This window comes from Lotus japonicus, chromosome 1, assembly GCF_012489685.1.
Source record: "Lotus japonicus ecotype B-129 chromosome 1, LjGifu_v1.2".
NCBI classification, from domain to species: domain Eukaryota; kingdom Viridiplantae; phylum Streptophyta; class Magnoliopsida; order Fabales; family Fabaceae; genus Lotus; species Lotus japonicus.
The window spans coordinates 109,935,046-110,184,774 of record NC_080041.1 but is presented as its reverse complement, the minus strand read 5'-3'; the positions used below and the strand labels follow the sequence as shown (position 1 = coordinate 110,184,774).

General features: G+C 36.8%; 35 protein-coding genes across 41 annotated transcripts; 9 read left to right on the top strand and 26 right to left on the bottom strand.

The window, feature by feature from the left end:
• Positions 1 to 1,207: 1,207 nt before the first annotated feature.
• Positions 1,208 to 5,968, bottom strand: LOC130729172 (protein MULTIPLE CHLOROPLAST DIVISION SITE 1). Its single transcript, XM_057580820.1, has 6 exons — positions 5,296 to 5,968; positions 3,566 to 3,696; positions 3,300 to 3,482; positions 3,027 to 3,190; positions 1,821 to 2,208; positions 1,208 to 1,648 (listed from the first exon to the last, which is right to left on the bottom strand). Exons 2-6 carry the CDS (start codon positions 3,608 to 3,610, stop codon positions 1,445 to 1,447), a joined length of 984 nt encoding a protein of 327 aa, XP_057436803.1. The 5' UTR covers positions 3,611 to 3,696; positions 5,296 to 5,968; the 3' UTR covers positions 1,208 to 1,444.
• A 4,959-nt stretch (positions 5,969 to 10,927) lies between these two features.
• On the bottom strand, positions 10,928 to 12,383 carry LOC130729171 (RING-H2 finger protein ATL80). The gene is made up of 2 exons (XM_057580819.1): positions 11,539 to 12,383; positions 10,928 to 11,207 (listed from the first exon to the last, which is right to left on the bottom strand). Exons 1-2 carry the CDS (start codon positions 12,108 to 12,110, stop codon positions 11,192 to 11,194), a joined length of 588 nt encoding a protein of 195 aa, XP_057436802.1. The 5' UTR covers positions 12,111 to 12,383; the 3' UTR covers positions 10,928 to 11,191.
• A 1,122-nt stretch (positions 12,384 to 13,505) lies between these two features.
• Positions 13,506 to 16,334, bottom strand: LOC130729170 (outer envelope pore protein 21, chloroplastic-like). Its single transcript, XM_057580818.1, has 5 exons — positions 16,174 to 16,334; positions 16,025 to 16,099; positions 15,771 to 15,923; positions 15,560 to 15,658; positions 13,506 to 13,828 (listed from the first exon to the last, which is right to left on the bottom strand). The coding sequence occupies exons 1-5, from the start codon at positions 16,264 to 16,266 to the stop codon at positions 13,745 to 13,747; spliced, it is 504 nt and encodes a 167-aa protein (XP_057436801.1). The 5' UTR covers positions 16,267 to 16,334; the 3' UTR covers positions 13,506 to 13,744.
• Positions 16,335 to 17,806: 1,472 nt separating this feature from the next.
• Positions 17,807 to 21,438, bottom strand: LOC130729169 (dolichyl-diphosphooligosaccharide--protein glycosyltransferase subunit 1A). The gene is made up of 10 exons (XM_057580817.1): positions 21,227 to 21,438; positions 21,023 to 21,067; positions 20,296 to 20,930; positions 20,063 to 20,210; positions 19,803 to 19,979; positions 19,292 to 19,360; positions 19,106 to 19,195; positions 18,587 to 18,745; positions 18,269 to 18,493; positions 17,807 to 18,159 (listed from the first exon to the last, which is right to left on the bottom strand). Exons 1-10 carry the CDS (start codon positions 21,344 to 21,346, stop codon positions 17,968 to 17,970), a joined length of 1,860 nt encoding a protein of 619 aa, XP_057436800.1. The 5' UTR covers positions 21,347 to 21,438; the 3' UTR covers positions 17,807 to 17,967.
• A 1,333-nt stretch (positions 21,439 to 22,771) lies between these two features.
• On the bottom strand, positions 22,772 to 25,243 carry LOC130729168 (peptidyl-prolyl cis-trans isomerase FKBP18, chloroplastic). 2 transcript variants are annotated; one of them, XM_057580814.1, is made up of 6 exons: positions 24,868 to 25,243; positions 24,694 to 24,764; positions 24,528 to 24,614; positions 23,709 to 23,858; positions 23,534 to 23,593; positions 22,772 to 23,147 (listed from the first exon to the last, which is right to left on the bottom strand). In XM_057580814.1, exons 1-6 carry the CDS (start codon positions 25,175 to 25,177, stop codon positions 23,073 to 23,075), a joined length of 753 nt encoding a protein of 250 aa, XP_057436797.1. In that variant the 5' UTR covers positions 25,178 to 25,243; the 3' UTR covers positions 22,772 to 23,072. The 2 variants fall into 2 exon arrangements, with proteins under 2 accessions (XP_057436797.1, XP_057436798.1); XM_057580815.1 differs by having other exon boundaries at positions 22,772 to 23,126.
• A 356-nt stretch (positions 25,244 to 25,599) lies between these two features.
• Positions 25,600 to 30,401, bottom strand: LOC130729167 (MLO-like protein 9). Its single transcript, XM_057580813.1, has 15 exons — positions 29,986 to 30,401; positions 29,839 to 29,896; positions 29,476 to 29,756; positions 29,013 to 29,129; positions 28,616 to 28,673; positions 28,236 to 28,324; positions 28,023 to 28,097; positions 27,846 to 27,934; positions 27,470 to 27,519; positions 27,347 to 27,387; positions 26,984 to 27,157; positions 26,788 to 26,823; positions 26,635 to 26,702; positions 26,335 to 26,395; positions 25,600 to 26,238 (listed from the first exon to the last, which is right to left on the bottom strand). Exons 1-15 carry the CDS (start codon positions 30,112 to 30,114, stop codon positions 25,981 to 25,983), a joined length of 1,584 nt encoding a protein of 527 aa, XP_057436796.1. The 5' UTR covers positions 30,115 to 30,401; the 3' UTR covers positions 25,600 to 25,980.
• A 4,531-nt stretch (positions 30,402 to 34,932) lies between these two features.
• Positions 34,933 to 36,002, bottom strand: LOC130732429 (uncharacterized). Its single transcript, XM_057584480.1, has 3 exons — positions 35,889 to 36,002; positions 35,444 to 35,797; positions 34,933 to 35,365 (listed from the first exon to the last, which is right to left on the bottom strand). Exons 1-3 carry the CDS (start codon positions 35,958 to 35,960, stop codon positions 35,117 to 35,119), a joined length of 675 nt encoding a protein of 224 aa, XP_057440463.1. The 5' UTR covers positions 35,961 to 36,002; the 3' UTR covers positions 34,933 to 35,116.
• A 750-nt stretch (positions 36,003 to 36,752) lies between these two features.
• LOC130732428 (uncharacterized) lies at positions 36,753 to 37,712 on the bottom strand. The gene is made up of 2 exons (XM_057584479.1): positions 37,157 to 37,712; positions 36,753 to 37,070 (listed from the first exon to the last, which is right to left on the bottom strand). Exons 1-2 carry the CDS (start codon positions 37,454 to 37,456, stop codon positions 36,825 to 36,827), a joined length of 546 nt encoding a protein of 181 aa, XP_057440462.1. The 5' UTR covers positions 37,457 to 37,712; the 3' UTR covers positions 36,753 to 36,824.
• Positions 37,713 to 39,336: 1,624 nt separating this feature from the next.
• On the bottom strand, positions 39,337 to 51,500 carry LOC130729166 (replication protein A 70 kDa DNA-binding subunit C-like). Its single transcript, XM_057580812.1, has 11 exons — positions 51,084 to 51,500; positions 42,012 to 42,132; positions 41,496 to 41,763; positions 41,304 to 41,400; positions 41,093 to 41,214; positions 40,920 to 41,004; positions 40,691 to 40,826; positions 40,469 to 40,623; positions 40,268 to 40,385; positions 40,007 to 40,195; positions 39,337 to 39,926 (listed from the first exon to the last, which is right to left on the bottom strand). The coding sequence occupies exons 2-11, from the start codon at positions 42,081 to 42,083 to the stop codon at positions 39,681 to 39,683; spliced, it is 1,488 nt and encodes a 495-aa protein (XP_057436795.1). The 5' UTR covers positions 42,084 to 42,132; positions 51,084 to 51,500; the 3' UTR covers positions 39,337 to 39,680.
• LOC130718973 (putative F-box protein At3g52320) lies at positions 43,169 to 45,765 on the bottom strand. The gene is made up of 3 exons (XM_057569630.1): positions 45,670 to 45,765; positions 44,877 to 45,014; positions 43,169 to 44,395 (listed from the first exon to the last, which is right to left on the bottom strand). The coding sequence occupies exons 1-3, from the start codon at positions 45,763 to 45,765 to the stop codon at positions 43,868 to 43,870; spliced, it is 762 nt and encodes a 253-aa protein (XP_057425613.1). The 3' UTR covers positions 43,169 to 43,867.
• Positions 51,501 to 54,943: 3,443 nt separating the features above from the next.
• Positions 54,944 to 60,336, bottom strand: LOC130729165 (protein S-acyltransferase 21). Its single transcript, XM_057580811.1, has 10 exons — positions 60,071 to 60,336; positions 59,610 to 59,723; positions 59,389 to 59,509; positions 58,696 to 58,883; positions 58,226 to 58,294; positions 57,801 to 57,872; positions 57,535 to 57,663; positions 56,924 to 57,004; positions 56,653 to 56,859; positions 54,944 to 56,183 (listed from the first exon to the last, which is right to left on the bottom strand). Exons 1-10 carry the CDS (start codon positions 60,116 to 60,118, stop codon positions 55,281 to 55,283), a joined length of 1,932 nt encoding a protein of 643 aa, XP_057436794.1. The 5' UTR covers positions 60,119 to 60,336; the 3' UTR covers positions 54,944 to 55,280.
• Positions 60,337 to 62,201: 1,865 nt separating this feature from the next.
• Positions 62,202 to 66,552, bottom strand: LOC130729164 (MLO protein homolog 1-like). The gene is made up of 14 exons (XM_057580810.1): positions 66,378 to 66,552; positions 66,226 to 66,283; positions 65,859 to 66,088; positions 65,609 to 65,725; positions 65,382 to 65,442; positions 65,153 to 65,238; positions 64,953 to 65,027; positions 64,740 to 64,828; positions 64,468 to 64,517; positions 64,092 to 64,132; positions 63,799 to 63,972; positions 63,531 to 63,566; positions 63,309 to 63,437; positions 62,202 to 62,840 (listed from the first exon to the last, which is right to left on the bottom strand). The coding sequence occupies exons 1-14, from the start codon at positions 66,501 to 66,503 to the stop codon at positions 62,463 to 62,465; spliced, it is 1,650 nt and encodes a 549-aa protein (XP_057436793.1). The 5' UTR covers positions 66,504 to 66,552; the 3' UTR covers positions 62,202 to 62,462.
• A 2,630-nt stretch (positions 66,553 to 69,182) lies between these two features.
• Positions 69,183 to 72,093, top strand: LOC130729163 (uncharacterized). The gene is made up of 5 exons (XM_057580809.1): positions 69,183 to 69,380; positions 69,943 to 70,075; positions 70,655 to 70,751; positions 71,064 to 71,150; positions 71,560 to 72,093. Exons 1-5 carry the CDS (start codon positions 69,338 to 69,340, stop codon positions 71,695 to 71,697), a joined length of 498 nt encoding a protein of 165 aa, XP_057436792.1. The 5' UTR covers positions 69,183 to 69,337; the 3' UTR covers positions 71,698 to 72,093.
• A 1,951-nt stretch (positions 72,094 to 74,044) lies between these two features.
• Positions 74,045 to 77,822, top strand: LOC130729162 (glyceraldehyde-3-phosphate dehydrogenase B, chloroplastic). Its single transcript, XM_057580807.1, has 9 exons — positions 74,045 to 74,338; positions 74,542 to 74,655; positions 74,935 to 75,096; positions 75,356 to 75,523; positions 75,884 to 76,044; positions 76,250 to 76,311; positions 76,405 to 76,454; positions 76,775 to 77,181; positions 77,474 to 77,822. Exons 1-9 carry the CDS (start codon positions 74,237 to 74,239, stop codon positions 77,607 to 77,609), a joined length of 1,362 nt encoding a protein of 453 aa, XP_057436790.1. The 5' UTR covers positions 74,045 to 74,236; the 3' UTR covers positions 77,610 to 77,822.
• Positions 77,823 to 78,408: 586 nt separating this feature from the next.
• Positions 78,409 to 82,637, bottom strand: LOC130729161 (glutamate receptor 3.3). The gene is made up of 6 exons (XM_057580806.1): positions 82,172 to 82,637; positions 80,618 to 81,957; positions 80,241 to 80,518; positions 79,890 to 79,921; positions 79,401 to 79,807; positions 78,409 to 79,031 (listed from the first exon to the last, which is right to left on the bottom strand). The coding sequence occupies exons 1-6, from the start codon at positions 82,452 to 82,454 to the stop codon at positions 78,585 to 78,587; spliced, it is 2,787 nt and encodes a 928-aa protein (XP_057436789.1). The 5' UTR covers positions 82,455 to 82,637; the 3' UTR covers positions 78,409 to 78,584.
• An 8,639-nt stretch (positions 82,638 to 91,276) lies between these two features.
• On the bottom strand, positions 91,277 to 99,656 carry LOC130729160 (uncharacterized). Its single transcript, XM_057580805.1, has 8 exons — positions 99,498 to 99,656; positions 99,380 to 99,406; positions 99,132 to 99,281; positions 98,999 to 99,056; positions 98,187 to 98,238; positions 98,012 to 98,036; positions 97,821 to 97,912; positions 91,277 to 91,672 (listed from the first exon to the last, which is right to left on the bottom strand). Exons 1-8 carry the CDS (start codon positions 99,603 to 99,605, stop codon positions 91,621 to 91,623), a joined length of 564 nt encoding a protein of 187 aa, XP_057436788.1. The 5' UTR covers positions 99,606 to 99,656; the 3' UTR covers positions 91,277 to 91,620.
• A 1,724-nt stretch (positions 99,657 to 101,380) lies between these two features.
• LOC130729159 (U-box domain-containing protein 44) lies at positions 101,381 to 106,354 on the top strand. Of its 2 annotated transcripts, XM_057580803.1 has the most exons (4): positions 101,381 to 101,731; positions 102,304 to 102,865; positions 102,971 to 103,280; positions 104,611 to 106,354. In XM_057580803.1, the coding sequence occupies exons 2-4, from the start codon at positions 102,308 to 102,310 to the stop codon at positions 106,182 to 106,184; spliced, it is 2,442 nt and encodes an 813-aa protein (XP_057436786.1). In that variant the 5' UTR covers positions 101,381 to 101,731; positions 102,304 to 102,307; the 3' UTR covers positions 106,185 to 106,354. The 2 variants fall into 2 exon arrangements, with proteins under 2 accessions (XP_057436786.1, XP_057436787.1); XM_057580804.1 differs by lacking the exon at positions 101,381 to 101,731 and having other exon boundaries at positions 102,704 to 102,875.
• A 397-nt stretch (positions 106,355 to 106,751) lies between these two features.
• Positions 106,752 to 107,982, top strand: LOC130729158 (transcription factor bHLH131-like). The gene is made up of 3 exons (XM_057580802.1): positions 106,752 to 106,859; positions 106,939 to 107,172; positions 107,489 to 107,982. The coding sequence occupies exons 1-3, from the start codon at positions 106,842 to 106,844 to the stop codon at positions 107,876 to 107,878; spliced, it is 642 nt and encodes a 213-aa protein (XP_057436785.1). The 5' UTR covers positions 106,752 to 106,841; the 3' UTR covers positions 107,879 to 107,982.
• A 658-nt stretch (positions 107,983 to 108,640) lies between these two features.
• LOC130729157 (F-box/kelch-repeat protein At5g42350-like) lies at positions 108,641 to 111,599 on the bottom strand. Of its 2 annotated transcripts, none has more exons than XM_057580799.1 (2): positions 111,346 to 111,599; positions 108,641 to 110,867 (listed from the first exon to the last, which is right to left on the bottom strand). In XM_057580799.1, exon 2 carries the CDS (start codon positions 110,789 to 110,791, stop codon positions 109,052 to 109,054), a length of 1,740 nt encoding a protein of 579 aa, XP_057436782.1. In that variant the 5' UTR covers positions 110,792 to 110,867; positions 111,346 to 111,599; the 3' UTR covers positions 108,641 to 109,051. The 2 variants fall into 2 exon arrangements, with proteins under 2 accessions (XP_057436782.1, XP_057436784.1); XM_057580801.1 differs by lacking the exon at positions 111,346 to 111,599 and adding an exon at positions 111,166 to 111,297.
• Positions 111,600 to 112,463: 864 nt separating this feature from the next.
• Positions 112,464 to 115,451, top strand: LOC130729156 (uncharacterized). Of its 2 annotated transcripts, none has more exons than XM_057580798.1 (8): positions 112,464 to 112,603; positions 112,704 to 112,892; positions 113,145 to 113,262; positions 113,442 to 113,537; positions 114,141 to 114,190; positions 114,424 to 114,511; positions 114,642 to 114,756; positions 115,102 to 115,451. In XM_057580798.1, the coding sequence occupies exons 2-7, from the start codon at positions 112,716 to 112,718 to the stop codon at positions 114,734 to 114,736; spliced, it is 624 nt and encodes a 207-aa protein (XP_057436781.1). In that variant the 5' UTR covers positions 112,464 to 112,603; positions 112,704 to 112,715; the 3' UTR covers positions 114,737 to 114,756; positions 115,102 to 115,451. The 2 variants fall into 2 exon arrangements, with proteins under 2 accessions (XP_057436781.1, XP_057436780.1); XM_057580797.1 differs by having other exon boundaries at positions 112,467 to 112,603; positions 112,707 to 112,892.
• Positions 115,452 to 115,764: 313 nt separating this feature from the next.
• On the bottom strand, positions 115,765 to 129,249 carry LOC130729155 (uncharacterized). Its single transcript, XM_057580796.1, has 13 exons — positions 128,893 to 129,249; positions 127,517 to 128,651; positions 125,734 to 125,952; positions 125,439 to 125,641; positions 124,599 to 124,673; positions 123,714 to 123,785; positions 123,541 to 123,639; positions 121,918 to 121,989; positions 121,719 to 121,833; positions 121,091 to 121,159; positions 120,695 to 121,007; positions 120,383 to 120,452; positions 115,765 to 116,711 (listed from the first exon to the last, which is right to left on the bottom strand). The coding sequence occupies exons 1-13, from the start codon at positions 129,031 to 129,033 to the stop codon at positions 116,130 to 116,132; spliced, it is 3,165 nt and encodes a 1,054-aa protein (XP_057436779.1). The 5' UTR covers positions 129,034 to 129,249; the 3' UTR covers positions 115,765 to 116,129.
• An 18,940-nt stretch (positions 129,250 to 148,189) lies between these two features.
• Positions 148,190 to 149,864, bottom strand: LOC130729154 (WUSCHEL-related homeobox 8-like). The gene is made up of 3 exons (XM_057580795.1): positions 149,546 to 149,864; positions 148,882 to 149,310; positions 148,190 to 148,551 (listed from the first exon to the last, which is right to left on the bottom strand). The coding sequence occupies exons 1-3, from the start codon at positions 149,709 to 149,711 to the stop codon at positions 148,490 to 148,492; spliced, it is 657 nt and encodes a 218-aa protein (XP_057436778.1). The 5' UTR covers positions 149,712 to 149,864; the 3' UTR covers positions 148,190 to 148,489.
• A 1,264-nt stretch (positions 149,865 to 151,128) lies between these two features.
• Positions 151,129 to 152,277, bottom strand: LOC130718965 (glutathione S-transferase T3-like). The gene has a single exon (XM_057569621.1). The coding sequence runs from the start codon at positions 152,275 to 152,277 to the stop codon at positions 151,129 to 151,131; it is 1,149 nt and encodes a 382-aa protein (XP_057425604.1).
• Positions 152,278 to 155,197: 2,920 nt separating this feature from the next.
• On the top strand, positions 155,198 to 157,252 carry LOC130729153 (uncharacterized). Its single transcript, XM_057580794.1, has 5 exons — positions 155,198 to 155,546; positions 156,282 to 156,322; positions 156,720 to 156,779; positions 156,861 to 156,917; positions 157,010 to 157,252. Exons 1-5 carry the CDS (start codon positions 155,429 to 155,431, stop codon positions 157,082 to 157,084), a joined length of 351 nt encoding a protein of 116 aa, XP_057436777.1. The 5' UTR covers positions 155,198 to 155,428; the 3' UTR covers positions 157,085 to 157,252.
• A 30,785-nt stretch (positions 157,253 to 188,037) lies between these two features.
• LOC130729151 (putative 12-oxophytodienoate reductase 11) lies at positions 188,038 to 190,358 on the top strand. Its single transcript, XM_057580791.1, has 4 exons — positions 188,038 to 188,191; positions 188,569 to 188,840; positions 189,155 to 189,316; positions 189,712 to 190,358. The coding sequence occupies exons 1-4, from the start codon at positions 188,076 to 188,078 to the stop codon at positions 190,305 to 190,307; spliced, it is 1,146 nt and encodes a 381-aa protein (XP_057436774.1). The 5' UTR covers positions 188,038 to 188,075; the 3' UTR covers positions 190,308 to 190,358.
• A 662-nt stretch (positions 190,359 to 191,020) lies between these two features.
• LOC130729152 (HMG1/2-like protein) lies at positions 191,021 to 192,806 on the bottom strand. Its single transcript, XM_057580793.1, has 7 exons — positions 192,645 to 192,806; positions 192,504 to 192,558; positions 192,081 to 192,197; positions 191,844 to 191,901; positions 191,693 to 191,737; positions 191,521 to 191,601; positions 191,021 to 191,430 (listed from the first exon to the last, which is right to left on the bottom strand). The coding sequence occupies exons 2-7, from the start codon at positions 192,548 to 192,550 to the stop codon at positions 191,320 to 191,322; spliced, it is 459 nt and encodes a 152-aa protein (XP_057436776.1). The 5' UTR covers positions 192,551 to 192,558; positions 192,645 to 192,806; the 3' UTR covers positions 191,021 to 191,319.
• Positions 192,807 to 197,355: 4,549 nt separating this feature from the next.
• LOC130729150 (uncharacterized) lies at positions 197,356 to 201,474 on the top strand. The gene is made up of 9 exons (XM_057580790.1): positions 197,356 to 197,719; positions 198,300 to 198,336; positions 198,440 to 198,518; positions 198,638 to 198,683; positions 198,775 to 198,873; positions 199,540 to 199,608; positions 199,692 to 200,052; positions 200,173 to 200,321; positions 200,479 to 201,474. The coding sequence occupies exons 1-9, from the start codon at positions 197,402 to 197,404 to the stop codon at positions 201,325 to 201,327; spliced, it is 2,007 nt and encodes a 668-aa protein (XP_057436773.1). The 5' UTR covers positions 197,356 to 197,401; the 3' UTR covers positions 201,328 to 201,474.
• A 1,308-nt stretch (positions 201,475 to 202,782) lies between these two features.
• LOC130729149 (glycosyltransferase family 92 protein RCOM_0530710) lies at positions 202,783 to 205,268 on the bottom strand. Its single transcript, XM_057580789.1, has one exon. The coding sequence runs from the start codon at positions 205,049 to 205,051 to the stop codon at positions 203,270 to 203,272; it is 1,782 nt and encodes a 593-aa protein (XP_057436772.1). The 5' UTR covers positions 205,052 to 205,268; the 3' UTR covers positions 202,783 to 203,269.
• Positions 205,269 to 212,485: 7,217 nt separating this feature from the next.
• Positions 212,486 to 214,874, bottom strand: LOC130729148 (uncharacterized). Its single transcript, XM_057580788.1, has 5 exons — positions 214,525 to 214,874; positions 214,206 to 214,285; positions 213,113 to 213,231; positions 212,933 to 213,009; positions 212,486 to 212,850 (listed from the first exon to the last, which is right to left on the bottom strand). The coding sequence occupies exons 1-5, from the start codon at positions 214,757 to 214,759 to the stop codon at positions 212,825 to 212,827; spliced, it is 537 nt and encodes a 178-aa protein (XP_057436771.1). The 5' UTR covers positions 214,760 to 214,874; the 3' UTR covers positions 212,486 to 212,824.
• Positions 214,875 to 216,723: 1,849 nt separating this feature from the next.
• On the top strand, positions 216,724 to 217,899 carry LOC130729146 (heavy metal-associated isoprenylated plant protein 26-like). Its single transcript, XM_057580785.1, has 2 exons — positions 216,724 to 216,973; positions 217,059 to 217,899. Exons 1-2 carry the CDS (start codon positions 216,788 to 216,790, stop codon positions 217,446 to 217,448), a joined length of 576 nt encoding a protein of 191 aa, XP_057436768.1. The 5' UTR covers positions 216,724 to 216,787; the 3' UTR covers positions 217,449 to 217,899.
• A 351-nt stretch (positions 217,900 to 218,250) lies between these two features.
• LOC130729147 (protein RER1A-like) lies at positions 218,251 to 220,728 on the bottom strand. Of its 2 annotated transcripts, none has more exons than XM_057580787.1 (4): positions 220,610 to 220,728; positions 220,117 to 220,474; positions 218,767 to 218,947; positions 218,251 to 218,632 (listed from the first exon to the last, which is right to left on the bottom strand). In XM_057580787.1, exons 2-4 carry the CDS (start codon positions 220,449 to 220,451, stop codon positions 218,579 to 218,581), a joined length of 570 nt encoding a protein of 189 aa, XP_057436770.1. In that variant the 5' UTR covers positions 220,452 to 220,474; positions 220,610 to 220,728; the 3' UTR covers positions 218,251 to 218,578. The 2 variants fall into 2 exon arrangements, with proteins under 2 accessions (XP_057436770.1, XP_057436769.1); XM_057580786.1 differs by having other exon boundaries at positions 220,569 to 220,716.
• Positions 220,729 to 222,225: 1,497 nt separating this feature from the next.
• Positions 222,226 to 225,121, bottom strand: LOC130729145 (SNF1-related protein kinase regulatory subunit gamma-1-like). The gene is made up of 7 exons (XM_057580783.1): positions 224,380 to 225,121; positions 224,105 to 224,280; positions 223,903 to 224,010; positions 223,402 to 223,560; positions 223,206 to 223,288; positions 222,908 to 223,099; positions 222,226 to 222,613 (listed from the first exon to the last, which is right to left on the bottom strand). The coding sequence occupies exons 1-7, from the start codon at positions 224,552 to 224,554 to the stop codon at positions 222,226 to 222,228; spliced, it is 1,281 nt and encodes a 426-aa protein (XP_057436766.1). The 5' UTR covers positions 224,555 to 225,121.
• Positions 225,122 to 225,255: 134 nt separating this feature from the next.
• LOC130729144 (glucose-1-phosphate adenylyltransferase large subunit 1) lies at positions 225,256 to 229,779 on the bottom strand. Of its 2 annotated transcripts, none has more exons than XM_057580782.1 (15): positions 229,623 to 229,779; positions 229,149 to 229,433; positions 228,800 to 228,922; positions 228,412 to 228,582; positions 228,045 to 228,137; positions 227,884 to 227,967; positions 227,741 to 227,796; positions 227,490 to 227,583; positions 226,858 to 227,043; positions 226,633 to 226,713; positions 226,417 to 226,503; positions 226,235 to 226,339; positions 226,040 to 226,146; positions 225,747 to 225,807; positions 225,256 to 225,618 (listed from the first exon to the last, which is right to left on the bottom strand). In XM_057580782.1, exons 2-15 carry the CDS (start codon positions 229,362 to 229,364, stop codon positions 225,517 to 225,519), a joined length of 1,566 nt encoding a protein of 521 aa, XP_057436765.1. In that variant the 5' UTR covers positions 229,365 to 229,433; positions 229,623 to 229,779; the 3' UTR covers positions 225,256 to 225,516. The 2 variants fall into 2 exon arrangements, with proteins under 2 accessions (XP_057436765.1, XP_057436764.1); XM_057580781.1 differs by having other exon boundaries at positions 229,554 to 229,778.
• Positions 229,780 to 234,618: 4,839 nt separating this feature from the next.
• On the bottom strand, positions 234,619 to 236,123 carry LOC130732427 (uncharacterized). The gene has a single exon (XM_057584478.1). It carries the CDS (start codon positions 235,606 to 235,608, stop codon positions 234,748 to 234,750), a length of 861 nt encoding a protein of 286 aa, XP_057440461.1. The 5' UTR covers positions 235,609 to 236,123; the 3' UTR covers positions 234,619 to 234,747.
• Positions 236,124 to 236,847: 724 nt separating this feature from the next.
• LOC130732426 (uncharacterized) lies at positions 236,848 to 238,095 on the bottom strand. The gene has a single exon (XM_057584477.1). It carries the CDS (start codon positions 237,798 to 237,800, stop codon positions 236,967 to 236,969), a length of 834 nt encoding a protein of 277 aa, XP_057440460.1. The 5' UTR covers positions 237,801 to 238,095; the 3' UTR covers positions 236,848 to 236,966.
• Between the last annotated feature and the right edge of the window lie 11,634 nt (positions 238,096 to 249,729).

Below are 249,729 nucleotides of genomic sequence, written 5' to 3'. Positions count from 1 at the left end.
TTCATAATTTCTCATGATATCATTATTTTTATTATTTTAAGTAATTTAAATAGATCTTTATTCAAATTTAACTATTTTACAGAGTTTCTTAATCGTACTTCACAATCTATCTCATAACAAGGTAAATTGGGGCCACAAAAAGTGAATAGCAACTACTGCTATATGTTATTACGTTTAATATATAAGGGGCACTGTCATGTTAATTGTTTCCATCATATTATTTATCATGTTTTTCTCTTTCTGTCTCTTTACTTAATCTTATCGTTTTCCCTTTATCGAACACAAAATCGTCATTTTCCTAAGGAGATTTTGTATCAAATCAAGTGACCTTTAATATATAAGGGGCACTGTTGTCCTAGTGGCCACTAGGCACTGGCCAATGAACACATGCAACATACTTCATTATCAATTTAGATGGAGCTACTTGCCTCTAACGACAAACTCAATTCCTTGTATTTGCTTTTCTCTTTATTTTTTTGGTGAATTTTTGCTTTTCTTTTGGTCCGAACTCCTGGCTTTTCTTCTTCTTTTTGGCCAAACCTAGATTTTCTTCTTCTTTTTCTGACTACCGGTTTTACAACATTTCTTGTTTGTTTCCACTTATGATCCGTATCAGCAAAAGAGCAAGTGCAACTTCAATTCCACTTTTACTAATTTATCACAGCTTCCAAAAGTTTAGGGTATTTTCATGCTTAATTTATTATTCTTATTTTTAGTGTATTACTAACTGCAAAAAGGCCACATTCACAAATTAGGTGTCGACAATAAATTTTCTTTACTTTAAACGGAATATGCTGTGATTTCTATCTAGTGAATGTCAATATCAATGCTAAGCTGATTTTGTTTTATATAATGATGACTCCTTTTTAGATTTAACACAATTTCTTATTCTATCCGATAATTGCGCATCAACACACACCAATAAAAACAGTGTTTTCATTCCTCTTCATTGTCTTCTCAGCAAAGTACATCTTTGAAAATTCGTCCAAAAACCACGGTAAAGTCAAATTATGATCAACAAAAGCAACTTCTTTTAGATTTTGCTTTTGTCCACCATGATTTTAACTTCACCATGGTTTTCGATAGCTTTCAAACATGCACTTAAGTGTTAGCTAATAATCAGGTCGCAGAACCAAAAAGTCCAAATGTTTTTCATGGAAAACCATATTGCATTATGAATGAGTTGGGTTTGGGGCCGGAATAAGTGTAAACTCTAAAAATAAGAAAAACTCTTATCATAGATTGTGAAATTTGAGTAACAGCACAACTTAACAATAAGCAACAATGAAATTCTATTTACAGTCCTCGCCTATACAAATAGACAGTTTCTCCATAGTACAAAAATTTGTGGCAACTTCAAATCCATATTTTTCAGAGTTCTCAGAAATTTATAGCGTGCCTATGAACCCTTTTAACTTGGAACTATACATGCAAAAGCTGTGTACTAAGAACTCTGATATTCTTCGGATGGTGATGCACTTTCCAAGTGATTTGAGCCGCTATCTGATTTAGGAGAGTGAGAATCACTCACCTGATTGTTTACAGAGCTCTTCTCAGCATGATCATTTAATCTGGCATTGGAGTTTAATGGTCTTTCAAATTCTTTAGAATTGGTAGGATCTATCACCAGTTTATTGAGTTTCGGGTCCTGCAGAATAGATAAAATATTAAAAGGTTTCAGTGATGCACCAAAGTAGGCAAAAGCACTTCAGCTCAAAGCTTTAGGAATTAGGCAAATACTGTGCTCAGCATTTACACAACAAATTATAAAACTATATCAAGCACAGGAATGTGAATTTCCTTATTTAGCTAAGGCTTACATTTTGAAGGGCTTCCAGCTTTCTCTGCAGGGCTTCATGCTCGGCTTGAATGCGGAAAGGAACTCCATCCTTTTGACGCACATTGTTCTGTGCCAAGTCCTCATCAAGATCAGTAGCGGTGGTTGCGAAGGGATGATTTGCAGGAATCCACCTGATTGTATCGGGATCAACATCTGGAGGAACCACATCTCCTTCTTTAAGGAACATTGTGGGTCGCTTCCACTGGTAGGCGCGTGATCTCCTTTTCTGGTGAATGGTCTGTTGCTCTTGAGTAAGCGTAACCGGGGCTAAGCGGTAAACCTTTCCGCACATCTCAACAGTCGAGTTGCTTTTGCCAACCTTGACCATGGGATTATTGAATGGGTCTTCATACTTGAGAGGCCTTGATCTGAAAATATGCACACAAAAAATATAGATAGACAAAAATGTATGACAGGAAACTCACTCAATCTCAATAAACAAACCTTAACACCACGAGCCACTTTGGATAAACTTCTCACATGAGAAAAAGCTAACATAGTTCCCGTTTGGAAGAGCTTATTTGAGTTTATCTTATAGCATAAGCACTAATGCATGTGTTTGGGAGAGCTTATGTAAATAGTTTATGACCTACCTATAAGCTGTTTTGAGCTTCCTTTCATAAGCTAGGCTATTCAGATTAACTTATGAATAAGAGTTTATGCTTACCTACAACATATTTTTAGCTTAAATAAGTTGTTTACCCAAACACACCCATAAGCTTACAATAATTAAACCTTATAAATAATAGCTTTCTTCATAAGTTAAAATTAACTTCTGTAGAGATCAACTTTTTTAGAAGCTCCCTGGTTTGATTTTTCATAAACACATAAAAAAATCGCATTAACTTTTTTTATAAACAAGTAACTATAAGCTTATAGGGACTTTTTTCAAATCCTTATCTCAATTGAAAACCCCCTTCTAAGATAGAAACAAACTAATTCAAACTTTTTCATAAACAAGTAAATAACTATAAGCTTATAGGGTCTTTTCCATAAATAGGAATCAAATCCTTATCTCAATTGAAAACCCTCTTCTAAGATAGAAACAAACTAATCCAAACTGAGCTCTACCCTACCTAGTAATGTATATTACTATCATCATTCTACATTGGTTAGCTAGATGGTATTAGATAATACTGAGTAAAAGGGGAAAAAAACTGTTAGTGGGTGTGGATTGAAATCATACATGCCTCTTCTATCGGATCTCAATTGACCGCGTCTAACCAGATCAGCTACTGAACCAGGGCGTTCCTTTTTTCTAGACATCACCCTCACCCTCACCGCCACAACCAAAACCACAACCGCAACGCACACCCAAATCGCAAAATTGTTTCCAGCATTTCGATTTAGCTGCAAAAGGATAACATAAAATTGAAATGAAACTCATCAACACAATAGTGATGAAATGTACAAATTAACTGATTAGAGAATGAATTGAAATTTGAAAACAAAACCCTACCAGAAATGGTGGAATGGGCACGGAACCAACAAGTTGATGATGAAATTTGGTGATGGAATTGATGGAGTCTTGTTTGAGTTGCTGGGTGCGGGTAACTACAACGGAGGACCATTTGGAGATTCCATTTCTGATGCGAATGCGGTGAGGGGAGGTTCTGCTACTGCTACTAATCAATGGACAAGGCTACAATATTCATTCAAGTTTGAATGAATCAATCATTCAGAAATTCAAATGTATGAAGTGAGGAAGAAGATAGAGAGACTTACGCGAAGAGAAAGGGAGCGAAAGTGCAGTGTCCAAATTGACGCCATTCGATTCGATGAAGTTCACAGCAACTCAATTCAAGGTTTCACCTTCCATTGTTCTCTTCTCCAATCCAAGTTCAAGTACAGTGTTACTGTGTTAGGGTTCCAAGTGTTTTTTTAAAATAAAAAATAAAGATCAAATACAAGATAAATTGTGTATGATAAAACAAAATGGTATTAAAAAATTGTATAAACTTCTAAAATTCATATTAAAATTCATGTGAATAAGACATAGGATTTACTTTTGGATAAAAGTTTGTTTATACTTCAATTTTAGAAGATAGATAAATAGAAAGTGATGTAAATAAAATGTATGAGTGATTGAATCATAACTCTTTACTTTTTTTTATAGTGGCAATTTCATTTATAAGACTTTTTAGTTTTTACTAACTTTTCTTCATTTATTTGTGTGTAATCAATTTCCGTATGTTAGCTCACAAGTGTGTTGTTTATTTAATTTCAATGATCATGATATAGCATTTGATCCAATATAAACAATATTAGGGGAGGACATGTATGATCATTAGTATCTTCACCTCAATCACAGTCATGGAACACCAAGGAAGTGGCTTTGGTAGCTCAAATCTTTGATTGAGAATTTCTTGGCATGATATTGTTTAAAAGGTTCAGAGAAATCCAATATTATTTTTTGGGACCATATACTCATATAGAGCCTTATTTAACATACAAACATGATTTGGGAAATGTAGGATGAACAAACCCTTGTAGTTGAGCCCATCTAAACACCAAGTACCATTGCGAAAAAAAAAACACAAAGTATCATGAAGGAATACATGATTAACACCCACTTGACTAATGAACCACTCATAAGAGAGTATCATCTTCACCTTCTTCCTCTTTTATGGGCTACATTGCATTTTATTTTTATACTCGGATGATATCATTTCTTCTTTTGCTTGTTCAATACACTTTCATTAATATATTTGGTTTCCTCTCATTTCTTCTATTGACCATAAGATGATTTCTAGGTTAGCAAGCAATTGGGAAATTGATGTAGTTTAAGAGGGCAAGACTTCCAAGTATTAGTCACCTTAAATTATGAACCGAATTTAGGTATGTCTCATTGACCTTGAATGATAAGTTATTTTTTTGTGTCATTTTTTTAAAAAGAAAAGACATGATCAGTTATCAATGTAAACGGTGTCGTGCTTAGTCGTGTGGAACATTGTCGTGCAATATAGCATGACTCAATTTTAAAAGTGGTTTATTTTTCATGAAAAAACAGGAACACACTGTCTTTTGAGTTTTAATTAAGATATTGATTCCTTGCTTTGTGGAGGAAGCACCAAGAAGTGCTTGTTATATTTCTTTCCTAAAACAGATCGGTGCCGAAATCTAATTTTCCTTAAAATAAGTAGATTACTATTCCTGCGTACATAAACGTGACATTTGTAACTTTTTTAGAGGAAAAGGGAACAAAGCATTTACCTGATTTGTTTTGTTATGACTTTAACGCATTGTTTGGTTGGAGGGGAGGGGAGGGATTTTTAAAATCTAATTTTGTTTGGTTCAAACTTTGGGAGGGGAGGGGAGGGAAATGGAGGGGAGCAAAATCCCTCCAACCTCAATTTTTTGTTCCCCCAAAAGTGGGGGAATTTGGAGGGGAAATAAATTTCAGACAAAAATAACCCTATACAAATCTAAAAATTCCAATTCTTAGTGTTTCATACCAATTACTCTGTCCATCTCTGGTCTCTCTCCACCGCTGGTGCCCCTCTCCCCGGTTTCTCCCTCCGCCGCCGCCTCCTCCTTGTCAGCGGCGCCGGCGCCCTGCATCCGCAACCGAGGTATGTTTTAGCAGAACCTTCTACAATTTTCGTTTCATTTGGTTGTTCCCTTGGCTGGTTTTTTTTCTGCTGTGAAAGTAGTAATTGAGTGAGAGAACACGGACCTCTTGCTAACAATGAAAAATGGAGTGATAAGGAACATGGAAAACAGAAAGTAGAGGGAAAGGGGAGAAATAAGGAAAAAACAGTACAGGGACATTAGCAAAGTGAGGAAAAAAACTGAACTAGACATATAGCTAGCTCCCCATCAAAGCTTCACAAGGAAAACCGCAATCTGCAACTTGAAAACAATTCAAGAAATCCTGTAGCTGAAACTGTACTCTTCCTCCAGACATAAAATTGGAAAAATAACAGCAAGTCCCTCACTTACTTATCTCTTCTAGTGTATTGCTTGAAGACACAAAATTGCTGTATACACGTTACCTAACTTGGGGAAGCATGCATCACTAACGTTGAAACCATTTACTCAACTTTTAATTGACAATTTTTGCTCTGACTTGAATATTTTTGTTGGAAGTGTAGATCCTGAAAAATTATGCAGACTATTTTGCTGTGGTTAATGTTTAAAATTATGTAAAATAATTGTTGATGAAGAAGGATGTTATATGGTGTTGTTTAATTCAAGTAAATATATACAAGGGTATAAAAGTAATTTTAATTATAAAATCTCTCCCCTCCCCTCATGAACTAAATAAAAATAAGTTATTTTCCCTTCCCTCCCTTCCTATGAACCAAACGTAATAAGTATTAAAATCTCTCCCCTCCCTTTCCCTCCCCTCCCCTCCCCTCCATTAAAATCCCTCCCCTCCCCTCCCCTCCTTTGAACCAAACAATATGTAATACTCAACCGCACCAAGGAAATTAAAAGGAACATTGTGGTGATTTGATCAAAATAATGATAAAAAAACAAAGTAATTAATAAAATCAGTGGTTATCATTAATGGAATTGGAACATCATGATCTCCAGTTAGGTTAAGACAAGTAAGGAACCTTCCCATCCCATGGAATCACTTTTAGCTAGCCAAGTTCAACTAAGCAACTTATTTAATGATATCTCACTTCTTGGAATGTTTCCCTTTTCTCCCTAATTCTCTAATTATTGATTTTAAGTGGATCACCAACTTATGGTTACCATCATTAAATTTTGATGAGGACGACTTTGATTCCTTAAAGAATTAAATTAATTACACCCACCTGCTACCTGCATTCACCAAAACCGCTTGTATCCATCTCAAATGGATTGCCTCCATGTAGTCCCTAGCCTCGACCGAGGGCAGAACTTGACGTGTCTTCATCCAACACATCTCATCCCAAGTGAGCGACCCTCTAATCAAGGAGCGCGCGCAATGCTCATAGTCCCTGCTAGTCTGCTACAATGCAACCACACCCCCACACATTCGATCAAATGGTGTGTTAGAATATCCAACGACTCTCCTCCTTAGTTTTACCTCGTACCCATCATGCAGACCCCCTACCTCAGTGTCTTCAATATCTAATCCTATAAACGGCGGATCTCGCATTAGATAAGGTGCACATACATTCTCATCACTTGCTTCCTGCTTCTTCCCCAATTTTAACTTGAGCGTCATAGTAGTGTCATTGTTGGTCCCCGTCGTGACTTAACAGTATAGAGCGTGGAGAAGTTTCGTGCTGATCAGAAGCTCCATTGTTCCCCCTAATCAAACTCTTCTGAGTTATTTGGCCGGACTCATCCCATAAGAGATTACATTGCAAAATCAAAATTGGTCATGTTGATAAAAATTCTCATTGAATTTTGAACCTACCATCGCCTATTACAAGATACCACCAGAAAAATAGTGAAGTGGTGTGAAGATGGAAGGTTAAATTTATACGTGGGATAAACATATATATTGACTGGGTTATAATTAATGGTATGTTGGCACTCACCATATATGGCACTTACATAATTTGTGGCTCAATTTGATTGCAATTGGAAGTCAATTGACCATGACAGCTCTATCATTAGTGTTTTGAACATTTGGGAGATGAGCAATGCCATTTTTTCTATTAGCAATTGAAAGGTCAACTGACCATGACACCTACCTATCATTGTCATGAAGTGTTTGGTTTGGAAGAGCTCAAGGTACCAAGCACACTAGCACTCAAAAACTTCTTCTCATGTGCAATTGAATTTTGTCTCCATTATCAGCCGCCCAAGGTGGATGCCTAATTCATTTGTGAAAGAGGTCCTCTAGATTCAGGAAACAAACTTTGACCTCTGCTCATCCATGTAAGATCACTATAATTTGACTCCTATGTCAATATTGTGCCAATGTGCCATGCATAAAATTAATCCCACATGATAAAAAGGTGTGTAGTGGAGCAAATATTAAAAACAACTTATCTACTATACTATTCCCATTAGGTGTCTGAGGATGTTGATTTTACAATTAATTAAAGGTCAACCTTTGTCATTATATATTATATATCCTTATATATAATTTATTTATGACAATTGTTGAAATTTGATTTAGTTAAACAAATATAAAGGACAAACCTTTGCGCTATGCGGGAGGTTTAGGGAGGAGCAAATTAAATATATTCACTTTGTGGATCTAATATAAACAATGTTACCTTATGTTTTTACAAGAAATTAATTTCATGTACAACTGAAATCAATGAACGCAAAATTACATAATCGCAACTATATTGTTACCACTGCTCTTAAGAATAACATTTTTCCAAATTCAAGAGGAATTTGAGTTATTTTTTATTTAGTAAAACTTATTTAACCATAAAATAACATGTTGAATAATTGTATGAAAAGGTCTATTAAGTACTACTAACATTTTCTATATCTAGATAAACAAACAAGAATGGCTTGTTTGCATGTGAGTAGTTGACATATATATACATCAAGTGTGTATGGTATGGGCATATATAAATAGCGCAAGAGTACGTAGGAAAATGAAATAACCATTATATCAAGTTTCCGGACCTTCAAACTTACATACATTTCTTAATGATTTATCTTTAGACCATTAACACATGATAAAAGATTAAGATGTCATTCATTAACAGTTTTCCTCATACTCATATATTAATTGTACGTCTCTTCTAATAGCTGGTGTGCCTACCTTTCTTTAAGTTTATTCAATGAAGTTCCTTAAGACCTTAACTGTAAAAAATTTACTTAGTGTTGAATAATCTCAGTATGAAATGATCATAATTCATTCCTGTTGATTTGTCAACCATTTCTGTTACAAGTTAGTGGGCATTCCTCTGCGGGCACACGGCACATTGACATAGTCATACTCACACTCATAGACTACTAGTCATGCGGCTGCTAACCAATTAAATTTTGATGGGTCCCACGTATCCCACATTTCTTTCCAGCTTGCTTTAATGCTCCACCCTCGTCCACCCCTTTACGACGTCGTATATGACCTTTATTCTCTCATAGGACAGGGCCACCTCACCCATTTGGAAGAAGATTCCTGATTCCCTCACCACTAATTCTTCCAACAATATAATTACTGACTGTCATAGTAATTAGTATCACAGAATCATTTACTGACTACCTAACCTCTTGTATATAGCGGGCTTAACTGCACTTTTCGTCCCCCACATTTACCTATTGTGCGATAATGGTCCCCAACAAAAATCATTAGCATAACGCGTCCCCAACGTTTAGCGCGTTTTGCACTTTTGGTCTTCCGTCCATTTCCATCCAAATTTTAACGGATTTCTGGAAAAAAAAAAATTAAAATAAAAACAAGAAAAGACATAATTGAATAATAATCATCATCTTCATCTTCAACCTTCATCCTCACCTCTCTCCCTCTTCTTTAGCATCAAATTCACCAAACACGGCAAAACTATTATCAAAATCAAAACAAATCAAAACTTAGAGAACACCAAATCAACTCAAGCCACAAACCCCTCTGGTGAACAACCACCACTACCCCCACCCCCATTGTTGCAAAACCCACAGCCAAAATCCCCCATTTTTGTTCGATCTGGACGGATCTGAACCATTGTGAACCCTCAATCTCTCTCTGTAACACGAAACCCAAGCCTTCACCATCGCCTAAAAGTTGCGTCGCTGCAATCACCTCCATGAGGACCCGCCGCCCTTGCCCGATCGAAAACCCACATCGACACACCTCGCTCCTCCTCTCTCCAGGGCGCGCTCCCTTTGTTCCAGGCTCCAAAACTGTCGCCCTTCGTCTTCTGGTCTTGTTATCTTTCTTCTTCTTATGCATGGTGGCTCTGAGGCCGATCTAGGTTCTGGGTTCTTATGCATGGTGGCACTAAGGCCGACCTGGGTTCTTTTTCTCTGAGGCCGATCTGGCTTCTTCTGATTTGGTGGCTCTGAGGCTGATGTGGGTTCTTATGGGCTGTAGAAGCATGGTGGAAATCGGTGGCTGGGTTCTATGGTGGAGGGGAGGGAAGGGCTTCGATTGTAGAGGTTTGGGTTGTTTTAGTTCATTTTTTCTGATATGTTCTTGAGTTAATTGATCTGTTCTTTTGATTTTCTTCATTTTGGGGGTTTTATTTTTTTTGAGAAACTTAAATCCTTTCAGGTCATGCATTCAACATTCAACTAGTTGAATTGACAACAAATTTATTCATCTAGAAACCAGAACCAGGAACCACAACTACTCCTGTGGCATTAAGCAAGCATTTACAGTAAAAGGCACCAGGGGCTGTTTTCTCAGCCTCTGTAGCTTTGATAGCCTTTTGAGGCAGGCAAATTTGGGGAAATAGATACATTGCCCCTCTGCTTTGTTGCAAGTTACGCCCTCTAATTTGTTAAAACCATCTTCCATATTGCATAAGTTTTTATTTTGTGGGTTAGTTATTGTTTTGAAAAGGATTAATTATATTTGTGGGTAGATTTCCCAAGTTTGGGGAGAGGGGTTGATCCTGATTTTCATATGATTTAATTGTTTGTTGAAGAACATAAAGAATGTAAGGAAGATGGTTTATTTTTCTTGGTTAAAAAAAATATGATGAACACGGTGATGAAGAAGATAAAGATTCATATATGTTTCTGGATTTTTCATATGAAGGTGATGAATGTATATGGATAAATTTTATTTTATTTTATGATTAAATTTTTTACGGAATATTCCGTTAAAATTTGGATGGAAATGGACGGAAGACCAAACGTGCAAAACGCGCTAAACGTTGGGGACGCGTTATGCTAATGATTTTTGTTGGGGACCATTATCGCACAATAGGTAAACGTGGGGGACGAAAAGTGCAGTTAAGCCTATATAGCGCAAAACCTTTTTACTTTGTCAAACAAATCAAGATTCATTTCGTTTTCTCATTTTGGTTTCTCATGGTATTTCACATCCCGATAATAATTAGACTAATTATTCGATGCTCAGAAATTATGTTAAGTAGGTAGAGATTTCCCAACAACTGCTTCCCCATAAGCACCGCCCAATGGTGGTCGAGTCGAATTTAGACTAGATGTTATTTCTCTAACATTACTTTCACAAAACTTGCAACAATGTGAAAGAAAGATTGAGATGCAAAAACATTCAAAGTGCAGAAAAATAACTGCTACTAAATTGCAAACTAATTATGAACAACTAACAAGCAATATGATTTTCCCTTTTCTCACAGTCACAACATAAAGCTTTATCCCTAAAAGTTGAGCACACACCCTGAAGTCCATGTACAAAAGAAAAACTGCATCACTGTGTCTCATTGCTCCTCCATCTTCAACCTTACAGAATCTGATGGTGATGATGATGGTGCCATAACCAGTAACCACATAACAACTAGGTCATGTCATCGGCAATCAAACGAACTCCGATCTAGCCAGAGCAAAATCAATTCATAAAAACAGAGCTTAATCATACGTATTAACAACCAAATTCAAGCCGCTTCAGCTTAATTAATCGATTCGAGAGTGCGATTAAGCAATAATACAGTTGCTAATTACGATTCTAGCTATATGCTGCTAACATTAATCAACTACTATTTCATTGAATTTCAATTTATACAAAATAGAAACTGATATTAATTATATCATGCAGACATAATCTGATAATCTTCATTATATAAACATGATTACACAAGGAAAATGATTCACTAATTTTGAGTTAATATGAACTGAATTCCAGAAGCTGAAGCTAGGGCAAGAACCTGTTGGCATCGTCTTCTCTTACTTTTAATCTGGCTTCGGATTCCGGTGGCGGAGGCGCGGTGGTGGAGCTGGTGCTGGCGGCAGGGGCAGGAATCCCGCCGCACTTGTCGCATCTGGAAGCCGCTACCAGAATCTGTCGGCAGGAAGGGCACGAAGAATGCGATTTGAGCCACGCGTCGATGCAGGACACGTGGAAGCCATGGCCGCACTGAGGCAGCACTCTGATTTCGTCTCCGGCGGCGAACTCCGTCAGACAGATCGCGCAATCGGAGAATTTCACCGCGGATTCGGCGGTCGCGGTGAGCTTCGGGATGGAGCGGAGGACCTTCTTCTTGACGCCTTTGTTGGCAGCGGCGGGAAGAGGAGGTGGAAGAGGCGGAGCGGTGGTGGAGGAGAGGCGTAGGCGCCGGAGACAGGCGCAGCGGGCGACGGCGACCAGGCCGAGGACGCAGATGAGAGCGCAGAGGAGAGCGGCGAGGATGACGACGAAGTCGGAGTCGACGGTGGCGGCGGAATCAGGTGAGGTGGAGGACGAGGTGTGCTCACCTAAGTACCTGAAGGGACGAGTCATGTGATAGGCTTTGTTTCTTTCTTTCTTTCTTTCTGTTTTGGGAAGAATGAAAAGAGTGTGTGTGAGTTTAGCTTTGGACTAGCACTATATGCAACTACTACACCACTGCACTTATTGCCCTCTTTAAATCACTTTTTTTTCAATGAGGAAACAATTCGGGGTGTGTCGGCTACGGTCACCATCACAAATTATGACATGTCTTCGGGATCTTTAATCGCTTACATAAATATTTACAGATTATCTGCCGACATAATCCTCATATTAATAGCATAAATCAAACACATACTAGTTTTAGGAGCATTGGTTTCTCTTTACCAAGTGAGGTAACATTTATATTGGTATGCAAGTGGTATACTTGCATTATTTTACTTGGCAGTTGACAATTTTAATAACTACTACTAGTACTTCATTGTGTATTAAATACTCTAACTTTACCATGCAAAAATAGTCTTACGGAAACTAGCAGAATTAACTCCTGTTGTTAAGGATGCATGTGACCTTGATTAGAATAAAGTTCATTAAAAAGGCCATGTTACTTTATTAGATGATAACCATGATAAGGATTTGTCTTATCCATATTAGATGAAAACGTGCGCAAATATTAGTACAAAAACAATGAATAACAGTAATCTTTATTACATGGTGATTTTAATAATGAATTATGATAGATATGGAAATATGACAATAATCTCCGTGAACATTGGTTACTGAGTTACTCTAAAGAAGTAGGGGAATGTAATTTAAGTACCTCATATTTATATAAGGTGGAGGTGGAAATTGTTTGTAAAGTACCTCATATTTATCAATCATAATAATAGAGATTACAGTTTCTATATTCACATATTTAGCAAGATACAACTTGTTATTAATTTTTGATTAATTGCATGATAACATATCTCATGTTTTTATTTTATTTTGGAGAGGAGCTAAATCCAAAAGAAATACCTAAAAAAATTTGATAAGAAAAAGGCAGAAGTAATCAAATCAGACACGGCATAAAAACTATTGTGCCAATTATTAATCATTTGACCGCACTTGACTCAGATGATAAGAGCAAACAAATAATAGGGCCTAGTTCAAAATATGGATATTATATTTTAAATTACATTAAATTATTATTGATCATATCCTTCAAAGTTTTAGAAATAACTAATTTTAGATAAAAAAAGATTATACAGATAAAATATACTGCAGTTACCAAATTTTCCTTCAGCTCACACCAAAAGTGCCTGCATGAATTTGACTTAAGCTCAAGCAAGACTCTCATGACACCCAAGATTACCACTATAATTAGAAACATATTATAATTATTATTATTATATCGCGTTTAAGTTTTTATTTGCATTTCACATAGTTTTATTCACCATGCATGTGAATTAATCCATTACCAGCCAATGACATCCCAAATCTCCCTTGAAGAACTTTAATACAAATAGTAAATAAATAATAAATCATATGCAAATTCAATGTTTAATCTGTATTGCACATCGCTTTAGTTCCTAATGCAAAACCAAATATATAAATTATGAATGGGCCTTTTTTTTGATTGGGGCTAAATGCTGAGATGGGAAACAGAGTCAGAACACGTCTACAGAAAAATGACGAACAGAACTTGTCGAAGCTTTATGCTCATCTCACAAGTCATATCTCACATTCCATCTACCTTTGTAATCTGCATTAAAAGTCCAATTGTTCTCTCTAATCTGCAGATAAGGAACCTGAAACAAGAGTTATAAGATAAGATGCAGGCATGCAGCATTAAGAAAAGACAACATGAATAAAACTATAGCATGAAAAAATTGAGGTAAGGAACATTGAACTAGATCATTAAGATACTTGACAACAATATCAACTGCAGATTCACAGATTCTGCTAACTTTTTTTCCCAAAAAAGCATTGGTTTGCTGCCCAGATGAAACATGAGGAACAGAATATAGCAATTTTCCAACACTTACTTGGACCAATAATAAATTAATGGAACTTGAATAGAAGACTCGCCATTAATTTATTTAATTTTAACTTAACTGCAACAGCCCAGCAATCACAATTCACAATTCAATCCAGGCCAAAACAAACAATTTCCACTCCAAAAATACTGGCCTCTATTAATTGCAGTATTAATTACCCCTATGACTTCAAGTTTTTTTTTTTAAGTGACTTCAAGTTTAGTACTACACAAGTTGGGTCGAACATATTTTTTGTTGGTAGAATGCATTGTTGTGGACACTTTTTTTAGTGGGGACTGGGGAGGGATCGACTCACACCCAGGTGATTTTTAGTTGTCTTACACTATTCAATAACTTGTAATCAGATGATTCCTACAAACTACCATTAAATCGAAATTACATTAATCCAAAATAATTTAACACATCATCGAAATACATCAAGATTAACGTCATTTAGACATTTTGAAATATACGAATCTGACAACATATGATTATAAACTTATAGATGTTTTAATTATATAAACTTTGACACAAATAATCCAGGTGATGGATAAACATCACATGATTTTACCAAAAGTTATAAACTAGTATTACACATGTATAGATATCCTTACCCTTTTTTACCAGGCCAAAATCTATAACCCCATAGTAAGGGCATAACAATTAATACTCAGGGCAGTTCAATTAAGATTTAAATCACTTGATTTTATGCATGATGCGGAGGCAAGATACAGACCAGACTAACAATAGCTACAGCCTACATGGATATAGACAATGAGACAAGAAAATCAGGGCAAGAAATGATTTCCCTTTGTTTGAACACCAAGGGAAAATGGTTCACATAACTATCTTTGGCAACGTTTAACTACAGAATTTCCCCCCAACAAACATGTAGGAGTTCCAACTTCCGTCCAACTTATGAACAGTGCACACCACAGCATTTAGTGATCTGCAGGGACAGAACCAAGTGCTCCGAATCGAGAAAAAAAATTCTATAGCAACTTTCTTACACTACATATTCCAGTTAGTCATTGTTAGTTTTATTTGACACGTTAAATTTTCACCCCCCTTACCTAATTATTCTGGTTCTGTCCCTAGTGATCTGCCAGGCTTTGCTGCACAAGAGACTATAAGATAATATTCTTCTCATTTTCCTATAATTTCTCATTACCCATATTTTAATTTTTCCAATTTCTGTTGTCATCTAAACAAGGTACTAAAGCAAATGTGTACACTCAATATCTATCAATAAGAACAGCAGCTAAAAACGTAAGCAGTCCTGACACCATCATGTTAGGACAAGGAACACAATTGAGAGAAAAACAAACTGAGATCATCTAGAACAATTGGTTAGATCGAAGCCATGTCATACCACCACAGGTGTTAGTTACCTAAGGAGTTCCTCAGGTCAAAAGGGTTCTGAATTCAAAGGCATGTGACTGGAAAAGTAAGCATGATGAGAATATTCAAAAATTGCAAAATGAGAGAGGAAACAACCAAAACCTGATCAAATATTTCGTAGCCGACTCTAAGTCTAACATCTTGGTCCTTCTGAAAATTGAACACACTCCATGAAAACTCAGCTGCTCCTCTAGACTTCCTCTGCACAAAAATAAATAAAAAAACAAATTCAACATTAGATTATACAAACCAGTATACAACAATGTGCAACAACCACAAAAACGAAAGACAAATGACAGCACCATCTAGCTACCTCTTTAAACTCTTTGTCAACATCACAGCCTCCCTTAATCTTAAAGTTGACAAGTCCATTGATTGTGACAGGAAATGTCTTCTTAGCAACTACAGTGTAGCGTAACTTTTCATGTTTATCATATCTCATTCCAACGCCAAGGGTTGCAGATAACTACAACATTGTAAGAAAGAATGATAAATATTATCAACAAGAGACATCATCATCATCATCATCGATTAAACGAACGAAATGAGCACGAAATTAACACTCACATTTGGGTAGAAATGTCTGATTAGGGCACGAAGAGAATTCGGTTGTCCATATCTCGTATCGAGCTCTCCTTGCACCTGGAACGAGAAACACGAGAGTGTGAGAAGTGAACAAGATAACGCGATTTCAACGAAATGGGAAAATGGATTACCTGGAAGAAGGTGTTGGTGTCGATTCGGAGTTTCTCCTTGGCATGGATTCTTAGAGCTTTGGAATCTCCGGCATATCGAAGAGATGTTTCCATTTTTCTTACTCGTAAGAAGCTTGGATACTCCTCAATTATCCTTACTTCCCACTTTAATTATTACATAAAAGTATAAAACCCTACCTAGAGTAAGACACGTTCCTTTTACTTCAGATTTTTCTTTTTCTGGTGAAGACTTTCCGTTTTCATTGGGTATGGGCCGGCTGCAGCCCAATTTCAAAGGAGAGACAAGCCCAATAATGACAGGTGTTATGGACCAGATTCTTGGCCCAATCTACATGAATCCAGCCCACTTTGGCCCAATCTGCACTGACCGGTCTGCTCGACCCGACCGAACAGCTCCAGGGTCAAACATGATATGGGCCGGGTTGGCCCAAATGCAATTGACGTCACCTAAATTCAACTGATAAGGAAAGATCATCTTATCTTAAAATCGCTCCTCATATATATTGAACTATCCAAATAGAGGGAAAACAATCAAGGTAACAACAATCTTGCTTATAAATATGGGGTCACCGGTCAGTCAGTCAAACCTAAGGTATGTCACATTCTATGTATTGTTACTCAACTCAACCCACAATTGACACGAACTTTAAAGTCCCTTATGCAGGTGACCTCGTTTCCAATGAGTACAAGCTTAAAGTCAGTCAGTTAACTCATCCAAAAGTCAAATCATGGAGCTAGACATAATAATAAGTTTGGTTAATTTTTTTGACCTGGTACAATTATGTTTTACTAGAGTCAATCTTGTTCGAGCTAGGTAGATAACCATCATGATAAGGCTAGCTCTTCGAGTGATGATTTTTTTTTTATTCATAAAACTCGAGATTTTTGTTATAAAGAATCGAACATGTAATACTTTTTTTTGAATGAACATGTAGTACTTGAACTTGCCACAATTTGGTTACAGGGGTTTCATGGGGTTTAATGTAGCTGTTGGTAAAAAAAATGCAAGCTAAAATTTGATAATAATTTTCAGCTTGAAAAGTCCCAAATAATATTACTCCATACTTGGACTGAGTCATATACTAGTTGAAACCATTAAATCAATATATATATATATATATATATATATATATATATATATATATATATATATATATTAATATGACCAGCAAGGGCATAAGGGCATAGATCAATTTTAACACATGCTTGTTCTAGCTTAAGCACAAGTGTGTAGTTTAAACCAAAATGCTGGAGTATAAGTATAGCTGGAGTTGGTGGTAGAAACATGAGGGGAAATGACATGGTGGAAAGACAAAGGAGGAAATATGGTTAGGTGGCTTCCATTTAGAACGAAGACAGAGAAGGACAGAGGTGATGGTGAGAGATGGCGGTGAATCAATGACTCGCCATTGTCAAACGTATCAAGAGTTACAACTCGAAGCAAAGTGCTGCAGTACACGGCTATCACTGATGATTTCGGATTGTTCGCAATCTATTTTTTCATAAACATGGATATAAAATTGGTGATCATAAGCTCTAGTTATTACTTAAGTGATCGTGATTCTTATTCTAGCATACTTATTCTAGGCGATCGTTATTCTTATTCTAGCATACTTATTACTTAAGCTCTAGATATCATAATATTATTACTTGTAGATAATAATAGACCGCAACAAAATTCTGATCCACAGAAGTATCACTAATCCCTTTGCAATCATCTAACAAAATTCTGATCTAAATAAAGTAAAACAAGGTCAAAACCAGAGTACATTATCATGTCGAGCATATCACCTATCATATCTCATCAATCACGTCCATAAGATCATCAATTTCCTGCCTCAAAGCTGTGATTTTCTGCTGATGTGAAGCAATCCGATTCTCAATTTCCCTTCCTCCCAACTTCTTCTCATAACAGTCCACAACTGTAGAGTGTTTTGCCATAAGTTTTTCCTGCAAATCTCTCTCCTTCGTAATAATTTCCTCCACCTGAAAATGAAAACATAATTATGGTACTAGAATATAGAAAGGGAATTTGACGTAGAATAAACATTTATTTCTTTTTATCTTCATGAAAGGAAGGCATGTCTAAAATGACCTTGGATAATACTGGAGTGGCTTGTGGAGAAGACTGCAAGAATGCCACCAGTGACTTCAACTCTTTGGAGAGCTCTTTCAATGAGCTATCAACAGATTTCCGAGTTGCTTTGCAGGCTTGAACATCACCTGTCCTAGAAAGATCACGCAAAGAAGCTTCCAGCTTGTCATGTGTGATTAAGCAACGGCTAATGATATTATGAATCTGCCGAACAGTTGCTTGTACCTGAAAGGTGAAGTGCAAGTGAACAATTACGACACAGTTGCTTTATTCAGTTGCAAATACTAGATTTTGTAAATGATACAACAAGTTGATTACCTCTTCCCACTGGAGCTTTGCCAAATAAGATGCAGAAGACTTGGAGATTGAGAAATCTGCATGTACGTAGGCAATGCAGGCAACAAACAGAAAGAAAAAACCAGAAATCAACATCAAAGGCTCCCTGAGCATAGAAAGACTGTTAAACTTGTAATAGACCTGCAATACAAGCTTTGTGTAATCAGTAAGCAATACTATGTATCTAAAGGAAAAAAAAACACACATTGTACACTAAGTAATCAAATCATAATTTCTCTTTTCCCAGGTTCTCATAATTAGCAATCTACAAATCCATGTTTTGTTTTCTGATGGGTACACTTGAAACTATGGAAACCATATAAAAGTGACTGAAAAAGCACCCATTCAATAAGACTCAGTCCATGAAATTCAGGATACTCATTTTTTTCTGTAAAAAAATATCAAGAAAAGCACCCATTTAATAATGCATTCTACTATATTGGTGGCAGGCTTGCTCCAATTTAGCACTTTTGGCTTCCTGAAAAGATGCAATAGTAATACCTGAAAATGCACATTATGCTCAGGCACAACATTGTTCTTCTCGAGCACAACGACAGGTCTACCAGCAATATCCAAGTGGGAAAACTTTGTCTGCAACAATTACAGACAGAAGGGCTATAAAACCTATAATAGGGAACAGAAAGTTTGTCAGACACGGTTGGGAAGAAGATATCAATGTAACAATACCTCCTGGCTTTGCTTCACAGGATATGGAACAGATACTGAGATATCTTTAGAACCCTCTGGCAAAACAACCTGAAATTTGCAAACACCAGCCAGATGCAATTGGAATTCATATTTGAACTAATATATAACGCAAATAACAGCTAAAAAGGAGAGAAAGGAAAACTTCAAATTGGTTCCTGTAAAATATATTTCCTTCTATTAACAGATACCATTCACATGCAAAAAAGTGTTTACCTGTTACAATCCAATGCCAATTAATTAATTGAACATTCATATTTATATTCTCATAATTTAATCAAGGACGAATGAAAAGTTCATCTATATATAAAGAAATGCACTGCCCTAATATATTTCTTCCGCTGAAAAGTTTAAGTTAAATATGACGTTGTACAAGGCACATTGATAAATTCTCTACTCTAAGATTACATCCAAGTTTGCAACAAACAATAATGGAAAAACAAAAAGTAAAAAGAAGCGAAGTGCGAATTATCAAGATAAAATAATCTCTCACCTTTACAAAGAGAGTGTCAATCACCAAATCATTGATAGGGGTACTGAAAGTAATATTAAGGAAGCGCTTTCCATCCAATCCAAATAAGAAGTCCTTAAGTGGTAAGCCATATCCAATGGTAAAGGCACTATTCCAGCCACCAAACAATGGGTACCTAGGTTCGATCTCCAGTTCCGTCTGTAATTTTCAAAGATAACATTTTAGCAAATGTTACCAAAAGTATTCCAAAGTAAAAGGTTATCAAATGAGACAATATTCACCTTTTTTGAGTCACCCCATAAGCTAGAAGTGGAAATGTTGCCAATTTCATCCCTGTAGTACACTGAATGAGCTCTAGGTGGAAGCTTGGCGAGAAGACGCCTAAAGGAAGATGCACCTCTCACATGTGGCCTGGACTGATAATCAAGTCTGCAGCAGGAAATGAACTGTTATTTTCATGTCAAGTTAACATAACAAAATTCAAATCATTCAGAATCACAGAAACACAGTTAACCTGGAAAATTCTCCTTTGATCTGAGCACCACCGTGAACGAGATTGTAATGCTCAGTGACCTGCACATTGCCCCAGTGTGAAATCTCAATCTCCCGCACTAACTCTTTTGCGACAGCAAATGGTCGATTATTCTCAAAGTGAACGACTATCGGCAAGTACGAGAACGGAGGAAGATTCTCATAAGGACCATATTTCAATTCAGATCCCTGAAGCTTCGCGCTATCCAGTTTCGTATACGACTCAATTCTCGCATCAGGCAACTTAACAGTGAGTGATTGGAACTTGACTGCATAAGGAGAAAGATAGTGTGCACTCTCTTGAAACAATAGAAGCTGGATATCAGCTTGAGTAATTTTTTCCGGAAACGGTTCCAACGTGTGCGTAAAAACCGCCAATACATCCAACGTCAAACTATCGCCTTTCCCAATGCCCTTAGGCAAAGTTACAGAATAAATTGTCAATGAAGAAGGCACACCCTCAGGATGCACAACTTCAACAGGTAAACCAACACCAGATGTTTTCCCTTTTCCCTTCCCTTCACTAAGTTTAGCAGTCAAATGCGCCAAGTGATTTGCTTGATTTTCAGGAAAGGACAACAAGATTTCTGATACCAGATCAGATCCTGCATTCTCCACCTGCAAAAGAAAAATTGGATACAAAGCATGACATCAAGAAAATTCAAGCTAAATATCTGAATCATAGGAGAATTGAATGAAATTTTGAGTACCTTCAATGAAGTAGAGATGCGCGCGATTTGTGATGTTAGATCAATCTGCAAGCGATGGGGAAAAGATTGTCAGAAGAATCATACATATAGATATGAACATTGTGTGGATCGGAGGAAATGGAATTGGTATTGTAGGTTCTGGAATCGAAACGGAAAGAGTGAGAGATGTGAGATCGAAACCCTAGAAAGGTGGAGAAGACTTACACGACGGTCAACCTTGGTGAGGATGAGATCGGAGAGGGAGAGTGCAGGGGAGGATAGAATGGTAAATGTGAGAAGAAACGGAAACAGATTCAACATCGACATGCCTCTTCCTCCTTTCATCAGCTTCAGCTCATTCACTGCAATTGAAAGCAATTCGCCCTTTCACTCGGACCAAGCTAGTCAGTGCCACTGCGGGTTCCTGCTCAAATGTTTACCAGCGGGTCATTTACCATTTTCACCCTTGTAGTAAAATAATAGTGGCTTCGTAAAAATATGTATTTTGGAAAAAAAAAATTAAATTTGAAAACTATTCACGATAGGTTTACAACTTTACATTTTTAAGTATAATTAACTAAAACTATCAAGGTATTTTTCGTAGAAAATAGAATTAATAGTATGGCAACATTTTATTCTGACTTTGAGCCTTTGTGGTTTGGTCATCGTTAGTTGGCCACCATAGTCCATAGGGTATGATGATCACTTGATCTAGATGGATGGAGACTACCTAGGACGACTTGATTTGAGTCCGCAACCTGAATCATATTCCACAATGAAGGAATGGATATTTCTATGGAAGATTCTAGAACCAAACTTCTAGCTCATTGGAGATTTCTAGGAGAAGGGCCAAGAATCTCATACATGGGAGGAGAAACGGATAAACACAAACTACGGAATCCATCGAGTAGTCCAACGAGATATGAGGGAGGACGTCCCCTGTTACGATCCAACGATCACCCACGTCATAAGTTGAACCCATCACGGAATGTTACAACTAGATGACAGTAACATAAAACCAACATCATTCTATAAATAGTGTGTGGCAATATCCATAATGTGCTCAAAATTTACCCTAACGTCACCCTCTCAAATTTATCTCTAACTTGGGTGTCAGGATGCATTTGCAAGTACCCCACGCACCCAAACTTTACTGCAAAGGGCCCCTAACTCGACAAGGGAGGATGGTGGAGGAGCCCCAACTCAACAACAGAGAGGAGGACAGAGGATCATCGACGGTGGAGGACGACGAACAAACTACCCAAATCTACGGTAGAGCTGAGATGACCAACACCACCATTTAATGTCTGGGCCTTATGTCTGATATTCATCAGTTTAATGAATTAATTGTCTCTCATTTTGGTCGATACTTAATTATGTCTCTAATTGGTTGGCTGCACTAAGTTTAGTTTTACATGTTGATAATTTTGCTAGGGCTGGTCCCATCTCTATCTAAATCTAATGTGAATATTGAAATGGAACCCCAAACAACATGTTAATTTTTTTTATCTAACACTCCATATTAATCAATAAATATTCTTTAAAATAGAACTCTTTCAAAATATTTATTTTAAGATTAGTAATTATTTTCATTTTATATAAAATGTATATTAATCTCAACCAATTAGATTTAAAGATGTGTGTTTGATCGGGTATATCCAGAGTCCAGACATAACTGTGAAACTAACCATACAATAGATGGGGTGGTTTGGTCAAATCTTTATCCATGTAATGTAAGGAGTTGAACCCTTAAAATTTAATATAGATTCATTGATTAAGGACGTATATTTACTTTCTCATTTTAGAGAAAATCTAACGTTACAGTTTTATTTTCTTCAAAAAATAATATACATCTGCTTGGTCATGAGGTCAATTTTATAAAATACAACACAAGTGATCCAAAAGTATTATAAGATCACTTTAAAATTGTAACCACGACAAAAGGAAGATGACTGCATTATAATGAAAGGTCAATGGGAAAAGAGTAGCCGTGTCCATGGCCTCACACTCTCACAGGGCACAAATCCTGAAGCTATCGAATTCTTCATAAGGATGGAGTCAAGCTCATTCTTCAGGTAGTTTTAACTTGCAAAAGCTCAATATTCATTTCAAATGTAGCTCCAGGCTGCAACATTGTAAACAATATCTGATAAGAACATGTAACTTTATCATTTTCTTTAAATGTACATTGAGTCATAGACCAATTACTTAAACATGAACAACAGGAGACGCAATTTTCAACTCAGGGATAGGAAGGGAATGAGTGTTTCCTAAACTTATTCTTCATGAAATTTTTATGCAATCATCAATGACCAAACAGTGATGTGTTCCAATTACAACAGTAGCGCATGAAAAATATGGCAGCGCAAATTTCATGATCAAATTCCTCCTATAAAGCACTTGTCCCTAGATATATTGTAAGACTAGATTGACCCAACAAAAAACAACAGAAGTTAATTCACCAAAGTTTAAGTCGAAAGTTAAATTAGCATCAATGGTGAAAGAAACGAGATAGCAATAAGAAGTCTTTACCGGAATCTCATTCATTCCCCTTTTTCCATACCCATTTTCAGGAGGAACGAGCACAGTTCGCTGCAACCATTATTCATGAAAACAATAAGAACATGAAAAGGAACAAAAAAAGACCCATAACTAAGCTAAGACACATTTCAACAAAAGCAAGCAAGATGTTCGGAATTTGGTTCACCTTTCCACCAACTCGCATTCCTTCCACAATTGTATACATAGCTGCTGGAGGTTTTGGTGATGCTTGTGCAGAGAACAGACCATTCGGGTTGTCTACAAAGTCACGCTTCCTTTCCCTTCCTGGTGGAGCTCCCACCTTGAATTCATACGGCTTTCAAGAGCATAAAGCATCCATGCATCAGCAACGCTCAAGTAAAGCCTAAAGCAAGCCTTTATATGTTCTAGACATGAGATGAGATCACTATATAGTATCTAGAAAATTTTGATGATATTTGACTCAAAATTCAGACACAAAGTAGTTTTTCCTATTAGTAGCCAATATTTTTTAGTGATCAGGAATATCCTCCCACCTGGTTGATAAGTACCAAACTCCAAGGTGTTCTCAACCGCCCAATTGGGAAATCCCAATTCATTGGGCCAAAGGTGCCAATTGTGCTTTTTCTATACAGAATTGAACCTAAGATCACATAACCCTCTCCCACTTGGACCAGCACATTTTTAGCAGTAATACTAAGAGACTAAACTCTAAGTAATCATCCTAATACATGAATCCAAAAATCGAAAACATGAGGACTTTTCAATCCTAATTCCTAAACTAAGGTTATGTTTGGATATCCGCTGACACTAGACTAAGCGACCGTTAGTACTCACTTCAAGATAAAAAGTGAACATAACATAACTATTCTTATGGGTTACGATGAAGCATGTTCACGTCACACTCAATTGATATCCGAACATACATGACACATCTTTAGTAGCCGGTAATTGCAGCTTACATTGTTTCTCTCACACACAAACAAATCAGGTAAAAGATTCGAACCTGAGCAATTGTACGATTTCCAGCAAGGATTTTAGATTCTCTGCTCGACACAGCCGTAACTCCGCGATATAAGCAATCAAAGTGTACCTGTCCATAAGTTCTAGAATTGAAGAGTAAATAACAAACCAAGCAGAAATTAAGTAAAATCTTCCCAAATCCAACAAACCTGAACAGTTGATCCTTTTTCAGCTACTGAACCTTTACCCTCAACCAAATCATAGTACTTCAATCCATCAGCTGAATCAATCAAACATCACAAAACACAAAGACATAACTAACTAACTAACATTTTTCCAAATTAGTCTAGTAATAACTAACGGATAAGATAAGAATAACTAACGGCTAGTAAGATACTCATCAATGGGGATGTTCTTCTTGTTGCGTCTCTCCCTGGCGGCGGCCGGCGGCGGCGTAGTGAGCCAATCGACGGTTAAAGGCAACAATGAAATCAGAACCGCCGTCGACCTTCTGGATTGTGAAGGTGAAAGTGCTGCTACTGTAACTACTCCTCTGGACTTGGCTTTTGGATTCAAATTCAAATTTGAAAGCACGCCGCCACCACCACCGCCACCGCCATAACCGAAGCTCAATTTCTCTCCCAACAAAGTTATTGAATTGCAGGTGCAAGTGCAATTGCCGGGAGAAGTCATTGCCAGTGTTCGTCGCGGACCTTCTGCCACCTCTGCTTTTGTTTTATCCTATCCACCCTCAATCTTCCTTCATTGTCTCTTGGTAAAATTACCATTATGACCTTTCCATAGTTGTAAAAATCACTTCAAGAAGCTAGGATTTGTAGCTTCATTTCAAAATTGATTTTGAAGCTACAATCAATTGTAAAATGAGACACCAAATATCTACAAATTAATTGACGGTTGTCTTCTTGTTTCTACTTGCATCTTTTAAAACAGTTTTATAAGATTACTTTACTTTCGATAGAGTTAAAGTGTATTTAGGTAGGTGTCGTAATATGAGTGGAAAGAGTACAAAGTACTTAGTCCACAAGGAGGGCTATAAATTTTCTGGATTGGTTTAACGTGACAAGTTTCATAATCAATTTTAGGAAAAAGTCGCAAAATGTAGCATTTAGACTTGTGTTTTCAACCGTGTACATAAAGAGTTTATGAGTGTAAGGTTGCAATACATGCAAATGTATGCATTGCATGGACCTTTGATTCATAGATGAATGCTTACAAGTATAGCTGAGTCTAAGTACATTGTAGTACAATTATGAAAGCATTGTGTAGTTTGCTAATTCTAGTTGACCTCTGTTGGAATGGATGCATCGAATGGTTATTATCTACAGCAGCCTCATTTCAATTTCATCCATGCAAGAAAACAATTATGCCCTCCCCTGCGAATTCATTCTATAATCTAGACTAGACTTGATAAGTAGAGTTGAACATTGTTCTTCTCAATATTAATTTGTCAAGTAGTGTTTATGTATGTTCAAGTGTCACAGTCCACTTAGAAGGTCACGGTTATTGTAATGTTGTTCTTGATCCACGGTGGTCACTATGGTGGGGGTCTGCTCAGACACCAAGTTCTCGCTTAGGCGTGGTGAATGCTGCGGTGAATCCCCGGGGCTGCCACCTAATGTTCGAGTTTCAGGTCGTCCCTTTGATGGTTTCTTCTGAAGAGCTTTCTTGTGCCACTGCTTCAGTGCCTTTGATGTTTGATCATCGAAAATTGACTTCTTCATTGTTGATCCCATCTGATATCACCACAACAAGTATTCTCTCCCCATAAGTTTTTCATAGATATCATCATAATGTATAATTTTTCTTCATCTAATGTAAAATCAATGTACCTGAGTAACGAGCGCATATAGAGGAAGTGTGACATAGCTGCAAACAAATTGAGCTCCTAACCTGCAAATTTGAACTTCAAATTAAATATTTGATGGATCCAATGTTGTTAGAACTATAATGATCTGCTAACCAATGGTTGGTTCAAGTGGTACGGACTTGATTCTCTTAAGCAAGGTTCAAGTGGTACAGACTTAATAATGATTTGGTTTAAGTAATTACCTAAACTAATTTACTTAATGAACTTGTTACATTCAATGTTACAATTTAATGGATGCATCACAGCCACAGGAAAAACTTACCCAAGAGCAACTCTGACAATCATAAGACTATCATCCTCGTAAAAGCAAGATGCCCAGCCAAATTCATACTGCATCAGAATTAAAGAATGTGTTTTAAGGTTCCACACGCAAATACACAATCTTGAGAAAACGACAATCAAAATTGTTCATTACCCATGTCCACCAGAAATATGTCAACTCAAATGCATTCTGGATAAAGAAAAAAAGTGTCATACTCAAGAAATTCTTCATGTATTCAGGATATCAAATATCCAAATTTGTTAAGCTACTAAACTGTAATGAGATGAAGAACTAACTGCCCCTCTTGTTTATGACAGTTATATGTTACAATTAGTAGAGGAGTGTATACCTGAAAGAGGACATAATGGATGAGATAAAGGCATAACTGAGGCCATTCAAACCAAAAATACTTGTCAGAGACTTGAACTAGTGGGATACCCTGCACTACAGCATGTCTTTCTTGGATGTCCAGTGCCATTCGGGTTATAATTGCTTGAAGCTTTGTTCCAACAGCTAGAATCACCTTCAAGTAAATCAATTATTAGTCGTTTGTTTCTCAAATTAGTGCATGTTTGGAAATCAATTTTGGTTAGAAGCTTATGTGAGTAGTTTATGCGTGCAAGAATTAATCATTGAGAACACAAATTCTGGTCCAAACATGCTATAAACCAAAATGTAAGCACACATATTTGGAATGAAGATAAATACTTACTGCTAGTGGAATAAAGGACACCAAAAATGAAGCATGCCAACCTGAAAAGAAGATAGGAATCTATGAATTTGAGTGCCAAATGAAATGAGGTAAAAACAAAGGATAGTTAGGTAAAAGACAAACCATGGACATTTACAAGCAAGAATAACACCACTGATGCCCAAAGTATTGGACTGCCAAAATCACAGAAACACCCCTTAGAAGAAGAAAAGTGATTTGTATACATCCACATAATGCTAACACCCAACAGATACCCACAATGAGTAAACAGAGAAGAGAAAGAAGTAATGAGTGTGATATAAGATGGATGTGCAAGAAAATATAGATAGAGAGAAAAATGAGATGTCTCTTGGCGTGTCTGTTTAAATATCTAAGTATCATTACTGTTAGAAGAAACACCAGAATAAAAGATTTAGGAATAAAATATCCTTTAACTTTGGTAGAGGTAAAGTACTAATCACACATGAGACCAAAGTCTTGGCAAATTTGTCAAAATTACCTGATTCCTACAACTACCTTAAAGTCATCTTCTAATGACCTCTTGATATATTTTTGAAAATCAAATTTACTTCCAGGTGCTAAATGGACCTACAAACATGAAAAAAGACATTAGTTTATGGTACAGACAAAACAGTACAAGTAACATGTTGAAATTGCATTGTGGAAAATCACTAACAGCCACAAATCCATGTCTCATTGTCAAGTAGTCAGCCCTTCGGACAGATCTGACAAATTGCCGAAAGAAGCATACCTGAAAGTCGATCAGGAACACATTATTAACCATGAATTGAAGCAAAAACATTAAACATTATCCCACTAGGTGAGGTCGGCTATATGGATCACATTACATTATTAACCATAACATAAGTTTTCAGTGACGATTGCTTACAAAATAGAAGGAAACCGGTGTTTTAGTCCAGAAACTGTTGTGATCCCTCACAAATGATGTCTCATGAGTAAGCCTGAATCTTCTAGGATCTGAACAAATATTACGCACCCAATTCAGAATGGAAGATCTAGTATGAATGAATTAGGATCCTCTCAATGACATGTGATAGTGTCATGTGAAACTCAGTATCTATCTCTCCCCATGAATATACAGATTGTCCCACCTATTTAGGTACGAAGAGAGATATAGACATAAATTTTAATATGCCAGTGTTATGTGAAGTAACCACATGAGAGGATCCTGGTCCTATTATGAAGAATCCATGCCAGGCTAGTACAATTTATAAGTTGAAACACATTATTTATGAGACATTGCTTTACCGTTCAAGGCATCTTGATCAACAACATGGTCCCGTTCCCATTCCTTCCACATTTTAATCTGTCAGAAGGAAGAAAGGCTTAGTTTATAGAATGAAAAAATTAATTACCTGTTGGTTTTTTCCTACAAACATATTAAAGCAGAAGCAACTGCTAGCATTCATTAGAGTGCGTTTGGATTTCCGTTACTTGAAAGGAGTTTTAACGGAAATCTATGTCTCACAATTGGTTTGAATGGAAGTGCTTTTAGGTGAATGTAGAAGCAGATCCTAAGAAGTAAAACATTCAGTTTTAACTAGAAGAGCAAAAAGTATCACAATTTCTTCTTGGATAATCACTTGCATATTGTCTAACTCTTTGAATGAATCAAGATGTTCATCTTGGAAGTTCAAGTACCAACCTTTGCTCTTCCAAGCGTCATGGTAATGGCACTGTATATCACATGGAAGACAGCCAAGAAGAATATGAAAATGTGCAACTGATGCAACCCGCTCACAGATATAAGAGGTGTGTACCCCTACACAACAACCAACATTCAATTCCATGAGCTTTCTACTAAATAATAAGGCCTGCCTTAATTTTATAAATTGCTACTACTTCAATATGGTGCAATCTGAAACTTTCAAGTGTAAAATTGAAACACAATGCTAAATACTAGAAATGGAACTAGACTAATAGGACTGGTCATGGAATCTACAATTGACCATATTGAAGCTACATTTTGTAGTTTCTTCCTACATTGATAATGGGGTTTCTCACAGCCGAACCAAACATGCGATAACTTATGAAAGGAAATTATAGGAATTGATTAAATGAAAATCAAGAAAATTAAGTTTGAAAATTGACTGGGGAGATTTGATTACCTCTTTGCAGCCAGGGCCTGGACTATCTGCAGAAAGGAACCTACGTTCATATGATAAAAGGCGGCGATGGTGTTCGCCTTCATGAGCCTCTCCCTCCTCATGTGAAGCGGCCGGAGGTCCATGCACGGCTTCATCGGTTGCATGTCCGCCACCACCTTCACGCTGATCATGGGGAAGACATGGGAGCATTGTCTTTGAATATTTCTCAGGAATACACATTTTAGAAATGTAGTTTTGGCCAAATGTTAAGAGTAAGGAAATAAATCCCAAAACCATAAGCTCTGCAACACAAAATCATTGTTCATTATTATTAAGAACAAAAAAGATGTACTAAAAAAAGTGTTCTGTTTTTCAATTAATTACCGGCTTTAATCTTTTCAAGAGCTTCTAGCAAAGCATGTTTTTTCTTTTCTTCAAACATCTGAAACCAATCAAAGGAAGATTTATTATCATCACATAAATCATGGAAAAAATGGGGGAAAAAATTTAGATTACTATTATTTAAATGACCTTTGCGAATTTATGTATAACTTTCTCTAGTATTATAGAAATGACAACGATGACGGCACAAACTGCAGCCACGGCCCATGTAGGCGTCAGATCTAGCTGCCGGGCATCCCCGCCTCCTCCTCCGCCCATATTCTATTCTGAGCAAATCAACAAATTGAAAAAATGTGAAGAATGTGACCGCTTTGAATGAAATAGTCCCACAAAGAAGGTGATGATGATGACAATGATGATGATGATGAGAGTTTGTTTAGAGTGTGAATTTCGTATCGAAATTGAACATGAAGAAACATGGAGGACTCAAATTGTTGGATATTGGCATTGTTTCTCATGCATTGATGTTCATGGTGCAAGCGTGAAGGAGAGAAACTACTATTTTCCTATGCTTTTGTTGCATTGCAAATGAACGGAGAGGAACAAGTGACGCTTAGACTCTGAAATGGATTACATTAACACTAATTTCGGATTATTCTTTTTAACTTGTTTAATGAATGGTGTGTCTACTATTACCCGCAACAAATCAAAGCCTCTACTTTTCCGATAATGTAATCAGTAATCACAAATGTATTACGGTTGATAAACTACTATACAATTAGATACAATACCGTTCACGGATTTATTTATAACATTTTATGATTACATATGCATATTATTTTCATTTATGGCTTAAATATGTTTTTAGTCCCTTTGAATTCAAGGTTCTTTGGTTTATGCCCCTCTAAAAAAATTTCTTTAAAAATCACCCCTAAATAGAAAATAATAATAAGGTTTCAGTCTCTGCCATCACCTTTCATCCATTATTCTAGGGGGTTGGATATCCTACAGCTTCTACCACTTGAGCTATCCTATAGAGACACACAATATGTTACTAATCTAACTAAGTCTAAAAAAAGGTAACTATTTGGAGAGAAAAACAATTATTAAAAGAAACTTAAACCTTTGGTATGCTTAGAGAAGGGTAAGTTCGGAAAAGAGATATAAAAACCAAAAGTTAGCATTAATTAGTAGTGGCCACATGTGAAGTAAAGGGAATTCGCATGAAAATTCTAAGGTAGCGTTTGGTGTACACATTTGAACGGAACGGAACGGGACATATGGGTTCTGTTCTACGTTTGTTGTGTTTTTTAGATGGAACATAACAGAACATAATGCTCCTGGAACAGGACACTTTGGTTCCGTGAAAAAGGGTGGAACGGAAGGGAACGGAACGGAACACTTATTAAAATATTTTACAAAGACAAAATTACCCTAAATCTATTATCATATTTCCTTAACTCTACCCTTCCCTCTTCTCGGACAATTTTTTTTCCTCTCAAATCCGTCCAGCAATTCCTCTTCCATTTTTTTCTTAATACTCAAATCTTGTGAATCTGCTCAAACATGGTTACAATCAAAGTTCATGGAACCCTCCCCACAATCACTCGACGTCGCAGAAGACAAATGAGGGATGAGAAATAAAGAAGAAGAGACAAGGGAGAAGGACGTCTGGTTCACGATGTGGATCCGTTCACAGCGATCTGAGCATCCATGGCAGCGGATCTGGACATTTAGCGTGATGGTCTCTGGTCGCGGCGTGGCGGAGATCCAGTGGCGGACCGGCTCCACACGATGGGGGCTCGACTTGATGGAGGCAAGGCTTGCTGGTGGCAGTGGCAGATCGAAGTTGCTTGGCTGTGAGAGGAAACCACCATGAAAGGGGGAGATGCCATTGAAGGCGTTGTTGCAGCGCTGTTTGGGAAAGAAACGTGTTTATCTTCTTCTTCTTTTTTTTTTAAATAATCAAAATATCTTCTTATTTTTTAAAACTACCTTATCTTCTTTATTTTTATTTTTTTTGAAATCTGCGTTATCTTTTTTCCCTTCTCAAATTCAATCTAACTTTTAATTTTTTTTTAGAAATGGAAGATAATATAATAATTTTTTTATGCTTATTTGTATATAACAATATATAACATATATCAAACAATAATAAAAAAGAAAATTATGTTCAACTAAACATTAAATATGATAGGGATATATAGGTAATTAATCTTGTTGTTCTGTTCTGTTTGTAACATATTTTCCAAACACAGTATACAGAACACAATTGTCCTGTTCCGTCCTGTTCCGTTCCGTTCTGTTCTGTTCCGTACTGTTCTGTTCGGTTTCCAAACGCTACCTAAAGATGCACATTGGAGGTATAAGCATTTTCTTTAACTTCCGTAACAAACATCAATTCCCAATTTAAAATTCTGGAATTGTGTAATTAAATCCATGTGGGTAGTTACTAACCCACAATTCAATAAATCAATCAAATTTTTATAAATAAAATATATAAATTTTAACTTATTTATTTTTAATATGATTGAACAATGCGTTATTAACTTAAACTTTCATATTGGTCATTTTGACACCATAAAATCCTATTGATGCACTGTCGTTTGACCCCATTATAGAGAATTTGAAATGTCTGCTGTGCGGATGCAAAGAATCGGAAGACGTATCAAGAGCACCCTTTCATGATAGCAACTGATTCTCCATTTATAATCACGGTTAAGTTTTAACTAATTATCCATGTGCAAAATCATGGTTTTAGATTTAAAGTGTTAATCAACAATTATTGAGATAAAGTATAAATTCAACGTTTAGAAACGATCTATATATATATGTAAAGCTCACTTGAGCTAAAAGTATTAAATGCATTAAAGAAAGAAAGTTAAAAAAATTTCTATTCAACTTCCAATATACATCCACTTATTAGTAATTATTAATTAGTGATTGTTAAACTTTTCAAATTCTAATATTTTAAATTAAATATTAATATTATTTTAATTTTAATTATTAATTTCTACATGAGGGAAATTTAACTGAAATTGACTAACTTTACATTAACAAAAATATTAGATTTATTTCTGCTTCCTAAATTTGATTATTCCTGCTTCCTAAAAAAAATATTAGATAGTTAATAGTATTTTTATACTTCTTTTTAATTTTAAGACTTTATAATTTTTTATATATTAAAATTAAAATTAATTTTATAATAATTATACATCATAGGTTGAGGAATTTTTAAAAAATAACAAATAAAACTTATTAATATTTTTTACACTACTTACTAAAATGTAAAAGTTACTTTTAATTAACCTTTGTATTAACATTTTCCTTTGTAGTAAATAAATTAAATTAAAATATTAAAAATGAATCAATTTTTCTAATTCATTAGCTATTCAACTACCTACAAAAATGTATAACACAATTGAAATTTTGTTATAAATACACCAAAAAACTAAAAAAAAAATTATTTGTATTATATACATTAAACTAAACTAAAAATTGATCAATAAATTTTTTAGATCAATTATTTATTCAACTACCAACTAAATTTACATTTTTGTTGTATAAGGTAGAATAGAACATGACAAAAGACTCCTGAAATATAACACTTTAGTTCTTTAAAAAAGAGCGGAAAAAAAAGATTAACAAGACACTCTAATAAGCAATAGCTAAGCATTAATATAATCATTTAATAAAATATTTAATTAGATACAAAAATATTTTTAAAAAATATATTAGCCATAGTAATTTATTTTTTATTTAATTATCATTAAAATTTTAATGAAATATATTAAGCAGTAAAATCTTCCTACCTTTGCATTAAAATAAAGGAAGCAATAAAAAATTTCTTTGTAATTAATATATTAAATAATAAAATAAAAAAACTGAAAATTTGTATTGTCAAAAGTAATTCAACAACCTAAATTGAATAATAATATTCATAAACTTAAAAATTGACTTGAATTTTGCATTAGGGAAAAATAACGAAAATTAAACTTGATTAATGAAAAAAATAATGTTATCAATAAATAATTTAAATAAAATTGTTTAAATTGAAAAACGACACTATAATGTATTTACTATTAACTATAATGTATGTGTGTTTTATTTGACGAACAAATCTCAATATAATTTTATGATCTTATAATATATTAGTAAAAACAATTTTGAGCAAGGTTAATAGATATATTACGCCAAAGTTAAATAAATATAAATTTACAATGTACATAATACTTAATCTATTTAATTTATATCTTATTATAGTTGAAAAAGATGATATTACTTTATTTTTCTCAATTTTAATATGTGTAAATTTGTTTGGAAAATTGTGATTGTCCTTCCCAAAAAATGACTTTCTGAGTAAAAAGTACAAAAAATGGTTAAACAACGTCTTTGATGGCATTTAAAACTTATTGCTTATTTTTTTCAAATGGACTGTATTATATTTCACATTATTAAATAAATAAATAAATATCTTATATTTTTAAAATAATCCAATGCTGATTATTAAATATTAATTATTAAATTTGAGTAATATAAATTTATTTACAAAGAGAACTCTAATAATATTTATTGAAAAGTCTTTTTTTCTGAAATGATTGAAATGTTGAACTCTACTAATATTTATTGAAAAATATTTTAATATTTATGTAATAATTTAAACTATAATCATTATTATTTAATGTTAAAAATGTTGTAAAGAAACCCGTGCAACGCACGGGTATAATATCTAGTTATGAAGATATGATAAAATTTGTTTTATAATAAAAAATATGATTTTAAAATAAATACTTATATATTATGAAAATAATATAGCACCTTATGCCCTCATCAGACATGATTTGATTACCTTTCCTGTTGTGAAAAAAAAAAACATGATGGGATTGGATTGGACTGTAAGAAAAACATGAAGCCATTGGGAAATTAGAGAGAAGAAAAAAAAAAGATAAAATAAGAATAAAAGAGCAAATAGGCATGGATATATGAAAATTGAACTCAAAATTGCGGTTGAATTGATTGCAAAATGCAAATCATACAAAAAAGAACCAAAAGTAACGAATTCAATATTACTAGTGATTATACCCGTGCGATGCACGGGCGCTAAATCATTATTTTCGTTGAAACAAATGCGATTAATTTAAACCAACAATAATTCATTATTTTATTACAATTTATGAGATCCCAACTACTCATTTATTCACATAATTATTTTTTCACAATATCAAAACTAAGAACACAAACAGGAAACATCAACAGGTATAATACGCTAAGAAACATAAAATCAATGTTATTCAATTGAAACCATTGAGCCACAAAGCACTCAATTGTTTCGAACAATTACAACTTTAAAAGTATCAGGCGCTTGCAACTTGAAAAATTTCAATTGATCGGTGAAACTGAACCTGCTTGCCCTGCAATACTCATACCATCCAATGCCTATCATGCATTTGGGGTAGCTCGTTTCGTCCCAATTCAAAAACCACTCAGTAACATAACCATTTGGCAACACCATGTTAATGAATGTAGGATGGTGAGACAAATGATCTTCTAGTATTCGAGTTGGGATAGGCTGTTAAGGGAAAATTAAAATTAACAATACTAAAAGATAAATAATTATGGGATTGAGATATAATAATGAATAACATACCAATCTTTTATCACCTCTACAAAGTTCAGGGGTTAGATCTATTGTCCATATGGGGTCACGCCCAAAAGGCTCTGCATTATTAGGGCCAACATAATTTATTTCCATCTCACCATCACCAAATATTCGTATGTCATAATGATTATCATGAATATGACAGAGATGAATTATAGATGTTCCTTCCAAGTTATGTTTGTGGCAAATTCTCTGAAATACTTCCTCAAACTGAACTCCTGTTCCACATCTTGTAACCAAGCAATGGAAAACGTTCCCAACAGGGTCAAACAAAACAGCCATCTCATTTTCAAGCACGTGTGAATGTGAATCTATAAACTGCCTGGGTAAATCCATGGAATTCTAACAAAAGAAAACCATTAACCAATTAAATTTATAATCGGGTTACTAAATAATGAAAAGAATACAACTTATTCATATAAAAAAAACATACACGATTTGCATGAAGTAGCGTGTGGAAAGATCTTGCATGAGTGGGAAGGGAGGCAAAGTGTGTTGGTTGCATGGTGGAAATGGGAGAGGTGATTCAAAGTTTGATTGTGTGGGTGCATGAATCAAATTAAACCAGTCATATATATAGGGAACAATGAGACTAAAATAAAGTACCATTGCTAAGTGATGGTACAATGCAATTATATGTGGATAGAGTATTTGAATGTTTTAAATGTTAACTTTAAGTTGTTGGAATCTAAGTTAGGTGAGGGACAATGGTAGAATAAGAACATAGTGTCTTGTCACCTTTTGGTCACATGGCTATACTTGCAAAAAATATCTACCTTTTATGACAAAATATATAAATTTACTTGCTTGGTAAGGTTTAGTTGAAGCTATAATATTCTCGTGTAGCATTAATAATCAATGGATATCTCTTTTCATAACAAAATATCATATAGTACAATTAGCTATCATGTGTTTTACTACAGACAAAATATTCAGTAAATCCCTAGTCATTCTACCTCAGCTTTTACAACCCATTCAATAATTCAAGTGTGTGTGTGTGTGGGGAACTTTGACATGAATTACAATAAGTTGGGTACATCTATAATTCACCACAGAAACAAAATAGACTAATATTCTCAATGACTACTACCATGAACCAAGTTTAAAGGAAATCATTGAAGATGAAACAGACATCCAACACCATCCATACATGACAACTTATCAACTCAAGTTCAGCAAAATTAACAACACAAACATATAATTAAACACTCCAAACATAGAAAATTTAACTACTAATGCAGCCAATATAATTACTAATACTAATAGACACATAAAGTCTAGAGTTAACACCACCAATTCAAAGATAAACCCATTACAAAATCCAAAGTTCCTTCCCAAATCCAAAGACCAAACTTCAGCAGCTCCCAAATTAGTGGCGGATAATGACAACCTTGTAGGTGTCGGCTTGAGGCATCTTATAGAATACTAACTGGTCACGAGCACGGAGACGTTGGTTCGTAGCAAAATCATACCAACCAACCCCGAACACACATTGCCATGGCCTCTCTGTGGCCCATTTCAGAACCCATCGCTCCACGGACTCATCAGGTAATATGATATTCAGTGATGATGGATGGTGTTTGAGCTTGGTATTCACATATTTTGCAGGGATGCTCTATAAAAAATAAATAGAGATATCAATAATGGCACAAATCTATCCATATAAAGTATGTGAAATAGACTGAGATACAAATACACTACCAACACTTGACCGTCAGTGACCATCGGTTTGGTGAGCACATTCAACCACGCAAAATACCCATCATCATGATCTGCAAAATCCTCATCATCATCATCAACAGGATCCTCTAGCACTTGATAATTAACCTCCGTGACCTCGTCATAAAATATCCTAATATTGAAATGGCCAGTCCCAGTATACGTATAATGGACACGAACAATATCAGCAATGTTGTGTGCTTGGCAGATATCTTCGAAACCTTCCGCAAAAAGCAATTTACTGGCTTCTGATCTGACCTTAATTGCAAACGTGTTGTCCATTGGATCCGAGAGAAGGACATTCTGCAACTGTCCAACATCAGGGAATTTTCTCACGAACCACTTAGGAACAACGACAGATTCCTACAGAAAAAACATGGAATGATCAGTAACTATATATGTATCATAAAATTGCTTAATATACAACATCAAAGATGAATTGCAACATTATTTGTAAACTAAGAGACAATACATGATAAAGATAAAGCTAAGTACAATATAAACTTGTCACTAAAAATGTGAAAAAAGTGATGGGAAAGCTGAACAATGTACTATGGGTTAGCATAAGAATTTTGATTAAAAAAAAATGAGAGGAGGAAGTACAACAAATCCAGAGAGGAGATTTACCTGCTGTAAAATCCCTAAATTGGGGCTACTTGTGATACTGATTTGATACTCAGCCCTAAAAGTAATAAAACAATAACCCCTTCTAGTTGAGGAGATGGTTTCACGTTGGACTAAGCCATCTAACTAAGCAAACTAAACCAGATAGGACTTCAATCATGGATGAACTAAAGTTAGTTGGGGAACTAACACTGACTGAAGGAGCTGCACTTTTCTACACTGTACAGTATGGTCACTCTGCCATGGATGCAAAAGCAACAACAAACCATCAACTCAGTTATCATCATCTTCACCTAATCGTGAGATATGTTCGACTGGAATTTTGATGTATCTCGTTCAGTTGCATAAGGATTAAAATGATGCTAGATTGGATGCAAAATTTGCTTGGAGCATAGCTTCAGAACACGTATCTGCCATGAGTCAAGGAGTTCCTCTACTGTATTGTAAACGTGTCTTCAAATACCAAAAAATCATCTGCTTAGTGCTCATTAGAATTTTATGATTTTTTAACCCCACTCCAAAAGTCTATCAATTATATAATTTTACAACCATATCAATATGTAATTGGTAACAGAATTATTCAGTTTAAAATACTTGTCTATAACAAATTAATATATTCCTGCTTCTATTGTTTAAAAAAAAAAACAATAACAACCTATACTTATTCGGTGATTGATTAAAAAATTGTTCACACAATGATTGATTTGAAAATCAAGTGCAAAAGGAATGATTTGATTCAAAAATTGTAATTCATAACAAATTTATCCAGTTTAAATTATTTACCTATAGCAAATTAAAAGATTTCTAAACATATTATTTAAAAAAATATAACAATAAAAACAATGATTTGTTGGGTTAGTAGATAACTACGTAATCACCAAAAATTTGATTTCAAAATATAGTACAATGAGCATTTTGAATTGCCATGTTTTCAATTAGATTAAGATATCCAATAGAGTGCCATTGCATTTTAAATTGCCATGTTTTCAATTAGATTAAGATATCCAATGGTGGTATTATTTGCTAATTGTGTAAGTATTATAGAATACATGTGATTTATTATTAGTTTAGAAAATTTGTGTGCTTTGTTTGTCTCAGTTTTGGGGCTCAGATTAATTTTGTGTCCTGCTAATGGATATCAGCTTAGCTCACTTTGTTAACACCTAGTCTCTTTGGATTAGTGATGAGCCATCATGCATGTCTTAATCCAGTATGTGGATTAACAAATATTGAATTAGTACACATATGTATTATTTAGTCTATATGATGAATAAAATGACATGATGATGAATCTTGCATTTCTTCCCTTTCTATGTCCCATACATTTACTCACATTGGCAAAGTTACATTCTTAGTGAATCTTATAATCTATGACGATTATAATTGAAGATTGATATCTTTGATCCATGATGTACATATATTCCTCATAAGCTGTATACTACATGCTTAAATAAGATAATAGAAAAGGCAAAGGCAGGAAAAAACTGAACAACATCATCTTTTATAACACAATGCTTACATCCATTAAACCCATTGAATACATGCAGCAATAGTTTCATTCTAAGGCACATGGAGTACACATTCTACCTACTGGAGATAGCTTAGTAGACACTAATACATATAATGGAGCTAGTTAGCACACGCTCCTAGACATACCTGAGTAAACACATCTCAGTTTTTAGTAAACATACACTACACAAAATACACTACACAAATTACAGTAGTACCTAAAGACCTTCACCACAATGCAGTTCACTAACATAAAAGGAAAGAAAGAAACAAACGAACAATGTGATACATTGGTAAGAATGTAACATCATTGAAACAACCAACTACATTATTTAAACCCCAGCAAGTCGAGGCAAAGTTCTACCATTCATGACTACTCCTTCTCTATTTTCACACACTTCATCTTTAGTTTCTTGGCAGGTTTGGGGCAGGAAGCACCACCATCATCGGCTTCAACAAAGGATGGAGAAGCAAAACTCCCTAAAGGAGATATGTCCTCAAGTGACTTCACAGCAGCATCAATCTCAAATTTGTTTCCAGAATAGATTCCACCCATACCAGGAGAAGTGTTGCTACTTTCTCCATCTTCCAAATTGGGGAACTTGGACACCTTGATTGACTGTACATATACATAATAAAAAGAATAAGTTAAGCACTCAAATAGACAGCCCAAGGACAGTTTATCATCTGGAATCGTACCCTTTGGGGAGTGTTAACTTTGTCAGCATCCTTGAACAGATCAATCACATTCTGATCAGCACATACTTTCTTAACCTTGTAGGAATCATCATACTTAGCACCATGATCAGCTGATTTCTCAATTTTGAAGAGGAACTCTTTCCCAATCAGTGTCTTCAGGACTTGAGGCAACTCAGAATTACTTTTTACCTGGAGTAAATAAATAGTATTATAAAATAACTTCAACCATCAAATACTTGCAAATTGGAATAGAATCAATACCTTTGAACCAATAACTAACTCCTTGCATGTTTTCGTGAGCACATTCTGGCAGTCAGTGTCAAACATGACAAAACTTGCATCCTCTTCTCCATCAGACACCTCTACCTTGACCCTAAAACTGAATCAAATTCACTGCATTAGTAAGTGGTAAAATAGTAACAACTAACTAATCACATGACTATACAAAAATAGCTAACTAACCGTGGAGTAACTTCAAGCACATTGCTGTCACATCCAGGGCAATAGTATGTGCCATCTTCAACAGACACAGAACGGTGGCAGCGACATGCTGAATACCACCATTTCTCACCATCAACCAGTCCAGCAATCTTAGCATACACCACAAACACCCCAGCCTAATATTTCACAACAGGTCAGATCACTTTTTTCTGGTCGAGTTTATAATGCATTCAGGAAACATACCTCAGCAGTTTCATGCACTTCTTGGATTTTTTTCCTAGGGAACAATGTAAGAAATTCTTCTTCAATTGTTAAGACGCGCACATCATCCTCAATCTCAGTGAGGGGAAGATCAGGATCAATCCCATGGAGAGCAATGCTTATATGTGCCAAAAAATATAAATATTATAAATCAAAGAATCAAATTCAAGAGTGAGTACAGAAAATGAAAAGGATTTAATAGTGCACACACCTGTTGCGGAAATCAACAACCTCTGGAATTTCATGATTCCACATAATCCTTGTAGCATGCATAACATTCTGAATCACAACATTTCCTACAAACAAAATTTTTATTAGAATTCAAACAGTTTTAGTGCAAATGATGTCAAGTAGCATAGAATGTAAATATTTCACACAAATAACCTTTGAAAGTCTTGATCTTAGCAAACTGGATAACAACCACCGGCATAGCTTGTCCATTCTCTCGAACATGATGAGTAATAACATCAACATAGCTTCCAAAAAAGGTACATTGGACACTTCCCCTAATTAAATCAACACAACCAAGTATTAAAAAGTATTTGGATAAAAGACTGTGTGGGGAATCATTGGTGCAAGCATGAGTACACCATACCTATGATCAGTCAGCTGGAGCTCAATCATCCTTGTAATATTTGCACCTTTGGTATATTGTTTCTCACGGGAAACTGCAGTAACCAATCCTATCACATCTGTTTTAACAAATATGCAGCAAATTAAAATTAAGGCCTGAAAATGGGCAGCTAACTTACTCAAACAATAAGATAGAAACTATGAAATTACCCACCAATGAGATGTTCAGATTCACCCATGGTGTCAGAAATTTCAGCTGAGTTCATAAAGGCAAATCCATACAAAGGAATGAGATTGGATTCTTCAGGCACTATCTTTGTCCTGCTATTAAAGATGATCTTGAATTCATGTCGAGCAGCCTTGTAAACTCCAAGATTAGGAACCACAGCAAAATAGGTTATCCTGTATATGTTTCCTTCAACAATCTCACCAAACAACTTCTTTATGAGCAATTTCCTGATAGTGGCCTCAATTCTCTGGCCCTGTAAATAAGAAACAGTCATCTACAGTTGCCAATAACTGAAAAACTCATTCTTTAATACATAACAGTATAAAATCAAAACCAAAAATAGTGATAGCCACACATCATAGTATACACCATCAGCTAATTGGCATTATAAACAACAAAATACTACTGAAAACACAATTAAACACTAAAGATTAAGCAATATACAGCTTTGACATAGATGCAATTCATACAGATTAAGACATGAACCGAATAAGACCATACCTCAGCATCAATTAACACCATCTGGACAGCAAAGGGCTTCCCTGGCTCAGAAATTGGGCACATCTCCCACATCCTAACAACACGGACCTTGATCCTCCATGATTCTCTTCCATTACAAAGGCTGGCAACAGAATTCAAGTTTGAAGCCAACGACGCCATGACACAAAAACCTCAATCAAAGATCGGAGTTTCGAGAAGACTTTCGGATGGATTACTCGATGACTCAAGCGGTGCCAATGGCTGGTCACCGTTTGGGTTTTTATAGCTGCCATGGTAGGAGATGATAGAGAAGGAAGATGAGAGAGGGGGGTAAATGGGGAAGAGGGGAAAATTGCAGCAGATGATTTGCAATCTGCAGAGAAGATATTGCCTACCTTGGAGGTACGACTCGGATCTCTACACAGGACACGGAAACCCCGCTCCAAGACCCGACCCTTGACCCGGCCCTTGCAGATTTCTTTTGATGAACAGTGCCCAAAACCCTCTAGCTTTAGTTAGTTATAGATTTGTTGTTGAATTGAAAACTATCTCATTTGAGACAATTTCTAAACGGTCTCAAATGCAACCAATAAATTCATGGCACGTGTTAATTCCATATTTCTATTTTTAATTTTTTAACAATCACGATATTTAATCTTTCAACACCAACATTTTACTAAACTAAATTTGGTGCTTGCTGTGATACCTTGAGTCAATTCAAGGCGTGGTACCCAAAATGAGTTAAATTAGTTGTAATAACTTAAATATCTGTTAAAAAGTTCGATTTTATTATATCGTTGTAATGTAGTATTCCATTGCCAGAGATGTGAAATTTGTTTGTTGTATTTTTTAATCTTTGTTCTTCAGTCAAATATGGTCATTTGACGCGCATCGCCACCATCATCGTTTCTCTTCACTACTCATCCATTTTTCATTAAAAAATAAATTATATGGAATAAAGTTAATTGAGAAGTAAAATAAAATTTGAAAATGTAAATTTTACGTTGAACAACGTAGTAATAATCTATTAAATAACTTAATGTGGGTATCACACCCAAAAAATATTATGGGTACGACAGGATTTGCCACTAAATTTTAGTCAAATTAATCTACATTATTATACTTTCTTCAGAAGATCAAGATACAATAAATTACAATTTAACCCATAACATTTAACAAATTATATTTTTAATCTTCATCAATCAATATTTTATATAGTAATCCAAAAACTATCACGAATTATGACTTAAACCCAAACTCATAAACCTTAATAACATTCAACTTCATCACCGTATAAATTTAGTGGTTCATTTATCATTATGGAATTTATGAAATAAAATATAAAAATGCAGATTAACTGAGATTAAAACATTAATTTTTTAAGTATGAGACTGTTTTGAAACTGTCTCAGTTCAGACGGTACTAAAAAATTAACTCAAAAACCAAAAAACAATTAACAGGACCCTGCAGACAAAATCCCAAAAAGAGACACTAATAGTAATAACCACCATAGACGAAGAACCAAGAAATTAAAACGACCTTGCACAGCTACACCAACATTTCAACCAACAAGGCCAACGAACCCAAACAAAAGACAGAAACTTGGCACTAGACAAACACTGATTCGATGCATCCCTAAAAGATTACTACAAACGCATGAAGTTTTCTTGTTAAAGGAACAATTGGAATTCGCCTAATCTCAAATCTGTACGAAAACTCACATGGCGACTTGTTTTCACATCATAGTAATAAGCTCTGGTGACATCCTCATCCACCCTGTAAAGCAGCAACAAGGTCTCTTCCGTGTAAAGTTTTCATACAAGTGGATGTAGTACATCAATGGCAGGTGCATCCGGTAGCTCGATCGTTTCTTGAAATCAGACCTGATTTTTGTAGTCCTTCAAAATTGACAACTCTATGTGCCCCTTTTTCATGAACTTCACCAAACTTAAATGTCCACCCAGTTCAAGAAGCTCATAACTGATCATGTCTTCTTCCTGTGAATCTTGTTCACCTGTGATGGGAATCTTTCTGAATTGCTCTTGTCCCACATTGAATGTTATGAGGACCTCGTTGTCCAAATCTACCCAATGTATCGCACCATTGACGCACAAACCCTTGGACTCTAACCGATGAAGATTCAAAGTAAAATCATCAGGAAAGATTACCTTCCACACGTATTCTCCAATAGTCAAAATCCTCAACTCATATGAACCCTCAGAAAGACTGGCATCGTTGATGAAGTTAAGCACCTTGAATGTATCATGTAGAGGGTCGTATCCAAAATGTGTGAAAATTGAAACTTCAGGACCAAACTCTAGCGTGTTATCTTGAGGGAGGGTAACGATCCTTTGAGTTGTGAGATTCCCTACATGAATGGTGGGGGCAGTGGGGAAGGAAACGGGCTTTCATTTTTTTATTTTTATTTTGATAAGCCAAGACATTGCATTCAAAACAGCACAAGGGAGCTAACCCGAATACAATGAAAAAATCAGTCAAAGAAAATAAGATAAACATGATACAAGAAATAGGAAATATATGGGAAAAGAAAGAGATGCCAAAGTTGTGATAGTAGGCACATTCCAGAAAAAAATAAAAATAAGATGCCCATTCTACTAGCATGCTTTGCCAATATATAACTCCACAACAGAAAAAGAACGTAGCAGCCAATACTTCCTCAAAGAAAACTTGTTACAACATCTTGATGCAGGTAACAGGATTCAAACTCCAATCTGAGAAGTGTTTTCGCTTTGCCTTCAACCAAGGCCAAGATTTGAATTGAATCAATTTCACTATGCTTTCTACCTCCACGGGCTTTCATGCATGCAAAGTAACCCATTCAAGATTTGAATCCTAAAAAGGAGGGTTAGTAGGCACAGAAAAAACCTGTTCTTCAATGTGATCTTGAACCTCTTTATGGATTGGAATTGACAGGTGTCCCAAAAACACATTCAGAACTTGTAAATCATTGGGGCTAGGACAGGCAAAGAGGAAAGGTTGAACTTTGGATGAACGAGTTCCATTCTTTGTTGACACACATACATTGCATGACTGACTTGACAGGCAACCTTGCACAAATGGAAAACATCAAATCTTCAAGTAAAACTTTCTCATTCTCCATCTTCATTATGGCTTGTTAGAATGTAGTTAGAGGAAGAATAGTGAAATAACTAGAGAGATGAATATATATAGTGCTAAAGTAAATATTGTCAGAATAGTTAAAATCAAACTGCAATGATTTGTGGAAAGCGATGAAATCAAGGTTTGTTACCGAAAATACAACTGTTGGAGTCGGGTTGTTGTCTTAATTATTACAAGGAATGGTAAATTAATTAAGGCTTAATTGCACTTTTCGTCCCTGATGTTAGACTCTTGTGCAATTTTGACCCCCTTTGTTTAAAACGAGCAATTTTAGTACACGAAAGAACAAAATGTGACAATTGAGTCCTTCTGTTAACCTCCGTCCAATTTTAAACGGAATTATCCTACGTGGCGCTCATCTTATGACATGGATCCTCATTAATTGATGTGAACTCCACTTGGCTGACATATAATTTTTATAAACAGAATATAATTAAAACTTACTAATTAAAACCCATTTTCAGGAAGAAAAGAAAAACTAATTAAAACCTTAATTACAAAATTGAAAATCCCTAAATTATATTGCTGCCTCCATCACCTTCATGACTCCATCATCACGTTCTTCCACCACCACCTTCATGACTCCATCATCAGACCACCATTTCACCTCCATGACTCCATATGTGCCTTCCATCATATTCCCCCTACCTTTCCACAAAATCCTTTCCCTCTTCCCCCTCCTCCACGACTCCCCCTTCTAACGGTGGTTCCCAGCGGATCTGGGTCGAGCGTTGCAGATCTGTTCGTCTTCAACGCCTTCTTCTTTATCTCTGGTTTAGATCTGGATGCTTTTGCATGGGATCGAGAGGGGAAGGGTATGGAGGTTGTCTTCTTCTTCAATTCTCCCTCCCTCTCACCTGTTCATCTTCTTCATCTTGAGTTTGGATTGAGTTTTGGGGGTTTTGTTTCTGCAGTTGTTGTCGGTGGAACACCGGTGTTTCCGGGCCTGGATCGTGGAGGCTGGTGTTTCTGGGCTTGGATCGGTGGAGGTTGTGTCGGCTCCGTGGCAAAGGGCAGCGAAGGAGGTTGTGGTGAGGGTTTGAGTGATCTGAAGCGGTTCCACCACCCTTGCGAGGTTCCGGCACCTAGAACATTTGGGTGACGGTGGAGATGATTGAAACTCTCACTTCTATCTTTCTCTCCAACAACCTGCTCGAGTTCAATTTCGACATCCAGAATTTGTGTTGATGGTTGAGGGAGGCGATGGTGAAGAGGGAGGAGAGGAATCAGAGAATAAAGGAGGAGAGGAGTAGAGATTGGGGGTTTTGCGGTTGGAAAGAAACTAGGATTTTTGTGTTTGTTTTGAATCTCAGCCTGCATCTTTAACTGTTGATTTCGTTATGATTTTTCTGAAAATAAACTGGACAATGAATTTTGTTGTTGATCTGAGTTTCTTTTCTATTTTCTCTTCTTATTAGTGGCCTTGATGTTGGTATCAATTTGTTGGTGAAAGTGGCTAGCCTTGATGATGCTAAGGAGGAGGAGTTGGAGGAGGAGGGGCGGTGGTGAGAGTGGCTGGGCTAAGGAGATGGGGTGAGATAGAGTATAGAGAGAGTGAAGGAAGGAGAAGATGATGACTTGTAAGTATTATTAAAAATAAAAGAAAAATAAATATTAAAATGGTAATAAAATATTAATATACTTGACACATCATCAATTTCTGTTAACAGTTTGACGGAAGCTAACAGAAAGACTTAATTGTCACGTTTTGATCTTTGGTGTACTAAAATTGTTCATTTTAAACAAAGGGGATCAAAATTGCACAAGAGTCTAACATGAGGGATGAAAAGTGCAATTAAGCCTAATTAATATTAGGAACAAACTGAAAAGTCATTTTTTGTTGTTGTCATAAAGAGTCATTTATTCAAAAAAAAATTATTCAAATTTTCAAATTATATTAATTATCATGTACCAAAAAGTGTCTAAATAGCCACAAGTCATTTAGACAAAAAAAAAATTGTATCAATTACTGTATCTGATTAAAATTTCATTTTGATCTTTATTCATGTTTTGATCGCGCCTAGCTTCAATCACAAAATAAATTTTTTTTTTTTAATTAACGGTAGATTTGCTCCTAAAATAGTCATAGATCGGTTATTCAAATTTCACATTGTATCAATTATCGAATTATTATATCTTCACATCTCATTTTTTAGGTGTGGAAAGGTGGAGGAAGAGAGAGATAGGAAGAAAGGAGAGAGAAAGTAAAGATGTGATAGGTAATTTGATTGATAGAAAAAAGAGAAATAATAGCAAATGAAAGTGGAAAAGAAGTGGAGAGGTATGTATATATCATAACCCCTAATTATCATATATCTGATTGAAATTGCATTTTGAACTTTATTTTTTAACGGCTAATTATTCAAAAGTAGATTGCTTGCATGCTCATGAAATAAAGAAGTCATCTATGATTAAAATTTCAAAGCTCAATTTAGTTGCTAGGAGCGAAAGGGTTGTTATTAGAGTAAATTACACTACACTACATTGAGGTTTCCGGGTGTAATCGGACCGGGTTGGTTCGGATTTAGGGTGTTTAAATATCCGAACCAATCAAACATGTTCGGTTTGAGTTGATTTGAATTTCATGATTTTTACTTTCAAACCCGAACCAAACCAACCCAATCTCAATCGAATTGGTTTGGTTCGGATGGTCGGATTTGAAAAAAAAAAGATCATTTGGAAATATGCACGAAAATTATTCTAAAAACGTGAAAAATTATAAAAAATATAGAAAAATCTAACATTTTTAAAGAACAAAACATTCGATAATAACACAGTTCATATAATCAAAATAAAACTAACATCTCTAATACAAATATGAATATGTAATCTAATGAGCTGAAAGTGTTTGAGCTTAATGTAAAAAAAAATCTCAATACATTGAGTTGGTTCGCATTGATCGGTTTTTCAATCCTCAAATCCGATACCCGAACCGATGGTGATCGGATTCAACAAAAAAAATCCGAACCAAACCAATGATCCAATTCAACCAACCATAATGTGTTCTGTTTGGATCGGTTTAATCGGATTCACGGATCGGACCATACCCGCTTACGCCCCTAGGTTTCCCTATATGATACTAAACTCCAAACTTACTCAAATATTACACTCCACCTCACCACTATTTATTACCTGCGGATTTTGTTACCAATTTATTTCAAAAATATTTTCCTGCGAATTTCTTTTCAAGTTTGAGTCAAATTCATGTAAAATTATATTTGTAGGTAATTCCACAGATAATTAGTGAAATTTTCTCCAATTTTTCCTTTTATTTTTTTAATCTTTCCTTTTTCTCTCTTTTAAAATGATCATTAAAAAAAAAAATCAAGTGTTTTAAGAATTGAAGTTTAGTTTGCTTTAGATTAGTTTTGTGAAAACTAAAAATTATAAATTGCTATGATTCCGAATCGATTTTATTGTGTTATTCTCAAAACGTTTCTGCTTTATTTCAATGAATTTGAATGACTAATTTTAATTTAAAGGTGGGAGGATTCGTTCAAGTTGCCAACTTGAAAATCTAAGCAATCAATAATTCGGCCACCTTGAAAATGAGTTACAACTACTAAACCATTAAAATGAGAAGTTAAGTAAATATCATGCATTCGTTGATTGAAAAACGCAACTATCTAACTTATTTATCACACATGGCTTCACATAAAGTTTTTTTAAGGATCATGTTAAAAGAATATAAGAAGAAGGAATGACAAAAAAATAGAAGGAAAAAATGTAATTGCACTAATTATTTGTGGAATTACTTGCAGGTATAGTTTTGCAAAAAATTTACTCAAATTTGAAGAAAAATTCACAAGAAAATATTGGTAAAATGAATTGGTAAATAAATTTGCAGGTGATTAATAGTGGGTGGGGTGGAGTGTAATATTTAAGTAAGTTTGGAGTTTAGTGTCATATAAGAAAACCTTAAGGTAGTGTAGTGTAATTTACTTTTTTTTTTATTCCTATTTAACTGTCCACTTAGCATTTCAAGAGAGCATTAAATGATGTTTTTACAACAAATACCCTTGTCAGTACAATATATGGGGCGAGATAACACATACTTTAAAGGGTAAAATAGAAAATAATCCTCACTTTTTCTAAAAATCAACAAAATTAATCACACTCTTAATATGTATGCTTCCGCTCAAAGTGGACAGTTAAATAGGAACGGAGGGAGGGAGTACAACATGTTTTTTTTTTCGAAACTCAGAATAACATGTTAATATCACAAATGAATTAAATTAAAGGGTTAATCATCTACTTGGTCCCTGCCTTTGTCTCGCCGTCTGAAGTAAGTCCCTGTCGCAACCTGGGGTCGCAGCGGGACGGCGCGCTAAAACTAAATCAATGTATCAGAAGAGTCGCCACTAATGTTTTTAGGGAGAACATCAGAGAACCCAAATAATAAAAGAGAACCAAATCTAGATTCGGGAGTCGGTTACGTTTAAGGGAGTGTTAACGCCCTACAACGTCCGTTAAGAAACGGTTACCTATGGTCAATTATGCAAGATTTCTTAGCTTTCTAAATCATTTAATTTACCCTTAAGAAAATGTCTTGTATTTTATTTTTTTTAAAAAAGACTATTTACAAGTTGCTAGTGTAATGAAAAGATTATTTTACAAAGAAGAACAAAATTTAGATTTTGTGTTTGGAGTGCCTGGCGGGAGTGACCCCGGGCCTACGTATTCTCTATCAACAGAGAAAATCAAGGCTACGTAGTTCTTGGGTAGAAAATCATGAGTTGGTTGTGATGTTTTTTTAGTTTCAAAAGATTAATTCATTTTGAGAAAGGATAATGACTTGTTTATAATTTTATTTGCAAAGAGGGTTTAACCTTAACACTTCATTATGAATTCTTGACATCATTGAAGAAAACATGTTTTGGGATTTTTCTTAAGAAAATAATTAATCAGAAGAAAAACAAAAAGCAAATACAGTCCCTAATTATTCACATTTTAATAGTTAAGAGCAATATATCCCTATAATGGTATCAAAAAAACCGAAATTAGGCCATGATTCAAAGCCCATCATATACATATAAAAATATGCTATGAAGAGACCAAGAAAGGGAGCAACGAACTAGCCCAACAAGAAGATTCAGAAATAAGAAAGAAATTTAAAAGGAAAACCAAGGAAGAAGGGCCAAGGGCCCGTAACACAATTAGGGTTGCTTATATTTAATTAAAAAGAAAAGCAAGAGTTATAAAGGGAAATAAACCCAACCCCTTTTTTCCAAACCAGTTCCCTTCTTTTCTTTTTATGTTCTCTCCTTCTCTGTTACTGTCTCTGTTTCTTTCTTCCTCATTTTTGAAACCCTAGTTAGTTTCCAGCACCGCAGGCTTCTTCTATGAGACCACCATGGAATGATGACGCAACAACATCCAAGGCCGCAGCCATGGCGGGGGCTCATCGGGTTCGTAGAGAGAGCGACCACAACACCGAAAAACGCCGTGCTTCGACGGCGGTCCGGTGGGAGCGACTCGGGTCTTCAAGGGAGAGCACCATGATGCTTGAATGTGGACTCTCCGGTGGTGATTCTGGCTGTGATGATGTGGATCGGAGCAGCAACACAACCACAACGTCGAAGCCACCACCTTTCGGCGATGCTCCGGCGAGGGTTAGTGAGGGTGGCCCGAAAACACGCTGCCACGACACCAAGCCACCACTCTCGGCGGTGACTCGGCGAGGGCGTCATCCTCTTTCTGCCATCATCACTGTTATGGTTGTTTTCTTGCTGATTTAGTTGTGTTTAGCTTAACTTAGTTTCTCAGATAGTGTATCATAATTGATTTAATTGATTTTTTTAGTCTACTGTACATATGTAATCTTTCCTTTCTTTTTATTGCACTAAGAATGGAAAAGAATAGCGAATAGGCATGAAAAGGAAAGAACCAAACAAGTACAGCAAGGAGAAATTTACATGTTTATTTGGAGCAGATCAATAGTAAGGATAATACCTTGACAAAAGCCACAAACACTACCCACAGCTCCATACCCATCACGCTCCTCCCTGTTTTTCTTTCATTAGACCATGCTTATATTTATTAACTATGTTTTGTGTATTCAATCTTTTTTTTGTGCCCCTTGGAAAAGTAAAAAAAGTTCCTATTTATAGGGGATGGCTATACTTACTTCAGAAGGATCCGGAACCCACTTGCTGTGCTGATCATCTTTATCCTATTATTTTTCTTTTCCTTTTGTTTTTATATCAATTTTATCATTTTCTTCTTATGAGCATTTTTTGGTCGAAAATGGGCTAAAGGCCCACTAACCACACACTCTCTGGTTTTACTTGGCAGATCCTCTTTTTTTCCTTTCTTATTACCATTTTTGGTCGAAAGTGGGCCAAAGGCCCACTAACCACACACTTTTTTTTTTTTAAGTATTGTTACATGGTTAAGAAATCAAAAATAAATTAACTCACTTGATCACTAATACTATAGAGTTCACTCTAACTTTATATCCTTAATTAAGTTATTAATAGTTTTTAAATTCAAACTATTAACCCGGACAAAAATGGGTATCCACAGTCCCTCCCCGGAAAATTTACAAATTTGGGTCCTCTCGTTTGCAATTTGTGTGGAGCAGGTCCTCGCCGGAGCCCGGAGCTCCGGCGAGTGATGAATTGGCATGATGACTGGATAAATGAGGCTGATGTGGCAAGGAAAAATAAAAATAAAAATAAAAAAAATTACAAATCAGTTTTATTTATTTAACAGACCCCTAATTAACCCTAAAAGCTAACTAATCATAATTAACTTACTAACACAAATCTAATTAACAAAAAAAAAATTCCTCCCAAATGATCTTCATCTCCATCAAAACCAAACCCATATCAATCTTCATTAACCTCCCCCACCCAGTGGTAATGATCTACTGAAGAATCAGAACAAAATAACAAAAAAAAGATCTGACCACCACAACCTTCACCCACTCTCTCTCGGCCCTCATCAAACACAATTTCACTTCCTAGATCAGCTTCAGTTAAACGATTTCTCTTTAATTTCTCAGCCTGCACCTCACAATTCAATGATTCCACATGCTCAACAAGGTTCCGATACAAACCCTTGCTTTCCACCCTCTTCAATTCCAACTCTTCAGCCTCTCGCGTTTTCTCCCGCAGCCTCTCCTCACATCAACCTCAAAAAATGGGGGAATTACAGTACTATAGCAGATTTGAGAGTGAATCCAGTACATTGTGAAAAAAACAAAGAAATAGGCCCATGAATCAATCCTAGCCTAGCACGCCAAAGAAAGAAGCAAAACGAAGCATGGGAAATCAAAGAAGAGGAAATCCAAAAGCACTAAATCCAAACCTGACTCAAATTTCTGTTGGTATTTCAAACCAAGACTTGCATTCTCAGGTGAAAGAGGAACGAAATTCTGTGTTACAAGTGAAAAAAAGAGGAACAGAAAACGGAGCCACTTCGAAAAAACACCAGGGGCCGTTCAATTTGGAGCCCTCACCTGGGTTCCTCATTCTCGATCTCTCTCATCTCCCAACGCGGGGTGCCACATGGCTCACCGCCTTGTTCCGGCCAAGGAAGGAGCTCCGTTTTTTCGAGGCCTTTCTTGAACTGGTTAAGGATTTTGGGGTCAGTGGCAAAGAGGATTGGCAGTGGAGAAACTGCCGCCGGGAAGAGGAGAGTGATGAGGAGGAAGGTTCCAGAAGAAGAAGAAGCGTTTCTGTTAGATTTAGATGATTGTTCATTCCCTGCATTTGGATCTGGAATGCAATGAAGATGGTTAGATGGAAGAAAAATTAGGTTTGAAATTGGTGTGTTTCTGAATAGGTGATTTAGGGGAATTGGGGTTAATTTGGGGAGGGGGAATTGATTTTGTTGATTAGGTTTGAATTAGATTTGTTAAAAGGTTTTATTTTGGTTAATTAGGTTAAATTATTTGACATGTAATTTTTATTTATTTATTTATTTTTTAAATCCATGTCAGCTCACTTAATTGAGTCAGCATGACACTTCATCACTCACTGGAGCCCGATGCTCCGGCGAGGACCTTCTCCAGACTTATTGCAAACGAGAGAACTCAGATTTACAAATTTTCCGGGGAGGGACTTACTTTAGACGGCGAGACAAAGACAGGGACCAAGTAGATGATTAACCCTAAATTAAAATATTGTAATGCAAAAGTCAAATTGAAAAAATTTGGAAACTTCCAAAACGACTACATCTTGCATCGTATCCCACCCTAAAACACCTGACATGAAATATGGATATTTATTGACTGGTTTACATGTCCGATAGGGGTGAACATGGGCCGGGTAGATCCAATGAACCCGTCCAACCCAATCCGATCCAATAGAAAAAATGCGGGTTGGATCGGGCAATCGGGTTAATCGGATGGATTTTACTACAACCCAACCAAGTTCGGATCGGATTTCGGATTCAGTTCAAATCCATCCAACCCAACCCAGAATCCATACATATAATAATATTTATTTTACTCATACTTGGAGTGCTAGTGTCGGAGTGATGACTTTTGAAACTTTGAGACTTAAGTATTTATAGTTATTTGTCATATTTGAACTTAGAGTATTTGTTCGTAGTTATTTGTTATATGTTTATATATAGTTATTTGGCATGTTGGAGACATCTAAGTTCTAAGTGTCATGCCATGACATTTAGTGTTGTTTTTCACTTTTTAGTTACTATTTATGTTAGATTGTTTCGTGTCATTTAGTAATGAAGTTTTATGTTTTCATGCTATTTGATATGACTTTTTATGTCTTTTTCATGCTATTTAGTATTATAACATAGGGGTTTGTTAACTTACTCCCACTTGTTTTTTAGAAGGAGTAAGTTAACATTCAACACCTTTTTTGTTGGACAAAAAACTCCCCAATTTGTTCTTAAAGATAACTAACTTCAGGGCTATTCATGTAATTCAATTTTATTTCAATTTTAAAATTAACTATTTCTCTCTCCTCATAACCTCTCATTAATTTCAAATTAAAGTAGTTTCTTTTTTGAGTTTTTCCTCTTTCTTCTCTCCTCCTCTCCTCCGTCTTTTACCTCTGCAACTCTTTAAAAAAAAAAAAAACCCTCTGCAACGTTAATTCAATAGCTTAAAATTTCTCGCTCTCCTTCACTCTTCTCTCAATCCCAGCAAGCAATATCATATTTTTTTTAACTTAGCAAGCAATATCATATTACGTTAACAGAACGTAAGAATGTAACTTTGGGTAAGAAAGAAAAAAAAACGTGGCTTTGTTTTTTGGTGAATGACAGAACGTGGCTTTGAGGACATTATATTTTTAAAATTAATTTAAAAAAATAAAATGCAAATTACAATGAAGCCCTTAATTGTGTGTTGTTATTTTTAACTTTTAAGAATTCATGATTTGGTTTTTTTTCCATGTATAAAAGGTGTTACTTGTTAACTTACTCCTTCTAAAAAACAAGTGGGAGTAAGTTAACAAACCCCTATAACATATTTAGTATTTTTATAACTTTTTCTGAATTTATAATAATTTTTGCAAGATTTTTTAATATTTCAAATATATTATTATTTTAATATAGCGACCCAATCAATCCATCCAACCCAATCCGAAATTCGTCGGGTTGGTTCCGATCGGGTCCGAAGAAGAAATTCGTGAAATCCAACCCAACCCAACCCAGACAATTTTGATCGATTCGGATTTTATTTTGACCAAAATTCATCAAACCCAGCCCATGTGCACCCCTAATGTCCGATACCCCAGACCATAATTCCGGATTACAAACAAAATTCCAAAAACGCTGTAAACAAATATCCAACAATACGTTCAAAAAACAACAATGAAATTTAAACCTCAAACTCGTGCACAGAGAAACGTCCAATGATAGTCGTCAATAAAATGTACAGTGGTTGTGATCCTTAGCCTGTACAGAAGCAATTGCAAACGTGCAAGTTTGGAAATTCTTCTACAATTGATCCTAAAGTCAGAATCAATTCTGGGAAGAAGCTTTTGTGAATAGCTTCAGGTTTCAGAATTGATTCTAATGAAATAGAAGCTGATCCAAACGTGCTATAAGCACAGTGGAACAAAATAGACATTTCAAAGTGAAAGATAATGTTCTAGGAATTTCCTGAAAATAAAGAAGGAAGAGAAGAAAAAAAATTGCAATTACTGGTGAAGGACTCAAACTCAACGAAATCTAAGAGAACTTGTTTTGCTGGGAATAACCAGGAACAAACACAGGAAGCTGGGCACCTCTATGTGATCTACCTTGCTGAAAATCCCTTGACATAGAATCTCTATCCGAAATACCAGCAACTACTGAGCTGCTATTTCTTGTTCCCGTAGTTGGTTGTTCATTCACGACAGGACTGCCAAAAAATATATTACGACCAGTGTACAATAACTCTGTTCCAGAAGCCTGAGAACTGCCATGACCTCTAGATGAGGAGGACACAAAGCGCCCGGCTGCTTGATCCCAAAACACTGACGATCTTCTATTCTCTGGAATAGCTAGTCTGTTACTTCTCATTGGTACACGTGCACCATTTTCATGAACTGGATTTACATTCCTTTCGCTTTCTTTAGCTGATGAAGGAGACTGGTTTCCTGATGGTTGTTGATACATGGGGTTGAAATGGTCTCTGTTCAAGTCCGGCTTTAGCCCTGGTGAAGGAGCAAAGTTGGAGACTTGAGGACTGCTGAAGTTACTCATACTCTGTTGACATGCATCTATATCTTCCTTGCTTGCTTGACTAGGAGGGTTTGAGCTCTTGTAAGGAGATAACTTCGATGTACCTGCAGTATCATATTTGTTGCTAAATCCTTGATTGCTAATAGGGCTGCTTCTTCCACTAACATTGCTACTAGATAAATGATCAACATCATATGCATGAGATCGGGAACTTATTGGGCGAAGCACAGATGATGATGCTCTAGCTTTAGCTGCTGCCTTAGCTGCCTCATTAGAATCCAATTTTGCAAGATTCCACGCGCTTATTCGCACAGGGCGCCTGTTCACCCTTTTCCCTTTGTCAGGTATTGCATCTGGATCAACAGTTGATGGTAGGCTTCCTGGCTCCAAATGTGGTATAATTTCATCCTGCTTATCCAAGGAAAGACACTTGATCAAACATTGAACAAGAATTTAATTCATTGCAGAAACTAAGCATGCAATGAGCTACATCTGTAACAACTCTTATTGGCCATGCATTTAAACAATGCACTACTCATGTCATAACTGTTATACACTTTCACTATAGCAGCTTTTTTATTAACTTTGTTAACCACAGAAGATCATACAGAATACCTCTCTCTGCACATAATAAAAAGTAAAGCACAGACGGTCCCAAAGAACAAGTCTTCCTATTATGAACAGGCGAACAGCAATGGCATTCTGTGTTTTAACCTTTTTCTTACTCAACTTTCATTTCTTATCTCACAGTTTTTTTTATAAGCATTTCTTATCTCACAGTAATTATCTATTTGTGCAATGTTCAAAGATATGTTATGCATCTTTCAATTAAGTTCCTGGTCATATAATTCAGGAAATTATACAGAGATGGCAGTACCGGGTGATCCATAAATATCCTTGGAGGTGTACACCAAGCACCTTTGTGTTGCAAACTCAATCCAACAGAGCTTCTTCCACTTATTCCGGTGACAGCTGAACTAGCAGGAGATGATTGTAGACTGTGCTGTTCACCCCCATCAACTGAAGGCCCAGGTGGTTCACTTAGAGTTCTCATGGCAACGACATACTCGTATGTGGTGATACCCTGTAAAAGAAAATGACAACTTAGAATATGTATCTTTAGTAGGAGTGAAGGTTCATGAATATACCTTGCGAATGAGGATCATATGAAAAAAGAATAATTCACCCAAAGGTACAGTTGCAAGGAAAGAAACTGCTGTGCATAGGGCCTGTTGAAGGATTGGAAATTGGAGAAATGAAAATTAGAATATGAATGTTTGGTCAAAATATTTCCAATTAAGGAACAATTAACCATCAACTAGTTAATGATATTCGAAGATTAGATAATGAATAATTGAATATTAAGTTGAATATTTTCCAGCATGCAGAACTGATAAATAGTCAAGAAAGGCCACAGACTAACAACGAAGAATTAAATCTTTAAAAATAAAAAATTGTAAGATATTCAACTGAATGATTATAATCTATATCAAGAAGCACAAATTCCATATGTAACAGCGTGTATTGTTTATAGTTTAATATTTCAAGCCAAATATGGCCTCCCTAACTAGACAGAATCCTCAGTGTTTTAAGCAAAACATAGGATGAGCATAGGCAGAAGATGCATATTAAAAAAGTCTATCAAATATTCATAGCACATATGCACAGAAGTTAGTTAGGTATACGTTTATATTAGTTAGCCAATGTAAAAATGGAGGATTGAAGTAGAACTTTGAAAGGAAAAAGAGAGCAAATGTACCACTATAATAGCAAATGGGATTCGAGAGAATCCAGCTCCAAGCTTTAGAGCTATTTGATTCTCAGTACCCCTCTGATCAACAAAGCATCTGACAAGGACGGCAATCCCTACTCCACATTCAACTATAAGCTGTGACATGCATGAACAAGAAGTAAGAAACAAGAAGAAAAATACAAGATTCTAAAATGGGGGGGGGGGGTCCTCCCATTGTAAAAATGAAGAATGAAAGATGGGGTGGGGGGACTAGATTTAGGACTCAGGAATACCCAAACTAGGCTCACTGCCATGAGGCACACAAATGTGATGTAATTCTTCCTTCCAACACAATTGTTCAACCACTGCACAAAAAAAAGAAGGTATATAATAATGACTGTTTAAGAACCTAAAAGCTATGGCAGGTTAAGACAGGTTCACAACTGCACAGAGCATCTCAAGTCCCAAACATCTAACAAATAGTCTACTTTAGGCTAAATCCATTGACATAACCCACGTTATACTTAGCAACTCACAAGCACTGGAGACAATCAGACAAACAATAACTTCGAATAAAAATTAAAAAACAATTTCAAAGTGAGCTTTAAAAGGTTCACCAGACATAACAACAGAACATTGGACCAGAGACAAGGACGCATCAAAATTGAGTATTTAAAATACCCAGTAACTGACTTAGGTGGGATTAAACACAACTTACCCGGCAATGGTGATCAAATCCATCAACACATTTGTCACAACTTCTACAATGCTTACTGTACTTCCGCACCTGCAAAATATAACAAACAAGATGTAAATACATCATTGCCTTTTCCATTTTATGGTTAGGCAAGTAAATGAAAGAAAACTCTTCAACTTGATATTTTAAAATATAGAGGAAGCATGATAAAAAATTGTGATGTGGCATGCAATAAACACTTTCAAAAGTTAGTATTAACAATACATGTTAAAAGCGTTATTTATTTATAATTGAACAACTATGAAGCGTCAAAAGTAAGGATCTCTATGAGATGACTCTTTCTGCTTTTGCTATACACATGGTAGTTTAAGGAAGCAAATTATGGATTCACTAACATAAAATCAAACTTTATCACTTATTTATCTCTTTTGATCATTTTATGGAGCAGTTATATATAAACATAAACAAGTTTTTTGAGTAAGCATGCTGACCTCAGCATTGCACAAAGTACAGAACAAAACATCCTCCTCTCCAGATTGCTGCTGTAGAGTAATATCTTCATTACTGCGGCAATCTTCCCTAGCAAGGAAACTACAAAAGAAACATCCAAGTGTGGAGCACCAATTTGAATTATGCAAATCAGACATTACTTCGCCATTTGGTCCTACCTTGCTGGGTTCTGCAATAGGAGATACAAATCCTCATAGCATCATAAAGTATCAAATTGCACTGAAAAATGCTATTAAAGGCTTAGGAGACCATCAATTGTTGCCAAAGTGTCGCAATATATTGTACACAAGTAACATTGCCAAACTGTTCAAGAGTCTGTCTGTGTATGCCATACAGGAGGCAACAAACAAAGTGACTATATAAAATAACAAGGAAAATTTTATATGCCATCTTAAAGAGTGGTAGCAAACCAATAATAAATGCATAGATAAATCTTTTGTAACTCCTTTGGGTTTGTGTGCAGCCAGTACCGGCCTAGCCAAAAGTCAAAACACCATTATGTATAATTAATTTTTAGTGGTTTAGCACCACTGATGAATCAAAGAGTATATTAAGTTTCTGGGAGTTATCAATAGTTATGATGAACCATGAGTCCATGACTTGAATCTGATCTGAACAGTAAAGTTAAGTATGAAAATCTTATCAATATATGCAACTAGCATTCAAATTCCAACCTGCCAACTCTTCATCAAGTTTTGATCCTTTTTTAGATGTCTGGTCACAGTCATGCATTACTCCTAAATCAGCAGGATCAATGGCAGTGCACCGAACATAAAGAACGAACACAGAGAGAGCCTGCAGTTCAAAATTTACGTGCAAGTTAGTTAATGACGTAATATTGAAAACACAGGACGCTAGAGCGACACCGAAGAAGAATCCGAACATTGCTGCTTACCAGTACAGAGTAAACACCCAAAGCCACATACTCATAGATATCCTTTCCGAGAAAAGGAGCAAAGAAGACATAATACGCAGTGGATAACACGAAAAAAACCGTTATCGCCACAACCTGTCACAAAAAATAAGTGTATTGAGAATATCAGTTGTCAATGTCATTACAGAAAATGTATCACATCTACTATACAATCAAGTGAAGGGTTGAATTTCAATGGAAGCAAGAGATTCCGCAGAAAAGGCAACAAATAATTCAGCAAAATGACAAGTAAATTATGAAAGCGAAAAAGCATGATAACCAAACAGGAAGAAAATGCATTATTGCTTAAATGGGAGTGAAAAGGGGAAGAAAAGGAAAAGTAAACGATGGAGTCAAAAGCATGAGACGGAAAATAAGAGGAAAGTTAAAAGAAAACCCGATCGGAAACATGATAATGGCGGGAAGGAGGAGCAACAATGTACCTGAAAAGTGTGAAAAGGAAGCTCCCATCCATGGCGGCGCCGAGCCATAGCCACCGTCGTTAACAGAAACTAGCACCAAATCAGAAGCATTTCAGAACTCAGAAAACCGCCACCATCTGCTTCATTGAAACCTCAACGATTCATAGAGCGATTCTGGAATCGTAGGCTAGGCTAGGGTTTGTCTGTGAAGTCAAATTCAACGAAGAAGTGAAGAGAGAGAGAGAAGAGTATTGTGGGAAGGTAGAGAAGAGAGAATGATACACTGTAAAGCCACTCACTCTATTAAATTATTATGCAACTATTTTTCTTTTATTTCTTTTTTTGTGTTTTGTTATTCATGTTGATTATTCATTACTCATAACTAATTAATTAAATTACATTGAAGATGTGTGGTAAACATTGCAATTAAATCATTCATTAATTGGTACATGATGAATAGTGAAATGAAATGAAATTGAGAATTAATATTTGCATTGATTATGTAAGAAATTATTTTGGGTTTAGTAGTCAACTAACATGTTTTCACCTAGTTTGTTTACAAATTTAAAAACCTTTTTTGGTTTTTACAAATTTTAAAAACCTTAACATATGGGAATTAAGCTTTTTTTCTTACTTATTGATCAGTGGTGGTCAAACTAATTACTGAGCTATTAGCGGTCAAACAAATGATAAAGAATCTTAATTTCTACTAATAAACTAGATAAGTAATGATTAAAAGTACGAGACGAAACTAAACGAATCATGTTGACTGGTTAAAATTTTGTAATACTGTAGTATGACGACTTCGTATTTTCCGTCAAAAGTGAAAGCATGATTATTGAGTTTCTTGCATTATTTCTTTCGTTTAGCACAGCTCAAATTAGATACATATACATACTCAAAATAAATAGTGAAATTATTTAATAAGAACATTTATTATAGTTAATGTGAGTAAATGATTATCATTAAATTCAATTTAAAACCAATTATGATTTTAGTTTTTTTAAAATATGATCATAATGGCATATTTATTTGTTAAGTTTAAAAAATAAACTCGATTTATAATGAACTTTGGGCTGTTAAATGCTTCGATGATAATTTTTCCATGATTACTTTAATAATCCACATGAAGCAATGTAGTATTTTTTATTTATATTAATCAATAGTTGATAATTAAAATGTGCCGTCCTCAATTAAAACATAATGATTTGGAAACTTCTAACTACTCATTTTTCTATTCAACCATTCCTTCCTCTGTCACTATCATATGATTTAATGATTGTGACAAAAAAAATAATACTTCGAGTGACCTCTAATTTGTTTCTACCTACAGAGACAGTACACAAATAAGGTAGAAAAGACAAAGTTTAGGGGAAAAAGAGAGAAATGTTTTCCTTTCATTCAGTTAATACAATAAAAGGAATAGCCTGTTCTGTTCATGGAGATGTCACAATTTGTTGTCGTTAGTGGGGGAATTAGCCTGTTTTAGTTTTTAGCCAAATGTAATATTGACATTTAATTATATTTTTAAATTGATTTACCAAACTTATAAAGTGATTACAAAGTCTAGTGATTGATATTTAATTTATTTATATCAAATACCAATTATAGTAAAAGATGAAAAGTAAATTGTTAAAAAAATATTATGTGAAAGAAAAAAATGATTTTGAATTTTTTTCCATTTTTTTACACATGTTTCCTTTTTAGTTTTTATGTTGTTTGTAGTCCCCACAACGGCTACATGCACGGTAAGATGGTGTCTAACCCTTAATGAGTCTGCAGACATATATAAGTTTAGGTTGGGATTGAGGAGGTACGTTGACTGAAGAGTGTATCCCCTAAGACCGGCTGAGTTGGAGGGTACATAGTTCCTTAAATTTAGAGTTTAGAAGCAAGTAGACTTGTGAGCCTGGACGAAACATTTGAACTCCGGACACACCTTGATAGAAGGATGTATCCCATGGTCCGGCCGAGTAGGAGGGTACACAACCTCTTAAGTTTAGGACTTAAAAGTGAGTAGATTTGTGTGCCACAATGAACTCTTGACTACTTACTTGAAAGGTGCGTCCCCTAGTTTGATCGGGAATGACTAAATTTCATGTTATGTCCCGGTGAATAAATAATGCACATAGATTACGTAATGAGGTATATATGAACTCACCTAACAATGAAATGTATTATTAAAAAAGTACATTATCAACATTTTATTGTAGTAAAAAATAAATACCAAAAAAATGCTAGTTAAAAAAAAAACTAACATTAGCACCTAGAGTGGTGTATAAATTTTAACAAGGAAGAGGTGTTACTCTGCAGGCTGTGAGTATGTGCTACTACATTGATCATGATTTGATATCATGGTATTTTCACAACATAAGGCTTGGATGAACATTAATGGTTGACAAAACCTTTAAATTTAAGGCTTGTCAAATGAAAAATCGATATTGTGAGTTTCTTCCTTCTTGGGAGGTTGATGTGTTGGTTTGATTTCATTTAGTTCGTGTGTAGATCCCTCTGTTTCTGAAAACTCCGTGTCAGATTGATATGATCGTGGAGAATAGAGATCTGCGGAGTCAATGTGGCTAGGCTTGTTGTACTTGTGAAGCAAATGCAAAGGCGATGAGCCTTGGCTTGGTGTTGTCTCTCCACTCATACTCACACTCACACTACTCCTTGAAGGAATATCTATCCCTGCTTTCCTTAACTTCCTCTTTTCCTTTGCAACCTTTTGCCACTTCTTAAGCGCCTTTGTTGTTTGTTCCTCAAAGATTGCTTTCTTCATGTGAGATCCCATCTGCAAATTAACATTCATACATGCCTCTAATTAGTGAAAGATGGGAATTTGAGTTCTTTCAGGAAAATCGTACATTCACAAAGTTAAGAAATTTGTGTTGTTTAATTAAGATTGTCGACTCATATTTTATCAAGATCGATCAATAGCGATCAACTTAAGATTTGAGCTTTGTGATCTAATTGAATGACCTTATATTCTATGGCTACTTAAATTTAGGATACTTTGATGGTAAGAATTCAAATTCGAAAGAAGAAAAATTGATTGGCTAATTGAGTAAATTTGGGATGAAATTTCCACCGATGAAAAATTGAGACGTCAATTAAAAAATACATTTGCGTGCGTTGGTGAAACATTTACAAACTTGGTACTTTTTAACCGATGTGATAAAATTTCATAAGTATGATTGAGAAATGTGACATTATTTTGGGATTGAAGATTTTCCCCTGTAAAATTAATGATATTGTTTACCTGTGTCACTAATGAATAGAGAGGAAATGTAATGTAACTGCATAGAACTTGTAAGGCTACCCCAAGGACAACCCTTGTTATTGTTAGTGCCAAGTCTGCATGGAAGCAAGATGTGATCTTGAACTCATACTGCACTTTGAAAACATTATTGTAAATAATAAATCTTTTAGATTAAATTATAATTTTTTTTCATAATAATCATGTCAGATATAAGCTACTTACCCATGACCACAAGAAATAAGCTATTTGGAAGGCATTCTGCAAAAGAATAAATTATTAAATAAATTGTTCAACACATGCAATGTGGTATTTAAGCTATGCACATAATTAACAGCTCTTACGGACGAACATTAGAAATATTGCAACATCCTTTCAACACACTGTCCAGTTCGGTTTTTAATAACCGCTAGGCTAAATGGTATGTCGGAAAGATGTAACGCTATTTCATATATTTATGAATATGAATCATTTTCGTATAATTAATGATCACCTCAAATAAGGTAAAATGGATTAAGAAGAGAATCCATTCAGGCTTATTAAACCAGAAATACTTGTTGTTGGGCTCTACCACGGGAACTCCTCTTACAATTGTAGTTCGATCTTGGATTTCTTGGGCCATTTCCATGATTATAAGTTCAAGCTTCGTTCCCACTAGTAATAATATCTGCAAATTGAAAAAATTATAGCACAGAAATTTTTAATTATAATATAAGCTATGTTAATACGATAAGTTCATTAATTTAATAACTACTTTTTAATTTTAAATTTCCTTTGATTATTTACCACTAGTGGCGCCAACGAAAGCCAGCTGAGTGTGTACCATTCTGCAGCAATAACAAAGTAATAGTGAGCCACAAAGGTCGCATTACATACAATAAAACAATGCGAGTTTGTGTAATGTCAAATGTGGGACTCAGATTCCCTGGAGTAGGAGAATTTTGCAGTCATTGAAGTAATGGTTTTATGACTATTCGATCTTAATCGACTACTCCGATTTAAAGAGGTTATTGTACACTAAAAATTAACCTATATAATAATAGTTGGATTAAGGTCAAACGGTTGAGGTCTCCTGACTTTAATGAATTCATGATTCATTAACTGCTGGAAATCCAAAAATTGCATCGCAAAAGTGATAGAGAGATCATAAAGAGAGAATTACTCTGAATGTTGAGAAGCATGAAGATGATTGCAAAAGCCCATAACGGAAGACTGCAAAACAAAAAATGATAAGAAAAACTTGGAATAATCTAGATAGAGCATTGATTCGCTGAAAATTTCGCGACACTAATGACACTAGTTGTTAGGGGCGATAAAAAATCACACAAATCACAAGTGTTGTTGGTGTCACGAAATTTTCGGTATACACAAATCTTTTTTCATCTTATATATAAAAGCAAATAAAAGCCATCGAAGTTTGTGTTATAGTGATACCTTATTCCAACGACCACTTTAAAATCATCCTCCATTGATCTTTTGATGTATTTATGAAAGTCAAATTTGCTATCAGGATTAAAATGTGCCTGCATTTGTTGAAGTTTTTTGGTTTAATTTCTTACTTAACTAAGACTTACAACAAACTCAATTAAAAGCACTAGAGTGTAATTTATGAATATGATATACACAAGCACTTAGGGACATACATACGTTAATAAATCCATGCCGCATAGTCATGTAATCCACCTTACTAACGGACGCAAAGAATTGCCTGAAGAATGCTACCTAAAAAACAAAATAAATGGATTATTAAATTATGAACTATTCATTCTGTTTTTTTTTTCATGGTGACAAATTGTTGTGGTGGAATTAGAAATTTGATCTATGTTTTTTCGTTTAATTAAACTTACTATCCATCGAATTCCTGGTTTCCTAGTCCAGCCTGAGTGACGCCTAACGAATGTAGTTTGGTGCGCAAACCTGAACCTTGCAGGATCTACACACGCCAATAAGATAATAATGAGAATACATTATAATTAAAATTATTAATTATGAGACTTAGGTGCATGCAATATCATGTAATATTATATGTTTATGTATGTGTATATAATTATCACACCCATCTCAACAATAAATTACCATTTGTAAATTGATACTCCAGGGAGGATGTTTCTTGTTCCCAATTCTTCCATCTCTGCATCTGTTAATGATTTTTTGTTAGAAGAAAGTTATGCAGCCAACTAATTATCTTGAAAAGATTCTGAAAAACTTACTACAAAAATAAATTTCTCAAAGTTAAATCAGGATCCTGATATTCTTAACAAAACTTTAAAAGTACTTATGTATGTATTTGGTGGTGAACTTACTTTAGCTCGGGCTAGCACCATAGTCATCACGCTGTAGAATATGTGGAAAACGGCAAGGACGAATATAAATATATGCAATTGGTGCACCCCTGTTTGAGAGATTAGAGGCACTTTCCCCTGATTTGCCAAAACACATATTAGAGAATTAGTGTATGTTTGAAAATCTTTTCATAATTAATTTTACAAGTAATTTCTCTGTGATTTGATTTTGAGAAAAGAAAAACCGGTTGAAGAATGATATATGTCTTACTTTACTCAAACAATAGTCATCACCGGAGGCAGCTGCTAGACCACGGCGCCACACCACATTTTCATCGAAAGAAAGTAACCTCCTCCTATCATCTTTTGAGTCATCTACTTTCAAAAGCGCCTTATTGCACGGAAGCATGGTATCACCAACATTCACAGGGATGCATATCTTGGCAATATATTTTGTACCGAAAGTAAGTAACAGGGATATGAATCCTAGTAGCATTAACTCTGCAAACCAAAATTCCATCATATATATTAATCAATAATTTGAACTAAAGTTTTGTGACGATAAAAAACTATCACAAATGTGAGTGTGTATGACAATGTTCGTTACTGTGTAATGATTTATGTATGTTTTTATGTACCTGCTTTGATTTTCTCCAAGGCTTCGCTCATGGCCTTCTTATGGCGTTTGTGAAACCACTATCATTGAAATTAAGAGTTAATTAGTGGTAATTAGTTAGAGTAAGACTTATTAATTGAAACAAAAATTAATTAAGATGAGTGACATATTTACCTCTCCAAGTGAATCGATTCCATGTTCAATTAACACAGAAACTATGATAAACACTGCACAGACAGCAGCAACAGCCCATGTGGGAGTTTCTTGCAAGCTTCTTTCTCCAAGAGCTGGTCCTGCCATGTTAATTTTGCTCTCAGCTTCTCCCTAACAAAACAACCAAAATTTCCCTTGCTAAGCCTGGTTTAAATAAGTTAATCATGCTATTTTTATAATTATTTGTGTTTTGTCATATACTTTCAGGTTTTATCTGCCGATACCGTAACAAGCCTCTTTACATAACAAGACATAATTGATTAATTAATATAAGCATATGCCGGCCTATGCAAGGTTTACAAGTTAATTTATTGTTTTAGAATTTTTCTTAAACAATGTTCAGACGGGCTTAGCTTAAGTATAAATATATCCAATACTCCAAGTGTTATTTTTTTTTTATTGTTACAAAAAAGGGGAGTATAGGATCTCATTAGGAAAGTGTTATCTCTGTGTACGTTTTTTAGTGACTTTTAGTGACAGGTAATCGACACACACATTAACAATAGTTTTTAACTGAAATGTCGCTAAAATTTGCAGCCATTGAAAACATCATTGATGTGTGTCTCGATTGTATATTGCTGAAAAATTATATGTGCACATATAAGAAATCACATATAAGAACTCGTTATACATCATCAAGCAACTTTTTTGTATATATTAATGGCAAGCCTATATTAATAGATAAATCAATTATCATAACAAACGACCGGGCAGTTTTAGTGATCCAATCAATTTATCATTTAGTTGGCAGCAATCTATCTACTTGTTTGTGAAATTTTATTCCGTGTAGTCCTTAATGTGGTGATTGAATATATATTGATCATGGCGTAAGCTAAAGAATGCAAATGAGTGAATTCTTATATATATAACAAGTTTGAAAACTCTTCTACAATTGATTCTATTGTCAAAATAAATTTTAAGAATAAACTTCAATGAGCAATTTCTGTGTGATCAGAATTCTTTTTAAAGACAAAATCAAGTTTAAGAATAAGCTCCTATATATGAGTATGGGTAGATTCTGCTGCGAAATTCATTTTGAGGAATAAGAAGGTGATCTAGAGACAAATCTATTTGAAGAAAAAACAATTTCAGATTTGACTGATTCTTGAACGTGTCATTGGCAATGGTTAATGAAATAATAAACAAGAGCAGATTGTGTCCAACTCCTGCAACTGCATTTGCTGGCTTTGTTCAATTTGGACTGATTCATCAATCATTATCTAATTAAGCTGGTGTGTGCAGTTGGTTTGTTCAGATGGACTAATTTAATTTTCCTATTGCTATGACCAAAGAAGAAAGTTGGACTAGTTCAAATCAAACGTCAATATCTAAAGAGCCGGACATCCAAAAGACAAATTATATTTCAGGTATTATTCACTTCAAGCCCTGTCCAAAGACCATGATCGCTCCAGAAGTGGCCTTTATCAGTTTATCTATAAAGCATTCTAGCATTCAAGTGTTTTAAAGTCTACTCAAATTTAGTCCTGAAAATGTTTTAGAATAATGAAACAAAACCCATATCTAACAACTTGGTATTCAAAATGAAATAGACTATTTCAATTTATTAATTAATCTTAATTAGTCTTAACCTTGTTGATATATATAAGTGTCTTATTTTTAGAAAAAAGACCATTTCACATGAGAATCGATTTTTAACTCTAGAGATTTCTCCATAGTGTTACGCAACAAAAAAGTATCGACCGATAGCACATGTAGATCAAGGAGTGATATACACAAGAGAACATTGTTTAAGTGTAAAAAATCTGAGATAGCTCATTGAGCCAAACATTCCTGTAGAGATGGCTCCAAATTATTAGTATATTGAAAATTTTGTTGAGATGAGATAATTTGTAATTTTAGTATAAATTATTACGTGGTTTCCAATTGTACCATGTTTTTTTTACAGCAAAACATAATTTATTGGATATAAACGGACAAAGATTGGTGGATAAAACTACCACTCCAAACACTCAATTTTGTGACAATTTTTTTACCACCGCAAAAGTAAATGTTAGGCGCGGTTTGACATTTTTAAGAGATATTGATAAACTTATTTTGTGAATCAAATCCTAGTCAATAGTAACATTTTTTGCATAATTTTTAGAGGTGCGGTTTGACATTTTTAAGAGATATTGATAAACTTATTTTGTGAATCAAATCCTAGTCAATAGTAACATTTTTTGCATAATTTTTAGAATTCTAGTCTGACATAATTTTAGGGTGAGAATTGCACTACAATATATAAAGAGTTAATGTAAGAGTTTTTAACATACCTTTTCACAACTAGTGTTGAACATCTGAATCATGAAAATTGCATGAATGAATATGTAAACCCTTAAACAGTGAGTTAGACATAACTCTACCCTTAAACTCATAGGTGAAATTTTTCCCTGCTAACATAGTAATATTGAAGAGTCAATACATCTCTTTTTTACAATGTGGCAGTTATATTTTTTTGTTTAGTTTTAGGAAAAATATAAATTAAAAATAACTTGTAATAAAATCAATATGTCATGCTTTAAAGCGAGGAGCATGTACTATGAGAGTACCGAAATTTGTTTTACCAAGATAAACTCTGATACCATCTTATAATCAGATTAAACTTAACTATACTCAAACAACTAAGGCACGAGTGAAGATTACTTATTTAGTCATATTATTTTTTTTGGTGCTTATTTAGTAATATTATTAATACAATTTGTTAAGAATAATTAAATATGATTTTAGTACAAAATTTATTTAATTTAGATTTCAATCCAATCATGAACCAAGAATATTGAAGATAACGCCGATAACACCGTAGCAACCTGGCGGTGTGGTAGCTCCTAAGCAAAAACACACTCACTCACTCATCGATCTCGCTAGTAATTCAATTCACACTCAGAAACTGATCCATTTCTCTTCTCCCACTCCGACTGACTATGGCTGCTGCTGTTTCCTCTTCTTTCGTCCTCACCAAATCCGGTAACCTCTCTTACAATTCATCAATTATTACTCGCTTTCATTTTCTATTCCTCCGATTACATGTTCAGTTTCATTTTCCCAATTTCATCAATTGATTTCCAAGAAGCGAGGCGCATTCCCCTGATTTAACTAACTAACCCAGGGTTTTCAAACGATCTCGCTCAAATTATTGATTTCCTTGCAATCTTGATGGTTTTTCCATTATCCTTCCACAATTGAGTGTTTCTTTGCACCACCAACACTGTACAATCTGATTCATTCATAGGATTTAACTCCATGTATTTTCTTTCCCCCATTAATAGGAGGTTTTCCTGGGGATTTTATAAAGATTGATGTATATTTCTTTCCTGCAATGTTGCTCAATTACTTTGTTAACAGTTTTTCCCATGTTTAATTGCTTCATTTTTTCATACTTTTGCTGAAAATAATATTTCTTGAAAACTCTGCTACAACTAGAATGGTCAATGTTTGTGTTTGTGTGTGTTACTGTGTTTTAATATTTTTCAAGCTAGCTGATCGTCGCGTTTTCTAATTCATGTGCTGTTGTGAAAACTTTTGCCAGTGTCATCCATAAATAAGGTGGATCACTCACGAGTGATGATCAAACCGTCCGGCTTGTCACAAAATCTAAATTGTCAAGGGAGAACTCAACTATCTTTGACTAGAAGGCCTCTAACAGTTCAAGCTACATATAGGTATTCAATTTGTTGTTGTGATTGTATTATCCCAGCTGATTTTAGTATTCTGCATGAGTACTTTGAATTAGTTGCTAAGTTTTGATGTATGAATAGCTGCTGATGAGGGTCTTAAATGTTAGTTGTTTATTTATACAAAAAATCACAGCTTCTGTCTTTCATTCTTGTGCCACAACGCGAGTTTCTCCTTTAGACATGTCAGTGACTCAGAATTGTTGAACTTGAAGCTGAGAAATATTGTATCTGTTTGGTGGGATCATTTGGGATAAAGATGAAAATATGGTAAAGAACCTTTCTGGGAAGTTTGTATGTCAGTTACATTTTGACTTAAATAATTGCATAATTGGTCGTTAGTGTTATTTTAAATATTTATATTCGTCGTGGAAAGTAAAATAGATCAATGAACTCCTTTAAACTGCAAACACAAATAATAATCATATTGCTGAGAGGAGCACACAAGTGGGCCAAGGAAAGACACCAAATATCACTGATTTTAAAAGTTATTTTGATAATGGTAATTAAATAGATGAATGAAATGAATGTTGTTAATTTGAACCATCTCTTGTTCTGGATGTACAGTGATGGTGGAAGGCCCAGCGGTGCTAGCGTCTTTGTTGGTGGCTTCGTCTTGGGAGGATTAATAGTTGGCACCCTTGGTGCTGTGTATGCACCTCAGGTAGAAATTGTTGTTGTGTCATACCTTTTCAAGTGCTAGATGTTGGTGTTTGATGGGATGCATTGCATATTTGTCTTACTCTTGAGTTCATCATTTATATGACTGTATGTGAATATAACTTGCTAACCTCTCTTTCTCATACAAATCACCAGAAACAATGTATGCAGCGCAATTATAAGTAGTTGCCATTACACATCTTTAAAACCTTTGAGATAGAAGGTTCTGCATTATAGTTTTTCTTGTAAAATTTATATGCTGCAAACCATGATATCTTTCATTGTTTGAATATTATTTGCTACTTGATTTCCACAGATCAGCAAGGCTTTAGCTGGAGCTGACAAGAAGGAGTTAATGAGAAAACTGCCAAAGTTTATATATGATGAAGAAAAGGCTTTAGAGGTGAGCAGTTGCTTGCTCTTGATACCATATTTTGTGATTCTCTTATAAAGGCCCCCTTCCATCTTGATCTTGGTGTCTCCTTTTGCTTGGAGGTACTGTAACTGCTTTTGGGTGTATATCCGCAAAAGCACTCACACAATGGGGGATTAGTTTTAAAATTCTATTCAATTTTAATTGATTCATATGGCAAATTTAATGGTTTTCATGCTCAAAACAACTCACCACTTTTAGTTTCATCATTCAATCTGTTGCAAAAGTTTACATATATCTATGTCCTAATATGAATATACTTTGCAAGGATACTCCTGGGAGGCCCTCATGCCACACTTGTTCTTCTAGGGGCAATGTGTTGGTCTTAAGTACAGGTATTCCTTAAATGGCTCTCAGAATTCGCTTTTTTGAGTTGCAGAAAACACGGAAAGTACTGGCTGAGAAGATTGAACAATTGAATGCTGCCATAGATGAAGTTTCCTCTCAGCTTCGGTCAGAGGATGAGGGTCCTAATGGAGTAGCTGTGAACTCTGATGAACTAGAAGCTGCCGCATGAGACTGTTGTTGTGATGTCATGGTACAATTGGACATTACGCACTTCACTGGAAATCTCAATGGTACAAAATGTGCTTAGAATTTGTTGTAATATCTTTCCATTTCTTCTAAGTAATAATCAAAGCGGTTCTTTCTATGACAGCGTATATTGGGTAAATAGTTGTTTTGTTGTTGTAGCTGGTTTCCCGTGATCAGTCAGTAATTGACTTTTAGCGAATGACTGCAATGCTGGGGCACGATACAGAAATTCTCACAGTTAACTGTTTCTCGTTTTGTATTGTTTAAATAATCTGTGATTGATGGTTGCTCTAGATTGTGAACAATTTCTCTTTGGATTCTCTACTAGGATGTTGTCACTTTTGCCGCAAACATGAAATGGATGATAGCTGTGGATCCATATTTTCTGTTGTTTGTCATTGTAGCTTCTGTTTGCATATCTCCCTTGAATTAGTCATGTGATAGGTTATTTGAATCAATGGCAAATTAAAAGGATAGGAATTAATGGCTGCTATCAAAAGTCGTGGATTTGGACTTTCTGCTACTGAGTTCCCCTAAACTCACTGTAGTCAGAACACCATAGCTGTCTGGTTAAGATTAGACAGTTCAGATTTAGAGAGATGACTATACACCTGAAATCATACTTTTAAATTTGAGTCGTCCAATTTTGTTCATACGGTTACTGACTTTGACTGCACTAAATTTAGGAAAATATGACTGCAGGAAGCTAGATCCGAACATGGTATGGACGAATGATTGATAATAATTAGGTGACGTGTTATAATTTTAGTTGTGCCAAATGTCAATTTCAGTCACAAGAAATTTTATTATGAATAAAAAGGATATGATCACTTGCTTGCTCGGGATGACTATTGACTATTTGATTCAGATCCAATGGATACTATTAAAAAGAATTCATATTGGATATATTTTTGCTTATTATGAATTTGAGGTTGGAACTGGGTAGTAACTCTCAACTTTGTGAGGACTAGTAGATAAAGGTATGCAATTGGGTGAGGGTATTACTATTAACGTTGTTTTCAATGTAAGTTTGAGATCATGTACAAGACCTTTTCTTGCAGCATGTATGGATAAAAGTTCTGTAGTATTCTTTTAGATTACATCAAGTGGCATCCCTAATCATTGTAATGATCATGAGCTCATGATAATAGCAACAAAAAAAATGTCTCGTGATCTATGAGACTAAAAATAATGTGAAACTAGTAATGAATCGTCTTAGTTTTTTTTTAAATAAATTTAGTTGTATTAAACTGTTAATCAATGTAAGCCACATGAAATATTTGGTATTTTGTTAAAAAAATTCGTACCATATCTAAATGAAATTCATTTCTAAATCTAAAATGAAAGTAATAATGAATTGAAAAAATAGTAATTTGGAGGGCATTTTTTTTCACATCAAATGCTTATATTCGGATAAAATGGGTTTATATTTAAAATCAACAAGGTTATCGGTGAGTTGTGGTGGTCGGTTCAAGTGATACATATTTGATTTTCTTTGAACAAATACTCAGCCTCGAGTTGCCACTTGTGAATGTATATGCATTAAATGAAACAAAAATTACATCAATTATTAGTTTTGTAAAAGTGTATTGAAATCTTGAGTCTTAACCAAACAAAATTTGAGGTGGATATACTTTTACTTTTTCACTTAACTAATATATCATTAGTTTCTTAGGGGTGCCTGTACTCTTTTTCCTTTCATTAGATTTTTATCTCAAATGAATATTTTCTAGTAAGGTTTTAACGAGGCACCTCCCCTAAGTGTGTTTCTTTTGAAGAGGGTGGGATTTTGATTATATGTGGTATCTAGTATTGTATTGGTCTTCGGTCGCCTATTTTTATGAGAGGTTTGTTCTCATGAAGGTTCTTCTATCAATAAAGTTTTCTGTTGTCGAAAAAAAAAACTAATTTAAAGTAAGTCGAGTAGGCCCATTTAAAAAGGTTAAAATCTTCGAGCAATGTTTTTCATTACTAGAAAATCCCGTTGGTATTTTTCAATTTATTTATCATCAACCTATAAATGGATATATTTCAAGGAGAATAAAACAAAACACGGTTATACCTACAATTATTTGGATGCAAATTGAAGTGTACTTATTGAAGGTTACCTAATGTTTTTTTTCCCGTAGATAAACTTCAATAAAATCTGTATCCAAAGAGGCTCATAATCATTCAAACTTGAGGATGAAAACCATAAACATATAGCATGAACAAAGGAAATTACGAAACGGTTATGTGGCTGAAAATATGAAGTCCAACTGTTGAAAAACACTGATATCCAAACATTATCTTATCTTGTTGATTTTCTACAACATATTCACCACTCATTTCCATTATGCACCAGCAACCATAATTTCCTTTTCTCATTATTTTTTTCACGATCAGCTTTAGAAAAATCTGAAAAGAATATAACAAGAGGAGGAGAAGCCAGGGACAACTTGATCCTGCAAATATAATATATACATACTCACAAGAAGTTGTTGTTGTATTGTACTTGTAAAGCTTAGCTTTGTTGCAGAGCCATGGCCACCACCCATGCAGCTCTAGCTTCTACAAGGATCCCCACAAACACCAAGTTTTCATCCAAGGCCTCTCACTCTTTCCCAGCCCAATGCTCCTCAAAGGTTCCACTCATCTTCTCTATAATAATATTTGAAAAGCATTTTACAATTGACATTGTAGCTTGAATCAATTCTAGGTAGGAACTCCTATTAGCTTCTAGTTTCAGAATTGATTCTGATGAACGAGAAGTTGATCCATATATACTACTAGTTTCATCAGCTTAAAAGTGATCATTTCCTTACTTCACTTAATTTTGCTTTTGCAGAGGCTTGAGGTGACAGAATTCTCTGGCCTAAGATCAAGTTCATGCGTCACCTATGCCAATAATGCTAGAGAGTCTTCCTTTTTTGATGTTGTAGCTGCCCAACTCACTCCCAAGGTTAATTTCTTATTTATTTTGTGTTCTTTCAATCAACTTAATTAATATATTATGACATGTTTGATACTCTGCAAACCATGATAAATGCAGTAGTTTAATGGTTCCTTGTAAAGCTGTATATATATAATATAATCAGTCATGAAGTGAATATCAATATTATAACACATAATAATTGACATCTTTGATAGATGGAGCTAAATAGGTTCAGTTTCTCAATGTAATCATTTTTTGGTTTGCTTGTACATAATTTGTAATTTGTAATTTGTGAGTTAACATCAGGCAATTGGTTCAACTGCTGTGAGGGGAGAAACTGTGGCTAAGTTGAAGGTAGCGATCAATGGTTTTGGACGTATTGGTAGAAATTTCCTGCGCTGCTGGCACGGCCGAAAGGACTCACCCCTTGAGGTGATTGTTGTCAATGACAGTGGTGGTGTGAAGAATGTAAGTTTCTTAAATGGCATTGCCCTTCAATTAGCTTGGCTGAGTTTGTTTTGTTATTAGTACAGATTCATGGCATTTTTTGGAAATCTTTCTACAATTGATTCTATATCCTGAATTAATTCTGGTGAGAAGCTGCTGCTATGAGTAGCTTCTGGGTGTCAGAATTGATTCTGAGAAAAAAGTTGATCCAAACGTGCTATCATTAGTTTCACTGAATAATGCGAATGCTAGTTAATGACTTGTTTCTTCACATATCCAGGCTTCGCATCTGTTGAAATATGATTCTATGCTGGGAACTTTTAAAGCAGATGTGAAAATACTAAATGAGAACACCATTACAGTTGATGGTAAGCCCATCAAGGTTGTCGCAAACAGGGACCCTCTTAAGCTTCCTTGGGCTGAGCTTGGAATTGATATTGTTATTGAGGTAAGTCCCCACTACTTCATTTTATTCATATGCCATTCACCTAAGTCCTGAGAAGAGAATGAAAGTAATACAAGAAGCACTTGCTACCAATATTGAAGAAATATATGGATTTGGTAAGTCTTTTTTTTTTTTTGCATAACTTTATATGTCCTGATATCCAAGAACAACAACAAAAGCCTTATCCAACTAAGTGAGGCCTGCGTGTTTGATTCATATTATAATTGACAGCTAGTTATACGTTAGCTGCGGCAGGCCTAACACAACCTTCCTCGTATACCCTGATATCCAATCCAGTGAAAATTTCATGGTATTGTTTATAACTTCAGAGCTTTTGAAAAGATTGAATGAATTTTTGTTCAGGGAACAGGAGTGTTTGTGGATGGCCCTGGTGCTGGAAAACACATCCAAGCAGGTGCCAAGAAAGTTATCATCACTGCTCCTGCAAAGGGTGCTGATATTCCAACTTATGTTGTTGGAGTAAATGAAGGGGACTACGGTCATAATGTCGCCGACATTATAAGGTCCGTGACCACTAAATCTGTGCTTTGTTTGGTTTTTTTCTTTTTCAAACAAGATATCAATGTTGAGATTGAAAAGAAAGGTTATTAACAGCTGAAAATGTCAATGCAGCATTGTGTTCTGTGTTGATTGTTCATTTTCCATCCCTGAAATATACATGTATTGAGTGATTGACTTTATTCTTTCTTTTGTTTCTTTAATTTACAGCAATGCTTCTTGCACCACAAACTGTCTTGCTCCCTTCGTGAAGATCCTGGATGAAGAGTTTGGTAAGCAAACACTCATCATATTCATAATGGCAGTTAATATTTAAGAGTCACATTCCAGACTTGAAGTCACTACCCTTTGGTCTGTATTTCCAGGAATTGTGAAGGGAACCATGACAACCACACATTCCTACACAGGAGATCAGGTACAAGATCATACATTGGAAACTTATGAATTAACCATAGTTTTACTGCTTATGTTATTTCAAATATGAAATATCTGAAAAAGTGTTTACCAAGTCATCTATTTAATTTTCCAATTGCAAAATGGATAAAATAATGAGATATTAATGAGATTTTATGACATTATTGAGATACTGTTGCAGATATTATGAGATTTTGTGACATTACAGAGATATTGGTGCAGTTGTGATCTTATTGGATATTATATATATCAGATATATTGTCATCCCATAATATCAAGATATCAGTATATGAAGTTATGGTATGAATTGTTCTTGTGCAGAGGCTTTTGGATGCTTCTCACAGGGACTTGAGAAGAGCTAGGGCTGCAGCTCTGAACATTGTCCCCACCAGCACCGGAGCGGCCAAGGCCGTGTCTCTGGTGCTGCCACAGCTCAAGGGAAAGCTCAATGGGATTGCCCTCCGCGTGCCGACACCCAATGTTTCGGTGGTTGACCTTGTGGTGAATGTTGAGAAGAAGGGTATCTCAGCTGAAGATGTCAATGCAGCATTCAGAAAGGCAGCTGAAGGGCCACTGAAAGGTGTGTTGGATGTGTGTGATGTTCCACTGGTGTCTGTGGACTTCAGGTGCACTGATGTTTCTTCTACTATTGACTCCTCATTGACCATGGTCATGGGAGATGATATGGTCAAAGTGGTTGCTTGGTATGACAATGAATGGGGTTACAGGTGAGGTTCCTGTCAATATACTATAAGCGTGTGTTTGGATTAGCATTGTCACAATTGATTTTGGATAAAATTGAATTTGGCAAAATTGATTATAGTAAAAGTATGTTGAAAGTGAAGTTATTTATGTTTTAATTACATTTATGAAAAAAGTGATTTTGGTAGGATAATGTGAAATTCAGTTGTAAAAAATGAATTCAGTTAGTCATTGCACATAGCAGAGAAAATGAATTTTTATATCCTTGTAATAGATCATGTCATTGAACATTGATAGTTACAATATTGGTAATTGCAGCCAAAGAGTGGTGGATTTGGCACATTTGGTTGCAAGCAAATGGCCAGGCGCAGCTGCTGCACCAGGGAGTGGAGACCCATTGGAGGAGTTCTGCGAGACAAACCCAGCTGATGAGGAATGCAAACTTTATGAATAGAGGATCCTTTTCTGACTTAAGAGTTACCTCTACTAGCCAGCCATTTATTTTTGCATTGTGTTAAAAAGAGAAAAAGATGTTCAGACAAACATGGTTTTCTAATGTCTGAGGGGTGATATTCAAAGTTTAAACTTCTGTGCGGCTAATAAGAGTTTTAGCATAACACAGATTCATAAATATTATGATATATTTCATTTGTGATATCTGGTTTAATATTTGAGTTGATGGGAAATGAGTTGAAGAATATCTTAAATAATTCAATTGGTGAATATTTTATTTAGAAAATGAGAATTTGAGTGCTTTAACTTTTAAGTAGAATAAAAATGACAAGGGATTTCACTGTTACAGTTGAAAATTGTGGAACTATATTTGCTTAAAAGTTTATTAGGGACCAAAGTCACACATAATAAATAGTAGAGATTGAAATTGTAAATAAGAAAACATAAAAAGGAGGTGCCACAAGAAGAACAGTAGTACATGATGCAAGAGAAACATTCGTCTACCATGTATTTATCAAGCTATGCTAAGCTTTTTGTTGTTGCAAGGACAAGACTAATCCTTGCTTGAGATACAAGACTTCTCATTTTGGCTACGCTTTCATCTAAATGCACAGCAGTTCAATTTCTGTTCAATAAATGAAGTAATCTTTTTCTAGGGTGGGTTTACAAGAAATGGAATAGTGCCTATCAAAAATAAAAAGAAATGGAATAGTCTTTATGCAAATTAAAAAAAACTGTAAAACTAATATAAAACATGTTATTTGTGATACATTTCAAAAAAGAAAAAAGAAAAGGAAAGAGAAACGCAATCATGGAGATGTATCTTCAGTGACTCCCACTTGTTTCAATATTCACGTCCTAAGAAGAATAGTTTTATAAACACAAACATTTGCAATGCTCTAAAATTTGGAATTTATACAGTAATAGCACAAAGGCTAAGGATATACATATTATCAAGGACATAAAAAGGGGGTTATTACTTAATAGTTTGATTGAACTCAATTGTTGTTTCTGTTTGTATCCTCTTTGATTGCCTTCCCAGTTGATCCTCAAGTGAGCTTTCTTCTCCACTCCTCTTTCTTGTCCCACTCCTTGATGTATCTTTTTTTTCATCAATGAGTGAGAGAAATCTTCGAATTGGACTAGCAATTACAGCAGAATCAGAATGAGCAGAATGTGATAACTGACACATAATCTGCAAAAAATATATGATAAGGGCAATAAAGCAAGCCATCCCGCAAATGACAAAAAGACCCCAGAAGCTTTTAAGTTGAAGCCGATCTGAATCAATTTCAGTGTTATCTAAACTACAGGTGCGCCGCGTCATCCACTTATCATGAATCCGCTGCAGCTCACCAGCTTCAGAAAGTTGTAGAATGGCAGTTGACAAGTCCACAGCCAAAGGGGAGTCCCGAGGGAATGCCTAGAATGGCAAACAAAATTATTCTTATGATACCACCATGGATAACACAAACTCAGGATTATGAGTTACGGAGATGCATATGTTAATAATTTTCCATTATTGGTAAGCTAAAACTTGGAGTGGAAAGTGAGAAAACAAAAGCAAGGGAATGTACCATTGATTCAGTTTTTCAAGTCAAGATATTTGAAAGACAATCTAATTGCACATATGTGGAACACATCCTAATATCCACGCTAACAGAGTAGAAATAAAAAGAGCCTCATGAAAACATTGAATGCTAAAGGATGAGTTAGCCATATGCTCATAGTGCCACATTAAAGAGAACAATGATGTTGAATAGACAAATTGATCTAAACAGTAGATACTCACAAAACCCCAGCCGGTTCTTGTGAACTCCAGACCAACAATCCTGAATTTGCACTGAGTTGATAAGAAGATTTCAACATAGGGTCGTTCATCAACAATAGCAGCAACACCTCCTTTATTAGGCCCTAGCTCGAGTGCTTTGGCATATTCTTCTTGAGTTTCAAGGGGAACAAGTCTAGATTTGGATATTCCAATATCTTCAGACAAGTAACGTTCCGCAAATGAACCCACTTGGAACCCTATAGGTTCATCAGTAGCTTTTAAGCTATCTATTCCATCGATTGGAGAATATAACTGCTGCACCGTGAGTATGGATGTTAAACTTGCAGTGTAGCTGGAATTAATGATCAAAACCACAAACATCCACATAAGTATCACAATGCGACCAAGAGTACTCATCGTATTCTCTCCTGCAGAATGCAATGAAAAAACTCAATCAAGTTGCTTCATCATGTCATTCCAACCAAAAGAAGTAACTGGAGTATCACTTACTGTGGGAAAAAAATAGAGTTGACAGGCTAAACCTGCAGGCACGGTAAAAATAGATGGATCAGAACCAATTCAGATAAATCAATTCAAGTGTGATGATGAATCATATCCTGCTACTGCTCCACAAAATAGTAAATGGTAACTGCGTAAATTCTTAAATGCTTGCAGCATCCTATTGACAAACATATGGCATGAAAAATTGAAAATCCAGCAAGCATGGTATAAGAAAAATAATTGTCCTGCCTATGTTTGCCATACACCTCAGCTGAATCTACTTCTTAATTTCGTTTATAACAGAAAGTATGCAACTATTAAGCCAAGGACAGCAATATGATAATCAAATAAATAACTGACCACAAAATGGTTATAATTTGTTGTTTAGGTGGACCTCTGAACTCATCATTTATCCTGTGTTCTAGAGTCCATACAACGACCCCAACGAAAATGAAGGAACAAGCAGTCACAATCCACATAAAAGGAGTGAAAGGCTGCAGGAAAGCCCAACCGCCAGAATTGATCTTCTTAAAAGGGGCCACCACAACAAGCCCAGATGCAGCAAATGGCTGCGTAAAATCTGCAATCCTTGTCCGATTTGTGACAATGGCAATGTCACCGACAGCACCATCAATATCCTGTTCCAGGTTTACGAATGAATTAGCCCGCTGAATAAAATAATGATGCTACAAAATGAAGGGAAGTATATGAGGATCAGATTATCAGGCAGTACTTACACCAGTGGTGATTAGGTTGACAAGTTCTGTGTAACTTGGATTTTTTAGGCCATCTCCAAATGCGACAAAGCGGTAAGGAACAGCATATGGCAACAAGTTTACAGCTGCTTGGAATACATCAATAGAGAAACCTTTAAACATATCTGTTCCCGGCACTGGGGACACAAATTCAGGGAAACTGACAGGGATAGGAACACCAATTCTCAATTGTTTTCCATTACTTGGGAAGACCCATCCTCGAGGCTTGGATGTTGTTTCTCCAGGCCATATGACACTTAGAAGGTTCTGGTTTGAACTTGATCTATTAGGTGGCTTAGCATACAAGGTCTCAGGAGGTACAATTGACAGACCAGAATAGTTGGACCAGTAACCAATCCGACGAAAGCCAGTCCCAACCACATTAATGATGTCATAGGCGGGACGAACAAGAGATCTGTCTGAATCAAATTTCACCTGACCTGTTAGTCCAGCAAAATCATTCCGCAATATGTTATTCAGCAGAAGTGTTCCATTATCAAGAATGCTCATTGCATCAAGGTTGAGACCATCTTCCTTATCGTTAGGTAAACTAGTCAAATTAGTAAATGAAACAATCCCACCCTGACTGAAAAATGCGTCAATCGCACGCGCAACCAGCCAAACAGAATCATAAGCGTAGAGGCCATAAGAATGTAACCCCAAAGAGCCACCAGTTAACCTGTTCCACCTAGAGAAAAATGTTTTTTTTCTAGCTGAATCAGGCGTGTGCTGGCGCAAAGCAAGCACTCCCTGCAGAAAATCCGTTGTGTCAGAAGGAAGAGATGCAGAATCTAGAACCGGTGAGAGCCAGTCTGTGGCTATCCAAACATATCCCTCCTTTTTCATCCCAAGAAACCGCGCCACATTGAAGATTGTAAGTCCCAAATCAGAAAGTACATGGAGAACAATGACTCGAGATGGCATCAGCGCCACTTGCACAAGCAAATTGGTGATTTCGGTCCGGTCAATTTGAGGCCCTGATCGAATCCCCGCCTTGTAGGAGATTCTACAGCGCCTGGCTGATAAAGCATCATCTAATGCAGACACACCATTTCTTCCATAATCATCATCTACATATATGGCAATCACCTCCTTCCAACCATAATAATCAATCACTTCAGCAACTGCAGTCATTTGATAGAAATCACTCTGAGTAGTCCTCACAAAAAACGGGAACTGCAGCGACGAGAGGGTAGGGTCTGTTGCAGCAAATGACAACAAAGGAACCTGAAGCTCATTCGCAACATGTGATATTATGTGAGCAACTACAGAAGATTGTGGACCTAGTATAGCTACTACATCAGTCTCCATGAACCTCAAGGCTGCAGTAATCAACACAAAACATATACATGTTCATCAATGAATTCAATCCTCTCTACAAAACAAGTGAACTTAGTCTTAAAAAGTTAAACTATCTACTCTAATTATACATTGTTGATTTTACTTGATTTGTTAATAATATTCAACCCTTTTGCCTATCTTTTCTTTCTGGTTCTGACCCTTTTCTATAAATGGAATAGATAGTTGATTACATACCTTGAACCATGCCCTCAAAACCACCGCAATCGGAATTTTGCATATGGAGAACAAGTTTGGTTGTTTGAAGAATGGTGCTAGTGTTGGCGTTTACATCGTTGACGGCTTGCTCCATGGCAATTTTAGCTACTTTCCCAATCAAGGAATCGAAGGTGAAGATGGCTCCGATGTTCACAACGGCGGGTCTTGAGGTGGAGATATTTGCAGCTGCTGCCACGTACGGAGACACTGGCCGGAGCACCACCGCCGCCACCACCCAGCAAACAACCCAAGACAAATTCATCTCTATGAACTCAACTACTTCCGGAGCAATGAAACAATGATACCGAAGGAACCATGAAACAAAGATATGAAGAGAAATGAAAATGAAGTTATCTAACCGCGGTGGTCGGAGAGAGGAAAAAACAAGTCACCGATTATGACTGTTTGTCTGAACTCCGGCGAGCAAGATATAATATATATTGTCAGAAATGACATTCCCGCTAATTTTATAATACCTGCTAAAGTTTACAAGATGGTATATTCCCCTAGTTACTAAAATTAATTAACAAATAATATAGTACTACTTCATAAGGGTGTAGTATTTTAGGGACATTTTTTTTATTTAATTTAAAAATTATAAAGGTAGCGTTTCACGTAGTGAATTTGGGAGAGACTAAGTTTAGGACCTTAGGAAGAATCCATGTTTGAATACTTTTTCAGTAGTTAAGGTGGATATGAGATCTCTTACAACGAGTTTTCTTTTTATACATGCTAACTAAGTAAGTAACTTCATGCTCTGATTACGAGGGTCATGCGTGCTGACCTATTTAAAGTAACATACCAAGACCTATATGTGTTGGAATAAGTAAATATCAAGTCGTCTCAATTAAGTGTCCTCGCTCATGATACCACATCGTCCGCAAAATACCATGTTGCACATAATTGATCACATCACCCAGGGTGAACCACTTTAGCCGCAATAGGGCATGTTGTCCGAAATAGTTCACGTACATCTTAATACAAAGGCTCATATATATACCTTTTGGTCGATTCATGTGTCCACATTTAGGCCCAAGTTTGACAATCATTATCAAAGTAGCTCATTCATGTTCACATATAATATAATGTCTAAGAAATCTTAAGTATATTTAAAATAAATTGATTTTATTTAAACGACCAAGATGTTCATTCATCCACAACTAGGCTCAATTTTGATGATTATTATTCAGGTTGCTCATTCCAGTCAGTCCAGGTATAAAATAATGTGCAAGAAATCATAAGTTATATTTAAAATAATTAAATTTACTTACACGATTAAGCATGTTTCTCTACCTTTTTTTTCTAATGGTGGTATATGCTTCACTTTTCCACTAAATCACCAAAGGCTTCACCAAATAATACAGCCTTAACCATCTCACGTGTATTTCAATCATAGTACTTCTTTTTGTTGGAGACACGTGAGCAACTTTGAACCTAAAGTCTCGCCCCAAAAAGAACTTCGTAATTAATTAAAGTTTCTTATTTTCTTGTCAAGATAAATGTGAGCAATACACTTTTTCTTTTGAAATTAACACACTTTATTTATGTTAAAATGAAATTCATTGAATTAATGAGACCCGCTTAAGATTTAGTAGATCTTACTCTTAATTTAGTCGGAGTACTAATAATATTTACATAATAAGAAAATGTATTATTGACACTCCTTTCTCCATTTAAAAAGAAAAAGACACTCCTTTCTCCAAAAACTTCCAATTTCAATTAACATTTATGTATTCACCGGGTTATCTAATCATCTAGACCTTTATATTACCTTATCTTTATAAATATTAAATAAGCAATCCAAATTTTAAAACGAAAATGTTCATATGCAACTCATAGCTGAAGTACGGAAACAAATGAAGAATGTGACAGAAAAATTAAAACATCACTTCACTTTCCTTATAAAGCTAATCACAATCTGTCCAATAAATTTCATAGCTTACTATATAAATTATAAATTATATTAAAACAATCTAACTTTTTCGATGAGTTAAAACAATCTAACTAAAGAATAAGAAGATGGCCACTCTACCCATCCCTTGCCCAGTTATATATTGACTTCATTCATTTTTAATTGGTCTGTGCAAAATGTGGAATATTATACAAATGTAGCAGTTGTGTTGCCCCCACCCCACCCCTAATAATTGAGGTTTATACTAATAATTTCATGCAAACTCAGAAACTAGTATGATGATATCAACAGTTATTAATTTGTTGTCATTGATTATTATTCATATTTTATACATAATATAAATATGTCATCAATTACAGTTAAAGTTGTAGTATGTTAGCCTTTTTTCAAGTGACCGACCTCTGTACCAAGGGAAAAGTGACCGACCTCTTTTTAATTGTCTCCTCTTGCCCTCTCATTTTAGGTGAGCCCTAATGTGGACCACTTTTAAAGTGGTCTAATTTTCGACCACTTTTTTTAATCTACTATAACAGGTCAACACATATTTTTTTAAAAATATTTAATATATGATAATTTTTAATGATATTTTTTCTTAAAAAATATAATGTGTTGACCTACTTTACCCAATCAAAGTAGGTGGGTAAAATTACACCACCTAAAAATTGTGCATATTAAGTTCTCCCCTCATTTTAATTAAGTGCATGTTGATCTGTCTACATTATAAATAACACAAAATAATCCTTTCTTTTAATTATTTTAATTCGGTTAGCGAGTTTGATTTACATAAATCATTTTCTCATTTATGATTTGCGATCCAATCTGACCCACTTGTGCGTTTAAAATTATTAAAAACATGTCTATTCAACGTTTCTTTCCTACTTTTTTTTAATCAACTTTTCTTTCCTACTTAATATTAGTAGGTTAAAAAGCACTTTTGGCCCCTGATGTTTCAAGTTTGTGCAAATTCTGCCCCTACTATATTTTTGTCGATGTTTCTACCCCTCATGTTTTCAAACAGTGCATCGTCTACCCCTCATGTTTTCAAACAGTGCACCGTCTACCCCTCGTCAGGGGTAGACGGTGCACTGTTTGAAAACATGAGGGGTAGAAACATCGACAAAAATAGATAGGGGCAGAATTTGCACAAACTTGAAACATCAGGGGCCAAAAATGCTTTTTAGCCATATTAGTACTAGTAAGTGGCCCGTGCATTGCACGGGCTTTTTATTTTAAAATATTTTATTAATTAAAATATTTCTTAATATTATATGCATTGAGATTTCTATTTAAAAACAATAATAAAAAATTAATATTTAGTTAGTATCTTATTTACATTAGTATCTTATTTACAAAGACTTCATTTTCATATTTAATGATATATTAAAACAAATAAAAAGTATTCACCCAAAAAAAGAACTCACAAAAAAAATTTTAAAATAAAAAGAATGAATGCATATTTGAAAAAAACCGTAATACCAGGAGAGAGAAAAAAACCGTAATATCAGGAGAGACAAGAGAGAGGAATGTGAAAAAAAATAAAATACCCAGTCACAGATTGGAGAGTGAAACACAGGCATGATAATTTGAAGAGAGAGAATGTGTGTAATTGAGATAAATGCTGATGTGGATAAATGTGAGAGAGAGTGTGATGTTTGAGTATCTCACTTTCTAGAGTGAGGACTCAACTTTATATAATAAGAGAGTGGATAACTTAAATTTATGAATTAAATTAGTATATATTCTTCTAAAAGTATCTTAATATACAAATTGCAAATTTACGGGAAAAAATATATTTTATGGAGAAAGTGATAATTTGCGACGGAAAACAAATCCGTCACAAAAACCTTGTCAACGTATTTGCCACGGAAAATCTATCCGTCACTATTATTTGCGGGAGGAAATACATCCGTCATATTTGCGATGGAATATATATCCGTCACTATGTTTGTGATGCAAAAAATTTAATCACAAAGTTCTTGTCTGCAAATTTGTGACGGAAATAACATTTGTCACAAAACTTATAATTATGTTTGCGACGAATTCTTTTTCGTCAATTAAATCCTCGTCAGTGTGTTTGCGACGAATAATAAATCTGTCACAAAATCCTTATAAGTGAGCTGAATTTAGAGACGGAATAATATTCCGTCAGAAACTCCAGAGTGATTGTTCGTCAGTTCCATGTCAAACCAAGGAATTCACGTTTCCCCTCTCCTTCCCTCTTCAAAGGTCAACGTTTGTGAGACCCAAGATTTTAAGCTTAGAATAAATTAGTGAAATTCCTTATTAACGAATAAGTTCGATGTATCGTGAAGGGAAACCTGAACAAGAGTTTATTGGATGAAATGAATTTATGAAGGAGAAGGTTCAGGAAAAGTTCAAGGATTGTATCAAAACCGATAAGAGTTATAGCACGACTAATATTCGCCTAAGCCTAGGTCAAAGACACTAGTAAATAGCTAATCTACACTTTAGGACGCGATGGAAACTAATTCCAAAAATCTTCAGAGAAATGTTAGGATTTCTCTTATTCGTCTATAAACAAGTATTTCGATGCGAAACCCTGGAATGTACGAACGTCAAATTCCAATTCTCGGAAGTTTGCCGAAACGGAATCTCTGATAGTTCAGAAACCCTAAAATCTACGGACGATGAAGACTTTTTCTATTCGGAGCTTCAAACGAAGATTCCACACGCGTTCACCCATTTCTCTTGATGTTTCCAATCTTTCTTCAGAAGGAAGTTTCTGCATCCGAGGTCAATATCATAAAGTGCATAAAGTGCATTTTTAATGCCGGTAAGCATTAAAAACAAGCCTCGAAAACCAAAAATCGTACTGATATTTCTTTGAAGAATTAGAAGATTCAGCGGGAAGAATATCGTGTCTAAAATACGTTGGAATCAGTAGGAAAAATCGGAATCGCGAAATAATCATTTTTCCGCATTTTCCAAATCCTATAAATAGGTGGAAAATGAAAAAAAAAACAAAAAAATTCCCACTTTTGAGAGAAAGAGGCCGAGAGCTTGAGGAGGAGGAGAGGAGAAGAAGATTTTCACCGTTTTTTGCCCGATCGTTTCGCCGTTCGTTGCTAATCGAAGACATCGAGGTATAGTTACTATCCCTCACTTCTGATCGTCAGATCTGTCGACTTCTTCTATGTTTTTCTGAGCTCAAAATTTTGAGCTTTTTGTAAAACTGTCCAAATAAGCTGATTTTGGTGTCTAAAGTTATTGCCTACGTGCTCTAGAGCATGAATATCCAGTTGTTTTCGACTGAATCCTGCCGAATCGCCGCAGAGGTTCAGTTTTCTGAAAATACCCAGTTTCTAACAGAGGTTCCGCTTTTTGGATCAAAAACTCTCGACTGAGCTTAGCTTCAGTAGGATTAGTTGTTATAAATGTCGTTAGGATCGAGCTCATCAAATTTGTTTTTGAAATTCTGATTTTGAGTTTTCGAGCTAAAAATATTGACCAAAATACTCATGTGTTAGTTTTCGACCCGATAATTTTTCTGAGAGTTTCCCTGGCCTAGATATCGCCTAAGAATACCTAGGAATTGATTTAGATCGAAGAAAAAGTTCGAAAACCCTATTTTCCATAGTGGCCGAAACCTATTTGCTTGGGTACCGTCTTCAAAAATAATTTTTGGGTCTCTATGACCTGAGCCATTGCGTAGCTCTTCCAATTGTCGAAATTTTGGCGCCGGTTTCGTGTCATTCCGAGTTCTGTAGCTCGAGTTATGCACGTTTTAGCGAATAAAGTGTTTTTGTACAAAACCTGAATCGAGTCAAAACTCATCCATTCGGGGGAAGCCTTTCCATTCGTGCCTAAAAGTTGTACTCTGAAGTTTCTTGAGCTTTGTCGAACATTAGTTAGGATTGTTTCGACTGTATCGACTTGTGTTGATTCATTATTGTTTTGTTTGCTCAAAGGTTCAATTGTGGAAACTTTGGGATTGACTGAACAAGCTTGTGAGGGAGACCTACACCGCGAGACTGGAACAACTCGAGGTTAGGGCAACTTACTTACTAGTTATTTGTATTGTAGGCGTCGATAACATCGACTTGAATATTGCTTGATATTGAATATTGCTTGGATATTGTTTATCGCCTTGAATTGGAAAATGTTTTCTGGAGGCTTCGGCCGAGTGAACTTATATGAGACGTGTGTCTCCGTTTTCTGAGAGGCTTCGGCCGTTTACTGGTTTCTGTCTTATCGCTTTCTAGTGGATATGACAAGGTTATGTTTACAGCATTACAATATTGATTCATCGCTCGATAGAACTTGATGTATTTGCTTTTATGATTAAATTGTGCTGATTATATTCGTGCATTCGATACGACTTTCGGAGTGTAGAATACACTTACCGTTGTCATGACAATGACAGGTTCGTTTTGGGGATGTTGTTAGGTCGAACCAAGGTTCGAACCTTTATTGCTTTAGAGAATCACGACCTTCCTGGGGAATTACTTGGGTTTATTGGGATCTTTTTACTTATAGAGTTTTGGAACAAAAGAGAAACGAAACTGGACTTCATAAATGAAATTCATAATGCAATAACCAAAGACATAACACATTCAAATATTAATGACGATTTCTTGGAAAAGACCTAGGATCTGAAAATGGGTTGGAAAACGGGAATGGGTCGACGATCTAAGTGTGAGGAAAATCCTTGAGTGCGATAGCACCTTTTACTCCTTTAGCGGTTTATCTAGCCATCCAAAGGATGAGCCAGGGATGATTGGAAAGTCCCCAAGTGCGAGTGCACCATCTTTGCTCACTGAGCAGCCTTTTAGCCATCGAGCTGATGAGCTTGAGTAAATTGAAAAGTCACTGAGTGCGAGCAGCATTCTCCTTTTTCGTTGAACAGTCCATTTGACCATCGAGCTGGTGAGTCAAAGTAATTTGAAAAGTCACTGAATGTCAGATGCATTCTTTTGCTCGTTGAGCAGTTTGGTTGGCCATCGAGGTGGTGTGCCAAAGTGACTAGGAAAGTTACCAAGTGCGACTAGCACTTCCTTGTTTACCTTAGGGTATTGTAGAGACAATGTACTCTAGCTAGACACGCGTACCTTGGTGAGGACGATTCGTTGTTTGGCTAACCATATTGCATTCATGTATACATTTCTTGGAAAGTGTGCTGCTTTCCGAAGGACGATCTCAGATCGAACTTCAACGGAGCTAGATGCCCCATTGGAGCTAGCTGCTTCACAAGAGCGTGCTGCTTCCCAGGAGCGTGTTGCTTCATAAAAGCGAGTTGCTTTAGCGGAGCGAGATGCTTGGCTTGTCCCATCCATCGAGATGGTGACATTTTATCCAGATCATCTTTTGAGCATGACATTGCATTGGCACGCCATGCACCTAACTATACTTGTTGATGTTATTGTGATTTGTTGTTGATAAACATCGTTATATATATCTTGATGACTTTATGTTGATAAACATGCTATGTCTCAACCTTAGGGTAGGCAATACATGACTTATATGTATATATACAACATATATATATATATACCCCCTTTTATCACATGTTGTTTGTATTATCTATTTTATTCCGTGAGTTGACCCTAGCGCCTTGGCTTTGTTTGTATGTTTGTGTTTGGGCGGTCGGTCTGCTGCCAGGCGTCCGTCAGCCGGTTCGTGATGATTCGTTGTGCGGGAAAGACCCAAAGCGAAATGACTATTACTGAAGTTGTCGACGAGGACCCGGACTTCATGCCTGATCGAGGAAGGGTCGATGAAAGTAGTGTGGGATATGGGTGGTTAGAGTCTTTGAGTTGGTTGTTAGAGTCATAGCTTTGATTCATCATTTGTACTTTTGGGACAGGGTAGTCTCCGACACGTTACTTTCGTGTGGTTCTCCGTAGTTGGGAATCCCATGGAGTAGTCGGTTGTAGAGGTCTAGAGGCGGCCATCTAGGGCTGACTATTCCTTTCTGTCACTTGTTTAATATTTCGAACTAATTATGCTTTCTGAAAACTTGTAAACCTTGCCGTCACTGGAGGACACTCGTGACGATGCTTTTAGTTACAGCAGGACTGTAATAGTATTGTATATTAATCGCTGTTAATCGCGATTGGGATGAGTCTTTATTTCGACAAGTCTTTTTATTTAAACAAAACGAAAAAAAAATACATGTTTTTCCGCTTTATTTTATTTTTGAGTTACTAAAGTGACGCCACCGAAATCGGGGTGTTACAACGTTCCTTTCCTCCCACACGTTCCCATAATTCCTTTCCTTCTCCACGTTCCCGTCATTAGATAAGCTCCTCTCACATTCTGATTCTCAAGCACGAAGCTGCAGTCACTATACATTCAAGTCATAAGAAGTTGCAACCTTCGACTAATTAGAATTTGGGAAGCCTAATTCAACCTAAAAATTAGTCTAACAATAAATGGTTGTTCTACCTTATATAAAAGTTATTTATGTCATATCTTTAGTCAATGTGAAATTTCTAATAGGATGGGTGATTTGTTTGATTGGATTATGTTATGATATATCAAGGACAAAAAACATATTAACCCAAAATTCTACTAATATATGTAGTGCAAACGGTAAAAGAGTGATGTAACTTTTAAACGTGTATTTTCTACCCGATATTACATATTTGATATAGATATTCAACATTTTCTCCAATTGCTATATGAATATGGTATCCATTTTAAACAAATGTTCTAAACCTTTACAGACACACATGCATATATGAGGCTTGGGAGAATGTAAGATGACATCAATGTAAAAAAAATTATCCTCTACGTGATAGTATGTACTCTACGTCTCTACTAAGGCTCTTTCAAAGCCTTCAATTAGTTTGGTACTATACATGAGAATTGGCTTCTTGTGTTGTTGAAGAGATATGAACACTAATTAAAACAATGTCCTAATAGATTCTCTATAGCTTAACAGAAAGAATATACAATTATAGAAAACATAAAGTTCAATAAAAAGAAGTTATGAAAATTTATTTTTAAAAACTAGGTGAGCAAAAAATATCAGTATCAAATGTTTCACTTGAAATGGATTATTTCTGACAATCTACTGAAGGATACCCTTGGTGCAAAAAGAAAGGTTTAATAAGGTGACTAGTGGATCTCAACAAAGCAATGTCAAAGGAAGATATTTGGTACACACCCAATTAGTTTATATATCTATAGTAAGAAAGAGAAGAGAGATGTGACATGAAGACAAAGATAATATGTAGTGTATGTGGTGTGTCCATATTGTTTAGGAGTCTACAAATCAGAGTTAAATATCAAACTATGTAAACTTCTCAGGCACTCCTATAAGGCTTAATGAAAATTTGTGAGATCGTGTGGTGCACGACCTTGAAATCATAATCATCAATTGATCAGATCCACCGCATGTTAAAAAAGCCTTTAAAATGAGAAAACAAGCCATTCTATCTCAAACAAAACAAAAAAAGCACAATACTATCAGTTTTGGGATGCATTGTGATTTCTGTCAATCTTTGGTAGCCCAGAAGCAGATATTTCCAGTAATAATCATTAATCCCAGGTTTTAGAGCTCTTCTTTATCACCATCATCAACGACTTCAGCCTCGTGTGATACTCTGCATGAATATAACCCATCTCAGTTGTCTCCATATAATGTCATTTCGAGAATGCATCAATTGTTAAATAATAGATACGAGGTATTGAACTATTACAAGCAACTTTTGACTGGAATTGGGCAAATTACATGAACCTCCCTTGTTTTGAGTTTCAATTCTAACGTTTTCCCTTAAGGCAGGTCATTGTAGTTCATTGTTTTGGAGTAGGAAAATGATTATAGACATCCGCATAGTGCATACACCCAAACACCAAAGTGAGTAAATACTAGAAGAGAGAGAAGTAATGAATGTGATATATATGAAAATAGATGGAGAGAAAAATGGGATGTCTGTAACTCTGCACCGTTTGGGTGTCAAAGTATCATTACTAGCCAAATGGATGAAAGATAATTCCTTAGAGAGCAGCAACAGCTAAGCAAAGCAAGTGTCAAACTACATTGGCCAAAGGTATTTCTAAGTTCTAACAGCAAGCCCCATTAGGGAGAACAGGCTAAAATGGGAAGTATCTAACAGCAAGTTAAGATGTTCCTGATCAATAAAGAGTGCTATGATCTTAGAACATACAACCAGGTTGTCCCCGAAGGATAGCTCAAGTGGTAAGAGCTAGGGACAAAAGGGTTGGGTGGGATGAAGGGTGAAGTGTCCAGGGTTCGAACCCTAGGGACTGATAGGTATTCAGAGAAAGATGAAGAATGAACAAAAGGAAACTTGTATTATTTACTAGGATTCTGGTGAAATCACCAAGAATCAGTGTAGAAACAGTACAGAAAGAAAGGAAATAACAGTGCTAGCAGAAGCAAATTCGAGAGTGCTTCAATTCTCTCCTAGTCCAAGACTAATACAATTCTAGCCTACCCTTTCTCTCTCTTTCTTTGGTGTTTATACACACCACCTGGCCTGATTCTCTGCAAAGGGAATCTTCCTTAATGGCCTCAAGGAAGAAATCAGGGCTGAGCTGAAGTTGTACAGATCTGGAAAACTGGAGGAGATCATGGACCGCGCGCTGTTACTGGAAGAGAAAAATCTGGCTATGCGCAACAGCAAGGGCGGAGATGAGGACAAGCGAGGATGGAAGGAAAAAGGAGTATCCTCGAGCAAAGCACATCAGACTTGGATAGATGGAAACAAGTGGAAGAGCCAAATTGCAGGATCTACAACTGCAGAGAAAGCAAGTGCAGAAAAAAGCTCTACTGAAGCTAAAACAGGGGAGAATAAGGGACAAGATAAGAAGTTCTCAATCCGAGCTCCAGGATCGTAGCAGGAAGGGCCTATGCTTCAAGTGTGGAGAAAAGTGGAACAGGGAGCATGTATGCAAAATGAAGCACTACCAATTCGTGTTGATGGAGACGGTAGATGAAGAGGAAGAAGAAGAAGAGGGACAATTCTTTGAAGCAGAATCTGAACTTGCTGTAGAACACAAAACCTTACTCTTATCCCTCAAGAGCAAGGAAGGCATCACCACCAGTAGATCCTTCAAGCTACGAGGTCAACTGGGTCAGAGGGAAAAAGCAAGGCCAATCCTCATACTCATAGACTGTGGTGCCACAAGCAATTTCATATCACAGGGACTGGTCAAGGAGATGATGTTACCCATCACTGAGACTGTGACCTATGAAGTGGAGATTGGTAATGGAGATAAGATTCAGAATCAGGGGGTTTGCAAGGACCTACAATTGCTAGTGCAAGGGTTGAGTTTGACCCAGCAATTTTATGTCCTGGAATTGGGTGGAACAGATTTAGTATTGGGCATGGAATGGTTATCCAGTCTAGGGGATATAAAGGCAAATTTCAGAGAATTAACCTTGCAATGGCAGGTCGAAGGACAGAAAATGATGCTAAGAGGGGACCCCTCTTTAAGCTGTACTCAAACTTCACTGAAGGCTTTATGCAAAGCCTTGCAAAACAAGGGAGAAGGGTTCTATGTGACATGTGAAAATCCACTAACGGATACAGAAGATGAGCAGGGAATCTCAGATGACATGGCTGCAATTCTAGCAGAATTCCCAGAGGTTCTTCAGGGGTCTCAAGGGCTGCCACCAAGAAGGGATTGTGACCATGCTATAACCTTAAAAGAAGGGGCTACCATCCCTAATATCAGGCCTTACAGATGCCCTTATTATCAAAAGAATGAGATAGAGAAATTGGTAAAAGACATGCTGAATTCTGGAGTCATCAGAACTAGCAACAGTCCCTATAGCAGCCCTGTAATTTTGGTGAAGAAAAAGGATGGGGGCTGGAGGTTCTGTGTAGATTATAGGGCCCTGAACAAAATGACAATCCCAAACAAATTCCCAATCCCTGTTATTGAGGAGCTACTAGATGAGTTGGGAACAGCTCAAGTATTCTCCAAGCTGGACCTTAAGTCTGGATATCACCAAGTAAGGATGCAAGACCAGGACATTCCTAAAACTGCATTCAGGACACACGAGGGCCACTATGAGTATGTGGTCATGCCCTTCGGGCTAACCAATGCACCATCCACCTTCCAAGCTTTAATGAATCAGGTGCTCAAGCCATACTTAAGGAGGTTTGCCCTTGTCTTCTTCGATGGCATTCTCATCTATAGCCAAGATGAAGAAGCACACAAAGGGCATTTGAGACAAGTCTTGCAACTGCTCAAGGAAAACCAGCTAGTAGTAAATCAGAAGAAATGCTCCTTTGGGAAGAAACAATTAGGATATCTAGGCCACATAATTTCTGGTCAAGGAGTAGCTGCAGATCCAAGCAAAATCAAAGACATGATTGATTGGCCCACGCCTAAGGATTTGAAAAGTCTTAGGGGATTTCTTGGACTGACAGGTTATTACAGAAAATTTGTCAGGGGATACAGCAAGATGACACTACCTCTTACTCAACTCTTGAAGAAGGATAACTTCAAGTGGGACCAAGCAGCCACTGAAGCATTTGAGAAGCTGAAGGTGGCCATGACTACCTTACCTGTACTGGCAGCTCCAAATTTTGACAAACAATTTGTGATAGAGGCTGATGCATCAGGCAAGGGCATTGGGGCTGTACTCATGCAAGAAGGAAGGCCAGTAGCTTACATGAGTAAGGTTCTCTCTGATAGGAATCAGAACAAGTCTGTATATGAAAGGGAACTAATGGCCATTGTGATAGCTGTACAGAAGTGGAGACCCTATCTATTAGGTAGGAGCTTTGTGATACACACAGACCAAAAGAGCCTCAAATACTTGACTGAACAGAGGATAATGGGTGAGGATCAACAGAAGTGGATCACCAAGTTGATGGGATACAATTTCACCATTAAATATAAACCTGGGATAGAGAACAAGGCTGCTGATGCTCTATCCAGGAAATTTAACTTTTCTGCTCTATCTACTGCACAGTGCCAAGAGTGGGAAGGATTAGAGGAAGAATTACTCCAAGATGCCAAGTACAACACTATTATCCAAACTCTACTCACTAATCCAGAGTCACAAGGAGACTTTGAATATAGAAAGAGACTCTTATACTTTAAGGGCAGAATGGTGATTCCTAAAACATCCTCAAGGATACCTAAGATATTAGAAGAATTTCACAATTCAGCAGTGGGAGGGCATGCTGGCAATTTCAGAACCATGAAGAGAATTTCTTCTCTATTTTACTGGGAAAACAAGAGGTCAGAGATTCAGCATTATGTTCAGAGTTGTGAGGTATGCCAGAGGAACAAGTACCAAGCTCTAAGTCCTGCAGGCCTACTTCAACCCTTGCCTATTCCTTCACAAACTGGGCAGATATTAGCATGGATTTTATAGGTGGCCTACCTAGGTCCATGGGAAAGGATACCATACTAGTGGTGGTTGATAGACTCACCAAGTTTGCCCACTTCATAGCCCTGTCACACCCTTATTCTGCTAAAACTGTGGCAGAAAGTTTCACTCAAGAGGTGGTCAGGTTACACGGCTTTCCTAAAACTATTGTGTCAGATAGGGATAGTGTGTTCCTGAGCTCATTCTGGTCAGAACTCTTCAAGCTAGCAGGAACCAAATTAAAATATAGCACAGCCTACCATCCACAAACAGATGGTCAGACTGAAGTGGTCAACAGATGTGTGGAAACTTATTTGAGGTGTCTCACAGGGAGTAAACCTAAGCTGTGGCCTAAGTGGTTAGGATGGGCTGAGTATTGGTACAATACCAATTACCACTCTTCACTCAAATCTACTCCTTACAAGGCTCTTTATGGCCAGGACCCTCCTGCTATAGTTAGAGGTGATGTGACCTCCACAGCAGTAGCAGAGGTTACCAGATTAACTGCTGAAAGGAACAACATGCTAGAGGAGCTGAAAGCAAACTTGGCACAAGCTCAGAATCAAATGAAGCAACAAGCCAATAAGCATAGAAGGAATGTCCAGTTTGAATTAGGGGATCAAGTCTATCTGAAGATACAGCCCTACAAACGCCAGACCCTAGCTAAAAGAACCAATCAAAAACTCAGTCCTAGGTATTATGGCCCATTTGAAGTGGTTGGAAAGATCAGCCCTGTGGCCTACAAATTGCAGCTGCCAGAAGGGTGTTTGATTCATCCAGTCTTCCACATATCTCTATTGAAGAAATCCTTGGCTCCTACAGTTCAGGTGCAACCTTTACCCCATTGTTTATCTGAAGAGTGGGAGCTACAAGTCGAGCCAGCAGCTGTTCTGGACTCCAGACTTAACCCCTTTGGGGAAACTGAACTCTTAGTCAGTTGGAAGAATCTCCCTGATTTTGAGAATTCCTGGGAGTCACTGCAGCAGTTCCAGAACCAGTTCCCAACATTCCACCTTGAGGACAAGGTGTGTTTCCCAGGGGGGAGTGATGATAGGAACCTTATCTCTAGTAAGAGCAAGGATTACTCTAAGGTTTACAAGTGTAGGGGTAAAGTGGGGATAAACATTAGTCCCACTACCTTAGGAGAGTAGGGTAACTAATTGTGAGCTGGCAGATTCCCTTTGATGATATCTCGGTCGGTGTGACGCAACGGTGCTGCGACCATCTCGAATCGTTCACGGTACTCCATCACGCTTCCGGATTGTTTGATGCTCAACAATGGTCCAAACGGGTTCTGCACTAACCCGGGTTGGAACCTTCGAACCAGAGCCTCCTTGAACGCTTCCCAGGTGCGTTCCGGGGTCTGTTCTTCCCACCATTGGAACCAGTTCAGAGCACGTTCCTCCATGGCTACCACCAGGAGTCGCACTTTCTCGGTATCGTCAACTTCATTGAGTCGGAAGAATCGCTCGACCCTAACAATCCACCCGTAAGCATCATCCCCATTGAACACAGGGAGATCGATCTTCCTTCCAGTGCGAATATGCCTCCTCGGGGAAGCATCCTCGTGTCGCAGCGAAACAGATCGGGAGCTACGAGAGCCATCGCCGGAGATCGACGAGTGCTGACTTCCAGAGCGGTGACGGCGACGGGGCGTTTTAGATCTGCCCCTGCTCCGGCGTCGCGTTTGTTGGAGCATCAGCTGTCGGAGCTCATCGACAACAGTCCTCATCTCAGAAACGTTCTTCTCAACGCTCTCCATATGGTTCTCCATTTGTGCGCGGGTGAAGGTCATACAAAGCTCCCTTTGGATCGGGAGCTCTGATACCAATGATAGGTATTCAGAGAAAGATGAAGAATGAACAAAAGGAAACTTGTATTATTTACTAGGATTCTGGTGAAATCACCAAGAATCAGTGTAGAAACAGTACAGAAAGAAAGGAAATAACAGTGCTAGCAGAAGCAAATTCGAGAGTGCTTCAATTCTCTCCTAGTCCAAGACTAATCCAATTCTAGCCTACCCTTTCTCTCTCTTTCTTTGGTGTTTATACACACCACCTGGCCTGATTCTCTGCAAAGGGAATCTGCCAGCTCACAATTAGTTACCCTACTCTCCTAAGGTAGTGGGACTAATGTTTATCCCCACTTTACCCCTACGCTTGTAAACCTTAGAGTAATCCTTGCTCTTACTAGAGATAAGGTTCCTATCAGGGACTAAATTACTAACATTACTAACAACTAACAACTAACATTTACCTATAAAAAAAAGAACATACAACCAGGTTGCGTACCCAAAAACACATTTTACACCACAAATTCAACAAATATGTACTGGCCAATCAAGTGTACCGCTATGGTAAAATAAAATCCTTCTAATGCATTTGAAGTTAGTAAGTTACCTCGTTCGACTGCAATGTTTGCTCAAATCTTGACAAAGAACTTTGCTCACATCTCCCACTTTAACCGATCCTTTCTTTATCAATTCAGCCAACTACACGACTCGGCATCATTAGCAATAATTCAACATTACTATACCATGCAGATGAACATATATACACTAACTGCAGAAGAATCAAAAATTGAAATTCACCTCTTCTTCCGTGTCTTCAAGTAATCTGGTCAAAGTACACACAGAAGGTCAGTGCACAACTGCAGTCCTCAAGTTTTAAAAACTACATGTTGCAAAAGCTGAAGGTAAAGATTTGACGACGTAATATCCCTGTTAAAAAATATAAGTATAAACATATAAACGACTTGCTTCTTACCTTCCACAATAAGAAGATATATCTTTTGAATATGCTCGAGCTTCTTGCTTATCTATCAAGAGAAGAATAGAAAAATGTGTTCAGAGAACTTTGATGAGAATTAAAGAAACCACTAAACTATTTAGTTGCTAAAGCATTAAAATAGGAAAACAAAAAAACCAAAAAGATGCAGACCATTAAATTGACTGGAAGAAGCATGACAATGCAACAAACTGAAATTACTCACAGATTAGTTTGGTTGGGATAGCACACAAGACTCATTAAGGATTTGAAATGATAAAATATTTCACCTTAATACTTACAATACATGCCCAATGGTGAAATACAAACTTCAAAACCAGACATTGGCATTATAAGTGACAAATTGATAAATTGCTAAGCAACCATATCAAAAAACAGGACTCTCAATACTTGATGAATCCAAATAAATTACAGTTATGAGTTATCTCTCCAGTTTTCATAGATGAGCAATCAAAATGCTATACATAATACATATTCATATCCTGTACATGTGAATACTTTAAATAATTACAAGACCAAACAACCCATATCCATCCTGGCACAACAAGTAAAGTAATAGTAAACCTCTTAAATCTTAGCATTTCAGTTGCTTAAGTATAAAATTGCTGTGCTGAGTACCATATAGCCCACATATAAATACAATAGACAGGTCTAGATCTAAAATACACTTAACTACGCTCCTTGTTTCTTCGCGACAAAAAAGCTCAATATGTTTTTCTTAATGCTAAAGAATCTGTTAAGCTACAATAAGTTCTGGAAATACATGGATAGGGTAGTAGTACATAACATACTTTTTGTGAGGTTATCCCAGCTATCCACTTTGAACCATTCATATGTATCAGTATCTATCTGCAAAAACACAAATGCTAATAAATAAAAAACACCCATTGAATCTAGAAAATCTAAATGGTAGAAAGCAATGACCATGAGTGTGTAGTCTTGCATCTTTTCGCAAAGACCATCAAGAAGCTCAACAACCCTTAGGTCGCTAACTCTGTAATCGATTAGCTTTCCCTGACGCTGGCCCTTGGAGTCCAATCGATGGCGCATATCCAAATGGTTCCGCGGCTTCTCCTGGATTTGTCAAACCAAATCAACCAATCAATCAATCAATCAATGTCTGAATGTAATGCAAATGTGAATCATGTGATTGAATTGAAATGGGTAGTTACCCTGGAAAGCCCAATCTCTAGCTCCTCCTGCAAGGGAAGAGTCAGATCAGAATCAGAATCACAATCAACACAAGATCTCAATTGAAAGTGAGTTTGGTTTGGGGGAAGAGTAGCATACAGCTACAGCTTTACAGGCGGCACATTTGTCATCGATGGCATTGGATGGTGCTGTGTGTAACACTGCGAAGAAGACGAAGAAGATGAAGAAGAGACGCGAATACGCCATTGACCCTCACTTCACCTTCTCTACCTCTACCTGCTTTGCTTTGTATTGTAAATGTGTAATTTTGAATATTTATTTTTACCCAGTGCACAGGTTACTTGAATATTTGGAATTTTAATAATAATAAAAATAATTACCAAAATAATATTAAGAAAACCATATTATTTGATTTTTTTTTTACGAGAGGAAAAAACTTGATGAAAAGCAAACACTACACTACAGCGTTAAGATACAACGACGCAAAAGTAAAGGAAGGAGGGAAATTCCAGACATGTTGCTGAGAGCCAAGACGGAAAGCTTGTCAAGCCCGACAATCAGCTATGTTGTTATTTGGGATTGTATTTAACATATAAGCAATTGATATGACAGCATATGCATGTAGAACTTGCCTCACCTAAGGATATGTTGTACGATCTGAATAAAAAAAATATTGTTTCATATGTGAATCTTTCATTCAACCTAACTCATTCATTTTAGGTGTTTTCATCACTTATAAGTTTATACCTAAAAAACATCTCATGAGGTGTTTTCTTCAACTTAGCTTGGCTCATGTCGGGCATTCTCCATGCAACTAGGATTCGACACGAGCATGGATAACTCGAAGAAGATAATTCATAGCAAGTAGAAGCTTGGACGTAACTGAATTATTTCTAGTGGGACTTATAGACTTTTATTTCAGATAATCTAAATAGTTTTATAGGTCTTCAAGTATTTGATGACGAGTATGTGATATGCATGATCAACGCCTTTATGCAACAATTGTTGATGATAATTCTAAAGGTGTACACAAATATTGATCTGGTTGAAAGTTAATCAATACCAATTTCAACGCATTCGATGAATTCACATAGGTTAAGCAATGAAGGTGATAGATGTATGAGAAGACAATTGCATGATCAAAATATGGCAATGTGAATTCCATGATTAACTTGGTTGAGCAATGAGGGTGATAGTTGTATTGAGAAGACAATTTCACGAGGCATGACCTATATTGTTCTAGATGAGTCCATAGCGTGTGACAAAATTTGTCCCAAGCCAACTCATACAAAATGAGATTGGACATGAGAGAGTCTCAGCCTAGGTAGAGATGCAGACATTGCAACCAAGAAGGTCACAACCGAGTCAATTGTCCACATTTAGTTGCAGAGGTAAATACACTATTCAATTATGTGAATGAATATGACCCAATAGTTGTGATCAAAATAAATTATGATTTTAACAAATTGTTTGCATGATAAAGATTTATTTAAACAATCATTTTAAATTTAAACCATTAATCGTTAAAAGTCCTGGCTGATATCTTTCAGACTATCGATCTGGATTTCTCCTCCACATATTTGAGACCTTCATCTCCACCCATACCGAGATCCGCGACAAATATTTCGTTCAAGTCTAGCTATCAAAGATACCTAACTTTTGTAAACAAGAAAATAAAACATAAGTAAGTTAAAATGTTTTTTAAAGTTGTTTAATTTATCAATACTTTATTTATCATGGATAAAAAACTCGGTTCACAAGTTAATAGGACATCTTCACAAATTAACTTTAGTACATAAGAAACATATTGTAAATCATACATGTCGAATCTTAATTCTAAAAAGTAAAAACATAGTTTATTGGTGAATAATTTTTGACATGATCCACGATAGAATTCCGCATTTATTAAACTATCTCTAAAATGGATATCTATTAAATACTTGAAAAAATATCTGCATCCAAAAGTGATTGTAATGAAGCCAACCTGGTGGCAGGCCGGGTGAATTAGAATGATAGCAGCTCTCTTTGTCTGGACCTGATGACTATGGCATCCAGTCAACGTTCTCTCTCTTTCTTCATCCATTTTTTATTTTATTTTTTATAATTGCTTGCTGGTAGCACTTCTTTCTCTTATTAATCAATTTTCTTTTCTTTTCTTCTTTTCTTTTTTCATTTTTTGTTCCTCCCTCATCCTTCAACTCAACTACATCTTCTTCTTCTTCTTCTTCTTCTCCTGCAATTCCAACTCTTCATCATGGCACACCAACAATTGCATCACGCTTTCAACTTTGATTCAAGGGTTTTTGTTTAATTCTCAAACTAAAACTAGGTTTTTTTTTACTCAGAGATCCTTCACCGCTTCTTACAGACAGGTACAGTTCCTGTTGATTACTGTTGTTTCCGTTTTCTCGATTTGTTTAAGATTTAAGGTTGTCTGTTCGTTTTGTTTGTTCCCAATTCAATTGCTTAGATAATTTACAATTGAGCTGAACTAGTTTGCATCTCTCTATGTTTCTAAATTAAGGGAATATGAATTTCTGGAGAATCTTTGTATAATGATCATTAATTATTGATACTGGGTCATTGCAACTATTGCCCAATTTGTCTTTTTATTGCTTGTCATCATTGCATTGAAGAACTTAATAATTGGCAAGTAGCTGTAGGAGAGGGTTTGACTTCATTGGATTCACAATTAGACACTTGTTGCATTCAATTCATGTTTTGATTTGAGTTGCTGATAGATAGCTTCATTAGCATTTTAATCCTGTATTCTCCGAATCCTCGCTCTGTAGGTTCGCGGTTGAATCTCCGCATGAAAATGCCTGCATATTTACTTCATATTTGTTTGTTCTTTTACTGCTTTGTTGCTACCATTAGCTGCCATGCCATTGTTGTAGGCTTCATAGATAGCACTATGGTAATCTTGTGTTCTTTGTGGCAATAGATATATGATGGCTGCAAGCTGGGATGGAAGTAATGACCCTGGCAGCCAGTCGGATGATAGCTTTCATTTTGAGAGGTTGCACATTGAGCCTATTTACGACGCCTTTGTGTGTCCGCTGACGAAGCAAGTTATGCGTGATCCTGTTACTTTAGAAAATGGACAGACTTATGAACGTGAAGCAATTGAAAAATGGTTCAGGGAATGCAAGGAGAGTGGGCGGAAACTGGTTTGCCCTTTGACCCTGCACGAATTAAAAAGCACAGAACTGAATCCAAGTATGGCTTTGCGTAACACCATTGAAGAGTGGATTGCCAGGAATGAAGCTGCACAGCTGGATATGGCTCGCCGTTCATTGAATACGGGGAGTCCGGAAATTGAAACTCTCCAGGCATTAAAGTATGTCCAGCACGTCTGTCAAAGAAGTCGGTCAAATAAGCACATGGTCCGCAGTGCAGGGCTTGTACCAATGATTGTTGACATGCTGAAGAGTAGCAGCCGTAAGATTCGTTGTAGAGCTTTGGAAACCCTTAGAATTGTGGTAGAGGAAGATGATGAGAATAAGGTTGTCACAGGTTTGCTGGTTATCATTTTATTTTCTTTCTAGTTTTTTGGTATCACCAACGTGCCTTTGGAGACTAATGCTAACATCTTCTTTTTGCTTCCAAAGGAAATATTGGCCGAAGGGGACACTGTTCGTACGGTAGTTAAATTCCTTTCTCATGAGCTTTCTAAAGAAAGAGAGGAGGCTGTCTCCTTGCTTTACGAGCTCTCAAAATCTGAAACCCTTTGTGAGAAGATTGGTTCAATCAATGGATCTATTCTTATATTGGTTGGAATGACAAGCAGCAAATCAGAAGACCTTTCCACTGTTCAGAAGGCTGATAAAACATTAGAGAATCTGGAGAAGTGTGAGAATAATGTGCGGCAGATGGCTGAAAATGGTAGATTGCAGCCTCTTCTGACCCATCTTCTTGAAGGTACTAACACTAATCTGTAATTAATCTCACAACATACTTGTGTTGTGTGGATAATTAGCTCACCATGCTATGTTAGTTCTCATCAGAGCATAATTTGCTAGGCCAGCCATATTACACCTGTATTTTTGTAAAAAATGGTGTGAACACGTTTTGTTTTTGGAATTATTTAAAGGATTAAGACAAAATTATATTTCTTGTATGAATATTTCAAGGATCACGTGAAATGAATAATACCTATGTAATATAAAAGTGTTTTAAAGAAGCTTAAAATTGCTATTATCTGTGTGCTTATTCTTTATTCTTCTTTTACAGCTGATTGTGGAATATCTTCTGATTGGAAAATAGCTTCTTAGAAAATATTTCCTAGAAGAAAATAGTTTCAGTTGAAAACTTTTGTATTAAAAGCGATGCATCATCTTGTAGTGTTTGATTTGGTCTAGAAAATCCCTCCCACCTTTAAAAATTGGAAATCAGTTTTCTCTCTTATAGGGTTTTAACAGTTGGTTGGAATAATTTTTTCAAATGACTGTCATACAAAATAGATCAAAATGTTTCCTTATTCCAAATGATAGATGCTACAAGCAATTAGAAAAGATGCGATTACCAAAAATTAGAAAAGATATGGATTAATTGCATTTTTAGTCCTTCTAGTATATAGCTTATGTGCAGTTTTAGCCCCTAATTATCTTGAGCAAATCAAGCCCCTCAATTTCTTTAAATTAAGCAAATTTGATGTTGCTGTCAATTTTCTACTACCAGAATTCTAAATTCTCAACTTTATATGTTAATATTTTGGGAGGTCGATGATGAATTTGGGGTATGAAACAAAACAACTTTGAACATTTGGAAGCCAGAAATTTAGTAAACTTTTGAGAAAATTTGAAGGACTTTGTAGGTTATGAAGTTAGGGTTTGACACGAGGGAAAAATTGAGATTTGTTAATTTTTTTTAGGTGAAATTTGATATTTTGAATGGGAAGTTTTAAGCCGAATGAAGTTTAAATCGATTTAAGTTGTAAATTTTTTTTAGGATTTAGGAAATGATAATTTGAGAGTTTTTAAGTAGAATGAAAGTGATGGTTAAACTTAAATTGTAATGATCAAAAATTGAGGGATTAAATTCGAGAAAAAAATTATTGGAAAACCAAAATTGCACAGTAGCCTAGGTGAATAAATGAATGTAACCCTAGATGAATTTTCATTCTGGAGGGAATTCATGGGTGCTCCATTTAGTTTTGATTAATTTATGAACATTGTCATTTGCTTGTAGAACTCCTAATTCATATGCAGACGTTAAAACATAATCTAGTTTTTCGTTAAAATGTTTGCAGGTTCACCAGAAACTAAACTCTCCATGGCTGGATACCTTGGTGATCTCGTTTTGAACAACGATGTCAAAGTCTTTGTTGCTAAAACTGTAGGTTCATCTCTAATCAATATAATGAAAAGTGGTAATATGCAGTCAAGAGAAGCTGCACTGAAGGCACTAAATCAGATATCATGTGAGCCAAGCGCAAAGGTTTTAATAGAAGCCGGCATCCTTTCCCCTCTTGTCAAGGACCTGTTTGCAGTGGGTCATAATCAGCTTCCAACACGCTTAAAGGAGGTCTCTGCTACAATTCTTGCCAATGTTGTGAACTCGGGTGAAGACTTTGATTCCATTCCATTTGGAACTGATGACCAAACTCTGGTCTCAGAGGATATAGTTCATAATCTCCTCCATCTTATAAGCAACACTGGTCCAGCAATCGAGTGCAAACTTCTCCAAGTTCTTGTTGGACTTACCAGTTCTCCAACTACAGTCGTGGGTGTTGTTGCTGCAATCAAAAGCTCTGGTGCCACTATCAGTCTAGTTCAATTCATTGAGGCACCACAGAAAGATCTGCGTGTAGCTTCCTTAAAACTTCTTCAGAATTTGTCACCCCACATGGGTCAGGAATTAGCTGATGCACTACGTGGCTCAGTTGGACAGCTTGGCACTCTAGTTAAAGTCATATCAGAAAATACAGGAATCACTGAGGAGCAGGCAGCGGCTGTTGGCCTTTTAGCAGATCTTCCCGAGAGAGATTTGGGTCTCACGAGACAGCTACTGGACGAAGATGCCTTTTTGATGGTCATATCTAGGGTGATTGCCATCAGGCAGGGAGAGATCAGAGGCAGTCGCTTCCTGACACCGTTTCTTGAAGGGCTTGTGAAGATTCTTGCAAGAGTTACATATGTCTTGGCTGATGAGCCAGATGCCGTTGCACTTTGCCGCAATCACAATCTCGCTGCCCTGTTTATCGAACAGCTTCAAGCCAATGGGCTTGATAATGTTCAGATGGTTTCTGCTACAGCTTTAGAGAATTTATCGCAAGAATCAAAAAATTTAACCAGAATGCCGGAGCTGCCACCGCCCAGTTTTTGTGCTTCAATCTTTGCATGCTTTGACAACAAGCCAGTCATTACTGGATTGTGTAAGATCCACAGAGGGTTGTGCTCTTTAAAAGAAACATTTTGCCTTTATGAAGGGCAGGCAGTGCTCAAGTTAGTAGCTCTACTGGACCACACAAATGTGACTGTGGTTGAGGCGGCGCTCGCAGCGTTATCTACTTTGATAGATGATGGGGTAGATATTGAGCAAGGAGTGTTGGTTTTGTGTGAAGCAGAGGCAGTGAGGCCTATACTTGATGTGTTACTTGAGAAAAGGTCAGAGAATTTGATGAGGAGGGCAGTTTGGGCAGCAGAGAGGCTATTAAGAACAGATGATATAGCCTATGAAGTTTCGGGAGATCAAAATGTGAGTACTGCACTTGTGGATGCTTTCCAGCATGGTGATTATAGAACTAGACAGATAGCTGAGAAAGCCCTAAAGCATGTTGATAAGATACCCAACTTCTCAGGAATCTTTCCAAACATGGGATGAAGGTAGATGTTTCTCTGTCAAGTTAATGACAACAAAAATTTGTATGTAACTTCTGTTGTTCCAAGCAGTTTTGGATTGTATCTATGTAATTTCTGTTGTTATCGTTTTCTATGCATTTATCCAACTTTAGTTGGAGGAGTTATTATTGTATACAAATTACCATTCTTTCATGAGGTGTTCATTTGTAGCTAGGTCATGATTGTGTCGATTTATTGCGCCACTTTGATGAATGCATAGCAGCACATGTTGCCCCTTAAGTTTAGAAATATGCAAAAAAAATTGTTTTTGACGGATGTTGTCACTCGTTCGAAAAACAGTTGCATGTCTCTCCCAGCAAATATGTAATTGATGTTGATAAGGATCGGCGAGTATTTTATGCGCAAATAAGGATTTTATGATAAGGATCCCAATAATAAAATTTGAAATCATGCCTACTTTAAATGCAGATACTAATGCTATTATTATCTTGTGATTCGCCATAATTAGAAGGCAAAATTTTCCGAATCTTATTAATTTGCAAAATTATATTTTTGACTTGCAATTAACTCCTTTATTCATATTCATTAAGGAAGATCTTATGAAGTAACGGAGTAGTTGCCACCAAACTAGGCAAGCTTCTCCTTAGCACTCATAGCACAGACAAAACAGTTCAATTCAATGGTTTCATTTCAACAGGTACAATTTCCTTTGTTTAAGGTTAAAATGAAACCACTTTATTTTCCTTTCTTTTGTTTTACTAAAATAGTTAGAGCAGAGCATGCAGCATATTCGAAATTACTACTACTCAGAAGCTCAAATGATAGGAAGTAGCTTTCCCCGGAGATTCATCTCACAAACATACAAGAACAGTTTCTCAAAGCCAAGATCAAATGCTGCAGAGATCAAATTATTGGCTGCTAAGAAACACAGTGAAGCAGAAAAGAGACGTAGAATGAGAATCAATGGTCAATATGACACCCTCCGCAACATCCTCCCCAACATAATCAAAGTAAGTGTCACTATGAAGATTATTGTTGTTACAATAATAAATGGCACATATGATTAGTCATATAATCACCTTACATAGATGCATTTTATGGAATACGAGTATCTCTTATTGCGTGTGTATGAAAATTCGCTAAACTAAAATTGTACTATTTTGATAGACAAGTAATTGATGGAATTCTAAATGCAACTGGTATAAGGTGTTTTCTTATTAAAAGAGGCTACAAAATATGTGAGAAGGGGGGACTTATTTTTTGTTTTTCTCATTTTGATTTTTCTTGACAAGCTTGCTAAATTTAGATTTTGTTGTCAACTAATAGAAGGACAAGGCAACAGTACTGGTAGAGACTATCAAGCAAGTGAAGGAGCTGAGGAAAAAAGTATCCAAATTGGAAGTTGATGGCCCAAAGGAGGTTAAGTTTCCTAGTGGGGCAGATAGACTGAACTTGGTAAAATGTAATGGTGAGGAGGGTATAGTGAAGGCCACTTTCAGTTGTGAGGATAGGCCTGAATTGATGTCAGCTATAGCAAGGGCTCTCGGATCAGTGCAAGCCAATGTGATAAAAGCTGAGATGATGACTCTTGGTGGAAGAACCAGAAGTGTGTTGTGGGTGCAAGGTCTTGGTGATGAAGGTTTGGGGAAGCTCAAGAGTACTTTGAAGGTTGTCATGCACAAGCCAACCTTCAGGATGCGGCATTTTACTCAATAACTATTTTGTGTTGTAGGATTCCCCTGATCTTGGAATCTAACCGAGACAGAATCAGAAAATAATTGAAGAATGCATTATAAATTGTTGTTTTCCCTTGCTTCTAACTTCTAATGGTGGTGGAATGTTGACTCATTTTATCTACAATTACAAAAAAAAAATATAGTCTCGTTTGGATTTCTGCAGTATATTCTTGGAGATTTTTTTTTTTCCAATTGGAAAGTAAAACTAATTTTTCAATTTACAGGCGTGCAGCCCAATTAGGCACACCCAAGCGTTCAAATTCCCCACTTAACGTTTTTGACCAAGTGATTCTAAACTCTTTTTGTGTGACTTTCATTCTAATAAAATACTTTAAATTTCAATACAAGGTAAAGTAAGTCTCTCTCTCTATATATATATATCTATAGATATATATATATATACACCCACAAGTAGTGATTCATATGCAGCAAAAGAACCCAAAAGTAGTCCATTATGAAGTGCTTGCTTACTCTCAAAAAAAGAATGTGCATACTTCAAGGCAGGAGAAAACATGTCAGAGATATTATAGTAACGTGAATCACGAGCCTTCTTGACAAATTTAAGTAGCCACTTGGTTGCGAAAACACATCTCAACACAACAAGAAGCAAGATTTTGCCGCGTTGACTCAAATGTGGATTGGCGTTTAAGTTCAACGAAATCCAAACATACACTAGTTTACGAGATAGTTTTTAAACACGCGAAAACATAGACTCCGGGCAAAATTCCTTGCAACTTTACAATGCAACCAAGCAAACATCGTATAATCTTTTCATCATTAAGCCTGACACCTCAAGCCAACTATTACACTCGGATTGCATATAGCCATGTACCAAATTCATAAGGAGTTTGATTACTGCAATTAGTAATATGTAGAAATGCCCGGGCATAAAGAATTCAACTTACAAAAACATAACTCCAAAAGCCTGATTGGATAGCAGGAAGAATACAAGTACAAAGAGTCAGGGTGGAATTGAACTTTATGATTGGTGTGAAATGAATCAAACAAAAAGATACATGAGAAGCACAGAAACTGAATGTTCAGAGAGTTCAGAAGATTTGCCCTGTACAAAATTATGCAGCAAAGACAAAGTAGGACTTACCAGTCACTCATGTTGCATCTCAAACCAACACAGGGAAAGATTTGATGATATTCAAAGGTGTAACACTGCCACAGATTTGGTCAAGCATGATGACCCATCCAGCTCATGAGTAACATGATTCCTTGAAATATGCTTCCAATTTGCAATATTAGACACATCACATACAGTGAAAAAATCCAACACCTGACCAAATATTTTGAACATCTCTACCCCAAAAATGAGGTTCTTGTCTGATACAAAAACAGCATTCCAGTCCATTGGAGCATCAGGATGCACTGAGACTTCAGTCCAGGTAAGATACACGAGATCTAACTCCCATAATTTTCTAACAGCCTTGTTTCGCCGGCCAATTTGGCCATCCCCTTCACACCAAGACACTGAGAGCATGAAAAGACGGCCATTAGAAGACACAAGTTTCGGGTAGTACTCATGTACATGGGGTGGGATTGGAACGGCTTGAATTGCAATCCAGAAACCCTTTTCTATGTCATATGCAGCAAGCTTGTCTGTCTCGGAATAAACATAAAACATCCTGCCACAAACAATTCCAGAACAAGCGACCCCGAAATCAAAAGGCAATCTAGGGATTTCAGTCCATTTATTTGAAACAGAATCATATACTTCTCCAGAGTCCAGAGGCTCATCCCAAGATCCCAGACCTCCTACAGCTATCAGCAAAAACCTTCTACTTCCCTTTGAGCTTGAATGATCACTTCTTTGTCTCAGGAACTTGCATGCCTTTCTACCAGGCAAAGATGAAGCTTCACCCTCATTAAAAGATCTGCAATGACGTCTCATTGAAAGCTTATGCGGATCCTCGTACACATCTGAAACCCCGCCAATCCTTGATCTTGGGAATCGTCTATCCTGTCGACTTTGATGACTTTGACAAGCTGGAAAGTCTAAATTGACCTCAATTACTCCTAATACAGGAAGTGATCTAGCATATTTCATAGCTGGTGATTTGCGCCAAGATTTTGTCAACGGACTAAACACAAGGACTCCTTTGTGTGTCTTGAACGAGCTCCTATCCACTTTACCAAAGTTCGTCAAGCTAGAACATCCTCCAACAATGAAGATATCATCCTGCACACTAGCGACAGAGAACAAGAACCTTCCTCTGAGAAAACTAGCATCCATCCTATACCATTGATTCATTGACACATCCAATGCATGGATCTCACCAGAGCAAAAGCCATCTTTAACAGCACCAAACATAAACAACCATGGATTTTGATATGAACCCTCCCTTCTCATTTGGAGGAATCTAGGGGCGGTGGTCAAGGACCTCCATTTTTTGCAAACAAGGCGAGCATTCATGAGACTAGTCAATGGAAGCCTGACCAAACACATTTCAAGAATATCATCTGGAAGAAAGACATGCATCCTATTGTTTGTTATCAATTCGTCAACTTCAGAATTTTTTCTGCTGTGCCTCCTCCAAAACCTGTCCTTCACCCCATAAGAGAAGCAATCAACGACAGTTTCTTCAGGGCCACAAACTGGTTTATATCCCTTCCCTTCTTCACTGGCACTAGATCTCCTTCTAGTGCTCGAATCACCAAATTCATCACCAGTGTCAGCACCTACCTTGCAGCCCCCACCCCTACCATACAGATTTAAGCATCTCAAAGAAACTCCATTGACACCATCATCTTCTTCCGACGCACTAGCGTTGTTTTTCTTCCTCAACTTCTGGCTGACACTCCTCACAAGACGCTTGGACACGCTCAAACTGTGCAAATCCTGACAAAGAGATTCCTGTGCCCCCAATTTTTCAGGAAACATCATGCTCACTACTCTTTCACTAGAGAACACACAAGACCCATCACATGACTTTCAATTGGCATTCAAACCAGCTCACCTTCTAAGATTCATCCAAACAAACAAAACACAATAAGCTATAGATTCAAGCATTGTCAAAGACACAGGAGCATAAACAGTCAAACACCGATTGCAACCCCACATAATATTTCACATGCCAAAGTCCATCATCTTACAGAAAAACAAATGGGTATTGAAAAAAAATGATTTTTTCCACACAAAGACAATGAATGAATCCAGATCCTGAAGGGAAATGAGATATATGCGGTGAAAATCACCAATTTGATTATCAATCAAAATTTTGTGAAATGATAATCCAAGAAATGAGCAGTGAGTGATACCTAGGCATAAACCAGTGAAGACAAGAAGCAAATTAGGTTAGGTTACCCAAAAAGAGAATCAATGAAGCAAGCAACTTTGTGGTTTTCAACGAATCGAATGAATGCGTAACGGAAACAATTCACAGAGAATCCTAAAGGCGAAAAGGGAAAAAGGAGAAAAAGAAGATGAAGAAAACTTACATTGCAATGCAATTGAGAGAGAAAAGAATCAGCAATTCCATGTTCTTGTGAAAGGTGAAATGCTCATTCATTGTTATACCAACCCCATCCACAAACTTCACTTTTTCTTTTTTCTCTTTTCATTTCATTATTTCATACCTCAGATTGGAATAACAAACAAAAATGAAGAAAAAAAAAAAAAACAAGAGATCTGAACAGGACAATAAACAACAACAATTGTGTGGGTTGGGACACCAATTTAGTAAAGTGACTGCATCACTCATTCAAAAGCTACCCATCAACCTTATTTATATCTTTTAGATTTAGTAATTGCTATCAACACACTCTTTTAAACATGCGGTCTATCACACGCTCCATGTTATCGGTTTATCTCTAAAATAGTTAATGTACTGTAAAGATTAACCGATCGCATAAAGTGTGTGTTCAAAAGAATGTATTGCTAAGGTTTAAGATTTCTTTTATTCTGTTTTATTTATTGATTCTCGTACAACCGCTACTGCTTGTCTTTTTTAACTTTTTCTTTTCCTTTCCTTTTTGCTTTTTTCTCTTCTCTTCCTCTTATACTAAGTCTATGTCTAGTACCATAACATGCCATGTAATGATACATGGCCAAAAGAAATGTCATGGAATAATAATTATGTAACTTAGCATTAAATTCTTCATGTGAGTGTGATTTATGAAGCCACGTTTCAAGTTCAATTGTTACCACTTACCATGCTATGTAACTCCACTTACTGCATCAGGAAAAACTCCACTTACAAGATTGTTTGGATTTCTGCTACTAGTATGGTTGCATATCTCACAATAAATTGAGATGGAAGGGTTTACAAGTGAATATATAACGAAAATTAAACAATCCAAAAAATATAACGAAAATTCAAATATATATTGTATTAACTTTTGGTGTTTCATTTAGGTGTGTTACACTTTCAAGTTTCAACAACTTTAAAGTAGTGCTTATGAGTTGTATTAGTTGCATCTTATATGTATCTGATTGGATTACATTTCTTTGATGATTTGCGACGGAAATAATCCGTCACAATTTGTCAGCGAGTTTGCGACGGAATAAGTATTCGTCACAAAGTTCTTGTCAGCGGTTATTCATGTGTCAATCTGTAGATTATTCCATAACCTTTGTTACAATAAACTGTAACGTAAAGAGAGAAATCAAGAGAGACGTTGAGCGCCGCCATCAACGGTGGAACAAGCGTATTCGCCGGCCGTCGCTGCTGCTTCCATTTCCTGCTCGCAGTCGCAGGTAGCAGTTCTTGTGTTCTTCCATTGTCCTTGTTTAAATTAACTATCCAATTCATGAATTCAATGATTCATACAAAATTTCTGGTTCCGCCACTGATCAGCAGCATCACACAATGAGTTCTGTGAACACTGAAGAACCCCAAAAACTGGAATCGGAGGCTGTTGAAGGAGAAGAAGAAAATCAACAACTTCAACTACTTGTAGCTGAGGACAAACTCGCCTTGCAATTCATGGATTCAGTGCATAACTACCTATCCCTCTTCGATGCATTGTCCTCCACACTTGGACAGGTACGTCAAAACCAAATTCAATATTGATTGATTAACTGTGTTTTGAGCTAAAAGCCTAAAACCCTTCCAGTAGAACAAGGGTTTTTGAATTTGATAGCTACCCACCTTTCAAAGTCTGTAATTTCCCACTACTTAAGTCAAATTGTATCATACCCATAGTTTAGTTTCTTCAAATTAGTGTAAATACAAGCATTGGTCACTGTCAACATTGAATCTATTTCCTTTTTGTTAACCTTCTTTGAATTTTGGCAGGGATGGCTGGATTTAGCTAGTGCTCGACATTCCATGGGTGCTTCACGCATTAATAGCAGTTTATTGGACCTCAAGTTCCATCCAGCTGCTACAACATCAAAGATAGTCAAATACCAAGGTAAAAATTGTGTTTTATAGTGAAGATAATGGTTGTGAATGTTTGATCTTACTTGTATCCTTTGTGTGCTTTTATGCTTTTGCTTGCATTATTATGATGCCTTTCTGTAACCGATACTTTGTATTAATTTTGATGGAACCTCTGTTTTAATATATGAAATATTGCACTTGACTCAATAGGTGAACAACCATGCTTCATGTTGCGCAAATGGGTATCCTCTGAACATGAAAATTCTCAACTGGAAGACAAGAATGGGAAGCTACAAGATAGTAGTGGTATGAAGTCTTTTGCTGTTATATTTTTCCCTGTGCACTGGGAGTGGTTTCTCTTATGTTAAAATTTAGTATGACCTTGTCAATAACAACAACCTATGGATCAATATTCAATAACATCACAATATCATACATATCATGTATTAAGTTCATAGGTATAGAGTATTCTCTCTAAATCTCTCTTAATGATATTACCTGTAGTTTATCTTGGTCTCCCTTTTCCTTGAACTATTTGATTATTACCCACTATTTGATTATTACCCATAATAAAAGATTGGAATAGAGAGGGATACAAAATTTTATGTCAAAGTCATGTGAAATTTTAACACGAGATGATATATTCCCACATGCTTCACATGAATGGTATGTTTTTCCCCCATTCATTGTTGATGTGACGGGGAAACCTGTCTACTGAGCTGGCATAATACATGTTTTTTCTTTAGATATTAACATACTGCAATTTAAACTTGATGTTGGGGTTAATCCTGAAATGAATGGTACACAGAAGAACAAACTTTTATTACATTGTAATCTGATTTTTCCATTCTATGCTTTAAGTCGCATGTTAGCTGTTTCTCATTTTCTTATACTTGGCTTTGCAAACAGCTGAGGTAACCGCTGCAAATAACTTATCAGGGCTTGCAGATGATGAGGAAGTAAGCATTCTACAAATTTATCACTCTCATTAGAATATATTTTAGTTTCCCTTAATGGGATATTCTTATATTAACACAAGCATTGCAAGTAAAACTGGATAGAATTTCTGGTATCTTTGCTATGTACATATGATGAATGAATTGTAGAATTTGGTGTGTCAAACATTTTCTTAGCATGAGTATTTGAACTGTCAATTAAGTTACTATATAAATCTTGTTAATGCTTTTCATAGGTTCAAAAGGAGCGATCCAAGTCCTTGTCTGTTTTTGGAATTTTAATTTCCCCCAAGCTTCGATCCACACAGCTTTCATTTGAGAAAGGTGGATCACAGAACTTGAGCTCTTAAATCTCCATACATTGTTTGGACATGTGAATTCAGTCATCTGCTTATATTTTTATACTTGACAGACAGGATATATAACGCATTCTGTCAATTGAAATCATTTGCAGCACTAGAAACCCTCATAGAATTAGCAAATATGCGTTCATCATTGATACATTCTTTTCACCAACTTCATCGAGAGACGGAAGATACTGAAGAATGAAAAAGTAGCAGTTCTCTCAGGTATTGATAACCTTGACTCCATTAGTCCATTTGCTTTCTTTTCTTCACCTATGTTGGCTGAACAAACTTAAAATATTATGTGTTTCATTCTTTCAATTACACGTTAAGACTATGGTGCTTAATTTGGTTATATGTGCTGGATATTATAAGCACACTTCGTGATTTAGTGCATGTTTGTAAGGAAAAGCTTCTGTGAGTATATTCTGGATTTCAGAATTGATTATGAGAAAAGAGAAACTGATATATACATGGTTTTTTTTGTGAATAGGCTGAGTATATTCTGGATTTCAGAATTGATTATGAGAAAAGAGAAACTGATCTATACATGCTATTATTTGTAAACAGGCTGACAGAATTGTATCTCATGTGGATGATCAAATTACTGTACTGGAAGACCGAGCATTGCAAGGTTTTGGCGTTCAATTTGTTGATTTATCAGAACACAGCAAAATTTCCTTCCAGTGCTTATTACACTGTGCATCCTTTTCAGAGTCTATGAGATTCTACATTAGTTTTGAACAGTTTACAGAATGCCATCATGTTGGATGAAACAAATTCTTCAAATATGTTTCTATTCAATATTTTTGTTTCCTTTTACTTTTTACTGTGATGTCTCATTGTATTCAAAAGCACACTATGATTTGCTGGAAACTGTGGAATACATAGAAAAATTGGCAGCGCCCTTGCAGTTATAACATGTTTAAATTAACTTATTTTTCTTTCATCGGAATCAATTTGGAGTACCCAGAAACTACTTACAAAAAAAGCTTTTCCCCAGTATTAATTTTGGTTTAGACAGTTGAATGGAACCCCTAGTATTGAACTTTTCATAGACAACAATGCATGCTAGAGTAAGGGTTGAACTTGTGCGTAGCTTGATCACTTGAAAAATGAAAATGACAACCACCTTAGCTAATTCAGTCCTCAGGAATACAATTCGACCGACGGAAAAAAGCCTAGGTAATACCCACATAAGCTTATAATCCAAAAAATAAATCCAAATAAGCATTACAAAACAAAATGAAATGCTTTAATAATGTAATGATTTACAAAGAAAGACACATGAGGACGCAGCTCATAAAAGGAAAATAAAAAGAAAAAAGACCTCACATGCCGCTTGCCACAATCAACTTAGTAGTACATCCACACCATGTCATTTAATTTTATCTCTCTCTATCTCTCTGTCCACGCACTCCTCCTCACATTACCATTAAAAAAAAGAACTGTCTTTAAACTAATACATGCGTCATATAGAACAATATTTGCCGTGCCGCTTTTTCTTCTAGCTATACACAAAAAAATAGGCTATCATGAACAATCAAGTAAATAGAAACAACAAAGAAAACCGGGAAAAAACTTGGACTGCATGGAGGCTAGAATGCCCTCCAATTATCAGATTCTTTCTTTGGAGATTGATTCTCTGAAGTAACCTTAAATGGACCAGAGGAACCGAAAGGATCCGAGTCATCGAAAGAGAATGGAGCATTATAGCCAAAGTCCTTGCTGCTACTAATTGAGTCAAACCTCGCATGCCCCTGACTACCACCACCGAAGCCGAAGTCTTTGCTGCTACTCATGGAATCAAACCTTGTGAGCCTCTCGGGATTGTTGTAGCCGAAATCTCTGCTGCTACTTATAGAATCAAACCTTGAGAATTTCTCGTTATTATAGCCAAAATCTTTGCTGCTACTCATGGAATCAAATCTTGTAAGTCCCTCAGGTTGTTGTGGAGACTGAGAATATCCACTTTCAGGAATGCTGAAGGAATCAAACCTTGACATGTCAAAGAAGTGATCCCCTGCCTCACTGTACCTTGGAGAATTACCGAAATTGGAAAGTGGTGTTGCAGGCACTGAATCATCAAAAGCAAATGGGCTTTTTGTTCCTGTTCTAACTGGGTTTATACCAAAATCATCAGATTTAAAGACATCCCTCTGGTGCTCCAAGTCAGAGTCCTACAGATAGAAATTTTAGTAGCTTTACATCAATTTTTGTTTTTCACAGAAGCCTTATGATGCATATGTCCAGAAAATCAAAGCAAATTGATCTTTGAAAATAGCATACTGTTAGGAACCCAGATTCCTAACAGTGGACCTTGAAAATAAATGCAAGAAATAAAATGAACAGATTGTTTATTTGATGGGCAAATGGAAATACAGAGAGGGAATGGTATCCCAAATCTGACACAGAGCCTAGCTCCTATAGGAAGCTTAGAGCTTCCTACTCATCTCTACAACTCAATGATCCAAAGATGACCTCTCAACCTCTCCATTCCCTTCTTATATAATGGCCTATTACAATCATATTCCTCTCTCTATTCTGTTAGGTAGTTGCTAGTAATCCCCACTTTGCCCCTTCTAGAATACACTATCCATATTCCTTGGTTGAATGATGGATCAAAGGCTCATAAGTGCCATTTGGGCCTGCTTGGAAATCCCAGGGTCTAACAATACCACCTGCTGAAAGATCAACCTTGTCCTCAAGGTTGAAAACAGGGAATTGGCTTCTGATGTTAAGAGTGTCCTTCCATGTTGGTTCATCCGCAGGTTTGCCTTGCCATTGGATCCAGACCTGAGGAAGTGTAGATTCCTGTCTGGTAGTGAAGCGACTAGTAATTACTGAAAAAGGATGCACACTAGCCACTTCTTCTCCTGTCAAGTGATCTAGAAGTTGTAGTTCCACAGAATTGTTTCCAACTGCTTCTTTAAGCAATGAGGCATGGAAAACAGGGTGCACGCGGCCTCCTTCAGGTAATTGTAATCTATAAGCCACCGCGCCAATCCTTTGAATTATAGGATAAGGGCCATAGTAGGGAGCAGTCAGCTGGGGACAATCACGGGTCACAACTGAATTTTCTCTAAGAGCCCTGAGCTTGATGAAGACCCATTCAAATCCCTCAAAAACAAAAACAGAATCGAAAGATAGTTGGCACACAACCCTCATTTCAGTCACCTCATCAGAATACCAGCCACTGCAATGAACAATTCTGCCACAAAAACACAAGTGATCAATACAGCTTCTACCCGGATCCCATAGTTGCAACCGGAAAGAGTACCATATGCATAATGTGTTGGGCGAACTTTCTTCATCATGGGGACAAATCCAGTTTATGCAAAGTGGTTGAAGTAGCATTGAACCACCATCTACTGCTTCCATTACGCTCCCCGTGGATGATATCTCAGTTACCTCACAAGGGATTGAATGGTGAGAAACACGAGTATTCCAGAAAAATTCCACATCCTTAAGGGACACACCATCATGCTTTTCCATCTTCAAGGTATCCATTGGAAAAGGCGGAAGAACAATCTCAGTTATATGATCTTCTAAACATATTGTGAAGTAGTCTCCCTTCAATACCAACCCATTATCTATTGGTGAAAAATCAATGACTAGAGTCACAATCTGATATTCTGTGGTTCTTCTTTCCTTACCACAAGGCTGCACCCTCAGCTGTTCTTGACAGAACTCAGTTGCTAAAACTGGTGATGAAAACAAACTAGCGATTGCACAACAAACACTATACACCACCAAATTTTTCATGAAAAATCTTTCTGTCCTTAAAGATAGTTCACCACCAGCCTCCATGACTTGTGTGTCTTTGATAGGAGCACAAGTATGAATCGCGACAAACTCAAGTGGCTGAAGTGCAGAGAATGGAGAAGGGTCCAAGAAGTCCTTGTTGAAAGTGCCAAAGATGAAAGGATCTGTTGCTGGTTTCCCTGGCGGAACATGAAGACGTCGATCGGCGAAGAAAGAGAAATGCAGGTTATCATAGGTCTTCTCATAAACCCTTTCATCTACAGCAATGGAAACAAGGAGATGCGAATGCAACACAAAGTCTGAATCAACAACCTTCACGATAGGTGTTCCCTCCTTGTGGAAATCAGAGAAACCATTGTCGATGGTACCAAAATTGAAAGCCTCAACCTTTGGTTTCCACTCCGGAAATTCGAGTTCTTGGTCAGCAAAGAACGAGAGAGATGAAGCTTGCATCGTGTGTGAATCACAAATTGATGAAAGAGAAGTCGAATCAAGAGTAGCGGCATCAAGGTATGGCGGTGAGGATGAATCTACAGCGACCACGCCTTCAATCTCAACACTTGATTCTTGCACCATATCCATGTCCACCGAATCAGAAATTGGCGAAGAAAAAGATGTATCAGCCTCAAATTCCGTCGGTGAAGATGGTGAAGCCAGTGAAGATGATGAAGGAGTCAAGAATCCTTCATTGAATTCAGCACTTGTTGCTTGAACTTTGAATCCTTCATTGAATTCAGCACTTGTTGCTTGAACTATGGGGAAACCAGAGATTAACGCAGGAGTAAAAGACTCTGTTTTCCCTTCATGGTTATGCCCGTGTGTCTTCATTGCCATTTGGGCCCAATCCTTTGCTTGGCCCACTTCCACCAGTTTGAAAGTTGGGCTTGGCCCATGAGAAAGGTGAGTCCCAGCTTTGATTTGCTCCTGACGTTCCAAACCTCTAGCATTGAAATGTTGTGAGCCTCCAACAGCTGCGTCCTCTCGCGCCTCCGCCGCCGGTGCGCCGTGGGCCTCTAATCTCGCCGCCACATGCGCTGGGTACGCCGCCGTGTGCAGATCTGAATCTGGCGGTTTTTGTGGCGGTCGCATGGTGGCTTCCGGTACTGCCTCATTTGCAATTGCTCCTTCGCTTGGGAAAAGCAAGATCTTGCTTCCCTTCTTCCCCGATTCTGGATTTCTCGAACCTTCGAGCCCTAAATCGACAAATTGGGAACCAATTTCGGCTCCTTTCCCTATTTTCTGTAATTCTTTCCGAAGACCAGTACTCAGCCCCTTCGTTTGCAGCAAAATTCTTCCCTCTGATTCAAAGGTGAGGTTCGGAATCACTTCTTCCATCGCTGAATCTTTCTCCGGCGCAGCTTCCAGCATCGCAGCAATCGTCGCAGGAAGATCCTTGACAGCCAGTGCCACTGCAGCCAGCGATGTGCACATCTCCGCGAGCTCATTCGCCATCGCGCCAACTCTCGCCTCCATCTGGGTCTTGGTTTGCTGGTTCCGGCGAAGATCATCCGGCAAAGCGTATCCGGCAGGTCGGACCATTTTGTTAGGAACCCAGATTCCTAACAGTGGACCTTGAAAATAAATGCAAGAAATAAAATGAACAGATTGTTTATTTGATGGGCAAATGGAAATACAGAGAGGGAATGGTATCCCAAATCTGACACAGAGCCTAGCTCCTATAGGAAGCTTAGAGCTTCCTACTCATCTCTACAACTCAATGATCCAAAGATGACCTCTCAACCTCTCCATTCCCTTCTTATATAATGGCCTATTACAATCATATTCCTCTCTCTATTCTGTTAGGTAGTTGCTAGTAATCCCCACTTTGCCCCTTCTAGAATACACTATCCATATTCCTTGGTTGAATGATGGATCAAAGGCTCATAAGTGCCATTTGGGCCTGCTTGGAAATCCCAGGGTCTAACACATACTTTCAAAGATACCAATTAAGTTGATACCAAGATTCTTTTAGAGAGAGAAAGATACCAATCAAGTTGATACCAAGATTCTTTTAGAGAGAGAGAGAGAGAGAGAGAGAGAGAGAGAGAGCAGTAATAAATTAAAAGCTAGGTATGGTATGAGTTACCTTGGCACCCCAAATTGAGTCCACGTCATCATTATTGTCAAATGCACCCCAAGTTGATTCATCAAAACTTCTGTTACCATAGATTAATAACATCATAATTACTACATGAACTAGAGTCATGGCTATCCATTGCAGAAACAAATATAAAAACAGAAAAGGGATGAGAAGAAACATAAATCAATAACCTTAAAAGGTGTTCCACCCCCTGACCCCAAACACCTAACTAAATAACAACCAAAGCCTTATCCAATTAAGGTGGATTCAGCTACCCCAAAAACCTCATGACCAATCAGGAAAGAAAAAATTTATTACCTGTGTGTTTCTGCATCTGCTTCAGAACCTTTTTCAAAGGCATTTGAAAAATCGTGAGAAGGACTCTCTACTGTAGTCCTCCCAGCTGGGCTATCGTGAGGGCTTCTAGCCATGTCATCTTCACTGTGTGCATAGGAAGATTCATCCCCAACTGTATAATCACCATTAGCAAAATTTCCTTGCTTCCCATTTGCAGTTACAGGTGAACCTTGAACTGAATTATCATCAGAGAAATTTTGTTCTCCTTGAACTAATGCAGGTTTGGTTTTTGAAGACGCATCTTTGGAATCAAACGTGAGATCATTGGCAAATCCTGGAAGTAAACAAACCAATTAATAAAACAAGTTACCTTATGCAAAACATGAAAATAATACTCACTAAAAGCATAAGGCGTACCTTCATCTTCAAATTTATCCCAATCTTCATCCCAAAGAGCTGCATCCTCGGATATTCCAGGTTGCCAACCTTATAATTCATTGCATTCATACACACAACCACCTTAAGTTAGAAAAAGAGAAAAGTGCATTCACTTGTAGCACTATGCTGTAGTTTAAGGTTGTCTCATCTAATACTTCAGCCACTCGGACTGACCCATGCTGCAATGAAAAGTAGTATAATGATGCATGCTGAACAGAACCTCACTCTTTTGTCTAAACCTTATTCTCACATAATCAAGTGATACAAATAACACAGAATGACAGATCACAAGACGAAACAGGTTTAATTAAATAGCTATATTAAATTGGATAAAACAGGCAGAGAAGAAAAACAAATATAAGTAGTTTCTCAAGAAGTTGATAAGCAATCCTTTGATTTCAATAAAATACAATTTAGATAGTATAGGTTTCTTAAGTGTAAGAGGATACCACACATGAGAATCAATAACAAGAATCATGTATAGCAAGACAAAATTAAGTCAAAATAAATTACAAAAAATGCAGGGTGATTCTTGGAGAGTCAACAAAGAACAGAATTCAGTGATTGAGAAAAGAGCCATATCAAAACAACATGAGACTAAAATTACCAGCAGGAAGCTGAATCATTGCAATTGACTTCACATCTATCCCATGCTTCTTGCACCGTTCAGCTAGAGCCTTAAGTAACTCCTCAAGATCTGACTGTATGCGTTCAGCACGGACCTATGGAATTAGCTAACATTAGTGACGGACTAATAGACAGGTTTACATATAATTGCCTGTCTTAATTGAAGAAATGAAATTCACCTGAAGAATACCATCTGCACTGCCTCCTTGTTCCATTTTGACGATCGCTTGCTGCAACTCCCCCTTCCTTTCCTAAATATGTATTAAATAATGATTAAATGATGCACTGAAATGTTTCAATACAGTCATATATCCTCCTAACTAATAAGACAAGAAGTCAGAGGCACTAGTTCCCAACATCAGAGTCAAATATAAACAGAAAGTAAAATTCTCAGAAACAGATAACAAGTTAACTGCAATATGATTTTTCTTCCCAGAGGGAAAAAAATTAGGGATTATTAAGAAAACAATAAATTTATTCTGCCAGGTTTCAGTGGATTTGAATGGGCAAGAGGGCCATATGTACTTCTAAAATATACTTCCCTCAAACCAATTTCATACTGAAGATTTGGTACCTAAATAATTTATTGGGCATAGAAGTCATGAAATCCCAAAAAGATAATTTCTTATCTCAAAGGAAGTATGTCCCTGAATTTCGAGAAGACAAGCCTGCTTGGGAGTAGACCAAGCCAGCCTGAAGCTTACAAAAGATTAGGTCACCCGTCACCCACAAAGATAGATACAAAAGGTTAGTGGTCTGGCTGGATATGCATCTGGCGCACACTCCAAAGCACGTTATTTCAGAAGCTACACATTTAATGGGTATTACAGACTTGATGTGGGTTCTAGAAGTGAAACCAAGCACCCACTGAGAGTTGTAAGATCAGCGCATGGCTTCACTAAGCACCACTCACTAGAAAGCTCTAACTTGAATAGTATGTACTTAATGAAGATTCAAGAGAAAAAGTTCAGCAAGAATTACAGGCATATGCAGCTCCAAGCATTTGCTCAGGTTTATGATCTGATGCTCCTTTCAGGCCTAAAATTCACTACCAACAGCAATGCCTGCTGGCGGAAAACCTAGTTTCATGCAAAATCAAGAATATAGTTGCAAGGTCTAGTACCAAACTCAATTATTGTGTTACGGAAGTTACAACTTGTGGGAATATATGGGTTAGAAAACTGCTGTCTGAAATTAGGTTTGGCATAACCATCACAATGAGAGTCTGCTGTCATAATCAGGCTGCTGTACATATTTGCTCTTAATCTAGCACTCTAAAAAGCATATTGAAGTGGTTTTTCCTTTTGCCAGGCAAAGGGTTCAATAGAACTTCATTCCCACTGTTTATGTTAGAACAAGCATGTTGTTGCAGTAAAGGTGATTAAAGAATAGGGAAAAGATAAATGGAAACAGAATTTGAAGTGGTTCAGCTAACAGAATTTGAAGTGATTATAGACTTGCATCCATGCAAGTTTGATTCTTTCCACCTCCATTCTAAATGAAGTTAAATTTCAACACAATGCAAGGTGTATTGCATTGTATGTGTTTCAAGCTCAAAGGACTCTCTAGGGTGAGAAAGGTGTTTTAGAAATAAATCATTCATGAGTTTTTACTTTACAGGTTAAGCTTTTTTTTAAGTATTGGTCCCAGACAATAACAAGATCAACAATGCAGTAAGAAAGATATTGCATACTAAATAGTAAGAAAGAAAGGTATTGCATACTAAATAGTCAATAACAATAACTTCTTACAAATAACCTATCATGCTATCTATCAACAAATAACGTAGAAGTTCAAATTACCTGTATATCACGGAATTTAGCTTCTTCTACAGTCAATTTGGACGCTATTTCGGCTACTTGTTTGTATTTCTCTTCATATTTCTTGCCCAATGTTTCTGCCTGTAACATACCACCGAATGAGGGCGAAATATTTTAACATCTTAAACTTTATATTTTCAGAAAAATGAATATACCTCACGCTTATCTGCAGATGCCCTTTCTGTAATCTCATTTAGTCGATTATCACATCTGCTTTTGTATAGAACCTGATATACAACAAACAAAAAGAGGAAGAGAGTGAGTGCACTGCCTAACATGTTATCTCTCATCATTTGTTCAAGCCTATTGCATTACTTTTTCTTTAGTCAGATTTATAGCATATAATCACCCACCTTACCTGTTTAAATAAAATTTAGAAAGGCCATAAATTCTTACTTGCTTTCAGCCCCATTAAATCCTTAACTTCTGCTTAAAATCATCAATATTTTTACTGCCTACATGATTAGTTTCTCGAGGAGGGGAAAATCCCTTCAAAATACCCAGGGTGCGAACTTAAGCTTAACTAGAATCATAAACCCTACCATTAAGTCACAGTAGAATGATAAGGTATATTGAACTGAAGAGACACAATCATGACTTAAAAATGTGGTGCTGCAACAGAAAATATGTACAATGTAAATCAGAGAAGTTTTGACCTATTTTACATTATTTTTAATAGTAAATTAGTCCTTCCTGCCAACTTACTCTGCTCGGATACACTGAGTGTGCTTTGATTAACTTAATTTATGCTTATAATCGCACACTCAGGAGAGCTATTCACCTTTATAGTCGTTTTATATAAAAAATTATGCAAAACCAAATATGTCATAATTCTTCCACATAACAACAGGTCAAAGATCATCAATAAATAATTCTTAATCTAACTGGTATGCAATTATTCCATCAATCGAATGTAAGCTTGCTTTGAAACAAACCACCAATAGTATGGCCTAATAGCCTACAGACAGTTGACCTTCACCACATGCAACAACAATCCAAAATCAAAAAAAAAAGAAAGAGGAAAGATACAAATTACTCACTAGTTCCTGCATTTTGTCGCGGTAAAACTCAATCTTCTCTTTTGAATCTAAAATCGCATTCTGTGTTTCTTCAGCCTACAACATCAAAGAGAAACATTTTTTTATATCAGAATGTGCAAGAGAACCAAGAGTCCAAGACCATGTACAAATAATTTCACCTGATAGAAGATATCACTAACTGTGGCATGATTACCTTAGGATTTCAAAAGTAACTTTGAGCCCCATAGTTCATTTTAAAATTATTTGTTTTGAAATTATATTTAAAACCAAAAAACTACCTTATGATTCACCCATGAAAGTCTTATAAAGTGGCAGAATAACTATAGATCAAAAGGTAATTTTGACCCCTATAATGATTTCTGAAGGGGCTACCAAGAAAGGGACTCTGAAATTTTAACTGTGCCCTCCCTATTAGAGCAGTTTCTAGTTGTACATTTGAAAGGGATTGGCAGAAATTAGGAGACCAAGATATTCTGGCAGGTTGCAGGTTTTAAAGTTCTTTGGTTCATTTGGCAGGGAGAGATATGCTCATGTTGTCAAAGGTGTCTCTTTTCCCTTACATTTGTTAATAGATATTGTTGCATTTATGGCTTTAAGATGAGTTTCATAATTTAGCTTTTTTTTCCTTTTTAAACGGAGCATTTTTCAGTATAAATGAAAAATTTACAAATTCATCAAGATAAAGAGAAGAAAATACAAAGAGTTAGGAGGATCGATCCTCCTTAACATAAATAAAAAAACACAAGCGTCAAAGAAAACCGAAAAAAAAAAGAACATTGGATTTGAACCTTTACTTTTCCATATTGAGTCACACATGGACAAAAACCACAAAGGCAATACCTTCTTCCCAGCAGTTGCCTCTTTCTGCTCACCACTATCTGTGTCACTGAAAAGGGAATCCTCCAACACAGGTGCTCCTGACTTTTGCTGATTAGGCTGCACAGTGTTATCAGCTTGGGCAGAAGTTACTTGCACGGACGGCCTCAAACCAGTTGAGGGTGCCACAGGCCGAGCACCTGGAATCCCTTGTTGCTGTTGAAAACCTTAAATAAAAAGTAAAATTTTAATGAATAAATATCCACAAAATATAGAAAAGGAAAAGAAATTTTAAGTTAATGTAAATTAATGACAATACCTGGTCCGACACCCCAGGCTGCATTTCCATAATTAATTTTTGGATGCCCAGTCATAGACAGCAATGTCTCATCTAACATAACATTCCTTGGAAGGGACTGTGGAAGAGTATGACCTTCCCTGTACCGCTCCATCAAATAAAGAGCAAAGCAAAACTCCTTCAAAGTAAGCATGCTATCATTATCCTGATCAGATAAGTCCCACACCTTCTTTAAGACATCTGCAGAAAGTCCACAAAGAACTTATTATCAAACATTTGCTATCAGAAAACTAATGAAAGGTCACCCGAAGACCTATCCAAGAAAATTTCCAAAATAGTTAAGTACGTCATCAATCAAAACTTAGACAAGAAAGAGAAAGCAAAGAAACATATCTACTAACATCATCTTATCGGAGCAACTCTTCTCTAAGAAGCTTTTAATTTCTATTAGCCTTGACAATGGGAACTTCATTAGCATCAGCAATGACATAATTGTAGCCAACATGATGTTCCGTGTAAAGTTTTGCAACACCAAATATTGGTTAACAAACAAGCTATCCATGTAGGATGAACATGAGGATTTGGGATGTTGGTTTTCTTAGGTCATAATCAAATGAATTTCTAAATGAGGAGGCGATCTCAGGTCTAATAACTGTTACCTACGCTGTAATCCTGCTCAAAGTACTTCTACTTTTGCTACTTTTCTTTAAAACATTAACAAGAAGGATAAAACATGAGGGTTTTGGAATTAATTGTATATGTTCTCTATGCTGCTCACTCCCCCAAAATTTTCCTCTTTAATCTCAAGAGAGAGAGAGAGAAGGCAAGGGCTTGGAGCACTTTCATATAATGGTTGTAGCTTATGTTAGTGGCTTGTCTGTGTTCCTACCTATTGGTTACTGGATTTTAGTAGGTTTCTTTAAGAAGGATTCCTTATCTCCTCATCCTCCTTTGTATTTATTCCACTGTTCTAGTAAAATTGTACTTTTACCCAATCACTAAAACAATAAAATGAAAATCCCTCATTTAGGAAGTGGTTGTTAATTACGCAATAGTCATTTATCTATTATTATTATTTTGGTGAGATTGAAAATTTGCATTTCCTGTATAAGGAAATAAGAGTAATAGTAGTTAGTTGTTTCAGTAACGTTATGTTTCATTTGTCAATTAACTACATGGATCAAATAACAACATTGCATTTTGAGAAAAAATAAGGTTAAAGAAAGGTCATTTAGATCGAGATCTTTTTTAATGTGTTCCTGTATAGTTTTCCTTTGTCTTCGTCTTGATCTATTTATTGTGCTATCCAACATCTTTTCAACTCGTCTTACTGAGGCTTCCATTGGCCTTCATCTCACATGGCCAAATCATTTTAGGCAAGATTTAGTTATTTTTTACTCAATAGGAGCTACTCATACTTTTTTCTAGTGAAATCATTCCCAATCATATCTTTTCTCATATGTCCACCCATCAATCACAACGTTCTCTACTTAATAGCACTTAGCTTATGCTCTTATGGGCAATACATCACCCAACATTCAGTACCATAAAGTACAACTAGTCTCATGGAGGTTCAATAAAAATTCCTGTATCTGTGTATACAGGCAGTTTCTAGTTAAACCAGAAAATACATTAAAGCAAAAATAACAAAATTAGAGTTCAAGAAGCTAAACCTAAAACCTTCTGCTGACTATTGTTCCTGTTAGAAATATACAAGACTTCAGTGACTAGATAAGACATGAACATACCAAAATGCTGAAAGACTACATCAAACAGTCGTAAGCAGGAAAGTAAAAGGCCTTACCTATTGGTAATCTCCAACTTAAAAATAGACTGCGTGCCTGCTCCCCAGTGATTCTTCCATCCCTGTCCGTATCAACTTCCATAAACACCTTTGTATACTTCTGCACATCAGAAGGTTTCATTTTTGGCCATGAAGGCTGTGAATTGTCCAGATTAGTACTTGCAACTCCAACTGATATCCCAGCTGATGTAAGCGGAGAAACAGCTGGTGGTGAAATATGTTGGCTTGTGGGTGGTGCAGACTGCGGTCGCTGAAACTGACTGTTTGCACTTGTAGGCTGCATTGAGAATGCAGCCAATGCCCTCTGCACAGGATCAAGTGAACTTTGCTTACTTGCAGGCTGGGCACCAGACGAAGCAGGAACGATTGCTGATGAGGCAGGTGCACTGCTAACAGAATAATTCTGCCCACGAGGTTCCTGTTTCGGAGTGGATGAGGCAGCAGAGAACAAATCATTGCCCAAAACTGAATTGGAGGAGTACCCATTTCCAGAAACAGCTAATGCTCTGGCATTAGTATTTCCTGGCTGGGACTGGGACACTGAGGAGAGTGGCGTTGACGTCTGTAAGCCAACAGATGGAGTGATTCCTGCAGGCCTAGCAGGAGGCATACCAGTCCTTCCACTACTCCAATCATTTGAGATGCCAGGATTTGGGACATTGTGACCAGCCATGTTAAATCCTTGCGAAACATTTGGACCTCCAAAACCCTGTTGTGGACGGGGTACTGTACCAACAGGCATGGACTGAGGTGGTCTCATGGTCTGACTCTGCTGAGAAGGAAAATATTGCTGGTTCGCCGCAACAGGCCCCGGTAAGCCCTGTCCTCTATAGGCAAAATTTTGACTCGACGGGGGTGTTGTTACACCCATCTGCCGGGGTGCTGTTACACCCATCTGCGGGGGTGCTGTTACACCCATCTGCGGGGGTGCTGGATTCGGACGTGGTTGAGGTATAGCAGCAAGATTGATCTGCGGTGCAGGGATTTTAGCAGCAGCGGGACCAAATAACGCTGCCTTAACAATATCAGGCGTTAAATCTCGCTTACTCTGAGCAACAGTTACTAATCTCAGAGCATTGTAAAACTCAGTCCGCCCAAGGAAACCGGTTTTTGCTTGATCAGCATACATCCACACCTGTAGCGCACACACACGAAGCAAGAACAAACAGCATAGAGTTGGTTAACATTTCCCTATAATCCATCAAGTATGAAAACCTAAAACAACGATTCTAAGCAAACAAACACGAAATCATAACCACCAACTATGAAAATCCTACACCACAAACAGATTCAGAGGAATGATGAATGGAAGTAAGAAGTAACAGTGGATTGATTGATTTGTTAGGTTAAGATTAGATTAGAGGAATTGAGGAAACCTGAGCGAGAACTTGTTTGGACAAGTTGGATCCCTGAAAGAAAGAGACAGCTTCAGCACCACTGATTCTGCCATCTCCGTCTAAATCTGCTCTGCGGAAAAACGATTCGAACTGATCCATGTTGGGTGGTCCTCCAGCCATCGATCGTTCCCTCAAATTAGATCGAGCTGGTTAGGTTAGGGATTGGTTTCGTGGAAGTGTAGATTGAATTCGCAGATTTTGAATGAAAGGGAGAAAGTGAATGCGGCGGAATTGGGTGTTTTCCGGCGAGGTGAGATGTCTTCTCCGATCTCAACAAACGAACGCAACACAGGAACGCAGGAGGAATTTCATTTACATCTACATCTATACATTGAATAATATAATATAATCCCCCGTTCATACACTCAAAACAATATTCATGATAAATAAATAATATACCATTTGCATATATTATATACTCTTATTTTTAGACATTTTTTAAGGATAATCTAATTTTGGAAATGGTAGTTATTTGTAATAATTCGTTTGAATTAGTATTCGTTTGTTTAACGGTTTTATTTTTTTAGTGTAATGAATTTTTTTAAACTTGCAAGCTTAATGTATTTTACAAATATTAAAAATATATATATATAAAATTACTAATTGAAAATTTTGCAAAGTATTTTGTTAAAAAAAAATTTTAATAAAAACTTCAAATATTACGAAAGGTCGAGGAGCTTTGCAGCTCCAGACTTGGAGGCAACCTTCATTGGGATTGATTACGTCATTGTATAATATATTATATTGTTTAAATTAATATAGTCATATCTTCCTTTTGTAACCAAAAAAATAAAATTAATACAATCATATGTTTGGTGGAGGGCGCCGGTGGTGGCAGAAGTGGTGGTGGTATAGATTGTGGTGGCGGCGGCGGCGTTGGAGACTGGTAGTGATGGCGGTAATTGTGGTGGTAATAGTGGTGGTGGAGACGATTGTGAGGGGTGGTAGAGTTGGTTGCGGTGGTGGTGGTAGTGGCAGTATTGTAGAGCGGTGGTGGTGAAAACGATGGTGACAGTGAAGGATGGTGGATGGGGTGGTAGTGGTGGAGGCGATTATGAGGGTGGTGGTGAAGTTGGTTGTGGTGGTGGTGATAGTGGCAATGTTGTAAGGTGGCGGCAGTGGTGGAGGTAATGGAGGTTGTGAGTTGTGACAGTGTTGTAGGACGGTGGTGATGACAACAATGGTGGCAATGGATGGCAATGAATGTGGTGGAGTGTGGTGGTTGTTGTCTCAGTTGATTAAATAATTTTAAGTATTTTATACATCATAATTTTATCATGCATCATTCATCATTTATATGTTGGACTTTCTTTTGGTCGACGATTCCAGGAAAATGGACAGTACACAGCATGCATGAGGCCTAAAGGCCCCAGGGCGAGTAAATAGACCCTAGGCTTGCAGACCCACACACAACAGAATGCTAAGTCTACTGGAAAACAATAAAGCATGAACTGGCATGTTGCACCTATATGTAGCTCTGAACCCTAATCTAAGAGTGGTTCAAGCAGTACATATGTAATAAAGGAAGAAAATATGAACACATCTCAAAAACTATTTGGAGCTACCCCTAAATCGCATAAAGGAGCATCTCGTTGTCCTAGATCTCTCCGTCTTCTCCACCGCCCTTCTCCGATCTTCTTAGAGTGAGGTTGCTGCTTTCCGGCACTCATCTACCTTGAGGTGGTCGGCACTCATCTACCTTGAGGTGGGCCTGTGTAACGACACCTCTATGTCCCTCCGCAGAATACCAGCAAGGAGAGGAAGAGGGTTCCAAGTCCAATCTAGAGGAAGAGCTCCCCTATTAGCAAGATCTGCAACATGGTGAGCAACCTCGTTTCCTTCTCTTAGCGTCCAGGTAAAGTTGCTCGAATGAAACCCCTATTTTGTTAATTTAATGTCCTGCACAATATTCTTGACCTCACCTTGCTCGCTGCCCACTCTACATGCTTCAATGAGCTCCAAGGCGTCGATTCAAAGGTGGCATTCCTGCAACTAGATTTCCCGCTAAATTCACAACATCTCACAGGAGTAGGGCCTCATCCATCAACGAGGATCTAGTGAAGAACAGCTTGGACTGGCTCGAGAGAATATGTCTCGCCTCATCTCTCAACATAATCCTTAATGAGAAATGAGTATTCTCATCTTTAAAGGTTGCATAAATGTTGGACTTACAGAACCCCTTAGGGGGTCTCTTCCACCATGTCCTTTATGATCTTCGGGTGCCTTTAGTTCTTACAGTATAGCGATCAAGGGTTGCTTGGAAGTATTATCGTTGTGGCCTCTCTACCACTGTTAGGACCTCCATGGGGTTAATTGGGGCGTTATTGAACATTGTATTGTTCCTCGCTTTCCATATCCCCCCCCAGCAGGAAGCCCACGCGAGATAAAGAACTTTTCCCTTTCTCCTGGTTCTGTTGAAACTGAGCTACTCTTTCCTCTAGCCATGCATATATACGGCTAGTACCCCCTATTTTCGGGGACTAGCCCACTTCCCATTACTCAAGCAAGAGGGAAATTCCTAGCACATAATTAAGGGAGCCATGGAAAGGTGACTGAAACACCAGAAACGGCGACATACTTTTATTCTCATCAAGGCTGACAGACATGGGTTCTCTCTCCTCGAAGGTTCCAGCATCCGGTACTATTGGGCAAGCTTTCCCCTTATCTGACTAGTGGTTCTAACTTGATATCTATCATTGAGTCGGGATCAGAGTGAACCCGCTTGCCCTAACCTGACGGCTTAATGCCTGAGCAAGTAAGGCAAGCAACAGGAGTGCAGAGAAAAGGAGACGATAACACGGATTCCTATTTCTCAATGATATCCCACGATGAAGATAATTACCTGAATCCCGTGAAACCATTTCATAGAAGTTCATTGATATCCTCTTTATATAAAGCAAATCGACTTCGATTCTTGAATAATCGATATCACTTCTTGAAAACTTCCTTTTCTTTATCTTTAAAACTATGATCCTAATTCAATCGGAAAAACTAAAATTTACATTAAATTTACACTGGTATCATTTAATTTACCTAGCTTGAATAATAACCATCTATATGATTAAATACCATACGAATAGCCTCGACAAAAGCCTTGTATAGTTATTTTTATTCTAAAAGTTTTAGCTACTTTTGTTTAATTCAAATCATTGGAGATACTTTTAAAAGTAGATAAATTTATATAAATATATGCAATAATTTTTTTTTCCTGTGTTTTCCTTAGTTATGTTGGATTTAAAAATATTTTTCGTATTTTTTTCTATCTATTCTCTATTTTTAACTAGTAAATTCCAAAAATCAAATAAACAAGGAAGGAAAATAAAAAAAAAGCTCTCTAAGATAAGTGAAAAAGAAAAAAAATACCAAATCGTCGACGGAAAGAGAAGGATTCGAAGCCTTACTCTTAGATGGAAGCAAGATCCAAAGGTACATGCCTTCTACGGAGGCCATCCCTTACACCCAAAGCATTATGGAATAGCTTTTATAAGAATGTTCTGATACTTTGGGGCACTACTCCCCCCCCCCCCATACGGCTTTCCACAATCCCAGTTGAGAGATGAAAGAGGTTGAGAGAACCTGGTTTGGTGTAGTCGCCTTCTTATTGGCTTAGAAGTACCCATAACTTACAAAATAAGCTCCATTCTTCATGTGAGGCCATATGAACAGATCTTTCTAGGGGGCCCAGCTAATGGGAGTTTGTATGACCTTGAGTGTCTTCTTCGAGGGGAGGGCTAGTCGAACTTTCTTAAGGTTATTGTTTTAATCCATCATTCATCTCTTTAAAGTTAGTCTCTAGCTTGTTGTAATGCTAACATGTTATTAAGAAAAATAAAATTATGTGGCATTTGAAAAACTCAATCTTGAAAGTTTTTTTTTCTTCCAACAAAGCTCCTTCATTGAGAGAGAATGGGCTTAGCCCAAGAAACAAATTGAATAGTTGAAACTACAAGGTCAAAAACATAGAAATACCAAACATGTGATTTGCTAACTATTGAAACTATCTAGAAGAAAAACAATTAAAGCTTGCTGACTAGTAGTACAAAAGGGCAGCTTTCACTAATAAAAGACATGTAATGTAAATAATATACTAAAAATTTGGTCGATTCTGATGTATTGTTACGGGCTATACAAATATGTATGCTATGTAATGACAATATAAGTCAGGTATTATATACACATTAATATCATATATCTTTTTCAACAAAATAACAAAATGATTCATTTGCCTTTGGATCTCTATGTTTCTCCACTTATCCTTAAGATCTCCAATTGTTCTCTTCTGAAAAACTTGTTTCTGGGCTTTTTGAATGAATACCCAATTACATTTTCCAATTTATGCTACAACTACCACAAGGGTATGTTCCTCCAATGGAGTCCACCTTGTGTACTTTCTACTTCATTGGGTCTGTTCCTCCAATTTGTTTCTTGAGTCCTTTTGTTCGGCTAGAACAAAAGGACTCAAGAACACTATTAAAAATCAAGTTAAAACAAGTTGTTAATGGTAGTTTATGTACTTATAACTTAATTCAGAAAGGTTTAGTTAGTTACTTGTTCCCTAATTTCAGTTTTTCGTAGAGCAATAAAGTCAGTGAGCATTTGTTAGGATTCTAAATATTGGTAGGTTCCAAATTCTCAATCCTAACAACATCAACCGAAAGAAAACATACACACCCTATAAATAACTAGAGCCCTCATGATTCAATCCTCTATTCCCAAACATCAATGGAATTATGCCATGTCTAATGCAGTTTCCATCATAAATAGATTACCTTATGGTTTTCTAATTGATAGGTCTCCTTAGTCTCAATTTTTTTTTATGTTATGTTCTAAGAGAAAGTTAATTGGACCCAAGGGCAGTAAAGTGTGTTTTCATGTAGTTCAAATCAGGGCTAAAATGTTTCATCACGCTTAACATTGTCTCCAGAGAAGGTAAGGTGTGATTGCTATAGTACCCTCTTGTGAGAAAGAAGACAAGTAGGGCTCTCGGAGAAGATGGAAACCGGAGATATATAATGTCATTACAGTTGGGTGTTCATATTATTTTCCCAGTTAACATACTATAAACGGATCATTCATGGCTCGCGTTTACATTTCCAACTTGGGAGCACGAAATTCCTTGCAGACTCTTCATAATGCTTTCACCGTGTTTGGACCTGTACGGAGGTATGAAATTGTGTTTCAATAAAGGTATCTTGTTTCTCAATTTCGTATTTCTGATCTTTTATTCCTGAATCTGTTGCTTCACGAACCTTGTTTTAAATTACTGAATCAGTGAATTTCTCAGTTTTGTATATCTTGTATTCCTAAATCAACATCTTGTATTTTTGAACCTTCAATTACTTAGGGCCTGTTTGATTGTATTTTCAATTTTCTTGTTTTCAAAACTATTTTGTAAAACAATTTTTGGAAACAATTTTTTAAAATAAGAAATGAAAAAAACTTGTTTGGTAATATTATTTTAAAAACAGTTTTAGAAATTAAAAAACAAAAAAACTTGTTTGATAAACTTGTTCTAAAAACATGTTTTTAGAAGAAAAAAATCAAAAAACTTGTTTGGTTTTATGTTTTTTTTATCCTATGATACTTAAAATTAAACGTTATGGAGATACCGACAGCCTTGCCATTGAAACAAGAAGCAATTCTTGGTTATATGTTAGAAATTTTTTTATAAGTAAAGATTGTATTAAATGGAACACAAAGGGTGCCCCAAACCCTTAATACAAGAGGAAAAGCATGAATACAGCAAATTCACAAAGAGAAAAGTGTACATGAGAGAAAGCAACAAGCTAATATAGCATCATATAGTTCTTCAAGAGTCAAAGCCACATCCACAGCGTAAAGTTTAGCCCCACATCGCCACCCCTTCCAAAGTGCAGCAAAGGAAACAATATGTAATTCTCCATTAGACAAGTAGCTCAAACAAGCAATTGGATTTTCAATCCATTCGAAAAAAGAGGTCATGAAATCCTTCTCCTTCACTTTAAGCCACATCCAAACACGAAATTGGATTAGATCAATAGCTTTCTCAAGATCGAAAGCCTACCCCTGAATACCAAACCATTTCTCATACTCCAGATAACACCCACCGCTGCAATCCATAATGAAACCAGCACTTTTTTCAATTTATTACCCCCACCCCAGTTCCAAATTGGGAAAAAATGGTCTCCCACTGAGTGTGGAAATACAGAGAGGAATCCCAGCCACCCTCTAATTCTCATCCAAATTTTCCATGAAACACCACAATTTAAAAAGAGATGAGAATTTGATTCGGCTGAATCATTGCAGAACGCACAAGCTGTATCCCTCTCTTGGTCGCCGTGCGCCACGGCAGCCACCTCCCGGCTAGCCTCCCTTGGACCGTCGTTTCTCTCTTTCCAGTATTATTCCCATCTTCTCTTGCTGCCACCTCAGGACCACCGTCCGATCCACCTCGCCGCCAACCACAGTGAACGACCGCCAGCCACAGGAAGAGAACGACGAAGAGAAGAAGAGCGTGGTTCCTTGCGTGTTTTAAAACTCTAAACTTTTCTAATTCTTTTAATTACATTCATGCCATTAATGAAAAACAAGAAAACACATTGTTCTCCGTGTTTCATTGTTCCAGAATAAAAAAGTTGAAAATAGAAAACAAAAACAACTTTTTCTTGTTCTGATTTTTCTGTTTTAAAAAACAAAAAAATAGGAAACAGTTTTTAAATCAATTTTGAGAAAACAACTTTATTAAACAAGTTTTTTTGTTTTTAAATTTTATAAAACAGAAAACTGTTTTTAAAAACAGAAATCAAACAGGCCCTTAATCTCTGATTCTTGTTTCTCAATTTCGTATTTCTGATCTTGTATTTCTGAATCTGTTGCTTCAGGAACCTTGTTTTCAATTATTGAATCTGTGAATTTTTCAGTTTTGTATATCTTGTATTCCTGAACCTTGTTTTCAATAAATGTATATTATTTTAAAAAAACCTAATTAATAAGAATTTTAATAAATAAAAAATATAATGTAACACACACTCTCTCACACACACAAATATATATATATTAAACATGCATTTTAAGTTGGTTATATAAACATGCATTATAAGTGTGTTATATAAACATGCACTATGTGTTTTCTGAATGAAAAGACCTAAACTCTATGAGGTAATCTAGAAGTGTCTAGATATATATTGAGTTTATATTTATATTTTTTTTTGGGCAAGAAAGGATTCCCCTTTGTTTGAACACCAAGAGAAAATGGTTGTACATGGGGTTTCACATACAAATGTAACGAGAAGATATGCACAAAACACAATCAGCCACTCAATGTCTCAACTCTCAATCACATAACTATCTTCGGCAATGTTTAACTACAGAATTATCCCCTAAAGATCATGTAGAAGTTTCAACTTCCATTCAGCCTAAGTGATTGACGGTTTGCTTCCTTTTCCCATGGGACCTGCCACCCACCCAAATCAGAGCATGAAGTTGAGAATTCACATGCATGTATATTAATGGTTTTTACTTAAAGGCAAAAGTTGACATGCAAAGCCAAAAGTTGAGAATTTACATGCATGTGTGATGACCCTTTTAGTCTTGTTTTCAGGGTCATTTCGTTGAAGGTTTTGAGTCTTTTTGTTAAGTCTCATGTAGTCATGTAGTGTTTCAAACATTCTCATGCATTTTTATCTTTATTAGTGTATTTGCTTTGTTTTGGTAATTTCTTAGTTTTATGAGGGCTTTATTTGCATTTTAGTTTAGTTTCAGAGTTTATTGAGAGTTTCACTTGTTTTGAGGGCCTTTGTGCAAAACTGACCTCTTAGTTTCTAGATATTTCCTAGCTTGTGCATTAAGTTTTTCAGGTTGGATCAGCTGAAGAAGGAAGGGCTAGGAGCTTAAAGACTTGAAGGAGGCATTAAAGTGGAGTTACATTGAAGATTAAAGGTTTTTCAAGCGAGTTGGGGTGCTCAAGCGCCCCACATGGGCGCCTGAGCGCCAGTGTGGCAGAAACTTTTGTTGCCAAACACTGGTGTTGGCGCCTGAGCGCCCGACACAGCAGAATTGGGTTTATCCTTTGATTTGAAAGTATTACCTATGCGAGACATCGATAGGTAGTTGTTTAGATTACAACATTAAGGAGAGACTCAGAACTTTGTGAGTAGAATAGGTTTAGTAAAACTGAATTAGTTGAGCAAGAACCCAAGACATTCTCATCATTGATCTTTTCACACTTATCTTTGTTAGCTTGATAATTAATCAACTCAACAATCAATCCTTAAAACTGAATTTTATTTGTTTTCCAACCTTGAACTTGAATCTTAAATCGAATTCGCATTCCAATTCCCTGTGGTTTGATAAATTAAAATCGGGTAGATTCTGTACACTTGCAGATTGACCAACAATGTATATTAATTATTTTTACTCAAAGCCAAAAGTTGACATGCATGGTTTCACTCAAAGTCATTATTTCCATCGGACAAGAATCAAAGCCAAAACACAAATTTTGATGGGAAATAATAGCAAAATGGAGTGTTCTACAAAAATTACTTGTGGAATCTGTTTGTGCAGTTCCGAAGCCCATATTTTCCCTGCCACCCAAAACAAAACAAAGATTAATAAAAAAGAGAAATGATGAAAGACAAACTTAAAGACTGAGAAACACACTAAGAAACTTACATTTCCTCCAAGTAGATGCACGAGACAAACCTACATTCACTGCACCTCACAAGGGCTTCTACCTCCATCGCCATGGTGTTAGCATCAATAGCCGCTTCAAGGGCATTTGCACCAGCATACGCTTTGAGAGAATCGCAAATTTCGGAAGACCACTGGGGGTCGTCTATGCTCTGGAGTGACTGATCGGCCAAAGTGGAAGAATCACGAGCCGCCTGAACTGCCTTTTTGGCGACCTCACCAATTTTGAGTTGAAGGGTATGGGCCTGCTTGGCTTTACCTTTGGCCTCTACAAGATACGCATGACCAAACTTGGCCGCTCGGAATTCAGCCAGACGTGCAGAAAATATGTAAAAAATACAAGATATATATATATATATATATATGTGTGTGTGTGTGTGTGAGTGTGTTACATTATATTTTTTATTTATTAAAATTCTTATTAATTAGAGAATAATAGATTTTTTATGGACCAAATTTGGCCGCTCGGAATTCTCTATATTTATAAATATGTAAAAAAAATTACATATTAATAATAGATTTTTATAGAATAATTATAAAATTACTAATTGAAAATTTTTTCAAAGTGTTTTGTTAAAAAATTATATTTTAATAGAAACTTCGAATATTAGGAAAGGTCGGAAAAGTTTGCAGCGTTGTTTTTAGAGGTAACCTCCATCCGGATTGATTACGTCCTTGTTTCATGATGCAGTAGAGTAGTTTTTTTTTCTTGTTGTTTTAGTTCCATATGTAACTAAAAAAAAAGAAACTTCAAATATTATTATATTTTTCTTTGGAAGGTTTACAAAGAATATAATAGAATCACACAAATTAAGGAACAACATGAGAGTCCTTCAAAATAAGGGTCTCAACTCTCAACTTAGGATAATTGATAATAAATATTTCATTAGTGATATGCTTAGTGTATCTAATATTGAACGAATCATGTAGAATAAAAATATAATGTAACACACACACACAGATATATATATTAAACATGCATTTTAAGTTGGTTATATAGACATGCATTATAAGTGTGTTATATAAACATGCACTGTGCTTTGGTTGTTTCTATTCCAAGTTTTGTTTTCTAGAGCATCTTTGTCAAATTCCCCTAATAAGGGGGAATAGTATAATAGTAGTTGATATCTGCTGGTTTTGTGTTAGTAGTATTTTGCTGATAGTATGTAAAGTTTTTGCACTGAGAAGTTTATGTGCTTATGTTTGACATGATACTACTATGGTATGAGGTATGCAATATGTATGTGTAGTTTGTGCTTTTGCACATAGTTGCTCAAATAGCTATGGTGCTGGAATGGTTTTGCACATAGCTGCTGAGATAGCTATGGTGCTGGAAGTTTCACTGTGTGTTGCCATGATATATTCTGTTTACTCTGATATGTTGATCCAAGCTTTTCACTTACGAGGTTCAGATGTGGTAGTATGTTGTATTAGCTAAAATTTGACAAAGGGGAAGATTGATGTTCCTTTGTTCATGATTGTCTACATTTTAGCTAAGGTTGTTTTCTATGTCAAGACGTGGGACAAGATGTTCTAGCATCTTGGATGCAACATTTGTCCATGTGGACCTGCTGTGTGTTGCATGATTTGTTCTGGAAGCTTTGGATTGTTTACGTGGTCAACAAGTTAGGGTTGTTGAAGAAGCTTTCGTATGCTTATCAGAAAATATATCAAGTGTGATCAAATCAGTTACAAATGATTTGATTTGGATTTATTTTGTGGAAGTTTTTATCTTTTGTTCAAATCTTATTCGATAACATTTGTTGTTGTTTTAAAAGATTCACTTCCTAGTTTTGATGTGGACTCCTTGTTCGTTCAAGCCCATTAAAGACAAGGCCTGAAGAACTACTATCTTAGAAGACCTAAACCTAGCTGTTGGGGTGTGCTCTTTTATTGATATTTTAGGGTTTCATTCTTGTGAATTCACATTGTTATTGTTGTAACTCTCTTAGTTGTTCCACTTGTTATTCTTTGGCTGAGCGTTGTTTGGTTGTTAGTGTTTGATCGTGTGAGCTGTCTTTACTCTTGTTGTAAGGGACCAACCACTGTGGCAGTGATTGTGGGAGAAAGTGAAAGGGGTTCTCATACTTAGGGGGAGGACTAAGTACAAAACACTGGGTAGTATTAGGTGACATGAGTATTAAGCATGGGTTGCTTCTGTAAAACCATCGTACCAATAAAACCCTCCAGACGTAGGTGATATTGCACCGAACTGGGTTACCAATTCATTGTGTTTATCTTTATTGTTTTAAGTAATGTATTTACTGAACTGAACGTTTTTATGTGTAATATGTTGTACACGATGTCTTAGATATTGGGTAGAACATCTGTTCGACGATTTTCATTATCTGAAAAGAAAAAAAAAGTTCAGATAGGATTGAACCCTTGACATGTTGTTAGCAAGGGTAACACTAATCCACTAGACCAAGGCATTTGGTTTAAAATTATATGCAACATTATGTATATATATAAATTTTTATAGAACCTTAAGGGGGCTTGCCCCCTCTCCCTCAACGTGGCTCCGCCACTACAATAGTTTCAGGACAAACTGCAGAGTGCAAAGCTTTTAAGAATCATTATCTCTCGAGGACCACACTCGTCCATAGCTAAGAATCATTTCAGGACAAATAGCAAGTGAAATAAAAGTTTCAACACCCACATAAAAAGCACTTGAAAGCCCCGCTCGATTAGGTAGAACCCTAATACATATTCATTTTCTATGAGCAGGCACATCCATTGGTTCATTAGGTAGACAAGACACATATGTTCTATTTTAGTTTATCGATCAAGCCATTAAAAAATCACATGTAAAGCTAATAAAAACAACAGTACATGTAACTAAACAAGTAAATCACCCATAATGACTTTCTTGATGCTCTTTGGTTGGTGTATGTCGCTCCTATGATTTTAAATGTGTTTCTTTCTGATTTCTCTTATCAACGAAGTATATTTTTATCCTAAAAATAAAAAACTAAATAAAGAATAACACATTACAGATTCATCAGCTTAGGAAAATTACTCAAATAACTGAGGGACAAATAGCTAGCTTCCTTTAGGTATCAGTTTCAAATTCTTTTCGAAATAAGTTCACGCCCTTAAATTATTCAAGCAAGTGCTTCCATTCTGATCAAGATCATATAAACGACTATTAGTATAACTCTACACACTTAAATTTATATGAATAATCCCAGCTGGAATAAAGATGATTATGTTATCTGAAATAAAATTCATATAAACCACTATTATCTGATTGAGGACGGATGCAGTTCAAGTTTTGGTAACACCTACTAGAAGAGAAAAGGCTGCCAAGTGGTGAACAATCCACCAATTGAGAAGTTTTCAGTTAAAGAATAAAAAAAACTGTAACAAATTTGCTTTATAAAACATGATCTTCCAAAATAAGAAACCGATTTTCTTCAACCTTCTGTTCCCTTAAGAACGGAATCAAATGAAATTTCAAAAGAAAAAAATAAAAATTAATTCAAACTATTTTGTTCATTTCTTTTAAGATAATAAGTTCCACTCTGATTATATTCCACCCCCCAAATGAACATCACATTCTTATTTCCCCACTCCATTATATTGTATCAATCAGTAACTCCAAGAGGGTGTCATCGATTAGGAATGAAGAGACCAAGGTACCACCAGCGACGACAAGCCACTCGTCGAGCACAGCACTGCCATAGTATGGGCGGTGCGCAGCAGGCACCACCAGCAACGACAAGGCACGAGAGAGCAAGGCACCGTTTGCAAAAAAATTAGGAATGAAGTAAAAATTAGAAAAATAAATACTTATTTGTTTATAATTTGCAAATTTGTGATAAAAAAATTGTATCATATCCTATTAGATACTTTATACTATTTCTGAAACAAAAAATTGGCAACTCCGATAAATGTTACCCCCTCATTCTATATCTTTCTTCATAAGTTTTCTCTCTCATACTATAATTAGTAGGTAGATGATCTCATATTTATATTTTCTAATTTTTTAGTAATTTAAATATCAAATAATCAAATATTTTTGAAAATAATTAATTTATGAATATTTCATTCAATAGTTATTAATGACATTAGAATATTTAACAAAAGTCAATTGTGGTTTTTTTTTTCGAAATTAACTACTGTATTAATTTGACATTAGAATAATTAATAAAAGTTAACTGTGTCTTTTCTACCATTAAGATATATGCTGACAAAGTTATTTTTTTAATGATTTGGTTATTTTTTATATTACAAAATAAAAAAGAATATAATATCATATGGCATAAAAAATTGATATCAAATAGTTTTAAAGGATTTATTTAGAAATTAACTAAAAAAATTGATATTCTATGTTTTCGTATATACATTTGGAAGATTAAAATGGTTTTATTATATTGATTCAAAACATAACTAATTAGAAAAAAAATAGAATTAGACATTAACTATGATTAGAAAAAAAAACTTAAAAATGTGATATATGTATTTAAAAAAGAAAAACGAGAGAGGAAATATGAAAATGTTTTATGTATGTCGACAAAGTATTCTTATTACATCCGTGCATGGCGCGGGATCAATACTAGTACTATATACTATTTTCGAAACAAAAAAGCGGCAACTCCGACAAGTGTCACTCTCTCATTCTATGCCTTTCTTCATGAGTTTTCTCTCTCATACTATAATTAGTAGGTAGATGATGTCACATTTATATATTTTTAATTTTTTTAGTAATTTAAATATTAAATAATTCCATATTTTAACTATAATTAATGCATTAATATTGCATTTAATAGTTACTAATGACATCATAACAATAAACAAAAGTCAATCGGGACTTTTTTCAAAAATAACTACACGCGGTATTAATTTGACATTTAATGGTTTTTAATGTTATTAGAACAATTAATAAAAGTCAATTGTGACTTTTTTATTATTAAGATGTATGCTGACAACGTCTTTTCTTAATGATTATAATTAATTTTTATTTTACAAAATAAAAAAAAATGAATGTAATAATGATATCAAATATGTCATAAAAAATTTATACGAAAAATGATTAATTTTAAAATTAACTCAAAATTTTGTATTTTATGTTTTCGTTTATACTTCTGAAAGATTAAAATGGTTTTGGTATATCGATTCAAAGCATAATAAATTAAAAAAAAATGTAACTTAGATTAGGAAGAAATAAGTAATATACGTATTAAAAAAAAACAGAATAGAAATATAAGACAAATTCATAAATTTTTAACTTTATTAGCTTATACTTTCACTTAGAATATATGGTTCATGGATATTATGTTTCAGTTCTTTGTAAAACAATCAAATGTACAAATACATTGAGAAGGATTTTTTCCAATACACTCTCCAACACCGTGAGGACGAATGATGCAAAGTGCTTCACAAATCAGAATGTGACATTTATTTGGTTGCAGCACCTTCGTACACTTTTTTAGGGGTACGATCTGTCCACTTGTCCTTGTAATAACTGATAAAGTGAAAAAAAATAATATTAGGAAAATCAAGTTATCATTGAACTTTTATACTCCTATATAATATATATAATATATAATGTAAAAGATTATAAATGTTTATGGACCCGTTTAATCATAATTTCATATATATTAGTTTAACTTTGATTTACTTTTTTTTTTTTTTTATCAGTGGAATTGCTTTCAACCAGTGGAATAGATTTGTTCTAATCCATGTCACCCCCTTGCTTTTAATTTCAACTATAATTTTTTTATGCTGAAAAGGTTGAAAGTATTTCACTTATAAGCTTCTAAAGATATATATCTTTAGAAACTTATAAGTCTTAAAGAAGATAAATTGGTTAGGTGACTAGGGAAGATTCAAATGGTGAGTTAAAAAATTATGAATTCAATATTTGAATGAAGCAAGCAAAGATAAGTAGTTTCCATTGAATTTGACATGGAAAGAGTCTTTTATCTAAATTAATTTGAACCATTTTAAATGGTTTGGTTTCAACTATAGAATTCAGTGTATGAACACCCAAAACGTTAGAATGAGAAAAGAACATCAAGAGTAAATACTAACAAATTAGATTTTCAAAAATCAATATACCTGTAAAGAGAAGTCCAAAGATGAAAATTGATATGAAGGAAATCTTAGCCATCTCCAACCCTACAATTTCAATACTCCTACTATGATTTATGCTAATGTTTTTTTTTTTTATAAAATCAACTGTTTATATAAACTAATAGTTAGTCCCACATGTCAAAATTAGTTTCCGCGTGCAAGTTTGGCATTTAATGATACTTATATTATTCAACTATAAACTTTAAATGAATTCAATAGTTTTTGTTACGAATTCAATAGTTATTTTTTTTACATCAAAAATATAAATTATATCTTCTAGGAATTGATCACTGAACTTTCCTCTCCCAACACATATTTTCCTTAGCTCTTATCACTTATATTAAAGTGTGTTAATTTCAAAAAAAAAATAAGTATGTTAATTATTAAAATATTACAGTAAATATTAAAATTATTATCCATAAGAAAATATTAATGCATAATATTAAATGTGGCCGCACATTGCATAAATGTATTAAATGTAAATTAAATGTTTATATTGAGTATATTAACTGTAAATATTGAGTATATTGTCTGTAAAATTTAAAACCTACCTCTCTGTTTGGTTTGAGAAAACGTTTTCTATTTTCATTTTCATTTTTCATTTTCTGAAAACAGTTTTCATTTTCAAATTTTTAAGATGTAGAAAATGTATTTGTTTTGAATTTCTATTTTATATTTTCTATTTTCAAAAACTAAAAATATTGGAAACATGTTTGATTTAACTATTTTTAATATAAAATTAATAATTATTGTTTTAAATACATTTAAAACAAAGAACAATAGTCTCGGGTTCCTTAAACATCTAGTTCAAGATTCGATATTTGAGCAGTGCGTATGGGAAATCTTCTGTTTAAAGAGACGTATTCACTTAACGTGATCTCAGAAACTCAGGGGATTACTCTCATAGCTACCGATAATATTTTTTGGTATAAACATCTGGTACCATGTCACTCTTTGAATGCTGCCAGAGTCTTAAGACTCTTCATCCCTCCCTGGAGTGTATTGTGTGGGAGTCGAACCAGAGAGCTCTTCCCACACGTACACTCAGTCTGCGTTACCAACCGAGCTACCTCTCTTGGGTAGCTACCGATAATATATAGAATACATTGGAAAACCAAAAAATAATATACATTTAATACAAATTAGTAATAAAAATAAACTTATATCTCATTAATGAATAGTTTATGAATAAAAAATATAATATAAAATAATATATGTGTTCATTTATCAAGTGCCCTGGAACTATACGTACCAAAAAAAAATTCAAGTAGAACTATGGAACGTAAAAGAAATGGAAGAGAGAGAAAGAGTAATGAGAAGGGGGCGGGTGCAATCAGATAACCAAAAAAGGAAATAGTTACGAAAAAGAAAAAACTTCACCATATTAACAAGTTTGCCACCGCGTTTTCTAAAAGTCTGAAAACGTAGAAAACGTTGTTTTTTTATTTTCAAAATTGGGGCCATTTCCAGCACCATTTTCTCTGAAAACATTTTCTTTTTTCTGAGCAAACACGTTTCCAACTTTATTTTCAGTTTTCAGTGAAAATGAAAACAGGAAACGTACAAACCAAACAAGCCCTTAAGTTCCTCATGTATATTTTGGGAAACGTATTAAAAGTAGTTATTTACTACTTAACTATTATTAATGATAGTAAGTATTTGCGTATTTTAATTATTATTTCACTTTAGCACATTAAATACATTTAAGATTTAATTTTTGACTTCTTTGCTTCTTGTCATGGTCAGTTTCATCTTCAAATACAAGTCTTGTTTGGTTTGCTCATTGTAGTTGTGTCTTTGATCGCGATCCTGTTGTTGGGGAGTTAGATTTAACACCCCAAGGACTAGATTTGACACCCCACTTTAAAGGAGGGGAAACCTCAATTTAACCCTGCCCGTAATACTTCCGAGAACTCAATTTCTGAAACATTTCGAAAATTGAGTTCCTGCACTAGGGGTGAGTAAAAAAAAAGCCCGACCCAAAACCGACGTAACCGAACAAAAAAAAAACACAATCGGTCGGGTCGGATCGCTCGCTCGGGTAAGGCAAAACACTGAAACAGTTTGAGGCGGGTGAAATCGGTCGGGTGCAGGTTGGGAATTTAAAACCCATCAGTACCCGATCACACCCGATAATATATTTCTGCCCAAAAAACTCATCGGTTTGTGCACTTACAAACTTTCAATACATATTCAATTTTACTTTTGTCATTTAACTCTGTCACCTAAGACTAGTAGCACCGCAGGCACACGTCTAAGAACTATCTCTTGGATGATACTGTATGGTGTCTTCCCCCATCATTTGTGGTAAGATTTTGGTTATCAAACTAATTTTCAGATTCCTTCTAGATATGGTATGGAAATATATTATTGAAGTCTTTCCTGTTTTTTTGGCTCAAATAGGAAGATGTTTACAATGGTATTTCTGTTGACAAGTTGTGTAGGGCTTACTTTAGTCCCTTCATGTTTCCATACCACACATTAAGATATTAAGATATGTAAGTATTGACATAGTTATTGGACAACTTTTTTATCTTTTAATTAAAGTAAAACTTTAAAGTGTAAGAAAAACAACTAATTATACATAAAACTAGAAGATGAACGATGATTATCTTCTCCAGTTCTCCATACGACCATACCCATTCCACCATTTTACACTAGCTTCTTCCTTCATACCAATAGCTCTTCCCCGCCACACTCTCGTTTCTCTCATTCTCTCAAGCATCCCTTTTACATTTCTTCTCCTGCATGTTACCAATCATCTCACCATTCCTCATTTGGGCACTTCCTCTCTTGAACCGAAGGTTGTCTCCCTATCATGCCTCCCCCCACATTCTCTCCTTCTTCGTCTCTATGTTGGGTGTAGCTGAGCACGCGATGGATATGGAGTTGTGGAGCGGTGAATATGAAAGTGGCATCAGGTGGTTCTGTTGCTTAGATCTGAACAAATGGTGATTCGATATGAACATGCACGGTGTCGTGGATCTGGACCAAAATTTTACATCTGAGACCTTGCAGTGATGAAATTTGGTTTTATCTTTGTATTTTATTTTGGTTGATGATCTTCTGTGTATTTTTTTCTTTATGGATTCTTCTCCGATTTTAGTTGATCTTCATGTATATACTTGTTTGGATTGTCTCTATTCAATAATTTTTCAAGATCACATCTTCTCCTATGTTTTTTTTCTGGTTGATCTTCTCTTCTTTTGGTGGTGGCCCAACGCACCCGAACCACCCGCCAACCCTATCACCCGAACCCTATACACCCGAAATCAACCACGGGCAGAATCGTTCCTGAATAACTCAAACACAAACCTGGTATGTTTCGCCCGATGCTCACCCCTATCCCGCACGTTATCATCCTGGGGTGTGAAGCTCCAAGAACTCAATTCCCGAATTAATTCGGAATCTTAAATCCCGAATTACATGTTCTAATACACAGATGAGGCCAAGAGGTTTAATTCCACAATTTAGTCATTTTGTTTACTAAAAATTTCGATGTGGGACTTGCAAAATAACCCCTAATTAAAACCCTAAAATCTCTTAAATTAAATTCTTTACCTCATCAAATCTTTCATAAAATCCCTTTAAAAAATGAAAGATTTAATTAGGTAAAGAAATTAATTTAAGGGATTTTAGGGTTTTAATTTGGGGTTATTTTTTTAAAATGGAAAAAAAGCCCCATGTGGACTCATTTAATGACGTGGCAATGCCATATGAGCTCTCGGAGCTCCGGCGTCGACTCAAACGGCCGGGGGGACCAAAGCCAACTATTTTACTAAAAACTAAGAATCCCTCTCCACAATTACGCCGGCGAGGGACTAAAGCTATATTTATAGTAAAGGTTGGAGACCAAAAACTTAATTATGAGTGCTTTAATAAATACAACGGGGATAAGTCAGGGTCACTTCCAATAGGGGACAAGAAGAACACGAACATCGGCACTTGATTAGGTTTGCAACTGTGCTAGTGGTACTGTGCATAAGTGATTTATGAATGCTTTAATGATTTCAATAGCCAATTAGCCGGTACACAGAACCTGATTCATTGTAGTTTAAACATTTTACATCTAGTTTTAAAGCAGTGGTTTCCCTTTCTTTACTTCTAGAAATTGTAGTTATATAACAGTACTACAACTGACATGAGGTTGCTCTAGCTTAAACCGATGTCTCAAGTTTGATTATCTACTATGCAGTTGCATTCAATATTTGGTAGAGTGAGTTTTGCGGCCCGTAATGATGCTCTCCCACTCGAAGAGGTTTGTCTCAGTAACTAATGCAATCAGCAATGGCTCGGAATAAACTAAGGACTTTGAAAAACTGGAGATAAGTATAATGATATTGGAAGCTGGTTGCTTCCAAGTCCAAGGTAATAATACTTTGATAGAAAGGAGTAACCTGGCTTTGAGTGCTAATCGGCTAGAACTTGTTAATGTAATTATAGAAGGGAGTCTTCACTAGCTATGACATAGAGAAACGGTTCAGCAGATTTTCTTAGTCTAAACATAACTCACTAGGTCAAAAGATGCTAATGAAAATCGAAGCTTGGAGATCGTATTATATACTTCAAATCCAATGCTAATTAGTGGAAACAATTTGGTTCAAAACCTGTAAAACTGTAACAAATCACAATAATTCCTGATCAACAGAGGGCAGTTAGGTCTGCAAAGCACCTAGAAAAAACCATATGTACAATATGCATCATGAGAATGATGAAAGGTCCTATGTATAATATTATATTAATATATCATCAATAATGTTGAGTCTACCAAGCTGCAATTAGGCAGCAACGTTTGAGAATTCAGTCTTTAACAAGTCAACCCCCAGATTTCTCACAGAAAATAAGAACTAAAGCAGCCTCCAGCTTCTATTTTACCCAACAATTGCTCAAATCCTGCATAAAACAAACCAATAGCATTTAGATTGAATGTCTCAAAATTCCGTGTCTCTAATCAGCTTTATGGCTAACTATACATATGTGCACATGGATGAAACACAGTGAGAGGTGGGATGGGAACTAAGGGCACATAGCTGATCCTAAGTTCGGCTAAATGAGGAAGGTTGTGTTAGGCCTACGGCGGTGAATATAAAACTGGTCGTATCTTCAATATGGATCAACGCCAACTGATCCATAAAACCGAACCCACTAATGCAATAAGACTTTTGTTCTTATTGTTGATGTACTAGACTAGTAAGATGAGTATTTCATTTGAAAGATTAATACCTATGTCAGGACTCTGGATGTAAAAATCCTTGAGCCTGTGAGGTGATGAAGAATTCTCATAGGGTTGAAGAACTTGAACACTTTCTGCAGCAGATATCCTTTTCTCTTTTGGAGACTCAACAGCTTCTGTCTCAGCCGCCTCCAGCTCAGCATGACTCGGGGTGGTGGGAGCTAGTTGCTTCCGCTTCGAACGAGCCCTTCTGTTCTGGAACCAATTGTAAACATTCGTCTCTGATATCTGACCATGCTGCCCCAGTTCAATAGCAATCTCCTTGATCTTCTGCTTGCTCGGAGTTCCATTGCCTTGATCGAAAATTTGCTCGAGCATTTGAAGCTGCAGAGGCGTCGGAGTCCAGCGCTGCCTAGCAGTTATCTTGTGTCCAGAACACACCATTAGTGGATCACAGTACAAATTTCCCAGCCTCAGTCCTGTATAACAAAAACAAGTCCCGAAACATAATAACTAAGAAGGTAATTCTCAATATTCTTCGGTTCCTTTCATCAAATTGAACAAGACAATTAACCAAATATTCCCCTAATTTGATCATATGTAACTAGTATAAGAAAAGTTTATTCCAATCTTAGATTCTGACATCAGCTTTTTTTTAAAATACGAATCGAAGCGATAACGACTGAATTTAAACGAGAGGGTAGTTAAGGGAACCTGCGAGGTCTTGTTGAGTGGTGATGGCCTTGTGCATCTCAACAAGGCTGTCACATATGGTGGCGTAGACAGAAATCTGTTGCCTGAGAAGTTCCATTTGTTCGTCAGTCATCACCTTCACATATAAACCACCTCCATTTGAGATATCATGTTGTTCTCCCTCCATTTTGCTGCTTCCACAATCAGAATTCAGAATCAGAGACTCAAATGAACTGACTCAGTTTTGGACTCTGTTTTTGCATTCCCTTCAAGTCAAGCCAAAAGGAGAGACCGTAGTTTGCTGCGCAATCAAGCCTCATCCCGCAAATCCCGCAATTTTGTCTCGTTTCCTTTTACAACCTTACTTATTACCCAATAATGATTCTTTCACACCTCTAAGAGAGGTGGAAAGAGGTGGAATGAGGAAAGAGATAGGAAAAAAAGAAAAAGTAAGAGAGAGAAAGTATGAGATGTGATAGATGATAAGAGAAGAGAGATAAAAATAAAAATAGGTGAAAATGAAGTGTTTATAAAATGAGGTGTTTACATATCATTACTCCTTATTACCTGCATGTTTTTATTTACACACTACATTACCCTTAATATCCTATTCAATCAATATTTCAAAAAAAAATTCAATAAATACTCCAATACTTAAATTTGTTGCTTTTTTTTATTTCACACTAAGAGCAACTCCAATGCCTTGGGCTCTTATTTGAGCTCTTATACACTATTCAGTACTATTCTACACTATTCATGTGCCACGTCAGACTTAAGAGCCTGCTAAGAACCTGAAGCAGATTTTGCTCCAATGCATGGGCTCTTAAATTACTATTACAAGGGTCCCACTGTGTTCCACCATACAACATTAAATAATAATATTTATTTTCACCCAATTTAGATTTAAAATTTAATAGTATATCAATACTTCAACTAGAAATTAATTTAATTATTACTTATACTATTTTAATTTAAAATTAATTTTACTAAAAATTTTAAAAAATAAATTTTAAATTTGAACATGTTAACTTAAAAATTTTAAAAAAAGTACATTGTATTGAATGATAGAAATAAAAGAGAGCCAAACTTGAGAGAGAGAGCCTCATTAAAACCTTACTAGGAAAATCCCAATTGGGATACAAGCCTAGTGAAGGAAAAAGAGTACAACAATCCCTAACAGAGACCTTAATACATTACATTAACAAAATAAAGACGAAAGGAAATACATGACAATGAAAAATAAACAACAATACATTTGAACTAATTACTCATTAAGGCGTGAAGATTAAGTTTCATTATTATCGATTTCAGGAAGCTCCCAGATATGCTCCACCAAGTCTGCTTGAAGTTGGCGATGGATTGACTTTTCAATTTGATGTGCTCTCCTTTCCAACATTGACGTAGTACTTATTACGAAATTTGAATGATAAAATTACGACATTGACAATATACTAATTAAGAAATTAGAATAACGAAATTACAACATTGATGCAGTACACATGAAGAAACTAGAATAATAAAATTACAACATTGATGCAATACACATTAAGAAATTGGAAGAATAAAATTACATCACTGATACACATTAAGAAACACAAGAAGATTTAAGACATTCCTAGTTCATTTAAGGCGAAAGCACGTAGTGAGTTATGCGTATGCAACTCCTCATCGTTCATTCCAGATGTGTTCTTGTTAAGGATATCCATATATGCCCTAAAGTTCTCCGCCTTCTTAAATTTGAGTTCTTCCTGTCTCAATTGCAGTTCACTTTGTTTCAGTTGTTGGTCAGCTTGTTGCAAATCTAGTTCTCTGTTCCTTATCTCCCTAAAATTTGCCATCATTTCCATTTTAGCCTTCCCCATGGCTAACACATCAGGGTGAGGAGCAAAAGATAGAGTACTTGACGCAGTATCTGTTGTTTTGGCCTTTCTCTTCTCTGCCTTTTTGCCCTTCGGGCGGGTTGTTGGTGGTGTTGCCTCATATTCGTCGCAATCAATTGGTGCACTTGGGTCAGTCGATGTTCCGTCGGCGCCAGCTCCTGACTTCTTTTGTCCCCTTGAATTGGTTTTCATTGATTGTCCCTTCCACTTTGGTTCATCTTTCACCATCCGCCATACATTCTCATGTGTGAAATCTTTTTTATGGTCTACCTGAAATAGGGCATGCGCCTCAGCCATGATCTCCTTCTCTGAGTGTCCACTTTTCCAAGGAATGGTAACTTTGTTGTAGCAACCGGTAAAGAATTGAATATCTTTACTCAACTTTCCAAAACGACATTTCAGCATCTTCCCTGTCCTCGGAGGAGTGTCAAAGTCACGGTACTCTTCAAATTGGTCGCGGATCCTATCCCAAAACTTTGATGCCGTTTGATCAGTTCCCACCGTCGGATCCTTAGAAATGTTGAGCCATGATTGAACAAGAAGTAAATCGTCTTTAACCCTCCATCTGGTGCGTTTCTTTCCAGAAGATTGATCTTCATCTTCAAGATCAATATCATCTAGACCCTCGTGTTGTGTATCATCAGGCGTAGCCTCACATTGTGTATCAGAGACTTTTGAACCAGTACTACCAGTAGGAGGGGCTTGGCTTTGAAATTGGTATTGTGGTGGATGCATGGGGTATTGTGGATTTGTGAAATTTTCATCAGGGTAAAGTGGTTGGTTTTGAGATGTATATGGAAACATTTGGTACTGAGAATTATGAACATTGCCACCGGTGTGAGGCGGTTGGTTTTGAGGTGGATATGAAGACATTTGGTATTGAGAATTTTAAAAATTGTCACCGGGGTGATGCGGTTGGTTTTGAGGTGGATATGGAGACATTTGGTGTTGAGAATTTTGAAAATTGCCACCGGGGTGATGCGATTGGTTTTGAGGTGGATATGGAGACATTTGGTGTTGAGAAATTTGAAAATTGCCTCGGGTGTGACGCGCTTGGTTGTGAGGAGGAAATGACGGCGTAGGTCGAAACACCTGTGAAGGTTGGTTTCCTTGTTGTAACACTGGCAGAGGTTGAGAACTTTCATTGGTGGGAGGTGTTTGATCGTCCAACAATTCATAGTATTGTTGATAATGATGGTGATCCATTTTGAATTTTGTTTGAATCTTTGGACAAGAGAGAACTCGTGGGAGTAAAAATTGATGTGTAAAATGATGAAGTTCACACTATATATAATGTATAAAAGCTGAAAATGGGAGAGAAACGGTCTGATAACCGGCCAAACCGGTCAGACAACCTAAAACGGTAAAAAAACCGGCTCCAGCCGGTCAAAACCGGTCTGAAACCGGTCCACAACGGGAGGGTGACCTGCCCAACCGGTCACCCTATATTTAAACCCATTTCACCCCCCAAACCTTAACCCTAGCCGCAACATTTCTTCCTCCCTTTCTTCCTCCTTTCTTCGTCCCTTTCTTCCTTCTTTCTTCGTCTTCTTTCTTCGTCCCTTTCTTCCTCCTTTCTTCTACCTACAACCTCACCACCACCGAAACCCAACCTCTCCCACCTCACTGCAACCTCACCACCACCGAAACCCAACCCACCAACACCGAAACACCCACCTCACCGCCTCCAAACACCCACCACCGCAACCAAAATCCACCACACCGCCACTGACCCGCAACAAAACAACCCTCCCCGCCACCAAAAGCCCCCAAATCGACTGACCACCACCCAAATCGGAGCCACCATATCAGATCAAGGGGAAGGAAGCCCCTTTTTGCACATGCAAAGCAATATTTTGGTTCTGAGATTTTTTTTCCTATGTAAATATCAGTTGCAATGTAAAAGTTTGATTTTTTATCATTCAGTTTGATTTTTTATGTATAGTTTGGATTTTTTTTTAAAAAAATTGATTTTGGTTCTGATCATCTCCCTTTCAAATCCGTTGTTCTTCCTTCTTCTCTACCGTTTCTTCCCTCTGAAAGTAGTTGATGCAGCATGTGAGAGAAAATATTGATTTTTTAATCTAAGAGCTCACCAAGCAGGGGCTCTTGCACAAGAGACCCTGCACTGTAGCTAAGAGCCTGAAGACCAACTCCAGTGCAGGCAAAAATTAAGAGTCGGCTCTTAAAACCTCCAGCTGGGCTAAGAGCCCAGCGTTGGAGATGCTCTAACTAGCCTAGCACTAATTGCTTCTTTTTTTAATCTCACAGTAAATTAAACATGATTTGATTACAGGGGAGAGAAATATTTATAAGTTTTTGTTCTTACATTAATTGTTTAGGATCAGCTAGGCAAATAGTATTTGTTTTGTTTGCATCACGGATAAGGGAAGCAAGTATAAGGACTCTTTGAAAAGCAACATCCTATTCATCCGGAGGCGGCTACCGAATTTCCAACGCGTTTCTCTCAATTATTTCCAAATATGAGTGGCCAATGGGTGTTGGAGCCGGCTGCAATATCCATTGCAACTAGATATTTATTTTGAAAGTTAAATTGACATCACTTTACCTATCAATAATTATTTATTCACACCTCAAAATGAGGTGGAATGAGGTGGAGAAAGAGAGAGATAGGAAGAAAAGAAAAAGTAAGAGTGAGAAAGTATAAGATGTGATAGATGATAAGAGAAGAGAGATAGAAATAAAAATAGGTGAAAATGAAGTGTATAAAAAAAGAGGTGTGTATATATCATTACCCCTTTACCTATTATAGAAATATGTAATGTTAAATGAGTCAGTCAATCATTTAACAACTTACATTTTCTTTTCCATATCTTTCGATACCTAAACGGTTCACTTTAGAGAAGTTTACACAGAGCTCAGAATTCTTTGTTTCTCTCAACATCTGCATTCGTGCATACTCAAAGTTAGAAAGCTATTATTTTAGTATCCGATAAATGGTTCACTCTCCTAATTCACATCACATGACAAAAGGTTGACATGACTCTTCATCACTTACTTTCGGCTTTTGGGCTTCAATTCTCCTATATTTTATAACTTAGGCATCAGATTGTCATTGCAAGTCTCATGACCAGTGTGACTCGTCAAAGAAAATCTCTCACTTAGGGGAGCACTGCATCGGCAAGAAGAACCACAATTCCTCCTCTTATTTGACATTGTTATGAGTGTTGCATAAATTACATTTTTATTCATTTTATTTTCGAAGTTGATATTTAGGTTCATCTATCTTTTCATGGAAGATGATTAAAAAAAAAAAAACTTTTCGTGGAAGATTAACATTTATGACACTTTTATTTTTAGAGTAGATCAAAAGGAAAATTAAAGGGATGACCCAATTTAATTAAACATGAGAAATAGGCACAAATGCTATTACATCACCTTTGAATATAGATAGTGAAATCTCTTCAATTAAGCACAATGTAAACAAGAAAATGACTTTCTAGCTAGACCACCAGCAACAACTGAATACATATAGTAATATTTAGTATCTACAAGAGACTTGTTTGTTCATAGATCAAACAACTATAGACAATCTATCTCAAAATAAAGATTCTTAAAACACATCCACATGAACCACCTCAAACACAGTGTTTTCACAATGACTAGAATAGAGAAAACCTCAACAGGAGGAAAAAAATGATGATACCAAATTAATTGTAAAAGAAATGATGATATCAAGTTTTAACATAGATTTTTACTTTTAAAAAAACATGGTTTAAAAAAAAAACATTAAATTATTATTTATTTATTTATAGTACCTATTCAGCTCGAAATTGCAAAAACAAATGAAGTTAAACCTACACCTTGCAGAAAAGTTATACACCTTTTGCTACCCTCACGGCTGCTTCACCCACTCTCACTCTCATTCCCGTCGTCAGGTCTTCCAGCTACTCTACCGCCGCCCCGCCTGTCCCTCCTTCGCCGTGTGCCGCCGCCAAGCAGCGAATTCCTAATTGCCGGCCCATACATAAACGACTGCGTTTTGCTTCACGGTGCGGTAGCCATGGCTTATAGTCGCGAGCGTGATTTCTTGTTCTGTCACTACTGTGGGACAATGCTCACTGTCCCTTCAGTCAACTACGCTGAATGCCCCTTGTGCAAAAACAGGAGTAACATCAAAGGTTCTCTTCTTAATTTCTATCCGATAAGACCATGTTTGGAAGAGCTTATTTGAGTTTAGCTAGCTTATATCATTAGCGTTTATGCAAGTGTTTGAGAGATATTATGTATATACCTATGAGATGTTTTGAGTTTATTTTCATAAATTGTATGGATTAGTTTATGAATAAGAGCTTATGCTTATCTGTAACCTATGTTTAGTTTATTTCATTAAGAGTATGTTTAGATACAGATCAAAGAGCACTTATTGGAGCTTCTCTACTAGAACATGCATTGAATAAACTTCAATACGTGTTCTTTAGTCTGCATAAACTTATGTGATAAGCGCTTATTGCCACAAGCACTTAGGCCCCGTTTGGATAAACAGCTTAATTAAGCGCTTATGGTCATAAGCGCTTATGACATAAGCGTTTATTCATAAGCTATTTTTAAAAATTTATTGAAATAAATTAAAAATAAGCTGTGTATAAGCATAAGCTGTTTTTCATAAGCTATCCTGAGTAGCTTATGAAAATAAGCTGAAAATAGCTTATGGCAGACCATAAGCTGTTTGCATAAGCTCTCCCAAACACTGGCATAAGAGCTTCTGCTGTCAGATAAGCTCAAATAAGCTCTTCCAAACTGGGCCTTAATTAAGTTGTTTACTCAAACACACTCGAAGTCCATATTCAAAGGGGCTCTAAATATAATGTTCTTCTGATATTTTATGCACCTTAACTTAATGTCCTTGTTCTCAGATATTGAAGGAAAGGAAATAAGTTACACCATTTCTGCTGAGGTATGCTTTACATTTGCAGCTGATCATATTTTTATTGATTTACATGAATAGATTATTTCTATCATCTAACACGATTAAAAATAAGACTATGTTCTGCCATTTAACTCGTAGTTCTTATTGTTGGGTTTGTGAGCACCTGAAATTCCTTGATTACTTTATGTCTAGCAGTCTAGGTGGGAAGTGGGAATGGGTGAAAAGAGCAGAGTTTTGGGAGCGTGAAAATTTTAGCTGTCTTGAAATCTGGACCTCTATTAAGAATTTGATGTCAAAAATTAAATTTGTTTGTTGTCATTGCATATTCACATTATTTAGATTAAGACAAAGGTTCCTTATAAAAAATGTTTTGTATACACCCTAAAATCAGGATTGGTTCCTTATGTACCCTTGTGGTTGGCAGGAAATCAGAAGAGAGCTTGGAATCGAGACAATTGAAGAACAGAAGGTGCAATTGTCCAAGGTAATGCATCCTGTAAAATATCTTTAGTGGCATGATCTTTAGGCGGACTTTTACAGTTTTAATGTTATTATTTCTTTGCAGGTCAACAAGACATGTGAAAAATGTGGGAATGGTGAAGCTACCTTTTATACCAGACAGGTATTGTTAGACTTTATGTTAAAGATTTGCCAATTTTATTTAAAGCTCAACGAGTACTTCAAACACATGTAGTTGAATCTTTATAATTTCAGATGAGATCAGCGGATGAAGGGCAAACTACTTTCTACGCATGCACCCGCTGTGGTCATCAATTCCAGGAGAACTAAGTTAATGGATTTCCTGCACTCCTTACTTTTTTTTTGTTTCCAAGGCTGATATGTACCCTCTATATTTTACCAAACGTTGAAGGGAGAGAGCATTGTATGTGCAAGTGATAGAATTTAAGTTTGGACTGTTTGTAATTTGTGCAATGAAAGATGTCTTTAAGATTCAAAGTTACTGATCTACTAAAATTAAGATAGAAAATTACTAATGTTTTTTTTTTTGCGGGGGGGGGGGGGGGGGGGTTACATTACAGCCCTTCTGCTAGCTAGCTACTTCTTAGTTGCATTGCATAGTGCACATACTAACTTTTACTGTTTTCCCCCTCAAATCTCAATTAATTTTCTCGCATTACTCTGTTATGATAATCTGGTGTTTCCAGGAGTGTGCTAATTTGTTTATGAGTTTGTTTACTTGATGTTAATTCCTACTATAGATTCATATGAATATTTTGCTAGTTTTAGTATCTCTTTGTGATATTGTTCTCCTTCAGAGTATAGGCAATACTAGCTCTGGTCCTTGTTACTAAAACCAAATATATACCTCACGTTTATTAAGAAATATAGTTAGGGTTTTGGACTGATATGGGCGGACCGAATCACTTTACTTTGGGCTTATTATTATCATGTAACAAATGGGCCGGGCAACCCATGGTCCAGCCGGGCCAAAACCCAAGCTATAAATAAAAGAGGACCGCCCAAGCGGCTGGGACCTATCATTTCACGCATTTTTACTCGCTTTGTTTACTCTCGCTTGCTCTCGATATTGGTTAGCCTTAGTCTGCGGTTCCATACCGGAACATTGGCGCCCACCGTGGGGCCGAAGGATACTTTCCTAGGCTTCAATTTTCACCGCGATGGTGACTCGATCCGGGGCGAACGGAGAGAGAAATCATGTTCAACAAAATGATGTTCCTCCCGATGCTCTTCAGCGGATTATGGACGATCTCAATGAACTTCGTCAACATAATCAACAGTTACAAAATCAACTTACTGATCTCAATCAGACTCAGGGTTTACGAGAGGGCGATCGAAGAATGGCTGAGACGGTGGTGGACTTTCAACCTTTCACAGAAGAAATAGCGAACACCGCCGTCCCAGACAATTTGAAGACGTTAAAGCTTGATTCTTATTATGGTGATTCAGATCCAAAGGACCATTTAGTGTATTTCAACACGAAAATGGTCATTGTAGGCGCATCAGACGCCTTAAAGTGCAAAATGTTACCATCAACTTTCAAGAAGTCAGCGATGATTTGGTTCACGACTCTGCCGTCAAGATCAATTGTCAATTTCACGGAATTATCTACAAAATTCTTGTCTCAGTTTTCTACCAGTCGTGCACAAAAAGTGACTCCGGCGACATTATTCAATGTTCGTCAAGGGCCGAATGAGACTTTGCAATCTTACATGGGGCGTTTCAATCAATTATCTGTTCATTTAGAGGATCAAATGCCGGAAATTTGTATTGCAGCTTTTGAATTGGGCTTGAAGCCGGGTGGTTTAAACATTAATTTAAGTAGAAAACCTGTGGAAACAATGGCGCATTTATTCGAAAGAGTACAGGGATACATCAGGGAGGAGCAGAGCGATCGGATCAAGAACAACCGCCCGAATGCAGCGGTTACAGGGCAGAAGCAGCAGTTTGATATGAAGAGGGGAGCGGTTGCAGATCAATATTCGAAGGGATGGACCGAACGTGGCAACGCAGGGTATAACAATCGCAACCGTTATGATGGTCGTTTTGATAACCGTTCTAATTTCAAAAATCGTGTTCAGCCGTATGAGATGCGTAGGCCAGGACATTCAATGACGTGGACCCGTAATCAAAATGATCGTACAGTGCCGTTGGCGGTTAATTTGACCGAAGCTTTACACGCGTGTTTGGAGGCGAATGTTATTCGTTTTCCACGGCAGCCCAAACCGTCAACGGGTTATGTGGATAAAAAGAAATGGTGTGAATATCATAGGATCTCGGGACACAATACTGATGATTGTTTTACTTTGAAGAAGGAGATTGATAAATTGATAAAGGCTGGGTGTATGAAACAGCTTGAAGGGCAAATGGAAAAAATGTTTGTTCATGATGAGGCAGAAACTTCAATGAGGCGAACTGAAGATAGAAAAGAGATTGAGAATGAAGGGCAAAACAGGCAATCCGAAGGGAAAGCGAAGGGGCGGATTCATTCTATTTTTGGTGGATTTCGCGGTGGCGGAATGACTAACTCAGCTCGTAAGAGGTATGTTCATTCTATTAACGCTGTTTACTCTAACGATTGGGGAAGCTGGGCAACCAATCAACCCGATATAACGTTTACTGTGCGAGATTTTGAGGGAGTACAGCCTCATGAAGACGATCCAATTGTTGTAATGCTGAGGATTGCGGATTATGAAATTGAGAGGGTACTTCTGGATCAAGGAAGCTCAGCAGATTTGATTTATGGTGACGCTTTTGAAAAGTTGGGGCTCAATGAATCTGATTTGTTGCCTTATGATGGTTCTTTGGTGGGTTTTTCTAGAGAAAAAGTATTTGTTCGAGGATATGTGGAATTGAAGATTGTCTTTGGAGAAGGGAAGAATGCGGAGGCATTTGCTATTAAGTTTTTGGTAGTAAAGTGTACTTCACCGTACAATGTACTCATTGGGAGGCCATCACTAAACAGATTGGGAGCGATCATTTCTACAAGACATTTAACGGCGAAGTATCCATTGAGCAAAGGAGGAGTTGGAATTTTAAAGGCTGATCAAATGGTTGCTCGAAAGTGTTATTCAGAAAGCTTCAAGCAGTATGGGCACATGGGTAAAAAGGCAGTGAAAGAGGGGCATCGAGTCTATGAGGTGGATTTAGAACAGTCAGAAATTATTTTGGATCCTCGAGAGGGATTCAGTGAGCACAAGATGAAATCAGAAGAGGAAACTAAGGCGATCCAAATTGGTGAGCGAAACTTGAAAGTTGGTGTCAATTTAACTACAAGTCAGGAAAACAGGTTAGTAAAGTTGTTATCTGAGAATGTGGATTTGTTTGCATGGAGTGCAAGGGATTTACCAGAAATCGATCCGGAATTTATATGTCACAAATTGGCTTTAAATCCCGGGGCGAAACCTATTGTTCAGTTTAAAAGAAAGATGGGCGAAGAAAAGGCAGAGGCGGTAAAGGTGGAAACAAATAAGTTACTGGAAGCTGGATTCATTAGGGAGGTAAAGTATCCAACTTGGTTGGCGAATGTTGTTATGGTGAAGAAGGCTAATGGAAAATGGCGAATGTGCACGGATTATACAGATTTGAACAAACACTGTCCTAAGGATTCTTATCCTTTACCAAATATTGATAAGCTTGTTGATAGGGCATCAGGGTTCGGAATGCTTAGCCTCATGGATGCATATTCAGGGTATCATCAGATAAGAATGTACCAGCCCGATGAGGAGAAGACAGCTTTCATGACAAATCAGGCGAACTATTGTTATCAGACTATGCCGTTTGGGCTGAAGAATGCTGGAGCAACATACCAAAGGTTGATGGATAAGGTGTTTGACAAGCAGGTGGGGCGGAACATGGAGATTTATGTAGACGACATGGTGGTCAAGTCAGAGGAAATGATGGCACATTGTTCTGATCTCGAAGAAGCTTTTGGCGAATTAAGAAAGCATAACATGAGACTTAATCCAGAAAAGTGTTCGTTTGGAATTCAAAGTGGAAAGTTTTTGGGTTTCATGATCACAAGGAGAGGAATTGAGGCGAACCCTGATAAGTGCAAGGCGATACTTGATATGCAGAGTCCAGCCTCAGTTAAAGATGTGCAGAAATTAACAGGAAGAATAGCAGCTTTGTCCAGGTTTCTTCCGTGCTCTGGGGAAAAATCAGCACCATTTTTTCAATGCTTAAGGAAGAACAAGACTTTTCAGTGGACTGAAGAATGTGAGAGGGCGTTCAAAAGTTTGAAGGATCATTTATCCAGGCCACCAATTTTAGCCAAACCAGTTCCAGGTATTTCATTATCAATGTTTATTTCCATCTCTGATAATGCAGTTAGTTCAGTTTTGTTGCAAGAAAATAAAGATGATGTGAGGATCATATACTTTGTGAGTCATGCTCTTCAAGGAGCTGAAGTTAGATATCAAAAAATTGAAAAGGCTGCGTTAGCTTTAATCATATCCGCCAGGAAATTAAGACCTTATTTTCAAGGCTTTCCAATTGTGGTAAAAACAGATTTGCCACTTCGCCAAGTTTTGCAAAAGTCTGATCTGGCTGGAAGAATGGTTTCCTGGGCTGTTGAGTTGTCAGAATTTGATATCACGTTTGATAAGAAAGGTCTGGTTAAAGCACAGGTATTGGTGGATTTTGTCAATGAAATGTCTTCCAGTGAGAAAAATATGGAAGTTGGTGAATGGAGTTTGTCTGTAGATGGTTCGTCTAATGTCAAGGGAAGTGGAGCTGGAATAATCTTAGAAGGGCCAGGTGGCGTGACAGTTGAGCAGTCACTCAAGTTTGACTTTAAAGCAAGCAATAATCAGGCAGAGTATGAAGCTATAATTGCAGGGTTGAAGTTGGCGATCGAGATGGGGGTTAAGAGCATAATGATTAAAACAGATTCTCAGATAGTTTCCAGGCAAATTCAAGGCGAATATCAGGCGAGGGACGCACAGCTGGCTAAGTATTTATTGAAAGCTCAGGGATTGATAAAGCAGATAGGCACAGTGCAGGTCAATTATGTTCCGCGGGAGGAGAATACAAGGACGGATATTCTATCAAAGTTAGCAAGCACCAAGAAGCCGGGAAACAATAAGTCAGTCATCCAGGAAGTTTTAAGCAGCCCGAGTATCGAAGAAGATGAGACAATGATGGTGTTAACTTTAGCGGATTCAGATTGGATGGGGCGAATCAAAAAGTGTTTGGAGGCAGAAGGTTCTGATGTGTTGACATTTTCTAAGGATCAAATTCGCGAGGCAAGTCGTTACACATTGTTGGGCGATCAATTGTACAAAAGAGGGATTGGAATACCTTTATTGAGATGTGTTTCCAAGGATGAGGCGGAAAGAATCATGTTTGAGGTTCACGAAGGTGTGTGTGCAAGTCATGTTGGGGGAAGATCTTTGGCGGCGAAAGTGCTCAGGGCAGGATTCTATTGGCCAACTTTACGAGGGGATTGTATGGAATATGTGAAGAAGTGTGGTAAATGTCAAATTTATACAGATTTACATAAGGCGCCGCCTGAGACTCTTAGCTCAATGAGTTCATCGTGGCCATTTGCAATGTGGGGAGTAGATATTCTGGGACCGTTCACTCCAGCAGGTTCTCAAATCAGATTTATTTTGGTTGCGGTATACTATTTTACTAAGTGGATTGAGGCGGAATCAATGGCGAAAATAACAGCAGAAAAAGTCAAAAGTTTTATTGGAGAAAGTTGGTTTGCAGATTTGGCGTTCCAGCAACTATCGTCTCAGACAATGGAACACAGTTCACAAGCAGGAGTGTGAAGGATTTCTGTGCAGGAATGGGAATTGAGATGTGTTTCGCCTCAGTTGAGCACCCTCAGACAAATGGACAAGTAGAGTCAGCGAATAAAGTCATTCTCAATGGAATTAGAAAGCGTCTAGGCGAAGCTAAAGGATTATGGGCTGAAGAGTTGATCACGGTCATTTGGGCGTACAATACTATTCCTCAATCAACTACTGGCGAATCACCTTTTAAGTTGACTTACGGGGTAGATGCTATGATACCAGCAGAATTGCAAGATGTAACTTTCAGGGTGGCAACTTATAATGAAGAGCAAAACGACATGAATAGAGTGGTTGATCTCAATTTAGCAGAGGAAACGCAAGCAGAGGTTCGTTTGAGGCAGGCAATGGTAAAACAGAGGTCGGAAAGGCGATACAATTCTAGAGTGGTTCCGAGGCAAATGAAAGTTGGTGATTTGGTTCTGCGTAGGAAGGCAAAGGGGCCTGATGATTCGAAGTTATCACCTAATTGGGAAGGACCTTACAGGATTCTGCGAGAGCTTGGTCAAGGGGCGTATCATTTGGAGGAGTTATCAGGGCGAAGGGTCCCAAGGGCTTGGAATGCACAGCATCTCCGTTACTATTACAGTTGAAGTGCAGGGTGGTTCGTTCGATTTATTTTGTGTTGTACATTTTGTTTCAGTGTATGTTCGTCCAAGACTATGTTTCCTTGTTTCAGTTTGTGTGTGTTGAAGTCTACGTTTGTTGGTTGTATCGTTTAAGACTATGTTTGTTGTGTAAGACTAAATTTGATGCACTCTTTTCTCTACCCCAGGCGGGAGAGTTTTTAACGAGGCATCAATTTTTAATGAATAACAGGTATGCACTCTTTTCTCTACCCCAGGCGGGAGAGTTTTTAACGAGGCATAACCTTTTTAAAATGATCAAGGGCTTATCATTTTACTTATTTCTTTTACCCATAGCGGAAACTTATCAACTAAGGTCTATCAATTGGGCGACGTCAGACAATTGAGAAAAAAGTAAGTCTCTTAAAACAAGAGCATTCGGCCACGAATTCATAAGCACAGTCTTAAATTGGATTTAAGCTTGTCCAAACTAAGCACAAGTCTCCACGCGAGCATATTAATGAAATCAAATATGTTGACTTTGATTTCCATGAATAACTATGTCAAAAATGAAAAATTTGACTAAGTTATGTATACAAAGGCCTTATGATTCCAAAGTAGTTGATTAAGTTTAAACTTTACAACATTTGACGAGATTCATTTAAGCATATTTCATTATGTATGGCAAAATGTGGGAGTAACGTACTCAACTAAACGACGAAGGAGGATCAAATTTGGTGAAAGGTTAGTAAAAGTTATTCATGTTAAGTTATACTTTGAAATTACTGATTGAAAGGTTAGTAAAGCGTAGTATTATTAATTATATTGATTGTCTAATTGATCTAGTTGTTATTGGATGAATCATGTTATTGAGATCGAAAGAATAACTTAATAGTTTCTATGTTAAGTTAAGATGTGATGTCTTCATAGAATAGGAATAGGAACAGAAATATATTAAGTGTTAGAAACATGTTATTAAGTGTTGAAGTAATTTAGACAGGAGGCAGAACCATTAGAATTATGCAATTTGAGAGTTGATATATAGAAAACACATCATATTAATAGTGCTTGATAAACATTACATAAATATCTTAGGATAAACTGTGGAGCTAATTGCTCAACACTTACGGAGATAAAGATAAAACATAGGTAGATTTAATTAACTTAGAAAATAAAAAAGACTAAAGGATAATTCATGTAGTACATATGCTTGAACAGGGGTGGAACTAATGATTTTCTCCTTCGCCTTCTTTGTTGTTAGCATTTTCCTCTTCTTCATTTTTATCTGCTTCTTCTTCTTCTTCTTCTTCCTCATCACCAGTGTCAGGGCTGATCAATTTGCCATCAACAATCCTTGCATAAGGATCGGAACCGGCAAGGTTGATAGAAACTTGAGGATTTAGGAAAAGAATCTGTTCTTTGGCTTTTGCAAATCCAGCTTCAAATTGGTCAAGGACAGAATTTTTCAATTCAGAAATTTCTGAATGTAACTTAGAATTTTCATTTTTCAATTCAGCATTGGCAGAATTGAGTTGTGTGACTTCTGCCTGAGATTTCACAAGTTCTTCTTCCTTAGCTTTCTGAGCGGTGTTTAAGTCTTCAGCGTGTTTCTTCAGGCGTTCATTTTCTAGGGCCAAATCTGCGGCTTTCTTCTCATTCACTTTGTTGGCAGAATCCAACAATTTCATAGTGGCTTTCATTTTCAGGATTTCTCTTTCTTTCTCTTCTAGTTGTTTGGCAGAATTAATCCCGTCAAAGCTAGCGGTCTCCAGGTCAACCATTTTAGAGATAGCCGCAATTTCAAGCCCTTTCGTCATGATGGCTTGGCAAGCCTCCTTTAATCCGATCTTCTTGACCTTTTCTCGATCCGCTTCAAACACCAAATTTGTTTCCACCAGCGCATTAAAGTCAATCTTGGAGTCCCATAGTGAGGTCACTTCTTCAGAAGTGAGTTCTTCAAATTCCTTCAGCAAGCTTTTCCACGAAGGGGGAGGAGCACTTGAAGACCCACCTTTGTGTGTTGTATGTTGGGGGTTACCCTTCACCATAAATTTCTCCATTGAGGGCTGGGAATGGTTTTTTCCCTTGGCTGATTCAGGTGTATCAGTTTTTCTTTTCTTCTTTTGAGGGCGATTCGATTCGGTGCCTGAATGACTAGCATCGCCATCTATCAGAGTTTTTGCTGGGTTTCTTTTTTCCCTTGCGGCTTGTTGTTCCCGGCGGAAACGGAGAATGTCGTCATCAGAAAGACGAGTCATTTTTGCTGAAACAGAATGGTAAGATTAGAAATAAGATAAACACCCAAAATACAAAGAGGTTGGAATTTAAGAGTCTTACCCACATATTCACCCAATCTGTTTTCATAATGGGCATCTAGAAATTCAGTGAGGTTCAAATCGATGCTAGATAAAAAAGTGCAATCCACCATTTCCTCAGGGGAGAGGGAATCATCAGGAAGTTTGATGATAGCCTCGTAACGGGCGGTCCAGTAGAAAGGGAACTTTGGGCTTCCATCGTTGAAATAAAATACATCTTTGCATTTCTCAGTTTCGTTTAGCCTAAAGAATTTCCCTTTAAATTGCTTATAGTGGCTTCTAAACAGGGTAAATAGGCCTTTTCCCCTAGCGGCGGCTAAAGAAAGATATTCGCCTTTTATGCTTCTACCGCTAGTTTCAAAGAAGTAGAAAAACCTATTGCTAGTGGGTTCGATACCTAGCACTTGACATAGAAGTTCGAACGCCCTGAGGTATGCCCAACTATTACAATGGAGTTGTGTCGGGGCAACATTTAGTAAAGTTAAAACGGCGCAGGTGAAATCTGAGAGAGGGAGTTTATATTTTAGGTCAGTGAAGATATTTTCAAAGAAATAGGTGTGGTTTTTGCCATTAGAGTCAGGAGCCCCAAAACAACAAGGTTCGGTAGGTAAGCAGGGAACTATGTCAAGGTACACATCTTGGCCGTCGGATCGAAAAGTGTTTTCGGTGATTAAATCCATTACAGTTTTGACATTGCAGAATTTAGTGAACCTAGTTTTAACTTTGCTAGTAACCCATGTATCGACTGCAATGGTAGAAGTTTTAGAAGCTTTAGAGACTCTACGGGTGTGTTTTGCATCCATTTTGAAAAGAATTCCTGAAATTATGAAGGACCCAGGGTTATGAAATATAAAGGGGTAAAATGTGAGTTGGAATTGTGGGGAGAATAGATTTTAAGTAGAGTTTGGTTTGGATAAACAAGAGGATGAAAAAGAAGAAGACTTTAGATGAAACTTTTTAGTGTAGAAGGAAGTAAGATTTCATGAATAAACAGAGTGAAGAATGCTTACTAGTGAAAAAGGTAGTGATGAACTTGGTTAAATCTGAAAGACTTCTGGTAATGCGCAAGAACACTTGTAGTTAAATGCAGGAAATTTGGTAATTGCAGAGGAATGGTGAAAATTTTGAAGTGCAAGAGTGAAATGGTTTGGGGGTAAGAAGGATTGCTATATATAGAGAGAAGGTAGAAGATGAAAAGGTGTGTCAAAAAGGTGTGGTTAAAAATATTTAAGGCAAACTGTGAGCATGCGTGTGGTTTGTGTGAATCCACGCGTTCATTCAGGCCATACATTTGAATTTGTTGAGGCGGTGAACCGGCGCGCCATTAAGAGGTGACGTTTGGTAAAAAGTAACGCTTGAGCAGAGGGTCGTGTCAGTTGGCAGGTAAGCGTCGTTTCAAAGGAGAAGAGTCGTTTCAGAGAAAAGTTACCCTATTGAGTGGATTTTAAATGCACATTTCAATTAATGCGAATAGCATAGCTTAGGTAGGTTTTATATATTACAAGTTCCAAGATATCTGTACTATATTTGTGATGATTGTTGCAGGTACAAAAATCCGGAAGGGGATTGATTTGTTGCACAGTGATTGAGGTGATGGGCAAAGCGTCATCTAGACATCACGTGTCACACGGAAAGAGTTATTTTATAATGATTAGCCTAGTATATTTTTACTTTGATTGTTAGCCTTATTTCATGGAAGCCTGCGTGCTCACAAATTGGTTCACATTGTACACGGGCGTACTAGAAGTTGTGGGCCTCAATAAGACACTTTCGTTTTAGTTCTAAAACATCAGTGTCTTGTGGGCCTGTGGACTGATATGGGCGGACCGAATCACTTTACTTTGGGCTTATTATTATCATGTAACAAATGGGTCGGGCAACCCGTGGTCCAGCCGGGCCAAAACCCAAGCTATAAATAAAAGAGGACCGCCCAAGCGGCTGGGACCTATCATTTCACGCATTTTTACTCGCTTTGTTTACTCTCGCTTGCTCTCGATATTGGTTAGCCTTAGTCTGCGGTTCCATACCGGAACAGGTTTGTTTGGTGGTCAGGTTAAGAGGTTGGGATAGGAAGAATTAATCCTATCATGTCTTAATCTGATGTTTGAGGAGCCTACAAGATATTCAGTCTATCCTATCACTTATCCTATTATGTGTAAATTATGTGTAATTATCGTAGGGGAGGTTCGGTTAGAATCCTGTATGATAGAATAACAATTTTCTCCCCAATCTCACCCTCACCTCAACCCCCTAGTCCTCTCATTGACGGCCGCGTCTTCTATTGGAGTTACATAGTGATTCCACCTGTATTTAGTTGGTTACTTGTGTATTAGCTTAGTTTGTTAGCTTTAGTTAATTGTTTGTTAGAGTAAACTAGAGTTACTCAACTAAGGTTAAATTTCTGTTACAGTTAGCTACTGTAGTTAAGCATTGTATATATAATGTACTTTCATCAACATTGAATGATAAGAATTCATTTCAATCAATTCATTTCAAGTAACATGGTATCTAGAGCTTTCTAAAGCTTCCGCATACTCTTTCTCTCTTTTTCCCTCATTTTCTCGGGAAAATTTTCTCTCTACTTTCTCATCACTTTCTCGGTGATTTCTTCTCCCTTCTCTGCAACTTTCCTGTTCGATCTCTGCTTCGAAACTTCTATCATCTTCAACGATGGCGCCGATTACGATTACGCGTGCGAACTTGACAGATTCGACTCATGACTATTACATTCATCCAAACGAGAATCCTTCACTCGTTCTTGTTTCTCCGGTGCTTGATGGAAGCAATTATCATGGCTGGGCTCGTGCAATGGCGATGTCGTTGCAGATGAAGAATAAGTTTGGTTTTGCTGATGGATCCATTGCGAAGCTTGCAGATGAAGATCCTATGCTTTCTGCTTGGAAGCGCTGCAACAATCTCGTTCTTTCTTGGATCAACCACTCGGTTACGCCAGAGATTGCAACTAGCATCATCTGGATTGATACTGCTTCAACAGCTTGGCAAGATCTTAAGGATCGGTTTTCTCAAGGCGATTCCGTAAGAATTTCTCATCTTCATCATGATTTGTACTCTTTAACACAAGCGGATCTTTCAATTACTGCATATTATACCAAAATGAAGATCTTATGGGATGAATTGTGCAACTATCGACCAATTCCTGTTTGTGCTTCACCTAATGCTTGTTGCTGTGAGGCTGTGAAAATTTTCAAGCAATATCGAGAGAATGACTGTGTATTATGTTTTCTTAGAGGTTTGAATGACAATTATGCTGCTGCTAGATCTCAGATTTTGCTAATGGAGCCTTTGCCAACATTGTCTAAGATTTTCTCTATGATTATTCAACAAGAAAGGCATTTAGGCATTGGTGTTCTTCCTGAACCAGCAGCATTGGCAGTTCAAACCACTCATGCACAAGGTTCTCACTCTCAGCAGTCCACATACCACAAGGGGAAGCCAAGTTACCAGCACAATTCAGGCAAGGGAAATGTGCAAAGGCAGTGCACACATTGTGGAAGGCTGAATCATACTGTTGAGACATGCTTTCTTAAGCATGGTTATCCACCTGGTTTTCCAAATGGCTATAAGCCAAAGAAAGCTTATACTGTGACTACAGAAGGTGCTGCTCCTTCTCCTCATGATCAAGATGATCCTCCTACTTCAAGTCTTGAACTGACTGCAGAACAATTCCAGAGTCTTCTTGCTTTACTTCCTGCATCTAAGCCTACTGCAGTATCTCATGCTGTCTCTAAACCAGTGACATTAGCACATTCTACCAATCTTGTGAGCAGTCACAATGTTATTTCTAATAACATAGGTAATGTCACTTCTCAATGGATCTTGGATTCAGGTGCCACAGATCATATTGCATCCTCTTTGACTCTTTTCTCTACTTACTATTCCATTAAACCTGTACCTGTGTCTCTTCCCAATGGTGCTCATGCAATTGCAAATCATTTGGGAACTGTGTGTCTTTCTCCCACTTTGACATTACACAATGTCCTTTACATTCCAGAATTTTCAGTGAATCTTGTTTCTATTCATAAACTTACCAAAGTCTTACACTACAAACTAATTTTCACTGACAATTTGTGTAAGATCAAGTTTTGATCTAGTAGTACAACTCTATGTTTTGATGATTACAAGTTAACCTTTTGATATGAACAATTGTGGTACTCTAACGTGTTTTTCTGAGTGTGCTTTTTACAGGCTCTGACCCTGACTCAATTTCACACGAATCAGAAGCACTGTGTATAAAGGGTAACCCAAGCAACGCTTTCGCATTCACCATGTTCAGTATGAACAGTGGAAAAGCTTCAGAAGATCTGAAGCTATACAAACTCTGATGAGGACTCAGTCGCTAGAAGCTCTGATGATCCAGAAGTTCTGACAACCAAGAAACACTGAAGGTTCAGATGTTCCGATGGTGTAGAAGACTCTGAAGTCCAGAAGCAAGAAACTCTGAAGGCCATGTTCTTCCCTCTGAGTTCAGAATCAGAAGATACAATGGTCAGAGGATCTGTGCTTTCCCTCTGACTCTGATCAACCGGCTTCACAAGTTCCTATACGAAGCATTCCTCTGATCAGAAGTCTCCTAGGTTAAAAGGTCAAGTCGCTATCCAAGTACAAAAGCAGTGTACCTTCCTGACGACCTACCTAACGTTCTCAGCCACAGCAGAAGCTGGATTTTCCAGAACTGCCCTCCAACGGTAGCATTTCCCATGCAACGCTCAACCCTAATCCTTGGAGTATATATAGAGGCTGAAGATTGAAAGAAGCGGCTAAGAAACTAAGAAGCAACACACGCGCAAGACATTCAAAATATTCTAAGCTTTCTTTCATCTTGTAATTTATTTAGTTTACACTCAGCTTATTCAGAAGCAAACCCTTGTAAACACCAACCTCAAACAGTTGTTTGATTTTCCTTTAGGAGATCAAGGTTGATCGGATCCTAGAGAAGACTAAGAGAGTGAATCTTAGTGTGAGCTAAGTCAGTGTAATTGTTAGTCACTTGTAGGTTTCAAGTGCAGTTGTAACTCTTACCTGATTAGTGGATTGCCTTCATTCTAAGAAGGAAGAAATCACCTTAACGGGTGGACTGGAGTAGCTTGAGTGATTTATCAAGTGAACCAGGATAAAATCCTTGTGTGCTTTTCTATCTCTATCTTTTGCACTTAGTTCTCGAAAAGATTTGTTAAAATCTTTAAGGTGGTAGTTTTGTACTGAAAACGTTATTCAAACCCCCCCCCTTTCTACCGTTTTTCATACCTTCAATTGGTATCAGAGCGCAAGTTCTGATTACCACACCTAACAGTGTTCAGTGATCCGGGCCGGTGTGAAAAACAATGGCTGCCACCACCAGTGAAACTCAAAGAGATGGTTACAACGCAAAGTCTCCTATGTTCGACGGTCAAAGGTTCGAATATTGGAAAGATAGACTGGAAAGTTTCTTTCTGGGTTTCGATGCAGATCTCTGGGATATTATTGTGGATGGCTACGAGCGTCCAGTTGATGCAGATGGCAAGAAGATCCCAAGGTCAGAGATGACTGCAGATCAAAAGAAGCTGTACTCACAACATCACAAAGCAAGAGCAATTCTTCTAAGTGCTATCTCCTATGAGGAGTACCAGAAGATTACAGATCGTGAGTTTGCTAAAGGTATTTTTGATTCTCTGAAGATGTCTCATGAAGGAAACAAGAAAGTCAAAGAATCAAAGGCATTGTCTTTGATCCAAAAGTATGAATCCTTCATCATGGAGCCAAATGAGTCCATTGAAGAAATGTTCTCCAGATTTCAACTGCTTGTAGCTGGCATACGTCCTCTCAACAAGAGCTACACAACAAAAGATCATGTCATAAGGGTCATCAGGTGTCTTCCTGAAAGTTGGATGCCTTTGGTGACTTCAATAGAGCTCACGAGAGATGTTGAGAATATGAGTTTAGAAGAACTCATCAGCATTTTGAAATGCCATGAGCTGAAGCGCTCAGAGATGCAAGATCTGAGGAAAAAGTCCATAGCCTTGAAATCCAAATCTGAAAAGGCTAAGGTTGAGAAGTCAAAGGCTTTTCAAGCTGAAGAAGAAGAATCTGAAGAAGCATCAGAAGATTCTGATGAAGATGAGCTGACTCTGATCTCCAAGAGACTCAACCGCATCTGGAAGCACAGGCAGAGCAAGTTCAAAGGCTCTGGAAAGGCAAGAGGAAAGTCTGAATCCTCAGGTCAGAAGAAGTCATCAATCAAGGAAGTCACTTGCTTTGAGTGCAAAGAATCAGGGCACTACAAAAGTGACTGTCCAAAATTGAAGAAGGACAAGAAGCCAAAGAAGCACTTCAAGACCAAGAAGAGTCTGATGGTGACATTCGATGAATCAGAGTCAGAGGATGTTGACTCTGATGGTGAAGTCCAAGGACTCATGGCTATTGTCAAAGACAAAGGAACAGAGTCAAAGGAAGCTGTTGACTCTGACTCAGAATCAGAAGGAGATCCAGACTCTGACGATGAAAATGAGGTATTTGCTTCCTTCTCTACCTCTGAACTGAAACATGCCTTGTCTGATATCATGGATAAGTATAACTCCTTGTTGTCTAAGCATAAGAAGCTGAAAAAGAACTTATCTGCTGTTTCTAAAACTCCTTCTGAACATGAGAAAATCATATCTGATTTGAAAAATGATAACCATGCTTTAGTTAATTCTAACTCTGTGCTTAAGAATCAAATTGCAAAGTTAGAAGAAGTTATTGCCTGCGATGCCTCTGATAGTAAGCATGAATCTAAGTATGAAAAATCTTTTCAAAGATTCCTGGCTAAAAGCGTAGATAGAAGCTTAATGGCTTCAATGATCTATGGTGTAAGCAGAAATGGAATGCATGGCATTGGCTATTCTAAACCAATTAGAAATGAGCCTTCTGTGTCTAAAGCTAAATCCTTGTATGAATGCTTTGTTCCCTCTGGTACCATATTGCCTGATCCTGTACCTGCTAAAGTTGCTAAAAACCCTCTTAAAAAGGGATCTCTCTCTATGACTAAATATCATGCAAATATTCCTTTAAAATATCATGTTGAGACACCCAAGGTGATCAGAACCTTTGGGGTAACTAACAAAAGAGGACCCAGAAAGTGGGTACCTAAGGACAAGATTATCTATGTTGCAGATATCCTTGATAGCTCCACTGAAACACCAATCATGGTATCTGGACAGTGGATGCTCGCGTCACATGACGGGAGAAAAGCGTATGTTCCGAGAGCTGAAACTTAAGCCTGGAGGCGAAGTTGGCTTCGGTGGAAATGAAAAGGGTAAAATTATTGGTACTGGTACTATTTGTGTAGATAGTAGTCCATGCATTGATAATGTTTTATTGGTAGACGGCTTAACACATAACTTATTGTCTATAAGTCAATTAGCTGACAAGGGTTATGATGTTATATTCAATCAAAAGTCCTGCCGGGCTGTAAGTCAGATCGATGGCTCTGTTCTGTTTAACAGCAAGAGGAAGAACAACATTTATAAGATCAGATTATCTGAGTTGGAGGCTCAGAATGTGAAGTGCCTTCTGTCTGTTAATGAAGAGCAGTGGGTATGGCATAGACGGTTAGGGCATGCCAGTATGAGAAAGATTTCTCAGCTGAGCAAGCTAAACCTTGTCAGGGGCTTACCCAATCTGAAGTTCGCTTCAGACGCTCTTTGTGAAGCATGTCAGAAAGGCAAATTCACAAAAGTCCCTTTCAAGGCAAAGAATGTTGTCTCAACCTCAAGGCCGTTAGAACTTCTGCATATCGACCTGTTTGGACCAGTGAAAACTGAGTCTATAGGTGGCAAGAGATATGGGATGGTTATCGTTGATGACTATAGCCGCTGGACATGGGTAAAGTTTCTAACCCGCAAGGATGAGTCTCATGCTGTGTTCTCTACCTTCATTGCTCAAGTGCAAAACGAGAAGGCTTGTAGAATTGTGCGTGTCAGAAGTGACCATGGTGGAGAGTTTGAGAATGACAAGTTTGAGAGTCTGTTTGATTCCTATGGAATTGCACATGATTTCTCTTGTCCCAGAACTCCTCAACAAAATGGTGTTGTTGAGAGGAAGAACAGAACTCTTCAGGAGATGGCTAGAACCATGCTCCAAGAAACTGGCATGGCTAAGCACTTTTGGGCAGAGGCAGTAAATACAGCATGTTACATTCAGAACAGAATCTCTGTGAGACCAATTCTGAATAAGACTCCTTATGAATTGTGGAAGAACATAAAACCCAACATTTCTTATTTTCATCCTTTTGGCTGTGTTTGTTATGTTCTCAATACTAAGGATAGATTGCATAAATTTGATGCTAAATCTTCTAAGTGTCTATTACTTGGTTATTCTGATAGATCTAAAGGTTTTAGATTTTATAATACTGATGCTAAGACTATTGAAGAATCTATTCATGTTAGATTTGATGATAAGCTTGACTCTGACCAGTCAAAGCTAGTTGAAAAGTTTGCAGATTTAAGCATTAATGTTTCTGACAAAGGCAAAGCTCCAGAGGAAGTTGAGCCAGAGGAAGATGAACCAGAGGAAGAAGCTGGTCCCTCTAACTCACAAACTCTGAAGAAGAGCAGAATCACTGCAGCTCATCCTAAGGAATTGATTCTGGGCAACAAAGATGAACCAGTCAGAACCAGATCTGCCTTCAGACCCTCTGAAGAGACTTTGCTGAGTCTGAAAGGATTGGTGTCCTTAATTGAACCCAAGTCCATAGATGAAGCTCTTCAGGACAAGGATTGGATTCTGGCCATGGAAGAAGAATTGAATCAATTCTCCAAGAACGATGTTTGGAGCTTAGTGAAGAAGCCTGAGAATGTCCATGTTATTGGAACGAAATGGGTATTCAGAAACAAGCTAAATGAGAAAGGAGATGTAGTCAGAAACAAGGCAAGGCTAGTTGCTCAAGGCTACAGCCAGCAGGAAGGAATAGACTACACTGAAACATTTGCTCCAGTAGCAAGACTGGAGGCAATCAGACTATTGATTTCTTTTTCAGTAAATCACAACATAGTTCTACATCAGATGGACGTAAAGAGTGCCTTCCTAAATGGTTATATCTCAGAGGAAGTCTATGTTCATCAACCCCCAGGTTTTGAAGATGAAAAGAAACCAGACCATGTGTTCAAATTGAAGAAATCACTCTACGGTCTGAAGCAAGCTCCCAGAGCATGGTATGAGAGACTTAGCTCATTCCTTCTGGAGAATGAGTTTGTAAGGGGTAAAGTAGATACAACTCTCTTTTGCAAGACTTATAAAGATGATATCTTAATTGTGCAAATTTATGTTGATGATATTATATTTGGTTCTGCTAATCAATCTCTATGCAAAGAATTTTCTGAGATGATGCAGGCTGAATTTGAGATGAGTATGATGGGAGAATTAAAGTACTTTCTGGGAATACAAGTTAATCAAACACCAGAAGGAACATATATCCATCAGAGCAAGTACACTAAAGAACTTCTGAAGAAGTTCAACATGCTGGAATCTACAGTGGCCAAGACTCCAATGCATCCAACATGCATTCTGGAAAAAGAAGATATAAGTGGTAAAGTATGTCAGAAGCTCTATCGTGGCATGATAGGTTCACTTCTGTACTTAACTGCATCTAGGCCAGACATATTATTTAGTGTTCATTTATGTGCTCGTTTCCAATCAGATCCAAGGGAAACCCACTTAACTGCTGTTAAGAGGATCCTAAGGTATCTGAAAGGCACCACTAACCTTGGCTTGATGTATAAGAAAACATCAGAGTATAAGCTTTCAGGTTATTGTGATGCTGATTATGCTGGAGATAGAACAGAGAGAAAAAGTACTTCTGGAAACTGTCAATTTCTGGGAAGCAATCTAGTCTCATGGGCAAGCAAGAGGCAATCAACCATTGCTCTATCAACTGCAGAGGCAGAATATATCTCAGCAGCAATATGCAGCACTCAGATGCTCTGGATGAAACATCAGCTGGAGGATTATCAGATCCTTGAGAGCAATATCCCAATTTATTGTGATAACACTGCTGCAATTTCGTTGAGCAAGAATCCTATCTTGCATTCAAGGGCAAAGCACATTGAGGTAAAGTATCACTTCATTAGAGATTATGTGCAGAAGGGCGTACTTCTTCTGAAGTTTGTTGATACTGACCATCAATGGGCAGATATCTTTACAAAGCCCTTAGCTGAAGATAGATTTAATTTTATTCTGAAAAATCTAAACATGGACTTTTGTCCAGAGTGAAGATAGATCAGAACCTCTGACTATGATACTTCTTGATCAGAAGATGTCTAGTCCAGAAGGTAACTCAATCAGAGTGTGTGTGCCCACTGGTACTGACTCTGAAGCTGAGACAACAACACGTGCGTCAGAAATTCTGATGCATAGTTCCTTGTGCCCGTGTGACAGTCTGTTGTGATTGCGTGTAGATCTGCTTATCTCCTGTGTGTGATTGTGTATTTTACAGTTACTGTCTATTTTTAATTTTCAACCGTTGATCTTAAAGTGCTTTTTGAATCAACAACGGTTATTTGATAAAACCCACTATACACACACGTTCTCTCTCACTTCCGGTTTTCACTCTCGCACTCCCTGCTTTTCAAAACTGCCTCCTTCGTGATTTCTCTCTCGATTTCTCTTCATCCTTCAAACTTCATCTTCTACCTCAAACCTTCAACCTCTTCAAGATGGTGAGACAAACCAGAAGAGATGCACCTCAGTTCCCTCACATGGTAGTCGGTTTGGCAACGGGTCAACGGGGTCCTGAGAACCCAGCACAAGAACAAGCTCAAGCTCAAGAGGAGATTGTTCCTATTGCAGAACGGGGCTGTGCCGTTCACTGTGTATTTCCTCCTGAGGAACTCCAAGTCCTGGCAGAATGGAGATTCAACCTCGACAACTTGGCTGCAAATGGGTTTGATCTCCGTCCTGAAGTCCAAGCTCAAGGTTGGGGAAACTACTTCAATCGACTTCGAGGACCGGTGTATGAGAAGCTAGTAAAGGAATTCTGGAAGCACGCTGATTGTGATGACACTCAGGTGGTCTCTTACATACTGGGTAGGAAGATCATCATCACGGAGAAGTCCTTCGTGAATCTGCTAGGTGCAGAAACTGCTCATGGGTATCGGTTCTCACTGACGGAATCGAAGCTGAAACCCAGAACCAAGGACATCGTCAACAAGGCCCTGTACACCACCTTCAAACCGGGCAAGACGAGCTACAAAGTGATGGATCTTCACCCCAAACTGAGAATCTGGCACAAGATCTTGCTCCACTGCATCAATCAACGACCAAAGGGCAGTTCTCCAGACTACATCAACTTCAATCAGAAGGCGATGCTGTTCTTCATTCAAGACAAGGAGAAGATCTGCCTTCCCTACTTCCTGTTCTCCTATTTGAAGGAATGCATCCGGAAGTCTCGCACCACCTCCTCCATCAAGTCAGCCATCAAATATATCCCTTTTGGGAGGCTGCTCTCAGACTTTCTCATTGAAAGCAACTTGGTGCAAGATTTGATCGATACTGGTTGCACAGAGGACCTGAGCACAATCGTCAGCGATTTCTTCACTGCCAACTCTCTGAAGAAGATGGGCTTAGTCCAGAAGAAGATTGCTCCTGCTCATGAGGACACATCTTCTGAGATCAGAGGAAGAAGAATGCCTCTGAATGACTACCCTCTGTGGACTCAAGCAGATCATCCTGAAGCCATCAGATGCTATGTTGAAGACCTCAGGGCTCAAGGATTCGAGATTGACCTTGATGATTTCGTCAGCAGACTTCCACCAGCTCCAGAGTTTCCTTCTCCTCCCAAGAAGAAAACCAAGAGGAAGATGGTTCTGGACGAATCCTCAGAGGAATCTGATGTCCCTCTGGTCAAGAAGACGAAGAGCAAGCCTGATGATGATGATGGTGATGATAGTGAGGATGGTCCTCCAAAGAAGAAGAAGAAGAAAGTCAGAATTGTGGTGAAGCCTACTCGGGTGGAACCAGCTGCTGCAGAGGTCAGAAGGACTGAACCTCCTGCCAGAGTGACTCGATCATCAGCACATACAAGTAAGCCTGCACTTACCTCTGATGATGATTTGAATTTATTTGATGCACTCCCAATTTCTGCCTTACTCCAACACTCCTCAAATCCCCTCACTCCTATTCATGAATCCCAGCCAGCCGCACAAACCACCTCTCCACCACATTCCCCAAGATCTTCATTCTTTCAACCTTCTCCTACTGAAGCACCACTCTGGAATTTGCTTCAGAACCAACCCTCTAGGTCAGAAGATCCAACCTCTCTCCTTACCATTCCATACGACCCATTACCTTCTGAACCCATCATCCAAAATCAACCAGAACCCAAACCAACAGAATCACAACCCAGAACGTCTGATCACTCTGCTCCCAGAGCATCAGCACGTCCTGCTGTCAGACCCACGGATACAGACTCTTCATCAGCCTTCACACCTGTATCCTTCCCCACCAATGTCTTTGACTCTCCTCCCTCCAATACCTCTGAATCACTTAGAAAATTCATGGAGGTTAGGAAAGAGAAGGTATCTGCCTTGGAAGAATATTACCTTACCTGTCCAAGCCCTAGGCAATATCCTGGCCCTAGACCTGAACGTCTAGTTGACCCAGATGAACCTATCTTGGCCAATCCTATCCAAGAGGCAGACCCCTTAGTCCAACAGGCTCACCCTGTCCCTGACCAACAAGAGCCAATTCAACCAGACCCTGAACCTGAACAATCAGTATCTAACCAATCCTCGGTTAGATCACCTCACCCTCTGGTTGAAACTTCAGACCCTCACCGTGGAACCTCTGAACCCAATGCTCCCATAATTAACATTGGTTCTCCACAAGGTGCCTCTGAAGCTCATAGCAGCAATCACCCAGCCTCTCCTGCACCCAACCTCTCCATCATTCCCTATACTCACCTTCAACCCACATCTCTCTCTGAGTGCATCAATATTTTCAATCATGAAGCCTCCTTGAGGCTCCGCAATGTGCACGGTCAGACTGACCTCAGTGAGAATGCTGAAAATGTGGCTGATGAGTGGAACGAGTTGAGCACTTGGCTGGTGGCTCAGTTTCCCGTTATGCTGCAGCTCCTGCATGCAGAGGGAAGTCAGAGCATTGAGGCTGCAAAGCAAAGGTTTGCTAGGAGGGTGGCTCTTCATGAACTCGAACAGAGAACCAAGCTTCTTGAAGCCATTGAAGAAGCCAGGAGACAGAAAGAACAAGAAGAAGAAGCTGCCCGTCAAGCAGCAGCTCAGGCTGAACAAGCCAGACTTGAGGCAGAACGTCTTGAAGCTGAAGCTGAGGCAGAGCGACTTGCACCAGTTCCATTTACTCCTGCTGCTTCTGCTTCCATTCCAGAACCTCAAGCTGCTCAGAACGTTCCTTCCAGCTCTACTCCGACAAGCTCATCCAGACTCGACATCATGGAACAACGTCTTGACACTCATGAATCCATGCTGATTGAGATGAAGCACATGATGATGGAACTTCTGCGCCGTACTGACAAATCTTAGTCTTTTAGGATCTCTTCTTTTTCTTCCTTTTCCTTTTTCTTTAACGTTGTTTTATTTAAACTCTGTTTATTTACTTATTTTAATTTGTTCATTTGTGTTTCTATATGCATATATCTATATATATTTGTGTCACACATGTTTGCAAAACCTGTTTTATTCATAATTGTTCTATATTTACATCATATTTCCTTCCATCATACATTATTCCCTATATCTAGAATGGAGGATCCTTCCTCATTCTTCTGCATTCTTGGCGCTGCTTCACTCTTTCTTTCTCCAGACGATCCAATGCATACTCTATGTTGCCGAGTTTGATGCTCAGATCATCTTTTTCTAGACTATCTTCTGTCGTCTTGAGTCTCTTTTCCACAGTCTCCTTCTCTTCCAGCAGATTCAGCTCCCGCTGGCAAAGCTCCTGAATCTCTTCCACGAAGCAGAGGAACTCCTTCAGATCTTTCTCCATCTCTGGACCAAGATCTTCTTCACGCAGTGTCTTCGTCAGCTCTTGTATGGTCTTTGAACCATCGGGATGCCTAATATTGAGGAACATATCTTCCTCAAACGCCTTCCTTCTGAGCTCTTCTAATGCCATTCTGTATGATGCCATTTTTCTTACTGAAAATTATTCGAGATGTGAAGCTTACCTTTCTCTCCAACGTTTTTATAGGCTTCACCTTCTCTCTGAAAGTTAATGCTCTTACAGTTTCTCGAGGTTAAGTACTTGGTAACTGACCCTTCTATTTACTCCCTTGACCGGTGGTAAACGTTCATCCCTTGCATTAACTCCTCTATTTATTATCGCCTCACTCTGATTCTTACATCGTCTTCATTTTCTTTAAACTTAGACCTTCTCGAAGGGGGAGTACCTTGTACTTCAAGCTAAGTTTTTCACACCCCGAGCCTTTTGCTTATGACAAAAAGGGGGAGTAAACCCAGTTTTTGATGTGTAAGATGTGTTAGTGTGACTTATTTTTCTTTTGGAGATTCTAAGAGTTCCACCTTCATGACCATAGATGTGTCACTGGGCAAATACAAGGAATACATTTCACTTCTTCTGAAGTGATTCTAAGTTGACTCTGATACCCAAGACTCTGATACCTTGTCCATGACTCTGATCACTTATGCGCTCTGATTATTCGTTTTTCATCTATGTCATAAGCTTTTCACTCTGAACTCTTATATGATTTAGCTCAGAATCTAGACTTTACTAACGTTTTCATCAAGTATTAGATTCAGGGGGAGCTAAGCTCAGAATCAAGCAGTGACTTGAATTCAGAATGAGCAAGATAAACTATTCACATCAGGATAAGTCTTATTCTATATCTCTAAACTCTGAGTGAATTCAGTTTAATGTTTAAGAATTGTTCATCAAAAATCTTAGTTTTGTCATCATCAAAAAGGGGGAGATTGTAAGATCAAGTTTTGATCTAGTAGTACAACTCTATGTTTTGATGATTACAAGTTAACCTTTTGATATGAACAATTGTGGTACTCTAACGTGTTTTTCTGAGTGTGCTTTTTACAGGCTCTGACCCTGACTCAATTTCACACGAATCAGAAGCACTGTGTATAAAGGGTAACCCAAGCAACGCTTTCGCATTCACCATGTTCAATATGAACAGTGGAAAAGCTTCAGAAGATCTGAAGCTATACAAACTCTGATGAGGACTCAGTCGCTAGAAGCTCTGATGATCCAGAAGTTCTGACAACCAAGAAACACTGAAGGTTCAGATGTTCCGATGGTGTAGAAGACTCTGAAGTCCAGAAGCAAGAAACTCTGAAGGCCATGTTCTTCCCTCTGAGTTCAGAATCAGAAGATACAATGGTCAGAGGATCTGTGCTTTCCCTCTGACTCTGATCAACCGGCTTCACAAGTTCCTATACGAAGCATTCCTCTGATCAGAAGTCTCCTAGGTTAAAAGGTCAAGTCGCTATCCAAGTACAAAAGCAGTGTACCTTCCTGACGATCTACCTAACGTTCTCAGCCACAGCAGAAGCTGGATTTTCCAGAACTGCCCTCCAACGGTAGCATTTCCCATGCAACGCTCAACCCTAATCCTTGGAGTATATATAGAGGCTGAAGATTGAAAGAAGCGGCTAAGAAACTAAGAAGCAACACACGCGCAAGACATTCAAAATATTCTAAGCTTTCTTTCATCTTGTAATTTATTTAGTTTACACTCAGCTTATTCAGAAGCAAACCCTTGTAAACACCAACCTCAAACAGTTGTTTGATTTTCCTTTAGGAGATCAAGGTTGATCGGATCCTAGAGAAGACTAAGAGAGTGAATCTTAGTGTGAGCTAAGTCAGTGTAATTGTTAGTCACTTGTAGGTTTCAAGTGCAGTTGTAACTCTTACCTGATTAGTGGATTGCCTTCATTCTAAGAAGGAAGAAATCACCTTAACGGGTGGACTGGAGTAGCTTGAGTGATTTATCAAGTGAACCAGGATAAAATCCTTGTGTGCTTTTCTATCTCTATCTTTTGCACTTAGTTCTCGAAAAGATTTGTTAAAATCTTTAAGGTGGTAGTTTTGTACTGAAAACGTTATTCAAACCCCCCCCCCTTTCTACCGTTTTTCATACCTTCAATTTGTGTCTTATTCAGGACAAGATCACTTTGAAGATGATTGGGAGAGCTGAGATCAGGGATGGGTTATACATCATGGTACTGCCACCTCTCCACAGTGTTCAACCTTTACACACTTTCCACTCTGTGAATATGTCACATGTTTCACCTAATAAAATGCCTAATGTATGACATTATAGGTTAGGACACCCTTCAAAGCCTTGTTATCTTACTTTGCAACAAGTGTATCCTGTTATTACTACTGTTCCTTGTACAAACTGTGATGCTTGTCATTTTGCTAAACAAAGAAAGTTGTCTTTTCCTTTGAGTAATACTATCTCTGGTGCTGTATTAGAACTATTACATGTTGATATTTGGGGGCCATATGGCACTGTTTCTATTACTGGAGCCAAATATTTTCTTACCATTGTAGATGACAAATCTAGGTTCACTTGGATAAAGTTAATGAAAGCTAAGTCAGAGGCTCGAGCTAGTCTTCAAAATTTTGTCATTTTAATCCAAAAGAAATATAATACTCAAGTGAAAATTATCAGGTCAGACAATGGAGTTGAATTTGCTATGACAGATTTTTATAATCTTCATGGAATTCAACACCAATTGTCTTGTGTGGAAACACCACAACAAAATGGTGTTGTTGAGCGCAAGCATCAACACATCTTGAACATAGCTCGAGCTCTCATGTTTCAGGCCAACTTGCCTACTGTTTTTTTATCCTTTGCTGTTATACATGCAGTTTCTCTCATGAATCTTTTACCAACCAAAGTGCTCAATTTTGTATCACCTTTTCAAATCTTGAATAATACAGCACCTGATATAACTCACTTAAGGGTCTTTGGCTCTCTATGCTATGCCACTACCTTAGCAGCTCATAGAACTAAGTTTCAACCTCGTGCTAGAAAGTGTATTGTCCTTGGACAAAAAGAGGGGGTGAAGGGATATTTGTTACTAGATTTACACACCAGAGAAATATTTCTCTCAAGACATGTTATTTTCTATGAAAATATGTTTCCTTTTCAAGCAAATGACAGGTCTTCACAACATATACTCACCCTACCACCTTCTCTTCCTACTAACCTCACTGGTTCTTTTGATGACCTTGATCCTTCTTCCTCACAACCATTAACCATTGATCCATCTGCTGTAACAACCATCTCTCCTACTCAACCCTTATCACCACAAACTTCACCACAACACTCTCCTATAGCACAACCACTACCTCAACAACTTCCTCTAAGACATTCCTCTAGGCTCACACATAAACCTCGTTATCTCCAGGATTACCATTGCAATTTAGCTCATACTTGTTCTCAGGTTGCTCAATCATCTGGTATTTCCTATCCACTTTCTGATTTTTTGTCTTATGATACATTGTCTTCATCATATAAATCCTATGTCTTAGCTGTGTCTCAAGTTGTTGAACCAACAACTTATGCACAAGCAATTAAACATGAGTGCTGGAGAACAGCCATGGATAAAGAGATTGCAGCACTTGAGGATACAAAGACTTGGATCATCACAGATCTACCACTTGGAAAACACCCAATTGGCTGCAAATGGGTGTACAAAATTAAAAGACATGCTGATGGGAGTATTGAACGATACAAGGCACGTTTGGTTGCTAAGGGGTATACTCAGCAGCATGGTCTTGATTACTTTGAGACCTTTTCTCCAGTGGTGAAAATGACCACAGTTAGGTTGGTCCTTGCAATGGCTGCTTCCAAAGGTTGGTATCTCCAACAGTTGGATGTCAATAATGCGTTTCTTCATGGCCAGTTAGATGAAGAAGTTTACATGTCCTTACCACAAGGCTACAAGACAGGACATTCTGGTCAAGTTTGCAAGTTAGTCAAGTCCTTGTATGGCTTGAAGCAAGCCAGTAGACAATGGAACTCCAAGCTTACATCTTCCTTGGTCTCTCTTGGCTATACACAATCCAAGTCAGATTATTCATTATTTGTGAAGCACAAAGCTAGTAAAATCACTGTTCTGTTAGTTTATGTTGATGACATTGTCTTGACTTGTGATGATCTTTGTGAAATACACCATGTCAAGCAATTTCTGGATCAGCAATTCAAGATAAAAGATCTTGGGGATCTTAAGTTTTTCTTAGGCTTTGAAGTAGCACGTTCCAAGGCTGGCTTGGTTTTGTCTCAAAGGAAGTATGCACTGGAATTGATAGATGATGCTGGTCTCCTTGCTTGTCAACCAGTTACCACACCAATGGCACCAAGCACAAAATTCTCTGCTACCTCGGGTCAACATTATTCAGATGTTCCCTCTTATAGACGGCTGATTGGTCGCCTGTTGTATCTTACAAACACTAGACCTGATCTATGTTTTGCAGTGAGCACTCTCAGTCAATTCTTGTCCCAGCCCATGAAAGAACATCATGATGCTGCACTTCGGGTTCTTCGCTACATCAAACAACATCCTGGGCAAGGGTTGTTCTTTTCTGCAACTTCAGATCATGTTCTGGCAGCTTTTTGCGACTCTGATTGGGCTTCATGTGTTGACACTCGACGATCGATCACAGGGTTCAACATCTTTTATGGATCTTCTTTGATCAGTTGGAGATCTAAGAAGCAGAACACAATTTCCAGGTCTTCTTCTGAGGCAGAATACCGCGCCATAGCAACCACAGCTTGTGAAGTCCAGTGGCTTCTTTATCTGCTCGCGGATTTGCACCATCCTCTGGAAGTTCCAGTTGCAATATATTGTGACAATCTCTCAGCTATTCACATAGCTCAAAACCCCACCTTTCATGAACGCACTAAGCATATCGAAATTGACTGCCACTTAGTTCGTGATAAAGTTCAACAAAAGATCATTAAGCTTCTACCTATTCCCACCAAGGCTCAGTTAGCTGATTTGCATACAAAGGCACTACATCCTGCACAGTTTCATCAGCTCTTGTCCAAACTGAGTGTTAAAGACATATACAGCTCAGTTTGAGGGGGGGTATTGGAGTTACATAGTGATTCCACCTGTATTTAGTTGGTTACTTGTGTATTAGCTTAGTTTGTTAGATTTAGTTAATTGTTTGTTAGAGTAAACTAGAGTTACTCAACTAAGGTTAAATTTCTGTTACAGTTAGCTACTGTAGTTAAGCATTGTATATATAATGTACTTTCATCAACATTGAATGATAAGAATTCATTTCAATCAATTCATTTCAAGTAACATCTTCCTCAATACGCGCCCACATATTCTAACTATGGTGTGAGGGTTTCATCAGGTTTCTTCAACTAGGGTGGTTCTTTGAGATTAAGGATGGCAACTACCTACCAAAGTTTATTGTGAGGTGCAACCTGCATTTCAAACTGGTAAATTAGGGTCTTGTGAAGAATTCCCAAAAATAATGGAATGTTATTCACAGTTTTGCAAGGAATGTCACATAAAAGATTTTCCCTTTGGATACCCTTTTAAATCAAAGAGTTTGGAAAGGAAAATGAGAAAACTAATTTTATTAAGTTCTTGATTTAGGTGAATGCTAAGGTCTCCAGATTTTGATTTCCATTTTCAACCTGGTATTCAAATCCTGCAAGTCGTCTAATTTTTTTTTGAGATTATATAGTGTTATTTTGATGATTGTATTGGAGTTTGTTTTATGCAATAATAAGGGTAATATGTTTTTGTTTACTATTTGCTGGACTTGACAGTATATTCTGCAGAGTGGGGGGGGGGGGGGGGGTTGGTTCTGTTTTAATGGCATTGTTGATGTAAAATTGGAGGTTCTATAGTAAGTGATTAACAACTATTAAGAGGGGGTGTGCTATTCTAACATATTTTGTATTGATTAACATCAAACTTGTAGATTTTGTCTTCATGCAATCATGTTTGTTTTGTAACACTGGTTATGCACTTGAACCTTTTCCTGTTTCTGACACAACATACACTATAGTTAGAAACTGAATGACGGAATAGATGTGTTGTTGTTCAAGTGCATAATGATTAAATCAAGTGCAGATGATACCATTGCTACAGATGAGATAATGTAGGACATCATGCTTAGTTTCGGCGTGCTCTGTTTTTGTTTTTTTGTTATCCTCTGGCCCATTTCAACTAAGAATAGGAGTTATGACTTATCTCTCAGAAACTGAACTGTGAATCCCTCTGGTCTCCTTCTCGTGGTCACAATTGTGAGCTGGTTGTCCATAGTTGAGCACAATGATGAAGGTACTTGCATAATGCACTTTGACGCTTAAGTTGGTTTAAAAATAGAGAGAACTCAAAGTTTAAGCATAAATGTAAAACGAAAATAGTGCTCATGTTATTGAATAATCAAATTTGTAGTATTTATAAGGCATATGAAGTGTAGTTTAAGCACTTGATGTTAGTGAAACCATCATAAATGGTTTCCGAGACAATTGCTCATGTTTTGGCAGCCTTCGAGTTATTAATAATGTAAACTTTGTCTTTGATTGACTAACTTGTTAAACAAGACAAAATGTCACTATAGTCATCCTGACCAACCAATAAGACATTCGCTTGACTATAAATCATATGAGCAGTTCAGAAAAATATTGGGTCCCATGGTCATTTAAGCAGCCAGAACAAGACCCTCCAAATTGACATGTAATAATATAATAAATGTTAAGTTTGAAAAGTTGATGCCAAATGTAGTTGAATTGGCAGTGATGCAATATATAAGCAATCCAACATAAACAAATGAATTAAAATAAGTGGAGAGCGATAATTATTTTTTCATATATTTTGTTCATATCCATCAGTATTAAAATGTTCTTTTTCCTTTTTTTCTCTCACCATTTTCTGTTAACATCCAAATGCTAGTTGCTTTTTTGTTAAACACTATTGAGGTGATAGTTGATTGATGGGTGGGTTTGGCCTACCCAACTAAACAAACCAAACCAATGAATGACTAACACCAAGCTCTAAGAAAATACATGTTAAGCTAACATATAATCAGATTAGACAGAGTAATGATTTATATACACCTTACTTTCTCTTCCATCTCTTTTCCACACATTTTTCTTTCTCTCTGCATTTCCTGTCACATCACATATCATATCACTCATTATTCTCATTTCTCTTCTTATTCAAGCAAGATGGAGGTGGAAAATGTATGTGTACAAAACATTATTCTTTTCTTTGAGTTGATAAAAAGATAAACAGTTGTCTCTCTTATCCCATAAAGATAAAATGGCACTCAAATGTAAAAAAAAAATGGCACTCAAAGGCTGGATGCTTCAATTTAATTCTTATCAACTACAAAAATTAATCTAACATCTATATATATAGTTTAAGTTTAACCAATACATGTTCTGACACTTATATTATTTAATATATATATATATATTAAATTTATTAAATTGTAGCAAATGAAATTAAAAAAAAAACATATACAAGATATATTTTGATCCAACAATATAATTTATGGATTTACAGATATATGTTGCAAATTTTCAATGCTTAATGATGTGGCACCGATAAACATTAGAAGCTTAATATTTCAAATTTTACTGATGTTTAACAAAAAATTTACTATAAAACACAACCAAATAAGCTTTTAATAATATTAAAAAACACCGGTCTTGGATCCTTCGCCTTTTGTGCTACACTACGTCTATCATGGTGCTAAAGAAATTTTTTTTGAAATATCTAAAGAAAATTATTGCAAAAGATATTGTTTTTTATGGTAAATTTAAGGAGCACCGGAAAGAAGTACTGCACGCTTGCACTATTAGCCAAAACACATTGTGTGGAAGTAACTGGAACATTTGGTTTGTTTTAATTAACTTATTTTAAGGATGATTAATTTATTTTAGGTTATCATTTTCATCATGTTTAATATTAATAAGAGTTTGTAATAAGTTGGTAAAGTCGTTATTGAAAATATAATGTAACAAAAAATAGTTATATTATGAAGTTTTTGTCTCACTGCTACCTGGGATTAATTACCTTGATTAAGACAAAAAAAAAAACATTAATAAGTTTATCAAGCTTTTATGGAATACTAAACTATGTTTATATTATCAAGTTTTTAACCAAGTGGGTTGGTGTAGTAGTTCAGCACTTCATCCTTTAAACAAGTAGTTGAGGGTTCGAATCCCAACTCTTGCGAATAGAGAGAATTCATTGGTCAGCCCCCTACCTCTTAGTGCGCTGACCGCGGGGCGAGGGATTAATCTCACGGCTGCCGGTTGTGGGGATACTTAGTTAAGACCAAAAATATTATCAAGCTTTTAATGCTAAACTAAGTTTGCAGTACAAAAAATATTATTAGACGCTAAACTTTATGATCTAAGTTTTGTATATTATAGTTTTGTGTCGTAGTTTTCAAGATGAGTTTACACATAAAAAAAATTATGACCCATAATATTCTTTTCTTGACCTAAAAAAATAATGTATTGAAAATTTGTTGAGAAAACGACAAAATTAGACGTCTTCCCTATAGTACTTCTTTGGAAAATGACATCAATACGATTTGTTATAAGAATGAAGAGAGTGAGTGATTGTGACAGTACAGTGGGAAGTAGAGAAGGATGACCATGATAGAAAAAGAAGAAGAGAACAAGAAGATGCAAGTGGTGGAGGAGACAAAAGATGTGATACCTCTCCTCACCCCATTGAAGATGAGAAAATTCAATCTATCCCACAGGTAAGTTCTCAATGGAGAAGCTTAATGGTTGATTAGCATGCTAGCTTCTCCATTTTTTTAGTTTTTGTATACCTACTTATTGTGACTGACTTTGGTAGTGTATGATGTTGCTTGAATTTGGATGTGCTCTAAGGAATTCCTAAATTGCCATTGAATTTAAGTTGTTTAATCAAGATTATATATGATAGCTCAGATTATATAAGTTTATCTCAACTTTTGATCTTGAAAAACTATATAAGCCGACTAATTTTAATGTTAATCGAATGTTTCAGATTCCTTAACTGCATGAATGTAGGATTGTCTGAGTAGTAGGAACCTAAATCCATGTTTGTTTGATTGATGCATATTAATGCTTTATAAGTATATGCTATATATAGGATAGTTCTGGCACCGTTAACAAGAACAAGGTCTTACAACTTCGTGGCTCAGCCACATGCTGCTCTCTATTATTCTCAACGAGCAACAAAAGGTGGCTTCTTGATTGGGGAAGCTTCTGGTGTGTCAGACACAGCACAAGGGTACCCAAATACACCTGGCATTTGGACAACAGAACAGGTGCAAGCATGGAAACCAATTGTAGAAGCTGTTCATAAAAAGGGGGGCATATTCTTCTGCCAACTCTGGCATGCAGGGAGAGTATCCAACTATGGTAACTATCTGCTTTTAGCATTACATACGAAATGTTTAGCTTATATTTTACCTTCATTAGAAACAATATCTGTAAGTAAGTGCATGTTTAGATATACTGTGAACCAAAACTACGATGAACAAAAGCAATTTCCTTTAATTTTCGGGTCTGTCTATCTTAATTTTGATTCACTGCATTTTCCCATTTTCTATCATACCTCAAAACATGCACCTAGTTCCAAGGTAAAATATGGGCTAGTGTTCCAATTGATATGAAACAATTTATCATATATATTTTAGGTACACATTTCACCAAATTTTGTTATTGATGAACAGGTTTCCAACCAGATGGGCAGCCTCCAATCTCAAGCACAAACAAGGCAGTTCAAAAGGAAGGTAGCAGCACTAAATACCCACCTCCTCGCCCTCTCACAACCGGCGAAATCCCAAAGGTTGTCCATGACTTCAGAATGGCAGCGAAAAATGCCATAGAAGCAGGTAACTTTTAATTTGACACTGAGCCTGGACTCAGAGATACACATCTATGAATCAACTTCTTTTTTCATCAGAATTAATTATGCCTCTAACAGCTAGAATCCGCTCATATAGGCTTCTCCCATAATTGATTTTAACGTTAGAATCAACCGTAGAAGGCTTTCCAAACTATATTAAAAGTGCATGTTCAGAAAAACAAAATTGATTTGAAGTCAAAACTAACTCTATTTCAGAACTAATTTTAAAGAAAGGGAATAAGTTAATCCAAACGTGCTAATATATTTTTGAATTTCTATTGAACTAAATGATTAAAATTTAAACTCTGAGCATGAGATGTCTGAAATCACAAAAATACATTCCATTGATTACATGGACATTAACGGTAGCAAAATTGACAGGCTTTGATGGAGTGGAGATACATGGAGCCAATGGATACTTGCTAGAACAGTTCCTAAAGGACAAGGTGAATGATAGAGATGATGAGTATGGAGGTACTTTACAAAACCGTTGTCGCTTCCCGCTAGAGGTGATGAAGGCAGTGGTTGATGAGATTGGAGCTGACAAAGTCGGTGTGAGGCTTTCCCCTTACGCTGACTACTGTGATTGTGGAGACTCTAACCCTCAAGCATTGGGCATATACATGGCTCAGGCACTGAGTCAACTCAGCGTTCTCTATTGCCATGTAATTGAACCAAGGATGAAAACAATGTTTGATAAGTCTGATTCCAATAATGTGTCCCTGATGCCAATGCGGAAGGCCTTCACTGGAACTTTCATTGTTGCTGGCGGGTACAATAGGAGTGAAGGAAACAGAGTGATAGCGAGTGGTGGCGCAGATTTGGTGGCTTATGGACGCTTGTTTCTGGCAAATCCAGATCTGCCTAGAAGGTTTCAGCTGGATGCTGAGTTGAACGAAGCTGATAGAAGCACTTTTTACACCACTGATCCTGTTATCGGATATACAGATTATCCATTTCTTGAAAATACAAACTAGAAATGCTTATTGGTTATACTAATTACAAACCTGCTATGCAGATTATCATTACCGCATTTAGTCCAAGTTATTATTACAACAAAATAAGGATATAAAACGTTTCAACTGTACCTATTGAGGACTCAAATTTCACAATGCACTCAGCTCATTTCCACTCCTCGTCAAATCTCTGACCCATTCATTAGTGTTGAATTTTAAACTTTTGTCAACATAACATAATGGCCTCATTTTCAGGTGGATTCAACACCAATTTCCGGAGAGAGCATAACATTACATCATAGACATACCAATAAACATTATTGAAATACTTTTGGGCCGAAAAATTAAACCATGATTGAGTAATTGACTGAAAAATTCAACAAGAATTGGTTGGGACCTACTTTTAAGAAACAAAGGAATAGAAGACTACTTTAGGGAATGTTTTGTCTGGAAATAAAATTTGCATATAGGCCAAAAATGAAATTCAGGAAGTGGGTACAGGTTATTTTTTATCAAAAGTTCCTACTCGACATCTAAACAATTTGTAGAAAGAGTGAGAAAATATACGATCATTGATACAGAAAACCTACATAAATAAATCAAGGGTTGAAAAATAGGATGATAATCTAAGGGGTGACTTTTTACCCATAAAACAAATCTAGACCTGAACATTTCACTTGTTTACCAAACAGAGGAAACATATATGCCATATATACAAACAATGATCCAGCAAGAAGGGAATGATAAGCCAATTATATTGATACAAAGGTAACCAGAATTCATCAATAAAGACTAAAAAGCTCTACAAAAGATAAACAGCTCTTAACTAAATAGTTGGACTTAAAAGTACAAATAAAGGTGAACTCCCTTCGTTCATCTATTAACGTTTTCAAACGACAAAACAAATTCACCGAGGGAGCAGGAAAATATAACTGGAAGCAAGAAATATGTTTATCAGGAAATGACCACACATCTGCATGAGATGGTCAAATCAGCAGAACAACCTACATAAATGTTACTCTCAGCCCAGTGTCTACTCGTCATCATCATCCTCGTCGCTGTCATCATCGTCTTCATCCTGATCATTCACCTCAGACACTGACTTCTCAGACTCTTCTTCATCTGCAGCAGCCGGACCTTCAGCCTGACAACAAATGAAAAGTCACCATGAGAACCATCCTCCACAATTACACAGGCGAGTTACAACATCACAATAGCCTAACAATTAACCAACCTGCTTCTTGTTATAGGCTTTCATGGTCTTCTCATAATCAGCCTTTCGCTTCTCTGCTTTCGCCACATAGGGAGCTTTCTCCTGAAACCACAAATCAACATGTAAATAACAACAAAACACCAATTTTCAAAACTCATTTTACAACAGCCATCAAACAGTAAAAAGCACATACAGCCTCAGACATTGACTTCCATTTAGCTCCAGCAGCTTTGCCCACCTGAGAAGCACATGTAAAGTAATGCAATGTTATTACAGAGCAAGCAACCTGTCACTAATGTATGCACACACTGAATATAAAAACAAGAACCACAACAGGCACTTACAGCAGACACAGCCTTGTTCTCAGGATTCTCCTTGTTGAAAATTTTCCTAAAATCCTCCCTATAAAAAACCATACAACAAGCTTCAGAAAAACCACAAAAAACAGTGCTATATGCGCTAATTCCTAGCTTCGTGAAGCAGCGATGCGCAATTAATTCAGAACTCAAATCATACTCATGATAATTGGATACTCCAAAGTGAGGTAAAAGCATAAGATCATAGAGGAAAACTATAATTACATGAAAACGAAGAAAGCACTGGGAGGCCTCTTTGGCTTGTTAGGGTCCTTGGCTGCCTTCCCCTTGGCACCCCTGGCCGGCTTGGTGGCGCCACCAGCCTTCTTATTCACAGCGAGCCTGCAATCAAAACCAGACACAGTTGAATCAAAAACCACAAATTCACCAGACGCAATTGAATAAAAAACTCAGCAAACACAAATTCACCAGACGCAGTTGAATAAAAAACCAGACGCAAATGAATCAGAAACCAGCAAACACAAAAAAATTCACCGATCAAGCTAAGTTACAGATTTCCAGATCTCAGATCTGGAAAGTGCTGAATCTAAAAATTTTATTCGAAAATTATTCTACGCTACCAGAAATTCCAATCGAGAGAGAAATGAACAAGTTAAGAGTGGATCAAAAACGAATTGAAGAACTTACTTAGGCTCAGCTCTCTTAGATTCGGTTCTGGACTTTCCACCTTTCATGACGGAAGCTGCAAAAACACGATCAAGTCAGTTTTTGAAGCGTGAAGTGATGGAAAACAATGAAAATCGCGGAAAATCGATGAAAATCGCGTACCGAAATAGGGTTTGGGGTTAGGGTTTGGGAGAGAGAGGAAGAGAGAGAGAGAAAGAGCGAGTGGTGTGTGTATGAGAGAAATGGTATTGTATATGCGATGAGAGGAGATATTAAGAGGAAGGGTAAAGGGGAAATTGAAATTCAATTGCGAATGAAATGAACCAAATCCAAAGGGGAATGAAAGGTAGGGGTTTAGGCGGGAATTTAAAATTTATTGCCAAGTCATTGATCCGTGCGCATTCTTTGTGTTGGCTGCGTTCTTCTTAAGCTTACCGTTTTGTGTTTTCTCTGTGCTTTCTTTCTTTCTATCTCCGTCGCCGATCACGCTCTTTCTTTCTCTCTTTACTGTTGACTGTGATTTGGGTCCAGTCCAGGTTGCTGAAGCCCATTTCTACTGGACGCTTTGTAACTTGTCTTGTCTCTTACCAAAGCCCACCACCGTGTCTATCAAATCTTTGTCGTTGACCAAACCCAAAACATATGTGAATAGCCAACAAAAAACTACTAGAAAGAGGCCGCAAAGGAGAGACATATAGTGATAGTACCTAGACCCAAAAACCCATATCAAGTAGCACACAACCACTGGAAAAGGGCTCCATTGGGTAACAAATGCGACGAAAGGTTCAACAAAAAAGAGATCCTATCAAGTCGCAAAAAAAAAATTCACAAAATACAAACCCTTCCTAGCAGAGAAAACCTGCAACCAATGATAAACACCTTCCCGACTAGAGAAAGCCCAACATACACAATTTTGGACTCGCGCTCTCAGTCGTGCTGCACCATCGTCATCCTCACTGGTGACCCCATAATCCATCGTCAGAGTCCCAAAGGCTCCAAAATACACAAATGGAGGAACGCTCCAAAATACGGAAACAACACGAACAAACTCCAATAGAGGCGCTGGTGCCAATGCAGTGAGGTAGTGGTTTCGTGGTGGTTGGAGATGGCATAAAGAGAAGTAGAGGAAATGTGGAGGTGGAGGCGCTAGCTTGGTAGTGTTGGTGAATGAGTAACAACTAGGATATCAAGAGTTGATGATGGCGAGTGTGGATCGGGAGGTTGGGGAAGGAGGATGTGGTGTGGTGGTGGCATTGGATCAAGATGTTGGGGAATAGCAACGACAAGACAAGATGAAAGAAAGGGAATGTCGTTCTGCATGAAGAAGGTGAAGGCTACTTGTATCCCACACATAATTGTCACGTGTTGAAAACCACATGCATGACTCTACAAAGCAAAATCGATGTCGTTGTCCTCATCTCATGTGTCATTGTTGCCAGCACCCGTGACAGAGTCGTGGCCGACGCAGCTAGCCACAACAAGGCATGCAACCTGCATCAATACCCTCAATGCTAACTCTAAATATTTATTTAAAACAAATATCCAACAAACACTTCGGAAAACTATGAGAATTTGAACAATAAATTTATAATGTGAAAGGGGATGCTAAAACAATAATATAAAATCAAGGTTAAGACCCTGGGTCACTAATTTAACCTTGTAACGAGTATCTCTAGAGTATAAATTCATGCCACGTTCAAGGAGAGCATAAATCTAGACCTTCCCAAATGTTTCTAACACTCTATTAAGGACAATACAAATAAGAAGAATGAGAATTTAAATACATAATATATTTCTTTTATCGAAATATCATCCAATTTCTCTACCACATCCCATCTCTTAAATTTAACTCCGAACTCCTAAATTTGTTTCTCAAACCAAAAGATAAGGTATATAGGCTATGACTCCGTTTACAAACACAACTTAATTAAGCACTTATGGTCATAAGCGCTTATGACATAAGAACTTATTCATAAGCTATTTTAAAAAATCATTGAAATAAATTGAAAATAAGTTATATATAAGCATAAGCTCTTTAGCTCATGAAAATAAGCCCAAAACAGCTTTTGTCAGGCCATAAGCTGTTTGCATAAGCTCTCCCAAACACTGACATAAGAGCTTATGCTATCATATAAGTTTAAATAAGTTCTTCCAAACGGGGCCTATAGCGTGATGTAAAATGTCAAAAGAAAAGTTCTAAAACAAATTAGTCAATAGAGAATACCATGCCATATCATTGCTCTCCCTTCGAGTAGAAGATGTAGGAATACAAAGCAAAGCGCAAAATCAGAAGAATAATGAGAACTAACCATTGAACAAACCTATAATTATTTAGAGAGTGACATAATAGAAAAAATAAAAATTTAACATAAAACATCTCATACAATTTTGGTATCAACCAAACACTAAGATCATAATTTCATAAAAAAACACTACAATAAATTGATTCCAAAACATAACTACTAGAAAAGACTACAATCATATACCAAAAGAATCGCTTCAAGTTGATAGTAGACGATCAATAAGAAATGAGTCCTAATATCATATATGGAGGCTATGATACCAAATGCAATAAATAATTGAAATCCATACATAATCATAAAGCACAAAATATATATTAATAGATTGTGTACCTGTAGTGGATCAAAGATTTGAGTCGTCACCTTTGGAAGCTTTGACATCTAGATTTTGCAATTTTGATAAGGTTAGGGCTTCCGCTGTTTGAATTGCTCTCCGCGATGCGACAAGTTGCAGAGCCGTAATTTGATGTGGCTAAAATGGAGGCATTGCCAAAATATAACATGTCAGCCGCCGACACCTGACTGCGTTCTGACCCCTATCTAAATTTTGGGCCAATTCCCCTTTCGTACTACCAAAAAATGAGATTCTCGTCGAATTTGAGTTTGCTGCTCCAACCATTACGAAGCTAACACCTAAGTCATTTATCCACAATCATATATCAAAAGAAGCGCTTCAAATTGATAGTATACAATCAATGAGAATTGAGTCCTAGTATCACATATGGAGGCTCTGATACCAAATGCAATAAATAATTGAAATCCATATCTAATCATAAAACACCAAATATTTATAAATAGATTGCGTACCTGTAGTGGATCGAAGATTTGAGTGGTCTCCTTTGGAAGCTCTGACATCTAGATTCTGCAGTTTTGATAAGACTAGGGCTTCCATTGTTTGAATCACTCTCCTTCACAAATGTTGATGCGACAAGTTGCAGAGTCGTAATTTGAAGTGGCTATAGTGGAGGCATGACCAAAACATAACCCTAAGTCCTTTTTTCATAATGGCTTATGGGTCAAGGTCTACGTTATAACCCAAACTAATCAATTGTAAGATATTCAGGCCCAAAGAAATGGGCTACTTAAATCATCAAGTGGGCTTACTAACATAACCTTACTTGGATCACGAAAACAAAAATAAAATAAAAATGAGCTAGCTCATGAGCTAACTTGTCTCACTTCGGTTCCAACCTATATAGCCCACCGAGTTAGGTGAGATGAGAAAAGAACTCACATAAATATGAACATATATTTTCTCAACTCAACCCAAAAACAAAACCGAGTTGACTAAAAGTTCATTTTGACAGACCTTAATAAGAGAAATGTTTATTATGACCAATCAAAGTTCATTTTACTAGGTGCTCTAATTTTTAAGAATAAACACTCAAATCACAAAATAATAGTAATTAGTAATAATAATGTTCTTATTATCATAATAGAAATAGGACAACTTGGATGGTTTAAGATAAATTTTGATGCTTCTTTCAGGTCAGCTGCAGATTCAGGGGTTGGTATGGTGGCCAGGGACCATGTGGGCCTTGTGTTGGCCTCGACTGCTGCGTTTCCTATGGCAGCATCATCCCCGGTGCTGGTGGAAGCCGCTGCCTTGTGTTGGGCCATTGTCTTAGCCATTCAGCTTGGGTTCGGTCGCGTTTGTTTTGAAACAGATTGCTTGCAATTGTTTATACGTTGGACCAAGCCTCCGAATGGTGCTTCTTACTTAGTTTCTATTATTAATGATTGTTTTGTTCTTTCCCGTTCTTTTGATGTAATAAACCTTTCTTTTGTTCACCACTCTAGTAATGCGGTGACAGATTTACTTGCCAGGAAGGCTTCCTCGTTTGCCGGGCTAGTGTGGATTGAAGAAGTCCCTTCTAAGGCGAACTTACTTGTTTTTGCGGACATTTTGGCCTCTATGTCGGCCCAAGTTTAATGTTATTCAGTCATCTTTCAAAAAAAACAAATTCCGTAAAATACGTCCTTAGAAGTTAAATGTGATAAAAACTGAAATTTTATAGAAAGAAATAGAGAATACTTCTCTTAGTTGTTTACAAATTCAGGTTTTCGAAAGCTCATCTCTTCTCTTAGGTTTTCGAGAACTTGTGTCTAGACATCAACAATACCCTCAATTTTCTAAATGCCTTCCATAATCAAATTTGCTCTCAATTTATAACAATTGAATATACTAATTCTTAATAGTCACAACTATTTTCAAGAGTCATATCTATTCAAACATGACTACTCCTAACGATCACATTTGTTCAGGCCTATTAATCGTTCATAAGACACAACAGACACGTCTGTTGGGTCGCACGTGTCTGTTGGTGGGTAATAAAAAGGGGTGGGTAATAAAAAGGTCAAGAAGGAAAAAAATCATAAATTAGCATAGTAATGCATGCAAAGAGGCATGATCTCCCTGTGTGTTTAAGAAAGGAAAACCATGTGAAGGGAAACGCAAATGAGACGAGTCACGTGAGTGGCACGCATCGACCACAACAAATAGATATTTTATTTTATTTAATTTAATTTAATTTAATTATTATTTGATTTTTGATAAAAATATAGATAGAGAGAAGTTTGGACCTGTTTGTTTGGGGAGCGAGAAAAGAGGAGGAAACAATGGGCGAGGTATCTGAAGCAGCGATGACGAAGAGGAAGAAGAAGGGTCGCCCTTCTCTTTTGGATCTTCAAAAGCGATCTCTCAAGAAACAACAAAAGCAACAACAATACCGTCCTCCGAATCCCAATTCATCCAATTCCAACGTCCCTCCGCCGCAGCACGATTACGACGACGACGACGAGCGAAAAGACAAGAAGCGCAAACTCCTCGTCGGCTTGAATTCCCATCTCCACCACCACCACCACCCAACATTATTCCCCAATTCCGCCGATCCCGATGCCAATCACAAACGCCGCCGCGGATCAGATGAAACGCCGGTGAGTTTCGCCATTTATCGCTTCAATTGTTCAATTGGATTTGCCCTCTCTCTATTACTATTACGGTTTGTGGGTGGGGTCTTTCTGGAATGTCTGTCCTTTTTAGGGTGAGAATTTTGGAATGTTTGTTACAGGACAATTTTTATTTTTTCTTTCTGGGATTTCGCGCGTAATATAATTATACCAATTTTGATTTTTCTTTTTTATTTCATGGTGTGGAGAATTTCGTTGAAATGGGGGAACCAGTGTCTGTGTGTTGAGTTTGACCGTTTAGGTTTTTGTGTTTTTTTAAATTATTTTGGGGAAAATTTATGTGGGGCATCTTGTTCCTTTTCTCCCCCTAATTTATGTTTTCCCTATTGGCTTTACATAAGATCAAGCCTTCAAAAAATGCCCAAAAGTTTCAATTTGTCTTATCTCTCAGTATTGGGATTTTTTTATGAAGAATCTCTATCTGTTGTTGTTTCTATTAGTCTTATTTCTGGGGTTTGTTAATTGGTTCCTTTTGGAACAATAATGAGATATTTTTGATGCAAAATTTCATTTTTTGGGGTATTTTGATGATGGGGTGATTTTGCAGGATGGAAAGGTTTCGAAAGCGACTGAAGGCAAACATGGTATGAAATGAAGCTATTATCATTTTTGCTGAAACTCTTGTGCAATGCAATGAGGGCATAGTGGGGGAATATTAATGGCGATTTTTATATTATGTGTTGACAGGTTCACAGGGGGAGACCGGTCCCACTACACCTTTGCCAGACAAAAAGCTCTTGCTGTTTATCCTTGACAGGCTTCAAAAGTGTGTCTCTTCTTTGTTTCTTTCTTTCTCTCTTTTACTTTTTTCCCCCGTTTGTTGTTTTTTTATTTCAGTTGGGATTTTAATCCGTTCTGTTTTGTACTGTTCAAACCATCTTGCAGAAAGGACACTCATGGGGTATTCTCTGACCCTGTGGATCCAGAGGAGGTACATCTTTTGACTACTTGCTATGTCATATTTGAGTAGTTGAATTTGAATCCCGTTACTTGAATTGAGATAGTGAAACTTTATGCTGCAGCTTCCTGATTATCATGATGTCATTAAACACCCTATGGATTTTGGCACTGTAAGGAACAAAGTGGATGGAGGACTATATGCCAACTTAGAACAATTTGAGGTTGGTGCTACAAGTTTTTGAACCACTTCATGTATTATACTTGATTTGCTTCTGTGAGCGCTTTTACAGCATTTAATTTGACCTGTTTTACTTTACAACCTTCTTTTTAACTCATTTATTCCATTGCCATCTTCAGTCAACCAAGTTAAGATACTCATCTCCCTCCATCATTGCCTTGTTCTCCTTAAAGAAACATTGCCATTTATTTTTCACCTTTTGATAGGCCACCTGAAATGTAATTACAGCATAATGCTTCTGAATTGCACCTACTGTATGCTGGAAGTTATTTATTTGGAAGGTTGGCAGAATAGGTATTAATTGGTTTTTTTTTGAACTAGTGCTCTGGTTGCATTAATCAAGGTAGCCATCCATTTGGTTCAATGAATAGCTCCTCTCGCGTCCTTTGGTCTGAAATTATTATAACCCAAATGATGCCTGTCACTTGCCATGCTGCCCATTTTAGATTCACTGATATGGCAATTTTTTGTTGAGTTTATGTTCCTGTTCATTGTAGCAGATTTGTACTGATTGATCTGACTCACATTTGTGGCAGTTTAGTCTATTCAGTGTAGGTTTGGATTTTATGTGCCACCGTATAGTTAGTGAGTAATGTATTTATTGTTACGGTGATAATAATTTGAAATACTTGCTGCTTCATTTTTGCAGAATGATGTGTTCTTGATATGCTCTAATGCAATGCAGTACAATTCAGCGGATACTATTTACTATCGACAGGTCTGTGAAATCTTTGGTTAAAACTAATTTGTTTTTAATGTTTGTTAGCTCTCTGTGAAAGTTAAAGACTAACTCTTCCTTAGGCCCGAGCTATGCAAGAGATCGCGAAGAAGGACTTTGAGAATTTGAGACAAGACAGTGATGATGATGATGATGGTGATGATAGTGATCCACAACCCAAAATTGTGCAAAGAGGAAGGCCACCAGGAAAGCTCTCAAGAAAGCCACGGGGCATGTCTCCTTCAGAGCGTGTTGGCCCTGAATCTTCCTCTGATGCAACTCTTGCTTCTGGTGGGGATATTGCTAGTGGCTCTAATGGTTATAATCTAAGAAAAGGGGTAGCCAAATTTCATCCTACAGATTCATCAGCTAGGGCTTCCCACAGCAATTTTAACAGTGGAGGTTATACTGGTTGGAGTTCTGAATGGGAGAATGAATTTCCAGGTCAGTATCTATATATAGACCTCCGTTTGTTCAATTCCTTCTGGATTCAACCAGGAGCAAGCAAATGCCTTTTTATATTGTAATGGTTCCTTTAATTAATTGTGCACTTTTTGCTTGCAGCTTCGGTTGTAAAAGCCGTGTTAAGGTATGGAAAGAAGCAGTTTGTGGTTGATGAAACCAGGCGTGACACATATAAAAACTCAGTGGCTTTAGGGAGTGAACCACCAGTATTGGCCACATTTGGAGATGATTTCAAGCAACTTCTCGCAGTACGCATTCCTTTTTTTTCTTCATGTTTTCTTCAACCAGATAATGCAAACCTGAAAGAAAATTCAGCAATTGTCTTAGTATCTCATACTTGGTAAACCCTGAAGGCCTTTTTTTGTTGGTTATAAAATTTAAGTTCACTTCTTTATCTTATATCAGGTAGGTTTACATGTGAAGCATAGCTACGCAAGAAGCCTAGCCCACTTTGCTGCAGATCTTGGTCCTGTTGTTTGGGAGATTGCTGCAAAGAAAATCCGCAGTGTTCTGCCAGCAGGACATGAATTTGGTCCGGGATGGGTAAGTGAAGAGGATGTGTCACAGAGACAACACTTCCCGGTTTTTGGTGAGGAGAGAAATTCAGACCCTCCTGTACCAGAGGATTATAGCAGTAGATTTCTTTCTTGTTCTTCTGGCTCATCCTCTCTTGCAAATACATCATCATGCTTGCCAAGTGGAGACATGGCAATTAATAGAGAATCTGGTTACCAAAATGAATGGAATCCATCCAACAGTGTTGGTGGTGAGAGTGAATCCATGATTCATGGGAGGATTCATCAGGAATCTATGGCACATTCTGATGATTTGGGTTCTAATGGTCGGTTAGGTTCTAACTTTTCTCCTCAAATGAAGATGGTTAGACTTTCTGACTTAACCGGGTCGTCGAGTGGTGGGAATGTTCCTCAAATGTTTGACATGGATCCAGTAAGCAGCCTCACCAGCCGCGCCGCACCTGCAAATGTTAATCCACCTCTCAGGACCCAGTTCTTGAACAACTTTAGTCAATTAGATTCCAGCAGTTTATTAGCTCGGGAATCTGGATTTGAGTCACAAAGATTGCCTCAAGGGCTTGCTGGAAAGTCATCTTGGCAGGGATTTGAAGTTCCTACTAAACAGAACTCATTTTCACTTGCTAATGACTTAAATGGGAAGATTGGAGCAACAAATCCATCCAGTTCCAATGTGGAGGCTGGTTCTCTGCTGCAGCCAAATCTTGCATTGCAGCTATGAAGATTTATTATTTTTTAGATTGGAATTTTCTCGTTATTTTCTAACATGATAATATCATGTTATGAGGGAGAAACGTAACATAGAAAAACAAAGAATTGATGGATTCTTATAAAATAATACTGAGTAATATCATAGTTATTTCTGTATTTTCTCTCTCTCTCTCTCTCTCTCTCTCTCTCTCTCATAGCATGGCGTTATCATGTTAATAAATAATTAGATGAGAAGATTCAATTCTTATTTGAAAAGATCAAGGCTTGAGAAGTGGAGTTTACCTTTAAATTTGTTTTTGACTTCAATGTGGAGTTGTGGACATTGTAGTTTGTACCAAAAAAAGTGGAGATTAGCTTTACCAACAAATTTACAGTACAATTGGTATTGGCCTTATACTTTATAGCTCATATGTAATTGCACACTAGACGATGAATTTTCTCCGCCTTTACTATTACTCCTGATAGACGCAGATATGGTTTGATAGAATTTTACGGCAAATGCCCAGAGTAGCATTGTTTTGTAACTTTTATTGTTCATTCAAAACTAAGTTTATGTGTAGGTACCATTGCCAGTGGTGTCTAAACAGATGTTAGCATTAGCATTTACACATAACTTTTTTTCATAGATGGAAGTGGAAGTCCTTATGTTTTTATTTAAGTTGAGATTAATTTAAAAGCACATTGAAGCCCACTTAAGTAAGAGGTCATTTTCATGTTTGTTCCATTGAGTAAAGTGTTTTACTATTGCAGTCATAGACGGATCCACGTTGGAGATAGAGAGATAGTGGGGGCAGCATGATTTTGGAAAAACCACCGGTAATACACTTGGGTATTAAGAGTTTGAGTCTTATGTTGCTCCTCCCATCTAGTAAAAGTTGCCCCTACACTACCATCTTTCCATAAAGTTCTAGATAAGGCAAAAATTAATTCGTGTAACTCACTTTTACCCTGAACTTTTGGCACTAGATAATTAACTTGAAAATTATTTCATGGATATATGCTTTGACAGTGCACATTTAGGATCATGGGGAATTGGTGATCTTGCTATAAAGCTTGTGTAAACAAGGAAGCATATTGTATATCTCATGGTATATTTGCACTTAGAGTTAATTTTGATACTACCAATAGCAATTGCAACAACTGAATTAACTTTCTCCCCTATGAATATCATTAAGAATCATATGCGAAATTATACGAGAGATGAATGGTTAAATGATTATTTAGTTACACATAGAAAGAGATGTATTGAATAGTATTGAGAATGAAAAAAATCGTGCTAAGAGTTCATAATGTGAAAACTTGTAGAAGACAATTATGATGTGCTTAGTTTCAAGTTATAAATTTAAATTTACATATTGCTCCCACAACCTAAAATTTCCACATCCGGTATTTATTGAAATTATCTTGCAATGCACGTGAACTGCAAATCAAACAAGTGTATGTATATAGTTCAGGGTTTAGGGATTAGGGGTTACTATTCAAAATACAAATTACACTTTTCTTTGTATGAGTAAATAAATGTTATTTTGTTGTTGTTGTTGTTGGGATCACATTCTTCCTCCAATAGAGAGACCATTTTGCTTAAAAAAGAATAAGGCCATTATATGTAACATAACTCTCTACCCAACTTACATGTATGATGTCTCATAAGCTTTTGATTCTAATAAAAAAATAGCATGTCAAAATGACATTGCCAATTGGTGATGTATCATTGAAGAGGGTCACTTACTTCACTTTCTAGCCAATAATGAAGACAAAAAAATAGGGAATTAGGGATTATAATAATGAAGAGAACAAGAATTCTATTCGAGTCAAAATCAGTCCCCCTTTTTACCCCTCCGAAAGATCTATATTTGTAACTGTCCTGTAAACTGTAATAATACCAATCAACCAATGAACTAACCAACATTTGAATCAAAACAAAAAAAAAGTAAAAAAGTTCCATCTCTATACTATAACCTTGAGGAGGCGTTGTTGTAGGATCCAAACCAAGCTTGTGTCAACAATTTCAACCTTTCATCTCTAACCTCACAGAACTTGTTAGCCCAATCTTCAGGTTCCACTGCCTCAAATCCCAACCCAGGTGTTCTATCCTTCGAACCCAGGTTCACATTCTTCTTCCAATCCACAACATACGCAGAAACCCTCCTTCTAAACTTGCTCTTGAACTCATCCCAAGCCTGATACTTGTAATGATTCACCAACATTTCCTCCACCCGAACCTGCTTCCACTTCAACCCTTCCTTCACCTCGAAATGATGCACCACGTTCCTCAACCCCCGATCCACCGCCTCCACCAGCACAATCGACTTGTGCCTCCGCTCCACCTTCCGCCGACACGTGTACCCTCGTGTTACCCCTTCCGCCGGGTGTAACCGCTGACCCGACGGTCCGAATTCCAGACACCGCATCGACACTTGTCCAACCCTAATCCCATTCCCATTCTCATCCTCACTTCCTACCAGCATCGATTTCAACGATGGAGATGAAATCGGAGATTCATCTCCAATTCTCCAAGCCGGAGAATACACGAATTCGTCAACATCCACGTACATTATCCAATTGCATAGTCCCTTCGCCTTGGAGTAAACAACACTGTGTGAAAATCCAGCTTCCTGCGTCTTGGGCCAAATCCAGAGCAATGTGGTGATGTTGTAACCCTCCGATCGGAGATTCTTCACCTCGCCGGCGAAGTCATCGTCGCTGCCGTTATCGTACAGTATGAAATTCTCCACTCCCACTTTCGTGTGGTACATCACCCATTCGCGTAAGAATTTCGCTACGTTGTAAACCATCGTGCAAGCACACAAGAAATGTTTGGGCTGGGCCTGGGCTTGGGCCTCTCGACTGGGCCTGGGCCTGTAATATGCAATGGAGGGAATCACGAGATTTTCGCCAATAATCTCGAGGGAAATTGAAATTCTGATTCTGTTGCCGTTTTCAGACAAGGCGTGATCGGAATTCAAATCCAAATCGGGGTGCGCGCATCGGAAAACCTCTTGAGCGGAGCTCGTGACGGCGGTGTTGATGCTGTCTCCGCCGTCTGCTAGTTTGAAGACGCAGCGGAGCTCGTTCAGGGATCTGTCGTAGCCTTGGCGGTGGTTCACTCCTTTGGCGAATACAACGACGTCGTCGTCCGTTGAGAAAGACTCGTAGACGAGAAAGTTCCATCTCATGAGCTCCGGCGCCGGAGAACTAACCGGCGATTCAGTCTCTGGTGTTCCGGAGACTAGCATAGGCTGCGGGAAGACGCGGCGGCGGCGAACTGATTCCGGCAGGTCGCACTTGAACGTGGTACGGTTGGTGAATGGTAAGACGCCGGAGTAACTGGCCGGAGACCTGGCATTGTTGGGGAAAAGGCAGTAGCGGTGATCGTCGGGGGAAGAGGATGAGTGCGTGTTTGGTGAGACGAGGACTAGAATCTCCCAATCGGGAAGCAGAACGGAGACGGTGGTGGAGGGGGAGGCCTTGACGGAGGAGACGCGGCGTGTTTGGTGGTTGACGATGTCGCGAACGGCGGCGACGTTTTCGTTGGTGTTGAAGTTGGCGTTGTGGAGGTAGGAATAGGGTTGCGAAGTGGAGATGGCGTTGCGAGAGAGGTGAAGGGAAAAGGTAGCGAAGAGGAGAATGGCGAGTAGAGAGAGGAGGAAGGTGGTGCGGCGTCGCATGGTTAGGCGGGGACGGTTACAGGTAAACAATGTTTGAATAAATTTTTGATTAAATATTGATAACATTGGATTTGGATTTGGAATGGAATTAGAATGGAAAGGTCATTAATGTTGGGGCGGAGAAAATAAAAAAAAGGATAGGGATTAATTGGAGAATAAAATAAATTATGATTATTGTCCTACTCCTATATATTAATACTATATGAGAATCAAATCATTCATTCTATAAATATAAAGTGATCGAGTGTTAATTTGGTTTGTAAATAGAGAGGGGAGTGAAGTGCGAAGTCAAATGAATGAGTGGGGTGCTACTAATACTAATAGTATCAACTTACTTTTGTGGTTTCTTGAGTGAGCACGCAAGCTTAAGCAAGCAAATTGGGTAGAGAAGAGAACCTTCTTTACGTGCTTGCACCATCTTCTTGGTTCTTCAACAACAAGTCACAACAACAGTTAGGCTGGGACTGGCTTTAATTTAGGTGGGTGTATTCAGCTTTAGGCCCTTTACCACCAACACGACGCACTTCTTTTCATGACACGTAGACAATAAAACAACCAATCCTGAAAGAAAGAAAACTCAAATCTTGTCTTTTCTTTTTGTCTTCTTCTTCTACTTGTTTAATAGCAACTAGTAAGTGGCCCGTGCAATGCACGGGCTATTCATTTTAAAATATCTTATTAATTAAAATATTTCTTAATATTATATTCATTGAGATTTCTATTTAAAAACAATAATAAAAAATTAATATTTAGTTAGTATCTTATTTACATTAGTATCTTATTTACAAAGTAACAATATTTAGGTATTTTCATATTTAATGATATATTAAAACAAATAAAAAGTATTCACCGAAAAAAAGAATTCACAAAACAAAATTTAAAACAAAAAGAATGAATGCATATTTGAAAAAAACCGTAATACCAGGAGAGAGAAGAGAGAGGAATGTGAAAAAAAATAAAAAACTCAGTCACATATTGGAGAGTGAAACACACGCATGATAATTTGAAGAGAGAGAATGTGTGTAATTAAGATAAATGTTGATGTGGATAAATGTGAGAGAGAGTCTGATGTTTGAGTATCTCACTTTCTAGAGTGAGGACTCAACTTTATATAATAACAAAGTGGATTAATTAATATGATAAAATATTAATTTATTACTTATCTTTACAGGCGTGTTTGTCTTTATGTTTTCCTTCCTTCTAAGTAATTTTAGGTAGCAAGATTTGATTTTTTTTTTTTTTGGTACATAGGAAAATTAAACGCCAAGACTACAAACTAAAAGAATCCCCTTCAAGAAGAGGCACCACCTCCGCCGGAGGAGAAAGCAAATGTGTAACAGCACATTGAAGCCGCTCACTAATACTCGCCAAACAATCCGCCGGCTCATTACCGTCTCTAGAAACATGACAGATGTTAACCTCCCAATTTCGCGATAGAATAAGATGAATGTCCATCAACAAGCTACCATATTGGTGAAAATCATATCTACCCTTCGCCACCGCTCGGACCAACCCCAGACAATCCGTGCCACAAACAATTTTCCTCCAATTTCTACTCCAAACGTATGTCAGTCCCAGCAGCAGTGCTTGCATTTCAGCAAAGAGAGGATCCCCGCCTGCTGCTCCTGCATAAAAGCCTCCTAGCCATTTCCCTGTAGCATCACGAACTAAACCTCCCATGCCCATACGGCCATGTACGTGACTGTAAGCTCCATCAACCATGAGCGAAATGCACCCCGTCGGCGGTGGTTTCCAGCGAACATGCCTCTGCAATGTCTGAGCTTGTTGAGCCTCACCTTTCAGCCAGCGGTCATGCTCCTCCAAGTCCCTTCGAACCTGGTCACACACTTGCGAGACTGTCCAACGTTGGTCACCAAGGATCGTTTCATTATGCCATCGCCATTGGCGCCACAACACGGCGAGAAATAGATCACAATGAGCCCCTCGAATCTGGGTTTGCACCCAATTTTGTACTGTCCCTGAGAAAAAACCATGCCAAGTTTGCGCATTGAAACAGAGCCAAACCTCACGTGCATGAGGGCAGTCACGAAGGGCATGTAAATTATCCTCCACCTCATGAGAACAACGCGAGCACCTAAGGGACACAGCGAGATGGCATCGAAACCGGTGCGCATTCACCTGCGTAGCGTCATGCAAGAGCAGCCAAACGAACACCTTAAGTTTCTCAGGCACTCGCAATTTCCAGATGAGACCCCAATCAGTCACCAATTGAGGACCTATGAACGGAACAACTTGTTGTAGCCATTTATACGCTGAAGCTGCTGTGTAGGCACCAGAAGCACACGGATTCCATGTCCAGACGTCTGACAAGCGTGAGTCTATAATCGGTGCAATTTCCAGTAAGCTTTCATGATAACAAGATGGAATTGATGTGTAAAGAGAAGCCAAATCCCAATTCCCATCCTTAATCAAATCCTTCAATTGGTACGCTGTATCTGAAATGTGAACTAGATTTGATTAAGAAATGTGTAATAATAAAACAAATCAAAATAAATATTAAATTTGATTCTTAATTTTACATGTAACTAGTGCTTTTTTACCCGCGCACAACGCGCGGAATATGTCTATTGTATTTGATCCATCGATTCATATTTTAAATTATAAATATTTAAGATGCTAAGAATGTAAGAATAATTATAATAAAGATGTAGATATTTAAAGAGCACAAATTTTGAAAAACACAGAAGTTAATAAACCAAAAGCTTTAATTTTTGCATATGTGAGGTATAACTGAATTTTGTTTGTGAAGATGTATACTCGTGTTGCATAAAGGGTAATGCTTTTGTGTTTTAGATATATAACAATACATAAATATATAATTATTTTTTAAATTATTAAAAATACACTTAAGTTATAGAAAATGAATTTTTTTTTAACTCGTACAAATTTTCATTTTCATGTAAAATGTTTCTCCCCGTGAGATCTCGTAACTCTAATTTGTTTTTTTGTTGAGAGCAAAGAAATGATATATAAATCAAAGTCGAGAAACAATCTCTCTCGAAAATGGGCGATACAACGAAACGGAAAGAAACGAACAGAAACGAAAAACAACACCTAAAGCCAACGACCAAAACTATCGAAATACAGTAAATGCGAGCCCCCAATACAAAACCAAACCACAACCAGTTGAAAAAGACTCTAATTTGTTAGCACTAATAAATTCATGTCATAATTTTATAGTACATATGTATTAATATTTTGTATTCCTCTTACTTTTCTTATTATCAAATTATTATAGTTATATACTTATATAAATATACACTCTTAAAATTTTGAAAATAATACTAAAGTTAATTATATTAAATTTATTCTATTAAAATAATATCAATTAATTAGTTTAGAATATAATGATTGTATAAAAAAAGTATAATGATACTTTTTAGATGACAATTTTGAGAATGTTAAAGAAATGCAGCTATTTACCAATCGTCATAATGTGTTATTATTGGTATGCTTTTATATTAATGTGATGTGCATACTTTTGTCTGAATTTATATCTTTTGTTTACTTATTTATTTAATGGGAATTTTTCTTTGATTTCCTTAATTAGTAAAATTGCATTCAGCTGTATATTAATGAAAATACTAATTTGCAATTATTGTGTATTTTTATGCTAATTCCTTAATCACGTATTATATATATATATATATATGATAAAATTGTATTGCATTGATTTGTGTATTAATGACAATACTAATTAAATTTCAAAAAAAGATAATACTAATTAATAATTAATGGCTCTTTATATTATCAATTATTTTTTTTATACATTGGAAAATTATATATTATCAATTGTTAAACTTCTTAATTTCTCTATTTTCCTTTTTAACCAAAAATAAATTATTGATTTCTCATATATATATATATATATATTTTTGATAGGCCAATGTTAGTTATTAATTGTTAGTAAATTAGTTCCTTCACCAGAATTCAAACCCTGACCCTTCACCCTGCAAATCCCTTCATTCTCATATATATATATTAATATGTATAATTTTAATATTAAATACTAAAATTACTTAAAATATTATTATCAATTACACTGAGTCTTTGAAAAGAGATTTGAAAAAATGAATACATGTCTTATTTTTTATATATGACATTTATATAAAGCATTGAAATTACATATTACCGTTTTAGACAAAAAAAGACACTATAATAATATATGTGATATATATATATATATTAATTTTTTGTTGAAGTATAAGAAAGAGAATTAATTAAATTTCAATTTTAAAATTAAAAGTGACATTTTAAGATAAACAAATTAAATATTACAAATATTAAAAATTTTTTTTATGGAAAGACCGCCTTTTTTTTTTGAACACAACAAACCTTGTATATAACAATCAATCAGGAACATCAGCTGCAAGGCTGAGCAAAATTACTTCCGGTGGCTCACCCCACCAAGTACAATTAGGATACCTATCACTATTGGCCGCTAAACAATGCGCCACCCTATTCGTATCCCTTTTTTCAAAGAGGAAACTAAAAGAAGAAAAAACCTTAGTTATAGACAAACAATCCTGCAAAATCAACTCAGTCATAGGCAGACTATAAGGCTTCAGATAGGCACCAACCAGCTTCTGGCAATCCTAGGAGATCACTACTCTTTCCAAATCCCAACCAGCCACCAAATCCAAACACCATCTAAAGCACAAGGCCTCAGCTACAATAGGGTCCATTCTGCACATAATGAGAAGCAGCCACCTGAAAACCCCCCTTTCATCCCGAATGACCATACCAAACCCAATACCATCCTTACCAGACCACCTTGCATCAAAATTTACTTTCATGAATCCCTCAGGAGGGGCCACCCATTTCACCTCATCATTCTCCCTGCCACGACCACCCTTCACACCCTGAATCCGTATCCACTCATGCCACAAGGCAACCACCATCTCCACAGCCTTCTCCCTATTAGGCACTACCTTATTGAACAAACAATCATTGCGCACCCTCCATATGCTCCACAAAATCATCACAAATAGAACAAAATCATCCCCAAGTAATGAGCCCCTCAAGAGATCAACCCACTCAATCAAGCTCCCACCAAACCCATCCACTTTAAGAGATAAAGGAGAAAAGAACCATACCCCACGGGTCTAAGCACACGACATAAACAGATGTGAAGCAGACTCCAACTGACCTTCCCCACAGCAAAGACACCCATGTTCCAGGACCACCTTCGGCCTACTCAAATTCTCTTGACAAGACAGAGCATTATTAACTAACCTGTACATAAAATGCTGAACCTTCTTTGGGACCTTCAGCTTCCAAATATATCTACAATCAGGTCTTCTCCTCGAAGAGGAAGCCTCATTAGCCCCCTGAATCTGCATCAATCTGGCATACATGGATCTCACAGAAAACACACCATCCTTAGCATGACTCAAAATTAATCTATCCTTCCTAGGCTCCCAAGACAATGGAATCCTTAGGATCAAATCAGCCTCAGCCTTGTACAGGACCCTTTCTAACACATCCTCCCTCCACGACCTTGTTGAGTGCTCAATAAGCTCATTCACATTAGCATTTTCAGACAGCTCCTTAACAGAGCTTAGTACCCTTCCAGAGCCAGCTCCTGGCAGCCAAGCACCCTTCCAAATCCTTACTGAAGCACCATCCCCCACTCTCCACCTAGACCCCTCCAAGATTCCCTGCCTTGCAGCACATATACTTCTCCATGAGAAACTTGGCCTAAAACCAACCTGAGCTTCCATAAGGGAAGACCTTGGGAAATATCGAGCCTTGAGGCATTGAAAGAGAAGAGAATCCTCCTTGTGCAAGAGCCTCCAAACTTGTTTTGCCTACAAGGCCTCATTGAAATTCTTGAAATCCCGAAACCCAAGCCCCCCCACAGAATTTTGGTTTACGCAAATTAGACCACTTCTGCCAGTGAATTCTCCTTTCCTCCTTTTGCTGACCCCACTAAAAGTTAGCCATTAAGGCTTCCATCGCTTCACAAACACCAAGAGGCATCTTGAAACAACTCATGATGTAAATGGGGACTGCTTGCGCAATACACTTTAGTAACACCTCTTTTCCTGCCCTAGACAAAGTCTTCTCCTTCAACCCCTTAAGTTTCTTGGCCACTCTTTCTTGCACATTCAAAAAAAATCCTCTTCTTAGAGAAAGACCGCCTTTTATTAATTCAGAAAAATAGTCTAAAAATAAGGTATCATAGACTTTTGGCGGGAGATCAGTCCACAAAGGCAATGGAGGCTAACACACGAGCTACTTTGTTCGCCTCACATCGGACATATGATATGGTAATTGATGAGAACTTTGCTTGCTGCTAGAATTTTGCAATCCCAAATCACCAGCTGGATCTCTTTGGGACAAGAGGAGCAGTGCAGGGCTTGAACCACTAAAGCTGCATTTGACTCAATACATATCGTATCCAACTCTAGCTCTAGTAGTTTAGCTAAGCTACAAGAGTCAATGTTAAAATTATTTTATATTAGTCTTTTTAATGATTTCAAATAGATATTACTTTAATTCACATTTTAATATTATGAATATTTTGTGATGGATTTATTTCAAGTAAATAATAATTTTATGATTTACTTCTGTGGGAAACATGCTGGCAAAAACTTTTGTGATGGATTTTGCTTCCATCGCAAAATCATGACAGATTTAGTTTTGTCACAAAAGGACAAGGAATTTGCGACGGTTTTTTTTCTGTCGCGAATACGCTGACAAAGATTTTGTGATGGATAGATATTCTGTCGCAAGAATGTTGAGGATTTTGTGCCGGATATCTTGTGTCGGTTATTTTTAGATCGCAAATTCTCGTGACGGATTGCAAACACAAGTATTTTGTGACGGATATTTTCCGCCGCAAACAGTTCATTTCAGTGTTATTGTAAACCCCCCACGTAATAACCTACATTTTAAAAAATGAACTGTGTAATAAATCAAACTAAATACATAATTATCTCTTCGACTTCGAAAGCCGCAATTTTTGTTGAGGAATGATAAGCCGCAATATTATAGTAACAAGAACTCAGGTGGAATTTTTCTTGTCCTTGGAAGCCTGGAATAATTATCCATTAATAAAAGCTCATATTCCGGGTTTTTATATACGATTTTCACTGGAATCGTATCCTTTGATTGCTTTTAAAGTTAACTGACCACAACTGTTACCTCAATCAACTCTTAAACAATGCCTACAATCCTTATCTCACTATGTTTCTCTGCTTCTGTGTTACAAAATTACTAAAGCATCAAGCGTTTCTGCCTTTAGCTTTTAGCTAACTTTAAAACTTTATATATTCACATGAAAATTCACATGATTTCATATTTTAATCTTAATTATTTATAGTTAGAATAATGGTAAAGGCATAATTTTCTTTCAGCTTATGAAGTTTTCTCTCCTGATGATACATATATTGCAGATGGTTAAATACAGGTATTCAATGTGCTCATAAAGCAAAACATAGTAAAATGTTCAGGATTTCTGAACTGGAAGGTGGGTTATCACAAAACAAACCACAGCATATGATGCATTTTTTCCCTTGTTCAAATGAATTGGAATCAATCTTCACACTAGCAGTAGTTAGATACAATTTTTGGGTTCAACTGAATTAGAATCAATCTTAACACACCGAAGCTATACATAACAAAGCAAAGCCTATATATAAAACACAACCTTTCACAACCTAATGCCACTAGATCAGGGTTTTAAACTGCGGACCGCAGTAGTAAAGGTTTTGAAGCCCCCGCAACAGCATCTCGACTGCAATTGCTGTTGTTTCAACCCGCATATATCCACAATTTCGCAACGCAGCTGAAACCGCAATTTAATACCCATCACTAGATGATTGACGCATCTCCAGCATCTGCCAACCAAGGAAATAAAACACCTTCAAAATTCTAATCCACCTCGGCAAGAAAATGTTCAAAAAAATGGCAAAGACATACCTTTTCCAGGAACAATCACAACAGGTGCTGATTTACAGTTGTGAACACAGTACTCACCAACACTTCCTTGTAGCACGCTGAAAAAAATCACAACAACAAGCCAACTAATGCATCAGAATATTGGATAACTGCAGGATTCAGAGAAGGAAACAGAGGGAGGGAGGGAGTGAAGGGGAAAACCTTTGAATCAAGCTTCGGCCTCTGGTCCCCATAACCACAGCTGCAGGTTTGATCCTCTCTGCTTCATTGCAAATAACTTTCCCTGCATCACCTTCCACAATCCTAGCTACTGTTTTCACCTGTTTTATATCATAATCATCTAGCATTAAGGCTGTGTTTAATCCTTATCTTATAACGTAAACACTTACGCAAGTGTTGGGTAAGCCTATGTCCAAATTCTAACATGTTTTGAGCTTATTTTTATAAGCTGCACAAATTAGCTTATGAATACGTGTTTATAAATACAAGTAAGCTATTTTCAATTTATTAAATAAGTGCTTATGTGATAGGTGCTTCATTAAGCTCTTTATCCAAATGCACCCAAGTATTACATGATAATTTCCACCAGGTAAAATTCATGTTTGACAGAAATAAACTAATAATAGGTGATCAACAGCAGAGGCTGTAATAATAAAATTGAATTCAGAAGAAACTAAAAAAACACCAAGTCACAGAAAAATGCTGGAAAGGATTATTATTACTTGCTAAGGACTCAAATATAATGCGACTGAAAATCTTGAAAGCTATGATAGAAGGTATCAGCTGTTGAAGAGAAACATCTCAAAAAGATGCTTGTTAAACTATCAAATGTTGGGGAAGATGGAATTTATTAGAAAATGAATGCTTTGGCATTATTTTCTTTCACTGGTTCATACATTTGGTTGGCATGTTTTGGTACAATCAGCAGCTATATTATTGAATGGAAAATGATCCTCACACCAGAATTTGGGCTTTAAATCACATGTTATTACCCAAAATTCAAGCCTTGCTCACACAACTTGAATACCCAAAAGATTGTTCTTTGTAAGTGCAGGCTACATACATGATGTATTACAACTTAATCAAAATAAGTATCATAATCAAGTCTCAATCATATGTAGAAGATGGCCTAAACACAGTTTCATTTATAGTTAATAATTCCAAGTGTATGTCCCTCTTTGTCTTCTTTTGTCTGACTATTGTACTTATACTCTTTATCTTTTTTATTTTGTCCAATTGAATATTCTAATCAAATTCATAAAATTGAAAGGGAAAGATATGTCATCATGCTAACCATTGCAACTTCAAAAGCCTCAACTGCTAATTTCTCCATCAGCCCCTGGGTAGTGTCATACACAAGTTGGTTCTTCACATCTGCAAAACATTCTTCACATCTTCACATCTCCCAAAAAAAAACATAAATTTTAGCATGTTTGGATCAGCTTGTCATTATTCACGGTTAATTCTGAAATCCAGAAGCTACTCGCAGAGTTTTTTCCTAGAACTAATTCTGGTTTAAAAAACAATTTTAGGTTTTCCAAGCATGCACTATTTAAAATTGTAAATTTTCTTTGAAGAAAATGAATACAAAAAAGGAGAAGTTCAGGAAATACCAGAAACAGCATGAATAAGGTGGATGGTATCAGCAAGCCTGCAAAGGTGGATGAGGGCCCAATCAAAAGCATGTTTACTGTTGGGACCATGATCTATGGCTAACACTATGTCCCTTCCTCTTCTTCTTTCCCCTGACTCTCTCTCAAGCTCTGGCTCTGGCACCACTGGTATCAGAGAAGGAAGCCTCACTTCTCTGAAGTTGTATTCTTCCACATCTTCCATCACTGTCTCCATTTCCTTCACCAAATAAGATCAATCAACTCTCTTTTCTTTGTGTTTTCTCTATCTGTTCTCAAATTTCAGAAATTATTATTGGTATACTAGCCTACTAGGGGTTGATAAACAATAAATATGCCGTGTCTAAATAGAAAACCTTCACCCTGTTTCAACGTTCTTTCCACATTCAATGTTTGTTGATTTCTATTATTTTATTTATTCTTTACTTTGTTTTTTCTTAAAGTAGCATTTTGTGCACTTCATTAACTTTTTCCCCGAAGATTCTCTTCTAAGATATGAATAATGAAAAATAAGTATACTGTTTATAATTATATAACACTGCACATGATTTACATGATATTATCCTCAGTTTTATTTTGAGTAATGATTCATGAACCACTACCAGTAAAACACCCCTAAACACCCCTTTATCCTGCGGATTTGACCAAATAATATACTAAACTAACCACCTAAATACACATGACTAACCATAAAGCACAGAACCGTGTAAAGTTGAAATTCCTAAATTAGGAATTTGGCCAAATAATACACTGAACTAACCACCTAAATACACATGACTAACCATAAAACACAGAACCGTGTAAAGTTGAAATTCCTAAATTAGGGATTTTGCCAAATAATACACTGAACTAACCACCTAAATGTACATGACTAACCATAAAGCACAGAACCGTGTAAAATTGAATTTCCTAAATTAGAGATTTGGCCAAATAATACACTGAACTAACCACCTAAATACACATGACTAAGCATAAAGTACAGAACCGTGTAAAATTGAAATTCCTAAATTAGGAATTTTAACTTTACACGGTTCTGTGCTTTATGGTTAGTCATGTGTATTTAGGTGGTTAGTTCAGTGTATTATTTAACCAAATCCACAAGAAAAAGAGGTGTTTAGGGGTGTTTTACGGTGTAGTGGTTCATGAATCATTACTCGTTTCGTTTTATTTGTCTTCTAGAACTCCGACGGATGCTTCTTATTCATTTCCTCTTGACTCATTATTTAAATTGACCAATAGCCACGGTATCCAAGAAAACATGTGGGATTGAATGTATTTATTTTTAAATGTTACTCTATTTATAATCAAAATTGCATTTTCAAAAAAAAAATCAAAATTGGATAAAATTAATTATTAATCTGAAATTTATAAAAAATCATATTGATTTACCTAAATTATCCCTTATTAGAAGAATAAAAAAATTATTAATAAAGTAAACATGAATGATATTAGAAATTTACATACTTGTGCGCGTTTGGATACCTGTTAAGGTTTTGATTTACAATAACAATAAATTGAATGAAAAGCAGTACATCACTATAATAATAACTCATTTAGAACAGCAGAAAAGAAAGGATTATACAATTTTGATTGTTAAGTAATTCTGTACGTAAATCAAGGTTTATCATGTTGATTTTGTTTTTGAAGAAGAATTTAGTATATATTAAGGCGTGATAAGAGAAGAGAAAATATTTATCAAGTTATGATTTATCCACACCTCAATTTTACTTATGTATGTTTTTATTTCTTTCTTCTAATCTATCACATTACTTATTATGCCTCTCATTTTTCTCATTTCTCTTACTATCCATATTACTCATTTATGTTTTTATTTCTCTCTTCTACTCTATCACATTACTCATTATACCTCTCATTTTTCTCATTTCTCTTACTATCCATATGAGGTAGAAGTGGTTTTAGAGTGAGTACGAAACTTTATTGATTTTGTTTGTATAAGCCTAGCATTGAGGATATTGGTGTTGTACATTGTAGTGTGGAGTTTGATTATGATTAATGGAAGTAATGAGCTCTGTTATCATTAATGGAAGTAAGGCCCGAAAAGAAAGTGCAAGGAAAGAAATGAACCGCGTGGGTTCCATCCAGTGTTACGCGTCCAGTAGCTATAGCTTGTTCCACGCTTCTTCCCTTTGGGCGATGCTACGTGCATTCAAATTCATATTCTGTAACCAAGCATCACACACAACACAGTTCACTAGAGCGAGCTTGGACACACTCTGCTGCATGCATGCTTATAAAATTGGCCAAACCAATTAAACCAACTAACCAAAGCAAATCAAGCAGCATAGAATTAGAATCTCTAACTCTCACGGTTTCATCAAATCTGAGTCTGAGATTCACAAAAATGGGTGCTTCCAGTCACAACTCTGACCTCATTGACTGCTCCAGCGGAAGTTCCAAAAAGCAATTGCAGGTACGTTGGAAAATATTGAACTTGCTAGAAACTAGTGATTACATTACATCTCATGTCATGTGTATTAATTTTGTGAGTGATGCAGACGGTGGAGGTGAAAGTGAGAATGGACTGCTGCGAGGCATGTGTGAAGAAGGTCAGGAAGGCAGTCAAGGGTATGGAAGGGGTAAACTCCGTTGAGATTGAGCGCGAGGCAAACAAGCTCACCGTTACTGGCTATGTTGAACCCTCTGATGTCGTGTCCCGCATCGCTCACCGCACTGGGAATAAGGCAGAGATCTTGTCCTATGTTTCATACGAAGACGTCGGGGGAATAAGGCAGAGATCTTGTCCTATGTTTCATACGAAAACGCCGTGCCCGACGTCGTGCCCAGCATCACTGGTTCAAAGGCACAGATCTGGTCCTGTGTTCCATACGACGATGTCGTTAGTAATATATATTTATTTATCTGTTTTATTGTTTTACTTTCTTTAGTGGTCAGTTCTACTTGTATGGTTTAGCAAGTGGCCTATTTAAAGCATTGAATTTATATCATATGTATCTATAGGTTAAACCAATGTTCATAGAGTGTCCTTCATGAAATTCCTCAAACTGTCACTTTCTTTAGTTCCAATCAAGGAGTCACTTTCTGAAAATCTCATTTCGGTAGCCATTCAGTCTTGGTTTTACCTTTAATGACATGGATTGATTTCAGATGAAGGGGGAAGTTGTGACAATAATAAGCAAAATGTCTAGCTTTAGAACGAAAAGTAGAAAAATCTTACTAAAAGGATAAAGAGCAAAGCTCTCACTTGTGAAGGGGAGAAGTTCCTAGTGTGAGGGAGAAGTCCCCCTTGAGAGGGAGGGTAACGGCGTCTTGCCTCTTGTACGTTTTCTCGCTGAGCTTTGCAACAGTATTAATGGACAATGTTTAAACAACTTCAAAGCATATAGATCTCCAATGAGCAATGGCCTCAACATTTGTGGTACTTTGAGAGGCAATATACACCAAGAGTGACCCTATCTAATCTCAATCTCCCTGGCGCAGTCAGCTGATCAAAATTGTTGGATGAAGATGGGACAACTCAGATTTCGAATCCATGCTTTGAATCTGATTTGTAAAAATTGAAGTAGGGGCCATCTATCTTCACCCAACAACTCCAATTAGCTGACTGTGTTAACTGCACCAAATCTGGCTCCTATATAATATTTAGTATAAAGTAAAAAGGAACAGAAAAGAAAACGATAGACGAGCTTTGGCCTAATATTGAAGTATAAGGAGCGAGGCGCGGAAAGATTGCAGCACCAAAAGTTCACAGTACAAACAGAGATTTACATGAAAATCCAAAACTCAATACAAGCAGAGATTTACAAGGCAATCCAAAATTAAATACGGATGTGTATCAACAATGAATTTCACTATCAGTATTAGCATGCCTCCAGGCCATATAATAAAACAATTGAAAACCAAGATTTTTGGCAACTTCATACCAACATCCATAAAACTCTGAATACAATTTCCTTCAGAAAAAGGGTAAAAATTAACTACCCTGAATGTTCCCAAAACCTACCTTGGTTTTCATCCAGTAAATTTAGTGCCCTTTGAATCATAACACATCCAAGGTTTACTCTGCTCTAGAGCCCCTACGACTTGCAGAAGATTTGTTACTGCCATACTTCTGTAAAATATTATAACAAATCAAACATTACATTTCAGGCAGAGAGGATACAAAACTCAGTTACACAAAAAGACAGGTCCACAAGGAAAATAAATGATGGAAAAGCAACATTAGTCAAGCATGAGAAACTGAACCTGCTTTCCGATGTTGAATGGGATATACTTGTATTTGATCATGTGTGCAATCTGGCGCCTCATGGTAAGGACAAAGAGAACAGCCCAGTAACAGAGTAATATAGGCCAGAAGACAGGAACATCAAATACGGAAAAGAAGGTCATCACAAACCCTACGCAGCAAGCCTTGGTGAAAGAATACCTGCAGTCAGTTATAATATCACAATGAAGTTACAAAATTTACAGACCAAATACAAAGCAACATGAATGAAGAACTTAATAGAATGATATGTAAATGCTGTTTTTTATTTTATTTGAGCTCAATTCTTTAAAATTCGTATACTACCTACTCAAATGATGCCGCATTTGGAAGAACTTATTTGAACATATTGTACCGGTCTACATTTTCGCCTTTGTCGGCCCCAATCATATCCCGTTGATAATGTGCCCAATTACAAGTGGCCGACCAAACAATTAAAGAAATACATTAATTCTTTAATCCCCTCATTGTTTACCGCCCGACCATGTATATGGAATAAAGGAGGACCCTAATTCATTTCGCACAATCACGGCTAAGGGCGTGTACCGTTCGGATATTTCGACTTGTTCGGCCGACCAATCACTCGGTAGCCGAATCCCTGCCCTCCTCAATCTCGCCGGAATTCTATCCCGCCATAAATGATCGAATGATCACCCTAAATAGGGAAGGAATCAAATGGGTTCCTTGGATTAGGTCCAAGCTTAACGCAACAACGATCTCATAATAACAGTGATGAACTATTCCGACGAGGAAGAAATCCCAAATCGTCCCCTAAATAAACAATGAACAGCCAAATGTCAAAACAAACTGAATAACCTACTAGCTCGATAGAATGGTATGACCGGCCCACCTAGCTATCTAGATATTTTCGTGAACGATTATGCTATAAATAATTATGCAAATATTTTGGTAAGTTAATGAAAACAGTTTATTACCTACGTATAAGTTTCTTTGAGCTTATTTTCATAAGCTACTCACATTAGCTTATGAATAAGCACTTACACCTACCTATAACCTACTTTGAGTTCATTTTCATAAGCTTATCAGATTAGCTTATGAATAAGCGCTTATGCCTACCATTAAGTTATTTTGAACTTATTTCAATAAAATTTTAAGCTTATTGCTTAATTACGCTATTCATCGAAACACACCCATTTTCATTGTTGATTTCGCTTAGTGTGTTAAATTTTCACCCTCTTTACCAGTTTACCAAGTACCGACCTCTTTCAGTTCAGGAAAGTTGAACAATTGCAAATTTTACAGGCCAAATACAAAGGAAAATGAATGAATAGCACAAAATTGAAGAAAGAAAGAGTGTTGAAATTACGAACCAGAACTTAAACTCAGGAAGCCTGCGAATGAAGGGTTTGAACTCATCAGAGCCCTTGGTAGGGAGCACAGCGGAATCAGAAGGTTCGAGCTGAGGATCAACGAGAGGTGAAAGAAACCCGATCAAGAGATTGAGGAGGTAGATTCCGAGGCCGTAAGAGACAATGTAAAACCCCTGCAGATAAAACACACGCAGAATGTAGATTGACGCGAGGATCGCAGTCCCAATCCATCTGTAAGCAGCGTGGGGAGTGGATTTGTCAAGATAGTGCTGGAAGAGCATCGAATATTGCTGCCAGTACTGGGTCACGGGTGATGAGGCGCTTCCTCCCTCCATTGAAATCGAATCTTCGATGAGATCTGCAATTCAATTGAATTTGTTTCAAGATTGGTGAGTGAGAACTGAGAAGAAACCCTAATCGAGAGGAGAAGAAAGAAGGAAATGGAATAAAACCCTAATTCAATTTGGTGAGTGGGTGAGCGAGTCAGTGCTACCGAGTTAGGTTGATGGTGAAGACTTGAAACGCATGAGGAAGGTGGTGTTGGCCTGAATTGCTGCTTAATGCCGCGATCACCCGGTTGGTTTATAACCTACCTTTCTTGCTAACTTTTTTTTTCAGCATCTCGAGATTTTTTTAATTCATTTTTTAATGTGCCATGTTGCATTGAGTATGGCCCCGTTTGGATAAACAGCTTAATTAAGCGCTTATGGTCATAAGCGCTTATGACATAAGCGCGCTTATTTATAAGCTATTTTTAAAAATTTATTGAAATAAATTAAAAATAAGCTGTGTATAAGCATAAGCTGTTTTTCATAAGCTATCCTGAGTAGCTTATGAAAATAAGCTGAAAATAGCTTATGACAGACCATAAGCTGTTTGCATAAGCTCTCCCAAACACTGACATAAGAGCTTATGCTGTCAGATAAGCTCAAATAAGCTCTTCCAAACTGGGCCTATATCATTTAAAAGTTCGACACATAAGATAATTAAATTATTTTTTACGTTCAAAGGTTCTTTAATAAAAAGTACGGAAAATCGAAATATGATGTTTTGATCCGGACCGCTTATGAAATATGCATTCGGCGGAGCCTTCACCACAATTTCCAAGACTTGGTTGACGGAACGCGTCATACCCATTGCAAGGCTTTTGTCGCGTGACTTCGCAACTTCAAGTTTTGAGAGATTGTGGACAATTGAGGATCTTGCTTTTCGATCGACCTAATCAGAACTAGGCATGGAGACTAGCACAAGTCAAAACTCCTACTTGGACGAGCTTGTGGGGTGCTGTCAGCTGCCCATTAAGCGTAATCAATATCCTCAATCTTATCTCCTTCGTAAATGTAAATACGTGATTCACGCCTCCAACCAATATAATCCCATGATTCAGTCTATCAAACATTCATTGTAATTAGGATGAGTCTCGGCTACATAAGAGGCCGCCTCCTACCTTGTAACACATGCTCATTTTAGGGTTCTAAAGCAAAGCGATCTACTCATTGGTTACTCAATCTTGTCTTACGATCTTTTTATGAACAGTTACAAATTACATGATTAGGGTTATGTATATATTTCTACCACGTGTAATCCAAACCTAAACAAAGGAGAAGAGGCGTAATCCATAACTAAATAACACTTAATTACTTAACACATTTATTTAACATATTGGTTGAAAAATTCTTTTGGGACAATAACTAAATTTTTAACAAAATGAACATTCATTCATATACAACTAGGACCAGTTTAAATAAGTTGGTAGCTGTATTTCAATGAAGCAACTACAATGGTATCTCTCCATTGGTGTAGCCACAAAGAATTAAAACAGTTCTTTACATTTCCATCTCTCAATGTTGGAGTCTCAGTCACATGAATGTTAGCAATGCTTTCTTGCACGTTACAATTTCAGAGGAACTTTCCATACGTTAATCCTATGATGACTTTGTTCACCCACAATTTTCCAATCATGTTTGCAAGATAAACAAGGCGATATATGGTCTTAAGCAAACTCCTCGTGCTTGATACCAAACACTCAAAACAATTTTTCATTAGCTAGGGGTTCACCAAAGCCCGTGAATCTTTCATGAAGTAAAATGCATGCGCCACATACCTTGATCAACGATTACGAATAATAGTTCCATTTTTTACTTGGCATCCACTCTGCTCCAAAGCAAACTCAAAAAACCCTCCTCCATGAATGGTAGAATTCACACCCGGGGGAGCAAACTGCAGAATTATATCTCTCAGTGTGAGCAAACCTGTAACTTGTTTAGTATCATTGATCACAAAGCTGAAACTGCTATTGGTCTGTGTCATATGCTCCATTACTTGCTTGAGTGTATCATTTTCCTTGTTGGTAGCCGGTGAATCCATTCTGGAGATCAAGCTATTTTTCATGCTGAGACTTCTTGCTGCGAGAAGAGCACGGTGATCTTGTTCAGTAGTTGGTCCAGTGTCTAATTTGTCAGTCTCTATGTGAATGAACTCTTGGACAGTTAAAGTCCTGTTAATATTGCACAGAAACAAACATATTTGTCAAATTAGTTACATTGATATTGTTAATTCAACATTGTTCCCTACATTAGGCCTTTATTCATACATCTAAATCCATTAGCTTATTGTCCAAGGACAAATAGCATGTTTAGATCAACTTCTATTTTCTCAGAATCAATTATGGAACCTAGAAGCTACGTATAGATGCTTATCTCCAGAGTTGATTTTGGTTTCAAAGTCAACCGTTGAAGAATTTCCAAATATGCACTGAAACATTAAGAGAGAGGACATGATTTGGACTCACTTTCTATTTCTAAAGAGGTCATCATTCTTTACAAGATTATAAACGTCACTGTTCCTCAAATTACCAAGGAGCTTCTTAGTTTTTCCATCTACAACTACAATTGCACAAGCCTGGTTCTGCCTGAGCAACTTAAATGCATCTGCAACAGTTTGACCCCCTGATACACAAATAGGATGATCTTGGCCTTCAAATCTGTGGAAGGATAAGAAAAAGGTCAAAGAGTATCATATTCATATATCTAACATTGCCTAAACAAGTAGCAAATGGATGTATGAACTAAAATGTGAGAGTTGAATACCTGAAATCTGACAAGTTCTTGTCTGCAATAGAATCAAACCACTCTAGTTCACTTGATTGAAGGAGGAATTTGACTACAGCATTCTAGCATAAGGCCAATGTGTTATTAAATATTAACCCTGAATATATTAACTTGTAAAAAGTTATCTGTGCTCAAATTCATAATTTTAAACATTTGCTTAACTTGATAGAGATACCTGTGTAACAAAACCTATGATTCCAGGACCAGGTTGTTGTGTGACAGGCAAAACATGCAATTGATGCTTAGAAAGAAGTAGCAGTGCATGCAAAATTGTGTCATCCAAGAGTACAGGGAAAAATGGTTGCCAGAGAAATGACTTAGCCAACTCGCCAACCTAGTAAGATTGGAGCAGAAGTGAATGAATATTTTGTTCAGTTGGATGGCATTACTAACATACTTATACTGAGATTCATTAGCATAATGATCTAAGCATCCTGCATCACTACAAAAATCTTTCAAAGACACTGATTTTTGGCATGATTTGCAAGGAAAGACTAGGTGCAACTTTGAAAATATTTCTACAATTCAATTATGAGAGAAACTGAGAAACTTCTGTCACTATCTTTTGGGTGTCAGAATTGACTCTAAAGAAAAATTAGCTGATCGAAACATACTATAAGTAAATAATATTTCAAGCTTGCGAATACAGAATCACCGAGGGTGGAAAAACAGAAACCTTGGTCTGCCCAATCTGAGGAACCTTGTCCAGGATGGAGAAAAAACCATTGTTCTTTATGTCCTTGAGATCCTTTTCCGTGGCATTTTCACTAATCTTTTCATATTCCTAGAAAATATAATGCTTGATAACTGATAAGAATGCTGTGAAGGGGTAACTTGGTGAGGTGAATGAAACTTTCTAAGAAGAGAAGTAATTATACCTCAAGACACCAAAGAACCATGCTTGCAAAATCTATAAAACCCATATATTGATCTGAAAATCTTAAGCTGGCTGATTCAGTGTCTAAGACATCCACAATGGCAGCAAAAAATGTGTCCTTTTCATACAACATATGAATTGCATCTCTTATACTGTCTCCAGCTTTCAATTCCAAAACTTAAAGATAGAAGAGACATTGAATCATAAAAGAATCATGAGTATCTTAGATTAATGAGGGTATTGAACTATTGATTATAAGCAAAAGAACAAAAGTACCTGGTGAATCTTTTATGGAGGGTATTGAACTAATGGGTATGTGATCAAGAAATTGTTGGAGGGCAGAGCCAGGATCAATTTGCACATGGTGATGATTGATGTCTTGGCTCGAGTTGGTGCTGTTCTTTGCATTGTCTGAGACATTCAACACGTGTGCTATTTGCCTAGATTGCATTGTCTTCTTTTGTTGTTCTCATTTCACTTAACTTCACACATTTGATTTAGCTTTATTCTTTACATTTCCATTCTCACTCCCTCACTCACCACCTGTGATCCTCACCGCCAAGCTAGGCCCTTGACTCAGTCTACAAATTCTACTCTCAATCTCTTTCTAGTCGGTTGCATCCAAAGGGACTATTTTTTTCAATTTGAAAAATTAAAGAACTCTAAATTAAGATGGAAAAAAAAACCTAAAGAAGAAGATCCTGAGCAAAATTAAGATGGAATGAGGAATTTTTTATATCCCCTAAGGAGCTGCACCTCTAGACTACAGATAAAAGTATTTGCAACTAAATTGAGTTTATAGCAAATAAGAGGATGCGAGAATGTGACTATCCAATCTCTATTCACCTCGGCGGAAATGCAGATAGAAAAACAATTAAAGTTAACTTAATTAAAATTGGTAAATAATTTGTCAAATTTAATTTTCTATTTCCTTAATTTTTTTTATTTAAATTATTAAATCCTTTAATTTGTAAGATCCATGGGGTTGTGCAGCAATGATATATAAGATAAGTGAATATGTTAATTATGTTCATGTTAGTAGTACTTATTTTCTCAGAACAAGTTAAGGGATATTCTAATTATGTTAATGGTCGCAAATAATCATGCTCCGAATTACAAAATGCAACCCCAAACATATACAACATCTGAAGCTCACGGTCAACTCTTCAATTTATTCGCTTCACTTTTGAGCATCTTGATTTTCATGTTTTTATTCATTCTATTTTTACATGTAGTAGTGGGGGAGACTCTATTTTACAACATTATAGCAAACAGGGAACTGCTTTCTGTGTTGAACAAAGCATTGGAACAGCTACCCTTCTGTCCCCAAAGGTTGAAGTGTTGTTCCCCATAATGCTTCTTCTTCCAAGGCCTTTGAGTAACTCAGCTCATGAAATAAGCACTCAAAACCATTTATATGACTGTGCCATCTTCTATTGTTGCCTTCTCCATTACAATGGTGATTCCTGATCGAATGTAAAACCCATCTTCTGATCTATCCGCTTCTTGAACGCCCTGCAGAGAATGCGTTTGACACCATAAATAGGATACTTATCATAGGTACAACACAATGGTACTGAACCAGAAAACTACTAGTTGCTTGAAATAGCATGGTCAGAAAGAGTAGTAGTAATCATGCTTACATCTTTGTTGGTGATGATGACATCTTTCCCAATCTTTGCATTCTTGTCTATAATACAGTTCCTTCAACATAGATGATACATAATGTAACAATTTCATGACTATGAGTTGGCAATAATAAATAGAATTGGTATGTGACAATGCTAATTTTTCATCATTGACCCATGACATGTTTGAAAATTCTTTCAATTGATTCTAAAGTCAAAATCAATTCTGGTGAGAAGCTGTTCTGATTTAGAATTGATTCTAAGGAAATAGAAGCTGATCAAAACATGCTACAGGAGAAAAAAGTTACCTGATTTTGGTATTTCGTCCGATCCCAATAGGGACCTTCCCCTCTGCCAGCAGAGAAGCAATTTCAGATTCAGTTTGGTAATAATCTGCTCCCATCATTATGGTGTCCTGTGAATGGTGATTTTACAGTTAGGATGTGTCTTAAATAAAATGTTTAAGCGTGCTGATCTAGATTCTAGAATTTATGCCACTTTACCTGAAGATCAACACCATAATCTAAACGTGAGCGTTCACCTACAATGGAGTGTTGGACAGTGCATTCTCGCAGGAAACATCCATGGGAGATAATGGCATCGACAACCTACCAAAACAATTCAAAACAGAATAAGCAAGACATCTCATGACACTACTAGCTTGATGAAAGATAGATTATCATACCCGACATTTATCAATCTTTGTAGGAGGAAGGAATCCTGGAGATGTGAAAATGGGTGTCTTCGGATCATAGAATTTGAACTTTGGACTCTACAAGAGAGTATCATCAAGCACATGTTAGTTTCAATAAATTGAATAACATTGAGAATTATATTGTGCCAATATCTTCTATAAATATTCTGTTAAAGTACATGCCAACAGTAAATCGTTTGAACCCACCTCTTCTGTAAGAGCAAGGTTAGCATCATAAAAGGATTTTATTGTGCCAATGTCTTCCCAATAATCTCTGAAAATATATGACTGCAAAAACAACAGATGTTTAACTTATCATTGTTACATCCGTCATAGGTTTAATTAGCACCTCATATTTAACTTGGAAGATAAGACTTTCTGAAATGGGGAAAAGCATTTGGAAGATGATATATTTATTGAAATTCCTCTTACTTGGACATCGTATTCCTTTACAGCTGAAGGAATGATTTCAGATCCAAAGTCATTCGATGTAGGATATCTCCATTTCAGAAGCTTAAGTAAAACATCTGTCTTGAATACATAAACCCCCATTGATGCAATATATGGTGATTCCAAAGCATCATGGAGTGACAACCCAAGAAGAGAAGTATCTGCTTGCTGCACAGTATAACACAGGAACACATGACAAGAAGTTAGGGGGTTGCCTGTAAGTCTGTAGAAAAATTACATAACTATGACTAGAAGAAAAAGCTGAGACACCGGCAAAGCTGAGACACCGGCATTTAATCAGGACAGAAATTTGCAAATTAAACTATATAATGGGTACATTTTAATCTATATCAGCATGCTTTTGAAATAAATTAAGCGTATAAAATTTACAATGCTACCCTGTGATGTATAACAAGTTATTCTGTCTTCAAATATAAAAACCATAGGATATGCTATTGTGCTAACACACTCATCCTTAGAAGAATGAGAAATGACTGTTGAAACTGAGGATGGTAATTTAATTTTGGTTTCTGATAGTGAATGACCTCAGTAGAATCACCATATGACAAGAAAACAGAAAGAAGATGCAAGCATTGGGTAAGCTTGTGAATTACCATTGCTTTCAGATCAGCACCCTTTGGTTTTTCTGAAAATTGGATGATACTGCCTCTGCCATCAACCTTGACCAACCCATAATCCGATGCACGGCTGAAAAGCAGGCAATTAATTGGTAAACATTCTGTTTTCATGAAGTAAGTTATCTCTATTCGCTCAATCTAGAATAAAATTGAGTATAATGTTATCTTGGCATCATAATGATATCAAGCAACAAAAAGAAACACATCTAACAGAATATTGAACACACCTGTTACCCACAGCAGCACATGAAACTGTAATATCGGCATTTCTATCAACGTGACTCTGTTTATTTGTTATAGATAAGTCAGAGAAATTAAGAAAATGAAATGAAGAAACTATCCCCTCTAAAAAAAATACTACACTGTATACCTGAACAAGGTCCATGTAATCCATTCGGTATAGATGATCGCCAGCCAAGATCAATACATTTTCGACATTTCTGTTTTTGGCATCCTACAACAACGAACCTGTTACTTATGGACAAGTTCGAAATAAGAGAGGGCGTGTAGAAAAAATCAAAAAATGCCCACCTCAAATACCCATGTAAATTGCCTCACAGCATCTGCAGTTCCTTGGAACCACTTCTTTCCCGCCTCTCCTGGTGTTTGAGTAGCAGCCAGAACCTGTTTGACAATTGGGTTGGTTTGATTAGTCATCAGGAACCAAAAAAAACTTGAAATTGGGGAACAAGAATCTCAGAAGTGGATTATATTTTTCCATCAATGTAGGGTAGAGTTTCTTTAAGAATTACATACTTTATGAGTAATTGAATGTTTTTATCATTTTAGGCAAAGTGAATTTGCTTTATGAGTAGCTTCAACATCTAATTCATATAAAAAAGAAAGAAAACTAATTCCCATCCCTTTATGTGATGGTGATGCATGCATAGTTGCATACCTCTACAAATCCATCCCCAAAGTTGACGCCATTTCCGAAATAGGTGCGGGAGATGTGACGGTTGAGGGATGCAGAGTTGAACTGGGTTAGCACAAATATCTTGTTGAGGCTACTGTTGATGCAGTTGCTCATTGGGATGTCTATAAGCCTGTAGCACCCACCAACTGGGACCTGGAAACCCAGCACACACCACATCATCACAACATTGAACTCCAGTATGCTAGGATTCAAATAACAACTATCACTATGTTTGGATCAACTTATTTTTTCCTCAAAATCAATTCTGTCGTCAATCAATAAGCTACTCACAGAATTTCTCCCCAAAAATAATTTTAGCCTTAGAATCAATTGTAGAATAATTTCCAAACATGGACTACGAATCACTCACCGCAGGTGTAGCAGATCGTTTGGTAAGAGGAAAGAGGTGTGTCCCAGGTCCTCCTCCCAATATGATAGAAATAACATTTTTTGGATCAGCTTTTCGTCTCAGGAATGAAGGCACTTGCAAAGTCTGAAATTCAAACACACTCATATCATACTAAAATACTAAATACAAATGCAGCCCCATAAACAAAGTAAAGTGCCCAACTTTATAATCACTTCTTCCCCCCATAAAAGCTACTTCTGATAGCTTTTCCTAGAATCACTTTTCACATTGACAAGGGTTTCCAAACACACATTTAGAAGGTTTGGAAATGGGAAGTAGAAGATGAATCCAAGAGTAAAGTTCAGCTTACCAGGGCTTCTTTGGCATCATTTGAAGTAAGAACAGCAGATACAGCCCCAGATTTAACCCTCTTCTGAGCTGTCAAACATTTACCCAACTGATTCATCCCCCAGGCACCTTTAACTCTTTCCCCTAAAAAGCCATTGTCTTGACCAAAAAGGAAACCTTTTTCTGAGTTTGCTAGATGGGTGGTGTTGGCTTTCAAGGTCACACAAGCAGACGCCATTGCAGTGACCTCAACTCAGCTTCTAAGAAGAACCCAGATGCTGATGAATGAGTCAAAAGTCCTTGCAAGCTAAAAAAAGCAGATAACACACACAATTTCAACTGTGAGCAAAATCAAACCAAGTGAAGTGTGCATTACACAAAGCTGACAAAAAAATATAGTATAGTATTAATTAACAAAAAGAAAAACCTTAATTGAAGCAAATGCTGAAGAAGATCAAAGATGATGTCTATTCTACTGAAAAGTCAACTAAATTACTTTGATGGATGGGAATCCAATCCAGAGAAGCGATCAAAGTGATTATAGAAGGCAACTGGATCGAGTGGTGGTGAAGTTAGGGGGTTGCCTTTACCCCTCACGAGAAAGGTTGGAAAAATCTAATGGCAATCTCCAGACAAAAGCATTATATACTAGAAAAATGTTCATAGTCCATGATGAGCTGCTTCAATCACCATTGTCCAAATTTCTAGGTACGTGTGAGTGTGGGGAATTGAGTTTGGTGCCCCACCCCTTAGGCTTTGCACCCCACTTTATTAAATACGGAATTTAAAGTTCCGTATCAATACGGAAAATAAAATTCCGTATCTGTTTTAGTATATAATGAGTGATTGAAAATGTGACACGCATGCTTAAATACAGTACGAAATTTTAAGTTCCGTATTCAATAGGGAGAATTCCGTATTTGATAAAGTGGGGTGCCAAGCCCCATAGGTGGGGTGCCAAACCCAACTCCCGTGAGTGCGTTACATTACACATGGGACACCCGTTAACAGACAAAAAAAAATACTACGTCATTTTCAGGCACACCAAATAGTGTCTAGATTCTTACAGAAAATTTGATGTGAATCCCTACGGTTGATATTTGCTTGACTGCATTTTTTTAATTAAATAAAAGTTATGCATTCCTATTTCCTATAGATACATACACCTTCATCTTCAGGCTGCTCTGATCTGACATTTGATGGCGGGCTTTGGATGTTTGCAAGCAACTTGACTGACATGTTGTGAAATTTGTAAATAATGATTATAGTTAAGCTTGATTGAGTTCCATATATGATGCATTTTTGTATGACAATTATCTTTCTTTAAGGTAATTATTTTGTTCAAGTTAAGTACTTACAATTACCATTCCACTATATAATTATTCTTACATTATAAATTGATGTAAAAATGGTCTCTCTTTATAATTGCACATGCTAATGAAATTTCAAAATTTAAATTTAAATTTCATCCCACTTTTACAAAACATAAGCTTTGAGAGCTAAGTAACTGATTTCACTTAATACAAAAGTTACCCAAAAAAAATCCTCAATTTCTTAAGGCTAACAAAGTGAATTATTATAAATAAAAAATGAGTATAAGGTACACCTAATATATTGTACAAAAATCTCGTGTGTAAAGAAACACATAAAAATGACAAGATGATGGTAGGCAAGCTCTAAATTCTATAAAGATGAGGGCACAAATTTGACTTCGAAAAATTCATCTGTTAACAGGAAAAATTGCCATTTTTCAAACATAATGAAAGAGGAAAGTAAATAAATCTATGAGAGTTTTTCTCATCTTCATCTCACACATCATCTTCAAGTGTTACTAAAAGAACTCAATTGATAACTGAATTTTTTAACTCATTTATTTCTAGTTAAAATTAAAAAAATTAGTTATTCAATTTGGCTCTTAGAACTCTGAAAAAAGGGCATTTAGCTGGACCACCTCCTCAAAGCAACGGCTCTCGTGTATCATAACATATAGACAGTGGGCTCCATCTACACAGTGGGCCCACCATCTGTATCTCTGTTTGTGGGTCTTGACCTCTTGCACGGCTCACCCGTCCATACCTTTCCCATTCCATAATTTACCAACTAAAAGTACTTCAATAATAGTACTAATCAAAAATGAATTCAAAAAAAAAAAAATAATAGTACTAATCAAATTAATGAAATCACACTACCATTTCACATGACCACAACAAAAAATCAATCACATACATTCATTCACAATTGAAAATGATATTGATATTGAGACTTTACATAAATAAGTTATGTGGTATTAGTATCAATTTAAAATGGAATTCCATGAAAAGCTCTTTCATTTCCTTCATTTATAACCTCTTTGTTGGGTCAGAACGTTCTAGAATAGTCTTTCTTTCCTGTATTTACTTTTTTTTTTCATTTGTTAGAAAAAAATATTTAGATTTATGTTATAGTTAGGGTGATGAAATATTACTTTTATGATATACGCTAAACTCAGTGTGAGAAATTATAGTTTCTCCTTTAATATATTAAAAATCATAAACTCAGTTTTTTATTTGGACCAACATCAAATTAAACATACACTTAATGGGATAAAAACCATTAATTCAGAACATGGAGGCCCACATACATGGGTCATTAAAAAGAAAGAGGGTAGAGTGAGAGGGATTGATGCATGTGTTGCGTCTATGAATAAGGGTTGATCATATTCATGGGGGAATGGACTTTAAACTCTTTGTAAGAAACAAACAAGCACATGATGTTACTAATTCATTCATACTTTGGTCTTTGTATGATGCAAGTGAATATAAACATCGATCATGCGCGCCTCCTATTGCTAGTGTGACTCTGCTTCCACCGTTCATTTGTCTACAAAAATATCAGACACGAGTTCCCTGTCCCACTCCATCAAATTTTCCCCCTTTTTTCTTTAAACTCTCTTATTTTCAATCATAGTTTTACTCTATGTATATTATTTGTTTGATTTTTGTCTATAATGTTATTATTAGGTTCGATCAGGACACTCGAATACATACACTACCTAACCTAATCTTCACCGCTAAAAGGATGGCTGAAGCTTGGAAGTATTATTAGGACACAAAGACCAAAAAATATCGATCATTTTTATCAGCCGTAGCCCTGCTAGTGCTGGGAAATAAAGGAGATATGAAATTTAAGATTTTTGATTGCACGCATATATAAGTTGATTTTAATTTTTAAGAGAAAATATTAAAAGAAAATTTTAACGAGAGAAGAGTTTTTTTATAAATATTTTTCTAAAATTAATGTTTTATTACGTATATTTATATCAATATTAAATAGTATTTTGATGTTGCATTTTATTTATATTATAAAATAACGTTTTTTTGAAAGGAAAATAACGTTAAACTGAATTTTTAAAATATTTGATTGTGATGATAAAACTTAGTATGAAATTACTGATGTCACTTGGGCATTTACTCAAAATTTGATAATTTTTCTTAAAATGATAAAAATTTAACGTATGTATTTTTATAAGATCATTGTGACATTAATTTCTTAAATATTCCTTTAAAAAAGTTCTTAATAGTTAATACTATGAACAAGCGCTCTCCAAATAATTTAACATATAAATTTAATTATTAACTTTAAAATATCTGATATGATATGACATTAATATCTAGTTGCTGTGCTGGGTGCTGGAGAAGAAAACAATTTACCAAGTGACAAAAATCATATGGCATGCATGCATGATATATGCTGGAATTCATTATACAGTCCTTGGGATCACCCGGATTCACTTTTTTATTTTTATTTTTTGAAAGGTGCGTCACACTTCTCTTAGAATATGCTACTATATATATGCTTTTATAATGTATCTCTTATTGCCTATCAAAAAAAATATATAAGTATAGTTTTAATAACAAAGCTCAAAATTAAATTACTGTAAAAAAAATCAACGAGTGGTTGGTTCAAGTGTTACTTACATACTTCATTCCCCTTAAACGAAGTCTCGGGTTCGAGTCTTATGAATGAAAAAAAAAAATACACTAAGAAAATTAACCCCACATAATATGGATATTCTCAACTCGAACAAGCCTTCAAAGGAAGACACCTCTCTCAAAAATATTGACAGAGCTCAAAATTAAATTGATTTCCCACGAGTCCACGACCTCGCCCTCTGAGTCAAAGCAACCAAACAAATTAAAAGCAATTATTGTAGAACGTCATCTTCATAATAGGAAACTTGTGAAAACTTTTAGGCTTATTAGCACTTTTAGTCCCCTACGTTTCTCATATGTGCAAATGGGATCCCCAAACTTTAAAAATAGCATTTCACTACCCCGACGTTTACCTCCGTCAACACTTCTGGTCCCCATACAGTTTTCTGTCAAAAAACTAACGGTTTCGGGGACCAAAAGTGCAATTGAACCCAAAAATTAATTTAAAAATTAAAAAAATTGAAAGTCCAAAAAAACCCTTGATCTTCATCTTCTTTCTGCATCATCTTCAAACTCAAAACTGAGGTTGACACAAAATCTATTCTCTAATAGCACTTCCCCACCCTCAACCACTATTAGAAGTGTTGACGTTTTTTACCAAAGCGGACACAAGTGAAAGCATTTTTACCAAAGAAGGTCATAAAAAACCATGCATTTACTGCTCAAGTGAGGACATTTAACAATGTGAGACACAAGTGAGAGCATATTTTAACAAAGGGATATAAATAATCACATACTTTTACTACTTAAATTTTTTTCTAATAATTATCTCTAAAGTCAAGTGAGGGCACTTGCCCTCATATTCGTCAAGGTGTATCCGTCCCTGACTAGTATAATGAAAATAAAAGAGAGCGTGTTCAATGCATGGTTGGACAATTTATTTTGGGGTTCAGTAAGATTGTTTGACACAAGATCTACCTGAAATTTTCATAATTTATATCAGGTTAATGGGATTGACTTATGCATTTAACACATTTTGACACCCTTAATTATGAACAAAAAAAGTTAGTAGGAGAGCTTGAGCAGTGCTATTTGGCATGGAGGTCTAAGGCACGAGAGTGCACGAGGAGCAATTAGTGGCGGTTATAAACCGCCACTAACTTGCGGTGCCAGGAAAAAATTCAAATTTAATGCATTTCTGGCGGTTTAAAACCGCCACTAAAATGCGGTGCTTTAATAACCATATACGTTACACATTTCTGGCGGTTTGAAACCGCCAGAAACTGCCTCGTGCTTGGTGCACGAGACCCCACCTCATGCCCCACAACATTTTCCTATTTTTTATTAAACCATATGTTTCATTCGCCTTAGATAATCTTGTTTGAATGGAGTATATAGAGTAATTATTGCAACAAATTTGTTCCTACCTATCAAGTATCATTTACAAAAACTTAAACCCGAAACATCTGTTTAATTAAGTTAGAACAACCTCATACTAGTTGGTCTAGGTTATAATTGAATGTGTTCATCTTGCGTCAGTCAAATTAACAAATAAAAAATACTCAATGAGAACAAGCTAGTAAATATTGCAACAGAGAACATTGAAAAGTTTCTGTTTATCATCACTAGGCATTTACATTTATGATTTCAATCTACAAGTGTATCCATCTATGTCATATACAAAAATTTAATCCCCATATGCATTTGCAACTAGTGGTTGAGGATATTAAGAAGGGAAACTCTGATTTTAATCAAACGCCTAAACAGAAACTCAAGCCCTTCTTCAATGTCTTGAATGCACAACTCCAATTTCTCCAACTGATTTTGCAGATTATTCACCTCTTCAACTTTGCCATTCTTGCTAAATATGAAGCTCTGTAATGCCACATCCCCTTGTGCAAATTCACTTTCATCTTCCACTAGTGAGCAAGCCACTCTTTTTGGCTGAATCATCTTAGAAATAAAAATCCAGCTTCTAGACTTTGATTGTGTTGTTGTTGTTGTTCCTGAGATAAACTGCATCAGTTTCTGAAATGATGATAGTGTAGCCACTTCCACATCTTGTAACAAAGCCACTGTTTGATGGTGATCTTTGTTTGTTGATGAGAAAAAGTTGCAATTTTTTGACAAGGATTTTGATATGGCCCGTTTCACTACCTTTCTTGATGTCAAGAATTTCTTAGCCTCTGCCATGAGTTCCAACTCACCACCCCTTCTCCTTCTTATGATTGATTGAAGCTCACGTGTGCATTCTTTTGTGTGCAATAAAGCATCTTTGGCTGAAGCACACACATCTAAGAGCCTTAAGGATCCATCCAAAAAGTTCCATTTTTCTTTTTGCTCATGGAGAAGGGTGTCTTGGGTGAGTGGAAGCTGAATCAATTTCTCAACACACTCAATCAAATCTTGCAAGCCTCTTATGTTATGGCTAAGAAATGATGAGTTAGAAGAGGAGGTCTCACTGGAAGCTCTCAAGCTCTCCAAGTGTTGATTGCATTCTAGAATGAGAGGGTGTGGTCTAGAGGGCAGGCTGTTTGATCTACCTTGGAAATTGGATTTTGAGGCTTCCATTTTTTCTATCTCAAGAGAAGAAGAGAAAGAGTAAGAGAAGGCTTGAGTTTGAGTCTATGGATCTGCCTTTCTTGCATTGGCATCTTCTCAATATATATATTGTGGCAGTTACAATTGACACGACAAAATTTTATTGGTGAGACAGGAAATTGAGACACCATTTGGGAACATAAGATATTGATCCATATCATGTGTGGTTGGAGACATGAGGAATCTGATCTTGAACAGATATCAAGGAAGCTAACTAATCGAGATTTGGATCTAAACATGATTTCACTGGTGTTAGAGCAGTGTCTCTCCTCAATGAAACTTTCCAACTCATACCTGCTCTCTCACTTCCATGATTGTGGCATTTTCAATGCAAAATGCTTCACCAAAAACGTGGTTTTACCTTAGAACATAACCAATCTGCACGTGTGGACTGCTGTGATGCGAAAACAATGACTCAAGTAATGCTAGGCATACCTCTCTTGGAGGAACAAGAGCCGCATCACTCGTTCCTAAGCAATAATTAACATGTGCATGCTTGATTAACATCTGCGATAGGTGTATCATTCGTGCAATACTGCAATAGTATGAAGATGCAACACACATGTACTTGATTAAAATAGATCATTATAAGTTACCCAAGATCATGAGAAATAAATTTCATGATTCATTATGAGTTATTTACTCCACATTGAATTAAAAATAATAATGGATTGTCTGTTAAGTAAGATGCTAATTGCCTTGTCTTGATAGTAGGAACATGAGCATCTGTTTCTTCATTTCCTTTGCTTAAAAAATTTGAGAACATGTGCAGTGCAAGCATTTAAATTGTGATTTCATCACTAACCTAATGGCAAATTTAAGCATGACAACTAGGACAAGGTTTCAAGTTGACTTGAATAACTTGTGAAGGGAATAGAGAGATAAAGTAAAAGAATTTATTTTCTAAGAACACGTGGTTTCAGTGCTTGATTTGCAGAGTTTTCTTTTCCTTTCTTTTCTGTAAGAAATTTCAGTGTTCTAATAATCAGACTTTAGTCCTCTTTGACCTTCATTTTGTTTTCCTTCTTAAGTAGATGTAGAAGGCTGATCATAGTATAATAGTTTCAATTTCAAGTGAATTTTTTTTTGTTTTAACTTTTCTTTCCTTTCAATTATTTTATAGACGAACATTTTAATTAACATAAGAGAAATCAGAAGATGAGAATTGGAGGATAATGAGGACTAGGGAATAAGGAAGAAGATGAAGAACTATAATTTGATCCTTAAATAATGTATATTCTGTAGAAAAAACAAAATTTAATCACATTCATGTACAATATATATGGTGTCAAAATTGTATTCACAACAATCATAGAGATTTTCTATGATTAGTGGTTGAAGATATTGAGAAGGGTAACTCTGTTTCTAATTAGTTTTCTTGTGAGTTGCTCAACTCCAATTTCTAGATCCTGAATGCACATCTCCAAACTTTCCACATGGCTTTGAAAATGCTCAAAAGATGAAGACTTCAAAGCTGCATCCACCTTCTCAAATTCATTTGTTTCTGATTCTTGAGAGTCACAAGCTACTCTTTTAGGCTGCAACATCTTTGAAATTGTTGACCATCTTCTATGCTTTGATTGATCACAGATCAACATGAACATAGATTCTAATGAGCTAACTGTGACTTGTTCTACTTCTTTCAAGATTCTAAGCATGGAAAAAGTGCCATCTTCTACACACTCATGTTTCAATGCTTTCAAATTTCCCAAGGACTTTCTAATTGCCTTGTTCAGCTTCTTCCTTGAAGCCAAGTACTTAGCACCCTCAACTTTGAATCCAGTTTCCTCACTTCGCCTTCTTCGGATAACTGATTGAAGTTCATACATGATTTCCTTTGACGCAAGTAGAAAATCTTTCCCTGCACTAGAGATATCCAAGAGCTTCAAAGAACCTTCTAGTATGTCGTCAACGCGTTTTTCACTGCATTCTCTTGCTAATGCTTGTTGTTTGATTGGCAGTTGAAGTAACTTATCAATGCAATCATGCAAATCAAGTAAACCATTGAGTTTGTGGCTTATTGAAGATGATGACACTGAAGAGGTGTCGTTCAATCTTTGTAGATGCTCTTCGATTTCTGATACAAGCGGGTGAGGTGAAGAGGGCAAGCTGTTGCTGCGAATATGCAGAGAGCTCTTTGTGTTTGTTTCAGGGAATGCCATTTTCTCTTATCAGAAAAATGTGAGTTATGAAGGAGTTATGAGTTTTTGTGGTTGAAAATTGGCATCTGCTCCTTATATAGTGAAAGAATCATAGGAGACAAGATGCATTTTTTTATTTTCTTTTTTTCCACCCTTACGTGTCACATAATATTATATTGATTTGGATCTCAACTTCCTCTTCATATTGAGCATGCAATTGTATCACAAGGGAGACAAGAAGAATATTTTTGCTAAGATGCCTGGTTCTTGCAATGCTTCCCTTCCCAATCTCATGGATTATTGAAAAGTTTGATGCTATTGTTAATATAAAATACGAGACTCATGTGTAGCAGTGCATCACAATGGAAATTAGTGTCTAGGGAGCTGTTTCAATTCATAATGTATAGCATTCAGTTAATTATAAACTTGTCTGCCTAGAATGTGGCATGAGTAAATAAATAAAACAAGAGATTCTTCAATTTCCAATATCAATACATTGATTAAAAATTTGTTAATGCATCAACTTTTGCTAGCATTTTGCATTTTGTTGTGGTCACTGACTCGTTAGAACGTGGAATTCACCAGACCCAGATTGGTTAGGAGACAAGAAACTGGCAATTTGGTTCTGTTTCTAAATTGTTTGAGGGAAGTATGTTATACACTATCATCACAATAGGTTGAACATGTACAATTTAATCTTTGGCACCTTCCTTCTATTTAGATTAGTTGAATATATATTGTGAGTTTGGGAACAAAAGTAATCAAATACGATTATAAGAGGACATTTAAACTTGGTAATGCTAACATAATGTCCCTTACACAGGAACAATCTAACTCAGCATTTATATTTTTCTTTAGATCTTCAGTCTTCATTGCAACGAATGCATGCAAAAAACTCTTTTTCAAAAACTCGATATTGGTGGAAACTTAAATGTAGTCCATCATCCCCATGTGGTGGCAAAAATTACCTGAGTGCGAAGAAGAATGGTCAAATTGGGAGTGCAAGGCGGAAGCAATTCCGTCTCTAAAAGAAGGAAATACCCCGCGATCTTTAATTATAGGGACTAACTTGACCGATGTTTTATCTAAGTATCTAACCCCATGGACTAAATTGATCGATATTTTACACCGCTGGAGACAGAAAAGGTAAGTGTTTATAGCGGTGTCTCCCTCCCTCAATAAAACTTTCCAACTCATAACTTGCTCTCACTTCCATCATGATTGTGGCATTTTCAATGCAAAGTGCTTCACTGAAAACGTGCTTTAACCTTAGAACATAACCCATCTGCCCGTGTGGACTGCTGTGATGCGAAAAAAATGACTGAAGTAATACTAGCTAGGCCTTCACTACTAGAAATGTGTTAATTACCTGTGCATTTTTTGGCAATTTGTTTTCGCAGATATTTCCTGCGAATTTTTCTGTGCTTTCAACATATTGTCCTGGGAATTTATTTTTTGAAGAAATATTCGTAGGTAATTGAAAAGTTTCTTGCAAAATTACCTACGGACAGATATTCGTAGCTATATCTGAATGTTTGCTGCGAATGTTTTTTCGCAGGTAACTTTCTGCGATTTAGTAAATTCGCAGGAAGCATTATCCACGAAGGTATTAGCTGGGTATTAGGAAATCACCACAATTTTCGCAGGAAACTCGTTTCATGCGCATTTTTTACCAAATTTCGCAGTTAAATGCACAGGAAATGAGCGAATTTCTAGTAATGTGCCTCTCTTGGAGGAACAAGAACCGCATCACTTGTTCCCAAACAAAAAATTACATATATAACATGACAAACCTTAGGTATAGTTCTATATGTATATTCTTAATTGCCGTTGTTCAATTATATATAACATGACACCTAGGTTAAAAAATGGGAAGTTGAAGGAAATTTTTCACATTTATAAATATTAGGAAAGTAAGTGATTGATTTTTAAATTGTACAATAACACAAACAATTCCTTAGTATTGTAGGTAAGTTTTATCCTTTATCTAAATACAATATAAAAGAGAAACTATAAGAAGGAAAGAATTGACACTTGACAAGCATTGAGGGATCTTTCAACCATTTTTTCAAGAATTAAATAAATAAAAAAGAAAATGTTATTACTACTTTTGGAAACTTGGGAATGGCACACTTGAAAATTGCAATTTCATTTAAGGGTAAGCATGTAATAGCACATCTAATTTATTTTATTTTTGATTTTTTTTAATCTATAATATATCTAACATTAATCAATATCTATATATATATTAGAAAAGAACAACTTCTAGCATGACGTGTCGCTCTCACAGGCTAAGTTAGTGACGTGTCGCTCCGAGATTAATTCTCACTTAATTATTTACACGTCACCTTTTCCACCTATTAATTCTCATTTAATAATTTACACATCAGCTTTTCCACCTTAGCCCTATTTGCCACATGTGACATGATTTTTCTTTACCTTATTTTTCTTTTAACATTTTTTTCAATTGTACAGCTCACTGTATCTTTTCAATTGCATCTCGATAAAAAGTCTGCTAAGGTTCCACTGCCTTTCTCCTAGCGCAGCCCCTCCTTGCGGTCGCCGTCTCCGTCTCCGTCTCCGTCTCACTCTCTCTCCCCTCCCCTATGTCCGACCATCTCAACCCCCCTCGCAGTGAGCCCCTCCATTCACGGCCATCTCAACCCTCGCCTCTCATCCTCATTCTGAAGAAAGAAGCGATCAAATTAGCTTTCTAATTCACTTTTTTTTCCATTGTGCGGCTCACCATATCTTTTCCCTAAATCAAAGCAGTATGTAGGCATGGATTTCTTCTCAAAGATGGAGCCGGCTAGGGTGCAGATGAAGATAACTCCATTAAAGCCAAGCCAACATCCTCTAGGTTTGGATTTCTTCTTCTGATCTTCGATTGAGATTGCAAACCTTTCATCGATCCGTTGAGGTCTCTAATACCTTATCTGCTGAACCTGATTTGGTTTTTCGTTGAATCAATTCCTTACTATTGAATTTGGTTTTTCATATTCTGGAATTTGGGGTTTTCGTCTCTGCCTCTTCCTCAATCCTTATGGTAGTAAGTTTTGAAACTGGTCCCAATTTTGTCTCTAAACTATCGGTTTTAATTCTTATCTTGCTTATCAATGAGATCATTGTTGTTACTTCACATTGCTAGAGCTGCCAGTTTTTGGATGATTGCATGATATTTTTTTTGCATTTACAAGGCTCGAACTGATCTAGACCTTGCTTAAAGATGATTTTTTAGATTGCAATTGGGTATAGTAGAAAGTTAGTGGAGTAGTTTGTTTTGTTGTGTTCTGTAAAAGCTTTAGAGTTTAGACTTTAGTTACAAAATGATGCTACTGTGTTTGGTTCTTTTTTCTGAAATTTGCAAATTCTTTGTGCTAAAGTCATTCTGCTACTGTGTTTGGTCCTTTATTATTTTGATTCATGATTCAAACTTCGTGGCTTTCTTTTAAGAGGTCTGACTTCCTTCTCCACGACATTGCACTCATTGTTCAAATAAATTGATTTTAAACTGCTAAAGATGAGGTAATATTTTTGGGAAAGTAACACAGTTGTACACAGGTGAGAGGTCGCCCCTCCTTTACATTTGTTGAGTGAATTCCTCCCATTTCTTCTACTCTCAAATTTCTTCTACTATATATAATGGTTATTTATTTGCTCTGAAACTCTATTTTTCAGTTTCATTCCTCAAATCCATTTCTGCAACTCTCTCTCATTCTTCTCACCCCCGATCCGCCCTCCGATTCAATGTCGTCGTCCGCCACGTCGTCACCCGACTAGGTATTTTCCGTTTTCCCTTTTTTTCTGATTGCATTGTTCATTGGTCGATTCCATTTGATTATGTTTTCGTTGGTTGTTTATGGCAGCTGGATCAATCAACAAGAGGGTTGAGGATGTCGTGCCAATCACTTCTGGCCACGAGCGTGAGGAGATTCAAGCTGACCTTGAGGTAACCCTCTCTTCACAATTTGCTTTTCTTCACCATGTGGTCTCGACCCTTGGGTGGGGTTTATACAACCCTCTCATCATTTTACCTGCTGGAATCTATCATCGGTTCACTCTTGACACAAGTAACTATGTGAAGGTTTGGAACTATCTTTAAAATCTTGCTTGAACTAATTGATGTGAAGAGCTTTCTGTTTTGATGCCTATCTTACCTATTTTGAACCATGTTTTCTGATTTGTGTGAAAATGTTGTTGACGATGGATATTTGGATTGATAGATATATACATGCAAATGGTGTTAATTTCATTTTTTTAATTTCTTTCTTTCTGCATATGCAATTGAAGGACATGGTGCTGAAGTTTTCTGGCTCTTCCAAGCAATCATCAAGATCTGGACCAGGTTCAAGTTCAAGAGGAATGGGACCAATAGAGAATCCCGGGTTGGGGATTGAGCAGAGGAATGTGATGAGCAAGTTTCTGAATGTTATTTTATTTTGCTACATAAGAGGTACATATATATATGGTTTCAAATTCGAAACTCATTTGAAAAGCAAGGTAGTGAAACCAAAATTACATTAAACAGATTCAACTTTCCTTAATTTAGCTTTTGTGCATCATGATTTTGATTTCAGTGTGACTTCTAATGAGTATCTAAACATGCTTTTTATATCTCAGGTGGTATGTTTTATGGTAGCATCTTTACTCAAAAGCTAAGAATAATTAGTCTTAATTAAAATTGATTATGGAGCATTTTAAGGTGTTATTATTGAAATATTGTAACTTGGTTAATGTTAATGTTGTGTTATTAATGATGATGCAGGTGATGACTAATGGGAGGTTCAAAAGTGTGAAGCACAGGGTAATGGCTGACACTACAAAGTCGAGGTTATCAATGATCTACTTTGGAGGAGCATCGTTGAGTGAAAAGATAGCACCACAAGGAGAACAGAGTTTGTACAAAGAGTTCACATGGAGTGAGTACAAGAAGGCTGCGTACAGTTCAAGACTGGGTGATAATAGGCTTGGCCCTTTTGAGAAAAAATGATGATCATGATGATGATGTGTCGAAATTCTACTCTTTGCAATGCAATTTTTGTTGACACATTTTTTTGGTTTTTTTGGTTTGCGTGTCTGGGGATTCAAACAGTTGACTCTACTTGCATTTTCGGATGTGTTGATTGTTTCTCATGCTACCTGCAGGTTCAGCAGTACTGCATAAACTGTGGAGTATGCATGGGCAAGTACTTTTGTGCTACATCCAAATTCTTTGATGATAATGTAAGTTCTTTCATGAATTTAAATATTCTTAATATTTGAACTTGGGATCTACTGCACCAAAAAATATGTTCACTAATGTTGTTAATGAAAGTTTGACACTTCTTTTCCCAGTGAAATATTTAGGGTCCAGGTGATTTACCATCAGCAACACCCAGTGCTGCACCTGCTACCATAAGTTGATTTTATTGTTGATGTGCATGGTTAGACAAAAGTTTAGCGGCTCTTTACTGATTCTTTCTCTTTGCAGAATAAGGGATACATGAGCTTATCATCTCAACAAGGTGTTGCGTTTAAAGAACAAGTTTTTTATCCTATTTTCAGTTGGATGCCCATTATTAAGTTGACTCATGCCACTAACTATTACCATTCTCACTATTTGAAAAAAGTGAATTGAAAATGAGATTGAGTAAGTAAGCTTCTACAGGTTTATTAAATTTATAATTGAAGGTTAGAAGTTATATCTTCATGTGTTTTCTTATCACAATAGGTAGTGGGTTGTCTATTTTCGTTGTGTCATGCAGAAGAATCCATATTAAATTTGCTTTATTATATATTGGAGTGCAGAGAAAGAATCCTAGATAAGTATTTTACCTTCTAATTCTTCAATTTCTATTTTGTATGTTGACCTTATATTACTCTAGAAAATCAACCTTTTCATTATATTGCATTTATTACAATCAAATTAGACTTGCTCATATCCATCACAAGTTATTTTGGTCATGTTTTGGCTTACTTTTCTGTGTGAGTTGTAGATCAATTGTGAGTTGAACATGTAAAATTTGTATTGCTTCAAGTGTTTTTGAGCTTTGACCAAGAGCACATGAGTAAAGGCCAGTGACACTGCAAAGTTGAAGGGAATCAACCTTTCTTTTCTGTTTTTCTTCTATTTATGCTGCAGGCAGGTAGGAAAGTGTCTCATCTTCAAGAATTGTTGATACCTTTAGCATTGTTAATTGAGTCCTAAATTTTGCAATAGTGCTCCTAAATCTATTTCCATTCATGCTTTCTTCCATTTTTTCACCCTGTGCACTGCACCTAAATAGGTTAGGTTGCTGAATGAGGTGTTAATATAGAGGAAGGACCAAGAAATAATCACTATTGGAGAAGGCACTGCACTAAAATAGGTCATGTTAAACACTGGACATAAGGGTTGTACATCATTCCATTAGTTTAATGAACTAATTTTTGTTCTCCCCCATTTGTTTTAACATGAATTCATACTAATATATATCTCTTAATGTTTTTTTAGTCTGATGCCTATCAGTAGTTTGATTATGCTGCACAGAGAAATTTTGGAACCTCCTTGGTCCTTCTTAGAATTCTCTCTACATTCTTTACATTCATTGACAGCAAGTTAAGATCACCTAAAAAATGAAATGAGGTAGAAATTATCAGTTCATATTCAGAAGGAAGAAGAAAAGAAATTTATTTCCTTTTATGTGGCTGATCTGAGCTATTCTTAGCTATTCTTATGATGTTTTGTTGCTGGCTTCTTCTATATGCAGTGGTTTTTTGTGTGCTCTGAATTTGATTCTTTGTGATCTCTTTTTCCTGTTGTATTATTTTCTTGCTGTATTTTTATGACTTGAAAACCTTTGTGTTATGTTATGCAGTTCAAGAAGTCATGGTCCAGGAGAAGGTTCACATTATAACATTGTTGTCATCGGAGGTTCACCTTTATTTTATTGTTCCCATCCCATTAAATATGGTTTTCTTTACTAGCTAATCTTTATATTTAAGTTACTGAAATGCACAAATAGTGTTTAACTACGCTCTTCAAAATGGAAGAAACAAACTTTGTTTAAATGGATGTTATTTCATTCTCAGCCTATTTCTTCTGGTAGGTTTATTTGTGCTCTAAGTAACTCTTCATTTTCTCCTTTTCTCTCGGCAGGTTTTGGAATTCGGTTGGGATTCTTTGCTGCATCATTTTCTCTATCGTGGCATACTACTCTAAGTTGGCCCTATTAATTGCTCTCTAAATTGTTGCTTTTCACAGTGGGAGGGCTATTTGGTTTACTCCCCCTTAGGTTTCCTTTGTTTTTGTAACTTTGGGGTTGTAGCGTATGACAAGTTATTGGCGGTTCTATAATTAGAACAATGTGTATCATATATTCAGTTAATGAAAATGTCAAGTTCTGTCACAGATTTTCCACATGGATTTCTACCCATTAGTGAGAGACGGTTAAAACTGAGTACATTCCGAGGATAACCTTGACGCCTTCTGACTCTGGTCTTCCCTTCAAGTTCTCTCGAAGGCAATTTCCGGTGACTTTATGCTTCGCGATGACTATAAACAAGAGTCAGGGCCAGTCCCTTTCTCATGTCGGTTTGTACCTTCCGAGGCCTGTGTTTACTCATGGACAGTTGTATCCCGCTCTCTCAAGGGTGAAGTCTAGAAAAGGACTGAAGGTGCTCATTGTGGATGAGCAAGGGGTGGTTTCGACCTCCACGCGCAATGTTGTGTATAAAGAAGTTTTTGAGAACGTGTGAGCGGAAATTGAAGCGCGTAATCGCGCTCACTGCACAGTAACCCGGCTACTGTTTATTAGACACCGTAAAACTGTCCCCTTATATGTTTTGAAGAATTTGAGGTTTTGTTAACCAATCTTCTTATTAGTTAATCAGTCGTTTGTTTCGCATTTCAGACACTTCTATTTCATCTTTGTTTATTATTTATTCACCCGCATGAATTTCAAACAAGTGATTCAATTTAAGACTTTTCCGCCACTATGCTCAGCGTATCAGACACTTCAATTTCATCTGTTGTTTAATATATTTTAAATAATCAACGTATTACCTCACGTATAAAAAAAACGTATTGATTGATGTATCAAATACGATAAATCCGTCCTCTTATATGTTTTGTAGAATTTGAGATTTCGTTAACCAATCTTTTTATTAGTTAATAAATCGTTTACATCGCATTTTAGACTCTTATATTTCATCTTTGTTTATTATATTTTAAAAAATCAACGTAAAAATACGACATATGTATTCCCCGTGCATCGCACGGGTAAAAAAACACTAGTATATTAGAAAAGAAGAACTCCTATCAGGCTAATTTAGTGACGTGTCGTTCCCACGTTAATTCTTAGTGACGTGTCATTCTCATAAAAAAATTCCACGTGTCATTCTCAAGTTAATTCTCATAAAAAAATACATTTTTAAATTTTAGATTTCATCAGGATTTGGGTTATTAATTTCTTAATTTTATCTTAATTTATTTTTGATTTATTTTTAGAGTACTAATTAATATTTATGGTATTTTTATTGAATTTTCGGATTTTTAATTAATTCAGGATTTTATGAGTGTTTTATTGCGATTTACTAGATTTTGATAGTTTTTATCTATATTTATTCAGTACATTTTTTAATTTTAGATTTGATTAGAATTTAGGTTGTTTATTTCTTGATTTTATCTGTGGGTCTTTTATTTTTATTTTTTTATTTTGATATTATTAATTAATTTGTATGGTATTTTATAGAAATTTCAGAATTTTATTTAATTCATGATTTTATGAGTTTTTTTTTTTTTTTGTGATTTGTTAGATTTTGGTAGTTTTTATCTATATCAGTACCTTTTTAAATTTTGGTAGCTTCTACGTATGCGTACCTATTTTGATTTAAAACCAAATCATCCAAAAAAATTATTACTTATGTGATATTTTTCAAAATAAAATCCGATGAGATAACAACCGAATGCATTCAGTTTTTATTTTTTTAAAACAATCATTATATTCTAAACTAATTGATTGATATTTTTTGTCCCCGATCATGGGACAAAAAATATGAGAGGGTCTAGGGAGAGAAGTAACGCTTGGAAACCCCAATCATGGTGGTTCCGGCCACAGCAATGGCAGACGTCTAGGGGGGAAAGGCATCCATGGCGGCCCGATTTCGAATGGCAGCGACTGGGGCATACCTCGACTGGTCAAACACGCAACGTACAATATGGAAGGCAGAGGTTTCCAATAAGGTATCAACGACCAACAAGGCCTGGGCATCAGAGGAAGGAGGCTGAAAGCTCTCCACGTGAATGGCGGTCACAGCCAGGTTACGTTCGCTGTGATCAATGGAGCAAACAGCGTTCACCTGAGATCCTGGAACAGGAACAAAAAAAACGTTACCAGACATCTCAAGATCAACAGAATTTGAAATCAAAGGGGATGTCATTTTCGGTTTATGTTGGTGGCTTGAATGACAGGATCACCTTGCTAAAATTGAAATCAATTTTTGGAAGGGCAGGGCAAGTGAGAGATGTCTTTCTGCAATTCAAGAAAAAATTTCAGCAGCGTTTCCGTTATGGCTTCGTTCGATTTCAGAATGATGGGGAGGCATGGCAGGCCATTCGAATGTTCAATGGGGTGAGGCTGGAGGGAAATTACCTTGTTGTGAAACAGGCACGCATTAACCAACCCACCACGAAGGAGAAGAAGGGAACATCAGACATAAAATCTGTGCAAGCTCAGGTAAGTGGAAAAATATGGAGGCCAAAGATTCAGCATATTTCAACATGTCCTGACAAAGAAGAGATGTCAACAAAGGAAGAGCCTCCTGGCCATACATATGAGGATGCACGGCAGCCAGGAATGGAACATTTGAACTTCTCAGCCACTGAGTTGGATAATCTGTGGTACCAACGATGTGCTCGGGCTCGTACTCTTGAAGCTAAGCCAGTTGATGTTATACAGGATGAGCTTGCCCGGATCGGTATGTATAATTTTCGTTTCATCCCATTTGGGGCAGATGAGGTTCTGTTGGAATTTGTGAGCAAAGAAGAGATGGAGGATACTTTAGCAGAATGTAGTTTTTTCCTGGAGCAGAAGTTAACGGAGTTGAAACCATGTACATCGCTTACCTTTGGGGTTGAACAATTGGTGTGGATTCGTCTATGGCAGGTACCAATGGGTCTATGGTCGGACACCTTCTTTACAGCCGTTGGAAATAGAATTGGAAAATTCGTGAACATGGATGATGCAACCAAACACCGTCATCGGGCAGATTTTGCTCGCATACTTGTCCGTATGCATCACCCGCTTCTCCAGTGTTTTACTATGTCAGTGGCTATGGAGGGGACAACCTGTGTGATTTTGGTAGAGAAAGATGAGTCCGTCTATGACTATGGCAAGGTAGAAACTATGCCATCAACGCCGGTGAAGATATACAACTCTGAAGATGCTACTGACTTTGGGGAGGACTCAGAAAATAATGACGACATCATTGTTGAGGATGAAGGTAAACCAGAAGCTATTTTTGACAAAGGCTATGATGTTGCTGGCGAGGCAGTCTCAGGAGAAGATGATGAAGTATTCCGGAATGAAAAATTAGAAGGGCTTCAAACCATGGTGGAGGTGGAGAATTCTCAGATGGCAACTGACTCAATTGACGTTCCAGGGGCTGATTTTCGTGATTCAAGGCCTGAGCAACACCTTGGACAGGTCGGACATGACTCACCGGCGGCAATGAAAAGCCATGAACGGCTGAAAGCAAACCAGTTGGGTGACCGGAATTTTTTTTCAAATTCTACAACCATCAATGGTGCCATCAACGTAGGAGAGGATTTCATGGAACAGTTACACGTTTTGAAGGAAACGGGTTACACAGAGGAGGAAATTGAGGCTTGGAAGGAAAATATAAAAGCTGGAGATATAAAGATAATTCAAAATCATATATTCCCTTTTGATTTTAAATATCCTGATTTTATTTCAAATAATCAGTTTTCTGTTACAGGATATTCCTTTAATTCTCAGGATATGACTCAAAAATATAGATGGCCACTCTACTCAACTTACTGGGACCCGTTTCAAGTTCAACAATTGATAAAGCAGTGTTTGTATACGGATTTGCTCACAAAACACGACTTTTTGATGCCTGCAACTTATTTGCAACAATCCACCACTTCTGCGTTCCATGATCAAGAAGCTACACCGTGTGGAAATTACGTCCGGACCTCGTCACACCAAATAGTGAGGCAAAACGCTCCCTGCATTGGCTTTCCACCTCAACCGTGCGTTCCCCCAGAGACACAGACACCTCTGAAAAGTCTTGATCTTGTGCTGTCTGATCCAATAACTCCAACGCCTCACAATTCCCCAAATACAAACTCATCGAAGAAAAGCTCACAGCGGGGACGGCCGAAGGGAAGCAAAAACAAACCTTTAGCCTTGCCAGATGATTATTTAGAGCCAGTGACAGGAGAAGACGGTGTGACAACTCGTGCTCAAAGAGTTTGGTTGATTGGACAGCAGCTTGGTTTAAAACCGCGTGGTTCTGAAGCTTTGATGATAAGAGGGTTGGAAGCTCAAATCCGCGACAATCATCCGCATCTTAATTAATATGCCGGGACCATGGCTCACATGGAATGCTCGTGGGCTAGGAGGAACAACGAAGAGGGAGATTGTGAAAAAAGCAATTCAGCAGCTGAAACCAGAATTACTTTTTCTTCAAGAAACTAAACTAAACGAACATCGTCACACAACAATAGAAAAGTGGGCGCAAAGTTTGCATATGCGTCATGTGGTGGTATATTCAGTAGGTGCAGCAGGAGGGCTCTTGTGTCTGTGGAAGGAAAATAGTTGTCAAGTCTTGACCGTCGTGACTGATACCAATTTTATATTGATGACGTTGAAGCTCCTGAACTCTGAACATATAGTGTTGGTGGGGAATGTCTATGGACCACATATAGTTGCAGAGCGAAGAGTATTTTTTGAGGCACTAAAGACTC

What these genes read in the sequence shown, in the direction of transcription:
- LOC130729149 (XM_057580789.1), bottom strand. Translation starts at nt 205,051, where the DNA reads ATGTTATCAATATTTAATCAAAAATTTATTCAAACATTGTTTACCTGT.
- LOC130729166 (XM_057580812.1), bottom strand. Translation starts at nt 42,083, where the DNA reads ATGTGGGAGATGTGCCCAATTTCTGAGCCAGGGAAGCCCTTTGCTGTC. An exon ending in CTCCAGCTGACTGATCATAG is followed by an intron (nt 41,215 to 41,303) that starts GTATGGTGTACT and finishes TGATTTAATTAG; the next exon opens with GGGAAGTGTCCAATGTACCT. An exon ending in AGTTAGTTATTGGTTCAAAG is followed by an intron (nt 40,196 to 40,267) that starts GTATTGATTCTA and finishes TATTTACTCCAG; the next exon opens with GTAAAAAGTAATTCTGAGTT.
- LOC130729171 (XM_057580819.1), bottom strand. Translation starts at nt 12,110, where the DNA reads ATGACTCGTCCCTTCAGGTACTTAGGTGAGCACACCTCGTCCTCCACC.
- LOC130729170 (XM_057580818.1), bottom strand. Translation starts at nt 16,266, where the DNA reads ATGGAAACATCTCTTCGATATGCCGGAGATTCCAAAGCTCTAAGAATC. An exon ending in TCAGACATTTCTACCCAAAT is followed by an intron (nt 15,924 to 16,024) that starts GTGAGTGTTAAT and finishes ACAATGTTGTAG; the next exon opens with TTATCTGCAACCCTTGGCGT. An exon ending in GCTACGAAATATTTGATCAG is followed by an intron (nt 13,829 to 15,559) that starts GTTTTGGTTGTT and finishes CTCTTGTTTCAG; the next exon opens with GTTCCTTATCTGCAGATTAG.
- LOC130729162 (XM_057580807.1), top strand. Translation starts at nt 74,237, where the DNA reads ATGGCCACCACCCATGCAGCTCTAGCTTCTACAAGGATCCCCACAAAC. An exon ending in CTGCCCAACTCACTCCCAAG is followed by an intron (nt 74,656 to 74,934) that starts GTTAATTTCTTA and finishes AGTTAACATCAG; the next exon opens with GCAATTGGTTCAACTGCTGT. An exon ending in AATGTCGCCGACATTATAAG is followed by an intron (nt 76,045 to 76,249) that starts GTCCGTGACCAC and finishes TTTAATTTACAG; the next exon opens with CAATGCTTCTTGCACCACAA.
- LOC130732428 (XM_057584479.1), bottom strand. Translation starts at nt 37,456, where the DNA reads ATGGACAACACGTTTGCAATTAAGGTCAGATCAGAAGCCAGTAAATTG. An exon ending in TCACTGACGGTCAAGTGTTG is followed by an intron (nt 37,071 to 37,156) that starts GTAGTGTATTTG and finishes TATTTTTTATAG; the next exon opens with AGCATCCCTGCAAAATATGT.
- LOC130729169 (XM_057580817.1), bottom strand. Translation starts at nt 21,346, where the DNA reads ATGAAAGGAGGAAGAGGCATGTCGATGTTGAATCTGTTTCCGTTTCTT. An exon ending in ATCAAAGGAGAATTTTCCAG is followed by an intron (nt 20,211 to 20,295) that starts GTTAACTGTGTT and finishes TTCCTGCTGCAG; the next exon opens with ACTTGATTATCAGTCCAGGC. An exon ending in CCACTCCAGTATTATCCAAG is followed by an intron (nt 18,160 to 18,268) that starts GTCATTTTAGAC and finishes TTTCATTTTCAG; the next exon opens with GTGGAGGAAATTATTACGAA.
- LOC130732427 (XM_057584478.1), bottom strand. Translation starts at nt 235,608, where the DNA reads ATGGAAGCCTCAAAATCCAATTTCCAAGGTAGATCAAACAGCCTGCCC.
- LOC130729153 (XM_057580794.1), top strand. Translation starts at nt 155,429, where the DNA reads ATGGCTTATAGTCGCGAGCGTGATTTCTTGTTCTGTCACTACTGTGGG. An exon ending in GTTACACCATTTCTGCTGAG is followed by an intron (nt 156,323 to 156,719) that starts GTATGCTTTACA and finishes TGTGGTTGGCAG; the next exon opens with GAAATCAGAAGAGAGCTTGG. An exon ending in CTACCTTTTATACCAGACAG is followed by an intron (nt 156,918 to 157,009) that starts GTATTGTTAGAC and finishes TTATAATTTCAG; the next exon opens with ATGAGATCAGCGGATGAAGG.
- LOC130729164 (XM_057580810.1), bottom strand. Translation starts at nt 66,503, where the DNA reads ATGGCAGGACCAGCTCTTGGAGAAAGAAGCTTGCAAGAAACTCCCACA. An exon ending in TGGTGCTAGCCCGAGCTAAA is followed by an intron (nt 65,443 to 65,608) that starts GTAAGTTCACCA and finishes AATCATTAACAG; the next exon opens with ATGCAGAGATGGAAGAATTG. An exon ending in TCCATTTTACCTTATTTGAG is followed by an intron (nt 63,567 to 63,798) that starts GTGATCATTAAT and finishes ATTCTTTTGCAG; the next exon opens with AATGCCTTCCAAATAGCTTA.
- LOC130729159 (XM_057580803.1), top strand. Translation starts at nt 102,308, where the DNA reads ATGATGGCTGCAAGCTGGGATGGAAGTAATGACCCTGGCAGCCAGTCG. An exon ending in AGGAAGATGATGAGAATAAG is followed by an intron (nt 102,866 to 102,970) that starts GTTGTCACAGGT and finishes TTGCTTCCAAAG; the next exon opens with GAAATATTGGCCGAAGGGGA. An exon ending in TCTGACCCATCTTCTTGAAG is followed by an intron (nt 103,281 to 104,610) that starts GTACTAACACTA and finishes AAATGTTTGCAG; the next exon opens with GTTCACCAGAAACTAAACTC.
- LOC130729168 (XM_057580814.1), bottom strand. Translation starts at nt 25,177, where the DNA reads ATGACTTCTCCCGGCAATTGCACTTGCACCTGCAATTCAATAACTTTG. An exon ending in GAATGCGAGTTGGTGGAAAG is followed by an intron (nt 23,594 to 23,708) that starts GTGAACCAAATT and finishes TAATGGTTGCAG; the next exon opens with CGAACTGTGCTCGTTCCTCC. An exon ending in GGGGAATGAATGAGATTCCG is followed by an intron (nt 23,148 to 23,533) that starts GTAAAGACTTCT and finishes TGTTCTTATCAG; the next exon opens with ATATTGTTTACAATGTTGCA.
- LOC130729156 (XM_057580798.1), top strand. Translation starts at nt 112,716, where the DNA reads ATGAGTTCTGTGAACACTGAAGAACCCCAAAAACTGGAATCGGAGGCT. An exon ending in GAAGCTACAAGATAGTAGTG is followed by an intron (nt 113,538 to 114,140) that starts GTATGAAGTCTT and finishes CTTTGCAAACAG; the next exon opens with CTGAGGTAACCGCTGCAAAT. An exon ending in ACAGCTTTCATTTGAGAAAG is followed by an intron (nt 114,512 to 114,641) that starts GTGGATCACAGA and finishes AATCATTTGCAG; the next exon opens with CACTAGAAACCCTCATAGAA.
- LOC130729147 (XM_057580787.1), bottom strand. Translation starts at nt 220,451, where the DNA reads ATGGAGGGAGGAAGCGCCTCATCACCCGTGACCCAGTACTGGCAGCAA. An exon ending in CTTCCTGAGTTTAAGTTCTG is followed by an intron (nt 218,948 to 220,116) that starts GTTCGTAATTTC and finishes AACTGACTGCAG; the next exon opens with GTATTCTTTCACCAAGGCTT. An exon ending in CATTCAACATCGGAAAGCAG is followed by an intron (nt 218,633 to 218,766) that starts GTTCAGTTTCTC and finishes AATATTTTACAG; the next exon opens with AAGTATGGCAGTAACAAATC.
- LOC130718965 (XM_057569621.1), bottom strand. Translation starts at nt 152,277, where the DNA reads ATGTCTTCATATCCACCTCAAAACCAACCGCCTCACACCGGTGGCAAT.
- LOC130729154 (XM_057580795.1), bottom strand. Translation starts at nt 149,711, where the DNA reads ATGGAGGGAGAACAACATGATATCTCAAATGGAGGTGGTTTATATGTG. An exon ending in CACTCAACAAGACCTCGCAG is followed by an intron (nt 149,311 to 149,545) that starts GTTCCCTTAACT and finishes TTTGTTATACAG; the next exon opens with GACTGAGGCTGGGAAATTTG. An exon ending in CATCCAGAGTCCTGACATAG is followed by an intron (nt 148,552 to 148,881) that starts GTATTAATCTTT and finishes TGTTTTATGCAG; the next exon opens with GATTTGAGCAATTGTTGGGT.
- LOC130729145 (XM_057580783.1), bottom strand. Translation starts at nt 224,554, where the DNA reads ATGCAATCTAGGCAAATAGCACACGTGTTGAATGTCTCAGACAATGCA. An exon ending in TGGTTCTTTGGTGTCTTGAG is followed by an intron (nt 224,011 to 224,104) that starts GTATAATTACTT and finishes TATATTTTCTAG; the next exon opens with GAATATGAAAAGATTAGTGA. An exon ending in CTCAGATTGGGCAGACCAAG is followed by an intron (nt 223,561 to 223,902) that starts GTTTCTGTTTTT and finishes CAATCTTACTAG; the next exon opens with GTTGGCGAGTTGGCTAAGTC.
- LOC130732426 (XM_057584477.1), bottom strand. Translation starts at nt 237,800, where the DNA reads ATGGCATTCCCTGAAACAAACACAAAGAGCTCTCTGCATATTCGCAGC.
- LOC130729151 (XM_057580791.1), top strand. Translation starts at nt 188,076, where the DNA reads ATGACCATGATAGAAAAAGAAGAAGAGAACAAGAAGATGCAAGTGGTG. An exon ending in AAATTCAATCTATCCCACAG is followed by an intron (nt 188,192 to 188,568) that starts GTAAGTTCTCAA and finishes TGCTATATATAG; the next exon opens with GATAGTTCTGGCACCGTTAA. An exon ending in AGGGAGAGTATCCAACTATG is followed by an intron (nt 188,841 to 189,154) that starts GTAACTATCTGC and finishes ATTGATGAACAG; the next exon opens with GTTTCCAACCAGATGGGCAG.
- LOC130729160 (XM_057580805.1), bottom strand. Translation starts at nt 99,605, where the DNA reads ATGGCGTATTCGCGTCTCTTCTTCATCTTCTTCGTCTTCTTCGCAGTG. An exon ending in ATATCTTCTTATTGTGGAAG is followed by an intron (nt 98,037 to 98,186) that starts GTAAGAAGCAAG and finishes TACTTTGACCAG; the next exon opens with ATTACTTGAAGACACGGAAG. An exon ending in TTGAAGACACGGAAGAAGAG is followed by an intron (nt 97,913 to 98,011) that starts GTGAATTTCAAT and finishes CGAGTCGTGTAG; the next exon opens with TTGGCTGAATTGATAAAGAA.
- LOC130718973 (XM_057569630.1), bottom strand. Translation starts at nt 45,765, where the DNA reads ATGGAAGGCACATATGGAGTCATGGAGGTGAAATGGTGGTCTGATGAT. An exon ending in GTGATGATGGAGTCATGAAG is followed by an intron (nt 45,015 to 45,669) that starts GTGATGGAGGCA and finishes GTGTCAACAAAG; the next exon opens with AATGGAACTCGTTCATCCAA. An exon ending in AAGATCACATTGAAGAACAG is followed by an intron (nt 44,396 to 44,876) that starts GTTTTTTCTGTG and finishes AAAAAATGAAAG; the next exon opens with CCCGTTTCCTTCCCCACTGC.
- LOC130729146 (XM_057580785.1), top strand. Translation starts at nt 216,788, where the DNA reads ATGCTTATAAAATTGGCCAAACCAATTAAACCAACTAACCAAAGCAAA. An exon ending in GTTCCAAAAAGCAATTGCAG is followed by an intron (nt 216,974 to 217,058) that starts GTACGTTGGAAA and finishes TGAGTGATGCAG; the next exon opens with ACGGTGGAGGTGAAAGTGAG.
- LOC130729172 (XM_057580820.1), bottom strand. Translation starts at nt 3,610, where the DNA reads ATGGCGTCAATTTGGACACTGCACTTTCGCTCCCTTTCTCTTCGC. An exon ending in TGCCCATTCCACCATTTCTG is followed by an intron (nt 3,191 to 3,299) that starts GTAGGGTTTTGT and finishes ATCCTTTTGCAG; the next exon opens with CTAAATCGAAATGCTGGAAA. An exon ending in AGCTGGAAGCCCTTCAAAAT is followed by an intron (nt 1,649 to 1,820) that starts GTAAGCCTTAGC and finishes TCTATTCTGCAG; the next exon opens with GACCCGAAACTCAATAAACT.
- LOC130729155 (XM_057580796.1), bottom strand. Translation starts at nt 129,033, where the DNA reads ATGGCTGGAGGACCACCCAACATGGATCAGTTCGAATCGTTTTTCCGC. An exon ending in AATGATTCAGCTTCCTGCTG is followed by an intron (nt 121,160 to 121,718) that starts GTAATTTTAGTC and finishes ATGAATTATAAG; the next exon opens with GTTGGCAACCTGGAATATCC. An exon ending in ACTCAATTTGGGGTGCCAAG is followed by an intron (nt 116,712 to 120,382) that starts GTAACTCATACC and finishes TTCTATCTGTAG; the next exon opens with GACTCTGACTTGGAGCACCA.
- LOC130729161 (XM_057580806.1), bottom strand. Translation starts at nt 82,454, where the DNA reads ATGAATTTGTCTTGGGTTGTTTGCTGGGTGGTGGCGGCGGTGGTGCTC. An exon ending in TCAACCTAATCACCACTGGT is followed by an intron (nt 80,519 to 80,617) that starts GTAAGTACTGCC and finishes AACCTGGAACAG; the next exon opens with GATATTGATGGTGCTGTCGG. An exon ending in CAAATTATAACCATTTTGTG is followed by an intron (nt 79,922 to 80,240) that starts GTCAGTTATTTA and finishes CCGTGCCTGCAG; the next exon opens with GTTTAGCCTGTCAACTCTAT.
- LOC130732429 (XM_057584480.1), bottom strand. Translation starts at nt 35,960, where the DNA reads ATGCAACCAACACACTTTGCCTCCCTTCCCACTCATGCAAGATCTTTC. An exon ending in CGCTACTTCATGCAAATCGT is followed by an intron (nt 35,798 to 35,888) that starts GTATGTTTTTTT and finishes TTCTTTTGTTAG; the next exon opens with AATTCCATGGATTTACCCAG. An exon ending in GTAGAGGTGATAAAAGATTG is followed by an intron (nt 35,366 to 35,443) that starts GTATGTTATTCA and finishes TTCCCTTAACAG; the next exon opens with CCTATCCCAACTCGAATACT.
- LOC130729150 (XM_057580790.1), top strand. Translation starts at nt 197,402, where the DNA reads ATGGGCGAGGTATCTGAAGCAGCGATGACGAAGAGGAAGAAGAAGGGT. An exon ending in ATCCTTGACAGGCTTCAAAA is followed by an intron (nt 198,519 to 198,637) that starts GTGTGTCTCTTC and finishes ACCATCTTGCAG; the next exon opens with AAAGGACACTCATGGGGTAT. An exon ending in ATGGGAGAATGAATTTCCAG is followed by an intron (nt 200,053 to 200,172) that starts GTCAGTATCTAT and finishes TTTTGCTTGCAG; the next exon opens with CTTCGGTTGTAAAAGCCGTG.
- LOC130729158 (XM_057580802.1), top strand. An exon ending in TCCTCCCCAACATAATCAAA is followed by an intron (nt 107,173 to 107,488) that starts GTAAGTGTCACT and finishes GTCAACTAATAG; the next exon opens with AAGGACAAGGCAACAGTACT.
- LOC130729152 (XM_057580793.1), bottom strand. Translation starts at nt 192,550, where the DNA reads ATGAAAGGTGGAAAGTCCAGAACCGAATCTAAGAGAGCTGAGCCTAA. An exon ending in TCTAAGAGAGCTGAGCCTAA is followed by an intron (nt 192,198 to 192,503) that starts GTAAGTTCTTCA and finishes TTTTGATTGCAG; the next exon opens with GCTCGCTGTGAATAAGAAGG. An exon ending in AGAACAAGGCTGTGTCTGCT is followed by an intron (nt 191,738 to 191,843) that starts GTAAGTGCCTGT and finishes TGTGCTTCTCAG; the next exon opens with GTGGGCAAAGCTGCTGGAGC.
- LOC130729165 (XM_057580811.1), bottom strand. Translation starts at nt 60,118, where the DNA reads ATGGCTCGGCGCCGCCATGGATGGGAGCTTCCTTTTCACACTTTTCAG. An exon ending in TGGGTGTTTACTCTGTACTG is followed by an intron (nt 59,510 to 59,609) that starts GTAAGCAGCAAT and finishes TTTGAACTGCAG; the next exon opens with GCTCTCTCTGTGTTCGTTCT. An exon ending in ACTTGATGAAGAGTTGGCAG is followed by an intron (nt 58,884 to 59,388) that starts GTTGGAATTTGA and finishes CTCCTATTGCAG; the next exon opens with AACCCAGCAAGGTAGGACCA.
- LOC130729157 (XM_057580799.1), bottom strand. Translation starts at nt 110,791, where the DNA reads ATGATGTTTCCTGAAAAATTGGGGGCACAGGAATCTCTTTGTCAGGAT.
- LOC130729163 (XM_057580809.1), top strand. Translation starts at nt 69,338, where the DNA reads ATGGCTGCTGCTGTTTCCTCTTCTTTCGTCCTCACCAAATCCG. An exon ending in TTTCGTCCTCACCAAATCCG is followed by an intron (nt 69,381 to 69,942) that starts GTAACCTCTCTT and finishes AACTTTTGCCAG; the next exon opens with TGTCATCCATAAATAAGGTG. An exon ending in ACAGTTCAAGCTACATATAG is followed by an intron (nt 70,076 to 70,654) that starts GTATTCAATTTG and finishes CTGGATGTACAG; the next exon opens with TGATGGTGGAAGGCCCAGCG.
- LOC130729144 (XM_057580782.1), bottom strand. Translation starts at nt 229,364, where the DNA reads ATGGCGTCTGCTTGTGTGACCTTGAAAGCCAACACCACCCATCTAGCA. An exon ending in ACCTTGCTCTTACAGAAGAG is followed by an intron (nt 226,504 to 226,632) that starts GTGGGTTCAAAC and finishes ACTCTCTTGTAG; the next exon opens with AGTCCAAAGTTCAAATTCTA. An exon ending in ATTATGGTGTTGATCTTCAG is followed by an intron (nt 226,147 to 226,234) that starts GTAAAGTGGCAT and finishes CACCATTCACAG; the next exon opens with GACACCATAATGATGGGAGC.
- LOC130729148 (XM_057580788.1), bottom strand. Translation starts at nt 214,759, where the DNA reads ATGGAGACAGTGATGGAAGATGTGGAAGAATACAACTTCAGAGAAGTG. An exon ending in AGGCTTTTGAAGTTGCAATG is followed by an intron (nt 213,232 to 214,205) that starts GTTAGCATGATG and finishes GATATAAAACAG; the next exon opens with GTGAAAACAGTAGCTAGGAT. An exon ending in TGTGATTGTTCCTGGAAAAG is followed by an intron (nt 212,851 to 212,932) that starts GTATGTCTTTGC and finishes CTTGGTTGGCAG; the next exon opens with ATGCTGGAGATGCGTCAATC.
- LOC130729167 (XM_057580813.1), bottom strand. Translation starts at nt 30,114, where the DNA reads ATGGGCGGAGGAGGAGGCGGGGATGCCCGGCAGCTAGATCTGACGCCT. An exon ending in TGACGCTTGGAAGAGCAAAG is followed by an intron (nt 28,674 to 29,012) that starts GTTGGTACTTGA and finishes TCCTTCTGACAG; the next exon opens with ATTAAAATGTGGAAGGAATG. An exon ending in CATATTTCTGGTGGACATGG is followed by an intron (nt 26,703 to 26,787) that starts GTAATGAACAAT and finishes ATTCTGATGCAG; the next exon opens with TATGAATTTGGCTGGGCATC.